The 288358-nt window shown below is 40.5% G+C and overlaps 5 protein-coding genes across 37 annotated transcripts in view; 3 read left to right on the plus strand and 2 right to left on the minus strand.

Moving 5' to 3' along the window:
- Nucleotides 1-2803: 2803 nt before the first annotated feature.
- THNSL1 (threonine synthase like 1) lies at nt 2804-32560 on the minus strand. Of its 7 annotated transcripts, none has more exons than XM_074574435.1 (4): nt 32223-32560; nt 30233-31308; nt 6164-6241; nt 2804-5795 (listed from the first exon to the last, which is right to left on the minus strand). In XM_074574435.1, the coding sequence occupies exon 4, from the start codon at nt 5733-5735 to the stop codon at nt 3507-3509; it is 2229 nt and encodes a 742-aa protein (XP_074430536.1). In that variant the 5' UTR covers nt 5736-5795; nt 6164-6241; nt 30233-31308; nt 32223-32560; the 3' UTR covers nt 2804-3506. The 7 variants fall into 7 exon arrangements, 5 of the variants coding, with proteins under 5 accessions (XP_074430536.1, XP_074430540.1, XP_074430538.1 ...); XR_012585444.1 differs by lacking the exons at nt 2804-5795; nt 6164-6241 and adding an exon at nt 24087-24869 and having other exon boundaries at nt 30233-30367; nt 31090-31308; nt 32223-32361; XM_074574439.1 differs by lacking the exons at nt 6164-6241; nt 30233-31308; nt 32223-32560 and adding exons at nt 6293-6372; nt 9212-9336.
- ENKUR (enkurin, TRPC channel interacting protein) lies at nt 9453-24124 on the plus strand. The gene is made up of 5 exons (XM_074574440.1): nt 9453-9772; nt 13162-13307; nt 16484-16710; nt 18793-18939; nt 22810-24124. The coding sequence occupies exons 1-5, from the start codon at nt 9696-9698 to the stop codon at nt 22981-22983; spliced, it is 771 nt and encodes a 256-aa protein (XP_074430541.1). The 5' UTR covers nt 9453-9695; the 3' UTR covers nt 22984-24124.
- On the plus strand, nt 31815-79216 carry PRTFDC1 (phosphoribosyl transferase domain containing 1). Of its 6 annotated transcripts, none has more exons than XM_074574441.1 (10): nt 31853-31922; nt 32471-32692; nt 35863-35969; nt 38935-39118; nt 58886-58951; nt 73407-73424; nt 74864-74946; nt 75363-75409; nt 77390-77466; nt 78063-79216. In XM_074574441.1, exons 2-10 carry the CDS (start codon nt 32624-32626, stop codon nt 78165-78167), a joined length of 756 nt encoding a protein of 251 aa, XP_074430542.1. In that variant the 5' UTR covers nt 31853-31922; nt 32471-32623; the 3' UTR covers nt 78168-79216. The 6 variants fall into 6 exon arrangements, with proteins under 6 accessions (XP_074430543.1, XP_074430546.1, XP_074430542.1 ...); XM_074574444.1 differs by having other exon boundaries at nt 78080-79216; XM_074574442.1 differs by lacking the exon at nt 32471-32692 and having other exon boundaries at nt 31815-31922.
- Nucleotides 79217-107436: 28220 nt separating this feature from the next.
- Nucleotides 107437-234782, plus strand: ARHGAP21 (Rho GTPase activating protein 21). Of its 4 annotated transcripts, none has more exons than XM_074574449.1 (26): nt 107437-107562; nt 108921-109237; nt 161132-161314; nt 168419-168443; nt 182879-182971; nt 186932-187010; nt 192680-192734; nt 201296-201325; nt 202858-204808; nt 217827-217985; nt 218144-218246; nt 218340-218376; nt 218928-219053; nt 220074-220358; nt 221414-221478; nt 221561-221709; nt 223257-223399; nt 223494-223649; nt 223757-223835; nt 224313-224386; nt 224472-224561; nt 226533-226658; nt 226856-226897; nt 227230-227335; nt 229123-229154; nt 232215-234782. In XM_074574449.1, the coding sequence occupies exons 2-26, from the start codon at nt 109151-109153 to the stop codon at nt 233946-233948; spliced, it is 6009 nt and encodes a 2002-aa protein (XP_074430550.1). In that variant the 5' UTR covers nt 107437-107562; nt 108921-109150; the 3' UTR covers nt 233949-234782. The 4 variants fall into 4 exon arrangements, with proteins under 4 accessions (XP_074430550.1, XP_074430548.1, XP_074430551.1 ...); XM_074574447.1 differs by lacking the exon at nt 107437-107562 and adding an exon at nt 107611-107731; XM_074574450.1 differs by lacking the exon at nt 107437-107562 and adding an exon at nt 108356-108615.
- Nucleotides 234783-240531: 5749 nt separating this feature from the next.
- KIAA1217 (KIAA1217 ortholog) overlaps nt 240532-288358 on the minus strand; it is a 371695-nt gene continuing 323868 nt past the window's right edge. For 10 of the 19 annotated variants that reach the window (XM_074574454.1, XM_074574455.1, XM_074574452.1 and 7 more), the window contains 15 exons: nt 284110-284214; nt 283624-283676; nt 276562-276722; nt 269868-270043; nt 262612-262742; nt 262219-262366; nt 260068-260569; nt 259162-259342; nt 253693-253847; nt 252943-253089; nt 248436-248555; nt 245075-245155; nt 243267-244955; nt 242679-242801; nt 240532-241928 (listed from right to left, as the gene is read on the minus strand). In XM_074574454.1, coding sequence (XP_074430555.1) covers nt 241434-241928; nt 242679-242801; nt 243267-244955; nt 245075-245155; nt 248436-248555; nt 252943-253089; nt 253693-253847; nt 259162-259342; nt 260068-260569; nt 262219-262366; nt 262612-262742; nt 269868-270043; nt 276562-276722; nt 283624-283676; nt 284110-284214 — 4267 coding nt within the window. In that variant the 3' untranslated portion in view covers nt 240532-241433. Of the gene's footprint in view, nt 242802-243266; nt 244956-245074; nt 245156-248435; nt 248556-252942; nt 253090-253692; nt 253848-259161; nt 259343-260067; nt 260570-262218; nt 262367-262611; nt 262743-269867; nt 270044-276561; nt 276723-283623; nt 283677-284109; nt 284215-288358 lie in introns of all 19 variants that reach the window. The other 9 variants (XM_074574459.1, XM_074574456.1, XM_074574465.1 and 6 more) reach the window with 5 other exon arrangements.

Below are 288358 nucleotides of genomic sequence, written 5' to 3' on the forward strand. Positions count from 1 at the left end.
TCATAATACTGATAGTGGGGAAAAAAAAGTGCAATAACAGCAGCACAATGTTTGCTGAACCACAGTATTTTGCTGACTGACATTGAGAAAACCTGGGCTGGGAAGGAGGAAGAATTGCTTCCCTCACTAGCCTATCCCCCTGCAGCCAGCTACAGCGAGTACACTGGACATATTTTCTGTTTCACCCCTCCAGGCCCAGCAGGACAAGGCAAGCCAGAAGATTGCACGTTACAGCTACCACAACATGGCACCAGCACTTGGTCACAAATACTGTGTACATTCAGGATCACAACACTACTGCAGGCATTTTACAGTGCCCATAACTAGAATCCACAAGCAGATGTGGCACACAAAAATAGTTCACTGAAGTTATAAGAAAGTCCAAAAATGAATTCATTTTTTTTTTTAGAAATGAGTAAATACTGTATTGTAAAAGCCTTTAGACATTCTGAGAAATGTACTAATACCATATATGTTCTTTAACCACTGCCTTTATACATCTTAAGTCCACACTGAAAGCCCATAACTAAGTATTACTGCTCTTTTTTTTTTACTTATGCAATTCATATCAACTGGAAATCGTAACTACAAATTTTACTAATACTTCCTGCTTCAAACCAAGCTTACTGCCATGAACTTTGAAATATTGAGCGTCATACCAAAATAAATTCTATGTTAGTTTAGTTCTGACTCTTTTATCTAATAATCAGATAACTCAAGGTAGGATGTTGGCTTCCAACCTGATCTTGTTTACAATCTCAGCTTTTCTTTTAGGTACTTTCTGTGAAAACAAGCTCTTCTTTGTAGACATTTCTATAAAGTAACAGTGTGTGACAAATTGCCCTATGATGTCAAATGGCATTAAGCCCTACAGACCCAGGTACTGCAGGATTTCCCTAGAGTCCTTATGCTGAAACCAATTCCCATTCCAGTAATTCAATCCAGGCAGTTGGGTTTCTTTGGGGTTGTTTGCTTGTTTAGGATTTTTTTGTGGGTTTTTTTTGGTTTTTGTTTTTGTTTTTTTTTTGTTTTGTTTTGTTTTGTTTGGTTTTTTTTAAGATTTGGAATCCTGATTTTGTACTGAGCACATCCAGAGAAAGCAATGTATTTTTTTTCCACTTGGAACTACTGCGAGAATCAGAAACATACAGAAACACAAGGTGGATGCATACGTACCAGCTACACAAATAATGCTTCTCCTTTGGCAATATGATTATGCAACTTTTTCTTACAGAACTTAGACTATTTTTTTTAATTACATATTTATGGTCTTTCTCACATTGTGTGTAGAAAATGATGAGAATTCCTCTGCCCAATGAGGAATGGCTGAGCGAGTTAGGTCTTTTCACCCTGGAGGAGAGGAGGCCTCAGAGGGCACCTCATCAGTTTTCCAGTACTTAAATGGTTGCCAGAAGAGGATGGACGCTCTCTCTTCACAAGGAGTCACATGAAGACAAGAAGGGTAAATAGGTATGAATTGCACGAGAAGTTTCATCTGGATATAAGAAAGAAATTTTTCAGAGTGAGAACACTCAATCGCTGGAATAACCTCCCCAGGGATGTGGTAGAGTCCCCATTGCTGGAGGTTGTTAAGATGTGACTGGGCAGGGTGCTAGATAATCTCATCTAGGCTCAATATCACACAAAAGGTTGGACCAAATGTTTTGACATCCCTTACAACATGGGCTGTTATATGATTCTGTGAAAACAAAAATAAAAATATTATTTTCCAAAGTTGGTGCAGAAACAGTGAATGAGGACTGAGCGGAGAAAAGAACTAGAAAGGTCCTAAAAAGGCATCCAAGAATGGCAGAATCTAAAAATGCTATTGTGTTACACCTTTGTCATCACCTACATTTAATTCTATTGTAGAATGTATTCACTGTGGCAAACACACATCATGCTTGGGTCTTTTACCTTACACTAGAAGAAAAAATTTTTTAAAATAGTTTGCTAGATGGTGTCTTCTTTACCTCTAATGTGGCAAAACGTAGAAGCAGACACACAGAGGAAGCTGGGAGATATGGCAACAGTTCAAAGCTCCAAATAAGTCCTGACATCTAGGAGATGTTGCCTCTCAAGGAGGGAAAAAATATTACCAATTACCACCTCTCTTGCCAATACTTTCCCTATTTGAATCTTGGTGGGAACCACAACCTCCCATACCTATACATCCTCACATCTGATGACTCTTAGCTCTTTACCTGTAACTGCACACCATTTCTCTTAGTGTGAAATGTAGTTATATTTTGCTCCCTTGCCAAATATAATTACAGTTAGCAGAATAAATTTGTCCATAATCACACGATTTCCTATGGCAACCTGCTCTATTTTTTTCTGATGCAAAAAAACAATAAAGAGCCTGTCATTAGCAAAAACAGATTGCTAACATAGGTCTATTTTAGGTTAAATAATGAATACCTCTGATGCTATCACATTTTCCAGACACTGGGATTCATCTTTCACTCTCCTTGATGAGATGCCAAGCACTTTGTGAAGCTTCTTTCTTATATTAATTCATGCAAAGTAGGAACAGAATAGAATGTAAAGGAAATTAGTTTAAGAAAAACATGAAAACAGAAGTAATTAGACCCAGAAAGCAATATGACCTCTAAGATAAACCTTATATTCTAAAAAGTTAGAATGCAAGAAATAAATGTAAATAAATGGTGGTCTGGTTCATATTTAAGGAAACTGCTGCTACTACTAGCAAATTCTTCTATAGCATTTAAAAAGGATTCTAAAGTTGAAAGTTTAAATAGAAAACATCTAGGAAAAAGACTACAACACACTGGAGGAAGAGTCACATTTCAAAAATTATTAAAAATACCAAATTAAGGATTCTATTTTATACAGGAAAATATCTAGGAGGAAAAAACGCCTGAAAAACAAAATAACCGGATTTTTTACACAAATGCTGGCCTCACAATACATAAAAAACATTATACAAGAAGATAACACCAAATTGAATGGTTCAATGATTAACAACACAAGTATACTTGAATCTTTGTAGTGAAATCAACCCTCATTAGTAACATACTAACATCATTACAATGTCTTATTATGTTTCAGTGCTCTAAGTGAAGAGAGTTAAAGTTTAACTAATCACCCACTGACCAAATGATCACATCATCCTTGCAGCAAAACAAGAGCTAATAGTTTCAGAAAGGTCAGACTTCATTATCTTCCTCCTTCCATGGGGAACACTTCAGGCTTGTGAAGGAGATGGCACCGCCGAGGAAAGGCGGCACTACTGCTGTCTCTACTATCTATGACCTGCAAAAAAGTATTCCAGTCTTTTATACTCTCAATTCACAACCTTTCACCACTACTAGAAATCTCACGCACGTTACTTACAAATACTGTTGAAAACTTGATAATTGAGTATAAAACTGTGGATATTATGCTGTGGACTGGACACAGGCCAGATGAATCATGACTTTATTAAAGCATGCAGCCTGTTACGAAGGCATCTCAATTGACACAGTGGACCTCTGATCAGTCGCTCAGAAAACTTTCATAAAATGATTTTGAATTAAGGTTTCTATACGGGACATCAGCATACTCATATCAGCAGCACAGACTTGGTGATCATCATTCCCTTTCCTTTTCAGGGTCTCTAATAGGCCCCAGTGGACTGGAGGCAGAGGGCTGTAAGAACTCAGCAAGTGAAGCTGACTTAATGGATTCTGTTTTATTTCTGCAATCCTCAAGGCCCTCAAGATAGCAGGTGCAAACTTAGAATAATGAGCTGTGGATGAAATAATAATTGGGCAAGTTCTATCTTGTAATCTATCTGCAACTACTTTAGCAACAGCTGTGTGTGTATCCAAAATATATCCTGTAGTACTGTACACAGAGTGAATGGCAGCTAGACAGTCCTCCTCAGAGCACCATCCAGCCACCAAGTCCTGCTGAAGCTTTTCAAGTAGATCTTTCCGCAGCTGGAAGTGGCCCTGATTTTCCAGCTGGTTATATAATTGTGTCACCAGTTGTCCATCCTCATTAGCAATCAGGTGCAAGTATCGCTCAAGATTGGAGGACTTCAAAATATCTACTGCTGGTGAAAAAGTGGGAATTAATTTTCTTCCCCTCAAATCATAAACACCTGTTCTTATGAAGTCAGTCAAAACATTGTTTTCATTGGAAGCACAAATACATTTTCTAATAGGAATTCCCATCATTTTAGCATACAAAGCAGCTAATATGTTGCCAAAGTTTCCTGTAGGAATGCAAACATCTACAGGGCTTCCAAAAGGAATAATATCTTGATGAACAAGATCAAGGTATGCAGAGGCATGATAAACTATCTGAGGAAGCAGTCGTGCCCAGTTTATGGAGTTTGCCGCAGCTAAAGCTGTTCCATATTCTACTGTAAGAAAGCCAGTATAATCAGAATTAGTAAAGATTTGCTTTATAGCTGTCTGGCAAAAATCAAAATCAGATTTGACGCCTACTGACCAGGCATTTTCTTTCTGACAGCCAATCATCTGTGATTTTTGAATTGGGCTTACTCCATCCTCAGGAAAAAAATTCATCACAGCAATTCTCTGTTTGTCAGTGTCATGGAGACGACTAAAGCCATCTAGGACAGCACTCCCTGTGTCACCAGAAGTAGCTACCAGAACCAAGTAATTGCAGCTTCTGGGAATGCAGTATGCAAATATATGCGGCACCATCTGTAATGCAAAATCTTTAAATGATGCTGTTGGTCCATGAAATAACTCAAGGAGAAACTGATTGCCCACCAGATGCCTAACTGGGGCTATTTTAGAACAAGTAAAGTTTTCTCCATAAGCAGTTCCAATAATTTCTGCCAGCTTAGAAGCAGGAATATCAGCAGGATGTATGCATCTTTCTAGTATCACCTGGGCTCTTTCAATGTAAGTTGCTTCTATAAGGCTTTGCCATTCTCCAGCAGTGAATTCTGGAAGTCCTCTCTCAGGAACAAAGAGTCCTCCATCAGGGGCTAAACCCTCAGTAACAACATCACTGAAATATTTGTGAGAGTCTTTTTCCATACTCCTTCCAGACCTACTAGACCTAGTTGAAATGAAAGTTTCCAGTTCTGAGTTTTGGTATCTCTTCACAGCATCAAGTACCCTTTCTGCTACAACCTCTGGTGCAATATCCCCTCCACAAAGAACACGGATGTCATACCACCTTTTGTAGAACTGCTTCCTGAACTGAAGTATGTCCTTGAGAGAAATACCAGGAGACTGTCCCACGATGCGATCCACTTTCATTGATTTCAGCCTGCTCATAATGACTGCTGTGGGCACATCCAGATATACAACTATTCCATTTTTCTTCATATGCTGCATGCCAGCAGCATGCATTGGATTGGACCCAGTAAGGGAAATGACACTTCCAGATGCTGAAAACTTCAACAGGGCTTTTCCTTCCTCCTCTAAAAATTGCTCATTACCAACATCCTGCAGTTTTTCTGACACACTCATGTTCCAGGTTGTTTCAAGGACATCATCGTCTATGTCTATGACAGGGCAATCTAGTTTCTGACCTACTATTCTCCCGATTGTTGTTTTCCCAGCACCCGGAGGTCCCATCAAGATAATATTTTTGTTTCCAACAAGAGAATGGCTTGAGAACCATGACTTCCATATCTGTGCAAATGCAGCAGGTCTTGAAAGCATCAGTTTTAAACACATGCTAGAAAGACTGTTTTGGGCTATTTGCCTTAAAGGCCGGTACTGAACAATGTGAAACATCTTCATCTGCTGGGTTGTTTTGTTGCCTTTTTTTTTTTTTCCAAGCCAACTTGACAAGCCACTTAACTGTTTCAAAAAGAAAAAAAAACACTAATTAGTCCTTCAGCAAGCATCTAGGAAAAACACCTAAAGGATATGAAATTCATAACAACAAGAATTCAAACATAAATCCAGTTATGACTTCATCAGTGCCAGGGAAGTATTTTTCAGAATAAGACTCATTCCCTTCTCCTGCATAGCTCCAGCTCACTTCCACTGACATATCCAACTTCAAACAGTCCATGTCCTCAGGGTAAACAGAGACATCCAACCATAACCCTACAATACTATTTGCAAATAATATTGTTTATAGGAATTCAAAACCAATTAGTTTTTTTCTCTAGTAGATTTACTTTTAAGTACACATGTACGAATAAGAAGATTAACTGAATTACCTTCTTGTAGTCAAAGTGTTAACAAAACACGCATTTTCCCAGCTTCCCAAGATGCCTTTGATTTCTTATATCATCTTTCTGAAAAAAATAAATGCAAGACTGACTTAAATACACAGAAAACTCACAGACCTGTGCAACAGCAAGGCTGGAAGAGTTGCATCCAATTCTCTTCTGAAGCGAGCTATTTAAGAAGAACTCCTATAACAGAACTGCATTAAGCATAGTTTGTGTGAAGTAAGAGAGAGAGAAACACGTCATGAAGACACTCTACCCTCAAAAAAAAAAAAATCACTAGGAAAATTGGATCTCCAACAAAGATTCTAAGTAAGAGACTCTCAACATGGTATTTTGTTTGCTTAGAGAAAGCAACACCAGTATCAGCACAAACTGCAGCACAGGATTTGTGCGTATTTAGGGCAAAGGGGGAAGAACTCTCAAAATGAAGGGACAAGGAGATGGCAGAAATCAGCACAAATTTACACAGAAAATCCCTACAAAGTCATTTTTCATTTTACGTAGGCAAACAACTATCACTTTGCTGTTGTTACTTATTCATTGTTCATGACTAAAAATGCTTAAAGGAAAGCAACACTGAACTTCCTTTTAGGAAATTAGTGAGATTTTTGATGTAAATATACAACTTGGTGCTTACTCATAAATTCTAAAAAAATAATTTTTTATATATATATATTTGCCATATATATAAAATCAGCATTTTTTAGAAATTATTATTTTTAGTTGCCACAGTATGTAGTATAAAGAGATGGCTGACTAAGCTGCAGGTTGTATTTATTTTTTTTGTCCTGGCACTGTAACACGTAACCAAAATGGTAATCAGCGATTTCTAATAACTACATTTTAAAGACTCAATCTAGCTGCTAGCACCCCAGCATTTGCTTTGCCATGTTTATTAAAAGATTTACGTTTATATACTAACTACTTTTACCAGTGAAGAAAATTTTAATGAGAAAGTCTTTCCCCACATTAATCAAGACAGACTAAATAGAACTATTAAAGGAATTCACTATAGAGTAAGTTTCCAAATCCTTCAATTGTTCAGTGCCCTTTCTCCAGATGCTCTCCAATGCAACAGCCTTTTTATCACTGTGGAAAGCAGAAGGCAGCCTGGAATTGCAGTAGAAGGCAGTTGAGCACCAAACAGGAACTGCATCATCTTCCAAAGACCTACTCGTGATTAACCTGTGTTTACAGTTGTCACACCAGTCCTTTAAAGACCCTGCTGTTCCCCAAGGGAGTGCATAATATCAAATGACTTCAGAGACACAGGTCACAAACTTCAAAAATGACACAGAAGCTCAAGTTTTGTAAGAGCAACCTACAAAAACAAAGACTCTTCCAGATGCTCCTTGCTCTAGATACTGCTCTATGTTCCTCAATCTGTCTTTGCACTCTACTTCCTTTACCAAACTATTAGTGTACGTTACAAAGTCACAGTACTTCTAATAATTTACAGCTTTGCATTTGCTCACTTCTGCGTGGAGAGATGAGCTTGCAAACAGTTAAGTCTCTGTGTCTGCACCCAGTGCTGTGACATGATGAACACGCTGTAATTACAAGGCATAGATCAGAGTGAAGATGGGCATATCCTACTGCATAGCTTTTTTTCTCAATCCTTGTAAAGTATAAGGGAATCACCCTGTGTAGATGCATTATAAGTTTTTTGTAGTAGTTATTAAAAAGAAAAAACAATCTGCAAGGACTAATTGTAATATTCAGAATCACTATACAGCTGTACTGCAACAGTAACGCATTCTAGCTCTGTAAGTATATATTCACTAGAGGGCCAGAAAGAGATCTTTGTGTTAAACTTCCAGATGTAAATAAGTTACATCCAGGATTAAAAAGAATAATTAGAGACAATATTTTAGTGATTTTATTTCTTGGACATAAGAATCACTTTAAGCGGTATGTGTGAACTAAGGGAGTACAGGCCAAGCACAGTGGCCTGCCTATCATGTCGAGTTGCACTGCAGATTCATTTGGGGTGCAGTCACTTGGTATGCACCACACAGCTGCTGGATGCAACATCTGGACTGCTTTATGAATCTAGGCCATGCGTATTGTTTGAAATCAACTTAGTTGCAAGGAATTCCTTTATGCAGCTACTCAGTTCAGCCTATTACAGTGTAATCCAATTTGGCACCCACATAACAAGCTTGCAACCACTGAATGCGACCTGTTTCTCTTAAATCGCTTCTTGTTCAACTGGCAAAACTTTACTGCAAAAACAATTCAAATTAGACTTTACGACTAGCAGAGTTTACCAGACTAGTTAGAACACCAAGCCATCCAACTTTAGTTATAAACCCCATGCCAAAAAGGTGGGGGTTGGGTTTTGGTTTTTTTTTTGAAGCAGAGCTTACCCCTATACCTCCAATGAAATTTTAAGTTTTGACAATACAGCTCGACGCTTTGCTTAGACTGCTGACACCACCTCCGCATCATCAGCAATTACCCGCAGCTTTAACCACCACTGGATGACAGCAGTTCTGGTGAAAACTGTACTTTCATAGTGGTATAGACACAAAGCTTGCAACAACATAACCTATGCTTAAAATTCAGCACCCAAACAAGTCAGTGGCAGTTTGCAGCTGTCAAAGACCTCGAGGTGGGTCGAGGCTGACAATTACCATATTTCGAAACTGTTAACACAGGGCAACTTCCAGTTGACTTTTCACGGAGCTTTTATGCAGACAGAGAAAAATTTAAAAATCCCAAAGTAAACCATTCAACCTCAGCCTCCTCACTATCATCCCACAGACCACGACCCTGCAGAGGTTCCCGCCTCACCGTTTCGACGCCCAGAAAGTGTCAAAGGGCGGGGGGGAGGAGGTGGGGGGGGCCGGGCCGGGCCAACGCGGCACCACAGAGCCGGGTCGGTCGCACCCTCCCGGCCAACGCAGACCCAGACTCCCGCCTCCCCTCAGGAACGGCGGCGGCGGCCCTGCCTTGTCCCCGCGCCTCAGACCGGCTCGAACCGGTTCCCCTCGCCCTCAGGCTCCACCCGGGCGCCGCGCGCGCACCTACCGGCGGGGGCGGGGACAGCTGCCACCGGTGCCGCGGCGCGACCCACGCGCCACCCCCGCCCTCCCCACCGCGCACGCGCGGCCACCTGCCCGCCCCGCCCCTATCGCGACTCCGCCCACAGCCGCGACACAGCGCAGGCAAACCGCCCGCCGCCAAGTGCGCCTGCGCGGCTCCGCGCCCTGCGTGGCTCCACCGCGCCTGCGCTGCCGCGCCCTGGCCCGAGCCGGGGGCCGTAGGCTCCGCCCCCTCATGGCGGTGTTACCCAGCAACGGGTTCCCCTGGTAACCGCGGAGACAACAGTGTGCCGGCCTGCCGCGGCGGCGGCCTGTGGGGGTGGCCGGACGCAGCCGTTCGCTGGAGCGGGCCGAGGGCCAGGAGGGAGGAAAGGCGAGGTTCCCGCAGCGAGGTGGGCGGCTTCCCCGCCTCCAGGGCCCTTCAGTGAGGTGGGCGGCTTCCCCCGCCCCCAGGGCTCCTCGGCCGGAGGATGCCGGCGCAGCGCGCCCATGAGAGCATCCATAACCTGCCCCCCCTGGAGGAGAAGCAGCCTGTCAAACCTCCCAGGTACGTGGGTGTGACAGCACCGCTTGCTGACACGGTGACTGGTTCTGGCAAGGTAATGCCTCTTGCGGGTAACAGGTATTAAAAAAAACATCTAGTTTTTGCGTAGTTATTGCTCCTCCTAATGAGTCACTACCTAACATCTGAGGGTTTGCAGCCTGCTCCGTGAGCTGATGATTCAGTTTGGTATCTTAAATGCCAGCATGTTCATTGACAAAGAACTTACAAACACTCTCTCCACCCAGAGGAATTACGTGACGTTTCTGTTATTTGCACTTATAACAATTTTTCAGTGAGCAGCTGATTAGCTGGAGGTTTTTTACATTTTTCTCAGTGCCACACTTCCCTTCTTTTCATGTGTCAGGTGTGTCTTCTGACATTTTTTCTTTTGCTTCTCTTTCTCACCCCTTACCTTAAAAACATTAAAAATGCCTTTTGCCCCCCTGGTATTAATTTCTTTGAGAGTTTTTATAAAGTTCTGATTTGATAATTATGCAAACATATGTTGGTTTTTCAGTTCCTTATTATTTTATATGAAAGAAAACTGTTACAGTTTGCATTTTCAGTAAAAAGTTAACATAGGTCATAACTCAATAGCTTTAAAATGAGTAAAAATATCAGTGACACTCCTTAGAACAAAGATAGTTATCCCTTTTTGGGTAAAAAGTTTCAGATTGGTGAGATTCCTAGTTCTGAACCTTTTCCATGTAAAAATAGATACTACATCTTTTTTTGTTTCCAGTATGAATGGAAGATACTTTTGACCAACAGAGGAAAGTGAAATGACAATATGGCAAGGCATACAGCACACTAAATCCATTCTGTCTTAATATCATTCAAGGATTTGGATACTGCATGACCATCAGGTTCAGTTTAGGCAAGGGATTCCTCAGGTTGGATGCAATCTGACTAAATCCCCTTCTGATCTCGTTGCCGTCTGTTGTCACCCCACTTCCTGCTTTGGTTCGCAATGTGCCAAATATCCAGCTGGTACAACAGTGTTGAACTTGGTTAGTAGCATGATCTGACCAGTTCTAACTAATGCATACAAAATCTAGGGTCTTTTTTTTTTTCAAATGAGATCATACATACTTCACTCTCAACTGACCAGGTACTACTCATGAAACCAAGGCAAGCATCCTCATTTTCCCCAACTTCGATGTCCCAAGATAACACCTAAGGAATAGTAACTGTCTTCTTACATATGCGTTGTCTTTTCTACCCCTTGCCACGTGACAAATGGATTAAGATTCTCAAGTCCCCCATAACCATGTTTTCTTCCTTGCAGCCCTCTCTAACCCTATTGTTATTGATGTATGACAGCATTTAGCCACTTTCTTGGCCTGAAAAGTCACTGAAAAGGTACAACTGCCAAAAATTTGAACAATTTGTCCAAAGGAATGCCTCTAGATGTCTACAAAAGACATTTTTACCTTATGCCAACATGCAATAAACTCAATACCTACTCATTCACTTTCTCATTCGAAGACTGTGTGAACCCTACTAGGTCAAACTCCCCATAAAGTCATTGCCTTTCTCTACTGTGTGGCTACAATGCCACTCCTAGCAAATGGTGAGGAACGCAATTATTTATCAATGCTTGTGCCTATGTCTATAGCTGTTTGCCATGAATTAAAAAATAACAGAAAAAAATAAATAAAACCTTGTTCCTTATAATTAGAGGTATTTCTGGAATAATATATAATCTTATGTACATAATCTTCTTTCTGATTTTGGAGACCAAATCTCCAGAAGACAAAATAACTCCACATTTTTAATGAAGTCCTCTTCCATATTCTAGTGTTATGATCAAGTACAAATACATTATCAGACATTTGCAGCTGACATACAAAAGCTTTTATCAGTGTTGCTACTATGAATCCCATTCACTGGCCCAGCATTACATCATTTCATATTTCAGTATCTCCATAAAATACGTTGCATTGTGTCTAATTTTTCTGTTCTTTTTTTCCTTACCTGAAAACATGGTGTATAGTTTTTTCATAAACACATTTTTTTCTGTGAAAGAAGAGTACAACTGTTCATCAGCTTTTGTCTACCATAAATTAATATGACATGATTCCTAAAGATGGACAGATTTAAAAGGTACAATGAGGTAGCCTTACCTTCAGGAGCAGGGAGTTCTGCTCCCTCAGGAAAACATCTGTGACAGCTCAGTCCTCCAGATAGAGGCAAGGCTCTCCTAATCAGCTAATGATCAGCATTTGTCTTTTTTTGGAGAACGTGTTTACATAGTTTTGATTAAAGCAGAAGTTACAGTGCCATATGCAACATTACACCAAAACAGCAGTGTTTGCATACCATGTACATACAGCTTTTTGTGTCTGAGCTCTTACTGATTTTCACATCGGCTGTTTCAGTTAGTGCCAAAACCAGCACTGATTACAATAGTTTAGGGTCATAATTTGATCTGTGGAATGTAAGAAATATACAGTGTACTGTGCTATTTCAGAGCAGTCATCCGTCTCATCTAATCTCTTATAACGGTCTGTAACAGATGATCGAACAGGGCCACTGTGACAATGATACAATGGACAGTAATAAGACAAACTGATGATCGAGGACATTCTGTCCAACCCTCGACTACAGTTGACATGTTTTCTGAAGCATGAGGTTTTACATACCTCTAAAATATGTTTCATCCCATAGGATGAAGCAGTGACTGTTCTCATAATCAATATAGATCTTATCTTTTTTTAAGCCAACTGAGCTTTTCCTTAAATGTGTTTGGTTGCTGTGTAAGGCCCTACAAAATGGCTTCTGACACAGCCAGCACATTTGCATCCTTGTCACACTACAAACTTTCAAATATTGAAAACCTGGTAAAGTAAGTTCATGATTACTATTTTCCTGTAGATGCACAACAGCTGCATAGTTTGGATGCATTTTTGAACACAACAAATAGACACATTAAAAAAATTTTTCAAAACGAGTTAATTAAAAAATAAAGACCAAAGTGTGTAACACACAACCTCATAGAAGTAATGAACTCATGCAAGCAATACTCAAAGCTGTTTATTTCCAAAATTTAGGGTTTATTGAGTTTCAAAATGTCTATGTTCAGTATTTATATAAACAGTGCGTACAGGAACCATTTCCCAAAGCGTGATAGTACTGACCTTGGAGACACAAGAGAAGAAGGAAAAAGCAAGCTAACTTGAGAATCAGAAAAACCACTTGTCAGTGCAGTGCTGGGCTTAGCCTTAGTATGGAGTTTGTATGAATTACAGCCCTTATTTGGGAGAGATTACAAAACAAAATAGCTTAGGCTTTTGGCATGAACTACTGCAAAAAATGTATATTCTTTGAAGAAGTATTTATAATAATTTTCTGATATTTATCTTCTTTATGGCTATTTTTTAATGTCTAAGGTATATATCCACATTTAGACCAGCCGTGAAATGTGAAGCAGAGAAAAATAAAGCTCAGTGGAAAACTATGGGACCAGCAAAAGTTGCAGTGCCATCTCCAAAAAAATTCCTGCAGAAACATTCAAAGGAACCCAAGCTACCAGCAAGTAAGTGTAGACATGACATTTATGAAATCTGCTGTATTTTTTTTAATTTTAAAATTTATATTAATGTTGAAAATAACAGTTATGGAGAATCACATTTTTAAAAAATTTAGTCATTTTTGTATGCTGAGGCAGTTTCCATTGTTCCTTCTATAGTGTCTATGATACCAAAATTATTTCTCTATTTTAAGAAAACGTTTCTTATTTATTGCATAAAATACTGAAACAAGCAACAAGGAGATTCTATATGTGATTAGAAAATACAGTAAGTATTTACTGTCATGTGGTACAAACCCAGCTGAAATATAAAGAAAAATTATCTCTGTTTTGGCTGCAGCTATTCAGATGTTGAAGATGTGTCGATGGTATGTCCTATCCTACTGATATTTCAATTTGTAATTATATAGTTTAGAGTTGTACACCATTCTTTTCTGCAACTGATCATTAATATTAAAGTAAATAATATGAATGGGGGTATTAAAAGTGAACTAATTGTTTTTAATGCTTGAAGAGATATGAGAAATGTATGTGTGCCTTTCTTGATGTTATAAGCAACATGCAGCTTTTCTCTTCAGCACTCATTGTTGGCTCTTAATCCCATAGCATTAAATTGGCTAGCAGTGTTCAAAGCATAGGATTTTTTTGAGAGCTGCATGTCACATAAATAAGAAATTTGGAATATTTTGTTGCAAAATGCATCCTATCTTTGGGCACAAACCATAATTCTGGGTATAAGGAGTTGACAGTTCTAATGTTCAGCCTCATGGCTGGCTCTGCAAAGGTGAAGTGACCTTCTTAGTGCTGCTGGAGTTCTAAGTACGCTGCTGTCAGAATTGGTAATTGAGTTCTAAAGTTTGAGCTTGAAATTGTTTTTAGCCTGGTAAAATAGAAAAGCTTAACGTACAGTTTAAAAAAAAAAAAGCTGTCTAAGAGAAGGTAGGAGTCTAACACCCAAATTTGCGTGGCACATGCAAATGGCTTTAGCACTGCAAATACAAGCTGTCCCAGGAGGCTTTGAAGGCTTAATGCCTCAGGCAATATGGATTATTAGAACCTTAAAGTAAGCTTTGATCCCAGAGGTCCTGTAGGCATCCTGGGTCATTTTCGAATAAAGCCTTCACTTTTTCAGGAAATCTGAATAGCATTCAGTATACTGGAATGTAATACTGCTTGACATCTGAACATGAATGCTTCCAAGCTCCAGACCTTGTTAAATTACCACACTGGTGGCTTAGATGGGCATAGGAAAGAAGGTTGATTCACAAATAATTTGGAGTAGTCTGTAAGATCCCTTTTAAATACTTGTATTATAAAATTACTGTTATCTACTTCAAATTTGCTATATATTGAGATACAGCACTCTGACTCATTTTTCTCAGACAAGCAGCTCACAATATTTCTAGTTCAACTTGTTGATTCAGGGCTTCATAACAGCAATATGTGCTTTGGTGTTTGCATTTGGAGTCAATGTACCGGAGCCTATGGTACATCATAGCTTCGATCCAGACTAGTAATTTCATTGCCATGATTAGATCCTAACAGATCTTGAGAAGGAACTGTATCATTAACTCAGAAAGTTATTGTACCTGTGTTGGATGGAATTACATCCTTACCTCAGAGAAGTTACACTGCTTAATCACCTCTTTTAAAGCGTGGCACTTTCATCATTTGGAATTTAACTACAGTTATCAGTTGTCTAAATGGAATTCTGGCATTGTGTTTGTGGTATCTGTGCCACCTTCAAAACTGGGTTTGATCCAACTATTTAAAAATTAGATTGCAAGGACAGAACAGAAAGACTGAAATTTTTTCCCTCAAGTATGGAATAGTGTCATTCTTTTAGAGTCTGATTACTCACCACTTCCTTACAAAAAGATGTGTTTCTTAACCTTCAGCTGAATCTTATTGTGTTACTGGACTCTGGCATTCATTTTAACCAAGCTCGGTTGCTGGCTCCAGAAGAAGTGAGGGCTCCCAAAACAGCAAGTGTACACCAGTGTACTGCAGATAAGGGTGAGCCAGGGCTCACTGAGAAGCTGCAGAGATATTGTTTCCAAAAGGACATCCTAAGAGAAACAGACATTTAAGTCTGTGTGTCCTACAGTACTAAGTTATGGCAAGCTATCAGGTTGTAAACCAAAACCCAGGAAAGCACTCGTTCATGGTGTCAGTATCAGGAAACCAGGTGTTGTAGGAATGAGCTCTGTCACATGTGACTTTACACTTATTTTCTGCCAAAGAAGAACATGAACTCAGACAACCTGAATCAAATCATTATCTCTGATAATGACTGTGAGTTTGAATTATATTTAGTGGGAAATATGGTGGGAGATGAACTGTCTTTCATCACTCACCTGAAGCCAGACTACTCAGGAGATGACTGACTTTCTGTTGGTGCCTTGGAGCAAAGATTACACTAAAAAGGAAGAGTTTCTATAGTGTCTGGAGAAAGGATCATGAGAAGATGTTTATGAGTGTTAGGGAGCAGCAAGAGCGGGGCTTTTCCCTAAGGGTAGGTGAGGCAGAAATTGAGGGCACTCCCAATGCAGGCTGGGCAACAACCTCACCAGCAGAGTGCAGTCCCACCACACCAAAGGCAGGCAAGCAGAACAGGTGGTGATGAAAACGTGTCCTATCAGTAGCCTAGTGACCATCATGAAAGATGGGATAATGGGCCAAGCCCATCCACTGGTTCCACACAGCTCTTGAGGAACAGGACTAGGGGCAGGCATGGCTAAGACAGCCACCGACAGCCCAGGGCTGAGCTGAAATGGGGTTACCGAGCCTAAGGGTGTGGGGTGGATGCCCCAGGTGAGGCTGCGCAGGGCCATTAAAGCCTAAGGACCTTGACAACAAGCATCTGTAGTAAATGAAGTTTTGATTGCATTTGAAAGAAGTCCCGTATTACTGCAGTTAAGAGGAAATGAGTGGCTTTTTATATGGCAAACCCATCTAAAGCAACATAGTATTTCCTAGGTTATGGAACTTCTGTTATGCTAAATAAGCATAATCATTTTCATTATAGTACATTCCCAGTCAATTCTTTCATTGTAGATGCAGTTGGCTTCTATTTTTGTGTAATTTTGTACATAATTTTTCCCTTTTGAAAAATGTGATAACATCAAATTGCAAAGCTCTTCATGGTTATTGCTGAGAATGTTTACATGCTCAATTCACAGGAAAAAAAGAACAGGATAGTAAGAAACTGCCTGCGTTATCAGTGCCACGGAGGACAGATCACCCAGTTATGGGAATTCAGAGTAAAAAGAATTTTATAAATACAAATGCAGTTGCTGCTATCACGGTATTGCCTAAAAAGCCTCAACCTATTTATGTTGATAGAAGACAGGGAGATAAATATCTGCTTGAAACTTCAGGCCTTGTTCCAAAATATATTAAAAAAAAGGTAAGTTTTATTAAATTATAGTGCCAATACTAGTAGCAATACCTATTTTAAGTTCTCTATTGCATTCTCCTATGAAATCTTTGTGATACTTTGTCCTGGTTCCGGTGGGGATAGGGTTAACTTTTCCTGGTATTCCATGCCATGTGAGCCACGCCCACCCTGAGCTGCCGGGGGAGGGGGCAGGAAGTTGCTGCTTAAAAGCGGGCTGGGGCGTCCCGGGTCTGGCCCGTCGGCGAGTGGCGGGGAGCGGCGGTTCCGTAATCGCGTTTGTATATTCCCCTATCCGTGTTGTTGTTGTTGTTTGCCTGTTCCCTTTGCTGTTCTGTTAAACTGCCTTTGTCCCAACCCAAGAGTCTTGCCTTTTCTTACGATCCTTCCTGTATTAGGAAGGCACGTGCGAGCGGCACGTGGTTCTTTGTTGCCATCTGAGGCTAAACCACGACATACTTTTTGAGATGTTTAGATACCACTGTTGCTTGTGGTAGTCCTTTGAAATTTATCAAGGAGAAATCACTGGCAGTAGAGTTGTGCCTTGTCTTTGCTCTATATTCACTTGCCTATGCTGTCGTCAAAAAATTGGCAGAATGATGCTCCTAAAGCAATGACATTTGTGTTGCATTGGAAACCCACAGGGTATCTAATAGGGAGACAAATGGAGTTCTGTGGTGAATGAATGTTGTCTCTTTAGGAAAGACAGGCAGGGAAGAAGAGAAGGGGTTGCCCTTTGGATGAAGGAGCTATTGAAATGTATGGAGCTCTTGTGTAGCATTGGCAACAGGCTGATTGAGCTTGTGGGTCAGGATCAGAGGAAAGGCCAGTAAGTGTCAAAAGCATGTTTGACAACACAATGGGATGGAAGCAATCCAAAAAGTTTCCTGGAGCGTGTCAGCAGCAGCTTCTTAACACAGATGGTGGACAAGCCAACTAGTGGTCATGCTCTTCTGGTTCTGCTACTTACAAATGAGAAAGAACTGGTCAGAGGTGTGATAATCAATAGTAGTCTTGGTTGCACAGGCCATGAAGTAGTTAAAGATCCCTTCCTCAGGAAGGCAGGTAGTGGTGTGCAGACCCAGTACTTCAGGAGAGCAAACATCAGCTTATTCAAGGAACTAGTAGGTAGGACCCTGTGGAAGACAACTCTGATAAGCAAAAGAGCTTGAGAGAGCTGACATGCCTTTAAGGACAACCTCCTCCAAGCACAAGAACAGTCCATTCCACTACTCAGGAAAACAAGATGTATCAGGAGCCTGGCTTATCTAAACAGGTAACTCATGGCAGACCATTATGCAGAGAGGCATAATGACTTAACTCATGACAGAGAAAATGCGAAAAAGTGAACCTGCAGCCCTTGCAGTACCTTTGCATGGCTAAACGTATATATAAATAGTGCTAGTCATAGTGCTACCAATGCTAAAAGATTTGTGAATCATTTAGCATTTGGTAGAGAGAAGGAAGACTCTGGTACCTTCTGGCAGAGCTAGAGAGGTTTCATTTTACAAAGGATAAGGCAAAATAGATGTGTTCCCCCAAATACATTTGGGATAGTCAGAAATTATTTTTCCTCCCAGAAATACAGTTCTGCCACATCCAGTATAGGATAGTTTATCATTCCTAACTGGTCCAATTTTTGTGTATGTGTTGACACTATTCACTCTCCTCTGTGGCATGCAATGCTCAGCAAAAATCAGGATACAGGAAGACCTTTTAAAGAAAGTATCTAAGGAATGTGTTTCAGAACATAGAATCTGACATCATATAAAAATTTAAAATAGCTTGCTATCATTAAGAGGTTTCAAACACCTCACTCGACCATCAGTTCTTATAAATAGACATTTTGGTTTCTGGATTCTGTTGTCTTCCAAGGTTGCAAAAGGAAATTGAAGGGAATTGTGTATACGTTTTGCTCAGGCTACAATCATGTTTGATACTTCTAAGGACACAGTGATTTAAGATTTTATTGCTCACTGGCACAAAATTCCATTTTCAAGCTGTCTTTGCGAATATAATATACTATGGATGACGGGTATGTCTTTGTTTCCTTCTTAAAAGCACGTATAAGAAACTTCTTCCTTACCCTTCTAGGATTACGGTGTTACACCAAAATATATAACACGGAGAAATGAAGAAGTGAAGAGAGCTCAGAAAGAATATGAGGACAGTATATTGGAGCATCTCAAGAAAAGAGCTATGAAACGGCTATCTGATGAAGAAAGGAGAAGTCTTCTGCAGGTGCATATTTAGATTTAGTGTAATTAGTAACATGTACAAAAGATTAATAAGGTAGTGTAAGTCCATATAAATAATAAAAGTATACTAGATTTTTTACTACTTTTTCACTAGATGGAGCTGTAGAACAATTGTAAACTGAACTGAAGGGAGCTGGTCTAGCTACAGTTTCAGTCCAGTTTTACAATACTTCAATTCTGTTAGATTCCTATCCCCCTTAATGACTTGGAATTTCAGTGAAACTTCAAAGAAATGCAGAAAATTATTTATATGGATTTAGTGACAGTTCTGACTCTCCACTTCTGAATCATGGAAAAATACAAATTGGTTTGGGGTTTTTTTTCCTGATGCATAATATTGCCACTTTTATTGGCAGTTTCTATCTTCACATTGTGACCTCACTGACTAAAGCATAAGGCCATGCTTTAAAATGTGGCAAACCAGAGTTAAATTGCAATATATTCGTAGAACTATGACTGGAAAAAATTATATTTTGTCAAGCTCTTTCGGATCCTGTCTTTAATACAGTTTTTATTGCACAAGATTTTCTAAAGAGAAATAATACCATAAAAGAAGTGGAAAAAAGACATTTTAAAAGTACATCCAATCCTTGAACTGTAATTTCTCATGACCACATTTTAGCCAAAACTCCTATGAAAATGAGGCTTACATTACAGTGATATCTGTTTATCAGCCTGTTCCTTAATAACTTGATCTTAGCAGCCCCCTGAAACAAATTAGCAGATGGATGGACATCTCAAAGACGCTAAATTCCTACCAAAAAGCCAGCAGAATATCTAGAGAGAAAACACAGTGTCTAACTCACTTGCAAAGATTAACTGGTTAATCAGCAAGATCCAAAATAGCTAGCACAATGGTGTGTCTCTTGCCTATGCAGCAAGCTAGGAATGAGTATGGGAGAGGAGAGGGTATTGCATTGACAGCCATATAAAGAACATAATAGCAAAAGTGAAGATTAAGATATTTTTATGGTGGGAAAGGCATGGGACAAGCTGATGGTCCAGCAAGTTATCTATGCAGCAAAAAGATATGTGCAAAAAGGCATGTGACTTCAGCTGCTCACAATTCTGCATTTAGTTTGATTAAAATTATGTTCTGTATTTTTAAAATACAAGAGCACACTGAAATATTTTTTTAATTAAAAAGTTTTAAGATTATTTTTGTTGACTCAATATTTTCTTTTATTTTTTTTTTAAAAGTTTGCTCTTTCATGGGCCAATTTACTCATACAGTTGTATTGTCAGGAGGAATTAGTGTCCCCAGGGTATATGGCTTCTACCCAGTGCTCAGCTGCAGACATATGGGAATTCCTGCCTTTTAAAATAATTAACATTGCTAGTGAACACATGCATGCTAACTGATTTGAAAGAATATGTGGCAATAGATGTCTGCGAACAAAATCAAGCCTCATGAACTTACAAAAATAAAGGGAAATAATTTGTGCCAACATTTTTTTTTAACTTTCTCCTTTAGGCTTACTTTGGTTGGGATTTTATGAGAATAAAAGAGTATGTTGATAAATGCAGTACATATTTCTCACTGATCCGACATGTATTAGAATTCCTTATATAGAGTTAGATACCCTCTCAGTTTGTGATCTAGCCCATAGCAATAGGGCTCAGCATATTACATTGCTGTGGGGGAGATTTTTACACAGGGAGTCACGATCTGCTTTTGATCTCTCCATTCTGTAGGGATAGAGTAAATTGTGATGAGTGCATGCTCTAACGTGTTTTAAAACTCATTGTTTTCAATGATTTCCAAATCATTTTTTACTAATGTACACAAAGAAGAATTATTTGAAAGAAGCTACGAATGACTATTCTATAAAAGTTTTGGAAATACTGCATTTATTTTCATGACTATATATTTGTGAACTATACCTGACGCCTGGTAGAGCTTTATTTAAGTACTTTACAGCCTTGGATTGCAAAGACAAGTAGCATTACAAGACAGTAAATAAATAAGCTTGTTGCTCTTTGTTTCACATGTTGAGGTAGGGTTTTTGAATTTGTGTAGATATTTGTATATGAAGATTGTTGGAATAACCTTTATGGACAACACTTAGTTGCTTAATATGAATATGCAAAAAGCACGAATTGCTATGCAATGAATACACTGCTTTGAATCAGTAAAATATTAGTTCATATTAAAAAGTGTGTCAGTCTGGGAGAAAAGGTGCTTGACAATAGTGGAGAAGAAGGACATGAGGTTGGAAATCACAATGTGCCATAAAATTAGTATGTCAGATTAATCCAATTTTAGTTATGGAGGAGAACTGAAAACTTTAGTTCCCAAGAGAGTTACTTCAGTTCTTCATTTTTTAAGATACTTTGTGGTCTCCCCTAAGGAAACAGAACTGAGAGCCGGAAACATTTTGGAAAAGTGTTTTCTCACTGATAGCCATATTGTATTATTTACTGATTGCTGCATGAGTTTCTTGTAGCAGGTGTGATTATTAAGTTCACCCATATAGTTTTCATGAGGACATTTGGTGCACTGAATAAACTCTACTAAATCCTCATACATGCATGTATAGGATGTTTAGATTTTTATTATCCTCTTGAGGAGAGAAAGTAAGAGCAGTTGTTGCAGTAATTGTGAGGATGTAAAGGATTTTTCTACCACAGTCTGGTTCCATTCAACATATATTGGTGGATAAAAATTTGTCTCTAACGTTGAATTAGCAGGTTTATCAGTACATTTCAGATAATTGCAAAGAGTTTTTTGAGGCAGGGTTCTAGTCTTGGGCTTTTATGATATGGAAGATATGGTTCACTTTGTCTAGTAAGGTAATTCTTTGCATAGCAGCATTCAAGAGAGGTGGCAGTTATTGAAATTATTGTTGATAGGGTCAGTGACAGCTAGGGATTTTAGACCACATGATAAATAAGTTGCCTATAGATGTTACCGTAAATGTAGATTAGGAAGGGAATGCAGTTATTCAGAATTTCTTCCAAGTAGTTCAAGTAGTTAAAATATGTTTAAAGAACAGTTTGGTCTCCATGGTCTGAGCAAAGTCTCAATTACCAAACATGAAGCTGGTGGTGAGATGATCTGAGACTGCCATTGAATTTTGGCTGAAGTTCCAAGTATTGGTACTCTTGTGATTACTTAAGGTAGGTAACACCACTGTGTGTGACATGGCGATATCTGTGGTAGCCAGGTAGTTTATGGGGAAGGGATTTCCGTAGTGCAGTTTGTAAGACATTTCCTGTTGCATTTTGGACAAAAGAAGGCTGAGTGATATGAGTTTTGAGGCAGCTTTTATGAATCCTAGTAGTTCCTCAGTGAGCATACTAGAATTAGATACAATGGAGCAATGAAAGTTGCCTATTTGTAGATCACTGAAAGCATAGAAAGTCTCTTATATAGAATAAGGAAGAGTCACTCTTTATTTACCTTACGCAGTTTTTCTTGAAGGTACTGAGGAGTGGAAATGAAGTGTACAGGCTTCCTTGAGTTCCTGGTAGGCTATGATTGACATAATTTTTTCAGTTTAGCATTTCTGTGGCTCGTCCTTCATTGGCTAATTTAATTACTATTTTGTTGCCTCTTAAAGACGGTAATTTTTTCTCTCCAAGGCACCAAGTTTTTTAAAGACCACTCTTTATACTGCATCAGGATGAGTCAAAATTATTTCTGTTGCAACTAATTAGACTTTGAAGCATTTAATCAATTTAGTCCTATACGATGTTTAAACATTATCCATATATTTAATTATTATTTTAACATTGCAGTGACACTTATCAAATGCAATATTAACCAAAACCCCTAAGTACTTTATGTGCAAATTATTCTTAACTGAAGTAAGTTTTTCTCATATATTTGCTTTTCATGTAATGGCACTAGGGGCTGAAGAAGAACTGGGAGGAAGTGTATCGTGACTTTCAGCGTCTTTCGGTAGAAATAGACACCATACCCAAGAAGTTATATAAAGAAAAGCTGGAATTGCAGATGAAACAACTGGAGCATGACATAGAAGTAATTGAGAAGCACAAAGTTATCTACATTGCAAATGAGTAAGGACTGTTTTTCAGATATTGCCTCTCTCCTCCTTTTCTTTTTTTCTATCCCTACATCTCCAAGAACCACCCCCCTAAATTCTCAGAAGAAATTGACACCACCAACTATTCTGAAGGAAATATTTAACTAATATAAGTACATAGCTTCTTAGAAAAGTTGTTACATATAGCCGTCATCTGTTTTGAAATAAAATTCTTAATTAAACTTTGAGTATAAAACCATTAATTTAATCTATTATTCTGTGTAATTTTTATTAACTACTTAGATTTCTATAAATGTCATACAAAAAGCATGAAAAATACTGTTTCATATGTTTCGAGCACTTCTTTCCTTGCATAGCCAAAACAAAGTGAAATAACTGGCTGCTGAAGACAGCTCGGTAAACATAACTTCAGGGTGGGATGGTTTCTGGACTAGTTATTAAAGAGCTGTTGTGCTTTACTTGAAAGCTTGAGCAATTGTATTTCTAAGCAGCTTGGCTTCTGTGTACTCTCTTTTTTATTACCAAAACCAATTTTTATAGTGGAAGCCCATAATAATATAGACTTCACACAATTCATATACTACATGTAGCTTGCTGTGTTTATGTACAAATAATTCTGTAATACTATAGTAAATCTCCAACCAAAGTAGAAAAATGTGTTTCGATTGCTATTATGTGTGTAGCGTCAGAATGAAAGCAATATCCCACATAGCATGTGAGTCAAGACCTAGGCAGGAATTATATCATCACATTATACTGCAAGTATTTGCCTAAAAAGAAAAATTGTTTTTCTTTCCTGCTGCTTAACCTTTGCTTCAGAACACAGCTTTTTCTGTATGGTATCAATCATTACCACCAGCAGCTGTTGTGACATCATAGTATCTGACAGCAGCAGAGGATGCTCCCCTCTGATACATGTGAATAGCTTCTGTCACCCTATGTGGAGGTTATAACTCCTTCCCTCTACTTTGGTGTGTATTCCACGCAACCTACCAACACTTCTTGATTATGGAAAAAACATATTGTAATGAAAACCATTGAAAATACACACAGAAGGATAACATTCTTACCCTTTAACTCTCTCTGGGAAGTCTGACAAAATAAATTTACAGAATCCAAAGAATGTAAGAATAACTCTGTATTTAGATTTTGAAGAAATGCCAATAACTGAAGGTGTCATGTTCATGAATCAACTATACCATCAGTATAACTAAAGCAAAAAGGTGAGTAAACTCAATTGTTCTGATGGAATTGTTCCTTCATAAAAGATACTAGATATAAACAGAGGCAAGTCTGTCCACAAGCTAAAAGGTAGCATTAGCAGTTGAAGCGTTGTCTAAATTCACTGGTCTGTTACTGATAACCAATGAAATAATAAGAAAATCATCAAAATGCTTCTAGTACTTCATAATTATTTTATCAAGCTGGCATTTTCAAATGGTGCATGTTAATTGGGTAACCATCACAAAACACCTGCTAAATGGGGTATGAATGCTCTATTGGTCAGTAAGAGTTATGTTGCCACAAACTGAAACTATTTCCTGTTGGAAGTTATGCATGACAAAACTGTGTATCTATTTTTTAAAAATAGCAACATGAAATTATGATAAATATCTCACTGGCTCTTCTTCAGAATGAAACTATTTATATCCAGGAAGGAAGGGATCAGATATGGCATCATCACAAACACAGGGAGTTCCTGATTGTATGGCTCCGATAGAGCTGCCTCCAGCGTGCATCGGGTCTGACAGGAGCATATGGGCTCCATGTGGCTGGTCTCAAGGCATGGTGGTTTCTTGGGCTCCGAGTGCATTCCTGGGGACTAAGTCTGGGACAGTTCCTCAAAATCTTCCTTGCAGAGGGGTAACCTCACCCCCCTGATGAAACAGTAAGGGGCAAAATTCTGTGGGAGAAATAATATGGGAGAAATTCCTCACTGATTTCATTTCCCTTAGTTTCTGTATGTGGGTATTATAGGAGGGCACGTTCTAGCCCTTTGTCTATTTTTGTGAAAAATTGGCACCACAAATCTAAAATCTAGCCCTTTCACTGGTACATGTTTCAGGGAAAACAACATATCTGAACATTTCAGCCCTGATGAAGGCAGACATCTTTCAGATAAGAAAACTTCACATATATGCAGATCAATGGGAGTCCCGTATAAATGTTACTCCTAGTCAATGCTTTCATCTTCGGCTTTATGATGCCTGTAATACTAATAATATAATTACAGGAGAGACAGGTGGCAAAACCTATTATTAAGGTTGCCTGACATTTCCCATAGCCAGGGAAGCCAGGTGCTGAGCTCTGCAGCTGATGGGGACCACCCGCTCCAGTAACAAGAGGCGTATTGAGGAGGGAGGACTGGCCATTTCTCCCCATGAGTGGACATCCGAGGGAGTAATGTATACTTGACTGCTGAATGCCTAGATTGTAATTTTATTTTATTTTTCATTCTGCCTTGATCTTGCTCCAGCTCCTTTTTGTTATGCAATGTTATGTAAACAAAATGTGAGCAAATTCAGGGCTTTTGTCCTCCAGGCTAAGCAGTGGCATTACAGTAGGAATCCAAAGTGAGAGGAGTTTCTTGTTTGTGTTTTTTCTTTACTGTTTAAAGGGTGCTGAGATATGTGACTGCCATTTCACCAAGTTATAAAAAATATACTTAATTTTTTTTCTAGACTGTACCTCTAACAAATGGTTGTAGACAAGCAGGCATAGCCAAACAGTAGACTACATTGATGTCAGCTGGTGTTGTTGATGCTGCTACGAGGATGAACTTCTCTTCAGTCACAGTACTAACCTCTGTTGTTAATTTAATATTCCATGCCTGCCTCCACACTGACTCCACAGCATGGAAAAACGCACACAAATATGCAAACACTGGAATCACTTTGTCTTCAAATCCTTCCTCAAATGTTCTTTGCAACGGTGCCCACCAAAAATTTAACAACAGCTAAACTGCTGGTGAGCTGAGATTAGGGCTTATCTTGCTGACCTGCACAGTTTCCTTGAACTCCCCTGGCACTGTAGCCAGTTCTTTCTTGTTTTAGGCTTAGATTGTAAGTTATCTGTCTTGTGGATCATCTTTTTCTCTCTTTGCTTAGTGTCTGACACAATAAAATTTTTGTCTGTAAGTAGAACTCCTACGTGCTTATAATAATAATAATAAATATGATCATCTGGGGATGAATTAAGACGATGCAATAAAGGGAAGGGATTCAAGTTGTTTACTAAAAGGATCTGTGTTCCAAGAACCCTCATCTCATTTGTTTCAGCAACTGGAAAGTAGGAGTTGAAGGAAGAGAAATGAGATTTAAAGCACTTAACTTATTCCCTGGAGCAGTATGGTTTATTCATGTCTTTGTCATAGAATGTTTTTGAAATACAATGGTAAATGACTTATACCTGGCTTTTTCACTGGTACCCATTAATGCTGCATTTCTCATTTTAGGGGTTCCTGACTTCTGCAATTTGAGCCCATATGTTTTAAATATGGGAGATGGGTGTCTGAAGTTAGAAGCTATACTTTGAACCTAGACAGCACTATATAATAGTTTTGAAAGCTATCGCCTCAAACTGCTCAGTCAAAATTAATTAAATTAATGTTTAATTTACTCTTGCTAGGTGAGAGCCCCCATATGGAAAACTCAGGCGACTCAATCCTCTAATTCCCAGAGCTGCTGTAAAGATAGACAAGTACCTCTAGAATTGTTCCCATATTGCTTTGAAAGACGTATAAAGCTGAGGAAGCGATGTAATAATTGCCTCTTCGGAGGAAAATAATTCAGTAGTGTTCAACATGTGGTCCCAAGCACTGCACAATGAGGGAACAACCATATTTTGCTGTTTGCTCAAGAGAATGGTCTGTTTTTTACACAAACCATAAAATTAGCAAATGGTCTAAATCCAGCATTCCAGCACTCTCAGGGAGCGGGTCATTCTGTGCAGCAAGAGAGCTTGGAGGTTGGCCAGCCATGAACATTTATGGTGCCTACGCTCCAGGAGAACTTGCTGGACCAGGTTCTGCTTTTCAATACACTTTTGTTATGGCACTGTTTATTCTAGGCAAGCTGCAAAGTACACAGAATTACATCAAAGACAGACGGAGCTATTCTCGAAAAAAAAAAAAGTCCTTAAACTGTTACTCGATTACTTGTTTAAAACACTCAGAATTCTTTTGTTTTGCAGATTTTCCCAAATTAGCTGAAGTTTATTTAAAAAAAAGGCAAAAAGACAGATGAAGCCAAGTGAACAAATTCTTTCAAAAGAAAACAAACTCTAATAGTTAAATTCATTACATTGGGTGTGATCCACTATATATTTACAATTGCCTGACCAGTTTTCATGGCCGTATGTGATGAATTTGTCATAGGATATGATGTGAGCAGCAGTTCTCGAAAATAATGCTTTATAATTCAAACGTCAATATTTCTCAATAGCTGGTTAGGGGAAATATTTGCATAATATTAAGAGAAATAAAGTTTATTCTAGTATTAAAGGACAAAAGGAAATTTTTGTTTGGATTTGTTTCAGCTATAAAGAACTCTATTTTAATAACATGAACCCGAAAAGCAGGAAGAGTATCTTCAGGAGCCAGGAAATTGCAAAGTGAAGCTCTCGCTGCTCTAGTTTGGCACAGTGAGATTAATAACAAACAAAAATGTAGTTTTGTATTAAAGATGTTTATCATGGACCAAATAAGTCAAAGCACAGAATTCTGTCAAGCAGTGCCTAACACTGATTTAATGATCATAAAAAATTAAAAACCAGATTAACATCTTGAATGGCAGCTTTTAGCCATTTTCTTGATATCAAAGTTATCGTAGTTCATTTTCAAGGCCTAAGTCAGTCTCGTAGACTCAGTACAGGTTCCCTGTGATAGCTAAAATGCTCTGAGTTTCCCTTGTGGATCTTAGAAGCTGCAATTGCTTTAAAGCTGAACTTTCCAGTTCCCTGGGGTGCTAATTCTGCTGAAATTGAAGGTGGACAGAAGCTAGATTCCAGCTTGCAGTACCACTCCACCACCTGCTGTAGTACAGCAGTCACAAAGGAGGAGTTTAGCATCTATGCTATGGTACATCATAGCTGCCTAATTGGTTGGCTTTTCCTATGGTCCTCTTATGCTCTTGAATGTTGGGGAACGGTTTGAAAAACTGCTTCATGTTCTCCCATATTTATGAAATACTGTCTGGTAAATACGTTCTGCTGTACTCAGTGTCTTCAGCAGCCACCCTATGGACGAGGTAACTGCCTCACATAATGCAAAAGGACTCAAAATTATGGAATATATTAAAGCTGGATATGAAAAAAATTTAGAATTCCTTTCAATATGCCCTAAAGTACTGTATCTGCTAGACTTTTGTTTTTAATATTCTCTTCAGTGACCATTTTACCCAAAAATCTCTTTCTCTACAACAACTGTAGGTGTTTGCTTACCTTGTAACCACTAAGAAATGCAGGTTTATGCTTGATAAGATTGTTTACAGTTCTGCTGCTCACGTAACAGCTGCAGCAACAGGCAGAACCAGAATAAGAGCTCTTACTTCATCGCCTAATTGGCAAGCTTCTACCTAGGTAAGCCATACCTCTTGAAATATTCTGGATTTTCATGCTTTTCTTGTCTATTTTTGGTGTTTACATATTAAACTGAGTTGTCAAATGTTTGTTATAACTTCTTGGGAGGAGAATACATAATGGAGTTGCAAAGACTAACAGGTAACTCCATGACAATGTTTGTCTTGGACTGCTTTCTTGATATATCCCTGCCACCAACCTTCTATTTTCAATATTTCTTTACATTAGAGTTGTGAAAGGGTGGATACTACATGTCCTGCTTTTATCAGTATCAGGATAAGAGAGGAAAAGATGCGTAACGGAAATGATAAAGTTCATTCTGTAAAGGCCCAAGATATAAATACATTCACAAGGCATTTGCATATAAGTCCTAACTCTGCTTTGTTTCTCTGTGTGTCGCCTTTCCCATCTGCTCGTTTATGTCTTTTGGCTATGTGTCCAGACCTACCCAGATTGACTTCTAAGTACGATCTACCCTATTTTCTTTGTTCTTTCCCACTTTGATCATTTCCCATGGTTGTATATCTAAAAGTGTTTATTCTTTTCCTCCTATCTTTAGTTTATAAACAAACAGCTAAACAAAGATAATAGGAAAGTTTTTCAGAATGCTTACAGTCTTTTTCACAGTTAAGACCCTGATATCATGTTTTAAATAATCATATTTTGGCCCTAATTAAAAAAGATTTTGAAAATCTATTCTAGATTCATTCATTCTATACTGGCTTATACTGTAAAAAACAATGTAAACACTCAGTAAGTGCATATACCTCCAGAGCAAAATCCTTAGCAGCTTCATATCCATCTAGCAGCAGTACCCTCCAAACTGTACCCAGCTTAATTTATCTAGATTTCATTTACATATTCTTATTTATTGTTATTAGTGAGACATGACACTTCATTACACTTCTTAAGTGAGCCCTATAAAATTGTTGGAAGAGAAAAATACCAAAAGGAAGGCCTGACAAAATGCAGTCATCCAACCTTGACGGGAAGAACAAACATTTCCTGCTTAAGTTTTTCAGCACAATGCCAGAGGAATTTATTTTTTAGTATCTTGTTCATCTTTTCCAAATTGTTAAGCTTCTGTCTGTGGTGTAGTTAAAACAATCTCCTGTATTCCAGCAGTCTGATAAAGAATGTGGTTAAAAAAGACAGAAGACTGTAATAGTAACCCAACAAGTCCAAAAGGTAGAAGAAACCAGTACTCATATAGCAGTGGCAAAATTAATCTGAGATTCAGGCTGAAATCCAAATAGCTTCAGCACTATAGAGCCTAGTTCTGTGATGTTTATGCAACGGCAGCTTTATCTGTAATGTGGTGGTAAGTAAATCAGATTGCATTAGCTTTAGGCTGAATCTGGGCTTTAGAAAGGGTTCTTGCCCCCCTCTAGGCAAGAAGAATCTTCAAATCTTGAAAAGTGTTGTGGGTACAAATCAGTAGCATTTAATCCCAAATTTGGAAACATTAGCTTTTCTTTCTCAACAGTTGTACAAAAAGTTGATATGCAACGAAATGCAAAAGTATTTAGGGATTTTGCCCATTATGAAAATCTATATATTTTACGAAAATATTTTTATTTGCTTTATGTAGGCTTGTACAAATCTGTATATGCTGTTTATCAAATTCACTACTTTTTATTAAGTTTATTTTAAAGCCCTGTGAACAGAAACTATTTTTTTCCAGCATACCTCAAGTCTTCATATACAGGCATCACTTCCGAGGCAGACATATTCTGCAGTTGGTCTCTCTCACTTTGTAAACCTGGTCCTCTGTTTTGTCAGACATGTTGTCAATTGTAGCAATAGTTCTTCTAAGAGTAGTTCCTTAACCCACCAAAAAGCAAACAGATCTGGTGTTATATAAGAAACAAAGATCATCACAAGATAATTTTCAATTGCTTTAGTACTTATCCAGACTTTAATTGGTGATTCAAGTACAGAAGCCTTCTTAACACCATATTCCTAAGCTATTATCCTACCAGTTCTAATGTAAGTGCACTAACAGGATGCACCTAAAAACCAGCCCATGTTGGGCTCCAAACTCCTACTGTAGACACACCCAGGGTGTTCTCTGGATTCATCAGTTATGACTTGTGACCTACAAGTGTCAATGACTACATTCTAGAATAGAAGTGTACCAAGTTGAAATGTCTTCCTACTTGGTCCGTAAGAGCCCCTTAGATCTCACTAAGCATATTTCATTATGCCCACATCTCCCCTAAAAGCAACTTTTTTTCCCCTTTACTGATTTCTAGTATAGTAACAGCAGAATTCTACCAGTTGTACATTTAACAGATAAATACCAGAAATCATAACCAACTTTCACTTTTAAGAAAGTGAAAAGCTGCAATTTTACCCACAGTGGGCTGGGACACTGTTAGCATTTTTCCCAAAAGATGGGATACAAAAAGGATAGTGCAGGTCCAAATCTGAACAGCTTATATGGGAATGTAAAGGTAGACAATGATCAGAGGAACCAAAGAGAAGAAACAAGCTCCTTCTCCTCTGTAAGGCTGTGAAAGCAAAATATTAATAATAATCTTAACAGAATTGGAAGGGGGATGGTGGAAGGCTCTGTGGCTCCTGATCAGTTTTCCTTCTACTGGACAGACAGCATGAATGACATGGCCGGGGGATGAAGGCATGAGGAAGACATAGCTTGCTCCAGCATGTAGAGAGCGGTGGGGCAGAAGGAGCTCCAGTCCAGAAGTCAGCAAGGTTAATGAACTATTGGAAATCTGCTTTCTGGCATCCTTTTTTCCTCCCTAGAGTATAATCATAAGAATATAACCTGTTAAAATGTCAGTTTAGACCACACCAGCTTAATCTTATCCACTAACTTCTTCAGCCCAGGCCTCTTGCCCAGCTCTGTCCACCATCCTGCGGGTCTCCCACCGGCACTGGCCTGTCCAGGCGCCTCCACCCCGTCCCCGGCACCAGAGGTGTCCAACAGCCCTAGCGACACCGCTGTGCCCCACACACCGCTTTCTGAACACTCGTCCCATGCCTTTACGCACAGTTTAGCTGATGCATGACAGCCTGTTTCCTCTTCTCTTCAGAGAGGCAATTAAACTTTGTCACGGCATTAACCAAGCTGATGACCGCCTGTTCGGCGAGGCCCGGCCGCCGGCGGGCACACCGTAGGCCCTGTTCCCTAGGGAGGGGGGGGACCGGCCCCAAACACAGGGGGCCAGCCTCCTCGGGCTCCCCGCAGCTCGCCGGGCGCCGGCCCCCCTCCGCCGGGGAGCAGCGGCGGGCGCAGCCCGGCCCCCGGCCCGGCCCCGCCCCTCCGCAGCCCCTCGGGCGGGCGCGGAGGAAGATGGCCGGGCAAGCCGGCAGCGGAGCCGAGGCGCGGAGCGGCGGAGGCCGCGGCGTTGTGGTAAATGCAAGGCGTCGCCCGGCCCGTCTCGGCCGCTCGCCCCCCCGCACCGCGTCCCCGCCGATCCTTCCCGCCGATCCTTCCCGCCCGTCCTCCGTCGCCCACCCCTCGGCGCGGCTCACCCGGCGCTTTGTGCTTGATCCCCCGGCACCGCGCTGATCCCGCTGCCCGGCCCCCGCCCCGAGGCTGCTGCTAGCCCCCGCCTCTCCCCTCACGTCCTTCCCGCCCGCCGAGCCGCCCTGCGAGGGTCCCCGCTTGCGCCGCGCTCCCCCGACCGGCACTCGGGCCGCGTCCCCTCACCCTGCTCCGCTCCCCGCGCTTGCGTTGCCTCCTCACGCCGCAGCCCGCCCTGGGGCTGCCGGAGGTGGACGGGGACGGTGCCGGCCCCGGCGGGAGGGTGCCTGTGGGCTGCCCGGGCTAGGGGCGGGCAGGCCGGGCGGCTCCCCAGGCTTCCCCGGGCTTTTGGCTTCCACCGTGAAAACGCCGTCCTGAACGATCCCGAGCGGCGGTGTCGCCAGGTTGCCCGGGTAACTGAGATCCATCCCTAGGGCTCCCACCGAAATGCTCAGAGGCCTTTGGGGATCCGGGGGGGCTGCACAAGCTCGCCGTTGGGCTGCCCCTTGTTTTTCTGCCGTGGGAAAAAGCCCAAACTTCGGCAGTGTGTTTTGAGTACTGAAGAGGTTACGCAAAAATGAACGAATATGCTCCTTATTCTGAGGGACAAACCAGATTTTCCTGTGGAGCAGATACCCTCGCTGCCACCCCCTCAGGTACGTTCTTTACTGTGGCATTGGGATTGTAGCCCGCTTGGAGAGCAGCCGCCAAGGCGGTGGCCCAGCCCATGCCAGCGTCCCCCCATCCCTCTTCCGAAGAAACCCATCGCTGTCTCGGACACCACTGTGCATCAGCCACCTCCCCTGACACCTGTGGGGGTAAATGACATTTTTAAAGCGTGTGACTGTGTTTAGCACCAAAGCGACGTGAGGGTATTGCCGAGGAGGAGATGAGTGCCCATCACCGTGTTCTGCTCTCCTGATCTCATTTCTGCTGCTTGCTGCACACAAATGTGTGCATGCGCTCCCCAACCTCCCCAAAAAATAACCAAAAGTAAGGCCAGTGCAATATGATTTAAGTTTACAAAAGGTGGACTTTCTTGATGCTTGCCCCCTTATTTTATACCAAAGCAGAATCTGGATCATTGTCGCTTTGAAGCGAGCACTGCGCTCAAACCTCAGACGTACCCACTTTGCCAGACAGCAAAGCTAGCAACGTTCTTCCAAAGGTGTTGCAATTGAGTGTCTCCAGCTTCTCTCTTACTCCTCAAGGGAATGCTTTCGGGTATTGCCATGTATTTGTATTCCTTCTTGTATACATTCACATCAAGTTTTTAAAGACCTACTGAAGAATTTCTGCTGGGCTGCTTGAACATGCCAAGCCTGAACTTTAAAAATAGCTCTTTCTTTCACCATAGGACTTTCTTTACACACTTGTGTACCATTATATTTAGTAAATATATTTATTTATCCGGTTGAATACTGTCTTTTTATTGAAACAATCACAAATATTTCCTTCATATTTTCAAGGGCTAAAGCCAGGAGTTTAATAAAAGTTGAGTTTAATTTGGGGCAGATATTTTTTATGCTTAGCTATTAAACTGAGGATAATTGCACTTTTTTTTTTTTAATTAACAAGCAGACTACTCATAAAAATTTACAGTTACTTGAAAATTGTCCTATAGCATAATGCTGTGAATAGCTGTAGGATAGATGATCATAGCTAAGTCTTATTGTTGGGAAGTGCCTGTTTAAAAGAAAGAAGAATATGAAATAGGCTTATTACATTAGAAAAATAAGTAATTAGAAAGTACGTGTGAATTTAATCTTATTTGTCAAATGCCAGTGAGCACTCGTAAATGAGAACTACTATATTATTGCAAAGTGATGCAGTTTATGTTCTTTTATTCAAGAGATCCAGAAGGGCAGATAGGAGAATCAAAATTTCATCCTGATCCTGTTTCATAAAGGACTTATTGTAACCTAAGTAAAACCTATTGGCTCGCATGAATTCCAAAGTGGTTTCCATCCATTTAGTTTGATCTTCTGCATCACACCAAAAACATGCAATTTGGCGAGAATGCATAAGCAATACTGACAAAGGTTCTTAGTGGGTGTTTATAGTACTTACGCAATTTAAAGCACTATCTGAAATTGTTTCATTTTCTGTTAAAATGCTTTTGAACAAAACCATGCCAGACAGTTCATTGCTACAAAATGTTTAAAAAGTGTCAGCCACCCCTATGTACTGAAAATGAAGGTGGGAAAATAGGCTTCCCAGGCCTTCTGCAGAAGTGTTTTTGGAACAAGATTTGCCTCTAATTAAAAACCTCGCCAAAGAGGATATTTATAATCTCCTGTTTCTATGGAAATGAGGAACATAACTAAGTAACTTTTTTCTTTTGTGTAGTTTCAAGGCTTGTGTAAGTCAGGGGAAAAGCTTTTATTGATTCCAGTTATCTCCAAGCCCTGCTCTTTATGGGCAAATGTTCAATAGTAGTTACCAACAAATAACTTTTATTGATACAGAAACTAATGGGCAGAGTTAAGAAAACACGACAGTTGAGGTGTCTGTAGCTGTCAATTAATATGCAAAAAAACGCCAATCAAACAAAAATCCATGAAGCAGAACAATGTTTCAGTACAGTGTGAGGCAGGGCTATGCCTAAATTCAGGAAGACTGGATGTGGAGGAGCAGCTCAGCATCAGATATGTTGTGTTAGCCTGGATATTTTTGAGATATTTTTTATTTCTCTACTACATGAAATCATAAGCAGAGGTTAGCTTCAGTGACAGTCCTGTAAAGGACCGTCATATATTTAGCAGAAATGCCATTAAGACGTGCACTTCACAAAGGCAAGTTTCTCACCATTTATCCTTCTACTCAAGGTTCATGTGGCCAAAGCAGTAGGAAGAAGGACGATATGTGACTTGAGGAACATGATTGTGAAGAAAACCTATTAGGTGTCGCTTTTTATCCTGAATCAATATTGAAGCAAAGCTTTGTAATGATTCCAAGATAACTTGTGAACCTGCAGGTCTTGTCTTTCATAAGGAATTGTGACAATTGTTCATTTGGAGTTTGCTTAGTTCTTCGTCTGCTGGCTTTGCATGCTCGTAGCTTTCTGAAGCCTTTATCTGTTGGCTGATTTTTGCCCCACTTAATCTCTACTGCCACTGTATGCTGCAGGATCTCCTAATTGTTGTATTCTGATACTTATGAAACTAACATATATTAAATCTGTAAAATATTTTTTTCTGTCAATGTATGGATTTACAGACTAGCTGATAGTGACATGAGATGCAAACATTTTGTAATCACTTTGATGATTTACCTAAATTAAGAACCTCACCTTTGGCACGAAGTACAGTCTCCCACTGATTTGTACAGATACTGTCATTCATGTAGCATGTAATTTATTCTCCCTATGTGCTGTTTCATCTGTATTTATTTATGTGTGACTTTAAAAACAGAAATGTACAATTTTAGTGTATGATTTTATGACTTTTAATCCCACTGCCTGAATCTTCCATTGGAGAATCCCCACTTACTGGTAATCTTACATTTGCATTTTGAGTTTGAAAGTAGTAAGAAACTTAGACTTGACACTAGTTTAGTATTAAATATTTACTCTTTCTATCTAATTGTTTGCAATTTCAGGTGAAATTTCCCAAGTTCTGGGGGGAAAAAACTGTGGCATTTGCTTTCTGAGATACACTGAGAAGCAAAATAATTAATAGGAAAAGTGAAATAGTAAATTATAACTGAAAGAGAGTATGTCATACAATTAATCCAGCCAACAGAGTGTACTAGAACGCTGATTTTATATCAGTTACATATTGTCAAACACCATGAAGTATTCTTAACAGTACTGTTTGCTGTTCAGATTTCAGACAATTGGCCTGGATACAGTCTGGATTTGTTCACTTATCCTCAGCACTACTATGGAGATCTGGAATACGTGCTCATACCTCATGGCATTATTGTTGACAGGTATGTGTAGTTTGAATGTTACTAAATAAATTCTTTGGTCAGTAGTATTATTCTTTTTTATAAAGCTTGTCATTCACAGACAGTGTGCATATAACATTTGTCCTAAAATATTATATTAGCAATTATAAAAATACTTTTATTTATTTAATTTGGAAAATAAAAAAAAATGCTTGAAGGTTAGGAAATGCTAGACTTGTGGGTTGCCTTTGCAACTCCCTGTCTAATTTGTTTCACCTAATTTCTGATTTGGGCACTGAATGAGGCAGGGGTTCCAAAACAAGGAAAGTGTGATCATATAGTGAAAATGGCATTGGAATGTAAATTATAAGAGAGCTGAACTGAAGATGAAAGTGCAGGTACAAAGCTTTGTATATAGTTATACTTGAATGTCCCACTTTTACTCTAATCATCCTGTGTTTTTAATTTAAAAATGAGAAAAAAATATGCTCAGTTATGTACAGCTTTGGCAACTCCCCAGAATTATTAATGCTGAGTAACTTAATGGTTCCCGACTACACCATTGACTTTTGCCATTCAGCACAACCGAAGAGTGTGTCGTGGACTGTTTGGGTCCCCATGCTAGGTTTGGAGGGTGGCAGTTGGAAAGCTTGATCATCCCTCATTCCTTACCTTGTAGTAGTTCCCATGTGCTCTCAGTGTAGGCATTTGATGGTGCTTTGGTATTTGTACAGCTCAGTGTTCATGCTCAGTTACTGTTTTGAAGTAAATCTGTTAAAAATCTTATTAAAAAGTTACAAAATGGAAATGGTAATTTTCAACAGTGTATTTATTGGGAATATCTGAATGGAATTTTCATGGGACATTTTCAACCTGCAGCTTTCTACCTACCACATTTGGACAGTCAGTTGCAAGTACTGAAATTGTTGGAACTCCTTGAAAGAAGTTTGTAAACATCCATCATAAGGAAGAGTTATGACTCTTGTATTTATTTTTAAACACAAGCTTTCTTTCATTGCCTTTTCAGTTACCATTGTGTTGAATTTTTCATCCCTTTTGTCTAGAGTCAACTGACTTTTAATTCCTCTTTTTTAAATAAGTATGTTAGAACTTCAGTTCTCATAGAATTCAATATACATTTTTTGAAGTAAGCATTGAACTCCAGTGTTGTTGTACTCCAGCAAAATGAACACCACTGTTTTTTCTTACTCCAGCTGAAAAGACTAATTCTGTTGTAACGGAATAGGATGTGGAACTGAATATATTGTGATCATGCAAAATTTTCATGTGGGAAGAAGGCTCAGCACTTGAGAAAATTCTCTTGTCAGCTGGTAGCAATTAAATACAGGTTAAAAAACTGCTATGTTTTTATTTGGAAATTGAAATTAGTACATTTTTGTCTATGCTGGAATTTTTGGAAATTTCAGTTCCTCAAACAACTTGAGGAACAAGATTAAAAAAACGAAAATCACCAGAGAAATGTTTCTTCTTAATGAGAAGCTTTCCCCATTATTCTCAGACTTGATAAAATATGATAAAAGACTATTTTACTAATCTTCAGTAAAGTAAGTGAAAGTCTTTTAGTAATCTTCAGTCTTACATCAGTAAAAGGAATTATCTATTTCAGGTGAAACAAGATGATCTAATGATATCTTCTATTTTTCAAATCTAAAAAATATTAATTACTGCTATATGGAATTTACTTCAGCATAACAAATACAGAGATGTAAAAATGAACCGACAGCTTTTGATCATAACTGTATATTATCTGCAATTTAGAGCTTATTCTTGTCTGGCACATGCACACGTGTAGATTTCGCTATAGTTCAATGTATTTATGTAGCGGCAAATGGATTCCCATATTACAGTGGGTATAGAAAAAAATACGAAAAATGTAATCATGAAAGACATGGGATAAATTATAGGATTATTTAATAAATTGCATCCTGTCAAGAAGTCCACTCTTATTGAAACTACTAATCTAGTTCAGAGAGCTGTCAAATAAATTTCCAGTTAAATTGTTTACAGAAAATAATGCACTGAGCTTTTTTTCCTCAAAACATCAAACGACATTGTTTGGTTTTCTGTTGATGCCTGCTGCCTGCTTTACATCTAGAAATGACCTGGTACCCTCTTTTAGGTCTAGAAATGCCATCTACCATGTTCTTTAGAAAGCAAAGCTACCTAAGATAAGCATTCGTGTTTATTATTTTTGTCTTGAAAATTTATGTACTACTTATATGGCAGAAATGTGTATCTTTTGGGTTCAATCATCTGCCACATTGTGTTCTCAATGCAGAATTGTCAAAGAGAAGACAGATATGGGAACCCTGCAATTCCGGGTTCATTGAAGCATAACCTTGATTATTCTTATGTGTGTGAACTTGAACAAATCACTTAAGCTCTTTGCACTCTTCTTTTTTGCTGTAGGAAATAGTGATGATGTGCACTCTTTATAAAATTTTGATTGATGCTATATTTCTTTATAGTATTTGTGTATATCTTTATTAAAATTGTAGGGGTAGCGTCTTCAAAGCCTATCAGTATGAAATATTTCTTATAATTCTCTTTCCTATCTTTCACTGAATTTATTGTTCTTGGGTAGTAACTAACATAACAAGTTGGGGACTGTACAGGATTATTTTATATTGATGTTTACTGTGAGGTAAAACTGAAAGCTAAGTCACATTCTTTACTCCAAAGTCTCTGAAACGCTTACAAATCCAATATATATTGAGATGCTCCCTTTTCTATAGCTGGGGAATTTATGCTTTTAAGGTTAATCAGTTTGATTCATAAGCTTTGCATCTTGCATCCATCACTTTATATCTGCCTACTGTGAACTTGATCCAAACCCAGACAAGTCAAGTCAAGACCCTTAAAACATTGACTGTCAGTCAAGCCATATACTCACCGTAGGGTTTCTTTGTAACTACATGGAAAGCATATCGTGAACCTAGAGAATCTGCATCTAATGTTATTTTACCCTTATTTTTTTTTGCCCCAGGACAGAACGATTGGCCAAAGATATTATGCAAGACATTGGAGACAATGATATTGTGGTTCTCTGTGTCCTCAAAGGTGGCTACAAGTTCTGTGCTGACCTTGTGGAGCACATTAAAAATCTCAGCAGAAATTCAGAAAGGTTCATCTCCATGAAAGTTGATTTTGTTAGACTGAAAAGCTACCACGTAAGTCAACAACTTATTTATGTAGATTCTCGTTGTATGTTCATAATAAATAGTGGACTTTTGTAAATGGGAAATTTAATTCCGCCCCCCCTCCAAATTAGAAGAAAAACAGTGTGAAAAATATTTTTTTTAAAAAAACCTGTGAGGTTTTTCTTCAAAATATTTGCTTATGTCCCTTTATACTTTATGGATAGTATGAATGAGGATATGAAGCATCCTCATTTGTGCCTTTTTAGCCTTCACTTTTGGACAGAAAATTATTCAAATTTCCGTCATGTAAAATGTCGGCATGTTGTTTGTTCTCAAAATCCTCAACAGTTCTGTCAAGTTTATTTCATGTTACTTCATTTTCCACCCCCGCTCCCACATAGTTTGGCATCACTGCAAGATGATAAATCCATGTCTTATTTTAAATGTTTAATGCTAAGCAAATGAAATGCTTTCATCTTCATAACATGCAGTTTACATAGTAGCAAAACATACCACTAGATGATGATAGTGTTTTATAAGAAAATGAAATAAGCCATTGAACCAAATCCAGTGTTGAAGTAAGGATCAAGACTTCCTGTTATCTTCAGAGGAAATTATGCAATAATGATTCATTTGTTTCAGTGAGGCAATGGTAGTGAGATGACCACGCTTTTTTCAGAATGCATGATTATAATTTCTATTTGCTTAAGCTATACATTTATATTCCACCTTGTAGTGCATACTCCATAGTGAGGGAGCATTTCTAGAAGTAAGTTGTCCTAGAAATGTCTGAGGAAGTATACTAAATAAATGGTGTGATAATACAGTTTCTCTCTGAGCACAAATGCAACTTGCTGAGTCCGATAGTTCCCACACTGATTCTACATCCTTCACACAGACAGGGGTTGGTTGGCATTTTGCTCTGACCCCAGTGACCATAAACTTTTCCTCATTTTCACAAATATAGTCTGAATTTTTTCTGTCATGGAAGAGAAGTAGATGAGAGCCTTTTGTAGCCATTTGGTTAGGATTTGGTCCTGGGACTTCTCTTTCAAGAATTAGGTTTATGAAGGACATGTGCAATATTAATTTTATACAATTTCTAGGTATTTAGCAGTATTGTAGAACTAATTAATAAAGTAAAATATAATGTTTGTCTCACATAAAGGCACATGGAAATTATACTCAGATTTTTTTGCTGTAGTAATGATGACTTCAATAATACTGCCTGGCGAATAGTGGAATTATTTAAATTGGTTGTTATTTTGCACATGCTTTTCCTGTTGGGTTATCTCTTATCCAATATAAAGATACCCTGGTTCTAAAATTTCTTTCCTTGGTGACAAGTTAATTCTTATTAACCCTACTAATCCATAACCAATGAGTGTCAGGAGATGTATACCACAAAATGGAAATCTTAACGTCATTGCTTAGGAAATAAAATAAAAGCATGTTATGTTAAGCTGAAACTGCAATACAAATTTTGTTATGGAAGGATGCATTTATCAAGACTAAGTCCTAGATGATCCTAGCATTTAGTGGCTGTGCATATTTTGGATCTTAGCCTCCTGCTTTAGCAGGAAGGTGGTGCCTTCCCTAGAACTAGTGTTTGCATCTAGTTTTCAGAAAATAAGTATTTTTTTTTACTTGTAAGTGCTTCTGAACAGATATCATGTATTTAGAGCCTGAAGCCATGCTTGATTTAGTGCTTGGAACAGTGCTTGATATCTGCCTGGCCTTGAGAAGCTGAATGACACTGCAGTATAAATTTGAAATGACATTAATATTGGTAGATTCCTGCCATGAGATATGCATAAATGTAACACTGACTAAAGTACCAGTACCAGCCATCCTTTGCATTTTGAGTTATCGTTGTGTCCTGTCCAATTGCAGATTTTAGAGAATATATCCATGTCAACATAGCTGTAGTCAGAACACTTGAGGAACTCGCTGCTACTAGTTTGAGTGACTCTTTATCCCAGTCTTATATGAGACTCCCAAATCCCCCATGTCAGTTTGTTCTGTAATAACATACCTCTCACAGCATTTTACACTTCAATCAGGGGCAAATAATCACAATTTTAGAGGTAAAGCTCTACGTGAAGTCTTGGAGTGTCACCAGTTCCACTCCTTTGCTTCCCTTTGCCTTTTCTGTTCCACTTTCTATTAAGACTTATTACTGTTCTCTCTTATTATCCCCTTTTAATTTTATAGACACTGTTCTTTTCACATTATTTATCCTGCTTCCTTTTACTAACTGTTCTTTGTTTCTCTCCTGAAGGGAGTCCTGCTGCTCTCAATATACTTCCTTCAGATATGTCTCCCTTCCCCCCTTCAGCTGTTTAAATCCAACAACTAATATCAGCTCAAACTCATGGAATTTTTGAATTGTCTTATTCCAACTTCAATACTGAAAGGTTAGTTGATTTTTAGAGGTTGTAATTTAAAGTGGGATTTCATGGTTTAATCATGTAGCAAAAATGGGCTGTAACTGTGACCCAAAGTCAGATCTTGGCATCAGTGAAAGTACATCTTAACTGCAAAGTATCAGTGGAAAATGTTGTACTTTGATGTCTGGCATATGGACATGATTACAGGAAAAGGAGATTTACAAATATGACCAGCTTTACATGGCTGTTTGTTTTTCAAACCTGTCATCATATTCCAGAATTTCGACACTTAATTAGTATGTTAAGATCTGCTTTCATATTAAGTAGATGAAAGTTGGGCATGTAAATTCTGGTTTAGACTTCTTCATACAAATGAATTGATTTTTAAAAAAAAAAGCATAGTACATTTAGATTCTCTGGATATTAATGAAATGAGTGGCTGCTTCTGTAATCAGGATGGTTTTATCTGGTTTGCAAAGTATTGACATATGTGCCTCAGCCTGGACATTTTTATGGTGGTGTCTTGTTTCATTATCTCAAATTGGCATGTCAGATTACTGAATTTAGTATATATACAGGTAATGTGGGAAAATACCATTTGGTTATTATTTTGAGAGGAAACAAAATGGAATCCAACTTAGGAAAGCATAGCCTAAAAATGATGTGGTTATACTGTTAAATTCTACAGACATCAGTATTGTTTCTTAGACCTTTACTATAACTCCTGCAACGGAAACTGGAGGTGCAGCCTTGTCTGAAAGCATATTTTTATTTCCTCTAACAATCAAACTGTATTTTTCCATTTCTTTTGGTTTTTTTTCACTAGAAAGCTAGAATGATACAGTAGAGAAAGTTAAGGAGTTTACACATGTGGACAGAAACTTACAGGCTCAGGTGTAGATCAATAAAGAAAAAAATAGGTGTGCTTAATTGTAAACAAAGTTTGTAGCTGTAAATTGAGAAATATACAACTTGCAAAGAAACATTTGATAACATTTTTATAACTCAGATTTTTAAGGCTTCTTAATCAGTAAGAATGATATTAAAAATAACTATGAAATGGAAAAGAATCATGAATGGAAAATACGTGGATAGTTTTGCTCCATAGAAATACGATTTTTGGAGAATGACCTTTCTTCTAGACTTACAGGTGATACAATATACTTGTTCTCATTTTAATTTTGTGTATTTAAATGAGCTCAAAATAAGAAGATTGTTTAAATGGGGATTTGATTAAAGGCTCTATGGTGACTTTACAAGCTTTGAGCACAGCAGGGAAATTACAAGAAAGCATCAAGGGGAGTGTTAGAACATATGATTTCATAAATAAACAGATATGGAAGTATCATGTAGACTTAAGGGTAAGAGTCAGGAAGTAGATGGAGTGGAAAATAAAATCCAATGATGGAAATTTTAGACGCAGCATCTCCGAGTTTTGAGAGGCAGAAAAGAGAAAACATACACTTTTTTGAAAGAACTCAAGAGTAGTGAGGCAATAAATATAGTGGGTAGGAACTCGCTAGGATAGTCCTTACAGTAAATTTGATGCAGGTATGGAAAGCTGCATGCCAAATTTTAGGGGAAAACAATGTATTCTGGAAACACTGACATAAGAACTGATAGAATTCAACAGCTTCTTAGATACTAAATTCTAAGACATTGGATTTTAATGTAAGTTAGGAACAGCGGAATTGACTGCAGAGATTTTTGAGTTCAAAACTGGATTAATAAAATCTAATGTGTTCAGTTTTCACCATACTAATTTTTTTCCTTAGTGATTGCTCCTCCAGAGAGAATCAGAGCTCTGAAGTTGAAAAGAGGCGAGAGTTTCAGATTGATAGAAGAATTCAAAATTATTTTCAGAAACACCATAGGTTGAAGTTAAGGATGAAAAGTAATGGAGGAAGAATTTGCAGTTGGGAACGTTGTCTAAGGAGAAAGTGACAGCAGCAGGAGAGTTAAGAAACATAAATCCAGAAATTCTTTAGTATGTTTGTGATATTGATAACTTTAGCAGATTAAAGAACTAATTAGGTAGAACGCAGGGGGAAGTACAACAGAGGAAGCAGGAAGGTGTTTTATGAGGGTGTTTACAAATTAGTGGATAGGACTGGACAAGAAATAATGTTTGAGGATGAACCAGAAGAGTGAACAAAGGAAAAGAAGGATGTGGATGTCATGAAGAGAAGGGCTGAATGGGATATGTTTTTGTAAAAAAACATAGCATGAGAACCATAGCAGAAGAGCAGAGCGTTCACAAACAATAATTAGAGCTTCTCTTTGTTCAGTGTGGAAGAGATAATTTATGACAGGCCGATAAAGGTAAAGGTTGAATTAAAGCTTGAGACAGAAGAGGATGTTCTGACTCATCAAGTCTAATCCCCTACTAATAGATTCAATATCACCTAAACCTGTTCCATGGGTATGCCAAAGGTGATCTTTAAACCAAAGCTCAGTTTTGAAATGGAATTGGAAAAATTAAGTGGAGAAATAGAGGAAGTACGCAGAGTCTGTAGACTTTCTTGAGAAGTCTTCAGCAACCTGTCAGCAGAAGAGAAAGTAAATGTGTGTGAATTAAGACTTCTTTAGTAGACAAATGACAGAAGCTAAAAATTGAAAGAATCATGCTACGAGTCATTGAAACTGGTGGAGGAGGCTGGTGGAAGAGACAAAAAACACCACATGCTTTTATTAGGCAGACCAGTGTGCTTTCTACATGCATTGCTACCCGTTCTTGTGAAATGTTTAGTATTCCCATATTGTTATCCATAGATGTCTATTTAATTCTCTCAATTACTATATTTTACAAAGTAAGTATGATAGTAAATCTCATGCTTTGGGCAAGTGACTCTCAGTGGCATAGCTTTTTTTCACTGAAAACCATGGAGAGCTAAACTAGGAGTGAGATTGATACTTTTCCTTAGGACTTTTGTGATTTCTTTGGTTATTCCTTTGTGGACTGAAGTGACAGAATACCAGTAATCTCTGTTATTTAGAAATAACACTGTTATAATAAACTCTGTTATTTTGAAAAATATTTTGAATAATATTTTGAATAGCTTTGACACCCCACCTGGAGTACTGCATCCAGCTTTGGGGCCCCCAACATAAAAGGACATTGACCTGTTAGAGGGGGTCCATGGGAGGGCTACAAAGATGATCCGAGGGCTGGAGCACCTCTCCTGTGAGGACAGGCTGAGGGAGCTGGCGTTGTTCAGCCTGGAGAAGAGAAGGCTCTGGGGAGACCTTAGAGCAGTCTTTCAATACTTAAAGGGGGCTTATAAGAATGGACTTTTTAGCAGGGCCTGTTGTGATAGAACAAGGGGTGATGGTTTTAAACTAAAAGAGGGAAGATTTAGACTAGATATAAGGAAGAAATTTTTTACCATGAGGGTGGTGAAACACTGTCCCAGGTTGCCCAGAGAGGTGGTAGATGCCCCATCCCTGGAAACATTCAAGGTCAGGTTGGATGGGCCTCTGAGCAACCTGATCTAGTTGAAGATGTCCCTGCTCATTGCAGGGGGCTTGAACTAGATGACCTTGAAAGGTCCCTTCCAACCCAAACTATTCTATGATTCTGTGATTCTATGAATTTGTGCAATGCACTTCTGAAAGAGGGGAGTATATGAATTGTTAATAATCAGATTATACATTTTAGTTGTTAATTCCATTTTGAGCACAGATTATTACACAATATTGATCTGTTTTCCATATAGCGTCTGAATTGTGGATTCTAGAAGTGCATTTTTCATCTTCTCATGTCAAGAAGATATTGTTGAAAATCATCCCGAAAAATATGTATGAACTTCAAAGGAATGTTGTTTGCTAGTCACTTGGAGGAAACGTCTAGAGGATTATGAGGATTGGTCAATTCATGTAATTCTTTAAAATGAATCCATTATTTATGGTTTCCAAAACATAACTAATAAAAAAACGTGACCTCTGAATTGTAATCCATGCACAATGGTTGCATTGAAGTCTGTTCACAAACAAATCCATTGATACGATCTGTTTCCTCTTCAGCCTCCAGTTGTTTGAAATATATTTACAACTGTTGGTTATTAATCTTGGCATAAACACGACCATTAGTGCTGCAAAATTCTGAAAACAAGCAACAAAACAAGCATTGTTTAGTAGAAATTTGAATGTTTTTGCTATATGAAGCCACCTCAGTAAATAGTTTTGCTAAATCGCTCTACTGTAGGAGTAAGGAACAGAGGGATTTTGTAATAAGTAAGTTGAAAGCCAGTTGGTAAATGTAGTAAAATAATTCATTTTTCTGCCGTGTAGCTTTACTTCTCATACACCATTACTAAATACTTACATCTTAACAAACACAACAGCATGAGGCATCAGACTATAATCAGAGTAAAGAATGGCACAAAATGTGCATTCCTGCTTTGCATAATAACCTATTCTTATTCAGTATAATTTTACTGTATGAAACTTGGGTTTTTTGAGATCAGTATGAACTTCACATCTGAAAACAATATGTTGTAATTCTGACCCTAAAAAGCAACTAACTTCAAAATAGTTTTATTTATTTAACAACACAAAATAAAGAACTAAGTGTATTGCTTGCATTTAGTGATTCACATCTATACCCAGACTCTACAACAGTGTTACAATGATTGTTTATCTCCATGCCTGTGTGTCATGAAAACACAACTTATGACCTGTTGAGAAAAATGCATGTCCTTAGATGGAAGAGAATCCACATTAGCTTTTGTACTTACAGGTTTTCTCTTGGGCAGGTTGTGAGTTTCCTTTATTTTGCTTCATGCGCACAGTTTAGCTGATGACCATGTCATCTACTTGATGCTGGGTAGCTGTGGAAGAATTACAAATTGGAGCCTTCCTGGTAGAATGAATTCCTATCAACTTTAAGGCCAAATTCTGCAATAGTTTCAGAGGACTGAAGTCCAAATTATCTGCAAATTATCAATTATCATGCAAATAAATAGCTTCAATGTAGGCAAAATGGGGTTTGTTTATTTAATTTAGAGAGAGGTTGCGTGGGTACTAGACATTCAAAAACTAAAATATATTCTTTTAACCTTTTTCAGATGCATGGCTTGCAGTCAGCACTGTAGACAGTGAACACCTGTACAGAGAATTTTGCAGCATGATATACTTTAAAAAGCTAATGGGCAACAAAAATATGACATTAATTTAGTCCACAGAAGCTGCCAGTGTCAAGGATATAGACCTTAAAGTTGTTGCTGTTCTGAGAAATGTGTTCTAGTGATTGTAGACAGTGCTGCCAAATAGATGTCTCATGGGCAAGCTAAAGATGAGAGATTTGGGACTAGAAATCTACTCTTAGAATTGCCAAAGGGATTTTATCTCTGTGTACTTTTCCATGTCTATGAATGGATAAAATGGCATTTGCACCCTAAACTAGTACTATCTTTTTGAGTGAAAGCTCTGTGAAATGCTCAAACCTGCTAAAACAAGTGAGTCAAAGGTCCTTTACAGTTCCAAGCCAAAGATACTGCCGAGTGTTAAGCAGGCACCAACGCCATCTCTGTATCTCTGAGTTAATTACTGAAAATTAGTAAGACCTGAGATGGTTAAGAAGGCGAGGAACTGTGGAAACAGATCATACGTTGTGTGGATAGAATGTTCAGAGATGCTACAATTCACAGTCCTCCTAATTGTGTCCAAATGTTCATTTTCCAAGTGTTAAGACGTGTTTAAAAATAGAATATTTTTCATGAAAGAAACAAAAACCCCACTTCTACGTGCAGCAGTGTCTTACTGCAAAATGTCAGCCTCAGAGACACTAAAGCTTTTCAGAGAAATAGCTGAAAATATGTTGGTAGCGGAAGTTGTACCAAAAACTGTTTCTTGCAACTAGCTGATGAATTTTTGAAAGAAGTTTACAAAAATATAATGAGAAGAACGGCAGTCTTATTTGTTAAATTGTGGCTGGTGTTATTAGGGTAACAGCATGATTCAGACAACTTTGAGAATAAACTCTCCTGCCAGATTCTTCTGTGCATCAGGTACAGATGGTTAGTGGTTGGGTGTGAAAACTAAGGCACTGGAAATGGGTCTCTTTTCTGATTGCGTCTGCACTGGCTGGAACAATGACAGTCTCCAGTTCATTCCTCAGTGACTGCAGTGCCCTCCTGCCGGTCACACTTGCCAGCTCAGCTGCTTCTGAACACTTCCTAGCCTGCCTCAGCTCAGATGAGACCAGTTACAAGAGGCTTTCTATTTGAACCGCTGCAGCTTTTGCTGGATTCATTTTTACTGACCCAGATGCAGGCGTGCATCTCAGCCTGGCTGTAGCCCCTACCAGAAGGAGAGTTACAAGCATCTGGGGACGGATGGCTTGTGGGCAGTAACTTCTTCAGTCGGCACAGCTCCTGCTGGGAAAAGGAGTCTGCCCATAGTTGAGGGATCCTCGTCACCAAGGGTGCACCATGGCACGCCTCAGACTCCCGCTTCTTTATCTGAGAGATGCTCCTCAGAGGTGTCAGAAGGAGCATGGATATTTCAACCCTAATCATTTTGGAGAAGCAACCTATTTTTCATAGTGTTCTAAGGCAAACGGGAGAAGGCTATACTGTATGTAATAAAATGTGACCTTAAAATTCAGTGTTGTGGAACTTCTCAGGTCTGGAGGCAGATGCTCTCCTTTCTAGGCACCTACAGCTTCCATTTAACATGATGGCAGAGTTGTGGGATATGACACCTTAAATTCGTCACTTGCTTGGGGCTGTCTTGACTGTAAGGAGGAAGAAAATGTTTCTGATTTAATTTATTTTAATTAAAACATACAGCATTTTCCTGTTGGACACCGCTTAGGGGCTTGGAGTGTTACTAATAATATAAGTAGGCGTTAATTTGTGGGCATAGTTCAGGAAAGGTCACAATAAGCCTATCATACAGTCAGTTTATCAAGTTTATCTGTAATGTAAAACTTACTCATAGAGAGGTGATCTCTGTAACTGTATGCATCAGATAACACACCTACACACCACTTAAATATGTTAGCACCATCTGAATTCTTGATGATTTTTTTTAAGTATGAGTAAGTGTTTCAGTGACTCACATATAAAAGATTTGGGGGAACCAAACAGCTCAGCCGGGGGAGAACTGAGTAGGAAGCGGCCTGATTGCCATGGGGACAGAACGAGAGCAGATGTGGCAGTGAAGGCAGAGCGATACTGAGCTGTGCTACAGCTCTCCAGCAATATCAAAATACTGTTTTAAGGCATTTATGGGGCATATTAAAGCAAGTAATTACTTGCCTTAAGATACTTCTCATTTTTATCTATTGTTGCCTGCTTAGGTATTACCTTCCTTTACACTGATTTGTGATTTTTAGCTGTGGAATTCTTTCTTCTAACTGAAAAATTTTTACAGTTTTCCTGTATTGTGGGTTGACACTCTGTTCTTCTGGACTTCAGATCTAATGAAAAGTCCGCAAGAGGTATTTTCTAATCTTTCTGGAGAAATTTGTCTCCCCAAGGGTCACGTTTTTCTAAGAAGCTGTAATGTTTTCTTTTGAAAAATGTTTTCCGATTTGAAATAAATGTTTTAGATTACAGTATGTTACAGAGGGTACAGCTACTATGGATAAATGGAGTTTTAGAGCTGCAGTTAATTTTTCATAAGTTTTTTTTTAATATTTTTTTCATGAGCTTAAATCTTTGGTATTTTTAAGCAATGCAGGTTTCTGGAACATCTTGACATTTGAGAACATGGATGTTTTTAAAATTGGTCAGTTTTAGAACAGATTTAAAGCATCAAGGGATTTCATTAAAAGCATTCAAGAGGTCATTTTTTCAAAGAGTTAGATTCTAAAGTTCCCCTGGATACAATATTTGTTGTAAAGCAGTGGTTTGTTACAAAGCCTGAAAAATTGGAGTTTAGTCTTAGTAAAATATTTTGTTTCATATTCTGCCAAAAATACAACAAGCCACTACTAAATTATGACATTTGCAGCATTACTATATGTCCTCATTAAGAGACACCATAGTCCTTATTTTCAGGGACATTGTACAGGGACCGGGAGATAGGCTCTTCTGTATAAGAAAAGTCCAGAACATAATGGTTACTAATACTGTTCTACAAATAAGATCTGACGAGTTTGAAAGTATCGTGATATATTTATGCATTGGAAAAATATCACCTTGATTACTTATTTGGATGCTAATAATACCATTTAGTGTGTGGTTTTTTATATTAAGATCCGAAATGGGGCAAAATTAATTAAAAGAAGCCGGAGGGTTCTAATTTTCCCAAGGAATTCTATGACTCTCTTTTACTGGCATCTCTTAAATGCTGTTTCTTAAAACAGATCACAGCATGTGCAATGTTCGTGCAGTGCCACACCCCAAGGGTGCTGTAAGGCATAAACCAAAAAGGTTACTTTAAAGGAATATAGCAATAACAAGTATTGTTGCAGTGCTTATCTGTGTGACAAATACAAAATTCTTTTCTCCTCATTTGATAGACAGAAGTTAGAATATTTAAATAGAGAAGGGATGCTATAAAATAAGCTTTCAAGAAAACTCACAAAGGACCTGTGCGTTATCAAAAGTTTCCAACTTGTCACTAGCCAAGGGACTAAACATCATGGTATGAAAGAGAGCGCTGCCGAGTTGTAAGAGTCAATGATACGCTAGACTCCAGATTGCTGGAAGGGGCTAAGATTTGAGGTTTTTATCAGTCTCATCTTTTGTGAATTTGCTTACACCTATCTATCTGTTTTCTCAGCCTGTGGCTATTTGACAAATTTGAAGATTCTCCTACCTTCCTTTTATCACCAAATCCTAGGAGCTGCTGATAGTCAGGGTCAGAAGGTTAGTACTTTGTGCTTAGTCTAGAGAAAGCTGTTTTCTCTTGTGCTTTCAGAACCCTCCAAGGGACAGGATTTTTAGTACGGAGCTACAAATCCACTATACGATTTTTCGCAATGTTCATTTACTTTTGTTCATTTCTTTACAAAACATTTCAAAAAATGGAGTAAGAAGGTACACATGGATCTAGTAGTGTCCCGACTGACATGCTGAGATTCTCTATTGATGCTGGGAAATGTGACTTCCAGTTCTGGAGAAGACACTTCCTAAATTGTTCTTTTGCCTGTAAGTTTTGAATTTTATTTGCTTCCCATCTCTGGAGACAAAGTATGAACCTCACCTCACAGGACTGAACACCCCTATGAAATTGATAGTACCTTTTCTCATCCTGGAGCATATGCAGATTTTATTTCTATGTTTTAAATGTTATTTTACAGAATAAAAAGTTATAGTACAAGGAAACCTCAGACTACACTCTGTGGAAACTAACCCAAGTTTTGCGGATATATTGTGTTTCTGATCTATATAGCATTCAAAACATTTGGTATCACATGTTCTTCATTTCAGTTCTTGCTGGTCTTTTTAAGTGTACAGGTGCTGTTTGTGCCATATGGTTATATGTGGTGCTGCAATGTCACTGCCTCGTTCTTAAACGAAATAACACATTAAACCAATACCAAGCAAATATAGAAAACTTAATTGCTAAACCAGAAAGGAAAATATTAAATAATTTATGGTCTACAATCCTTCTTAGCCAAGATAACTGGTCTAAATTCTGGTGCAATTTACAACAGTTTGGCCATTTTCCTGTAGAGTTACTTCCTGTTTATACCAATAAAACTGAAATAATATCTCTGTTTAGACATTTTAAGGCAACTTTTAAGGCAAGTTTTACCCACAATAAAACTACAGGGATAGATTATGTATGCAGTCATGTTTTTAGAAAATTTTCTTTATTTGAAATCTCTTTATTCTGTACATCTACAGAACATTAATAGGTGGAAATATAGTGTTAAACACATGCTTCCAGCAAAATAAGAGAGTGGAGAGAATTTACAGCTTTTAACATTTGCCCCTAGGAAATATGTTCTTAGTTGCAGGTATAATCTGTATTAACCTGTGTTATCTGCATTAACATTGCATGCGAGTTCACCTTTGTTGATGTCTGAAAGTACACGCAAGAAGAGATCGATTCCAAATGCCTTGACCGGGAAGGCAAAGGCTTCAATGGCAGTCTATGCTTCATTACATACCAGAGAATGTCCATGGAAGCAACTCCTCTAGGGGATGAATTTTCTGATGGCTATTTCAAGATACCTTACCTTTGGATTAAATACAGAGAAGGCATGCAAGAGTCCTGGTACACAAGAAGTTACTGAATGTGTGAACAGATGATTGTAAACAATCCAATTTATTAATTTTAATAACTTACTGTTGCCCTGAGAGTTGTTTAAGCTGAATGATCTGCCGTGCTTTTACAGCAGAGAAGAAACATACACGTGTTACCACAGGTCAGCTGATAAGGAGTTCCTTGCTGTCAGTGAGTTTGTTGTCTGCGTTTCTCTGTCCAAAGCCAACTTCCTCATTGCAGAACTCTCGCCTTTCCTGGAACTGGATAGACTAGCCTGAATTTGAAGCACTTCCAAACCTGTGCAATGGAGTTTTTTGTTAAGGAATAACAAGAAGGAAGAAAAAGAATAAAAAATAAGGAAAATCTTCAAATTAGTTATACTGCAGATCTAACCATAGAGATATAAAATATGTCTTATGCTATAGTAACTGGAGCTCAGCTAGATATACCTATACCAGTATAAATTTACTATCTCAGGTTATGCTGGCAATAGCAGTAAGACAGATCTTGGCCCATCATAGTCAGTGGTGTGGTTGCTGACCAGCTCAGGAAGGCACCGTAGCCTCAACTTTAAAGCTAACAGAGATACACAAAACCATCACTGCTTCAGTGCAAATATACCTTTACTGTCCCTGCGGGAGAGGTGGTGTTCTAACAGTGGGTGTATGCCAGTTTTCTGTATTTGATTTCCAGTTGGTTCAGCATTGTGGGCTTGTTTGCAAGGTATTCAAAGCACCTACAAATATATCAGTGACCTGGCACTTGATTATTTTGAATGTGGGTGTGCCCCGGAGGTTGCAGTCTGCCATTTGGTATACATTTGATTCTGGGGAAATGAAGGCATGCTTTCCAGTCTTTACTGGGAAGCGATCCATAGCATTCCCACTCATTTGCACAAGTCTCCAGCTTAACAGCACTTACTATTTGTCCTCTGAATGTTGCTACTCTAAGCCTGGATAGTCCTTCTAGTTGCCTGCTACGAAAACCATGACAGTCCGTGCTCTTGAGGTCTTTTGTTCTTAGCTGTCGTTCTTCAGAGAAGAAACTGAGAATAGTATCGGTTCAAGTGTATGTTGCTTCTCAGTACAGCATCTTATGTATTACCACTCCACGGATGTTCTTCTTCCTTCTGCTGATATACTGAGAATAATTTCATAGCCTATACTTTATACGTCAGTTTGACTTTACCTAGTAGTCAAAATACGTTAACAGATGATGTAGATGCCATACTGATGCTTCCCCAACCAAAATATTCATATATTGAAGTACTTCTCAGGAGGCAGGCTGCAAAGCAAGTAAGCTTCATACTAGGCATCATGATCCAAACTGGAACATCAAAATTTTCATTTTAATTATTATGTTCATGACTGAGATGGTAGATCATGGTCATGTAGCAAAAGATATTGTAATTATTGAACAGTATATAATTTCAAAGCAGAAGTCTTTCTACTTGCAGATGCATCTATCCAAACTGCCAATACCTGCAATTAATTTCTGCAATGCTTTTTTTTAAATGCAGAAATCTTGGTTATATTATGAATCAGTTTGCTGCAGCTAAGTCACATCAAATTATTAATTTTCTCTTTAAAAGTTGTGTGACAGACATTGCTTCTGTGGTTTCGTTTTGAAATATATTAACTGGAAAGTAATTTCTTGTCATATCTGCTCTGATTTCATCTGAGTGTTATGTTTCTTCTCAACTGAAAAACATATCTGTAATATGTGTTAATTTGTGTGCCAGAGTATACAGTTCTGCTTGGGGTTTCTGTCATTTTCAATTTCTGTTGCAGCACTGTATGGTAGCCATAGATCTGAAAACATATATCCATTTCATATGTCAGTTGTGGCCATCTGATGTTTCAGAGTCTCAGCTTTTCTTTACTGTATGCACTACTAAGAATTTTGTTCAAATCCTCATCATTCATTACCTTGGTAATTGTCATCTCCTCTTTGGCTTTAATACCATATACCTTGTTCCCTCAGTGCCATTCAAAATGCAGCTGTTTAGATCACCTTCAAAGTTAATATTAGTGTAGCCTACTCGGTTGCTATCCTTCCTCCAGTATTAAATGCAAGTTATTGTTTTATTGAGGCTCATTAAAACTCCATTCTTGATGATCATGAACCCCCCACATGAAATCCAATTGTTTTATAGGTAAATTTCTATTTCTGCTCCAAGAATTTTAGAGTGTAGAGGCCTATTAATCATCCAGTGCAGTTTTTGCAGAAAATCTGCAAAGACTGGTTGCTAATATTTTTTTCATGACAGAAGTTGGAAGAAAGATTGAAATAGTATCTTTTGAAATCTCTCCTCAAATATATTTCACCTAGATTAAAATGAAACCTTTGAGTAAATGTGCAAGCATATTATCCTGGGGTGGTACCGAGGGGAACTGTGTAAAGCGTTTGTGTGAGACAGACCCTAGAGTGGATAGTTCAGGATGTTACTAACGGACAATAGTCAAGATCATTGCTTCTTATGTGCCTGTGGTAAATGTGACTGAAAAGAATTTCTTTCTGAGTGGTCAGTGAGGTTTTTAGGAAGAAAATACTGATCTCATGTCTTAAGCTGGGATTCGTCTCACCTAACTTCAGATTTCTCACAGTCAGATGTCTATGTTTAGGTTATTTGCTGTAGATATCCCATATGGTGAAACAGATGATCTATCTTGTTTTCTCCATTGATTAAAAGGGAGCCCAGGATGCATAGATTTAGATGTCTTAACTTTCAGATGCCTAAATTAGGAACAGAATGATCCTGTCTTTAATGAAGACGTTTTGAGGTCATGAGGTCTCACCCTATGAGAACAGAAGCAGCATAGATCACACGCAGCCTTAATGACATGGACATAACGATATTTCTTAATGGAAAATAAAAGCTGAGGCAAAGTAAATGTGACGACTGAACTCTATTCTGCTTTAGTGGACATGTTGCACCAAATCTACTGGTGAAGAGGTGCTTGACTCTTGCTTTTCAAATTCTGTCGATTGTGGGTCAGTCACAGTTGGGAACGTCACAGGCAGTAATTCTGTCTTAGCCATTTCACTTGGCCATTAGGGAAGGATAAGAGAAGCCTTCGAGATGCTCTGTATTCAATGGCTTGAAGTTCCAAGGGACAACTGAAAGTAATGGTCTGTCAACCACTTCTTTTTCGTCAAAACCTTCCTGGAAAACCCAGCTGTGGGAGTTGGGATGATGGTGCAAAATTACAGCTGTCCTCAGGTTAGCGGACCTGCTGTATCAGCCAAGTGGCAGAAAGCAAAGCAGAACAGGTCAGATGGTCACATCCTTCTTTGTTAAGAGTTTCCACGGTGAATTTTAGGAGAAAAAGGTAATTGCATTTTTTCCAAGAAATTCCATACGAACTGTGCAGACTATAGTAACTAAATGTGTGATAATGACCCGGTGTCCATATTTCATAATTTAGTTATGCATTTTAACTGTTATGTTAGAGCTTCTTTTTTTGCCATGATTGTTTCAATGAGCCCAGTATTAATGTACTCCAGATTCTGTTTCTTTAGAAGAGTAACAGATGTTCACAGTTTGGGGCAATTTTCAGATGAGCAATGCTGTTTATAATAAATTTTCCTGAGACCACCCAACTCATTTCACTTGTAACTTGAACTATGTCCAAGTGTTGATCTCAGGAGATGTAAAAGAGATGTAATAATTCTGTGCCCCACCCAGTTCAAAAGACATGACTTAGTATAGACGGAATTTAAATATCTATACTTCCAATCAACATAGAAACTCAAAGTTTTATCTTGCATGCCATGAAAAATGGAGGTGGAAATAGCAACATTCTTACTTTCATTCGTCAAGTATTCCTAGGATCTGAAGATGTATATTGACAAGGTCTGAATGAAATAGAATTAAAAACCAAAGATGAACAGGTGAAAAAGCACAACATAGCAAGTAAAACCAAGGAAAGTGACATTTATCCTGGAAAATGCAGATTTATTAAACACAGGAAAAAATCAGAAATGCAGTATTATATATAGCTTGCAATGCGACAAAATGCATCATATCTTGTTAGAAACAGCTGCAATAAATTTTGTGCTGCACTAACCACAGTGGGATTTTGATATGTCTCTATCTAGGACATTATATTTAGTGTCAAACATTTAACAGCAAAAATAGTGTTGATAGGGTTTAAGGATGTTAGAAAGCAAGTATTGAGGAACTTTGGGAGACGGAAAATGAACCTTTAATTAATGTCTCTGCATTTATAAGAAGTCCTAGAAACTCAATTGTATCAGTTTTGTCAAGGTATGGAACAACTCCGAAAGGAAAAAAGAGGCTCTGAATGACTTGAGGACATGAAAATAAAACAAACAGTTCTGAATTGACAGTAATTGGTACTGAATGAAACAGTACCAATTCTTTTTTCTTTCCTGACATTTATTGCACTTAATATTTAGTGCAGTGTTATTTTGAGATTGTAAACTGAGAATTCAGCAAAAAGCCTTGAGAGGTTCCTATGGCAACCATAGTGTGCATGTTATCTATGTGAATATTATGATTACGCTAATGTGACATCGTGGTATTGAGTCTTGCTGTTTGGCAGGTATGTATTTTACAATACGAGTTAATTGATGAGCGTAGTTATAGTTATAAATGGCATTAAAATCAGGCATCTGAATTTTTTTTTGCAATAGAATTACTCTAGTGCATGATGCAAGTAATTTTCTTTACATTTCTTGAAAGCACCTTGGCTGGAGGGTTCTCAGCTGCATTTTTATATGTGGTTTTTAGGCACAGTGAATACTCAGCCCTGTCCTCTAACAGAGATCATTCTCCAGTCAGAACACGAGGATTTTCATAATTGTGTGCAATTGTGTCACAACGGCCAATGTGTGAATACGCGGCTTGACAGGATGCTCTGATCGCTCAGCTCTCAATGGCTTTTGTGTTTGCTTAACTGCTTGCCAGCAATGAAGATGCTATTTCAGCATCTTCCTTTCAGCTGGAGCCAGAAATACCAAATGCAAAGGAAACAGTGCTGCTGTGAAGACCCCCGAGATTTTTTTAAAGTTAAATATAAATAAGTTCATTAATCATTGTACCTCACTGTTGGGATTTTTTTTCTCTCTTGTTTTAAACTAGCAACTAAGGGCAAACTGCCCCTTCGGTAATTCCTGTGTGTTGGTTGTTACTGAAATTCCAGTCTTTCTTATTTGGAATTGAAAAAAAAAATGTCGCCGCATTGGTTATACATACCATGATAGATATTAGAAACTATCTGCCTTTTATAGTCTTGACCTGAATATGTCCCTGACTTTTGAAGAGTGACCTGTCTTGCTCTACAACAAAAGGTTTACGCTTTTAAGCCTGAACGTAAAATCTTCTCTATTTCCACATTTTATTTAGTTTTAAAATAATATTATAGGAATCGGTTGCTTGCTTTGTTGTTTTTTTTTTCTTCCTGTTTTTCTTTACAAGAACAAAAGAAATGTTGAAACTTATATTAGAAAACATATGGGATGCAACTTTCATTCCTGGTCTAGCTCCGTTTCCCAGGAAACAAAGCAGAGCAGCATGAAAAGGATCTAAAGCTCCTAGATCCGGTGGAGAAAAAGTGAGGGCAGGTCTAAAATGTGTCTTTCAAGGCAATGACTACCAAGGACCTCTTACAAAGCTGTGGTGTGAGAGTTTTTTGGGCAGTGGAGTCTGAGTAAAAGGGGAGCCTTTTGGTGGGTCTGCAGCATGCAAACCTGGAGAAATTGTCTTCTGGGCAATTCTGCAACCTTTACCTACAGTTACTCAGGAAGGCTGTATTAATTTAGACAACCTGTTCCCATGGGGACCGCGAATAGTTCCTGGGGATGTCAGATTGCTTGTGATCGGCTGGCTGCAAAGGTGCCTTCGAAGTCCCTGGACTTTTGCCACCTGGGCTGTGAGCGTGGGCAGATGCGGTTTCCGTCTGCACAGGCGTGCGGCTGGGACCGTGCCGCTGGTGCTGGTTTTTGAGGGGAAGAAGAGGAGCTATAAACCCCTTAGCCCAGTAAATCCTCACGTACCTTCGAAGTCCTGCTGTCCCATTTTTTATTCGTGGAAAAACATCTGACTTCAGAGCACTGACTTTACAAAATAAAAGCAAAGTATTCAAGTACTGCATTTTTGTCAGTTGTTTGTAATGATAAAGCTTCCTGATGTTACTAGTAAATTGCAGTGTCACGTCGTGGTGCTGCAGCTATTACTAAAATAGGACTAACACTGTCTTCCTACAGGTAGGGAGATTAGATTAGCACGTGCACCAATTTGGCAGAAAAACCACATTAACTATACTTAGTTTTGCTCTTGCTTTGTTTGGAAAGTTCATATAGCTTGGCCATGACTGTATATTTTTTAATTTGCTACCTTCTTTAAGGCCTCTTTGTCTTCCTTTAAAAGTAGGGCTTCTGTATGTCTCCCTTATGTGGTCTTAACTCTGTGTGCTGCTGATCATGAATTCGAACTAGAGCTGGTTGAGACTTCTCTATCAGAACGAATTTCAACTAGAAATGTCTGTGAAACAAATTTATCAAAAAAAGTTGTTTTACTGATTTTTTTAAAAAAATACCTTTTCTAATAGGAAAATGAAAGCATACTTTTATGTTGTGTTTAGTTTGACCTAATTGGCAGTATTTTATTTTATGGAATTGACCTCAAGGATTCTATCTTTGAGTTTGTTGAAAAAGCAAACCCAAAACTCTTGAAATTGTACGGCACACTGAAACTATTCTTGATAACAAGTGATAATTTTTGAAAACTTCCCTCCCCCCAAAAAAATACTTAGTGAACGTCTTCAAAAATAGCTGAGTTCTCTGTGTGAGTGACAGATGTGAACAAATTTTGCCTGTGTTTCTAAAGACTGTTCCAAAAAAAGAAAGTGCTTACAGGTGTTTGGTCAAGTGTTGAGATCCTCCTGTCTTCGCGTTGTGAAAGGGACAAGTACATTACTCAACACTTGTCATATTAAGAAATAGCAAGCAAGGGAACATTATTTATTTTAAAAAGAAAGAGGCAACTTTTTCTAGTTCAGTAAAGCCTGGAGCTTGATATTAGCTTAAATACAACCAGGAGATGACAGAAGCCACAGGAACAAGTGAGAGTGTGGTTTTGTCATACACCAATACTAACCAGCATTAGACAATATTGATTACCAAGACTCTGAAAGATCCAAAAAAAGTTAACATGTTTATACTTGTATTTTATACAGTTACATTCAATTACAAAGTTTTGTCTTTCTTCTTTCAGAATGATCAGTCTATGCAAGATATGCAGATAATGGGAGGAGATGATCTTTCAAAGCTGACTGGGAAGGTTTGTTAATTTTAAATTTAAGAAAGAAAATACATCCACTGGAAACACTTGACAAAAGCTGGATAATTTTGCACGTGGACTGCCACATACTAATATTGGAATCAAAGAAAGTTATTAATCTCTATTAAATTGCTGTAATGCCATTGCTTTCAGATTGCAGCTGCCCCGAAAGATCAGAATGTTGCCCCTCCATCCTAGTGTAGGGGCTTCCCAATAGTGACGTACATACCATCAGTGAGATTGTGGGCAAAATTTGTACTGGAATGCTTGCCCTGAGCTTGTTTATGTCGTGGAGCCTTATTTTTTCTGCCCTCCTTGAGTGCATGCAAGCAAATTGCATGTTGAGTATCCCTGTTGAATTCAGCATATGAGGAGTTTAATACAATTTTGCCTACTGTACAAAGTTCAGTTATGGAACTTTTCACTCAGATAATCAAATGGGAATTTTTTTTATTTCAACATCAGGCTGGCCGTATGACTGAATTTGCTTTCCACTATGCTTGAACATAGCGGTAATGAGAGAGAGTGGTTTGAGTCAGTGAAAAGGCTATTTTCATCCAGCCATGGTAATACAAAGCAGTACTTTGAAGAGGAAGGAAGGCTGATTTCATTAGGCAAATGGTCTGTGTGGAAAATGGTCAGAAATGGATTCTTTACTTATGCATTAAGGCAACATAATACTTATCTTGTTATTTGTACTGTACATGCAGTTACGCTTTTATTAGCTGCCACTGAATAATAGCATTTTCTTCAAAGCACTCGAATGTAGCACTAGCAAACTCATTTGTTTTGTTGTACTATAGCACACAAAAAAAAGAAGAGAAACTTAACTTTAAATATTTCATTAATATTAAATAGGTTTTGATGCAACTAGAACTTAAATGAAAAAAAATGCTGTTACACTCAGAATATTTTAGTGATACATATGTCCTCAATTTGCACTTCTAAATATTCCTTCTGGGTGTTTGTTTCTAAATGATCACTAGAGCATTAATCACGTTCTTGGAAAATATTCATTTGCTACTTTCTTATATTCGAACACTGGAGCTACCTGTTTTTCTATGATGACTTTGCATGTTTCTCTACCTCACAGGCAGAACTGGCAGTGCACCTATTCATCTTACCTAACCTATCTCTTTCCCAGATAGTCTAAACACTTTCTCAGCTTCCAAGCCCAGCTCCCCTTCCCCATCTTCCAATTCCAAATTTTCTCCATGAATGGTTCCAGTTATTAATATCTTTTCCAGATATAATCTTTCTGGTATCATTTGAATTCACTGGGGCAAAACATTATTTTCTTTTGCAGGACTTTTGTGTATTTGTGTGTGTCCACATATGTATGAAAGACGGAAAATTTCACCCCAAGTAATTCTGCTCTTTCCAAAAATTAAGTAAATTGCTGTCTTATACTGAAAACCGTGGTGACCCTTTTCTCAGTGGTGTCACCCTCCTGTTCCCAGGGATGGAACAGGACATAAAATTTGGCTGTTGGGAGGCTAGGACATACCTGAGGAGAAGCCTGAAGAGCAATGTAGTTTAAGATCGCTGGGTAAGGAGGCTGGGATCTTGGGTAGGCGGGAAGGGGCTGGTTTGGGAACAAAGGCAGCTGATGATGAGGAAGGGAGCCCAGATCTGGAAGCTGGGTGTGGAGAGGCTGAAGCAGAGCAGGAAGGGAGGGCTGGGACTGCTGGGGGAGCAGACTTGCTGAAGGCAAGGCATGTTTGGCGGTTGTTTGTATGTGTGGTTGTCTGTGACACAGCTGATGTATGAATAATTAAACAGCATTTTCACTATAACAAGTGAGAATGGGGTTTCCTTAAGACTTATTTTACTGATTGAAAAGCTGGGATGCAATGCTTGAGCTCAAATGTTCATACTTACACATCTAAAGTTGGATATATGAAGGAGTGGCCTTATGTCCATGGATGCCAACTCCTCCATCTGTTGTTGACTTAAGCAATTAGTGCAAGTATTCAGCACATTTTACTAATCAGTCATTTGCACACTGATTCAGAGCCTCCTACAGTCAATGTAAATCTTTCCTTGAAGTGTTTTTTAGTACCTTAGTTTATCTGCTGCCTTTTAAAACTACTGGCTTTAGTAACCATTCTAAGTCACCGAGTGAATTAGTGGAATACTTACCAATAGAATTCAACTTCCCTGCTTTTAATTGAGCTGGGTGCTTCTTCTGCCTGCTTGCAGTGCTTGTTAAGAAAAGACTGTAATTATATTGAAAAATTAATACGCCAGGTTAAGTCCCATTAACTTGGTGATTGTGGAAGTTGTTTTTAAAAATGCCAGCATGGGTTCGGAATGCAAGTTCCATTGAGCTTCTGTAAAGTTCAAAAGCATCAATAATGTAAACAGTTTTGAAATCTGCAGACAAAAGATTCTGAGATTTTTATCTTAAAGTGCTCCTCATTAAGTAATAATACCTGGAACCTCCGCTAGCCTATAATCTTAGTGAACAACTAAGTAATTTTCCATGCATTACTTATTATTGGACAAAAAGATTACTGAGTATATTCATGAAGGTGCTGTTCTATAGCAATGTTTTTTCTGAAAAAGCTTAAAGAAAGCAAGAAATTTTAAAAGCTAATTAAAAAGAGGCTGTTAAAGATAATAGCTCTTCAGAAGGAAGAATATCTCCTCTGTACTTCTCTACAATATGCTTTTGTTTATAAAAATATTACAAGCCTAGGAAAACTGTATAATGACCCAAACCATGAAAAATATAAATATTCTGAGAGAGGGGAGAGTTACTACATAGACCCAAACTGTTACCTGAAGAAAGTCATCCACAATATGAAATTCTTCTTCTGTGAAGAAGGTCACAGAGGTAAGAATGAAGATTTCCGTGGCATGAATCATTAATAAAGGCACTTGAAGAATGAGTCCTGATATAGCTTAAGACTCTAATGCTTTGTTACTATTCATTTCTATGCAGAAAAAATATAATTTCAAAATCTCTCCTTTCATGATGTAAGTGGTGAACATAAAATCTCTCAGTAGCTGATTAGTTAAGTAGCTGCTTAGTTTTCAATTACTTTAAAGCTGAAATGCTCATTTGGGTAAAAATTATCATTAACATTTGTAAAGAGGAATAAATTTTGAAAATGGGGAGATAATTAATAGCTGTCCAGAAAACTAGAGGCCCTGTTTGAAAGCAAGAAAGCTATGAAAATTTATGTAGATGAGGTGAAAGAACAAATAATATAACCCTGTTTAGTGTTAATACTGTAATTATACTGTATAATACTGTAAAAATTTGTAACATATTTTACATTATTTTGGGCATTTAAACAAAGTAAATTTTAAAACATCTAGAAACTTCAGTAGATTCAGCTGTACCAGAGTTGTAAGTTATCACTGCCATTTACCTCTTATACCTGGACATGTGTATATTTTGTCCCAAGAGCTTTGGAGCTGGTTACGTAGTCCGAAGTCTCTACTGACAGGAACCATTCTGTATATCGCTCCATATGTAATGTGTCATAGAATCATAGCATTGCCCAGGTTGGAAGGGACCTTTCAGATCATCAAGTCCAACCATCAACCTAACTCTGTCAAAAACCATCACTAAACCGTATCTCTAAGCACTATGTCTGCCTGTCTTTTAATACCTCCAGGGATGGTGCCTCAACCGCTTCCCTGGGCAGCCTGTAGCCTTTCAAAAAAGCTCCTATACCACTGTGACTTATCTCCTTGTAAATGAGAGAAGTTAAACAAAATCATAAACTTAGAGTTTATATCATTTTGCAATTGCAATACTTATTACAGTTGTATAATGTATTTGATGTCAAAAATGGATCCATGTATTTTTGTCATTATCACTATTTCTACATAACATAGAATGTGAACAAAATCAATCATTCTTATTTGTTAGGTTAGTAAGAACTTTTAATTAAAACAAAGTAGTTATGTAGTTAGTACAATACAATTATGGAGCCAGCGATTTCTGATATTCCGTCTGTCTGTGATATGGGTCAATGCTTACCTTCTTTATGAAGGACTGTTCCCCTTGTTCATATTAAGTACATCTTGTTGACAGCCAGTGGTTTGGGCATTTTTGGAGAAGTGTAGAAGGTAATAAATAATGATCAAGAAAAAAAGAAAGTGAATGTCTTATATTCTCTCTGCACTTAATTGTTTTAGTTTGAGCACACCATCACTACTACTCCGATGCTCTCCTAAAATAACTGATCAGCTCATATCAAAGAGAGGTTTCACTCAGAGGAAGATATCCACCGTGCAACATTCCTCACTTCCTTCCTGCAGGATTTGTGCTATAAAATCTCCAAACTTCCTTTATATGTCTCACCTAAATCATTTTATTCACTGTCTACCATTTTCTTGCCCCACTTTTCATATGGTAAGATGTTCCAGGAACATAATGCAATCTCACTTTCTTTTCTTATGCCTCTCATTTCTTCTCGTATTTTACTGAGACATTTTCTCTGCATGTCATAGCTTCTAACAACAATTCTGAGACCTGTTTCTCTAGCATTCTCCTAAATATGTTAGCATTTCAGTATTTAACGCAACATAAATGTGGCAACTGCACAACACAAAGTTTTATTTTTTAGATTTAAAATACATATTATCTTCTCCTTCACCATTCCAAGTTTGTTTCTCATAATTCTGTTGGTTGTGTATTTATTTTTTTTCAGCTTCAGTATTCTCCACCTTGACTAATGTTGTGCTTTCTCTCCCTACATGCATTCCTTTCTGGAATAATGCCAATAAATTTGCAGAAAAAAATAATGGCATTCTCTTTAGAACATTATGTGCATGGGAGACTCTTTACCTGACAGTAAAGGTATACAAAATCCACTATACACTTCTGCAATAGTCATGTCCCCCATTCCTCTCTACATCTTACTGTATTCCTATCAGACGTGCTGCCTTGCCTTTTTCATCTTTTCAAAGGTTGATTTTATGTGCCTCGAAGCATTCCACATCTTCAGTACCTCTACTTAACTGCCATCTTTAGTCACTTTTGTTGTTCTCTGTTTTTTCTTAATTAGATTTTATACTGTCTACTCTTCTGACAGTTGCCATCCTTAACTGCTTTTTGCACAGCAAAAGACACTATTTCTTTTCTTCCCCAAAGTCAATCACCTTTCTTTGCACTTCCTTCTTAGGTAATCTCTTGTCCTGTTCATCATTTTCTTTTGTTGTTGTTGTTCTGGAGGAAGGAAAGTTGAAATAAAACATCTTAGGCTTCCTATCCTATTTTTCACATGGGCTCTGCTCACCCCCATTCTTCCTGCTTCTACATCATACATGTTCATAATTCTGTTCATTTTACCTGTGTCCAGAAGATCCTCTTCCAATTCCAGATGATCAGAAAATTATACTTTTTCCTTCAAGTCAGAGAACGGAGACAGTGATCCATTCCTGCATTACCTTTAGAGTGATTATGGCCATTTTCTCTACTTAGGCACAACAGAAGCATGTTGTAAAGATGGCTGCGAGCAAAACATGTACATGTACAGCTTTCAACACAATGCTCTCTAAGAACAAAACAGTGAGAACAAAAAACAAAATGGAGAGTGTATCATCATGCCCTTCATTATGTCCCCCATTCTGTTAACTCTTGGAGATACTGAACTAGTTTTACAGACTTTAAGTAGCTGGAGTCTATGTACGTAGACTCTTAATGCACTAACCAAGTTGCTTCCATCAGCAGCTGACACTGACCAAACTCTCTAAAAACATAATGTTTTTGATATATGATATCTGTCCTTTCAGGAATGCCATAAGATGTGGATCAGCCCAGCAGAAAAGATTAAAATCAGACATTCATGACCTGTTCTAGAACCCTGTAGAAAGCTCCTACTTAGATGTCTAATTTCTCAAAAGTCTTTCATATTATGTTCATATAACAGTCAACTGTCATCATTGCTAAAATGATGAACCTAGTTTTCTCTTCTGAATTTGGATAGCTTTTTGCCTTTCGCTGTTGCATTTTTTAATACCTTTGCCTACTAGATTGAGCAGCTTGCCATTATCAAATTTATATTGCCATATGGTTGCATATTTGCCTACCATCCAGTCATTCCTTAGGCTTCTTTTAGATAAAGTAATGCATTGGGAGCCTGCTGTAAAGTGCTGGTGTTCTGTAAGATGTAAATGAGACACAGTTTGAACGTAGAATTAATAACAGGAAATTAATACTAGGCAATTGATACAGTTGTAAGAAACAAAATTTCAAGCATGCAGATCCTTCTGTTGGTCTGAACACAATCAGCAAACTTCATGCTAAGTACAGATTGAGAGAAACTCTTAATTTTAACCTAATGTGGTAATCAGTCAATTTGGGAGAAAAAAGTGATTGTCCTACATGATCACCTGCCCTATGACCAAAGGGGCAGATAAAAACGTTAAAAATTCCTATGAGCTAAAATAAGAGAGCAAATTATCAGCTGTGGAACACTGATAAATGAGTTGGAGGTCAGCTGCAGTGGAAGATTATAATGTGCCATAAAGCCAGTATTTTATTGAGTCCACGATTTCTAGTGCATACAGCAGTTCTGAATTTTTGTTCCCAGGCTCAGCTGTTGAAGGTATTTTGTGGTCTCTTTGAGGCTGTGGGCTGAAAGGTCAAAGTTCTTTTGAGAAAAATGTTCTCCCACTGGGAACTTGGCTGTTAATTAAATAAAAGCTATTACTTTCTGCTACAAACATTACTTCACTGTAAGGTGTTTTTTCCAGGTTTCAAATCATTCTGCTCTTCTCAGTCTTAAGTTCTTTCTGTATTTGCTTTTTTTTTAACAGTTGTTTGTTTTGCTGTGTTTTGGGTTTTTTTTCCCAATGTATGTGCATGTTATACTACTGATTTTATGCTGAAACATTTAAGGAGAAAATACCCTCTGTGTACCTACCTGATTTTCTTGCTCTACAGACAAGGGCTGTGTTTGTCCTCTTAGCTGTAGTATTGCATTAAGTATGGTTGTTTCTTTGATTACTTAAGTAGAGTTTCTGTTTTCCAGGAAAGACTCCCTCTTTCTAAATTTGTAACTTAGAATTTTACCTTGTTAAAATTTTACATTTTACATGAATTCAAAGACAGCCTTTTCCTCAAACACTTATTCAATGCTAATTTCATAGCACTGTTATTTAATAGCAATTTCTCCTTTGAAATCAGTCTTCTAAATGGAACGTAAAATCAAAATCTAGAAAAAATTGCTTTTGTTTTCCAGGAAGGTGAAAAATAGTTTCCATAGCACTTACTACTGTCAGGCAGGAGGCATACATGATCTCATGACTCTGCTTGGTCTTGTTAGCTGACATTGTTCCATTTATTACTGACCTGTCGGAAGGTAAACAATAGAAATGTATTGACTCAGTGCCGGAGTATTTTTCAGCTTATTACAAGTCAGAATTTTTCTTACATGTTTTATAATAAAAACCTATTTGCCGTGTATAAGCTCATGTGGCTTTGAAAAGCAGTAAACTACAGATTTTCAATTTTCGCAGGTTTCCAGTCCATTATTAAAAATGGTAAAATTCACAGGTACATTGAAATTTAACACGAGAGACAAATACACCTGGAATACAGGGATTAGAAATTATTTCTTCTTCATTTTACATAGTACTAACATTGCCAAAAAATTCCTGCTTTTTCCAGCTGTCCCAAGACATGCTGCTATGAACCATTTTTACTGCTGTCTAAAAAAGGATATGAGAGCACAAATTTTATTTTTGTGTAGATCCAGTTTGCACCACAAATGTTATTTCTGCTCAGTCCAAATGTCCATCTGCAGAGTCGCAAGTTGTATGCACCCTGATCACTCAAAACTGGAGAATTTTAAACTTCACAGCACCCCTTTGCATTTAAAAACACAGTTAAGAGTACAATTTTAGGGTTTAATAACGCAGAGTACAATTTTACGGCCAGTGCTCTTTAATGTTTTTATAAATGATCTGGACACAGGCATTGAATGTACATTAAGTAAGTTTGCAAATGACACTAAACCAAGAGGAGCTGTGGACTCCCTTGAAGGGTGAGAGGCCTTACAGAGATCAGGATAGGCTGGAGAGCTGGGCAATCACCACCGTATGACATTTAACGAGAGCAAGTACTGGGTTTTCCACCTGGGACAGGGTAATCCTGGTTACACATGCAAACTGGGGGATGAGAGGCTGGAGAGCAGCCCTGTGGAAAGAGATCTGGCAGTTTAAGTTGATGGCAAGTTGAATATGAGTCAACACTGTGTCCTGGCAGACAAAAGGGCAAACAGCCTCCTGGGGTGCATCAAGCACAGCATAGCTAGCTGGTCGAGGGAGGTGATTGTCCCATTCTACACTGCACTGGTGTATACTGTGTGCAGTTTTGGGTGCCTCAGTGGCAAGAAGGACATCAAACTATTAGTGTCCAGAGGAGAGTGACCAAGATGGTGAAAGGTCTTGAGGGCAAGACTTATGAGGAGTGGCTGAGGTCACTTGGTTTGTTCAGCTGGGAGAAGAGAAGGCTGAGAGGTGACCTCATGGCAGTCTACACCTTCCTCGAGGGGGGCAGTGGAGAGGGAGGGGCTGATCTCCTCTCTCTGGTGACCAGTGATAGGACACGAGGAAATGGAATGAAGCTGCGTCAGGGGGAGTTCAGATTGGACATTAGGAAATGGTTCCTCACTGGGAGAGTGGTCTGTTCTGGAACAGCTCCCCAGGGAAGTGGTCAGGGCCCCAAGCCTGTCAGAGTTCAAGGAGCGTCTGCACAACGCTCTTAGTCGTATGGTTTAGTTTTATGTAGTCCTGTGAAGAGCAGGGAGTTGGACTCAATGATCCTTATGTGTCCCTTCCAACTTGAGATATTCTATAATTCTATGATTCTGTATTGCACCAGCCTACTTCCTGCCAGCTACCGGCTAGAAACAGCTGTAAACACAGGATGAATCACAGCCATACACATATCTGTCAGCTCCCAACCATCCCTCTGATCCATCAGCAATGAAAGCTGCTGATTCTCTTGCAACGACTCAGTAGAAAGGTGTTTAAGTCTCTGAGAGTTGAGCCACCGCCCCTTCTTTATTTGAACTATATAAGAAGTCTTTCCAGGACATACTTTAAAAAACTGACTGTTCTCTGTGTCTCACTGTAAGATATATTAGCACAATTATTAGATTTCTGGATGTACTTCACAGATCGTATTGGTGAAGACGGACCTACTCAGAAATTAAGCCATCTTCGGTCTAGTTAACATGTCAGTAAATACTGCTATTTCCTGTTCTCCAAGCTCCAAAAATAGACAGAAAATATCAAACGCATGCCAGAAGGCTGGATTACTTTTCTTTTCATGTGGTTTCCTCCTCTGCAATTGCCTCAGATGTATCTGAAAGGACAAAACTGTCTTGATCTATGTGGTATAGGAGCTTCAAACACATATACTTGAAAAAAGATCTTTTCTTCAGCGTCCAGCTTTTGTCCAGCTATCAGTTACTGCTGCAGCACCACAAGGTGAGGAGTTTCACCAGTCTCCTGCCCACCAGCCCACAGGTGGATTTCATGATGAAGCTGAATAAGGTCTTTCTTGTAAATGTGACCTTTCACAAGATATGCTGGATGCAGCCGGCTGTGCATTTAGGATGATGGTGACATTACTGATAATGTACCAATTTGTTGTACCCATTGCATTCTTCTTTCATCTTCTTCTATCCATCTGCTCAAGGATAAGCGAATCTATTTCAACCAGTTTTATTACACATCACCACTATCTAGTCTTGGATACTGTATGTCAAACCATTTCTTGGCAGTTTGTTCCTCTGCTGCTCTGCTATGCCATCCCTTTTCTGGAACCCTTCACTCAGTAGCCTGCTCCAACAGGAGCAAGGTAGGGGATAGGCAGCAATACAGTCGTTTTGACAGCACATCATGTTGTTTCGAAGGAGGCGGTTTTTGGTATATCAGAGGGTGGCAAACCATTTTGAATGCCTTCAGTCATAAGCAAAAGTTAAGGCCTGCCTAGTCAAAACAGGGATTAATCTATCACTCTCAATGATCAGGATCCCTGCTTATTTATATGTACAAAATGTTTTCATATCTAAATATTTTATAGCGGCTTTTCCACTACAAAGTCCTTACATACAGGATTTCTCCAGAGCACAGAAAATCCTCATCCATGTTTTGGAAATAATGAGAATGTGCATAATGCAAAACAGAATCTGTGTTTCCTGACCTAGGCAACGGCCTGATTAAAGGGACTTTCAAAGGACCAAATCTCCCAGTGCATATCATTTGTAACTGTTGGACTCCTTGAATCCGAGGAGAAGAGGAAAGAGTAATAGAATGCTGGTCAGACAATTTCAGGGTCCAATATCCTTCCTTCTCAAGTTAGTCAATAAATATGAGATCTTGCACTTCAGCTGAAGTCACGCACAGGTGACTATCACTCTTGTGGCCAGACAAGCCCTTCAGGCATGTCTGGATCCATGGTAATCTTCTTCATATGAGTCATTTGTGATAAGAAAATGTAGACAAGATTAAATTTCTATTAGACAGATGTATAATTGGTTGGAAAGCTGCTCTCAAGAAACAGTTAATTACACTTCATTGTCAGACTGGATGCATTAAAGCATGTTCTCCAGGGACTATACAATATTTAGTTCATGATTTAAAAGATAGAATTAGCACTTAATGCTAGTGATACTACCTGGAAAAATACTACAAGATATTATTATGATCTTAAGAAATTATTTCAAGAATTTGGTTCAAAGATTGACATATAATGACAATAAAGATGAATACTAACTTCTCTGCTTATATAGAAGTAATCTTTTGCATAAAGGCAAGTGAGGAAGACTGACTAAGCAACAGTTCTGAATGGGAGACAATAGGTGGATCACTTAGGTGGGCACGTGAGACAACAGCATACCTTTATAGGAGATGTAACTTATACTGGAATATATAGAAAGGAGGAGTATTTATAAAGCATACAAAATGGTTCTTTTATTCTTGACACTCAAAAAGGCTTCTCTTTGGTTTGGGGCACCACAACTGGAGAAGGACTCTGACCAACTGGACAGGTTCCAGAGGAGAGCAGAAGAATGGCCAGAAAGCTAGAAAATATAATTTGTGAGAAAATGTTGAATAAATAGGGGTTGTTTAATCTGAAGAAGAGGAAAAGGGAAATACATCTGTCTTCAAATATAGAAGAAGTTAAAAAGAGAAGAAAATGGAGCTCTTTCTGTGTCCACTGCAAAACAAGTTCAGGCCAAATAGCAACAGAGGTTTTCTAACTGTATTTTGGCTCTTAGATGATGAGGCACTGAGACACATTGCCTGGGGAGGTTCTGAAGCCCTCATCGTGTTCAAGAACAGGTAAATCAGATATCTGTGAGGGATAGTTTTAAGTTGATTATTCAGGCCAACAGAATAGTCTTGATGAACTTTCATGGTCTCCTCAGCCCCTTATTCTATTAGTTTCTATGATTTTTTTTCTCACAAGTTCATTAGTAAGGTCTGCTCCTCTCTATTGGTTTAATCCCAATTCCATGGCCAGGGAGGCTGCTGTCCCCTCATTCTGTCTAATTTTATGATTTCCACTTATGAGTAAGCAAGAGAATCCCTATTGCTGCTCACGATAGGATAGCTGGAGCAGATGTGGTAGCAAAAACCCATATTTGTCTATCAACAGACTGTCCCAGGACTATGTGTTTCTCTCAATCTGTCACAGCCCTGTGTGCACAAACAGGCCTTAATAGCCATGACCTGTGTCACTTGGGGCCCCTACCCTCACCTGTGAGCACAGGAGCCTCAGTTCCCCTCCACCCTGGCCTTTTCGTCTATGCCTGAGCTATGCTGTATGGGTACCTGTCTTCAGCTCAGCTACAGCCATGGCTGTGTGTTACTACAGACATTGATCCCAACCCCAGCTCACAGACTGACTTCCCAGTTTAACCTCGGACCTGTCTCATCACTGTGGTCCTGCCTGGAGATCAGTGGTCTGTGTTTGATCATATTTACTCTCCCTGGACCTGATCCCAACCTGTGGACTGACATCCCAGCTTCACCTCAGATCTGCCTCATCACCATGAACTCACCTGATGATGTTGCACTCTTGGTCGAACAGGTCTCAGGTCTGCCCGCCCGCCTCGCTGGGGCACTGTGGGGCTGGTGAGGCCCTTGCACTGCCGGCTGTGTTATTGCCCTCAGTTCATGGCTACCCTTCACTCAGGGAGCAACAAGCCTTTGCTGCACCCTGACACAGTCTGCTAACGCAGGACTTTGCAGCCCTCTGCCATGTCAGTTTTGGTATGTCCCAACTCATGCCATAGCTGCTGGATAGGTTTTGTCACTAGAAGATCTGTGCTTTTCCTTTGGTAGGAAAGTTCTTGGCAACAGTATGAAGAGTAGCAAGAGATGCACGAAACTGGCAGATGGGTCAGGATGTCAGGTCAGCCTCTCTCACCATGTGCCACCCGCAGTCAGCCTGGACTGCTTGCTGGTACTAAAGGAGTTCATTTCCATCTCTAGTTCTGGTGATGTTCTTTCCTTGTCAACTCTTCTGCTCTCTCCTTATATTTTATATATATATGTGTGTGTGTGTATATACACACATAAATATTTACATATATCACCAGCTGTGCAAGTTCCCTGGGGGATGGTTAAACCATTAGTCCTGCACGTAATCTTCAGGTGTCCACTGGCTGAATCAAGTGATTTGCTTATGCCTCAGACCCAGGTGTCCTGGGCTGGTCTTTGGAAGTGTTTTTCCTAGTTATGACTTCATCCAGGAAGCCAGATGAGAGCCAAACCCTTTTTGGATCCATATGGCTTCCTTCAAGAAGAATACCTGTCATAAGCTTCTCCTGAAAATGCTTTTGGTGTCTTCATCTTATCTAGAGGACTGACATACTTCCATTCTTTCTTGAAGGAAGAAATTTCTAGAGGCAGGGTGTCTTCGGACTTTTGTTGTTGAGGCCTTTGACTTTTTACCTCCACAGGGCTAGGTCTTTCAGATCCAGAGTTGTTTGTGTCAGCAGCTGAGAGGTTGAAATTCAGGAGTGCCAAGCAGGATAACCACCAGTGAAACCTGTTATGAAAACACCAAAAAGGAGCCACCCTCCAAGGTTAATACACATTCCACTGGAGCTCAGTCTAAATTAGTGGCTTTCTTGCGTGATATCTCCATTGCTGACGCTTGCTGAACTACTACCGGCAGTTTCCTCCACACCTTTACCAAGTGTTTTGCCTTTTCAGAAGCATCCAGTATATGGTAACGTGTTTCTTCAGTGGTCGATGCATGAAGCATGCTATGGCTCCCTGCCAAGCACTGGGATTGTTAGGAGGAACCGCAGTATGAATAGATATATAGATAATCTATATTAATATATTATTCCTGTTGTCAAGATTAAAAAAAGTATTTATATATCAGTTAATGAAACTGTCACGAGCACACTCCCGTCACACGCTCCTTCTCCATGGTGTTTGAGTCTTTCTCAGAACTCTCAACCTTGGGATTCTCCGATGGCAAAGGAAGTTAGACAGCCTCCAGGTTACGTATGTAGCAAAGCCAACAAGCCTGACAGAAAGAACATGGAATGTAAGCTAGGCTGGTGAATACTGCAAGGATACGAAACTATCTGTCTCAAGGTTTTGCAGGACACACCAAGTGCACACGCATGTAAGATGTATACATAGAGAGGCAGATTGATACAGGAATTTGTGAAATTACTTTCCTCTTGCTATTGCAGATTTCATCTCAGAAAGTAGATCTTAATGCAAGATTGTAAGAGTCCATCCTTTTGTACATGCATATGATAATGCCCACTAATAAATAGATTTTTATTTCTTCTAATAAGGACATTACTTATTATTGCTTTTAATAGAAGAAGAAAACTCACCTTAGATATTGTGATTCCCGGAACTGTGATGTCATAAGGCTTGACATCACTGCTTTTGCCTGGACCGCTCCCCTTCTCTTCAAGTAATACTACTGGTTTCAGCAGCAGTATTTGAAAAGAAAGGGTGCTTTGAGAATGGGTGGTACAACTTGGCCTGTAATCCTTTACTGTGAGGTTTCTGGAGGGCGAGGGGAGGGAGGAAGAGCATTTATTTCAGAGTAAGAATATTATTGTTGAAGTCTCATGTTAACATTGGAAACAGTATTTTAGTGAACTATAGCGTACACTGTAGTACACGGCTAGATGCACTGGAATGAAGTGAGGCTTGTGCCATTTGGATTTCTTCCATCCAATTTTATTTTCCAAAGCTACATCTGTTCTTGCACAACAAGAATAATCTAGAGATGAATAAAGTCGTAGCCCCTGACTCCAGAGCTTGCTCTTATGGCTGGCTCTTTTTCAGGGCACACGAATCAGGAAACTGCTTGTGTCCCACCGTGTTGTACATATGCACGTGGACCTACCTGTCTTCATTTCACTTTTTCAAACATTTGTTTCTCTTAGTCTGTGAATGTTGTGTAATTGTGTTCCTTTTTGTTTGTTTCTTTCAGAATGTTCTAATTGTGGAGGTAAGTTGGGTGCTTATGTCATATTGTACTTAGATAAGTCCCATAGTCAAGGCGTGATTGTGTGCTCAGTTTCTCAAACCCGTCTGTGTTTACACTTCTTTAGCTGGGAGGCGGTGAAGAGGGAGAGAGGTTGATTTGCTTAATAACCTCCCGGTCTTTTTGCAATTGAGTGACGGATCAAACTACATTGCTGCCACTCTAATTGGTACTCTGCCTTGTAATACCCAGGAGTCTTCGTTTCTGCGTCATTTGATTTGTTCTTTCTATGGTTTCACCGACTCCTGTTCTGCAAGTTGTTCTGTTCCTTGGAGGGCAATGAATTAAATGGAACGATGCCCTGCACTTCTCAGCTGCACGACTTTGAAATAGTAGCATAGCCCTGCACATGCTTTACAACTTCAGGGTTGTTCACGTGCTGGTTGAAAATGTCGGTCATTCTCTCACGTCCCCGTGACTCCTGCTCGTTAGCATTGCATCCTGCACTGTCCCCTGGGGAGGGCCCGTCACAGATACGTTGCTGATGGAAATCAACAGCATTCAATTGGAGAGGAAAATGTGTCACCTCACTGGTGCTGCAAATTCTCTCTTCGTTAATGTAGGCGATTCTCTTCTAAAATGTCGGAAAAGCAACTGCGATGGTTAGAAAGCATGTCAGGATCTGACTGGCATTTCAGGTCCAGTCTGCTTGTGTGGGAAGTAAGCTGGACAGTGTAATGAAGGAAAAGCATAAATGTTGGAATGTCTTTTCTAAGCAAAGGAGGGAAAAAAAGTCATCAGCCACAGAGATGGCTGGGTACCCGAATAGCTGCGAGGAGCTCCATACTTGCAAATGCTAACTGCTGTCAGAGAAATTAATAATGTCCGCAGCAAACTTTGTTAATGCTGGGATAGCTGGGAAGCAGAGACAAGGTGTGCTAATGAAAAATCCACACCCAGAGAGTTCAGGATCAACAGCTCCTCTCCAGGTCATGCTCGGTTTTGTAGCCAGGTATCTACTGATCTCATTCAGATTAGCCTGGGTACAGCAGCTCTGGAGAATGTGCATTTGTACTGGACTAATAAAACAACAAATAGGGCAGATTTAACCCTGGCATGGAGAGATGTTGACATACTGTAGTCTGAGCGTAATATGAAAAGTCTGATCCCTGCATCCTTGCAGTGCCCCGTGAAGTCATCTCCAGACCCATGTTACATCCCAACTACTAGAAACACAGCTATTTTCAAGACAGGCCTCTAAGTGATTATTTTATGAGTATAAAGTGCTTGCTTGAAAGAGTGTGAGCTCAATTATAACCTTTTTTGGATGTGGCTCACAATACACTGGGAAAAATACCTCATTTCCACAAAATAAGAAGGTGGAACTGCTCAGTCATTGTCCAGATTTCCTCTTTTCAGCTTTCCTTTGTTTTTTACTTCTTCTATTTTTCATGTTTTGTAAGGATATTGTTGGAACTGGGAGGACTATGAAGGTTCTGCTTAATAATATAGAAAAATGCAAGCCAAAAATGATTAAAGTGGCAAGGTGAGTAAAACGATCACAAAACTTAGTAACTAATTAGTCTAGCCCAGCATATTTTCCAGTGGAAGCTCGCATTCTGAGATCCAGCTTTAATTCGATGCTGCAGTATCGCACAGGGAGCTCTGCAGAGGAGCTGCCTGAGTCACGAAGAGGAGGGTGGAGGAAAGGGGAGGAAACGCTGTTGCGTTGCTCTGCAGTGGCAATGACCCTTCAGCCGTCTCAGGGCTGGCACTGATGGACTTTGAGAGGGAACACACCCATCTCTTCCCTGCCATCAGGACGTTGTCGGGAGGAGAAGCAGAACAAGAACAGTGATTCACATGGCTCGGAAGTTTTTTGATAAAGGGAATAGTTTTAATGCATGTTATTCAGGTAAATACCTAGATTTTACATGGGGTTTATTTTGTTTTTGATTACAGTTTGTTGGTGAAAAGAACATCTCGGCCTGATGGGTACAGACCAGATTGTAAGTGTTACTGTGAAAATCTGTACATGACAGTACAAGAAGTTACCATTACTCTACCACTTGCCTTTCATATCATTCTACGGACTGCCAGAAGCATTGTAAAATATCAATTGTCAATGGGACAATGGAATGCAATGGAAGGACATGTATAATGGTGGCTTGCAAAGCCTAACTTCCTTGTAGTCTGATGTTTTCTGCAGAATGCTAACTTTATAGGGAAGTTATGAAAAGGTTTAATTTTATTCATGAAAGGTGTTTATCTTCAGTTCTGACAAACTATATTGAAGAGAAAGTCCATTTCCTCCTTTTCTTTCCTCATTGCATCTCTGTGGAGGAGCTGCAGGATTCCATCTGAACATGAAAGGTGTTTTATTGTGGCCTAGTTATTCACAGGTTTTACATTTTTATAACAGAATAACACTTTTTATTATTTTTTGAAAAGTATTATTGTTTAAAGGGTAAACAGTAATATTATAATTAAATCCCACCCCCCAAAAAAGCAAAAGATAAATTGGGCTTTTTAAACTTCCTCCCGTTGCTCTGTTGGTGTCACACCAGCACCACTTCGCTCTGAATTATTGGTACCTGTGCTATGATGAAGCTGTAAATGGAGCTATACCAAGCTATTGTCGTTTTAGACTTGTTAGAATAAATGATGTAATAACAGGTATGTGGCTAAATAGTGAAAAGAATAGATCCATCTAAAAGAGATCGACCAGTATTTGCTACTGAAGAAGGCTCTGGTCAGCTGAGCTGGGGAGGAGGGTAGAAGGAGAGTAGGCAGGTGAGTACCAGGAGGCAGCATGAAGGGTCTTGATTTGGGATGTGGGAGAGAGGGAAACTTTATGAAGCAAAAGTCACTCCACATTGGGCACAGCCCCGCGGTTTTAGCCCAATAATCTGAACTGTGACCCAAACATTTTGTTGTACAACTTTTTACATAGTGGTATTTTTAACCTTTAGAATTTAATCCAGTAAATTATATATTCAACTGGATTCACTAATGTTAAACATATCAAAAATACAACAAAATTACTTCATGAAGGGTAGCTTAGTATTTTTATGTTGTAAAATGAAACAGGTTTTATCCTTGTTTATTCATACTGTGATTCATTTATAAAACATCAGAGATCACTCTTGTAAAAATCAGACAGTGCTGTGTCATTTGCTCACTTGCCTGAATTTATGATTCCAAAGTGTCTATTATCCACAATTTTTAACAACTGAATAAATTCCTTACTTGAATACCTGTAAAAATTTTTATGCTGACCTATTTTTGCATCCATAAGGTTGTGCTTGTCTCTAGATACCTAGTGAACAATTTGGAAAGAGTCTAACTTGTTTTATGTAGTGCTGATACCGCACAAACCTTCACACTCAAAAAAGATACGTGCCTATGCTCAGCTTGAAGTTTGTGAGTTGTAGGATTCAGCTACTCTGCATGCATTTACTTTATTAAGCATGTGCATGAGCCTTCATAAGGTTGGGGCTTTAATTTAAGAAGCATTTGACGTGTTTTGGTCGCATACTATGCAAAAGAGTTTTTTCTCTTCTCAGAAGAAAATATATAAATCTCCGAAAGTTACTTCAGAATTAAAGTTGTACTTTTTTTTTTTTTTGTAAATCGTTAATGTGATACTGGACAGTTGTCATCACACGTGTGCCAATGGAGTTTCCAACTGTAGGCAGAATTTTTTAGCTCTGATTTTGGCTTCCTTCTGCAACATATCTGTTGTGCCACTGATAACGTACAGAACTCTCCTACACTGACTGCTCACATCCCTGTCACAAATAGTCTGTGAGTGGGAACTGGGTATAGGGCCACTGCTGACCTTCATGTCTCAAAGTCAAAAGTAGCATGACCTCAAGTGATTACGTATATCTACAGTTTGCTTGTCAGAGAACCAATACATGAATTTAAGGGCTATATAATTGCCACTGATCTTGTATTGATGGTGTTTGTTATTTGTCTCAATACAGATTATGGATTTGAAATTCCAGATTTATTTGTGGTAGGTTATGCCTTAGACTACAACGAGCACTTCAGAGATCTAAATGTAAGTTTCTTTAAAAAATGGTTTAAAAAAATCACTGTTTTGCTTTTCCAGGGTCTCTTAAATATCCCATAATTTGCTTCCTGCCTGGGGCCTTAATGTCATGGTTGGGATCCTTTCAGTGAGCGTAGAACTCCCTGCAAAACCTGAAGTAATCCAAAGGAGTCAGAGCTGTGCCTGGTTCCTTCCCATCTCTTCCCCCTAAGAGCAGAAGTCATTCCTCTGCTACACTTCCGTCTTCTGTGCCCTAGGACTTCACAGGGCCACCATTCCCACTGCGCGCAGAGACAGCAGTAAATAGTGACACACAGCTACAGTTCAGACAGGTTTGGACTTTTACTGCTCTGTTGCCTACCTCTTTTCTCAGTGAGATTATGATGGAAAAAAGGTGCAAGCCTTGCCCACTCCCGGGGGTGGACCTCAAAGCTGGGAATTGCAAGTGGAAAAACTTGCTGTAGCTAGAAAGTGAAATCAGTATCCAATTGCAGGTCTCTGGAAAGGAAGGGGTAATTACAAGATCACTAGATTGGTCAAGTGAAAGTATTTCTGAACAGTGTATTAATAACTAATAATGTAATCAACTATACTGTTGCAATCAGTGTTATATTTTTTTCAGCACATATGTGTTATCAATGATCATGGCAAAGCAAAATACAGAGTCTGAAGCAGTAACATCCTCACCTGAAGATCTGGAAGCTCAGTGAAGCAGCAATTTGACTACACTCCCTCGAGCATCTCCCAGAAGAGCAGGGCAACTGACTCGTGTTTCTTTCAATTCAGTATAATGAGTTTACTCTAGAGATACTGATTAATATTTACAGAAGTGAGAGCTCTTACCTAAAATGTGAAGTAGAGGGCTTTTAAAGTTATTACCTTTTTTAAGTATTAAAATTACTGTATAAGATGCCTTTTGACTAGTAATTTGCCTGCCTCAAGTCTCATTGTGCCAAATGGAAAACATTATTTTGATTTAATTCCACAATTCAAAAGTTTCAGCTGAAGCTGTACGTTGTATGGTAATGCATTTCTGGCAGTTCACTACTGCCTCTTCCGAACAGAAGCTTCAACTCTCAGAACGTGCTGGATTAGATTGCTGGTGCAAAACGAACCTTTGCAAGACACTGTTGATCTGAAATGGGAAGATGTCATGGTTTTGGTGTGTCATGTGGCCATAGAATCTAACCTGTTCAATGTGCCGAATTGTAATCAGGACAAAACAATGCCAGGCAGGTTTCAATTTCTACGTGGTATCCTTTTACTTCTATAGGGCACAAACAAGTAAAAAAATTAACATAGTGTTCTCCTGGGCGTATATTCTTAATTAAACCTCATTAAGCACAAAAGTTTAACGCTAGTCAGAAAATTATTCAGTTATGATTTGATTTTTGTAGCATGTCTGAGTTGAGACTTTTTGCAACCATTTGTTGTCTTTCAGAATACAGATCTGACCATGTTGGAGAAGAAAAAAAATATGTAGGAAAACACAGAAAACCAGTTAACTCATGAATAGGGTAGACTCTAGGTATTCCCTCCTTCCCTTATATGTCATGTTTGAAGAATTTTGTTAATTTCCATGCTGTATTAAGTGTGAAAAATTTACTTCTGTTACTGTATGTAACTGTTCTCAGCAACTTCTCGAGGGAAGGCAATGCGAAGGAAGTAGCTGTGTATCGATAGCTTTGCTCTGAACTGTAAGAGGCAGATTGTTATTAGTTTCGGGTTCCTTTAAACTAATAAAGAAATATTAAGAACACTTGTTACATTGCACAGTTGGTTTTTTTCCTGCTTCAGCATATTTCACACATCCCATAAAAGCTCTTCAAAAATATGTATTTAACTGGTAATCCAAACATAACTTATGTATGTGTCCTGTGGCTCCTAAGCTATTGTTATTTGGATAAAATCCGTGATGTTAATGGAATGAAGAAGATCAAAGAATTATTTTGATTGCTAGCGAAATGCTTTAGCCCTCTCTTCTTTACTATTTTAACCTATATTTTTAAAGATTTCTGTTGAAAAGCTTTCCCTCATAGAATAACTTTGTTTTAGAGAAGAAAGGACGCCCGTACAGCCTCTGGGAGAAGCTGGTGAAAAGAGTTTAATCTCTTTTTCTTTTATGAGAGTGTTAAAATTTTTCTTAATCCTTCTGATTTCTATGGATTTAGTAGTATCGGCACATTGCGTAGGCAGACAGGCTTAGGCTTACGCCTTACGTTATTTCCTTTATTTCCTCACTCCTTAAAAAGTCACAATCCATTTTGCCTTGCTGCGATGATCAGCCTTCAGCAACAACAACAACAACAAACGGAGCAAGTGAATTAGTGTGAAATTAGTGTGAAAATCTGAAGTTCTGCAGATGCACATAATTTAGACTCTGTTAAAGTTGTTTCACTGGATGTTTCGGATTATTAAAATCTACTTACTTAATAGAAAAGAACAAATTTATAGAAAAGATAAGAACTGGAATGTTGCTTCAAATTAATTTTATTTTCTCCTGCCATCATAATTTTAACATTGTGAAAAAGCACCATACAGATTTCAGTAGTGAATTTGCACGTGCAGTTATACAGTGAATAAGAGGTGTTTTTCTCTTCTAATGTCATATTTCAGTTTTGGACCCTTATACATCTGAGCACGTCCAGATGTCTCGGTTGGCATCCACGTTACTCTTTGCTTGAAGCACTTCCATCTGAAAAATTAGTTTTCAATTACATTAATAATCAGATTCCAAAATACCATTAGTGTAACTGAGGAAACAGGTAGTTATGCATTATCTCTGATTAATATTGGGTCTAGTTTCTTCGATGTGCTCAGATAGTTTAAAAAAAATCATATGTTTTTTCTGTAGCTGTCTCCCGGTTCAGTAACAGTGTTGGTTCCATTCCTTTAACTAAAAGGCCACTAAACATTTCTTCAGTTGCGGTTGCACCCCGTGGCCCACAAAGCAGGGTGGGCTTTTTAAAATGAGTTCAGCAGCATCTGTTACTAAGAGAGAGGGGATGTTCTTTACAATCCAGTGTTTCTCTGGCCATCGTGTTTATGTATTTGGTGGGCGTCCGTTTTTATCTCAGTTTTTCTTCTCACGTGCTCTTAACCCTAGCATCCTTTCCCTACCTGTGGAATACAAATCGACAGGGGCAGTAACGTGGTTTAACGTTACATAAACGTTTAGCAGCCATCAGGTTTTAGACTTTATTCAGTTCGTTCATGCTTACAGCTGGTCCCATTCCAAAACATCTGAAAATGATTTTCTGGAAAATAGGAAGAATAATTCCTGCAACTTGGTCAACTCAATATAATTTAGGATTTCATGTTACAAACTATAGATATGGTCTGAATATCTAGTAGTTTCTGCTTCAGAAATAGAATTTAAGTCGTCTCAAAAGTCTGTAATGAAAATATTTTTTTCAATTCAATTAGCTGCTGCATTCTTGTACTTAGAGTTGAACAAAGTACAAAATAGTGTCTGGTTTTTTGATTGATTACTATTAGTGTTATATTTCCTGAACATATTATGTTAATCCTCAAAGTTTTATTAATAAATTTCTACAATGTAAAATTCCAAGATTTCCTTCCAAAATACAGTGTTAACCGTGTGTGATATTCAGCTGCAGAACAGTTTCTGATCTGTGAAAGAGTCAAATCATCACAGTTTATACACAGTAAAATGCTTAACTTGGAGATGTACTTAGGAGTCATCATTATTGCTCTGTGGTGAGAATAACATTTACTTCCATAAAAATATTGGAGTTTTAAATTTTAATATTTCTTTATACTGGAGAAGATACAGGCCAAATCAGCTTTTCTGCATATGCTTGCATATTGATTTTCTCAGATAAAACAGCAGTGAAAACCCCTATTGTAATCAAACTCGTTATACACGCAGTGCAATCGATTCTAGCTACCAGAAAACGTTTAATTTTCAGTTTCAGTTAAATACGAGAACTTCAAAAGAAAAATATTAGAGGGTAGCATAGCAAGGGATGGAGGGGTCCTTCCCCTTTTGTAAAACCATCACATTTGGGAATGTTTTTTCCCTTCTTTTACCTTTATAAATGTTTTCCAAAAACTCTTGACAGTCTACATGTAAAGATAAGAGATGAGCGCAACATCTCAGTGTGCTGTGAAAGCTGTCTTGAATTCTTCTTCCCCTTAGGTTGGAGGGAGCAATTCACGCGCGTAAGTTACTGGGGGTGTGTGTTACCTCCGTTCGCTCTCCCCAGGGCCGGCTCCGGCTGCGCTCAGCAGAGCGCACACAATGAACGAGGGGCAGTCAGCCCCTCTCCGTGCTTATTGCAGCGGTCCCCGCTTGAAACCCGGTAGGTGAGAGAAGCGGAGCGTCAGGCACTTCACCCATCCTCCCCACGAAATGAAAATAAAGCGGAGGGAACGTAAAAACTTTCACCCCAATTTCACAGACCTTTCACAATTACTCATTTAGTGCTATATGCCTTCCCCCGGGCAGTCAGACACATGCAGCGACCTCCGTACCTGAACCAGGAGCGTTTGTACCACCAGGGAACGACTGCTGTGTTTGCCAGGGGCACTGAGAGCAGCGAGGAGCAGCGCAACAACACGTGGCCAGCTAGAAAAGACTGGTCACAAGCCATAAACTACACTGGGGGATTATTTTGCGGTGTTAAAAGGACAATTCTTTGTTAAGGAAGAGCAATATTCTGCGCTTATCATACATGATGAGAGGGGGAAAAAAGATAACCACAGCAGAGAAGGAAGTGCTAACACTGGAGAAAGGTTGTCCTTTATTTTGCAGAAAAGATGGAGAACACCCAGTATTTTTTAGAAGGGGAAGAAGGGGACCTCAGTTCTGGGTGAGGCTCCGGAAGCCCCTTGAAGGTTGTCAGCTGTCGTTCAGATACTTATCTGTGCCGGCCTGAAGCCCTGGCTGACACCACCTTCCTTTCCGTCCATAAACCGGTGCTTGGCTTCTTTGTACCTTCACGGGAATACGCATGCGTCCGCAGCTGAACTTTTCACATTGCCAGCGGTTGTTTTGGAACACAAAGGGGGTTCCAAATCTGCAGAAACTTAATTAGTTAAATACTTTGCTGTCATGGCTTGTTCCTTCTGCCGCTGCACGGAGCAATGAACTACTGACAAACTACTGGAGTCTGCAGTACAGCAATTTATTTGTAATACTAAGAGAGAAAAAGGTTTGGATACCGTTCAAAGGCTGACCTTTAGTTTGTTTCAGGAGTGGCATGAAAGATTTCCCTTTTTTCTGCACAAGAAAGAAACAAAAATGACTTGTAGTATTGTGATCTACCAGTCTCTCTTAGACCTGCGTGACTGGGCCTCTGATAATGGTAAGAAAATCTCGTTTCTAATCATGACGCAAAATTTCATTACATTAAATCATTACTACAAATGTTCCAAAATCCATCGGTCCTACTGTTAGTAAAGCTTTGTACACTTGTCAGCACTGTTAAGTCATGAGGTTATACAAGGGACAACTCTCTTGCTGGAAGATATATGTTATGCCTTCGTGGCTATTGAATTTGCATAGAAAAACATTGGGACTTAGCGAAGATGTTTTGGAAGCAATGCCAGAAAACAGAGTTGTCTTGAAGCGCCTTTCCTCAGTACATTTTCCTAAGCTAGTAAAAGTATTAATCTCTTTTCTTCAGATTGCTTTTCTCCAGTTACAACTTATTTTTACGTCGTGTTCTATCCTGGTCTCTTTTAACCAGATTCTTGCCAGTCCCATGGGTTTTAATGACACTTACAAATGTTTGGGTTTTTTCCAGGAAAGATAAGCGCTTGTTCTGAAACATTCAGGGGCAGATTTTTGAAGATTCTTAAGCATCCAAGAAAATTTTACGGGATTTCACCTGCTTGGCCAGGTGCCTAGCTGCATCCTTCTGTGAGTATGTACCTTTGAAAATATGTTTCTTGCCTAATCTGGATAAACTGGGAAAACACGCAATAATGGAACTCGGAATGAAAACAGGAGGTACCAGAATAAAAGGGAGAGGCAAGCACAATTGTGTCATTCTTTGATGTGGGCATGAATATCTCTTTGTCTTTCTGAATCATGCAAGTATTGTTTAATTGATTTATTTGTTTGGGTTTTCATGTGAATTACTGTAGTAGCGTTTCTGCTTTTTCTTAGGAGATTTGGAGTGAGGTGAGAGCGCTCAAAATTCAGCTTTTGGAAATAATAGTTCAGCATAAACACTACCGCAGAGAGACAAAAGGCAGACCAGATCCAAAGGAATATTCAGCAGTAGCATAAGCAGCAGAAGAGTCAAGGAGGGTAAAAAAAGATCTGTCATTGAAAACTTCAGCTGTGGAGTATTGAGTGGAATGGATCCATCAGTGAGGAGCCAGTAGAGGAAGGATATTAAAATCGATTAAATATGACCTGCTGAATGAGAGCGGAAATGGAAGGCTTTCTGCGGAGAGCCAGTTTGGTCCTGGGCCCTTTTGTGCCATATGGGAAAGAAAACCATAATAAACTGAAATTGTTTATCTTCCTCCAGAAGGCATTTCACATAGTAACATGACGCTATTAATTGCATTCAAGCTTTTAACTACAAATGCCCAATATAAGCTTCCAGTGTTATTTTGCCCAAACTGCGTATAAGGCAGTCTCAGCTCCGTAAAGTCAATTTGAATCTCTCTGTGTCATAAACTTCATCAGCCACGTTAGACACCTACGTGACCCCATCTGAACAGATCTCAGTGTTGTTACTGACAGTCAGTCCCCCATCTTATTTTCTGAGGTTTTTAGGTCTTCCCATCTCAGGCTTTACCCTATTCCTTAGATCTTTATTTCCATTTCTCCCAATTCCTCTTACCCCGTGTTGGGCAGAAACCTATTTACAAGCTCAGCAGGTGCTGGGAGCGAGGTGAAGGATGATCTGGAGATGTGGCACAAATGCGGGCGAGTTTGCAGCCCTTAGCAGAAACAAACCCCACAAACCGCCGAGACCCTCTACCGAGTGGCAGTTGCTGGTCTGTCATGAGAGATTATAAGAAAAGAAGAAAATATTTAATTTAACGGGAAAAAAATCCTCTGATTTGTGCGCGAAGGTACCAGAGTGGAGAAGCTAACTGGCTTGCGAGGCAGAGCGAGAGGACTCTGTGTGCCACCACCATCGCTCAGCCTGGTTTCCTTGTCTCCTGGAGCTGAGGCAGCAGCTGGGGCTGGAGGAGGGATCTGGCTATCGAGACGCAAATCAGCGCAACAAACATCCCGCTTCGCTGCAGCGTTTCTAGCTGCAGCACTCAGGCAAGCACAGACGAGGGGTTCTCCAGGCCAGCTCTGGCACGCAGTTGATTCTGTCGGGCCTCAGCCGTGTCTTGCAGCAGCCTAGCCAAAATACACCTCAAAACATTTTGATGTTTTCCCCACACAGGTTGCAAATTGGAGTCCAAAGTGTTTTCCTGATTGTGTTTCCTGTGCAGAAGGGAAGACAGAGGTCGAGGCACGTCACGGCACTGCCCCAGCCTGATCTGAAGTCGCGGGTTTGGCACGGACTTACCGGGCTTATTTTCCACCCCTTAAACCGTGTTTAGACCGTCTCAACTTCAGCAGTCTCTGAGACATGTAAATTATTTTATGCAGAAGCACAATGGCATTTTGTGAAGTCAAAAATAGGTTGTGAAAACTGCACGTAAAGCTGCTCAAGAAGACGGACTGCGTGTTCTCTGTATTTGAATGGCAAACTAAGGCCACAGCGCACGGGCCCCGCTCCTTCAGGGCAACACAGACCGACCGAGCACAACTGCTCACACGCCCCGAGTTAAGCCCCTACCGAGCCTTAGCAAGATCGGAGCCACGGTTTTGAGTTAGTATAGGTGTACACATGAAAACAGTGTCATTTTCCGTGTACACACGAAAATAGTATCATTTTCAATGGGGATGTTATTCCAAACGGTCCTTTAGCCTCCTTCAGTAGAATGGCATCGGCCTAAAAATAGGATTGCTTGTACTGCTGTTAACTACTAGAATTTAAAGTTTTGGTACAACATTTAATACACTAGTAAATGGCATGGAAACGCGGCCATGCAGTTCTTGGTATGACTCACCAAATGTTCATCCCCCACTGTGGAGTCCGGGCTGTTGAAGTAAATCCTCACCACCTGAGGAGAGAAAGGCACGTCATAGCTGTTCTCAGCCATCATTACGTAGACCTTCCAAAGTTCGTAACTAAACCTTCCATTTCTTGTAAGAAAAATGAATAGAATATAAAATCTTGTTTATGAATCATAACAATCAGCATGGATCACAGCTGCTTTTCTCTGCGCTGTAGTTCACCTGCTCATAAATGCCTGAGCTTTCTTCCTTGAGGCTCCTCAAGACCAAACCTGGCCTGCCTAAAGCCATAGTTTCACCCATGTCGCAACGCAGCCATTATCCTGACTGAGCAGGCAGAATCTCTGCATCTTCCACCTTGATTTGCAAAGAGAAACCCTTCCCCAGTCAAAGCACTAAACCATGTAAAATCATTAAAAGTTACATATTGCAGGAGTGGCCGCAAAGCATTAGGTATCAGCTAAGCCTGTGGGGTAACAGATGTGGGCTGAACCAGGGCGGGGATAGTTGCATTTTACCCTGCTGTTTTTGGAAGGGTTGGGAGGAGAAGGAGGACTATCGTAGTCTGGTTTACGCAGCAGCCCGAGTGCCTCGCCAGAAGCAGGGTGCTCCCTCAGGGCTTGGAGGCTCTTGGCAGAGCAGAGGCAGTGACACAGCTACCAGTGTCACCTCCAGCATCCTGCCGAGGTCTCCTGGTATTTTCCAAGGTCAGCTCTCAATGTTAGAGCAGATGGGATCACAGTTTAAAACTGTAAAGATGTAGGAGTTAGCTTTTCACTGAGAACAAGCTCTAAATAAAACATGTCCTAAAGTTAACTTCTTTAAACATCCCTGCCCTTCTCCCGGGGGTTTGCGCTGCCCTCCCCGACTGCCAGTGCTATCTTTATTCAGCTTCTTTCCAGAACCAGTTTTTCTCATCCTCTGCTGGCTCTTGCTTTTGCCCCAGACTGCTCCAGAAATCTGTATTTTACAGTCCAAAAATAACATTCCTGACTTACCATTCTCTTGTCATCCCGTGGCTCCAACTGAAATAATTAGGGGGGTGGGAAGTATTTTAAAAATCAAGGAAGTAGGTGATTTCCATGTTTAGGTTTAATCAGGATTATAGTACCAAGACATGTGAAACACTAAGGCAAAAGGCCTGGCTAACGTCCTCTGCTGCTGCTGAAAGGAGCTGCTGCTTTTACGTCTTCAGACAGTTTTGATATACAGGGAAATGTAGTGTCCCAGTAGACAGTACTATATTTATCCATAACATAACTGATAGCTACCAGATAAAGAGCTGCAAACTCATAAACAATTATTTAAGAATTTAGGGTTTGGAGGGGGGTTGGCTTTTTTTTTGTTTTGTTTTAACTTCCCTCTGCCCTGACACACTTTGCAAAAGCCCTTTGCCAGCATATTTTCAAAAGTCTTCTAATTAGTCGTTCCAGGAAAACAAGCATTTATGATTTGATCTTTTGTCCATAGGTTCATCTAAGGTGAAAATTCCTGGGAAGTTGCCATCACTCTTCTGAGTTAATTCAATGCAAAGTCATCATACCAAAATTGCTCAAAAGTTAGTTTGAAAATACGCAATTAAGCATTCATATGTCACAGTCTGCATTAATTGCTTTGTGAAAGACAAAACGTAGTTCTTATTTATGTCTAGTATTCCTATAATAATGATTGTCAGCAGAAATGTGGACATAGCAAAACAGCTCAAAATAAAAATAAGCATTTTTATCCCTGTTTTTAATAAAGTCTAAAAGGTGTTTTTCTATTTGTCATATTCTGAGTTATTTTCCAGACCTCTACCTGAACTTCTGCATTCAGCATTTTAAGTCTATCACAGGATTCCTGGTTGATTGCCTATGGAGTGTACTTCATTAGCTTTACTTTATTTACCTTAGAAATTACAGTTAAGGGAACCCTCACGAGCCTGGTTTTAACTAAGGATGCTCACTTTCCCTCCTTCCAACCAGCGTATCTCAGAGGTGGCATCCAGATTGTTCATCCAAACTAAATTTCTTTTTTGTTCTTCTTTGTGCTTTCCACAGCAGGTCCACTTGCCCTTTCCGATACATCTCGTGTGTGCCGATGGCGCATCGCGGTGCTCCCGTTTAACCGCTGAATAGGAATGCTGCAGGAAATTGTTTTCTCTGGCTCCAGTGACATTTTATGCCACAACAAGGCAGCCTTAAAGTGAGAACAACTGCCTTTAGAGGAACAGCCTTCATCATTTGAGCCCTTCTGGCCATCACAATAGCATAAAATATACTCCGGGCCTCATCTTAATTCCTGGCCTGGATTTTGGTGGGAATGCCAGAGCTCGCTGAACCACAGCTATACCCTGCTTTTCACAGTGCGTGGCAAGGGGCAGTTCCCTCGGCAACCCCAGCTTCGCTTTCCCTGACCCTCTGCTCCTGCACAAGCCTTTCCCAGTGCCAAGATGCTGTAACCTCTACCTTGCTCCCACCCTCAGTACCTGGGTCACACACAGGAGCAGCTGGAGGATCACAGCCCGATGCCTCGTGCTTCTCCTACTCTTTTTACTATTTGCGACACCTGGGCAAACTTCTAGAAGTCCTGCTTCTGCTTTTAGGGTTCTTCCTTCACCTGCGTGCCAGCTCACTCCTCTTTGTCTCTAGAGATCTGTCAGTCTGTTCAAAAACAAGAACTTTTTTTTTTCCTGACAAAGCCAGATTCTTGGCACATTCTTCCAGCATTCCTTTAAACAGCCAGTCAGCAAACAACAGCGCAAACACTCGCCTGCCCTCTCATTGTCTCCTGACCCTGATTTACGAGAGGTCAGCGTGATAGATGTTTAAACTAACCACAGGCTCGGTTTATGCCAGGCCACTCCGTCTGAGCTTTCATGTCATATTACAGGTCCTTTAAATTCCATTGCAATTAAAATCGAAAGCCACAGTTGTATGTTTTCAGCATCTCCCACCCAAAATATTGCGTATTGCTTGAGGCCAGACTCTGCCCTTCTCCTTCTTCCTGGATATCATCTTCCCTTCTATTATTCATATTTTCAAATTGCTCTTGAAAAATGTGGAAGTTCATCTAATCGAGTGGACAGCCAAGTGCAGTGACATCCAAGAGCAAAGTGCTACTTCAGATAAGAGCGTTACAAGCTGGCCCTTTGCAGACATTTTTAAGCTGGCTTCCACAACACAAACATGGGATGTAGGCAAGCATATGGTCTTAGATTTTCTGTTTTGAAAACCGAGAAGTTACAGCCCTGATTTTAGAGATACATAGCAGCTCTGCTTTCAAGCTATTAGGGAGCGTGCCACAACAAATGAAAGCAAAGTGCTGTAGGAGCCGTAGTATCAATGGTTTTTCATATCCAACAGTGGCACTGCACATGGCAAGGTGTCCTATTTAGCAGCGACGTCTTGAGGGGACGCCCTGGTCACAGCACTGGCCAGTTGTGCGGGGGTTCAGCTGCTCAACCCCTTGCCCAATAGATCAACTGCTGGATCACACTCTGCTTGCTGCACCTCGGCCTCTTCCTAATACCAACCCCTTTTCCCTCGCTGCATTTCTTTTACTGTCTTCCCTCATCTCTTGTCGTAGTTTTAATTCTGCTTTGTCTTAATTTCACTGGAACTAGCCGCCTTCTGCTGGGCTCTCAGACTCTGAAGGATCTGCTGTACTTCCTCTCTGGTCTCGCAGGACTGCTGCTGAAGCTTCTGGCAGAATTTCTTTCTTGTAGCTTATTTTTCCCCCAGACTCTACTGAAATAGCTCTTTGACTTTCCAATACGAGACGCAGCATTACTACCAGGAGCAGGTGGTTCTCATTTCAGAAATTTCAGTCAAGAAACCAAAGCATGTGACATCTTGTGAATCACAGATTTTTGCTTTCTGTCCTGACATTTCTCTTATCTTTTTGCGTTGAAGGCTGATCCTTAAAATGGATAACTAAGTGAAATCGCATACCACGCCACTACAGCCCAGCCAAAAAATATCTAGACAAACAGCTTAGGTGGAGTCACTGCAAAATGCAGAATTAAAAAAGATCACTAGATTTTGGCCTATACAATATTTTTATATTTGTACTATTGCTTTCCAGATGAAATAAAAATGACATAGCCTGACAACTCCTAAGTCAGTGTTTAAAATCTCCCTACATCTTATCTACCAGCATAAGCCTGTATTTATTTTCTTTTCCAAAAAGTTCAGCCTGAGATCCTATTTGCCATTTTGCAGCCTTTCTTCACTCCTGCCCGAAAACCGGAGTGCTGGCAACCCCGGCCAGCCGCCAGGCACTTCAGCTTGTTCCGTGCTGTAGGAAGTCAAACTGGAAATGTACCGTCCTAAACCCCACAATCTGTCCAATGAGAAAAAAACACGTTAAGGAAATAAAAAAAGCAAGACATCATAGAGAAAATTATTTTTTAAACATACATTACAGAAGGTTGTCTACAGCAAGAGAGGATATCAGATTTAAACATCTAAAATTCAAAATGTGAATACTTTACACATTTTAAAATGTATCTCTGGGCTTAGGCGTCTCTGGCTGGGGCCTATTTCTATTTGGTGTTATCTGGATTGAGCTAGTTGAAAGGAGATTCTGCTGTCTCCAGATGAGTTCATCCAGTTTCTATCACTAGCCCATCACATAACAACAATAACTTTACACTTAGCTCATGAAGATATGCCAGAGAATCTTCTTCTGCACCTCGCTGCTCTCCAGACGGGCTGGAAGGCAACGCAGTGTCCTGGGAGTAGCTGTGCCTGAGCCCAAAACAACTGTTTTTTTTATCCTACTTAGTATCTGAATGTTCTTTATGTTTTCAGTTGTGTACAAAGGACAAGAGCCCAGAGGCTGGGCACGTGCTATTTGAGCGGCCCTCGATAATGTCAGTGCCACAGAGTTACAGTCGTTATCCCTGATAAAAGTCATGTTCTCTGGCTGCCTCCTCAGTGGATTCACTGTGACAGCCGGAATAGCGTATCTGCAGGTGCAAGGAGCAACGCTTCCCAAGGATACTGGAGTCTCTCCCAGCTTAAGAAACCTGTCCTTGACTCCAGTTGCCTGTCCAGGTGCTCTCTCCTCCTCGCTGCGGGTCTGCTCCTTGAGCGGCACACCTACAATCATTGCTCATAGTTTTCTTCTTCGGTTCTGACCTAGATCTTCCCTGATCTGGCTTCTGCCACCTGCGCTCCACTGAGTCAGGGTGCTTAGCTCATGACTTCCATAAAGTTCAGAACTGGAGGCAAGATGAGTCTTTCATTCTAATTTTAAACTGTCACTTTAAAAATATTTTAAACTGTTACTTGTAAAACTCGGGTATTTTAAAGACAAGAGCTCATGGGGGAAGGAGAAGGAATAGTACATCTCTCTCAGCAGCTTCCTTACGATGAAGGCTAACAAGGAACAGACTCTTCTATTGATGCTGCGTTTCAGCCCAAGCTTCCGGAAAGCCCAGTTATCTCTTAAGGGTCCCACAAAGGCCTCTATTGATTTATTTCCAGCTAATACTACCGCTCTCTCCCCTGATCTGTCTCCTTTCTTTCAAGAGATTTGCTCAGGTTACTCTTCCTGCTTTCATTTGGCTTCCACAATTCCATTTCAGCTTCCGCGTCTTTAATCTTTCTTACAAGGTGTTAAGGGATCCTCATTCTCTTTTCAGCCTTTTCTGCAAATTCTGTTTTCAGTCACCTTCTCTGCCCTCTCTGTACTTTGCCTCTGAAGGATCTCACTATAAATACCATTTCAGCAGCTTTCTCCGTGCTTATGATTCACCAGCCTTTCTACTTCACATGTGTCATATTCTTTCCAAGCGAAAATCTTGCCTCGTCTCTCTGGCATTAATTGCCACGCTGCTGTCTGGTGTTTCCTAAGCTGAGCTAGTGCAGCACCCACATTGAGATATTTTCAGTAATCATTTTTAATGCCACTCCACTAAACACATTTTCCTGCAACTCTTTAGCTTCTGTGTCCCCTTATTATAGAAACCTGATTTTGGTTTCCCACATCCGTTCCTCCCACCTTGTATAACATGTTCCCATAGTTCTGACGCAGGTAGGAAAGAGGTGGTAGGTTTGTGTGGGGTCACGAGTCACGGTATCCTAAAAAACATGAGCGGGCCCCAGCTAGGTTTGGTGAATGGAAGTAGCTTAAGTCTTGAAAACACCCTTTAAGAGTAACTTGCATTATCCTTTGCTCGTTTCTTGTTTGTTTGTTTGTTTTATCTCTGCATTTGAAAAGGTTAATAATATATAATCAAGCCTACTAGATTTTTCTAAAGACAACTGTATCCGACTGTGAAGGTGTAAACACAAAAGAGAGGGGCTGAGTGCCTAGCACTGACCGACGGGGAATAACTGGGAGTAATGAGATTAAACTGAACAAAGGAAAACCACTGAAGGTTGAACATGAGGAAAATATCCTGGCCGTGTCTATCAGACCATGGTCTAATTTCCCACGGGAAGTGGTGGAAACTCCATCTCTAGAGTCGTTTAAAATTAGACCAGATAAATCACTAAAAAACCGAGGGCTGGGAACAACCCAGTTGGAATTGCAAGGGGATGAACTAGACGGTTTCAAGAGACGGTTTTAGTCTCAGTTTCTCTTATCCTGAAATTAAATAAGATGCCTTGTTTAGGGTCTGTTCATGCAGGACTGCCAAACCTGCAGCTGCACTGTGTTCTCCTCATTATGATCAGGTTGAAATGCTAATGTGGCTCTAACTGATCATTTTTCTGTGTTGTGGTAATGTTATAGCTCGAGCCTGCTAGCGTAACCAGAGGAGCCCCCCACGGGCCCTCCTCCTCCTCCTTTTGCAGACCTGGCTGGGGACTGTCATAGGATTTTCTGCCAAAATGCTTCTTTGTTTTGGACCGATTCCTCGTTATTTCCTCTACCACGTACCCTGTTGGGCTGAGCTCCCCTAGATGGCAGAGCTGAAGCAATTTAAAATGCAAAATGCTCTGCGCAGCCTTGCTCTAGCAGGGACTGCCACAGACAGGCCGCTAATTTCTCGAGAGCTACTTGCTAGGAACAGCTTCTGTTGTCACGGCTCACTCCGCTGCACGTGAGACGGTCCAACTCCACGTACAGTTAATGCAGTTAGGATCTGGCCCCAAAAGGATATTGTTTTCAAGTTTCCAGTTCTCAAAAATAGCAGGCCACGAAAAAGGTTCATTTATGGTTGTGTCTTTAGCAAACCCCCCTGGCCTGACTTTTTGAAAAAAATCATCTTCGATACAGTTGTGCAAATGCTTGGAAAAGCAACAAATGTGATGAGGCAAGTTCAGAGAAGCTACAAGTGACCTTCTTGTCCATTTACGCTTTTCAATCCTTCTGTAAACTACAGGTTATCCCATTAGCAGCATTAGTCCACACAGTTTTTCTTTCTGTCCACGCACAGGTGTTTTTCCCCACTAATTCAATTCTACTGTAACGCACCTTTTTGGGTTAAAGTGCTGGAGAAAGTTGAACCCAAACCGGATCACATTTTGGGGTCTTCTATTGAAAGTACACACATAACCTTCTGTAAATGTAAGGATTCGATAAAAATTATTTGACTTCTGTTACCTCCAGAACTGTTTTCATTTTGTACACTTTGCAGAAGAGGACAACAGGTCAGGGGATTTTTTTTATGTGTTCTTTCTTTTTCAGCTGAGCAGCTCCACGTGGTGTGTTGTATTTCTCAGCTGGCAAAAGACTTTAATTTTTTTGAACTATTGTTGGATTGGCACGAGATGCCTGAGAGTTTCCCATCTTACAGCCAGAGACAAGGTAAATAAACTGATAATGGCTATGGTAGATACACAGAGGGAAAAAGGAAATTACTTGGGAAGAAAGAAGATTGAGCCGAATTATTTCAAGAGTCTCCTTCTCTTACATATCTGAGCATGTAAGTTCAGGTAAGTAACACAATTCAATTCAAGAGTTGTGAGTAGAGCATAGTAAAAAAATAAAATATTTTACCTGTGTTGGCAAGTCATCGATTCAGAATCGGGCTAACCTTCTTAGCTCTGAATCTGTAGAGCTTCACAGTTTATTCCCTGAAGAATTTTCTTCTTTGTGTCACGGTTATTCTGACTGCTCACACCCGTTCTTTTACTGATTGTTTCCTTATTATTCCTTCTATCTGTTATACTTTCCATTATTTTCATCTCTTTCTTGCTAAGAGTTTTACCATTTCTAATTTCTTACTCATCTTTGATTGTCTCCAGCTCTCTTCACATTTACTTTACCTATTTTGTCAGCTTTTGCTTCCTCCTTTTATCTCTTATCTTTATAATTCCCATATATCTTTTTTGATTTTCCACAGCACAGCTTCACAGTGTCAAATACTCATGTTGCAAAATTTCCCCTCATATAAAGATCAACAATAAGTTAGCTGGAAGTCATCCGTATTTCATTATATTTGGCACTGAGAAGTGCAGCTTTTAAAGAGCCTCCACCCTACAGCTGCATCTCATCATTGATCCATTTAAACGCACTAATCTAGCCAAAAAGCAAATGTTTCCCATTACAACCTGTCTCTAAATGACATCTATGTGCTAGTTTAGGAATAGATCTTCGTAACAGAACTACTTTGGAGGTAAAACAGGAAAAGATATTCTTCTGGTTCAGTGCTAAACACTTGCATGCTTTTAGCCTGAAATAAGTATGGAGCCATGTACTTCCATCCAGTTACGTCGTGGGTAAAATAAACATTGAAAGCGTCGCTCACCGAATACAAGTCCTGTAATTACGGGTTACGTGTGTGACCAGCTAGGTGACTAGAAATTGGCTCCTATGTTTGTAGGGATTTCTCCATGGAAAAGGAAAATAATGAAAACCCCTAAAGTTCGTAATGAACATAGGGCAGGATATCTAACATGCTGCTGCTGCTATCTCAAAGGGCCTCAGGTCTTTATAAAGGTGATCATACCGCTACAGCTTCATGGAAGCAGTGGTGAGGCCTGATCTGCTCACAGGCTAACACAAGAGTGTGGGAGAGGGCCTGTTAGTTTGTTTGACTTCACTGATGTAGATATACTACTGCAAATCCTGCTAATCAAGATGAAGTGTCTTAAAAAATGAAAATGTGGGTTTTGCAGATCCTGTGACACAGGAGCATTTTGATGTCAATTCACAGAAAGCTCCAAAAGGTGTTTCTTACAATTAAGCAGGAAAATAAACAGTATATTCAATACTGTATTCATTATTTCACTTATGCATATGTCGAAATAACGATCGATATCCAGTACAGATTACCTTTCAGCCCTCACGCTGCCTGCGTACTTCTCGGCTGTCGGTGGGCTGCAGGACTCTCCCCCAGCACTGCTCCGTTCCAACAGCTGTCGCAGGAGAACGAGAGGTTTTTATAATAAGAGAGTGGGCAGCTGTAATTTTGGTACTCAGGAGCTCGTGGGAGTCTGTTTCTTGACACCAAAAGCAAGCAGATAGAGGAGAACATGGAGTGAGAGATGCACAGGCTTTGGAGCACTCTGCAGGAGCTGCTACCAAGCGATCCACAGAGGCTGTACCCAGCTACTTAACGCGTTCTGGCACCTTTTGAAATACTATGGTTTCTCCTGAAGGCCTTTCTTACTGCCAAATGCTTTTCGCATGTGTTAGATGGGTCCCTGAATCATAGTTTCTGAAGTGCTAATGCTCACAAAACTAAGCCTATTTTTCATCACACTGGCATCTCCTTTCCAAAACTTCTTTTCTTCCCCTTTAATCTACAACTGTAGTCAACAGCCCCTTTGACCTCTGGTGTACCTGCCCATACACTTAACTGTAAGGCAGACATACTATTAAAACCCTGTGTTGTATTCGCTTTCTGAATTAACATCCCGGCTGTGATAAACATGGCAATTCTTGGGTATCGAAGTTATCATTTCATGCTGTTTGCTAACAGCATCGGGAGAATAATTGCAGTGGTCTCAGTTCTAAGTCACACACGGAAGGCTGTCTTTACAGCCACAAGGACTGAAAAATTACCTGCTGTAGGGAGGCTTTGGTTCGCAGTCCCAGTTCCATGAAAGGGACACATCTTCAACTACTGTCTTGCCCAGCAGTGAACAAGATAAGGATTTATTCGCTCCTTGCTACAGAATAGTTCAGAGAATATTGGTACTGAAAATCTTTCTACGATGCTGACATACAGAATGAATCCGCAATTAACAAGAAAAATCCAACCCTTGTGAGAGTGTGTTCGGTGAAAAGACAAGATTTGGATTCAGTTTTAATTACTTTGGCACATCGTATAGGATGCTTAACTCTTCACCTCAATAGAAGTCAGTTATATCATGTCTTAATATTTTACTTTTTTCTAGACTTACACACAAGTCGTTTGAGAAACAGATCTCCTTATAATTTCTTATGGTACCGGACACCACTGCTCAATTCTTTATTACTATTAAATGGACTCAATTTCTATGTCAATAAAAATGACATGTACTAGGCATATTGTTTCCAGGGTCACAACCGTTCCTGGTATAGTCCTCGACAGACAGACTGCTAAATTTTGTAACATGATGAATGGAACTAAACTGAAAATCAATGTTTTCTTTTACAGAAGCTTTCAGAATACAAGTCCTGATGCCTTGCTCAGAGTAAAAAACCCTTCCTTACTAAAAGCAAACCTCCAGTAATACAGCTCCTGCATCTCAGTCACACTGTTGCTCTCACCCCACAAAACGGCGTGACAATTTATAAAGTGATAAGCCAAAGAATTACGAAATAACTAATTAACATAATTGAAATGTCTCAGTTAATATCCTTGGTTAACAGCAATGCTACCGGGACAAAATTCCCCCTACACACTTGGATGAAAGCCTTACTGTTAACTCATGTAATACTTATTTCTTAATATAGAAATAATTAATACTTGTATATATACAGTTACATAGAGCTGAATTGCACAGCTGTCCCCTGCTAGTTACCAAAGAGATGCTGTTTTACACACAGGAATAAAGTGTTAACTTTTATTGTAATATCTCAATATAAGGGTGGACAAAAAGGACATGGGCTAATATGTGATTACAGTTAGAGTAGTCTGGGCTCTCCCTGAAGTCCACAGAGAGACAGGCAAACCCGAAGAAGTTGATGCAAGCCGCCTTAAATAATGGTATGAACATGCCTGATCAGGTTCTGTGTCTCCTAATTGACTATTGAGAGTGCCCAGCTGATTAGCTCAGATCAAATTAATAATTTATAGATGGCTAAAATCAGGTGTCATGAATACCATCCTCAGTGTCTTGGAGAGCACAAGGCAGGCAGAAAATTTCCTTTTCCTCAGGATGTTAGGGGGTTGTGTTATCAGGCTCCCTGTTTGCTCACAGTGTCCCCTCGCAGCCAGATCTGTAAGGACTTGGTGCACCTGGAGTTAGCTACAGTGGCCATGCTGGAACACCTTTATCCAGAAAAAGAGCACCTCATTCCTGTCTTCACAGTGAGCTAAACTAAATGTGAATAATACAGTCATATTTTCAAAAGAGAGTACCCAGCATACACTATGCTAATCCATTAATGTTTTCAATATTTCAGCAGTGCTCCTACTCTGAATTGCAACCAAAAGCAAGTCTTTTCATTAAAAGCCCGAAGGAGAGAGGGAGTATGAGATCCATTTAATTAAAACATTTCCAGTCAATAGGCACGTTTAGATTCTGCACGTATCTTATGCATAGCCAATAGAAATTGTATGAGCAGGGGCTGAAAAGGCTTGGAGGAAGCTAATGTAAAATGAGCAAGGACTACAATAGTCTAGACATAGATTACAAGAATAAGGCTCTGGCATTTATCAGAGAAGAACCAAAATATTTAGTTACTAAGTGGACCCGCTGCCTGTTGAAGAGTGGCATGTGAGCCCTGACGCAGTTTAGACCAGCCCAACAGTCTGCTCTGTGCCGAGCGCCACATTTGACAGGAACAAGGTGTTGCAGCAACTCTTCTGCAGAGGATGCTGCCAGGAGCAGTGCCACGGACCAGCACAATCCCTGTGTCCGCAAGTGCCAGTCTCCCTACACCTGGTACGTCCTCCGTCTGGGTCGGGTTTTTCTATACCCTCTTTCAACACAGAGCAGCAGAAAAGGTGGGGCGGTACTTCATTAGTCCGCCGGTCTGTGAAATAACCATTTGGGTCTCGGTGTAGCTAAAGTAGGCAGCTGTTTGAGGTAGCTGTCTTCAAGAGACACTAACATAGACCACCCTTTCCCAGTGATCCAAGCAGCGTGCCTCACTCTCTGCCCTCATCCTTGGTCTTATAAGAACAATATTGTCATGATCAAGAGCAGAATCCTCCAAGCCAGAGTCAGAAAACATCTTGCAGGAGGAAAAGCCAAAAGATGACTGCTGCAGTGTTTCCACTCAGTCCATCCCCCTCGCTAAAGCAGCTAACTATTGGTGGGGGATTTGAGGTCTGCACAGCTGTTATTTACCTCTGTTTTGAAATGCAGAAAGTTGCAGTAATGTGTTTATTTTTCTTTAACTCTTTTGTGCTTTGGAAGTATCACACAGTTCAAATTTTGAGAAAATTATTGTGCTGGCAGTGTTTTAACAACTGTTTCTTTGTAAAAGAAAAGTAATAAATAAGGGAAAGCAGATTAAATAAACATAGAAGCTATCAACAGCGCAAAAATGTCTTAGCAAACAAAGAAGTTTGACAACTGACAACGGGTGCAAATCTTTGCTATTTCTCTGGCTTTCATGTGAAGATTTCTCTAAAACTTAAAGATGTCTCCAAAAGAGGAGCCTGACACATTGCAAATGGAACAGAACCTGCTGCTCCTGCAGCTGGTCCTGCAGGTCTGGGAAGGAGAAGAGCAAACAGGAATTAGGCATGTGGGGGGTGGGGGGGGTCCCTTTAGATTTCTTTTTTATATTAATCAGACCCAGCTATTAAGGCTAATTACCTTTGTAGAAGTTGTATATTACTTGTGGCCCTCACCTCAGCCAGTTAGGTAGTCCTGAAATCTAATATTCCATCCCTACCTGACCAAAAGGAAGGACCACTCTTACTGTATCAAAAAGATTAAGCCCTGTCCTCAGACTTTGGGGAAAAATGCTTTGCATTACTGTGCTCAGAGTTTGTTTTGTGTTTTGCTTAGGGCCTAAAGACCGCCTTGAGAATTAAATTAACTTGGACTATTTCCCCTTGTCTCCCTTGTAATGCTTTGGTCTAATCCTGCAAATGACCTTTGTGTGGACATACTTTGCATCCACATGGAACCATTTGGAGTCTGGTGCATGTGAAACAGCACAATACTGCAGCGAAGAGCTCAAGTATATCTAATGAGTTAAAATATTTGGCTGCTGCTTTCTTCTGGGAAAGCAGTTCTGAAATGAACATCTGAGGGTGTCTCAGCAGAAGACTGGGCTGAAAATATTCTGTAAACGTGGCTTTGTTCCTTAGCTTATTACTTTCGTTTCGACTTCTCCCAGCATTATGTTATTGCTGATCAGATTTCTGGATGGATTTTTGTCTAGATTTGCAACTCTAAGTCCATTGCCAAACAGGGACAAACTGGTGGAGGGTGCTAACAATTAATTTAGTCACACTAGAAACAGGTTATATTCAATGCTTTCTTCAGTCAGTCCAAAAGCATGTTTCTTCTTTATATATTGCAGTTTGCATAGACAGTCAACATAGCCTGTTTACAGAAAATTAATGAGTGTTTCTGTTCATTAGTTGCAATAATTTACATGGATGGGTTTCTTTTTCTATACAGGCAGATGAGGCACTTGGAACCTGAACCCAACCCCAGGTGTCCCTAATTCCCCCAGTTGTCTCTGATGGTAAAACTAGAGCAGAATCACTCATTAGATAATATATCTAACTCTGATCAGCCAGCATCTACTGTAGCATTTGACATTTGTTCAAAGGGCTTGTAAAACACTGAAAGAGAATGAAACCGATATTTTCTTCTCCTTGAAAGCAGCTTTCATGGACAATCCTTTCTCTGGAAGTAGGATATAGCTTGCTGGGGAATTTGTAATACTTCTAATATATTTCCAGGAAGTTATGGTGGCAGTTCAGCTCTGTTAAAATACCAAACATATTCCTAATCCAGCCTCTTCTGGAAGATTCATACCATACAGACATAAATACAATCCAGCTTGCCTCACAGATTTTTTTTGCAGGGAGGGGGTGTCATCCTTTCCTGGATACTGTCTCCCCATTTTTAACTCACTTTTTAAAAGCCAGAGCAGGGAGCTAGATGGTGGGAAAGCCGCGGGGTGGGGGTAGGAGAAAAAAAAGAAGAGTGTAATATCACTTTCAGAGCCTAGTCCCCATAAATAGTAATCAGCTTACAGGTTTTAGAGACCTCCTGGCCTTTAGATGGCTCCTGCTGTCCCGGAGAGCATCTCTTGTGTCTCTCTCTCCAGTGAAAAGAGAGCTGAGCAGTGGCCGCTTGGCATAAGTGGCAGCACATGGAGTCAGGTTTAGAAGCCGGTAAGAGCTGAGTACCTGGTTTCTACAGGGTATTTGGTCGTGAGGTTCTGATGATCTTAAAGTGAAGTAAAAGCTCTTTGGCAGAGTAGGCAAAATAAGAAAGCAGCAACTGATTCATTGCCTTTGGGTGGAGCACATCACTGTTGGAAGGAAGGAAGGTTCTGATTAAATCAATCTATTCGCATGATATAAATGTATCATTTTTACTCCTGAGCTGTTTCTCAATGCCTGAAAGCTATCTTGATCAAGCCCCATTTGTAGAGGAAGATCTATTTAAATGGCAGGGCTCAGAAGAAAGCTGTCACACTTTGTCCATCTAGAGGGAAGGTGTAGATAGTCAGACAAAAAACAAGATGGGTAGCCTGAATTTTGGAGACGGCTGTTAACATCTCTGTGCTGCTAAAACACGGTTTCACTAATCACCAGATCAAGCTGCTGATTATGTGATAAAGCAAGGAGAGAGTGATAACACTGTTGTCAATTCATCACCAGCTACTTCCACCTAAATTGTCAGTTCAGTAGTTAAACTAAACATTTTACAAAATAGGGCCGATTTGTCACCTCCCAGTCAACAGCACAGAACCAAACACGGAGCTGTTATTCTGGTAGAGGAGTTAAGGTAACCCAAATTGTCATTTCACGTTTCTCTGCCATTTCAGCACTTAAACCTTTTCTGTCACGGCCAATTTTAAATAGATTGGGGATTTATTGTGTTGAACTCTTTTAAACTGTGCGTGTGTGGGAGGGGAGGGTTTCTGAGCAAAAATGCTGCACATCTAATAGTCCCTGCTGGCTTTCTAAAACAAGTTAACGTTGTTTGACCTAAAGTGAATAAACCCTCAGCAGAACTGAGGCTGATGACTTTATCTGTTAGACTCTGACTCTAATTTAAAACAAATGAAAGAATGGAGATAGTGAATGCAGAAGAGATGGGAGTGATTTTTTTTTTTCCCGAGACCTTTACAAAATTAGGAAATCTTGCTGTAAACAACAGGCATGGCATTTTCAGAAACAAGTTGTTATTCCACAGTGACAGTTTTCAACAGCAGAACATGAAAAACAAGAGTTTTGCTTTGCTTATGGTTTCAGAGCGTTTCAGTAGATTTTCATTGCTATGAACCCAAGTTAAAGGTAAAGTGAGTACTGATGGGCTCCTCCTAGCCATAATCTTGCTTGCTCAAATTTTACACTGCAACTAATTCCCCTGGGCTCACTGAATTATACTTGAAATTGTTTTTGTCCCTGGCTGGATGATGGTAAATTCCTGCAGGCTTGAACAATTTTGTATTTCTTTACAGAGTACCAAGTTTGCTGTTGGAGCTGAAATACCGATGCCCCAAACCCACCAAAATGTATCAGACCCCAGATGCAGAACAGCAAGGATGGCTGGTGTGAACAACTGAGGCTTATTGCTGCAGAAGTCATGCATCGGCCCGCCTTGGCACACATCGGTAGCCTCACATAAACTCCTCCAGGTCCAGCTCAGGGAGACTACACACAGGCACGCACAGGAGCATGAATAAGTACCAAGTTAGACTGCAAATTCGCAAGACATCAGAAACTTTTCAACACCTCTGGTTTGGACACATTTCTCATGGAAGAATAACCCACCTCACTACTTGGTCATCCTTGCTTTGAGGGAATATGAAATACCGTGAGCCTCTTACCCAAACACAGCTTCCTCTCTGTTTGGTGATGGATCAGGGATGCTGGCCAGGAGGAACAGTCATCTCACTCTCAACTCCTGGCTTCTCTTTGTGCCTTGGACATTGTCACCCAGGCTGCATGAGAGGCAGCAGCCGGACAGAGACAGTTCTCCCTTCACACCTCAGCTTTGTTATCTGAGACTACACCAAAGACTGGAAGATGCATCAGCCGGTACATTGGTTTTCATAGGGTAGCTAGCTGGTTCCCAAAAGTAGACAGCTGCCAGAAGCCAAATGGCTCCTTTCTCCCTAAAATCCAACAGGATAAGAACTAGATGCCCAAACGTCCAGCCAAGCTATAACGTCACTCTCTGTTGGTACCCTCAAACCCACAAAGTATTTTGAGAGCATGCAGTTCATTGCCTCCTCTTCCAAACCTGGGGTTTTAGTCTGTGCACAGACATACTCCTGCGTCATTGTGGTCATGTCACATCTCCTCTTTGCAAAGGTGTTGCAGGCATATGTATGTGCGCGCACAAACACACACACACAGACACAGACACACACACCGTCTGTGCCTCTAAGGAGAACCACACAGAGCCTAGACTAAAAAAAAGAATAAAATCTCTTTCAGGTAGCACTTCCAGTTTCCTGCCTCAGAGAAAGCTGACCCAAAACCACGATGCCTGGCAAACGACCTCTCCCTCCATCTACCACCATCATGCCACAGCTGGTATGGGAGGAGACGGCCTGATCATTTCTACACACATTTTAGGTCAGGACACCAGGGCTATTACTCACCCTGTTGGATAAGTTCTGCGGTCTCATGCTGCTACCGGAAAGATGCTGAGGTATCCTCAAAGCAGTGGGTGGGGGAGTTGTCCTGACACAGGATAGGAAATGAGCCCAGGGAAGTCAGTTCCTGGTAGCTCCTGTGTGGAAGGGGCAGTTGTCTTCCCGTGGACATCTCTACTCAATGGCCACAATCTCAGGACATGGGTCCTGAGAGAATAGCCAGAAATATTCTTTCACAGCTTCACTGAGCACACCCAGTAGTGATCTTCACCTCAGGGTCCTGGACCTGCCATGCATTTATGCAACGTCACACTTCAGCTGTCTCATTGCTTCAAGTCATTTACAGTTATGCCAAGAGGAAGGATCACAGGGGAAGGCAAGAGGCTGCATTGCCCATCAGACTGGTTAGCTTAGTGCTGGAGGATATTTTGAGGACGTACAAGTCACTAGTGTCACGCTTCCAGTCTAACAGAGAATCCCTTTCTCTCCCACTCACTTGTATTCAGCAAGTGATGCTGGCTCTGGTCTGCTTTGATGCCCAAGCTCTCACAGGAGGCTTTGTTCCCCTTTCTTCAAACCCAACACTTGCCCGCAGGCTTGCCCTGTACCTGCTCTGCACATCTTGTTATCCATGGGCACTGCTGGCACTCAGCCTCCTATCTCAGATTGGAGCCTCTGCCATACATGTTTTCCATGCCTTCAATACATTCTTTTTGTAGTATATCCATTTTCTTTTGACTTTATCCACCTGGACTTTGCTCCAAATGGTTAATCCTTCTCTGGATGTCTGAATTATAGTCCTCTTATGTCCTGTCTCATTTCTTGTGCCTTGATGGTCACCTCTTGCAAGGTCTGCTACTTTCTGTTGCTGCCTCTCTGTTCATAGGACCTTAGGATGTCCCTGGTCCTAAGCTGGCCACTGTTCCAGCTCATAGCTGACACCTTAACGCTCTCAAGATGCACACCCCACCACACATCTTAAGCGTCCTCCTTGGCTTTCTAGTAGGCAAATGCCTCTTTTTCACCACGACTTTAGATAAGCAGAGATTTTCCCTGAGGGATAAGTCCTGCAGAATACTGTATGCGCTTAAAATGGTGTTACTTCTAGGGGATATTGCCTAGCACCTGTGACTGGTGAAGACAGGATGGCGGAAGCTTCAGGATGCCAAAATCCTCTCTTACTCTGGACCCAGTGGCAGGTCTGGCTGCAATTCTCTTTGGCAGTGCTCTGGAGCACTTGAGAAGTACCAGCATGGGGCCCAAGTGAGGTAGGTGTGATCTCCTGTGAATAGAAGATTGAAATAAAAGAAAGGAGACACTTTGGCCAGAGTTCAGTGTGTACATGGGAGCCAAGACATAGGCATAGCAGCAATGACATTTATTTCTGTTGCCAGAGTGTAGGTGATAGCAGAGTCCGTAGAGTGAGGGGGGAATATTGTCGTACAGTTACCAAGAAAACAGCCATCACCAGGGATGCCTAGGATGAATAATGTACTAGTGCTGGACAGGAAACAGATGCCTATATCATGACTGAATTGCAGGAATCTCAATGCAGAAATCTGTAAAGCAAATACAGTTGCTTACAACAGTCCTATTACTATGTAGGTCTAGTCATGATTTCATGTTTTTTACATGTCTAGGAAGGAAGGGACTGTCTACTAGCTGCAGTTATCTTGGAAATATCAATTAATGAAAAATGTGTGTGTCATCCACTTCTTGATCTCCCATTCTGGGGAGAATCTAATGACCCGTTCTCACATGAGGCACCTGTCAAGATCCTCAGCAGCGGGGAAGCTGTTAGACTGATGCCAATCGGTGCTCTGGCCATGCACTGAAAAGCCTGTAGCCAAGGTGCTCACAGCAGTGCTCGCAAACGCTTTCAGGGACATACTAGCATTCATTACCTCCAAAACAGAGGAGATTGCAGAGGTGTCCGTGTTCAGCCTGAACCTCTCAAAGCAGGCCCTGACCACAAGATCTAAGCAGATGGGATCTATGGTAGAAAGTGTTATCAGAACGATCATTACCTCGACAGTTCTTACGAGTGACAATTCCCGAGAGCAACAATCAGTACAAACATCTACTTGCTTAGAGGCGTATCTCCTCCCACTCACTCTTCCTTTCATCCCCAAACTCAGGCCCTGTTACACTCAGACCTTTTCTTACTTAACTTTTCAGACTTTCTAGTCTGAAAAGCACAAAATACTCAAGATTCACTGCTATCTCCCACTACTGCCTATCTAATCTACCCTACCCACGTGCTCCACACTAATCTAATCTAAAAAGCCCTGTAAGAAACCTGCTCTCACTTCAACTTCTGTTTCTCTCCACTTGTGTTGTTCTCTAACCCAAAGGTAGGGCGTTTGGGACTGGCCATGCCCAAGCCTCCTCACTGCTCATGGCACATCACGTCTGACACATCACGGTGGGCTGAAGGCCCAAAAAAAGAGAAGGCCTTCAAGATGGCGAGAACAACATAACTGCTTGGGAAGTGAGTTGCTTCACAGTGGGCTGGGTGCAGGTTAGACATTTAAACCCGTGTTGTACATGTGAGAGAAAGGCATGCCCCTCGGCCCTGCTAGAGGCAGAGGTTAAGGACCACATGGGAAGGAGGCAGGTACCTAAAACATATTTAAGATAATGAATTTCAGCCCTCCACTCTACCTGGCCAAGTGAATTTTTATGTCCACAATTTAGCCTCTAGAATTTCTATATTCTTAAGATATCAACACCTTCATTCAGCAAATGATAGTTAAAGAAGACAGAGCCCCATAATTGTGCCACCACGGACCCAGCTGAACAGGCAGAACAGAAGGACTGCGCACACCACAGCCCCTGGACTGCAGCGCAGGCTGAACTCTGCTACCTCAGCAACTTAAATTCAGCTGCTAGACTTTGCACTGAAGTGGCAGAGATGCGCTCAAAGATGTCTGCACTTGCTCTCCTGTGGGGATGATACTCTTTAGCAAGGAGTGATAATAAACAGTAGGATGGTGCTAACACTTTAAGCTGCTGCAGCTGTCTGCTAAGTGAATATGTGTCAACACCTTCAGACTGGAAGGTGAGAAAGTGAAATTATAGCTTCCAGTTACCCTAATTCTGCTTTTGTAACCTCTTTTATTAAATCACTTTCAAGGGTGGTTAAGGGACTCTGAGGTTTTGTTATGTACCTGAGATAACGAGCATGTTCCTGAAAGCTTGCCTTTCTTTAAGTTGCCAATCTTTAAGTTTTTTTGTTGTAACTATGACACCATATTTAGAATGAAAAATTACAGCAGCATAGCCTTATACATGAAAGTCATAAAAACACCCCAGCGTCTCAAACAAAAACATCTGCCACCAAAAAATAGAACACTGTGATTAAGAGGAAGAAAATGAAATACACAGATTAATAAAGATTTGCTGAAGTAAATATTCTTTTGATAATTACACAAATATAACCTTCTCAGAGTTAATAACAAGATCTGTTTCCTCAGCCTAGCTATGAAGTAATTTGTGATTCTAGGATCACATTTTCCTCTGTGATATTTTCATCTCCCTATTACAGTTTGAAAGCTAAAGCTAGAGAAATTGATTTGCCATGTAAGAAAAGTAAAAATGGAAGATTTGTCACTGTACCGATGTAGCTGTGCTGGTATAAATAGAGACTTGATAGATACTAAATGATCACTCTGAGTCTACTTGTGGTTTAATCTCTCTGAGACATTCTCTAAACCTGACAGCTTTCTACATGGATGTTAGTTATGATGCTAATTTAGATTTGGAGTTGGTACTGTGGCTCCTAAAGAAAAAGTGAGTACTACAAATACACAGAACTGATTTTATATAAATCATGGATTTCTGATGATGTTCTGCAGATTGACATGATGACTACAATGCGGAGAGTATTATGCAGCCAAGCACACAGCTACACTTCTTCGTTCTGCTTGGTAACAGCTTCTAAACAAGAAAAGTGTCCTGACTGTTGCCCTTCTCCACTCTTCAAAAATCTCAAGTGATTTTAATTCAGGTCTTTTCAACTTTTTGATAACTCTGGACTATAACAGTTTGCTCAGGGGCTGGGTGGCAAATAAATCTTTAAATGTTGTATGACAGTGAGAAACAATGAGGGAGCTGGACAGAACCATCCTGCAGATTGCCAGCAGCACAGCAGTATGCTTATTTAAAATACATATATATAATCTCTGGTCCAGTTCAGATTCAGCCACAAAGTAGTCTCTAACATCAGAAATTTATGAGGAACTCAAATTCTTCAGAAAATACTACAGGTTTTTAACTGTACGTACATCCAATGAAATCCATGTCAGCACACAGAATAGTAGGCAAGCACCTGAAATGAGGGCGACGGGCCTAAAGTTGTGACACCCTTTTAAGCACGGCCTTGGTTGACAAGAATCAGCATTTGGACCTTGAGACCTTTACTCCAGCTACTGGATGTAAGCTTTTTCCTTGGTTCTCCAGATGCCAACGCTCACGCCTGCTGCCCATGCCAGTTGCCGATGGACAACCAGCCCAGTCACCCCTTTTCAGAGGTCACTTCAGAGGAGTATAGTAAAAAAAACACCACAACCCAAAACGTTATTGTTTTGAGAGCACAAACATGACACGATCTTTCATTTCACCCAAGACCTTTACTATTTCTTACAAACACATTGTTTTCCTTCGTTCCCTTTCACAGAGACCTTCTCCAGCCTCTACACGGAAAATTACCATCCAGAAAAGGAAAAAAAATCAAGTCGCAGACCCCGATACTGACAGATGAATTAAAGAAAATGTTTACATTTACTACCTCCGCAGAGACAACAAAACCAAGCTCCCCCCAGCCTGGAGGCCGAGAGGCGGCGGCAGGACTTCAGCCAGGCCCCGTCCCAGAGCACCCCGAGGGGCGGCCGCGACCGCCGCCGTCCCGCCGGGGGAACCCTCAGGAAGCCGGGTGCAGGTCAGAGCTGGCGGTAGACGCCCTGGATCCCGAGTTAGGGCGGAAAACCTAATATGATTCCTGTGTGAATCCCCCCTGAAAACGCTCGGCGCGGGGGGGGGGGGGAAGAGAACGTCGCCGCCGCCTGCCGCCTCAGGGCGGGCGGGGGGCGGAGGGCGGTGGCGGGGTGCGGGCCCGGCGGGGCTCTGCTCTCCCCGACCGCAGGGCGGGTGTCCTGGAAGGCAGCCGGGAGCCAGTTCCTGCCCTCGCGGTGTCGTCTGAGGAGGTGGGTGGATTTTTTGGAGGGAACAGTAACCGCCGGCCTGGAGGCGGGGGAAGGGGACGGCGACGGGCTCCTCGCCGGCCCCAACAGCGGAGGCAGCAGGAGCCGCCAGCGCCGGGAGCGCCTCGTCGCCGCCGCGGGGCTGAGGGGCCGGAGCCCCGCGGGCCGACGAGTAAGAGGGGGGCCAGCGGGGGAGTCGGCCCGTCGCCGGGTCGCGCTACCGGCCGGGGCTCGGCGGCCTGGGGGCGGTTACCGCCCCTGCTCCTGTCAGGGCGGGGTCCGCCGTGAAGCGCTGGGGCGGACGCAGGGCCTTTCCGGGGGGGGGAAAGTGGGGGCCGTGCTTGGGCGCGGAGGCCACGGGCTATGAGGTGTCGCGCCGGCCCGGGGAGAGATCGCAATCTCCAGCGCGGAGGAGGCGGTTACTCCGCGCAAAGCCCCGCGCCTTCGGGAGGGCGCTGGCTGAAGCTCCTGGGCCCGCCCGCGGCTCCCCCTCAAGCTGGGCTGGGGCCGGAGCCCAGCGAGCGCCCCCGCCCGCGACGGCGGGGCGAGGCCGGTGCCCAGGTGGCCGGGGGCGGGCGGCGGGCGCAGCTGGCGCGGCGCGATGGCCCCCAGCACCGAGACGCCTTAATTGGCGGCGGCGGAGCTGGCAGCGGGGGGGCAGGGCCGGCCTGCAGCGGCCGCCGGCTGCCGCTGTCGGGGCGAAACGGCGCGTCTGTGCGGAGGGAGGCGGGAGGGGCGGCGGGCGGGGCGCGGTGGTCTGATCGCGGACGGCTCCGGCGACGTAGACGCGGGGCGGGGGGAGGGGGTCGCCTGCGAGCGGGGAAGGCTCGCCCGGGAGACAAAAGGCGAGCGGTAGGCTCAGCCTCACCGCTCTTTTGTCGCCATCTCCTAACCGGAGTTTGTGCGTTCCCCACAGCTCCCCCCCCCCCCCCCGCCCGTTACGGCCGGGGCGAGGACCACGGGCAGGCGGCGGCTTCCGCCCGGCCCGGTGAACGAGCGGCCCCCCGGCTGCCTGCCCCGTCGTCCACCAGTTGATCAAAGTTCAGCCGGGCCGAGGTGAGGAGCCACCGGCCTGTCGCTCCCCGCCCTGCTCTCCGCGGCCCGGGGCAGCGCTCCTCCGTCCCCGCTCCCTCCCGCGGCACGAACGCCCGTGTGTGTATAGCGAAGTAGGAGGGAGTGGGCGCCTCCCTCCGCCTGCCCTCTCCTCCCCGCGGCTGGGGCTCTGGATAGGAGGAGCCGGAGGAAGAGGAAGATGACGAGCGGGTGCAATTAGCCTAACAAGGGACGGGTGGCGGAGGAGGCGGCGGCGGCGGCCCCGCGCCGAGGACTGACACATCTGCTCTCTCTCTCCCCCCTTCCAGCCATGAAGGCAGAAGCCGGGGAGCGCTGCTGAAGCCCAGGGCCGTCCCGCCGCTCTCCCCTATGGCAGCTGCGTGAAGGGGCCGAGCCCCCCTCCCCCGGCGGCGGGGCTGGCCTCCTCGCCTCGGGTGTGCGCGAGTGGCTCCGGCACTGCTTCCCCCCTCCTCTCCCTTCCCTTCCCCGATGCGGGCTCCAGAGGATTTGCCCGTCCTTTGTAACCGGGAATGAAATAATGGCGACCCGGTGGGCAGCGGGGCCACCCGGCGGAGATGGAGACAACGAGCCCCCCCCGGGCGGTGGCGACGGCGCCGGCGGCCAGGTAAGGAGCGGCGGGAGCGGGCGGGACTCGGGCTGCGCGTACGCGGGCGGCGAGCGGGGCCGGGCGGCTGCCTCCCGCCGCGGGGAACGGCTTGGCTGGAGCGGGCTTCATGGCCGCCCCCTCTCTCCCTCCCTTTCCTCCCTCCCTCTCTCTTCCTGCCCGCCCGCCCCGGAGTTGGACGCTGGGAGCGGTGCGGGCGTGCGGCTCCCCGGCAGCCGGAGGGGAGGCTGCCGCCCCGGCCCAGGGCTCCCTTCGCAGGCGGGGCGTCGCTCCCGGGTCGGGAGCCGGGGGGCGCCTCCGCTGCCTCACGGGCCGGGCGTCGGCTCCGCTTCCCGCCCCGCGGAGCGGCCGCCGTCCTCATCCCTCGAGGCGGGGGTTTCCGTGGGGTCCGCCCCCCCCCCCCCGCCATCCCAGCCCCGCGGTCCGCTGGCGGCGTGTCCCCACGCTCAGCTTCTCTGCCTCGTCACCGAGAGACGGGAGCGCTTCGCTGGGCGGCACAGGGGTACGGCTTCGTCCTCCCCCGCGTCACGCTCAAACTGGTGCTTTTTAATAGAAATACGGGCCTGGCCTCTGCCTCCTTGTAGCCAGTACTTGCCCCCCTCCCGTCTGTACGCAGTGGCTTATATTAAACATTTCTCTCTATGCCATTTGTTGCTGGAATGGGTCGTCTGTGTGTTTAGTTTAAAAACTTCATAGCATGCCCTATGGTGGCACCATTGCATGTTCAGACTCGCAGCACAAGAGTTCTTAACGCAGAACTGTGTCTGATGCTTCCTTCTGTGCTCCCTATTAATAGTAGTAAATGTCTACGACACAACTGTAACCTCAGATCCAACAAAATATGTATAACAGTTTCAATGGAGTTGTTGTAAGATCTGTCTTAAACTTTATTTACAAAGACAAACTTGGTTTTGTATTTCTCAAAGTTAGGGCATATTGTGTCGAAGACTGTCTTAAACCTGTTTAGGGCTGTGAAAGGGTTGCTTTCATATAGATGTTCCCCTTTTGTTTGCTGAAATTGAAATACAGTAGAGTGATTTCAAACCTACAGAAAGTGTGGGTGGTGGGGTTTTTTTATATCTTTTAAGATTTTTTTTTTTTTTAAGACACCAAGTTTTAGTTTACTGCTGTCCTCAATTCACCCTCTTGCCTTGGTTTCAAAGTTGCACATATGGTATTGTAATATTTTCCTTCCTGCCATCACCTCAATTAAGAAATTCACAGTCTCTTAAAGCAGGTGGGTTAGGTGAGGACAAAATGTGAGCCTTAAGTAAGAAAACAGAAGACATTAAGATTTAAGACTGCGTGATTAATTGTGATTCTTAATTTGCATGTAGATCTAATCGTGCATTATTCTTGCTGATGTCCTTAAAAACGTAACTGAAAACAAGGCCATTTTTGCATAATGTGTCCTTTAATACTGTTCAAATAGTGTGGGAAGAGGGGGGAAAACCACATTTCTAGGTGTAAAAATGAAAATCTGCTTTTTAACTCTATCATATTGAGACTGCTGGTCTTTTGGCACTGACACTTGTCATAATCCACCTATCCCTACTGTGGTAAGCCCTAACAAGGCCTGTGGCACTTTTGGAGCTCATCATGTTAAAGGTGCCTAATTGGGGACTACTAATAGGTATGGAATTGCAAAATAGACTGCTCTGCCTGTTGTTTTGCCTCATACCTTGCAGTTAAAATGTAACTGCTAGAAAACATGCACTTACACTGATGATTGCCTTAATCACAGCAGGCCTGACATAATCTTTGTTTGAACATAGATGGCTCTCATGAATGCCTAATCAAGGTTGCAGTGCTTTCTCATTTACTTTAGTACATGTATTGCTGTGTGGCTTAAAGTTCAATTTATTTTCTTATAACTTCATAGATTGGTGTAAAATGCCAAGAGAGAGTGAGGATTTGTGACTTGGGGTCTGTTGTCTCAGTTCATTTGATTGAGCGGTTACTGTGTGTACAGTGCTTGATGCGCTACATGTGAACAAATTTCTTTAACTGACATCTTACTTTATTGAACAGTACGATCCACTTTTCTGTTGAAAAAATCAGAAAACATCTTTAATGAAACACAATTACTATAAAAAAGGAATTTTAAGTTTGAAAAAAAAAGTTGCTGCAGTTGCAGTGTTCTACAGTGTGCTAATACTGACAAGCAAGTCATAGCAATTTTGTGACATGATTTATGTTTTTGGGACACTGTATCCCATATGGTGTTTGCATTGTAATGCAGTATTAACTCATCTACATGTAATGTTTAGCTGTAGACCTATATATGCACAGCAGGTTGTCACAAGGAAGACTCCAAGCATAGCCCATGTTCATCACAGGCAAGGAAGTTGCAACAGAAATTAGGATTTTCAGCCAGTTAAAGATTTTGTAAATGTACAGCTATAATCATCAGGGCTTGATGAAAGACTGGAAAACTTTTCCTCTGGATTCAGGATTAGTAGTCAGACAAAGAAAGGGAATGTCTGACTGAGAAGCTAGCACTTCTGTGTATCTTTGCATACAGAGCTGGGAGAATTGAGGACGTACGATTGGACTCCTTTAGGTAATGCACGTGTTAGTTGATAACTGTTTTTTGTTTTGGATGCCTGTCTGCTCTGGCATTATGTTCCATTTGGTCATGCCTAGCCATGATTTCTATTTTTATTTTTGCCTTTTTTCTTTTTGACACTGTACCTGGTGGTCTTTCTCACTTCAGAGCCTCTTCACTGAAATGATTGTTGAGAACAAAGCTCGCTCATTCAGGCTCGAAGGCTCCCATCTGAACATACAGCGCCTGTTCAAAGGGACAGATCACGTATTCTGTGCTCTTGGGGGAGTTGGCAGAGAGGGCCGGGGACTCTCAGGGCTGTTTGCCATTCTGTTTGAAATCTGACACACGTTTGCAAATGGGTGCAAGAACTGCTGAGCTTATGTTCATAAGGACAGATAAGTGAGAGCGTGTTCTTTCTGCCTTTTAGATTAATAAGCATATACTATCTCTGTTTCGTCAGGTTGTAGTAGTGTTTTGCTGTAGTGATTAAGCCCTGCTGACAGTACAAGCAGTACTACTTCAGTCACAACATCCCAGTCCAGATTTAAGGCTGGAACTGACTTATTCGCTGGTGTAAACTTAATCACTTAATCTCCCTTCCTCTGCCTAGAAAGGCACAAGAAGTGATTTTTTTTTTTTTTTTGCTTTTCTATTCCTTTTGTGTTTGCCTTAAAAGAATTGCTCAACCTGTTTGTGGTATAGCTTTCTGTTAAACTGTATTAAAATAACATTCAAAATGTTATATGTAGGATGAAAAAATATTAATCACAGCATGTGTGGCTTTAAAAGTCAAACTTCTATTGTGAGCAATAAAACACTTATTGTAAACAACAGTTTATGAATACTAAAAATACTTTATCAAATAATTTCATTAAGAGTGTTTGATATTTTTCTGTTGGAACTCACTAGAGCATACATTTATTGCAAATTTCTAGAACTTTACTGCAAATGTGTGTTAAGAGTGTGGGGTTTTGGTTCTGTGGGATTTTTTTTTTTCTTAGCAGCTGAGTTGTTTAGAGATTCCTGAGAGTTTCTGTATTTGGCAATAATTAAGAAATACATTCCCAAAGACTTCTGCAAAAGAAAAGTCAGAGGTTATTTAGTACTTGCTTTGTAACCAAAAATACTAAATTTCAGAAAGGGGGAGAAAACCCCACAATATTTTCACTCCAGCACCTTGTAAGAGATAGCGCAATTGCGTAAACTGAAGAGAAGCCTGTGCTGGAAGGGTCAGGAACCAGAGAAGGGCAATGGTGATACTAAAAATAGAAAATGATTGGCATTCTCCCTAACAATAATTAATAGATTGTTTACTATTTTAACAACCCGGTTGGGATGACATTGGTAAACTTCGAGTGGTGACTCGCAGGTGTTATGTCTCTGTAATATAGGAGCACAAGCACTGAATGGCTGTATTTTGATCCTGCATTTCAATCTTTATGTAATTATGCCTGTAAACATGTAAACTGTTCTGGAACTCTATTGTTGGGTATCAGTGCTTTTTCTATGCCTGATGCTTAGAGGACGTAGGGGTTAACCACAATGTTAAAAATCAGAATTAGAGAAATGCATTTGTAAGTTGTTTTTTTTTTTTCCTTTGTCAAATAATACACAGTACCAAAACTAGTTGTTAGAAGTATATATTACTTATGGTGGTAGAGAATTCTGCACAAACCTTGCATCAAGGGAGAATAAATTCAATATAAATACCAGTGTTATCATGAGTAGTGGTTGCAACTATTCAAAAAGTTTGAGTCAAATCCTGTTTAATCATGCAGGCTTAACACTGACTTCTGCTCTCATTTATGTCGGAGTAAGCCTAAGATAATTTGACAGAATGTGGACTGCTTCCATGAGGAAGTATTACGTATCTGATAAAAGACAATATAAAGCAGTGAATAGTTCCTTCAAGAAAAGGAAGTTATCTGCCTTTAAATGTAGCTGCATGTGATGGTTTTTAAGTGACTTTTTGCTTCCCAAAAATATACCTTTGTTGATTGTACCACTTTGATAATAGTCTGAAAAAATGCAATTTTTGCAAGAGAAACCTGATGGAGTGAGGAGTATCTTGAACTGTGTCTGTACAAAATAAGTGCATTTATTGCATACAGTATATGCATTATAAGAGTGAACTTTAGTGAACATCAAAGCACTGAGTTGACTTTTCCTTGTATAAGCTATTTTTAATGATTTCTGTTATTAAAATGTGAAAATAACTTATCTGTTACTTCATATGTATTATTTTTTTGCCTGTTGTATTTACTTGCTTACACAAAAAACAATTGAGAGAACAGTTGGGGAAGAGAAGGTATTTCATCTTATGCACTGTATACATTTGTGTTCTTGTCCCACTTGAATGTATGAAAACACCTTCCTGTAGGGTGGATGACCAAATCATAGAATGGTTTGGGTTGGAAGGGACCTTAAAGATCATCTAGTTCCAACCCCCCTGCCATGGGCAGGGACACTTCCTGCTAGACCAGGCTGCTCAAAGCCCCATCCAGCCTGGCCTTGAACACTTCCAGGGATGGGGCATCCACAACTTCTCAGGGCAATCTGTTCTAGTGCCTCACTACCCTCATAGTGAAGAATTTCTTCCTGATACCTAATCTAAATCTACCATTTTCTAGTTTGACACCATTATCCCTTGTCTTATCGCTACATGCCCTTGTAAAAAGTCCCTCTCCAGTTTTCCTGTAGGCCGCCTTCGGATACTGGAAGGTTGCTGTAAGGTCTCTCTGGAGCCTTCTTCAGGCTGAACAACCCCAACTCTCTCTCAGCATGTCGTTGGAGGAGAGATGATCCAGCCCTGTGATCATCTTCATGCCCCTCCTCTGGACCCTCTCCGTCAGGTCCATGTCGTTCCTGTGCTGAGGATGCCAGAGCTGGACACAGTACTCCAGGTGGGGTCTCACCAGAGCAGAGTAGAGGGGCAGAATCACCTCCCTCGATCTGCTGGCCATGCTGCTTTTGATATAGCCCAGGATGTGGTTGGCTTTCTGGGCTGTAAACATGTTGCTGACTTGTAGCTCAGCAGAACAGTATGGGCTCTGAAAAGAGTAAAAGCTGGTCATCTTTTAAAAATTTTTTGTGAATACAGACATATGTTGCTGTGTAGATGATGATTAGAATATAAACATGCAACCTGTGAGCCTTATTAAAGGAAAAACTTTCTGTATCTCTTCCTAAGGAAGTCTCTGTAGCAGCGTTAGATTAGCCTGTTAGGAATATATACTGCTGGTGTAGCTGGTGTTTTTTTTTTTTTTCTCTGATAATAACTGGGAGAAAAATTAAGGTTTTCTAGCATTTGGAGGTTCTGCATTATTCTTCCTTGCAGTTGTTTGTATATTAAATTGCATAGGATAGGAAGCAGATATTAAAAAAAATATAGGAAATGATGTTAAATGAAAACAGATTTATTTCCTGTTGTTAACAGGGGTCATTGTTTTTAAAAAGCACAAGTTAGCCCTAGCATAAATGGTGAGGCTTCTGAATTGGTGTTGAGAGTCTGAATTGACAGCACTCCAGAAGTCAGTCTGATGGGCTGTTAGGTATAACTCCAAGGTTGTAGAAGGCGTCAGGGCCTATGATCTTATCAGATCCTTGAATTCAGGGCCTTACTACAGAGGAAGCGTTTGTCTGCCTACCATAATAGGTGAGAGATACATATATATATATATACACACACTAAATAATATGTTGTACCAAGCATGGTAGATAAACAGTGGATGAGGCTTATGCTGTCAGGTGAGACTGATGGATGAATGGGGATAATCCAGTCACACTGTGCTTGTTTGTTATACAGAATGTAGATTAATGTAAATACTGTGCATTTCTCCATGTCCAAATCTTGTCTTTTTTGATAAAGTTCAAGTCTTGTCTTTTTTAATATTTTTGCAAAGACACTTCTGTGGTATTTTTTCCCCATCACCTATTAATAGGTACATACAGTAGAAGTGCAGCTGATGGGTGGGAACAGCGACATCAAACGGGCTTTGACTGTGTTCATATCAGAGGCTCCACACATTTTGTAAACCTGAAAGTGCCCAGTTGTACAGTTGCAAGGTGGAATAAGATGCTGTATATACATGGTTTTTAAATACTTAAAGATTATTTAATGGAGAGGCTTCCTCTGTTGTGTTCTTCTTTTTGCTATTTTTTTTAAACCAGAGTGAAATGCATTCGTCCTTTACTCCAATTACATAGGAACTCTAGCTATTGCCTGAATTGTTTATCATCTTTCTTTAGTAATGGTGAAACAATTTTCTGAATCTACTGTTTTATCATTGCTGTTAGATTTGAAGAGTACTCTTCTGGGGAGATGATACTAGAGTTTAGAGATTGGATCACTTTGTAATAGGAAAGTAAAAACTAGGCACAGCTATATGCTTTGTTCTCTGAATCTCTTTATTTGTATTGAGGGGCTAGAACTACTCCATCTCTCTCAACTGTTACCGTTTTGTATGTCATCAGCGAATTGTGTTCTGCAGGAAATGTTGCTGCTTTATATTTTCTGTTCTTGATTTTTGCATTGAAAACTTGTAGTTCAGAAAGTATTTATGAGTGAAGCATTGGGAGCTGTTGCTGCAGCGCTCTCAACAGCAAGATGTTTGAGAGAGCCAGATACAAATCATGTTAGTAAATGTTTGGCTATGGGCATGAGAGATTCTGTGCGGGCATTTGGGGAAAAATAAAAACAGCTGTTTAGGTTTTGACCCTGGCTTGCAACCATGAGCATACACCTTTGGGAGTGTAGGTAGTAGGCTTATTTTTGTTCTAAATTCCTTTATTTCCATTTGCCAGCAGCTGCTGCTTTGCTGAGAGAAAATGAGGTGCCTCCTTAGAGGCCACGGCTAATTACAGATTGGCTGTTGGTGGAGGGGTGCACTTTGAGATAGACATTTTCTTTTATGTGTGTGTCATTTGCATAATGTGTTAGGACACACAGTATGGACTGCATTAAGCATTAGCAAATACACTGTAGGGAATAAGCTTGCACTGGCATCACTGAACTGGCTGGGTGACATAATCTTCCTTATTTTAAATTCTGAGTTTTGTGCTTTTTTTTTGCTTGGAGGGCCAGGGAGGAGAAACCAAATAGAAAGCTTTACATTTTATTGCGAGAGATTTTTAAACACTTTTGAGTAACAGTTGCAGTTGGTACAAATCAGTTGAAAACAGAAACCTGAGCTTGTTTCTGAAGTAATGTGGTCTTTCTTTTGTTGTTTTGTTTGTTTTTTTTTCCTAATAGAAATGGTAGCGTGCCCTCCTACTTATATCTGTTTATACTTATTTGTATACTTTAACAGTGTACTATTTCTTATTGAAATTTAATTACAAATCACCCACCCTTGGAAAGAGTGTATTTTATCCTTTTCTATTTTAATTTTTCATCTAACTATACAAGACTTTTTATGTTACACAGTTGTTGAGAACATAAGAGAATGAACACTCAAGTACTAAAAAAAGTGCTAAAAAAATCCCCAAAGCTTCTTAGACTGCCTTAATGTTAGTGTTGAATATATAGATGTTCTGTACTTCAAATATTTGTGTACTTTTTTTATTCTAAGTGTGAGGGCAGAAAAGGCTAAAATAAAAATATTTTTTTTGTGACATGATTTAACACTTTGAGGTGAAGAGGTGTCTTGGGTACTACCTGTTCTGACCATGGTAAGAGCTAAAAGAGAATCTTTAAATTCTCAGAAATGCCTTCTAGATCATTTGGCTTGTGACAGACAGACACTGTCTACCCAGTGATATGTTCATGGTATTGAGGCAAACTTCTCAATTTTGAGAACTGAGCTCAATCTGTAACTTAGGTTGCGTTTTTGTATTCGCATGGAGAGATGTCATTCAGAAACTAGTTTATGGAGCTAAAGTCACGAGGATTTCAAAACCATAAGACAGTTCCAGTTATTCTTGAGGAAGACATGATGTTTTAACTTGTGCAAGGACTGCCCTGTTGTAATGGAACATGGAAGTGGTTGATTTCCTAAGAAACTTGACTAATATTTAAATACAATTCTTTAATTAAACTTAAAGTCTATTATAGTTTAGGAATGTTTAAACTCATATGTTCTCAGTTTTACCATGTTTAAAAGGACTAGAGTTCAGTTGGTGCTTGCAGGGGTGCGCAGAACTGTCAACATTTCCTTGTAATGCAAGAATCAGAACCGAAATGTTTTGTTGTTGTTGTTTTGGCCAGTGAAAGAAGCAGCAGATCTAGAATGTGCACCTCAAGCAGGTGGCCCTTACTCCCTGTAGGTTCTGACCTGTTTTTGTGAGATAAAGATCTGGTTAAGGTTATCTCTGAAAGGAATGCCACTGTTTTCGTGTAACAAGCTGTCCCATTGCACTTCATGCTTTGTTATTGTTGCTGTGCTTTTCTTCTCAGCTCTCCAATTTTGATGCAACTTTAATAGGGAGCCTGTGACTCTGGTGAAAAGTATTCCCATGTGTAGCCACAAACATTTCTTATTCATTAGTAGTTGTAAAATCTTACTTGTTCCTTCTTGCATGCATTTTAAAATTTTATTATCCTCAATCACCATGGTAAAAGGTGAGTAAGTAAACTTTTCCCAGAGTAATCAATTTTCATGGCAATTTTACAGGCCTTCTGCTCCATTCTGTGTACTTATGCTATTTTCATATGGGTCTGTCTGAATACAGTCTCACATTTTCTGTTCAGTTATTTTTTAAAAATTTGTTGAAGTTGTTTCGTAGCTGCCTATGGGGTGGAATTTGAACATGATCGCCTTGTCTTAAGGAAGGAATAATGAATGGCTTGTGTACTGCTCGTGGGGTATTGAAGTATCCCATCTTGCCAAATTAGCATTAATATGAACGTTTGAAGAGTGAAACAAGTTTACATGAATAGTCTTCAATGTTTCTCGCAATCTATGCATCTGAATCAGATGCTGGAGTAATTCAGTAGCCATAAATAGTTTGGCAAGGTGGTGTTCTGATCCTGATGTCATGGAGGTAGTCTTACAAGCTCGTTAATTGTATCTCTTTTGTTAGCATTTTAACTTTTTAAAAAATGAGAAGTAATATTACTGCTTTTTAAAAATAACTGCATACCTGACCAAAATGGTCCTTGTAGCCGAGTTTGTGGAACAAAGGGTTTTTCTGTATGCAAGTGTTACGAAACATGACGTTGTATAATGGATGCGCGCCAATACTGGTAGCATTTCATAGCCCATGCCCTTTAGGTGTTGTTTTTCCTGACTACTTTATAGGTGGTTTTGAGTAATTTTCTCTCTGTTTGCACTGTGACTGAAAATATGATTCAGCTGTACATCTAAATAGGCCTGATAGCTTTCTGCTGTTTTCATGAGTTAAATGGCAATGGAGAGGTAAAATGCTTATTTTTCTGTCTTCCCTTTTTACAGAATTTTGCTTGATGATGTTGTTGTTCATGTTAGTGAAGATGAGTTTTCTGTGAAGAAATGTAGAAAGACCTTTTGATGTTCATCACTAGTTGATAAAAAATAAAAACTCAGGGTGCATAAATGTCAAGTAATATGTCACATATGAAATAACTGAGGGGTAATGATTAACTAGGAGCTCATGGGTGAGGGCTTAGAGTTGTGATAGATAACTCTAAGGATTAAACAGCAGCTTAATGTTCTGTGTTGGTCAAAAAAGCAAATTGTCATCCACTTCCTAATAATTTTGAACAGTTAACGTTCTCTGTCATGCCTCAGTGTATAAATCCATAGTACACTTGGAGCTAGTATGCCTAGGTCTAGTTCTGTTCCTTCCCCCTTCATTTTTCCCCATCTCAGAAACAATACACTAGAGCCAGAAAAGTCTCAGAGAAAGGGCGGCTATAATAATGGAATATATGGAGTTGATTCTGTACCAGAAACAAGTAAGGAAGCTAGGACTTGGCAGTTTGGGAAAGAGGAAACTGTGGAGATGGAGACATGGTAGGTTTCTCCATTTCTCATGAATTTTTGTGGATCAGCGTTTTACTATCTACTCCAAGAACTTGGGCTGTCAGATGAGCATGGTGGACTGAGAACAAGCAAAAGGAGATGGCCCTTTGCTTAAAAGATAGTTAAGCTTGTTACTCTGCACCATGATATTTTGTGAGCTAAAAGTGTGTGAGTAAGCTGAAGGATAACGCAGATACATTTTTGGAAGGGCAGTACTTACAGAGTTACTAAATACCCTCGTAGTAGAATGAATTATGGATTTGCGAATAATTGAAGCAAGGAGGGTATTGTAGTGATGCTTGCTCTTGTGTTCTTTCCTAATTATCTGCAACTATCTGCATTTGGTCACTGTTGGAGATGGGCTAGGTGGACCTTTAATCTGACTTACAGGTGTTCTTGTATGTTACGATGCTGGTTCCATGATAACTCATCAGGATTCCTCCTGCTTTCAGGAGGATCTGTACTAAACCTGTTGAAACAAGGCAACTGTTTGCCATCAGCATCAGGAAGTGCAGTTTTTCAAATATTCAGGACTTGGACCAATTTTTGCTTCTTGAAGGCACAGGCTATAGATCAAACTTAGACTTTGTTTTTACTCGCTTTTGTGAAAATTGCTGTTAACTCTTATTGCATCATATGGGTGTAATGTTCTCCAGTTTTGATAAGCTAAATTGAAATGCACAGCTACCTGCTTTTGTATTCACCCCGTCTCTTTCTCCATCCCCCCTCCCAGTTGAAGGAGAAGCAAGGTGATTGTGTGGCTTGTACGCACAACATAAATATGCTGTTGTCGTTCTCATTGCTTTTGTACTTGTTTGCAATCAGGCAAGTACTTTTTTTTTGTCTGTTGAATTGTTTTCTGCGTTACTTCTTTTAGGGGACTGCATTACATTGCAAGACTTCATTCTTGATTCCAATTCTTGCAAATATGCATCAGCAAAACCAGTAAATCCTCAAGAGCCAGTGGAAAACTCCTTTCTACTTCTGTGGTAAATAATGCTACTGGGTTTTTTGTTTGCTGCAGAATAGTTACTCCTCTTCCAGTCACTTCAGTTCTGTGGTACCAGCTTAAGGAAAGGAAATGGCACTTTGAAGGGCTACGCAGCAAGATACACAGCTTCAAAGGCTGCTGCATGGAACTGAGTAGCGTTACAGGTAGGGAAAGAACTGGAGGGAGAAGCTCTACCTGGCAAAAAGGAACTTCTCCCTTTCACCAATCCTCAAAATCAGTTATCAAGAATGTACAAAAAAAAAGTAAACTTTTGCCTAAAGAACTGTGAAATGAGGTGGCCACAAAATAGTTTTGCTGAGTTGGGGTTTTTGTCTTTTGTGGGTGGGCAAACCAACAACCCCCACACCCCAAAACTATTTTTAAAGCTAGATCTAAAATGTTAAAAGGCATCTGTGGCTAAGATGGTTTCTGCTCTTGTAATCAGTGATTCACGACTCTGAGAAACTAAATTCTTCAAGGTGAGTGAGTAGAGACAGTGGTAATATTAGACAGTTACTCAGCCAGGCGTGTTCAGGGTAAACAATTCTCACTGGTAACTTTGTATGTAGGGAATCATTTTTTCCTCATTTCATTTAAACTGGGGAGTTGTATAAATTTATGGAAAAAATCTTGCGTTCCGTTTAAGACTTACTTCTTGGAATTCATTGATGCCTGTTTTTCACACTATCTGGCGTGAGTTTATTTGGGAAAAAGATTCTCCCCCTTGCAACTCCCTCCACATGTTACCCTTTATCCATTTCATGGCCGGTTGTCTGTGGCTTAAATTGTGGATGATGCAACATCAGTCAGTGATGTAATGGTTGTCTGTAGGCTTCCTTGCAGCTCACAATGGGAACCTGAAGTTTGGAAACAGAATTTTATCTGTGTATTGTGTTCTTTGTCTGCTGTGAGGGAGGTGAAGCACAAACACCTCAATCGTCTTTGTCTTGTTTTGGATAGAGCCAGAAGGGTGAATCATAATGTTTTAGTGTGGGATTTTTTTGTTTGTGGTTTTGGGTTTTTTGGGCTGGTTTTTTTTGTTGGTTTTTTTTTTTTGGTGGTCTGATGTTGTGTGGGCTTTTTTTGTTTGTTTGTGTTTGTTGGTGTGGTTTTTCTGCCTTTTTTTTTTTTTAATTCAAGCCATTAATGCCACCGGATGAGTTGAGGGGAAGGTATTATGTGTGAGATTAAGAACAGGATTTGTGGGAGTGACTTGACCTTAAATTCAGTTAATACTATGGTCACTTCCCCCACTTAGATAATCTGGCCTGGCAGATTTCTCTTTGTTGCTTAGGACCATGAGCTTTCATTCTTTGGAAGACTCTTGTAGTCTTCCCTACTTTTGTAAGTGAGAAAGCAGGGATTACAAGAATATGTCCTCGGCTGAGTATTACTGGCCTTTTCAACCCATGAGGAGCAATGGTGGTTCTTCCTCTGTATTCTTTATCACATGTCGCAGTTGTTTTTTGAGGAACTTGTTTTTTTCCTCCTGGAGACTCTTCTTATTTGGGAAGGGAGTGGGACTAGTTGCATTTTAGAATGACTCACTACGGAAGGATCTTCCAATTAATTAAAGCCTTTCTGGGATAATTGCACATTCTTTCACAAGCCTGTTTTTTCACTGTTATGTTATTTTACATATTGCTATTACAGAATGGTAGTAGAGGCTTTACTGTTCCGTTAGGTTTTTTTTGTACTTTGAACTCCATCCTGTTCCAAGAAGTTCCATCATATTTATTGCTGAAAATGATCACAGTCCAAACTATTTTTTTTTTTATTTGCAAGTGCTGATTTAGGATAGATGATTTCAGAAATCATAAAAAATACGTGTGTAGGAAGACATCTTGTGATGGCATATGTTATTAACAGGGTTTTTTTCGTAATTGAAAAAAAAAAAGAAAAAAGTATTCACAGTCTCATTTAAAATACTGAAATAGGAGGGGAAAATGACATTGTTCCTACTTCAAAAAGTAACCCGTGTTAAGTCCTTTCAGCTGAAGATTCTCATGGACTTCAGCAGGCTTTGGATCAGCAGTTCTAATAAATGAGCCTTTAAAAAAAGCCTTTAATTCTTGCAAAAAACAGTTGTGTGTATTCTAATACTGTTCTTTAAATAAAGCTGACTGCTTTTTGTATTATGTGCTAGAATATAAATAACTAACCTTTATCGTATATTTTCTGCAAACCTTCTTTCAGAGGAATTGGTGCCAGGTTTAAGCACAGATAACTCTAGCAACTAAGATTTTCTTCAAGTATTAGAGTAGAAGGCCTACAAATACAAGTTCTATTTCCTTTTATAATGCAAAACCAGATATAATATCCAAAATCTGACATGCTGTTATATATGAAGTCACAACATGAAAATATGAAGAATGTTGTAAAAACAATAGTATTTTGAAATTATTAAACACATAGTGGAAGTAGATACGTTTGTTTTGGGAACAAAAAGTTGATACTTTTCTGTTACTCATGTTAGTCAAATTTAGCTTGTCTTTTTAAAGGAAATCTGGGAAGAATAAGAACTGCTTTTTTGAATGTCTACAACTTGAAAGAATTATAGATGCTTCTCCAAAACTAGGCAAATAAGACTTCTTGCTGTAAACGTAGTACAAATTATGAATTTATAAATTGTAAATTTAATCTAAAAAAAAAGGTATATATTCTTGAGCGTCTTTCCGTAGTGAGTCATGGAATGAAGTATAACTACAATTCATGTAGTGTATCCTTCCAGGATTAACAAAGTCTGCCTGTTTTAAGAGAATTCTCTCTTCCTGTTTGTTTTGGGGTTAGTTTGTTTTTTTCAACTTTATAAAACCAAGATTTTAATCTTGGCAAAGTAAAGCTTATAGAAGCCTTATGTGCAAGGGGCATAGGTATCACACCTGGAAATAACAGAATGGATGGTTAATTGTACTGCTTAGGCACTCAGCTGGAAAAGTAGTAAGAATGTAATAATGCTCTATTAAGAAACACTGCTCTTAGGAGTTTTTTATTGCAATTGAATTTTAGCTGTCCTTCTGCTGTGTGATCCTTTTGCAGCTCTTTGTAGTCAGCTGTGAATTTTTGAAGGCTTTTTTCCTGCCTCCTGTTGGGCTTTGGCTAATGAGGTTGGATTAATGTGGAAACACACCTTATTAAAGAACATAGTTATAAATTTGGTAAGTAGGTTTTTGTATAGCCTGAACTTCAAGTAAGAGGTAGTCAGAAGACTGCCCACAGCGGCAAAATACAGGTATCAGCTGATATGTGATAACTAGCTGTGGTACAAAGCAAAGGCATTTCTTTGGTGTTCACATGATTTCACACAGAGCCTGGAAACCACTGCTATACCTGCTGCAGTTAGTCTTTGATATTAGATCTTTCTATGACTCCAGAGTTTCTGTTTCTGAAATCAATATCAAGGTGAATTTGTTCTTCTGTTTCCTTTTACCTTCCCTATATGTGTGTGATAATATGTTGTAATTGTAGATCCTGTAAGTGGTTGCTGAAGCCAGAAGTTTGAGAAAAGGATGATAGTTGCATGAATAACACTTTCAGTAAAATTAGATGAGAATGACAGGGACAGAATGGATTCACCTTTATGCTTACCTTTAAAGGCTTATGCACATGTTAGCCGAGAGTACTGCCGGACATGTTGGACATGAGCAATTAGGGAATGTTAGAGAATTGAGCTAGAATGTGGTGTTGTGCCAAAAAACAGTCTGAACCTGATTTGTCTGCTGCTACTGTTTGCGTAGCTGCTGCATAATGCATTCTGACCACTGAAAATAAGGCGTGGAGTTAAAAACAGCTTTCACAGTGTCAGTGAATCATTGAGGGTGAAAAGTGCTTCCAACCTCATCATTGGAGATCACTTAGACTGCCTAGGACTGTGTCCAGGCTGCTTTTGACTCCAAGGATGGAGTCTCAGCAGCTTCACTGGGCAGCCTGTTCCAGTGTTTGATCATGCTTACAGTAAAAGGGTGTTTATTTAATCATAGAATTGTCTAGGTTGGAAGGGACCTTTCAGATCATTGAGTCCAGCCATCAACCGAACACTGGCAAAACCCATCACTAAACCATATCACTAAGCACGACGTCTACCCATCTTTTAAATACCTCCAGGGATGACGATTCCACCACTTCCCTGGGCAGCCTGTTCCAATGCTTGATAACCCTTTCACTGTAAAAATATTTCCTAATATCTAGTCTGAACCTATTTCAGTTTGTGTCTGTTGCCTCTTGTCACTTCATTTTTGTCCCCACTGAGAGACTCTGGCACCTTATTCTTCACCTGTCTCCCTGCTTCCTCCATCAGGTATTTGTACACCTGGGTAAGTTTCTGCCCTGCCCCACCAGGACTCTCCAGGTCCCCTCCCTCAGCCTGCTGGCTGTACTCTGCTTAATGGAGTCCACCAGGCTGTCAGCTTTCCTTGCTGCAAGGCCACATTACTGAATCATGTTCAACCTGTTGTCCATATGGGAACCCTAGGGCCCTTTATGCAAAGCTGCTTTCCAGATGATTGTCCCAAAGCCTGTTCTGGTGCTTGGGATTATTCCTCCTCAGGTGCAGGACTTGACATTTCCCTTTGAATTTCATGAGGTTCCGGTTTGTCCATTTCTCCATCCTCTCAACATCTGCCTGAATGGTGGCATGCCCATGTGGTGTACCAACCATTTCTCCCAGTTTTGTATCATCTGCAGACTTGCTGAGGGTGTACTCTGACCGATTATCCAGGTCATCATGAAGAGGTTAGTTTTGGCCCCAATATTGACCTCTGGGGCACACCACCAGTGGCTGGCCTGCAGCTGGACCTCTTGCTGTAGGTCATAACCCTTTGAGCCTGGCAGTTCAACTAGTTTCCAGTGGAGCTCACTGTCCATTTATCTAGCCCATACTTTAACTTGTCCATAAGGACATTATGGAAGACAGTGTCAAAAGCCCTCCTGATGTCAAGATAAACAACGTTTGCTGCTCTTCTCTCATCCACCACGCCAGTCAACTCCTTACAAACGGCTGTCAGGTTGATTAAGATGTTCTCCTCATCGTAAATCCACCTTCTTGTCCTTTGTGTGTTTGGAAGCCTTTCTTGTTGCCCTTCATGTCCCTTCCCAGATTGCAATCCAGGTGGACTTTGGCTTTCCTATACTCATTGCTGCATGCTCAGTATCTCTTCCTCCTGGATGTCGTGGGTCTTGCTTGCGATCCTTGTGTGCTTCCTTTTTACATTTGAGTTCAGTCAGAAGCTTCTTGTTCATCCATGCAGGCCACCTGCCACCTTTGCTTGACTTTTCTGCGCACTCATATGGACCATTGTTGAGCTTGGTGAGACACTGTCCCAGGTTGCCCAGAGAGGTGGTGGAGGCCCCATCCCTGGAGACATTCAAGGCCAGGCTTGATAAGGCCCTGAGCAACCTGATCTAGTTAAAGATGTCCCTGCTTACTGCAGGGGGGTTGGACTAGATGACCTTTAGAGGTCCCTTCCAACCCAACAGGTTCTATGATTCTATGATTGGAGGGGGACATCCATGAAAATCAACCAGCTGTCCTGGACCCCTCATCTCTCTAGGGCTGTCTCTAGGGATCAGCTTGGAAGAATCCCACAGAACAGTCATGTTCTTCTGAAGTCCAGGGATGTGATGCTGCTATTTGGCCCTGTTCCCTTCTCTCGGGATCCTGAACTCCACTGTTCATGGCCACTGTAGTGAAAGTTACCCCTGAACTTCACACCCCCAACAGTTCTTCCTTGTCTGTAAGTATGAGGTCCAGCAGATGTCTCTTCTTTTTTGGATCCTCAGTCACGTGTCAGGAAGTAACTTTCATCACATTCCAGAAATTTACTGGATTGCCTGTGTCCTGCTGTGATGTTAATAAAATGATTTTAAAAAATAATATTTTTATTACATACACTTTTCGTGAATACTTTCTGAATTGGTTTTGTACAAGGTAAAATAGGCACTGCCCTCACAGACTGTTGGCCAGGAACTTGTACAGAGGAATTAAATGCAAAGAAGAGGCAGTTTCATTAGAGGATTCATCTGTTTCATCATAGAACAAAATTTAAATGCCAGGGTATAAAATTTGTAAGAAAACCAGTGAAAAGGATTGGTAAAGGACTGTTAAATAAAGCTGATACAACAGTTTGCATTCCTACTATTAAGTAGCTTTTAGTTACTGTTTTATGTCTGTTGCATATTCAGAATCTGGTTGAAAATAATTTGGTAAATTTTGCCATTTTCATGTCTTGCTGCAAGTTAGTGGTGTGCACGTCTTGTATCATTGTTTGACATAAAATATTCTGAGCAAGCAACTTGTGTTTTTAGTTCTTGGAATTTCTGCTATTTGATCTGAAGTTGCAGTGTGGTGATTTTTAAAAAAAAAAACAAACCAAAAAACGTTTCTCACTTGAAAGACAAGGTTAGAAAATACATAGTCCTTTTACAGACGTAGTAAAAAATGAAAACAAAGACCTCCGGAAGAGAGCCACTTCTCTAGTACCAGATATTTTTGCACAGTCCTATTACTGTCACTTATGTAATGGAGAGCTTGGCATGTGCATAGTAGTGTTTCGTGACTGATAGGTCACCGTGTGCGTACTCACACTTGGGACAAGACTGGTAAAAGACATTCCTAAGATGCACTGTGAACTTACTATGACACTAAGTAAATTTGTTGTGAAGGATCAGGACCTGCTGTTGACTGAAAGAAGGTTGTGGTGATACAAGGCAGACTTTCTGCTGAAATACAAGCAACTCTGAATTTAATTCACGTGACTTGCTGTTTGTTCTGTAGTCAAGCTGTAGTCTTTCACTAGTAAGCCTCCTGCTTGCTTCTTGGTTTCTGCTAGTATGTTTGGTGGGGTTTTTTTTCCTGTATTCCACACATTCAGTTGTGCTTGTTTTTCTTTAATTTCTTTTTGAATGTTGGAGTTTTCAATAACTTGTTTTGTAGGATTTCTTGGCTGTAACATTAGTACTCCCCTGAGCACTGGCAGGAGTCTGATACCTGATACGTCATGATTGATTCAGGACTGGCTTGTTAAAATGGTATGTTTTTCTTGAAAATGTAATTTCATTAGGTTTCACTGACAAATTAATTTCAGGCTTTGAATATAGCTCTTGCAGACTGTCTAGAACTTTTTGATGGCATTTTGTGTGGTGTGTTCCTTCACATACAGAAAATTTGTTGGCAAGTGAACAGCTTTTTAGTTTGAAGTATACTGGTTCAGGTGGATTTATGTGCTGTTTCCTGGGTTTGTGCACCTGGATTTCTGGCTTAGGTTGTTTCATTCAGTCTTTAATTATTAGGAGTTTCTTTGAGATTTCAAGTGCTAGTATTTATTTCATATTTGCTAGGAGCCTTTAAGGGTGGGATTTTTTGCCTTTTTTGTTTGTTTTGCATTGTAGCCCTGAACTTTTCAGTTAAAAGATTAAAATAGTAAAAAATCTTTGACCCTTAACTCTATCCAGCTTTTGCAGAACGGGAACCTGTTATTCAAAACATACTTTGTGTTTTGTATTCAGTCCAGGGGGAGAGTTTTTATCATGATAAATATTACAAATTCGATCATTCATGTTCTATTAAGTTCTTGGTTGCCTCTGTATGATGTTAATCACTTCTGCTGTTGTGCAACTTAAAAATGAGGACTGGTTAATGTCCTCTCTCACTCTGCTCATAGAATCATAGAACCATAGGGCTGGAAGGGACCTCTGGAGATCACCTAGTCCAACCCCCCTGCCAGAGCAGGGTCACCTAGAGCAGGTTACACAGGAACGTGTCCAGGTGGGTTTTGAATGTCTCCAGAGCTGAAGACTCCACCCCCTCTCTGGGCAGCCTGTTCCAGTGCTCTGCCACCCTCAAAGTAAAGAAGTTCCTCCTCATGTTTAGGTGGAACTTCCTATGCTCAAGTTTGTGCCCATTACCTCTTGTCCTGTCCCCGGGCACCACTGAAAAGAGCCTGGCCCCATCCTCCTGACACCCACCCTTTAAGTATTTATAAGTGTTGATAAGGTCCCCCCTCAGCCATCTTTTTTCCAGACTGAAGAGACCCAAATCCCTCAGCCTTTCTTCCTAAGAGAGGTGTTCCAGTCCCCTAATCATCTCGGTAGCCCTTTGCTGCACCCTCTCCAGCAGTTCCCTGTCCTTCTTGAACCGGGGAGCCCAGAACTGGACACAGTACTCCAGGTGTGGCCTCACCAGGGCAGAGTAGAGGGGGAGGATGACCTCCCTTGACCTGCTGGCCACACTCTTCTTGATGCAGCCCGGGATGCCATTGGCCTTCTTGGCCACAAGGGCACATTGCTGGCTCATGGTCATCCTGTTGTCCACCAGGACTCTCAGGTCTCTTTGCACCGAGTTGCTCTCCAGGAGGTCAGCCCCCAACCTGTACTGGTGCATGGGGTTATTCCTCCCCAGGTGCAGCACCCTACACTTGCCCTTGTTGAATTTCATAAGGTTCCTCTCTGCCCAAATCTCCAACCTGTCCAGGTCTCTCTGTATGGCGGCACAGCCTTCCAGTGTGTCAGCCACCCCCCCCAGCTTTGTGTCATCGGCAAACTTGCTGAGGGTGCACTCTATCCCCTCATCCAGGTCATTGATGAATATATTGAAGAGGGCTGGACCCAGTACTGACCCCTGGGGAGCACCACTCATCACTGACTTCCAACTAGACTTTGTACCCCTAATCACGACCCTCTGAGCTCTGTCTTTCATCCTGACCTCTTCCTACTGAACCATTACTTTCCCCATTGTTGGGGTTTCTTTCCATAATTTAGTGCATGGCAAAGACTTTCTCTTTTAATGGGTAAAAGACTTGAGAAAGGCTCTGGAATTACATGCCAGTTTTGCAGCTCTGGAGGGGATAGTTCCAACAATTCAATGAAGAAACAAATTAATACTTACTACTGTGAGTAATGCTGGTGGTGTAATTGTTGTTGCTATACCTGTGTAGCGTAGTAATATAGTTGGTCATACTTATTGTTCACAACATTTGCGCTCTGTCATCTTCAAAACATGCTGGTGCCATTCCCCATCTGTTTGGTGTTATTGAGGTTCCTCCCAGAAGACCATGGCCAGTTTTTGGCCCTCCCTGAAGGACAGGACGCACTGGAGAGAGGGATGATGTTCAGGGGCTGGAGAGGACTCCAGCTTTGCTCAGCCTGGAGCAGCAAAGGCTGAGGAGGCAGCTGGATGGGGTCTTCAGCCCCTTGAAAGTAAAGAGGCAAGAGGGAACAATTTCAGTAAGGGAGCTTAACTCCAGGTGGTTAAGCACTGGAGCGGGTTGTGGGAGGTCCTGTAACCTTCCTCTTTGGAGACTTTCAGGATTTAACTGGGCAAAGACCTCAAAAGCCTATTTATCAGTAGTCTCCAGTGACAGTGACCGTATTTTTCTTTCTCTAAATAACCTTATGTTTTGTTACATTGTAAAAACCTTATTGGCATGTGCTTTCTAATAAAAATAAGAGGTATTTCTTAATATATTTATGCCAGGAAAAGGACACCTGTCTGAGTCTGTAGAGTTCTTTCTTAAAAAATTGTGAAAATGGAATTATATTCACTGCAAAACACTGACTTCTCTGTCACTCTGAGTTTGATTTTTATTTTTTTTTTCTGAGGCCCACCTGTATAGTACTTCATGAAGAATAAGTTTTCAGTAAAGCTCAGCAGAACTGTGTTATTTTGGACTAGTGGGGGTGGTGTCTATTTTAGAGGTGAAGGTGTTTCAGGGCTAAGAAAAAAATAACAGATGATTCATCTTGATCTTAAGTCTGTCTCGAGAACTTCAGTGTGATGACTGAAGAGGAGATGGCTTTTCATCATCCAGCATGAGTTTTGACTAGGGTGATGATTAGGTCAAATTTATGGTTCCTCTTTATCGCCTATCTTTACAGGATTAAGTTTTAGTAAGGAAAATTAAAAGAAAATAAGAATAAGGTTGACTTTCTTAGGAGCTATCTGGTCTTTATGGCTCCTGTATTAACTACCTTTTTGCAGGATCAGTGCTCAAGTAAAGCGAAGGTACAAGTCTGCTTTCTAGTTTCTTTCTTCGCTTATCCTTATGTTGCTTAATTCCAGAAATTGTATTTTAAAATAAGTTCTTGGAAGCCCTTTGTGTGTTTTCTCATCATACTTTAATTTTTTAGTGTAAATCATTCTCTTTTGTCAAGATCTCAGGAATAAGGAGTTAGAAAGATAGATCTGAGATCAGCGTGCTTCCGAGAGTGATAACTCCACCATTACCATGAATGATTTAGGCCATCGTACCGCAGATACCATGCTTGTCCTTCATTTATTAGTGAGATTACTTCAATGAATGCTGTTACTGGTTTCAAAAAAAAGTTAAAGCTAACATACGTATTTGCATGCAGGGTTAGAGATAGGCTTGTGAATAACTTTCAGCTTGATGGGGTGGAACGCTTTTGGCCAGAGTTTTGATATGTCTCTGCTTATAGCCTCTCATATTGGTAAGCACTCTAAAATATTTTAAGCTAAAAAAAGTAAGATTTTTGCACAGTTTTCTCCTATATAGAAAGTTGATAGGAAAACAAAATTATTAGATAGAGTTAGAAGTTAAGGGAAGGTATCTCCAGTCCCTACTGACTAGAACAGAGCAAGTCCTTGCTTCTAGACTTCATTTCAGATGAAGGTTTTTATGTATTCATTGTTATGAATTGAACAAAGATCACTACCACTCAGAAACCAGATTCCTCTAGTCCCTAGGAAGTTTTTCTTGCATCTCCTCTGAGGCCTGGCTGCGTTTCTGGTGCTGTTCTTACAAGTCTCTTGCTGAAGTGGTTCGCTGAAGTGGTTCACTGAAGGGTCAAACAGCAAGCAGTTAGGTTGGCCAAGCCCATCACTTCTAGAAATAAGTCATGTAGGCTTTTCATGTAGACTTGACAGATCATTTGGAAAGTGAAATGTATTTATTAGATTATTTGTTTTTAAGCTGGTGAATGCTAACACGAGCAAACTTCTGTTTCTTAAGATGCTGCCTACTTTGACGCGTCCTACGTTGAGGGAAGGTATAGTATTCTCTATGTCTTACCTTCCAGAGGATACGTTGACTTTTTTTTTTCTTTTAAGAGTCTTGGAAGGAAGAATTGTGCCACCAGCATAGTGAGGTTTAAAAGTATAATTCTAAGTGACACGTTATATTAAGATCTACTTAGATACCATCCCTGTGGAGTTACATGTGTTGAGTCTGTGGTTTTCTGCAATCAGTGTATTTCCTTTTAGTGGTAACCACTAAAAATTACCCTGGGTTCACAGTGTAATTGAAATTTTGAGGCCAGAGGGTGAAGCCATTGACTTCCTCTGTAAATGTAATGGGGCAGTGCTTTTAGTTGAGGAAAAACAGGTCTTTACCAGTGCTACAGTAGTATTTTGCATAATGTTTGTTTTTGTCATAAAAAGCTTCTTTTATCCTGTTGTTAAGAAATAAAAAGGTTTTAAATTCCAGTATATGAAAGAATTAAGTATCATGTCAAGTCTCTTTCATGCCTCAAGTAATTGCTTGTTACATATGGACAAATTCAGACACCTGGCTTTTGCGCTTTTGATCATTTAGACACACATTACAGCAATGCTTAATTTTACATAGTGCTTTTCACATTCTGTCTAAAAATATGTTCAGTTGTCTGAACTCTAGAAATAAGTGGGATTTTGGATGTACTTCTTTTTCAGCATAATATATTGCTGCTTCTAGCATCAGCCTGGTCTGTACTTTGCTGTTTGGAATTTCCTTACCAGATGCTTAGATCTGTCCATTGCTGAGATAGGAACCTGAGCTCCTTGCATTGTAAACTCCACTCCAGGAGCTATGCCCCATAAAGTGAAGTGCAACACCACCTTTGCTGTGTACATGTTTTGTGAATTTGAGCTTTTGCTCTCTAGAGAAGGGTGCTTTCTGCAGCTCTTCTGTTGTTCTTCCTTAACAGACGTATAGAAAATGGGGAAAGTAGAATTTAACCTACGGGAAAATGAATGTTGATCAGAAAAAAACAGTTTATTGTTCCACTTGTACTCATACAAATTTTCAATGAGCCTGTAAGCCTTTTCTGACTTAATAATTTTCAGTTTCTATGTGTGTTTCTGTTGTTTGTTGTTTTTTTTTTAAGAATTCACATGAGCATTGTTGTATTGAAAAGTATTAAAAGCACTAGCCTACGGTTCTGCAGCTTTCTTTTACTTCTGATGAGAAGATCGCGATCTCTGCATTTCTGTAGGACGATTTGAGAATGATTATACCATTAGACTGTGGAAAAACTATGAATGGAGTAGAGAATTGGTTTGTTGTCCAAAAAACAAGCTATGGAATGTAGCTTGTCCAATAATAACTGCGTGCTGAAGGAGTAGAAGGCAGTATGGTTGAAAATGCAGGGCCTGTGTTCTTCAGGCAAAAAATATGGTAGGGAGGAAGCGATGGAGTGAAGAAGGAAAAATTCTTGAATCTGATTTCTTTTGTGTGTGCTCTCAGTCTGTCCGTCTGTTAGTTCCTCTACAGTTGCTCTTGAGCTCATTGGCCAATTTTGGTCAAATTTCATGACAGGAAAAAGGTCTTGGAGATAATGAAGTGCCTTGAAGTTTGGAGGAAATCAACAGGTAGATAGAAGAGAAGCCCAGGTCAGTGCTGCACACTGGAGGTGAGATGGGGGAGCTCTGGTGGCCAGTCAGCACATGCATGACTGCTGTCTAGCCAAAAACCTCGTTCTTTCCTTTGTAGGGAAACTGACAGGAGGAAAGAAGATGAGGGGGAGGTACAAGATGTATGAGTCCAAAGGCAGTTCTACTACTCGTGTAGCAACTTGATATGTTTAATTTGTTTCTAAAATAAAACTTAAGCCTTCTTAGAATTCCAAAGCTCACTGGAAAATATGTTAACTTCTTCTAATATCTATTTTCTTCCAAGTCAATCCACCTTTGGATGAATGAAGGCTTTAGTGAAAGGGTGGAAACTTGCACAATGGTGGGGAAGAGCTTTGATAAGTGCACCTATTTTATGTAACAAAAAATACTGGAAGTGATTAAAGTTAGTTTCTGAATATGTCAGATGACTGATCTGATAACACTGTTCGTCCAAAACTGGGCTTGGTGTACATGGAAAAAATGATGCAGAAACTGAAGTAAAATTTGGATTTTTGAATTTCTTCCAATTGCCTAAACTGCCTGGAGAGATTACTAGATAGGTAGGATTTATAAAGCATAATCTTTGAGTTCTTTTTTGAAAGTAAAGACTAGGGTCTGAACCTCTGAAAACACAGCATATAGAAGCAAGGTTTTAGGGTCTAAACTAAATTTTATTTGTAAACTTGACTGCAGGGGTGTTTGGGTTTTCTTTTTTTCTTTGTTTGTTTGAGGTACCTCAGCTTTATCTGAAGGGGTTTATGATGATAAATTCTATCAAAATTTGTTAGACTAGCCTTTGGCACTGTGCAACTTTTTAAATTTGGGTGCAGTCAGAAGAGGAAGCTAGACATAGCAGTCACCAGGCTGTATTAGTTAACAAGCTGTTTTTATTTAACTCTCCTTCACTTAGGAGTGACAAGTGGTGATACTTGTTTCTCTGCTGGGTTCTGTAGCTAGAGTGTGATAGGAGTTTTCTGTACTGCATTATGTTAACTGTAATCAATACAACAAAGTGTCTGACAGGTTTGAAAATCTAACCCATAGTAGCTTTATTTGGTAGCATATGTTAGCTACTATATTTACAATTTATCCCCCTACCAAAGAAGAGTGCAGATGTGAAGAATGTTGCTCATTAGTAATTGAATGTCTTAAAATCTACGTCCCCTGTCCACACATCTACAAGTAAAAATGTGCTAATGAATGACTCATTTCCTCCTTGGCAAGCTGTAGGTTTCCAGTCAATGGTGTTCTCTTAAAGACCCTCTTTTTATATATACTCTATCTATAGAGAGTGATAGTTTTTAAATGTAATGTTTTTAAATTTTGCTTGAAAATAGGGGTGCTGCTTAAATATTTAACAAGAGTTAGGCTTCAAACTGCAGTAAGTAATTCAGTGCTAATAATGCTACCAGGTGGCACCTTTTTCTAGCATTTGCATAATGCTAAAAATGTGTGAGTTCCACTCAAGCATTAAATTTATGAGACCACAGGTGGGAACAGGAGAAAGGTGTTTGGAGAGACCACAGATGGGAACAGGAGAAAGGTGTTTGGAAAGACTCCTGTGAAGGGTACTTTGAGATCTCTTTTGGTGTGGAGGAGAAGAGGCCAAGGAGGGCGTTCAGCATTCCTGGGCCTCGCCAGCTGGAGTGTAGCTGCCTTCAAAGAGTTTGCTGTAAGAGCTTGGAGCTCTTGTTGCTGTGGGAAACCTCCAGCGAGGTGTTAAGGAATGTACCCACCAACTGCATGTAATGTTACAGCTTTTTACCTAGGGTTTTTAGGATATCTGTGTACCATGACTCTGATAATTACCTGATTTTCAAGAGAGCTATTCTGGAATCTTGAAGAACTAGTGCTCAGTGTGAAGTTACGCACTCGTATTTGAGTCTTTCTCATTCAGGTGTTCTTCTTCGTTGGAATGGAAGCAGAATGGACATGTAGCATCTTTACTTTCTTGATGTAAAAATGGTGTGTGCTTAATCATATAGGCGCTAAAATTTCAATCTTCTGCCTTTTTAATGATTTTTCTCTTTCTATGTGGCTACATTTGGAGGAAAAAAGGAAGTTAAAATGATAGGGTACTGTAAAGATACAGGGAAAGGTAAGACTTCAGACAAATAGTGCAAAAATACATTGTGAACTAAGATAACATAATTAAAAACAGTGCTTTGATAGTGCAGATGGCAAAGCTTAAAATTATAGAGATTGACCATCTCCAAGGGCAGGTTATCGTTTCACATAAACATGTTCTTGTTACTCCAGTACACTCATGCAAAAACCCCTGTATGTTTAGAATAGCAAAATAAAGATGTTCTATGAAAAATAAGATAAATAATACTACGTAGTACATTTTCCAGCATGCCAAAACTGATTTACATTTTTTTTGTGTTGTTTGTTTTTTTTTTTTCCAGTTCAGTCAGTGATATTAGTTAAGTGAAAGAAATGTTAGGAAGATCATAACTGTAGTTAAGATTAGACTTCATCTTTCTTGGAATTGGAGCTTACCTTTCTGACTGATAGCTCTATGTGGTCCCTTTCTTGCTCCAGCAGTAGACTGCCTTCCAGCTGCGGGAAGAGGAAGGCAGGGGAAGGAAAGGAGGGGATATTTTCCTAGCTGAAAAACTCGAGTTGCTTCATGCTCTACTAATTTTATTTTAATTAAGATTATATTTCCCTATTTTAGTTGGCTTCAGGAAGAGCTCAGCTACTCTAATGGCCTATTAAGTGAGGCTTTCTTAACTTCAAAATCTGTACTTTGTGTCGAAGGACAGTCTGCTATTATTCCCTATGGAATGTCAAAGTTGTGTTTTGAAGCAGATCATCTAGTGAAGTCTTGAGAACCCACTATACTAAACTCAAATATGAATATTTCATTGAAAATGTCTTAGAGTTCAGTAGTTCTTATTTTTATCCACAGTAATAATTTTTAATTGTGGTTCTCTTCTTACAATCTTAGTTCAGAGAAAGCAGGAATACACCTTTGTTCTGATTGGGCTGGCAGTGTGTTTTCGTGTGCTGTGTGGCGTAGGTGTCACTTTCTGGCATTGTCTTGCAAGAAGCTCAGGCGGTTCTTGGTACACAAACAGTTCGGCCTTCTGAGCACCCCCTGGCCTCAATAAGAGGATACTGGGCTGTAAATTAAGGTGCTTCAATGTGGTCACGCTTGGTGATTAGCTTTATCCAAATCTTCTATTTAGAGATTGCTAGATTATTGAGAAGACTTAACTATATTATAACAGATTTGCTGTGTAAATCAATGTCCCGGTACATTGAAAGGATTTTCTTTATAATCACCAGAGCTAGCACTATATTTTCCTATGTGTTTCTATATACTTTAATGTATATTCGTGTTTCAAAATGGAAGTTTTAGGATTCTGAAGACCAGTCTTGGGCAGGCGAGTAACTCGCATAGTTCTGGCTTTGGGCTCGGATCAGAAAATAGCAGAGCTGATCACATGGCACTGCAGTGTAGTGAAGAACATGAAAACAACAGTAAGTACCTATTAGAATTGCTCATGTGGTGGGGCTTAAGCCAGTTGTGGATCCATGTATGTTCAGATAGGATAACTAGTACTGTAAATAGAAAACTTTATTTGAAAGAAAAATATGTGTGCTGTTGGTACCAAAGACATTAAATTTGATGTGAATTAATTTAGATGCTTTTAATATCATTCCTGGGGTTGGGGCAGTCCCAAACACACATACAGGCTAGGTGCAGAATGGATTAAGAGCAGCCCTGAGGAGGAGGGCTTGGAGGTATTGGTTGACGAGAAGCTTAACGTGAGCTGACCACAGAGTCATAGAATCTTCATGGTTGGAAAGGACGTTTGAGATCAAGTCCAACCATACACGCAAAAGAAAAAGACCATGTCTGCTCACAGTCCAGAAAGCCAACTGTGTACTGGGCTGCATCAACAGAAGCAGGTCGAGGGAGGTGATTCTGCCCCCCTACTCTGCTCCGGTGAGACCCCACCTAGAGTACTGTGTCCAACTTTGGAGCCCCCAACATAAGAAGGACATGGACCTGTTGGAGCAAGTCCAGAGGAGGGCTGTGAAAATGGTCAGAGGGCTGGAGCACCTATGCTATGAGGACAGGCTAAGAGAGTTGGGCTTGTTCAGCCTGGAGAAGGCTCTGGGGGAGACCTTATAGCTGCCTTCCAGTACGTAACGAAGGCCTACAGGAAAGATGGGGAGGGAGTCTTTATCGGGGAATGTAGTGATAGGACAAGGGGTAACAGTTTTAAGGTGAAAGAAGGGAGATTTAGATTGTATATTAGGAAGAAGTTCTTTACTGTGAGGGTGGTGAGTCTCTAGAACGGGTTGCCCAGAGAAGCTGTGGATGCCCCAGCCCTGGAAGTGTTCAAGGCCAGGCTGGATGGGGCTTTGAGCAGCCTGGTCTAGTGGGAGGCGTCCCTGCCCATGGCAGGGGCGTTGGAACTAGATGAGCTTTAAGGTCCCTTCCAACACAAACCATTCTATGGTTCTACTAATGTGATTTAAAATGTAGTTAACAAATACACTTGGTTTTGCTTTTTCCTCCTCTGTTGACATATAAAACTAAGTATAGTGAGAATAAGTGAACACTGAACAAAACTGATACAGTTGTGTGGACACCGGATTAGGCAAACAGGAGTTTCCACAGGAGCATGTCATCTTTCCTTAGTCATCCAGGAACTTGCAGGTAGAAAGAATGGAATCTGCTCTTGTGAGACGTTGAGCTGTGGGTGACAGTTATGACCGCTTGAGAAAACTTACATGTTCTTATAAGTCTCATCAACATAAGATCTCGTTAACACTGTAAATGTTACAGAATTGCTTAATGTTATCGCAGAATTATACTTTGCATGAGAGTACATATTACTTGTATTTCTTATTCATTCCCCACTAAATTTGGCTGTGCATTTCTTAAATGGAAAAGTGGTAGAAGCTTGCTTCCAGTTTCTAAAGATTGCCAGACGCTTTACTAGACTTCAGGGTGGGGACTCCTATGCTGTTTTTTCTCCACTATGTATAATTTTTGTGTAATAACATACAAAATGTTAATTTCCTATAGCTGAAGTTAGTAAAAAGTCAGTTCTTATTTGGATACCTGATCATTCCCTTAAAAAAAGGAAGAAATCTGTAACTGAATACGTCAGATAAAGGCGAGGAGAAAACGAATCTTGTATCACATCCTAAACAGAAGCTGAAGTAAGGAAACACCAAACTAGTCCACTGAAAATGGCTGAGGCTAAAATCCAAGGAAGCAGGCAATACTTCAGCTTAACTGGTATCTCAAGAGAAAGGGAGTTTTCGGTGTCATGACTCAAACTAACTTTTGACAGATCAATATTGCTGTGCAATACCCTTCTCATAAGCAAACAGGATGATGATGAAATCGTCTGAGGGTGGATGCAAGAGAATTTTTGAAGAGTTAGGGAGACAAACTGATGAGTAGCTGTGTGAGTCTTTAAAACGTTACTAGATCTGTCTTTATATGATTTAGATACTATGAATTTGTTTGCAGGGGGTGTGTGTGTGTTCGCAAAATTAATCACAAAAATACATTGTTTGATTTATCTAATGAGCTTATACGTTGATTAAAAATATAAGTTGCATTCATGCAGGAAAAAAAATGGCAGTTATGCTAGTCTCAGTTATTTTCTTTTGCCCTTAGTTTCTGATGAAAGAGTGGTAAGTCTTATGTACTTCCTTGGTTTTTTGGTACTTGAACTATTAGGAGAGTTGTAGCAGACTGGTACGAACGTGTTAAATAGCGTGAAATGGTACTGTGCCAGCTCTTCTAGAGTTGCGTTTTTTTCCCTTAAGGATATTGTTGTGTTTTTAGTTCTATTAACTGTGTTGCATCTTAAAAAGTAGTTGATATAGGGGGAAGGAAACACTCCAGACTTTTTTAATATGGAGAGAGATGGTTTTTTGTATTTACTGTTTTTTCCTTTTTTAATGTTCATAGCTTTTTGTAACAATTCCAATAATAGGAAAGAATTTGGAATGGAAATCATATTTCAACCTCTTCCTGCTCTTGACTTGGTTTTAGGAACTTTTCTCATTGTCAATCTTGTGAGCTGAGCAATGGAAATATTCTGTTTTTTCAGACGTGCTTTTCCTTTTTGTTCCTGTGCACTTCTAAATTTCATTTACTAAGACAAGCCAGGTTTCCTCTGGAGCTTCACCATGGTCATTATCAGTCTACGTCTTGTTGGTAACCTCTGAATTATATTTCAGTTGCTTTTAAAATTCTTTTTAAGTAATCCCTGTGTAACACTGTGATAGTGGTAGTGAAGGGGATTGAGAGGCTATAAAAGACTTCTACCTCTTCTACATTTGAGACAAGATGAACAAAATCTTGGCCTTCCTAGAAGCTTCTAACTTCTGGTGGAAAATAATTACTTTCCAGATTTGAAAAACATCTTATCTGATGTGGAAGAAGGGATGAACCAATGAAGATGTGCGTGTGCATGCTTCGCTTTACTTTAAGTCACTAAACTATCAGTACAAAGAAGAAAATATTAGTTGCTCAGTGTAGAGTGCAGCAAAGCCTTTGTTATTATATTGGACAGTAATGCCGCTGGGATTCCTGTTACTGGCTCCTAAGCATGCTCATTTCTTAACTAGACAGATGAAGTAATAACTAGGTTTGCTTAGAATGGGACTTCCTCAGTTCATTTGTGTTCTCAGTTCAGTCATCGTTTACTGAAGTACATTTTCCATGCTCAACTCTTAAAAGATAACCTTGGAGAGTCATTTTTATGCAATAGCATAAAGATTCACTGTGCCTTCATACACCAGCATGTTCTCTAGTGATACCTTGACTAGAATTGGCTTAATGGGCAAAAAAAAGGTTTTCTGTAGTAAAGGATTTACTTTCAGAGAACTTGGTGCTCTAAGTTCTGAATGGCATCTTTTTGGGACATGCTTCAGTGTGTGCTGATGATTCTGAGAAATAATGAGTTGAGGAAGTTATGTTTCTTATCTGGTTTTACCTTAGTTACCTCAAAATACTGAGATTGTAAACCTGCAGTTTTTAACGCCAGGGGAAAACATTAGACTTTGTGATGGGAAGTCTTTGAGCGGACATGATGCTTTGCCCAGGCTCTTATTTCTTAAGTTAATAAGTTAATAAATCACATAACTGAGCTTCAACTTTATTGTATTCCTGGAATTTTAAGTGCTCATCATTATTTTAGGGGGAGGAAAACTGACCAGCAGTAGAACTTCAAAACCTGGATGCCATCATCACCTTTTTTGCAGTTGAAGCTCAGTGTATGACAAGGAAGTCTGGGCAACTGGACACTGAGACCTTTGGAGCCTGCTAACATTGATGTGTGTCCTCTGTTTTGTGTTCTCTGTCATTCTCTAGTTAGGCAATGGGTGCCTCTTTAAATGCTCTGTTGGCCTCTTTATACTCCAAATTGGAAATTAAATGTGAAAGCCTTTTAAATTTTGGGCAAAACTTTATAAACTTCTAAAAAGTTTTAAATATTTACAACACAGATTATTTTGGTTTTGTTTTTGCATTAAACCTTTTTTTTTAAAAGGGAGGCATTAGTAAATTGAGTGTTGAAGGTAAGAAGGGAAGCCCTCTGTTTATTGTATGCCTCGTTTAAGGAGGTTCCATCAATTCTTGTGCGCTTGCAGAAGAAACTTGGAAGCTGAATCTCCTAAGCATAGTTAACCTCGCTTAGGAGAAATAAATAAGGTCTTCCAAAAAACATGTTAACAGTAAAGAAAGTAAGGTTAGAATGGAGGAGTGCTAAGATAGTGGAATTTGATTTAACCTTCTAGCAGGGAGGAAATTGTCTTTTGTAAATGAGAGAGCAATTATCAGGCTAGCTGAAGATTATCAGAAACAGTTTTCAGTAATGGCAGATCAAATTTACAAGTACATAGAGGAAAATTTTGAGAAAGGGTCAGTTTTAAGCAATAACTGCAACCTACTGTTGAAGGTGCTGCTCTGGCATCAGTTTCAGAGCTCCTCCTTTTATCTACGAGACTTCAGTAAAGACTCAAGCTTGCAAAAATGGTCCTTACCTCGTTCTATACCTATTGGAATTTACAAACACTTTGATAGTGATTTTTTTTGTGGTAGCTGTCAGGCCAATACTGATTATTTCTGAAAATGTTGTCCCGCTGCTCTATATTGTTATTTATGTTTTTATGTGCAGTATTTAGACACTTCTGCATGAATTGCAGTGGTACAAAAGAATGTCCTTAAAACAGTTTTGAAAATGAATGCCAAAAACTAACAGGTTAATAATGGCTGCTGATTTTATGGGAAGAGTTGCACAAATTTGATTCTGAGGTTTAACGGACTCAATTTTGGTTTTTATATCATACTGTGCAGCAGAAGACTTTTAATATACTATGTTGAATACTTTAGTAGGAGTTTGAGTATTTCATAAGGAATAAATACTGAGTAATACTTTATGGATCTTAAAGTAGATAACTGATAATGAAACCGATCACTGCACAATTGTACTAAAATACAGTTTACGAAGAACCTGGTTGATGATGTTTTTAGTACAAAACAGCAGTCTTCTCTTAATTTTTCAGATCTCCTTTCCCTTCTTCCTTCCACCTTACTTAGTTGATGACAATATTTTTCCCCAGTGCAACTAAGGTGCAGCAGGCCCCTTTTCCAGCCGTGCGCAGGCTGCCCCACACGTTCTGCCAGCATCGCTGCTGCTGGGTCCTTCTTTGTTCCAGCGTTCCTGTCCTGGAGACTTCGCTGCCTCATTCTGCTCCAGCAGCTCTGCAGTAACCCCCAGCTCTGTAAGACCTTACCAAACATGCTCCCTCTCCAAGATTTCTTAAGCTTGGGTAGTTATGATGTCTGTTGTGAGGAAGTGTATCTGTTCCACCTAGTAATAGTTGCTAAGCAGAACATTTCTTCTAGCCCCTTGTCAGCAAAGGCTGCTTCAGTGCAGACCATTTAACTTGTATGAGGAGATTTTATTGTTTTAATATCTCAAGCTCTTTAATGCTGTAAGTAATTTTTCTGCGGCCACATTCATTTTGTGTCATGTTGCACTGATGCTACTGTTCTTTTTTGTAGTTAGGCGTTGTATGGATAATGGAGAATCTCTGCCATGTACATCTTAAAATGAACCAGAATAGATTTATTGTACACAACTGGCTTGGAAGTTTGCAGACTGCTCACGTTGGTGAGAAGGGAAGAGGTTGGCTTGGACTCTGGCATTAATTCCCAGGGCCCTTGGGAAGAGAAATTAGAACAAGATTTTTTGTTTGGTTTACTTAAAACAAACGAGGCCTTATTTGTATAACTGTTTCAAAGTTACAAGCTGCTATTTGGCCACGCCATTTGTTTGACCCTCATGTACAAGTTTGTTTTATTTCCAGGCTGCTTTTCCAGCACAGATTTTCTTTCACATTTGAAGTACTCCTCAGTTGTTTGGCTGTTATTGAACCAAAGGGCAAATTGGCCACCTGTTCCTGTAGCCATTCCTCCATACTTTCCCAAGATAGAAGACTCTCTTCCATCTCACAGATGTTCTTCCTTGAGGCAGAGCAGGAGTGCTGATGCAAACAGAAGGCAGCCCATCTCATACACATCCCATCTCCTGTGTTACCCTTATCCTGCTCTCACTGGAGGGGCAGCTGAGCCTGGGAATGGGGGGACCCTGAGGCCCGTTTTCTGCAGGACTGTTTCTGCTTGTTCCTTGGCTTCAGGTCAGAAGGTCTGGGTTCTGAGAGGTGCTTGGGGTCTCAAACACACTTCAGACAAATAACACGTTCTAGTTTTAAATTATTTTGAGCTACAGCCAGTAGATAAAGCCTTGTCTGTCTGTTTCTGAAGCATTTGTTAGTTAATTATGAGGTTTAAACTGCAGATTATTGTAAGTTGTTTCCATGACTAATAGTTTGTGTAATCATCAGATAAAATGTGTATGTTCCTGTGGAAACACATTTCCTGTATTTCTGAATTTCATCTTTGAAGGGGAAAGGGGAATACAAGGTAGGCAGTCAAGATACAGAAGTTGAGGTGCATGCTGAAGCGGGACAGTTGTTTGCAGATAGCAAAAAAGAAATACGTAAAGGAAGAAAGAAATTTTCCAACACTTCTGGAGTTTCTCAGGATCCCTCTGGTGTTGCATCTTCGTTTCCCTATCAATAGGGCTGTCATCCTTCATTACAGAAGGCAGACAGTGTTTCTGTGCAGTGCTAACAGTACTCTGATAGGTTTGAAGGGGAGTCTGCCGTTTAAGAACCCAAAGCAGATGAACCCATGTAATTTTCATGAAAACTGTGAAGTTCTTCAGACTTAGAAAAGTTGCTGATATTGTGTTGTGTTTAAAATAGGAGAGCTAAGCTTTTGAATGTCATGAAAATACAGAAGCCATCATCACAGCTGTGCCTAAGCAAGTTTAAGATTCATATGATATGAATTATTACACTAAATTGTTGATATTCAGACCAGTTGCAGCAGCAGCAGAAATGAAGGTGGGGGGAGGGAGAACAAGGACAGTTTGAGAGCACCTTTCTGGGTTTGCTTTAGTGATATTTCTTAGGATGTTCTTGTTTCCTATTTTTTTCCCCAAGAATGCATAATTTGGCAGCTTCGGAAGTATTATTTTGAAGAATGTTATGCAGTTCTGTCAGTTTATTCCGTTGACTTGACACATGGTTGGGGTGGGAAGGGAAACTGAACAGGAAGGAAGGTCCTTGTTCCTGAATGTCATTACTGCATAGCTCTCATATCCTCGAGGATCACCCGGACAAAAGCTGAGTCAGAGCACAGCAGCAGTCTGCGCTAGAGCGAGACATGGCCCAGCTCAGGATTTTGGACTGCATGATCAATCACAACTGGAGTTTCATATGTAACCTGTATTGTGCGTGGAGCGGTCAGGTTTGTTGTTTGCTTATCCTTACGTATTTTAATATGATTATATAATTTAGCATAAGGGGAAAAAAAATAAAGGCTCCAGTTGGTCTCTTCTCCCCACCCCCAATCCTATTGAGGATGTAATATTAGAAATGTTGCCATTTAGTAAGGAGTTTTCTAGAGTTATTAAGCATATAAAGCATGCTTTGACTATATAATTGTTTTTTTTAACACTTTGAGTACTTTAGATTGTTCTTCTAGAGTCCTAAGCTTTGAGGGGTTTCACTTCATGAATTGTACAAAAAGATAAATATCACAAACAGGAAGGGTGAGATATGCCAGGATAAACTGCCTTGTTAATAAAGACAAAGCTGATTTGTTTTCCTGCTTTAAAAGGACTCAAATATCTTGTCTGTTTCAAAATACTTGATCATGAATATGATTTAAAAAAATAGTGTGAGGGAAGGTTGTTAACATATTTTTTAAACATACAGGATAAAATAAATTTCCACAGGATGTTATTCATTTCTTAATATGGACAGATTTAAGTCTAATTTACTGACTGACTGCAGAACTGGAGGGGGAGTAAAAACAAACCCAAACCTGCCTGGATTTTGAATGGAAATATTTTAAAATAGAATCCACTTAATAAAGGATTTAAAATAGTGCTATGCAGTTGTAATACTGCTTTCAAAGTACTCTAGATGTTACCTGTATTTCCCATATAATATTCAGCCAGTCACTGAAGAAAATTTATTTGATTTTGCTGTGGTGTAAGGGAAAGGTAATCACTTCTTATAAAGTTGTAGTTTCAGTACAGTAACTAGATGCAGGTGATTCAAAAATATTCCCACCATAGAAGTCCTTTGAAATAATATGCCATTTAAAACACAAACATCCCTTGTATGTCATGTCTGTACTGAAACATCTTAATTGAGAAAATGCATTGCTGTGTCTTGTTTTTTTTGCTTGTTTGGTGTTTTTTTTGTTGTTGTTGTGTTTGTTTTTTCTTTTAATGATGCAGAAGCTGATTCACAATGTCTGGGTTTTTTGAGTCATCTCCTTAATGTTATAGGTTAAAGAAGTCTCTTCCTTTGAATTCAAAAAATCAGAGGAGACATGAGGCATTCTCCGAGAGTCTTAATTTTCACAGATGCTTTACTGTTTGCTTACACATGTGTAAGAATTCACCTGTACAGGCAAAGTCAATATGACAATTGCTTCCCATAGTTGAGAAGTCAAGAAGTAAGAAAAGGCTTGGGCTTGTGATGTGGGCAGTCCTGTGAAGTTTTAAAATGGGTTTGCTGTAACTAGGGGGAAGAGAAAGGGGGAATGTCTTTTGAATGCATGGAAGTGAAAGGTTTAAAAAAAAACCCACAAAATAAAACCCCAACCCCCCTAAACCAACCAAAAAAACCCCACCCCCCAGGACAGGGTTCACATAACCTAAAAGCTCTTTCTTACCAAACTGGAAAGAAAAACCAAGACTTGTATCAATATACTTCAAATTAGTTGCATGCTTGAGTTAGAAATGTTGCTGAACTGTTTGATCTTGATAGTTTTTATTAAGTAGAATATACAATTGCTGCGTTTTGTGTTTTTTAACTGGAGTCCCTGTATACTATACATTTTATTGAGTTGCTGCTGATATTTTCTTTGAAATAAAGCTGAAAGTTCATCTATGGGATATTACAGTGCAGCTGCTCTCTTCCTGCTGCATTGAAATGCTGTGGCAGAAGTGGATGCTGTCAGGCCTGGTGAGAGATGAGGGCTGCCTTGTATAGCACTGTTGCTCTCCACATTCTCCACTTAGCAGTGTCCAAGCAGGCTGCTGGTGAGAAAGCACATGGGTGACCTGTGAAGTCTGAGACTAACAGCTCTTTCTCAAGTGTAACCTCAAAGCACGATTCTGGTTTGGCTCACAGTATCCTTGAATTAGCAGAAGTTACGCAGCTTTTTTGGCAATTTCTGTCTATCCTGACCCTGGTGGAACATCAGGGGATGAATTACTGCTTGTGATCTGAGGGCTGAGTTGGAGGGTTGCCTTATAGGAAAACAAGTTTTCTTGTAAAGAGTCATCAGAAATATATATTCAAGGAGAAAATACAAACCTACTTAATTGTCTGTGGTACTAATAATGTCACGTTACGGAATTATTCTAAGGATTGATTTTGTTTTTACTGCCCGCCTCCTCACCTGGCATACATTTCCCAAAGTTTGCTTTTTAAAACAGGAAGCGAACAAGTATGAAAGAAGCAGGAATATTTTCTTCTGTCCACCATGACAATTTAGGTTTTACAAAAGGTACTGTCACAGCGCAGCGTGAAAGTTACTATGACTGGATTCAGTTGCCCTTTGCACACTGATACAGCAAGCTTTTGTATGTATTAAAATGTTTTCAAAGGATATGCAGTGTTTTGTACTAAAGCAGAAACCTCTAAAAGTAAATTATTAGATGATGCAGATCAGCGTAGTTCTGTTGAGGTCAGTGTATTGCAGTTTTTAGCTCATACCTTGGATGAGATTGATGGCTGTCCCATGGTGATCCATGAATAATCAGTCACTCAGTAGCCTTCTGCTCTCACAGTAATCCAAGAGTACAAAAATAAACAAAATTGCCTGCGACTTTTCATCTTTCACGCTCTGGTCATGGCACAGCTTCATTACTCGCCTTCTAATATTTCTTAAAATGAGTTATCGCAGAGTACCAAAGTGTCTTGGTTGTTCTTTTTCTCTTGTCTGTGACTGTTGTCTTGTGGGACATGGGGTAGATTCAAGTGTGGGAGTTTTATGGGTAATTTAGACCTTAAATTTGATTGCAAATGTAGGATTAGTGAAGGAGAGTAGCAGGTAAAAAAGTTTGTATACTGTGGGAGACAACTGTAACTAGATTTGTGTGCAGATTTGTGTCTGTACTTACTCAGACTACACGAACAGTATCATAGATGATTAATCCTCTTATTAATATAGTCTTGTCTGGGTAAACAAGGAATGTCTTAAAAATAAAGCTAAGCAATTTCTTTTTTCTTTGATAGTCTGGTGTTTACGGAGTTGTAGTCTCAGAGTCATAACTTAGCATACTAGCTGTGATACGACTTCTTCAATAAATGTATGGAAGTGCCAAGTCACATGTTTACTCAGTAACATAACAACTAGGCCCATCTTCAGTAAGATGCAGAAGGAGCTACCCCCTCTGTTCTTGTGAGGACATCCGTTAACGGGCTTCAGCATGCAGGTAGACTCTTGAGATGCTTGGTATGTCTATTCACCTTGTGGCCAAGGTGGGATATATTAGATCAAGTGTGTCTAAAACAACAAATGGGTGGTTGGAATAATTACTGATAGGTAACATAAAGTAGATGATGTAACAGTTTTGATTTTTTTTATCCTTGCATCACAAATACCTTGATTTGAAGTGTTGGATAAGAAACAGTAGACTCCAAGTTGAATGTAGGTTGTCTTCTTACTAGCAAAGAGCATAGATCATCACTGTCCTCTAACCAGGCTTTTGTTAGTTTGAGGAGAGCAGATCTTCTCATGTGCTGTTCCCATTGGTTCTTTGCTGAACATCTGGCTTCTGTTTTTTCTTATTGCTGCATCCTGACCTCTAAAAGTAAGAATAATGTTCTTTCAGCCATGTAAATGCTTAAATCTTGGTTTTCTCAACCAGAGATGGGTATTCTGCAAAGTTCTGTAAACTTGGTCAGATATCATTGCATAGGATGGGCCTGACCATTGAAGTTGTTCGGCTTGGAGGGACCTTCTCATCAAAAGACTATATTGATGTATGTGGAAGTAAGTTAGTATGTTGTGACATTACAGCAGCCAAGATCTCTTATTTCTACTGTTTTTAACTTGAGTTCGTTATTGCGGGCTATGTTTTCTGTGAGGCAGTACATGAGAATGAGATGTTGCAGTGCAGGCCCGGCTCCCACATTGCCTTCAAGCCCCAGGACGCAGCAGTACTGCAGCAGCTGCTGCACTGCAGCTATTTCCCTTCCTTTGGAGGATCCCCGATAACATGAAAAAAAGCTTCTCGGTCTTCCAAATGTGTCACTTGAAGGATGAAACAACAAAGGTGTCTGCATTCCTCCTGAGATATTTGTAGCTGATAATGGTTTTGAAATGTGATATTTATGTTATCTAACTGTGCTCTTATTTCTGTTGATCTGCTGCCTTGAGGAGGGAGGGACTATGATAAAAATCTCGTCTCATAGCAGTGCAGGGTGTGATGTTTTGAGTTTTATTGAGTAAAAGGTGTAAAATCATCGCAGGAAATAGCTGGTGGCTTTACTCATTGTGGGAATTCAAATTGCTGGAGAAACATTCTGTAATGTTCAGAAGTACAGGGAAGTAACTCGGCAACAGTGAGCAATTCAAGTCATAGTAATAGGCATGCAAAGACAAGTAGTTCTTAAATAAGCAAACAGACTTGTGTTAAAATAGATTTCTTCTCTCCCCTCACCTCAATCTCCAGACAGAGGTACCAAATGTAGATTTAGTCATCTGTATCATCTACTCTTGCTGACATTTTCAGTGCAAACTGTGAGGAAACACACAGGTCACATATGATCACATCATAAGTCAGCGTTCAAAAGCTTCTGGATTTGCAGCTAAACTGAAAATCCTGTAGACCACTTTCTCCTCTTTATCCTCTTAGTGATATCTCATCTCCAGGCATAAAGATTTAAGATTTTTTTTCAGGTCAGTGACTTTACAGTCCTTTTTTAAGCATCTTCCTGTGCATTGATATCTTTGTAAATGAAGTTCTTCACTGAAAAAGCTGCTTTTCTTCCTCTGTTGTATAGGCACAATTGATAAATTATTTCAAACCCCTAAATTTTGTTGACTTGGATGTCTGGATATGTGGCTTTGCATCTGTGTATGCTAACTATTTTTTAATTTTTTTGGGGGGGTGGTATAAACCCCAAGCCTTTTCACTTCGGAGTTTTCAGACTTTTAAAACTTGCAGTACATCAGTTTGCACGTTATATAGTACTTTCAAATTAAATATCTTGAAATACAGAACTAGGATTATATTTAAGTGGTGGGTTTGTCTGCACGAATTTATTAATAGTCTCTATATTGGAAAGCTTTCACACTGAGTAGCGCGAGTTGTATATTTAGACATTATTTTTGAGAGAGAAGCAGTGTAACGTGGGGATGTAAAGTATCCTGAAGCATTTGTCTTAAATGTTTTGTGGTGTTTTGAGCCATATTGTCTATGTTAAACTTCCGAAGAAGTTTAGGCTTGATACAAATAGTTCTTCTCTCAAGTCAGTTCTTAAAACTCTCCCCATGTGTCTAGGTAAATCTTTTGCAAATAGTCGGACTCTGAAATAACGACTCACTTGCCATAATCATGTTTTCAGGATGACTGTTTGGATTTTGATATTGAAGGTCAATTCCCCGATCTCCCAAAGGCTTCCTTTTGGCTTTGGGCAGATCAGAGACATTTCTGTTGTACATGAAAAAATCTTAAGTAAAGCTGCAGTGTTGCAGAATTGAATGATCTTAAGTCTTAACAGCTTGAATTATCAGCAGGTACGATGATGCATTTACGCAGGTGAAGTGGGGCGGCTAGTCTCTAAACTATTCTATTTTCTTGTTTTTATAACAGGAATGAGCATATTCTGTTCATGTTGAAAAGTTCAGCAGCTTCAGTAAGAGAAGCTTCATACCTCCATTCGATAGAGAGCAGGTGTAAGGTGTGTTTCTGTCCCATTGCTGAGCCCATAAAGTAAAGCCTCAGCGTTGTAGCCGCAGCATGGAATAGTCTAGTCTGAGCCCAGGGGCCTGCTGTGGAAAAGCGGATGCTCTCTTGGGTGGTTTGGCCAACTTAAACTACGTCCCTTGTAGAACTGATAATTTTTTAAGCCAAGACATAGCCTCTGGCTGTGGTGGAGAGAAGCAGTATGAACTGAAGGAAATGTGTAGGCAGTTTCAGAGCTGACAGTAGTTTAAAGCTGTGCTGCATCTGGTTATTGAAAGGGGGTCTGTGCAGGTCATGTTTTACACTGTGCGGTGATTTTGCTTTCCTTAATGGCTTCTGCAAAACTATTTTGTCTGTAAATAAGTATGTTATAATAGTCTGGTGAGAGTGTAGTGGAAGCTATCTGGTATGTTGTGTGTTTGATAAAGTCCATGTTAGTCTAGAAAGCAACTTTGTTGTAACTCATGTCTATTTTTCCAGTAGCGTACTTAGCTGAGGACATTGGCGGTGTTCCTTATTGTTCTCTCTGCATTTGTAGGAAGCAGAGTGGGTCATGGGGTGGCTCATATTCTTGGGTCTATCAAAAGTTCCCATAGGCTGAAAGCAGCAGTGTAAGGCAGCCCTCGACAGACGGTGACTATGCAAATCACTGTAACACTCTGTCAGACTGCTGGGAAGGTTCTTTTATCATGCATGGAGTAACCTCAAACACTGCTTCAATGCTGAGGGGTAGGAGCATGCTTTCTTGTCTCCTGTCTCTGATATTTCCAGATTAGACTGTAAGGTGAGGACAAAGCATTTCCTATTCTTAACAAGCAACGACAGAACAAGCAGAGTAGGAAACGCTTCAATTTAGCTAAATTAAGATCACATGACATTTTGCTGTTATGCTACCAGCCCTGCAGATGTTTCCTTTCTTTCCAGTTTAAGGATGTAGCTGTTAAGAGGGGAGGCTTTTGCTAATGAGCCTATAAGAAAACAAGGAAGCTCTCAATTTCTTTTTTGTTTTTAAATGTTTTTCTGACTAAATTTAATACTACAACTTGCATTTAGTATTTACAATAAAAAGCACACAGTTCATAAACACAAACACACGGTGAAAATAGTGTGCATCTCTGTCCTATGAAGTCCCAGTACTTTTTACTCTGTTTCTTGGTGCTGTTGCTTGAAACTGGCTGTTACTCTGTGGAAGTACAAGGCATGATCTAAACTGAAGTGCAGTTCAGATCTGTGTTTCAGATCTAATGTAGCTATGGAAAGAATCTTGATAAAGTAGTACAGCTTTTGGATGTGGACTTGCTACTACAAATGTATGTATGTATATGTGCATGCACACAAAATACAGTATACTTTTTTTTGTGTGTATATATGTGTATAAAACCAAAATAGATATATGGTAGATTGGGATCATTTTAATGAGTTGAAGAATGCTAAACTTGCTAGTATGTAGTGTTGAAAGGGAGATCTGGTAAGTCAGTTACATCTGGATGATTCGGGGATTAGGTGCTGACTGGAGAAGCCCTGTTTGAGCTGTAGTGGCGCACTAGTCGTGCCAGACCTGATCTTGCTCTTGGTGAAGTTAAGAGCATAATGCAAAAAGTCCAGGTTACCAGAACTACAGTATAAGAAGACCAGAGCCTGCTCTGTGTAAAAGGCTATTTCAAGTCTCGCCAGACTTAGTACGTTGAGATTCTCCCTGCTTCAAAGGAGAAAAACTGTTTCTGGATCTCCCCTGGCCTGGAAAGCTGCATGCTCCTTCCATTTGAGCAAGTACGTCTAGCGGGGCTCAGTTTACAGAGCCAGTTGCGTCACTGCGTTTAATGCAGAGCTAGGTAAACTAATTTTCAGTTGATCAGACACATGGAAGCAACATTTTGAGATCATCCTATTTCAGACTGTCACATGTCGCTAAATCTTTGAGTGGTGTGGCAGCGTAAAGCTAGTTATTTGTGATGGAGAGACTTGATTTCAAATCAAGAAGATGGAGGTTTTTCAGGGATAGGCTTCCTCTAACCCTTCTTGCTTTTCTGTATTTGAGCTCGGGGGAAAAATGCAATATAAATGTGAGAGCATTTTAAGGTGAGGGAGGAAAATAAAAGTTGCTGTAGATAGCCTTCGGCTTTGCTTTTCAGGTCTTGCGGAGTAGTGATGAGGCTGAGGTGAGCACCAGTTGCTGTGTGTTGCAGAGTGGCCTTTTGTGAACAGTAGAGCACATTAAGGAAAGTTTAAGCTGTGTAATAAGCAGCATGTGTGGAAGTTTTTATTACTTATTTTCTGTGCACTTCGACGTTTTCAAGAACTGAAATCCTTTATCTTGAAAATACCATTTTTCCTTTGAATGATTGTGTTTACCACAACAGTAGTTATAAAACCACACAGAAACACATGTCCCTCTGTCCTCCTCCTCCCATCCCCAGGCCAGCTCTGTAGCCTGTGTGGTGCATGGCAGCAATGGATGTCTCCTTTCCTGTGCCTCCTAGCCATCTGCCGTGCTGGCACAGGCGCTTTGTTTTTGAAAGGTTGCAGATTTCCCACTTACTTCATATATTTGAGTAGTCCTGTATCGCTTTCTTGAGCCTTTCTCCTCACCTGGCCTTGGTTTGAGGACATCGTTTAGGTATTTTATTCAACTGGATTATTCAGTTCTGAGATGCGTTTCAAAGTCTGTGTTTACGTGCTCACTGATCTCTGCTGCAGGCAGACACTGCCTTCATTATTGAATTAAAAGAATATTCCAGGTTTATATTCCATCAGGGTGGGATTCGCACTCCTAAAAGAAAGTGGCAGGTTTGCTGCTAGGACCACCTCCTAGGAAACACCTGAATTAACTTCAGTTAGTCCCCCCCAAAAGGACCTGTTGCTGCGGCCGCCTAGGCTTAGTGCCATAACAGTGCAGCAAACTGATAAAAAGTGGGCTTCTGTGAGGAAGACACCCACGGTTGCTCCATTGTCCTGCCCTTTCTCCATCGGCTCGTCAGGGCTATGGGCAAGTCCCGTTAGAGGGCTGAATGATGCACAGCTGTTCACAGAGGCTGCCTCACTGCAGCTGGTGGCTGTTCAGGGACCGCCTGCACAGCCAAGGGGAGCAACAAATGTGAGAAATGGCATTGCCCATCCTTGCCCTTAGTCTATGGCAATCACTAATAATTTATTTCTGTTTTCCTGTTTGACACTGAAAGCATGTAGTAACTTCCCATCTGGAGTGGTAAAGAATTTGGATCTTGTTCTGGAGAGCTAGTTGAGTTCTTCAGTTTGCCTTTATTATCCTTTCCAGTTACTGCATCCCCCTCAGCTGCACCTCCGGAGAAATGTTAGTGTTGGGGAGTGTCAGCAAATATCCTGCGCTTCGTGTATGCCTACCACCCGCCCCATAGGAGATGAATGGGATCCCCTGATGACTCTCAAGAGCTGACATGTTCCCTGAGTTTCAGATATGAAGTCTTCCTCTGGAGACTGGCTCTTCTCTTCTCTTCTCTTCTCTTCTCTTCTCTTCTCTTCTCTTCTCTTCTCTTCTCTTCTCTTCTCTTCTCTTCTCTTCTCTTCTCTTCTCTTCTCTTCTCTTCTCTTCTCTTCTCTTCTCTTCTCTTCTCTTCTCTTCTCTTCTCTTCTCTTCTCTTCTCTTCTCTTCCTCTTCTCTTCCTCTTCTCTTCTTCTCTTCTTCTCCTCTCCTCCTCTCCTCCTCTCCTCCTCTCCTCTCCTCCTCCTCTCCTCCTCCTCTCCTCCTCCTCTCCTCCTCCTCTCCTCCTCCTCTCCTCCTCCTCTCCTCCTCCTCTCCTCCTCCTCTCCTCCTCCTCTCCTCCTCCTCTCCTCCTCCTCTCCTCCTCCTCTCCTCCTCCTCTCCTCCTCCTCTCCTCCTCCTCTCCTCCTCCTCTCCTCCTCCTCTCCTCCTCCTCTCCTCCTCCTCTCCTCCTCCTCTCCTCCTCCTCTCCTCCTCCTCTCCTCCTCCTCTCCTCCTCCTCTCCTCCTCCTCTCCTCCTCCTCTCCTCCTCCTCTCCTCCTCCTCTCCTCCTCCTCTCCTCCTCCTCTCCTCCTCCTCTCCTCCTCCTCTCCTCCTCCTCTCCTCCTCCTCTCCTCCTCCTCTCCTCCTCCTCTCCTCCTCCTCTCCTCCTCCTCTCCTCCTCCTCTCCTCCTCCTCTCCTCCTCCTCTCCTCCTCCTCTCCTCCTCCTCTCCTCCTCCTCTCCTCCTCCTCTCCTCCTCCTCTCCTCCTCCTCTCCTCCTCCTCTCCTCCTCCTCTCCTCCTCCTCTCCTCCTCCTCTCCTCCTCCTCTCCTCCTCCTCTCCTCCTCCTCTCCTCCTCCTCTCCTCCTCCTCTCCTCCTCCTCTCCTCCTCCTCTCCTCCTCCTCTCCTCCTCCTCTCCTCCTCCTCTCCTCCTCTTCTCCTCCTCTTCTCCTCCTCTTCTCCTCCTCTTCTCCTCCTCTTCTCCTCCTCTTCTCCTCCTCTTCTCCTCCTCTTCTTCTTCTTTTTTCCTGCCTTCATGAAGAGCTGCTGCATGGAAGAAGAGCTGTGCCTCCCAATTCCAAAAGCAGACTGTCTTCTGTTGTTAGCAGTGGCCCTAGAGAGAGGGCCTTGACTGGACCAGTTTTGTCTGCCTTTGTGAATGCCATCTACTGATGGTTGTACATGTAAGGACTCCTCTGTTTATCTCCACATCTCAGCTTTCTCTTGTGGTGAGAGTGGTTCTGCATCTGTTTGATTTTTTTTTTTTTAAGCTTTGAGGGCTTGTTTACATCTTCATTTCCAGTTTCAGGTGCTTCATGGCAAGGCAGCCTGCACTTGATACCTACTGAAAACAGGCTTAGCAGTTACTCTCACTGAGCAGCTGAGTCCTTCCTGAAGCTTTCTTAAATACGTAGCACCGAAGTGGACAGGATGGAGACAGGTATCTTCTGTTTCCCACTCTGAGAGTCTTGCTACCAGTCAGTAGGTCCAGCAGGGTCTGTTCAGGGGTGTCCGTTTCCCTGTGGCCAATTCTGCAAAAGAATATAGGAATAGATATTTTGAGGTAGCAAAAACTTTCCTCGCATGTGCTTCAGTATGTTTCTGTGTCTCAAAACTGCCCAGTCCTTCTGTTCAAGACGTGCTCTTACAGAGTCACTCCTGTAGGTAAAGGCTCATTTATCCTGAACTACTTTCACTCCAGTCTGCCATGTTACAGTCCCGTCTAGTTCTAGGGAAGTGCTGTTAATAAAAAGTACCTGTCAGCACACAGTAAATGTCAGCAGTTATATAAATGTATTGTATATACTGGTGTTTGGTGTATACTGTGAACCTGTATTGCATGTAAATTGTATACTGAGTCAAACTCATTATCGGATAGAGGGAGGCTTTTATTTTTAACATTATAGTTATTTATTTCTACTTCATACAGTTCAGTTTAACATATAGGCAGGAGGTGACTATAGTTACCCATGCCCAAGTAATGTTGGTATTTCTAAAAGGTAGACAAGAAAAAGATTATTTTTTTTTCTGATTAAAGTAGAAGTCACAAGAATGCTTAATGGCAGGGTTTGAACATAATGAGAATTTAGTTTGAGAGGACTATGCCTACACAAGAGAGTCAGAGAAAAAGCCATATTTAAGGCAGAGGCTTTGTGTACACTTAAGGCTGTCTAATGTCTTGTTGGGGGTGGTGGGGTGGACAGAGAGAAGTCCCGTGGAGTTGCTGAGGTTGAAAGTGATGGAACTCATTTGTTTGTTTTGAAGACAAAGGTATGTCCTGGATATCTGGAGGGTGGATTTGCTTAAGGTGTTACCTTTGTATCAGTGATTATTTTTCTTCATCTGGAAATGACTTCTGCTTAAGATGCTGTTTGCACATTCCAGTTTGATTTAAAGACATTAGAAATGTCTTATCTCACCATGGCTGGAAACCATTTCAGTATGTGATAGTAGTATTTATCTCTATAAATGTGACCTATCTCCCTTGAAATCTTTGATATATGAGCTTGAGGAGAACTGAAAGGGAAAGACTCCTTTTGCACCTTGTGTGAGTAATCCTGCTTCTGAGGTGCTACTGACATAAAACATTGGCTGGCTTTCTCTGTGTGCTGGAAGTACCTCCCTATACCGCAGGTGAAGGTAGAGATTATACAACCTTTCTTTGAGATGTATTACCTTTTCTTTGGTTGTCTCAACTCTCTTTCTCGGTTGCTTCTTAGAGGAGGTGTTACATGTTCTAAGAACATGGAAGAGCTGTGTGTGTTGGAGGATTTATGTTTGTTTTCTATCATATTGGAGGACCAGGGTCTGTGTGTTCTCCAATGGATTGAACTTTTACTCTGAGTTCACTGTTGTGCAGGAGTCCAGGTCTGTGACCAGAGGAGAAAATGATAAGGGTTGAAGGGATATGCTGTCCTCTAGGCATAACATGTTTCTTTGCTTCATTGTTTCTGATCAGATAGCTGTACCAAAAAAGCAGAAGGGGTTTTTTTGAGGGTTATACTTATTATTGCTTCATTTGATTTTTTGTCGGCTTCTAGCAAAGTGATCTGAAGCGCTCTGTATGGTTGAGACTGAAAGGGTCAGTGGCTTATTAGAACTTTATTTGAAAATCATTTGTGGAAGAACCTGGTTATTAAAGAAAGAAAGACTGACTTGCAGTGAAACCTGCCCTTGTTCTGTGGGTAATGTTTTCTTGCCCATATAGACATGGGTTTTTTTCTCCTATTCTGTAGCCTTAGCCAGAAGACCTTTTTCTTTTCTCTGTTACCTTTTTAAAGTTACTTATACTGTGTCACATAAAATAAGATGAAACTGTTCTAGAAAAGCCTTTTTTCTCTGAAATTGCAGATTTAACAGGGCAGTTAGCTAAGTGATAACTACTTGGGTACAAAACCTAGGGAAAATAAACGACCTGATGCCAGTAATATCACTGTTTTCAAGCGAGCCCAGCAGTTAGTATAGTATTTGGAATATCCTTTTGGTGTCCCAGGATGATTTTACGGATTAATAACAGTTTTCACGATCCTTTTTCATCTGTCTTACGTCAGTAGTGACTAAAAAAAATAAATGATGTGATGGCTGTTGAAGTAGTATCAGTCTATATTCTTATCAGTATATATCTGTCTAGCTATTTCGGGTTATCACATGTCTTGGTAGACTTGCTAAAATTTTAACATTGTTAATGCAGCTGAAGCAGGCCCTGTTCAGCACAGGCTGTCTCCATACTCTTATTGAGTTATTGATAGGTAAGTCCCCTGGTTGTTCTGGTGTGTTTTGTTTGCTTGTTTGTTTATTTATAAAACACAGATTTAGGCTCCAGAAAATGTAGTTTGAGTAACATGCTTACAATGAGACTTTTTTTCATTTGTGAAGTGCTCTATGTGGTTAAAAAAAGGCAAAACAAAGTTTAAAAAACAGCATAGAGCAAATCTGGATGCCAGTCCTAAGCATCTTTAGAAATAATTTTGAACTTGTGTACTGAACACAAAGATGAAATACAGATGAAAACTGATTACTCACACCAACTTTAAAATGCCCTGAATGGTTTTTCAAGGATGAGTAGTGCAATATATCAATTATTTCTTGTTCACTATTATTCATCAATAAAGACAGTATTCAGAAGTCAGAGTATACCTATTTGTCTGTTCAGACAGTCAAGAAGACAATTCTTTTTTGATATCTTGTATTGCTATTACCTATGACTGTCACTTAAGGATTGTTCCATATAGATCTGTCTTTAAATTGTTCAGAAGATGAAAAATCAAGCGGGCTTTGGAGAGTGTGCAGGTTTGGGTGTGTTTGCCTTTTAAAAATTTTCTTTGGACTGATGTAATGGGAAATTATAGGTTTGGAATTTACTTTTAGTTAGAAGTACTATCCTTTACAAACATCAATGTGATTTACTGATTTTACATAATTCTTACTGTGTCTTAAGCTCCTGGTGATTCGTGTAGTTCTTTAAGGTGCCATCTGATTTTTCATGGATGCTTTTTATTGCTCAGAAAAAAGGGTTAAATACAGTATTAGAAACAAAGCATGCATTTTACAATGCACGTAAGCATCTGTTGTATGTCCTTGTAATTGCATTTAACAGGAAATGATGCTTTGAGATACTTTGTGCAGAAACCTTGTATGAAGAAATCCTGAGGGAAATGATGCTTGAATAATTTTTAGTAGCCTGGGATTCTTCAGTCCTTGAACTCGATAGAATGCATTCTGACTTCAATTTTGAGCATTTAATCTATAGAGAAACAAGCATACAGATCTTTGGTAAGGAATATGGCTAAATAATCTCTGGTTTGTTGGATTTTGTATGAAATGAAAAGAAAATAAAGCATTCACTTTTCATTCTCTCAAAATGCAAAGACAAATAACCTCAAGGATATGAGATATTTATGTATTCGTAACTTGATTACTATCATTTTTGGCTCGCAAGGAAAACCATGTAGGAACTCTGCCTTCAGTAACATATTCTTGCCTATGCTAAACATCATCTGGTTCTTGCTTGCTGTCTTGCATCCTTGTTTTGTTTGTGTTTTTGAAAACTTTTCTTGTTCCTTTTTAAAGCCTTCTCTGGCAAGGGGTATTCTGGTGGATGTGTTGTGGTTGGACATGTCACGGGGTTACTCAGCAGATGTTGACTCTCTTTTTCTTTACAATTCAGATTCTTTCTTGTGCATAGTAGTGGCTGAAAGTTGATGTTACTGAACATCTCACATTTATTATTAATATTGGCTTTTTCTGTTGCCCTGTTGGCAGACCTCATGGAGGTCCAAGGATGGCATGGAGACAATCTTTCACTTCTCGCGTGCTCTTTCAAGAAGTGATGGTTTGAGTAGGGAATACCGTTGTTTATGAATAGCTGTTAGTACGGCAACTTCTATGAATGCTAAAAGTTCACATGAAATTACAAGGAAAATAGAGGTTCTCTTCTCTGTAATCAAATGCCGCATCTCCCGTTTCTCAGACCTAGTGAAGTTCTCTGTATGACTGTATTTTGAACTCAGGTTATAGTACTTCTATATGTAAACCTCAGTGATCAGTTGTTATACATACTGAAACTACTTTTGGGGCTGATTAGGGAGATTTTTGTCAGGAAAAAAAAATAGAAGCACGTTGTTGACTTCTGTTTTTCAGTGCTACATGTAAGCTTGCTGTTTACATATCTATAACAGTAGGTATTTGCTTATTAAAGTTTTGACTTTGTGTGATACCTGTGGTTGTTTACAACTGTTCAGAACTTCTGCATCAAGCATTGCCTATAAAAATTCCAGAGAAGAAACAAAAGATTGCAAGGGAATGTTAAATAGATGGATTGCTGCCCGTCACTTAATGGAGGAAATCACTGTCATTTTTTGAGAAGCCAGTGATATTTGTTTTATTAGGAGCTGTTTCTTTTGCCAGTTTACTAGGATCAAAATGTTCTTACTGGCTCCGGTTTCTGCTCATGTCATGAGATTGAAAGACTGAGAAGGGACATTTCTTTGTGCAGAACTGAAAAAATGCTGTCATGTTTGGAAGCTCAACACACCTCAGTAACAAACCCCATCCTTAGGCTAAAGGATGATGGGATTTTTACCTTAATCTTTGCATTGCTTGAATTTTAAACTAAAGCCACTCATCTTGGCAGTTCCATAGTTCTCACTCATTTTTCATTCGTTAGTCATCTAATTGCACAGTCATTTCGGTTTCACACTAACACTTTAAAACGTGAATGAAGATGATAGATGAGGACAGACGAGGCTGAGATCGAGTCCTTGTTATTTAATTATTGTTCTTTCCAAAATCTGCTGATAATCCTTGCAGGCTGTTCAGAGGAGGAGTCCTGTTGGGCTGCGCTGGATTCTCTGCCTTTTCTGATTCCAGAAGTGGCTCCATTTTCTTGGCTTGGCTGTAGCACTGAGACCCTTCTGTATTTGTGTGTTTTCCCTTGCTGAAAAACAGGGTTGTTGGAGGTAGGGAGGCTGGTCTTTAAGCAATGGCTAGTATTTCCTTGTCCTCCCAGTTGGATGTACCTAGATGTGGGGTTCCCAAACCGTAGCATCTGTGTAGAAATGCATCGTGTTTTACTTACCTTAATGCAGAATGTTGGTCTGTTCTAGTGGGTTAACTGTCTCACCAAGCAGCTGCAACATTTTCCTTAAGTGTTGCTGTCATTGTGGTTCGAGTGGAAATGCTTTGTCTCTCTGAAGATGTTGATTGGAGTTGTCTGGGCCCACCTTGCTGATAAGCACTGCAGTTCGAGATCCCAGCTGTAAGGCTGAATCAAAAGGGATTATTTTGGAGCAGCTCAGGAAGAAAAACAAGCAGTAAATTCTGACACGTATCAGCCAGTTGCTGAGCCACAGCAGCAGAGCTACAGAAAGACAAGACGACTATTATTTCTGTTTGAATACCCTTTGAATAGGCTATAGGCTCTGGTATCTAAATTTGTTTCACGCATCGTTGAACTAGAATATTTAAAGGAGGGTCATAGGGTTTTGCATGCTTTCTTTGTATGTCTTCTGCCTTTGATTTGAAATGTTGTGTGTGGTGTGGCACTCACTTTGAAAATTGAAATGGAAGATTTCATATAAGGCTGAGAAGATAAATCTTTTTACAATGTTTTTGAGTCACAGGCATATAATATTACCCTTAAGAAAAAAAACGCAAGATGTCTTATTTCTGCATGAGAGGAGGGATTGCAGTAGGACTGTAAAAGGAAACTAGACCCTTTTACTTGTGTATTCAGAATTTGCATACTGAAATGTTCAGAGAAAGTAGCTAAGGGTGGAAAAAACAAAAGTGAAGGCAAAGACATGACTAGAGGAGAAGTCTCTTGCTGAAGAAGGCTAATGTTGCTAACACTGTGTATGTCCAACTGTGTTTTACTTGTTAAGTGAGGAGATACTAGTTGAGAAAAGCATGCATGTGTTATAAGTGAGGAAAAGAGGATTTGGTTTTGTGCGTATGTGTGTGAGCTATGTGGACCCGTAAATGGGGTCCAGAAGACCCACCTTTGTATCTGAAGTAGAAAGCAAATAAAGCATGCAAGCTGTACACCTTTCTTGCGGTGTACAGTCGTTCACTCTTGCACACTGACTTTCTTAATATCTAACTTCATTTAAGATTTAAGAGTAATTCTGTATGTGATATGACCAGAGCTGTAATGCTGTAAGGGATGCTACTTTACAATACACATTTCTTTTGAAAATATTAGTGATCATTAAGTTATTTTGGTTATGGGGGAGAATTTTTATTTTGAAGTGCACAGTAATGTTTGTTTGTTTTTAAATTCTCCACACTACTACTACTGTGTATGTCTTTATTTCAGGCATCAAAAAATAAAGATGGAAAAGAGCAGAGTGAAGCTGTATCACCATCGGAGGAAGAAGAAACTTTTTCTTGGCCTGGTCCCAAAACTGTCGTGCTAAGGAGGACATCTCAGGGTTTTGGCTTCACCTTAAGACACTTCATAGTTTACCCTCCAGAATCTGCAGTTCAGTTTTCTTTTAAAGTAAGTGACATTAATGATGAAGCGTTTACATATAGCTTTATTACACTTTCTAGGGTCAAAAATCCAGCTTGCGTGAAAGTAAATGTATGTATAGGTGTCTTACACAGAGGAAAGATCCCTTGTGTGTAAGGTGGGTGGACTCACTTATTGCATCATTTTATAACCATGCACTGATCTGTTCCAAGAAAATGGAATTGACTGGGTATGATCTCAACTGAGTTAAAAATACTTGTTACCATGGGTAAGACCGGTGGCTATTTCAGAATATGGAAATATTTCTCTGTACAGAATTTTTATACCCAAAGCCAGTGTGATTAGTCTGTACATCTTTTAAAGTGTAGACTTCAAGGGTGGGAGGCTTGGGTTTTTTCTTTTTTGTTATTGGTTTTGTCCTGTCTTTCCCCCCGCCCTGCCTTTTACCCCCTCCGCCCCCCATTAAAGTTTGTCATACCATCATACAAAAAGAACAGCCTGGAAAAAAGTTACTTTACTATAGTTTCTAACTGAGTATCTTAAAATTAATGTATGTTAGAAAGACGGGTTGTATTTCTATAATATGTTCTTTGTGCTGAAAAATAACAACAATCCGCTGTTCCCTCTTAGTCAAGAGACAAATATATACAAAATACATAAAGGCCTACATTAAAGGACAACTTTCTTAAATAAACTGTAAAATATTGTAAGATAAAAGAAGTAGTTCTAAATGTTAAGGAGCTAATTGGTATGCATTACTCAAAGGGTGTATGTATTCTCCTATGTGACTGAACCATTTGAAAGTTGCTGTAGTACCTGGTGTTGAAGAAAAAATCCATTTAATAGTGATAGAAATTTGACTATTGAGAGGGTTTTTCCTGGTGAGTTCAGATGAAGTTTACTTCTTTTAAAGTCGTCAAGTATGCAAGTTCTCATAATCATAGAATGGTTTGGGTTGGAAGGGACCTTAAAGCTCATCTAGTTCCAACCCCCGGCCATGGGCAGGGACACCTCCCACTAGACCAGGCTGCTCAAAGCCCCATCCAGCCTGGCCTTGAACACTTCCAGGGCTGGGGCATCCACAGCTTCTCTGGGCAACCTGTGCCAGTGCCTCACCACCCTCTCAGTAAAGAATTTCTTCCTAAAATCTAACATGCCACCTCTCATTTTCACTTTTGCTTTTCCAGTTAAGCAGAAGAGTAGATTCTTATCAGGATGGGGAACGGGTATCGAAGCTTCACGCTCTTTCCAGATAGCCAATCGACTCATGTGTCTCTGCAGGAAACTTTCATTAAGGTTGTCTTTTTTACCTGTCCTAGGTGGCAATAAGTTTTCTTCTGAAGTAGCAAAAGCTTTGCAGGAGAGAGGTGGCACATTTTTCCAGTTAACTTCAGCTATTCATCCTGCACTTGAGTGGCCAAATTTTTTCCCTTTGACAAGGAGTCACTGAAGCTAACTGGAAGTGAGACTATTACCAGTATCAGGTGATCCCCACATCTCTGTCTTTCAACACAGCTTATAGAGTCAGCCAAGAGTAGTATCTGGTTGAATTCCAATGGGAAGCAAAGGAAGGAGGGTGGAGAAGCCTTAGTGAGCAGAACAAATTACGTGCCCTTGCTAGCATCTCCCAACAACAACCCCTGTTCACACTGAGGGTGAAAATACAAACACCATGAGCAGGATGAATCTCCTTAACTGAGAATTGACTGGGTAAGTTTCTTCATGGAATGTATCACTAGATCTCTCTGAGGAGGATGATATCTTTTTCTCATGCAGAACAAGACAGGCACAAGGAAGGGCAAGTAATATAAAAAAGTAAAAAGAAATGTCAGCCCTTTCCCTCTCATTCACATCCGATGGTTTCTGAGAGAGACCCAAGCAGTACGTAGTGAGCCTGATACCTATAAATCTCAAGACATGTCTGGAAGTTTTTATCTCCCTCTTTTTCTGCAAGAGATCTCTTAGCGCCTTTTTTTTTTTTCCTCTGTTTCTTCTCTGTTAATGTCAGAATATGGTTAATTCATTCCCATTTCTGTCTGATTTTTGAGAAAGGGAGTGATGAGAATGTTGGATAGTTGTAATACCTTTATTCAGGGATTCAGTTATATCTAAAAGTGATAAAGTTCATTTGACAGAGCCCTAGTCAGTACTTCTGTAAATTAACCTGAACTGTTACATTCTTTTTTTTCTTCCTTTTAATGTCTACGAAGTGATAGAAAAAAAGAACAGGTCTTCAAAATTATTACTCCTGGGTCTTCACAGACTTTCACGGAAGTCTGTGTTGGGATGTTCACAGACTTTCACGGAAGTCTGTGTACCTAAGTTACGGTACTAAAACGTGAAATTCACCTATTATCAGCCTAATCTGAATATGAGGCAAATCTGATTTCTCTGACGTTTTTACTCAACCAAAGATCCTATTGTTTATCAGCTAATAACAGTCCCTGTTACTGATTCTAAGCTCAAGTATCATTCCTCTCTCTTTACTCATTGATCAAAATTGTAAGGGTCTTGGAAGATGGAGATGTTTCATTTTGCACACCTTAGAGGTAGTGTAATAATGGTAACTATGATTTGGTTTTCTGACTGTCTTACGTCTTGTAGTAGCCTTGTCCCTTCTTCACACCTGAGAATACATGCAATTACCTCTGATGTAAGATAGAAGTTACAGCTGGAAGTTAAAGATGCCATTGACATAACAGCCAGAGTTACTCAGTCCTCTACTAGTTTCTCAGAGCCACAGTCCTTTTGTTATCACAAGTGTCAACCTGATGCTGTCACTTTCCCTCTAGATCAGTGCAGAGGTCGTCTTTTACTCCAGGGAGGATTTTGTATTCTAGCTCCTTTGATTGCTTTCAAGTTAGGCAAGCAGTCTCTTGCAAGAGAGGCTTGCTTACCTAGAGATTTCAAGATCTCTAAATCTTACTGCAAGTCAACACAAACTGGTAGAGACAGTAAAGAGAGAAAAACATCTTAAAAAGAGCTTTCCTTAAATGAGTCTTTCCACATTCTTTGTGGATTTATTTTTTTTAATAGCCACTCTTGGTTCCAGTTCAGAAATATCTAGTGAGAATTTCTGCGTTAAAAGTTCTGCTCCTGTTGCTTGCAGTTTGTGTGTGTGTTTGAAAAGCTGTTGACAAGTCAGGTGGAATTCTCTGGGCAGAAGACGACAAGGCTCCTTGCATGGGGGAATGGTGGGTATCTCTAAGATAGAGAACATAACGCTCCTAGACTGCAGGGTGTGGTAAACGTCACACCACAGATGGATATTCCATGGGAGTGGGAATAAAAGCTTCCTGAAGGCCAGAGAAGGCTGCAACTTGGAAAGCCACTGAGGTGAATTTTCTTGGAAGCAAAGAACTCTACCTCAAAGTATGTATTGAGTGGAGAAGAGTGGATGTTATTTTACAAAAATCTTTAATAATCTGTTCTCCGCCTATGTGCGTTTGGGATGTTGGGTTTTTATTTAAATTTTAAGAAGTGTAGTGTTCTAGTTGTTAGTCTAATAAAACCTATGTTCAGTTGAAAAGCCTTTTTTTAGTTGTCCTGGGGAGCTTGGCTACAAGGAAGAGGTCTAGGCAGATCTGCCTCAAAGCTCTGGCTGACTGGGAGTCCCAAAACACACCTGTCTTTTAATGTATTAACAACTAATAGTAGCTGCCTTGAGTTATCTTCAGTGCTTCAGGTGATTTTTACTTTTATTTATTTATTTATGTAGTGACACCTTACTTTAATGTTTCACAGACTGGAGGCAGACCTTACCCTTGCTATTCAATAAGGAGGGAGCTGTGAGGCTTCTCCTCCCGTTATTCAGAAGTGCAGAGCACGAGTTTAACAGAGTGAGGGTTACTTTTGTGCAGAAACAAAGTCCAGTTTACCATCAGGCACATGAAATTCTAACTATCTGGTCCATCTCGTGAATGTCTCTAAATGTTGCAGAACTTCAACACTGAAACAAAAGAAACCCCTGTTGAGAAAAACCCAACAGTGCTAAACTTTCATTTTATTTTTAATGATGCTACTGATCTGTTCTGAAAAGAATGAACTGTTCAAAACTTGAGTAAAATAGGTGGAGTCGCGTTGATCAAGAGACTTAGGGTTTAGCTGAGGGTAAACTCTAGTTGCAGGCCATTTGTAGCCTTACACGTACAAAGCTGATGTCTGCTTTTCATAGACTTCCACTGTTGTCAACGTGAAACTACAATTCCTGGTGAGACAGCTAGACCAGTGCTTTAACTGGCGCTGTGGGTCACCTCAGTTAGATGTGTAACACCTGAATAAGCAGGGTGAGTTGCAAGAATAAAACTTGATACCTCAGTGACAAGGTGATAGTGACTCTCTCTGCATAACTCTGTATGAGGGGCATCCACAAAGCTTTTTCTTCATTTACATTTACATCTGACTGGAAAAAAGGCCTTGCTTGCTGTCATTAAAATGATTGAATGTCATTGGTTATAATTAATTCAGGGAAGTATCTCTGCATATTTTAATACTGAGTACCAGTATGTTATTTTAAAATTATATTATTTATGGTTTTACTATATTATATGTATTTTTATAGCATATTTAATTCTTTTAATTTTAACATTTAATGTGTACGTAATACTGCAGGTCTAGGTCAAATTCAGGATATTGTACTAAATTCTAGTATCTTTTCATGGTTCCTGCACAAACCGGCTATTTAACGACAAATTAACGGACTCTTTCTCGTTGTAATTATTTATAAATTAGTTAATTAATAACATTATGATAGAGAGAAGTTATGGAAGAAAGTGTTGATTGGTAGGTCTGTTGGGGAGGAACAGCCCTGTGTGAAGGATGACATGAAAGATGATCTTGGAACCTGAGATTGTGGTTTAACACATTTCATTTTGGCAGAAGTACTTGGCTGTGGTTGTGTGGGGCCACACACCAAACCGGGAATGGCTGCACATTAGGAATGACCCATTATGTATCCTCCTTGTTTTCCATGCCTCCTTTCCCTTAAAGTGAATAAGGAGCGTATAGAGGATTTCTTAAGCTAGCATTGCAAAAAACCTCTGTTAAATTACACTTTTAACATCAGATATTTATTAAGATTTGTTAGTCAGCAGCATGATTTTTCTGCATGTGAAGTTTGTTCTCCAAGTTCAATCAGTCTGAGAAGCAAGTAATTGATAAAAGAAAACCACCTCTTTAGGTATGGAAGCCGCACGTACTAACATCTTGCAATGCGTAAGAGGTAAATGTGGGAGGGAAAGTTAATTCCAAAACATTTGTGTTATAAAGCATTCTATTTTTAAAGGCCTGAGCTCATTGGCTTGATACCATGACAAACTAATGTTTTGCAGCTGTCTTTTATAACAGAGCTTTGCATACCCGGTGACAAACTGACAAACTCGCTGCAGTATCTCATAAATGATGGCAATTCTATATTAGGTAACTTGTCACTTCCATATTTTTTTTGTTTTATAGCATCAAACCAGGTAGACACCCCTACCTGTGACTCGTATTTTCCAGACTATAAGCTCTAATATTCAAAGTCCTAAAGATGTTTTTTCACTTGACAGATTGGGTGGAAACCAGAGATGTGCAGATGTCAGCCTTGTCTAATTCTTTGCTGATGATAAATTTTAACAGTACTTGTCTTACTAGTGTGGTATTTTTGCCAAAGTATAGAGCAGATGAGACTGTCCAACTTAAGAGTATAATGTTTTCCGCTTTTGGGTGGTAATGAAATTGTCGTGGCTTTTTAAAAGTAGAATGAGTAACAGAATTCTGTTAACTCAGTGTTTTGTGGTTTTGGGGTTTCTTTTGTTGGTTACTTTTCTTCCTTAAAGTTATCTTTCTATAGTATCTTACAAAGCTCCAGCAGAACTCTTGTTTATCTCACAAGAAATATATTGCACCTAAGAGAGACTTGTCGCATCCTTATCATTATGTAGTGTTCATATCCAGGTCTCACTCCCTCTCTTTCTTCAAGTCTTCCTCTCTTGAATAGTTTTCTCAGATCAGTGTGCAATTGCTTTGAAAATATTTAATATGAAAAAGAGAGTGATTTGTCTTTAAATGCAAAAGACCTAGAAATTTTGAATGAATCCATTTAAAAATAGGAGGGAATACACAGGTGATAATTATTTCTGTGATAATCTCCCTCCTCCTTTCCTTGAGGACAAAGCTGTTTTAATTAGCTGAGGTGAATTGTTAGAAATACTTCCCAAATAATACATATTAGTCTAAGAAATTGTATTTAGGTTGAACGTTTATTACGTTATTGTAATTATAAAGTTATATTTCAGAAAGAAAGCACCTATTTCCCTATTCAAAGAATTGTGCTTTTCAAAGGGTAGAATTTTGTAGAGGAGATTTAGCCATGATCTTTCAAAAGCCTTTCATTCATTTTAAAAAAATGACAAGAAAGTAACTTAAGTAATCATTTTCTATTTTAAGCAAAGCATGCCATTCTCTCTCCCACACAACATTCCAGTTGTGTGATTTCTTTTTTTTTTTTTTTTTTTTTTTTAGGACTGTCAGTGATACCTGGTAGTTACAAGCTGTGTATATATAGTGCAATGAGCAGGAGAATCTTAGAGGTTGTTACTAAATAGTGTTTGGTTGGGATAGGGTGTGTTTTTTTTTTTTTTTTTTCCTCTCTAGGTAGTAGTACTGAAGGCAAAATAAATGATGTTTCTAATTTCAAGAAGCATATTTAGAGCTTACTTAGAAAATATTTTCTATCTCTTGCGTATTATCTAGCTTTGAATCCTTAGGTGATTGAAGTATAACCTCTCCTGCCTGGCTTTCAGGGTGAAAAGATGCTTGCAAAAACACACACAGTACAGTACTAGGCTTCATGGCAGTGTTTCAGGGCGTTTTGGTACCTTTATTTTCAGATAATGCTGTTCATGTTTTTTCTGTGGGGATGTTTCATGGAACTGTGCTTAGTTGTTTTTGTTTTTTAAAAACAGGTATTACACTACATTCTTAGAATGAAAGCCTTAATTCTGTAAAGTTGAATATTTGTGAAAAAGTATGAGAGATCAGAATGCACTATATCTTATAAATTCACTTCAAGTCTTCATAGCTTATAGATGCCTATGCCTTTTTTTTCACTTACTGAATTTTTAATATGTACTCTTTCTTTTTCCTTAGGATGAAGAGAATGGGAATAGACAAGGTATGTCTTATTTTTATTCTTTCCCAGATCCAATATGTTGACCATTTCTCTTCAACTTAGTAATACACTTCAATGGCTACCTAAGAGTTTGAAATGTAAAATTTCAAAACTTCAGTATGACCATCGGGCTCATTGAATTTCATGGCATTGGAGGAGCAAAACACAGAAAGTATCTGTCTTTTGGCTTCACTTATTTAGTGTAGGTGTTTGTGTGGCCACTAAGTTAATTTAAAATATGTCCTGTATTGCTTCTGTCACCTTGCCATGTATGTCACCTTGCCATATGTATGATAAGAAGAGAAGAAACCGGCTTTGTTACCTTTTTAGTGCCAAAGTTTCACACTCTTAATTTGATCTGCATGTAAGACCCACAGTTACTTGTGCAAAGTACTACTGTAAAGGGTTGAGTCTCCTTGGATATATTTATATACATGTATTTAAAAAAAAAAAAGTGCCATGCAGCGTGTCTAAGAGCAGCCAGTATGAAATTTGAGTTTTCTTGCAAACTTACTCTAGTAAAAGCAACTGTAAGTATATAAACCTAATGTTAGTAGTGATGGTAAAAATTATCCACAAAAGTGGTATACAATGGTTTTAAAAACAGAAGATAAAGAAGGTTATTCCTGTTAGCTTTGGGATACTTTCTTCAGTATTTAACAGAACTGATCTAACTTATTTCATCAGTTTTGGTAATCTCATGTGTGTTTTAAGAGATACATGAAACATACTTCAATAATGTCAGATAAGATGTGTGAATAAAATTCTCACACTTGATTTAGGAGGGATGGAAAAATGACTTTTTCCTAAGTTATGCTTTTAAGTTCCCCTCCATCTTCATAGCTTTCTCCCTCTCACATTGCCTATGTCTACTCTCTTTCTTAATTCATCAATTACTTATTTTTTATTAATTGGTGCTATCATCAGTCCCAGTTAATTTTAATTTCTCTTTGGTATTTAGCTATTTACTTGTCCACGTTTCCCTTTTTGCTGATATCTTGTTTTTAGAAGGGTGAAAAACGTGTTGATTTGGGTAAGGAAACTGGGTTTTCAGGTTGAGAGCCCAGTCCCACTTTCTTTTTTTTTCCCAATCTGTCATGATGGTAAGGTAAGCAGAGGAGGTGGGATTAGCTGCATCGCAAATGTGATGTGCAGGGCTTCAGCTTGTGCTTCATCTGGCAAAGCAGTGCCACTTGTTGAGGACAGGCTTGTTCAAAGGTGGTACCTTTGCTCAGAGACAGTGCGGGGTCAGTTCTTGTTTTGCTGGTGGTTTACAGTTTGCTTGACACTGTAGCAGAGAATGGTACCCAGTTTCAATGTACTTTTTAAAATTTCATTTAGTTGGAAGACAGAGAACATGTCTGAACTCTTGTTTCTGGCTTTTTGTGTAGTTGTGATATATTAGAAGTGTTCTAGGAAGTATGAACTTAATTGAACTTACTTGCTTTTCTCTTGGAAGCAGATGAATTAATCCATTTCATCTTCCTAGTCTTACTCAGCTGTCCTTACCTGCTTGTTAAACAGTGAAATTCCTCATCACCCCCCAGATTTGCGACCTCCTTTATCTGTTTTGGCATCAAAAAGAAATGTCTAATTCCTTTGGGAAGGGAAAGGAGTCAACCCTCTGGGCCAAACCAGCATGGAAGATACCCCCTGTGGTCCAGAGAAAAGTTCTGCAGTACTCTTCTTGTCATAGGGAGAACTGGATCAGCTGAAGAGGCATAATGGGGGTCTGTTTGTGTAAAATGTTATCTGAGATCTGTTTTTCAGTAGAGGAACAGCAGTAAACAAACGTTTATTTGGTTCGCTGTGCGACCTGTGCAGGTGGGAGCAAGATTACTTTCTGGAAATTTTTGTGTAGCTACTTAAACTATGAATCATAGCTCAACTATTGCTTATTTATAGCAACGTAGTACATTGTATGCCTTGAAATACAGATCAAAGGGCACAAAGTGCTGTGGAAAGATAACAGTATTCTCATTGGCAGGAGAGAAGGTTGGACTTGTGCTCCTTCTGGAAAGGGAAGAGATGACTGTGAGGTGGAGGATGTGGGTGTCAGTAGAACTTAACCCGCCAGTTCTGTGTATTATACCTTTTAAAATAACAAAATGGGACAAAGTGTGTAAGACATTTTTCTCCAGCATTTAGTATGATCTTGGGAGGTGGGGGGATGAAATGATTTCTTACTTAACATTGCTACTAGTTGTTCCTGTTCCCCTGTGAGGTGAATAGGTAGCTTGTGAGGAGAAAATCATGAAAAGCGTATCTCATTTTTCATGTTCATAAACATAACGTTAATTTAGCTAAAGCAGGTATGTCAGAAATTCTGTGAAGGATTATCACAAGGATTCTTAAAGTAATTAACATTGGAAAATTAGGCCGAGCCGCTTTGGAGCCTGTGCCTGGCTGCTGGCTGGGGGGTCCCTTGCTGAAAGCACCAGTGGCTTCACCAGCTTGAGGAAGAGCATGTTGCTGGGCCGGCTGCGTGGGTGTCGTACAGAGGAGCCATCTAGTGGCAAATGGCATGTATTTTCCTTCAAACTTAATTGGAAAATTTGCCTCAGAATCTGTGTCTTAATTAACAATCAAAATATCTTAATGATAAACATTTTCCTTTTGAAGTCTGTAGATAAGTCACTTAATTCACTTGAGCTTTCCTCTCTCAAATACTAAGCTTTTCATTTTTGTGAAGCAGTGTGTGCCAGTGCAAAACTGTCGGGTTTTTTTTATTGATTTTGAAGATTTCTAATTACCTGCACTTTCTGCTTTGCACTTTTCACAGGTTAAATTTACCTCTAAAAGTTGAAATTTTTGTCAGGTTCAGCATTTACAGATTTGAGTAGATGAGTGTAGAGTAAAGCGTCTCTGTTATTATTGCCTTTTATTGAAAGCACTTGAATATTTTTTCAAAGGAGCTGAGTGCCTAATTAAGTCTAGAGGGCAGAAGATAAAGGCGTGTACCGTGTTTGAGGTATTCTAACAGTGAAGGAAGTATTTTCATATGTTTTTATGTTCTAGTACAGAATTTTAGTGCAACTTTTTAAGTATGTATTTTGATCATGCTCCTGGCTTGCATTAATTTTGCTTTTGGTAAGCAGTAAGATTTCAAAGCATTTAGAATAAAAGGTAATGCAAATTTGTCCGGGAGCGCTCTAAACTAGGAATGACACAGGAAGGAGATGATGGCCAAGAAGCAAGTGAGGAAGCGGTGGATCAGATTGTCAAGCAAAGGGGTTAGGGTGCTGTGGACAGGAAACACCTCATGGTCAACAGTTGGGACAGAAGGGGACCACCTCAAGTGTGTGCACATCAGTAAGGGAATGTCTACAGGACAGTGTGATGGGGAGAGCTCTCATGCCTTTCTTGAGGACCTCTCTGAAGCCCCTATGTACTCATGCATGCAGTATGGGGAATAAGCAGGAGGAACTGGAAGTCTGCATGCAGTTGCAGGGCTGTGATCTCATTAGGGTCACAGGAGTGGGCTAGAGTGCTGCAGTGGACGGGTACAGGCACTTTGGGAAGGACAGGCTTGGGAGAGCATAGAGTTTGAGTTGCCCTTGTTGTAAAGTTGTAAGAGAGCAGTGAGGATGTCTGGAGCTCTGGCTTGGGATGGATGGGCCGGCTTAGAGTTTATGGTCAGGATTTGCAGGCAGACGCATGTTTTCATGGGGGTCTGCTACAGACCACCTGATCAGGGAAGAAGTAGATGAGGCTTTCTTCAGACAGCTGGTGGAAGCTTCACATGTGCAGGTCCTGGCCCCTATAATGGTGCTAAAGTCCCCCATCTGCTGGAGGGGCATCACAGCAGATTTACCCTAAATATTTTGTAGTTATTATTTGAAAGATTTCTGTTCTTTCCTACTTTTTCTGCTCCAAGTCGTGACCTTAAGCTAGGGTATTAAAATGCTTTTCTGGCAGATGCAGTTTATCAGAAGGTGCAGACCTTTCTCAGTAGGTTCCTCCATCACTGACTGGAAACTTGTATCAGTGTCTGCTGTTTTCTTGAGAATTTCTGTTATACTGACCAGCCTGTATTAACTTGGAGTATTTTTTTATCTGTTTTGAGGATGGCACACTGTCAGTATTATTCCTGTTTTCTGGAGTTGTGCTATTTAAAAATTTTATTTAAGAGGTATCACACAGGCAGAACTCTCTCAGAAGGGCATTGTAGGAATATTTGGAGACAAGCCGAAAAACACCTATGCCTATTAAAAAGAGTAATATTTTATATTAAAAACTTGCCCTGTCAACCCATGGTAAGTGGTGCTGGAGAAAACCATCTCCATTGCCATGCTGTATCCATGCCATTTCATTGTGCACTTAATATGGTGAATATGTTGTTGTCCTTCAAAGAATCCTCAAAGCTGTAGTTGTTAAAATACAAGTGCGGTACATATTAAATGGGTTGGTTGTTTCTTGTATCTTGTCCTAAAACATGTTTTTCTTCAAAAATGTCTGGCTTGGGGATCATGATTAAAATGAACAGTGATAAGCATATAGAAATAGTCTGAAAGGAATTTCATTTTTTTTCGGTGAGAACTAAGGTAATTTAAGTTTCATACAGCGCCTGGAAACCCAGTATCATATTTTTTAACATGATGTTCTTGCTTTTCTACTTTATCTTCTGTGTCTATGTAGAAGTATCTATAGCAAGTAGCAGCTTATCTTCCCATAAAAATGAAGGGCAAGATAGGTGTATTGCTCAGTGTCCTTTTCAGTAAAGATTGAGTGTGCATTTTCTAATGAGACTTCAGATATCTGTTTTCACTGAGATGTCTAGATTTTTAAATTGTGATCACCAGGCTATTTATTTTTTTATGTGCCTAACTGTGGATTAAAGTTTCTACCCTTCAGTTGTCCAAGCTAAATCATTCCAATTTATTACTTGAGGTCCTTCAGCTCTGTGCAAGTTTGGTTTGATGTAGAACCTTTGGGTGAAGGGTGGAAAAAAAGCCGGAGAACCTTTTTATTCCTTTCTGCTGCTTACTTAATTCCTCAAGTTTTTGATGTTTTATTTCTTTTATTCTGTTGACTTCTGTAATGTCGTTTGTGTTCTCCCAAGATTTAATTTTCTAACATCATCACCTATTGGCTTAGTCTGTTATGAAATAAACTAATTGTGCCTGTGATGATGGGAACAAGGTAGATAAGGAAAAAGAGAATGAACATTAAAGCAAATACTTGGAAAGTCACAGATTGCTGGGATGATACGGTCTAAGTTATATGATAGCAGAATAGGAGTAAAAGACAAGAGGTATATAACACTAATGCTTTAGGATAGTGCCACAGTAAATTGTCCTTTTTATGGATTTTTAATCCAACACTAAATGTTGAGAATGCCAAAAGAGGGGTCATTTAGTTTTCCAGAGACCAGAGCCTGATGATTCCTTGTTCCTATAAAGTACACCCAGAACATCCAGCAGAGTGGCCTTCCAACTTCACACATGTATAGTGTTTCTCAGTGACTACTGTTGAGTTCAAATCATTTTTGACTTTTTATTAAAAGTTGACGGCACCAAGCTGTGTGGCACGGTTGACTCACTGGAGGGAAGGGATGCCATCCAGAGGGACCTTGACAGGCTTGAGAGGCGGGCCCCTGTGAACCTCATGAAGTTCAACCAGGCCAAGTTCAAGGTCCTGCACCTGGGTCATGGCAATCCCAGGCACAGATACAGGTTGGGCAGAGAATGGATTAAGAGCAACCCTGAGGAGAAGGACTTGAGGGTGCTGGTGGACAAGAAGCTCAATATGAGCAGGCAATGCGCATTTGCAGCCCAGAAAGCCAACTGCATCCTGGGCTGCATCAAAAGAAGCGTGGCCAGCAGGTCAAGGGAGGTGATTCTGCCCCTCTACTTTGCTCTGGTGAGACCCCACCTGGAGTACTGCATCCAGCTCTGGAGTCCACAGCACAAGATGGACATGGACCTGTTGGAGCGGGTCCAGAGGAGGGCCACGAAGATCGTCAGAGGGCTGGAGCACCTCTCCTATGAAGACAGGCTGAGAGAGTTGGGCTTGTTCAGCCTGGAGAAGGCTCCGGGGTGACCTTATAGCAGCCTTTCAGTACCTAAAGGGGGCCTACAGGAAGGATGGGGAGGGATTCTTTATCAGGCAGTGTAATGATAGGACAAGGGGTAACGGTTTCAAACTGAAAGAGGGGAGATTTAGATTGGATATCAGGAAGAAATTCTTTACTCTGAGGGTGGTGAGGCACTGGAAGAGGTTGCCCAGAGAAGCTGTGGATGCCCCATCCCTGGAAGTGTTCAAGGCCAGGCTGGATGGGGCTTTGAGCAGCCTGGTCTAGTGGGAGGTGTCCCTGTTCATGGCAGGGGGGTTGGAACTAGATGAGCTTTAAGGTCCCTTCCAACCCAAACCATTCTGTGATTCTATTCTATGATTCTATAAAAACACTAAGAGCTGTGTAAATGTAATTCCCATGGATTTAGAGGAGAGTCTGTAGGTTCACTGCAGTAGGTATAAATTGAACAGCTCTGTGCTCATCTAAAAACTGAAGTAAATCCTCTAGACTGTTTAATCATAGGTTAAATTTTAAACTTGAAAAGGCTTAATTTTAGATTTGAGAGAATTGGGAAAAAAAGTCACAATATTGGCAAAGAGTGTTATGGGAAAACATGGTTTTTGAGAGTTTGTACTGAAGTTGGAACTGTGTTATATGTCTTCCATAACAATGCCAGATCATTTTCTCTCCTTCTCCCCTCCCCCATGAAGACAGAGTTGAGGTTGCATTAGTCAAACGGTTTAAGAGAAGGGTAAGCACGAAAAGAAATACCATCTTTGAGTTGCCTAATCAAAATGCCAGAGGTGCTTTGAGTAATAACAGAATGTATTTTTCCTGTATCACAGAGTGGAATGCCAGGTGTTTCTCTTATAAGTGACTCAACAGTGCTATTTTACTTGTATCATCCTCTTTTAGAAGCTTATCCTTGGCATTGTGTTTTGCTTGGTGTTTTTTAGTTGGATTAATTTGGGCTTTACAGTGGGTGAAATAAGCTCTGTCGAGGCTGGGCTGGGACCTTTGGGCTCCTTTTCTGCAATGGATTGCTAGTGGAGAAATGTTTACTATGTATGAAATTCAGTTTGCAGATTGTAAAATCCAGAATTGTCTTTAGTTGGACTCTCTCAGTTAAATGCAATCCTGACAGTTTTGTGATTTATAGTTAACTAAATGAAATCTCTGTTAATAAGTGTAAGTTCTGCTGTACTTTTAGCAGTCTCTTTTAGAGTAGCTTGGGAAATGATTAGCTGGCTTTTGATTCAGTAATCATTTAGAAATGCTTGTCCCTGCTGTAGCAGTAGATATTTCTCCTCCCTTTGCCTGAAAGGCATCCCAAGAATCGGTGCCACTTGGCATTGTTGAACCAACGGAGTGTGAACGCGTTGGATATCCAAAAGCATAATTGTAGATCTTCATGTTCAAGAGGAATGTTCCTCCCTCTTGGGTCAGAGAAAGATGTACGTAAGACCCTGCCTTAATAATTTGAGGTGTTTCATGGGGCCGGTGATTCTTTAGTATAAAAATGAAAGACCCCTTGCTGTCTACTGAGCATAAGGCTGGGAGTAAAAATATTCTGCAGAATGTTAACAAAACTCTGTAGCCTTTGTTCAGTTCCTGTGTTACAAGGACTTTTAAGCACAGTTCAGCTGCCCTGAGCAAAAGATTTTTTCCCCCCCCCTCTAGAAAGAGGAGAAATGGCATGTTTTTAAGCAGCAGATTCTTAGGAGAGACTTTGTAAGAAAGTATGTATTATACTGTGTCCCAAAACACTTGCAGGTTTGTGTTGTGCAGGTCAAAAAGAAGGGAAGAGCTAGTCAGCAGTAGTGCTTTGGTGTGGGGGGGTTTGTTTTGTTTTGTTTTTTCTTTTCAAAATGTAAAAGTTCTTTGTCAGAGGCGTCCTTTATGTAGTCTTTATGACTCGGATGTTTCTGTCTGACTCTGTTTTATATCGGAAGGTTAATGACTACAGAGAAGTGATGTGGTTCTTGCTATGTTGTAGTGTGTTGGTAGATTTGATAATGTAACTTCTGACATGTCATTTTGTTTGCCAAATGAATCACAGAGCAGTATAGTAATACTGTCTGGTCTGCAAAGTGTAGGTTAAAAACTAACTCAAGGTTACCACATTTGATATCAACTAGTTATGTTCCTTGTAGCAGCTGTATTCCAAACTCCCATTTTATGGGATTAAGATAGAATTGGCACCTGGATAAAATTAATTTCTATGTCAAGTTTCAGGGGAGTTAGAAGTAGTTTTGCTGTATGTGACCCCCTCCCCAAGTATAAGTCAATTATAAATGTTAACAGCTCTTAATTCTACAGTTCTTTTTAAAAGTGTTTGGTTTGTTTTTTTTATTATTCCCTTTATCAGGGAGAAAGAGCATATTGTAATTTTATTATTTTGCAAGTCAGATGGCTGTGCTAGTGCATCGTACTCCCCTCTGGACTTCTGGCATCTCAAACATTTGTCAGGAAAGCTTCCTTGTATACTCTACAATGGGGAACTTACTTTCCCCTGTCAGGCTGTGAAGGTGGATAATGACTTATAGTCTCAGCTGGTAGATCCAGGTAGTATAATGGTTAGATAATAAATGATGATAAATATATGTATTATGAAGAAAGTCTTTAATTTCATTTGACGTTAATTTGAACAACGGTTGAAACAAGATACTACTGTCTTCATTCTGTAGATTCTACTTTGATCTCACTGGTTATTGAAGATAGCAATTAATATTTTTTGGTTGAAAATTGATGACTAATTAGAAGATTTTCATACAGTTATGAAAAACATACATGTTGGCTAGGAAAAACCTTGTAATAAGCTGCTTTTCTGTATTTCTTACATTTGGCTACAGGTGTTTTTGCTTCTTCAAACTACTTTGGTTGTTTAGACTAAGGACTTCATTATAAAGGCTCTCCTGATTCCCTACTATCCTTGTTTAAGCCAATGAATTTTTGCCTTGAGCCTTCTATATACTTGGTGATTCATTTTTGTTTCCTTACTTCTGATGATACGGAATCTCTGAAGTAAAAGTTCAGACATCAGTTTGCCTTCTCTAAAGTTACATTTTCATTTGAATAGCATCACTTAAGGGGTGTGGATGCACTGCAAAGAATATTTTAGTTACTCCATTAATAAATGGACTGGACAATAACTTGAGTTTTAATTTATCCTGACTGGTGGCCATTTACTCATGCTGGAGATTTTTTTGTGTGCTCACAAGACTGATAAAGGAAAGGACAACTTTACAGACTGTTTTTCAGTTTCTGGTCAGCTAACTTGTGTATTCAGCAACTTTATATGCTTCTGTTTCTTTTATTGCCCTTACGTAAGACTTCATCTCTGTTTATATCTACATTTGTGGAGAAATGAAGTAAAGTTGTGCTGTCCATCTGCACTTCTTCCTTCCAGGTGTGTTCCTGGCAGCTCACACTTTCACCTGTTCTTTGTATGCGTGATGTTTTGGTTTTAACTTGCAGACGAAGATGTGGGAGAAATTGTCTTATTTGCTGGTAGTCTGCAACTTAATGCTTAATTATAAAGTTGTTAACAAAAGTATGGAGAAGGAAGGAGGAGGCAAAGGAGCATGCAGTAATGAGCACTGGAAAAGCACTGGTGAATAGAATATTTCAGTTGAAGGGACCTACAACGATCATCTAGTCCAAATGCCTGACTACTTCAGGGCTGACCAAAAGTTAAAGCATGTTGTTGTGGGCATTGTCCAAATACCTCTTAAGCACTGACAGGCTTGGGGCATCAACCACTTCTCTAGGAAGCCTGTTCCAATGTTTGACCACCATCTCAGTAAAGAAATGCTTCCTAATCATAGAATCATTCAGCTTAGAAAAGACCTTTAAGATCATAGAGTCCAACCGGAATCCTAACACTGCCAAGTCCAGCACGAAACCATGTTCCAAAGCACCACATTGTATTTTAAATATCTCCAGGGATGGTGACTCAACCACTTCTCCAGGCATCCTGTTCCAATGCTTGACAGCCCTTTCAGTGAAGAAAATTTTTTCCTAATACCCAACCTGAACCTCCCCTGGCACAACCTGAGGCCATTTCCTCTTGTCTGATCGCTTGTTACTTGGGAGAAGAGACCAACACCCACCTCACTACTGTCCTGGTTTAGCCCCAGCCAGCAACACAGAACCACATGGCTGTTGCTCACACACCCCTCCTCAGCTGGGATGGGGACAGAATCAGAAGAAAAAGGCAAAACTTGTGGGTTGAGATAAAGTCAATTTAACAGCACAGCAGAGAAGAGAGGCAAACAACAACAATAGTACTAATAAAGGAGTAGAATCATAGAATCTGTTGGGTTGGAAGGGACCTCTAAAGGTCATCTAGTCCAACCCCCCTGCAGTAAGCAGGAACTTCTTCAACTAGATCAGGTTGCTCAGGGCCTCGTCAAGCCTGGCCTTGAATGTCTCCAGGGATGGGGCCTCCACCACCTCTCTGGGCAACCAGTTCCAGTGTCTCACCACCCTCATTGTAAAGAAATACTTCCTAATGTCTAATCTAAACCTACCCTGCTCTAGTTTAAAACCGTTGCCCCTCGTCCTGTCGCTACATGCCCTTGCAAACAGCCCCTCCCCAGCTTTCCTGTAGGCCCCCTTCAAGTACTCCTGGAAGGCTGCTATGAGGTCTCCCCGGAGCCTTTTCTTCTCTAGGCTGAACATCCCCAGCTCTCTCAGCCTGTCTTCATACGAGAGGTGCTCCAGCCCTCGGATCATCTTCGTGGCCCTCCTCTGGACCTGCTCCAACAGGTCCATGTCCTTCTTGTGCTGAGGGCTCCAGAGCTGTACACAGCACTCCAGATGGGGTCTCACGAGTAGAGGAGGAGAATCACCTCTCTGGATCTACTGGCCACGCTTCTTTTGATGCATCCCGGGATGCGATTGGCCATCTGGGCTGCAAGCGCGCATTGTCGGCTCGTGTCCAGCTTTTCATCCACCAGTACCCCCAAGTCCTTTTCTGCAGGGTTGCTCTCTATCACATTATCCCCCAGCCTGTATTGATAATGAGGATTGTCCCGACGCAAGTGTAGGACCTTGCACTTGGCCTTGTTGAACTTCATAAGGTTTGTTTGGGCCCACCTCTCTAGCTCGTTCGGGTCCCTCTGGATGGCATCCTGTCCCTCTGGCACATTGACTGTACCACTCAGCTTAGTGTTTTCGGCAAACTTGCTGAGGGTGTACTTGATCCCGCTGTCTGTGTCATTGATGAAGATGTTGAACAGCACTGGTCCCAGTACAGATCAAATATTCAATATGGATTGAATAGTCAAAACATGATTAATGTACCAGTGCTGACCGACCGAACTCGGGAAGCCCCCAGCCTGCTCCAAGCAGCAATTCCTGCCCCTCCCCATGCCAGCTCCCTGGCTATAGACTGGGCATCGCTCACCTGGTATGGGATACCCCTTTGGCTAGTTTGGGTCAGCCAGCTGGGCTGTGTCCAGTCCCAGCTCCTTGTGACAATTAACCCTATCCCCACTGGGACCAGGACAGCTACAACCTCCTTTCAGGTAGTCGTCCAGTCTAAACCTCCCCTAGCACAGCTTTGAACCATTCCCACGTGTTCTATCACTGGATCTCAGGGAGGAGGGCTCAGCATCTCCCTCTCCACTTCTCCTTCTCAGGAAGCTGTAGAGAGTAATGAGGTTGCCCCTCAGCCTCCTTTTCTCCAAACTAGACAAGCCCACAGCCCTTAGCCGCTCCTCATAGGACAGCCCTTTCATCGGTTTTGTTGCCCTCCTCTGGATGCATTTGAGTACCTTAACATCCTTCTTAAATTGTGGGGCCCAGAACTGTGCACAGCACTCAAGGTGAGGCCATACCAGCACTGAACATAGCAAGATAATTGCCTCTTTTGACCTCTTTTGAGCATTTTATAAAGGAAGCTGTGGTAGGCCCTTGGTGTTGGGTTATAAATATCAGATATTAGGTGTTATAAATGAAATGTGCCATGGGAGCGCCATTATTTTAACTTTTCTTGTCACTTTTGGGATCGTAAATTTCTTCAGTAAAAGATAAAGCGACAACACTGGGAGGGATGTTTGGGGGTCCTATCAAAGGTCATGCTTTAACTTCACCCTTGTAAGTGGCTGAAGCAACCTTTTGTTCACGGCATCTGGGTAAATTATTCTTGGAACTTGTCTAAACTTGCTGAAACGTTACTGCCCCTTAAAGGACGAGACCCATCATGTGTTCAGTGTCTATTTAAATCAGCAGATTAAAAATGACAGATAATAGCTTTGGCTCACAAAGAGCATTTTGTATGTCTTGTAGCTGTGTCCCACTAATCAAATTTTAAAGTATTTGGGGACTGAGCTGCCTGCCAGCTGGAGTTTCTTGATTTATAATTCAGTTGCTTTGTATATAGTAGTTATCCTATTCTATCAAATCAACTTTTTGATTATTTTCTACCAATTTGGAGTTATTTTGAGAAGGCCATTTAGAGCCACATGAGTAAGCCATTTTGTGCAACTGTTTTGTGGTAAAATGGCAGGACACCGAGGGTCTGCAGAATAAAGGCATTAGGCTAAAACTTGCATTTGAAATATGCGAATCGGTCAGAGGGAAGTGTAGTTTTGTGCAATTTATTAAAATTCTTCAAATAATGAGCTTTTTCCCATATGGAAACTGAACCAAAAAAGGGGTAAGGGGCACACCTTATTTATGATATTCAATAAATAATGCTGTGGCTTAGTAAACATGGCCAGGTGGGATATTTAAAGCTGTTGCAAAAGTACTTCCAAAAGCAGTGCCGTTTGTCCCTAAGTCAGAGATGAGTCACTGAAGAAGCGATTAGAACCTAATGCTCCAGTTTCAAGGAGTGTTTCTCTTATCAGCACTGCCAGTTTTAAGCAATCCGTTTATTCCCTCCTGCTGTTCCTGCTTTTTCTGCAGTTCATACCGCCCCCTCCGCTATGCCAAGGTTTCCTGGTAAGCTGGAGTCCAGACCCAGCTTATTTTCAACGCACGTCCATTCCTCAGCCTGGGGCTTGTTGTGTGTCCTCCAAAGGGTGGTGCTTCCCAGCTGAGAGCATGGTCCAAGGATAGTAATTTGCGATAGGATTTGGGAGGGACCGAGGCTGTTAAAGCTAGCACTGGCACCATAGCATACATACATACCCTAACATACAGCCTGTCTGGCTGTAACCTCTGAGGTTCTGCCGCTGTTTCTGTGAGTGCTCATGTTTTGCACCATGTAGGACAGGGGTTTCCTGGAGAGACCAAGAACACTGTAGAACAAATTAATTTCTGTGCAGTCTTCTGGCAGACTGGAAATAAAGTTTCAAGTTTTATTTTTGGGTGGGTTGTTTGTGTTTTTTGGTCTTGGGTGGTTTTTTTATTTTGGTTCACTGGCATAAAAAAATCACACTCGTGAAGCTGTGTAGAAGCCGTAAACTTATTCCAGCTATGTACATGTAGCTCAGATCAGCGTCACTGCATTTTAGCCTGCAGTGTAACTCTGGAGGGTTTTTGTTGCAGTTTTGTTTGTATTAGGGTTTTTGTTTATTTGTTTGTTCTGGGTTTTGTTATATTTTGTTTCTTACTGCACTGCCCCCTTTGGCCGACTCCCCTGCCTGTGCCCTTCCCCTAGATATTTGGAAGCAGTGGCTATGTCAATTAAGAATTACTTAGATTTGGTGGCATGCATGTAAAAGCATAAGGTACCTGTGTTTCTGGAAGTGTAGAGATAAAGTGTATACTGAGAAAGTGAGAAGAAAAAAAGTGTTACGGTTTCTAACTACTGTAGATTAACTTCTGTGTTTAGGTTGTGTATATATGGATACATACAGCATGTGCAGACATAATTTACTTTGAATTACACATTGCTTTTTGAATTTTGATAAATCTTCAAGAAAACTTTAGACTTCATCTTGGAGCACCTGAAAAACGCCATTAGAATATCAGTGTTACAGTTCCATGAGGACTATGAATCCAGGTTATGTTTTTTCTTCTAAGAAAAGATTTGCACTACTAATTCTTACTCAGTTTGTCTGCCTTTATATCCTATGCCAGATAACAATCTAGAAGAGGAAGGGGTAATTCTTACTGGATAGTATAGGCATCAGCATGAGGATGAAGTAGCAATGAGCTGATAAAACGAACCTGAAAAAAATCACTTACTGGGCCATATTTGCAAGCTTAAGTTTGAGATACATCTCTCTCACCACCTCTCTCCCTCTTCTTTTTTCCCCAGACATCTAAAAGATCTTTAGTGCAGCCAAATGAAATGCTGTCTCTAGGACTCCTGGTCTCTCTTCCTTCCCTCACCCCAAATTGAACTTGAGTATTTAATGTAATGATGACCATGGCAGGATTACATTTCAAAATAATTCTTAAAGTAAAAACATTGTAATGCAGTGTAATTAAATGCTTTAAGAAATATTCTTTCTTTCTTCCTCAGGCAAACAAAGAAATAGACTGGAGCCAATGGATACCATATTTGTTAAACAAGTCAAAGAGGGTGGACCTGCTTTTGAAGCTGGATTGTGCACAGGTACTGTTCTTCCATAACACCGACAACGTGTTTGTGCGCATGATGTAAAATATACGTGATTTAAGTAGTGGAACTGCATGTAGTTCTGTCTTCCATTTAAACCTTGTTCTTTCCTTCAGAAGTTTGGAATCTCTCTTTCAAATTGTTCTCCAGTTTACCCTGAAAAGCACTGTTGCGTTCTCTCAGGGGGTGCTATATAAAATTTATTAAGGTATTAAAGTCTAAATCTTTTTGTATTACTGTCTTTAAAAAGGTAAGAATAAATATATGATAAAATATATTAAGAGAAAGAGAAAAAGGAGGAAAATGACACCTCTAAGCTCCTATTTCTTGTGCTTTGTGATAAATTGATAACCTCAAAACATTCAGGTTATTCTCCTGTAAATTAAGTTATTCTACCCCCTTTAAATTACAGGGGAACAATCCAAGTCTTATCCCTTCTTATCAAATTTTGTTCAGTTGTTTGATTTAATCAAATTGGAGAGCAGAAAGCATGTTTTTTTGTGAAGTGCTAGGTACTTTGCCGCTCCTTTATGTGTCAGAGGAAAAAAAGCTATGTTAAAATGGGAAGTCTTACAAGTATTAAAACAATAAATTACTTACATAGATGGACACTACTACAAACACAGGTTTCTGTTCTTAAAAATATGGCAACACATATGTTCTATGAAAGGATTGTGTTTATGTTGATAGTGGGATGTTGATATTTTCTTTTAAAAACAGTTATGTACATTCATTTGACTGGAATAGAATAACTTTTGTGTGTTTCTTCCTAAAGAAGTGCAAAGATTCTAGGATGATAGCGACTGAAAAGCTGCACTAGATCCTACTTGTACAGCATAAGGCATTTTTATTTTTTAACTCCTTAAGTAGTTATTCAGGGGAGGACTACTTTGGCGTTATTTTAATGATATTATATAAAGAAATGTTTTGGTTTGATAAAGTGCAGCATATGTTGAAGTTGTACAGAGGAGCCACGTTAATTTCTGCTGTGTTCAGTGTTTGCCAAAAATCTGTAGAGAATACTTTATTTTTAGGCATAAAGAGATTTTTAGGAGCCCAGAGTAAAGAACAGAAAATAGATGAGAAAATATGTTTTTAAATTACCAGAATATTCTTCTTAAACACACTGCTGATAACGGTTATATCTAATTAGGTCATGCCACTATTTCTTGTTTAAAACTTTAGGGTGAAATATATTATTATATCTCTATCTTGAAATTGTATTATAAAACACTCAGGGAGCGATCAGCAAGGTATACTGCTTAACTTCCGATACAGACACTGTATACGTTTCTTACTTTGTAGAATCAACTGTATTTTTATTATTTATTTATCTTTTTTAATTCAGCCTGGCTTTGTTTCATGGTTACACTAATGGAAAGAAAATACTTGAAAATCTAGTATGAGTTTAAGTAGTTGTGTTTGTCAGTTCATATTTCAGTGCTGCAGGGTCCTTTGTAACACTGACGGCCTCAACCCAAGCTTCGTTACCCAGAACAGTGATCTCTGTTTCAGGAGCCTACCTGGCTGCTACTCACCAGAAAGCTCTTCCAAATTTGAGGAATAGGTTACAGTATCTTAAACGCAAGACAATTCAGTCTGAGTATTTTTGAATGCTCCTGTAAAATTATCTTTGTTAGAGTTAGAAAAGTCATGCTTCCCATATTTAACCTCCAAGGCATTTCATTAAAAAAGAACATATCTGTGAGTTCCAAACGTAAGTATTTTAGAAATACTGAAATACAGACAACCAAACCAGATCCCCATTTCCCACGTCTTGATCTTCGTGTTGTCGTTTATGTATATGCAAGAAAATAAAGAATTAAAACGTGTGTGGAAAGGGAGATGGTTTAAGTGTGTTCAGATTGATTCTTAGTTTGATCAAAGGTATTTAATGGGCCACCGGATTGATAGAGAGCTACTAGAAAAAGCCTTCATGCTTTTATACCCTTTTTTGCACTACAGGCACTGGCCTTCCCTTTTATATGTGCCTGAAACTGAGGAAAGTTGTATTCGGCAGAGTTCTTGCGCCCACTTCTTCCACGTAACCAGTTTTGCAGTGTGTCCCACCTGAGTTTTTTTTTTGTCACGGTCATTGGATGCAAACTTCAAGTAGACTGCTGTGTGTAACCTAGTATCTTTCTTTGAAAAATAAAATCTGCACAAGAATAGATAAGATAATATGACCTACTTTAAAGATAGTCCTAATTACAGTTTTCAGTGGGAATACTGAATAAAGATCTCCACCTGCGGGCAAGTTCTGAAACGGCCTGGAAAAAAGCCAGTTTTAAGTTCCAGAGAAGGATCTGTTGTATTCTGAGGAAGTCTTGCCATACAATGTAGCAGAACAGCGTTCAGCATATGTAAATAAGAAAAAATTTTGGCACAAACTATAGCATTTTTTTTTTCCTGCAACTTTTTGAAAGGTTTTATTTCGGTGTGATACTGGGCATTTCAAAGTCAACTTTCGTGGAAGTCCAGTTCCTCAGCCTAATTACATAAGGTGTCTGTGTGTATGCGACACGGCGATAGGGTTTGCCATCCATCACAGGTGCTTATCAGTCGTGTAGATTGCTAGCAGCCATTAAATGTTGCCACCAACCTTTCTTTCATCGCCTAGGAAGCAAGAGACAAAACTCTGAGCGTTCTTTCAGGTGAAGAAAAGGGCAATAACCAGCTGATAAAAGGGCATATATAAACTTTTACAAAGTTGAAAATATTGCACCAATTTATTTCCATGATGTTTCATTGTGTGTGCAGACCAAATTAAAAACAGTCATTGGATCCATGTGGTTTGGTAAGTCTGGAAATCCCTGGGGTCTGCATAGGGAACCTCCACAGAGCATGAGCATTCAGAGCGTTAGTGCCGCCAAGTCAGGCTGAGTGCTCAGAGTGAACAGCCTTTTCCTTGCTTTGACTTGATCACGCCAGAAACACAAAACAGGCTTTCAGTCTCTAAAGCAGTGTTGAAAAAGCCGTTCCCTTTGGCTCGCTTTGCATGGGTCCTTTCTTTCAGTTCTTCTTTTTCCAGCAGCTTTCCAAAGCTCCCTACCTGTAATCCTTTAGACCATTTTCGCCTCGTTAGTAAATTCAAGATACCTTTCTGCTCTTCTGATCAGAGATGACATAAATACCATTTTTGGTGAAGGAATTGGATGGGATTTTCATCAAAAGCTGAAAATAGCTCTACATGATATATTTGCTACTTAATTTATGAGAGTATATGAAGCTCTTAACGAGGAAGGTGCAACAAACTATTTGGAGAAATCTGATAAAAGTCCCGTTAGGTCTAAAGAGTTTGATCTATATGGATAAAGAAATAACCCATTACACAGTCCAAGATGCATTGAAGAGACAGTAATGTCTTGGAAACAACCCAGATCATTCTGAGAGAGGAGGAAACTGGAGCCTTTCAAAATAGTCATTCATTGTTTCTCAGGAGGACAAAGTACAAAATTGTAGTATTAGCTGCTATTGAAGGGGATATGTACAGCTACACCTGGCAGTGTTCTTAATTAAAGTCTGGTTTTGTTTTGAGGTTAAGTGATGAAATAAAATGTCTACTTATAATTTGCTTAGGAATTGGGCAGAGTTGTCAGTATGTGCTACCATACATCAAAAGCTTTATTTTGAAGATGGGATATTTAAGTGAGCCTCTGGTATAGCTTACACCTGCTTGTGGTTTTGTTTCTGTGAGTTTCTAGGTGATTCATTTGGAAGTTTGTAATAAGATACCACATCTGACAATGTTCTGAGAAAAGCCTAGAAACTTGGCATCCTGTGTATGGTTACACGTACTTGTATTGTGCATCTTTTATTTTCTTTTTTGTTTTTAAGGAAGACTAACCTTGAATTTAACAAATTGATCGTGATTATTGTGAGGTACAGAAATACACAATAAAAATGATCAAAAATGTCTGGACAAATTAATTTAAGGTATAACTTTTCCCGTTACAGGTGACAGAATTATAAAAGTCAATGGAGAAAGTGTTATTGGGAAGACATATTCTCAAGTCATTGCTTTAATACAGAACAGGTAAGATACTAGTATTTAACTATGTGCCACACTTACGTTTTTATATGAAGCAGGAAATGACCACTTCTGAAAAAGTCATCGTATTTTTAAATTTTCCTTAATATGCACTCGGTAGTTTTACTGTTTCTGTTTTCATGTATTTACTGAATGCTGAGAAAGGTCTGAGAATGGGCGTAATGAGTTGTGCCACAGTCCTTCTATGTCAGTACTTGTCCCTTGTTAGCAGATCGCACTGAGTGCTATAGAGGAAGGTTGTCTGAACTTAAAATAGACAGATTAAGTATACGTACACCACACATGTCGATTTAAAAAGAAAATCAGAAAAATCTACCTTGCTTATGAAACATGTTAACTAGAAATCAGCAGATCTGGTAAAGGAAAAATTTTGTGCTAGTTCACACCTGCAAAACATCTGCAGTACATCTTGGCTTTCCTCTGTTTTGCAGCAAGTTATGAACCTTGCCCAGAGTTGAGGAAATGGTAATATTTACTGCTACTGCAACTCACAAGGGCTTGTTAAATCATGTCCATGCATGAATACAGATACTTGTTTTCATGTCTCCCATCTACCTCCCTTTTTACAGTTTTCTTGGTGTCAACTTCTGTTCTACAGCAATAAGTTTCCAATATAATAATGAGATATGTGGAAAAAAGAGGTATTATGATCAGCATGGAAAAATGTTTTCTAAATACATCTCACACGTCCCATTCTATTTTTAGTGAATCTTCATGCATTAAGGCTTTGTTATGCTTACGGTTAGAAGTAGGAAAAATAAGATCCCGATCTTCCTATTTCAGTGGAATCTTTACTCAAGTGTTCATTCAAAATACGTGCATTCCAGGTGCATTTTTTTTGAAACAACAAAACTCCGTGTTCAAAGATATGACAGGCAAGGTAGACTGAAATGCGTTGTGTGTCATTAGTACTTTCTATACAACAGCTAGAAAGATGGAATCTTATCTTTTTTTATAACCTTTGCTGGAGATAACACTAGCCATGTGTAATTTTTTCATTTTGTATTATACAGAGAGTCATACTGTACAATAGTGTATACCCAAGACACAGGACATTCCTTTTACATGCCCAATAGGTACATCAGTCAATGAAATCTCTTTATCTTAATCCAAAAAAAGACAGAGATCAGTCACATCTTCCAGTGGCCTGTGTGGCCAGAGATTCCTAGCTCTAGGTCTGCCTGTGAATAAAGTTTTGTTTTCAGCCCCGTGAGTGTAGGTAGCAAACTGTCCCAGCAGAATGCAACCCCTGCTGCTGTGGATAAACCAGGAACATCTGAACAAGGCCTTATCAGTGATTATCTACTGCAGCCAGGAACAGTATAGTGCACTGCTGCATCAGTCCCTCTAATTTCCATGAGTGCACAGAAGATGAAGGGATGCTATTGTTAGTTAGGAGAGGAGAACAATTTGTTGTCTTGAGCCAGATGTGCACATCACAAAAGATTGTAACAAAAGGTCATGGATATCCTTGAGTGTTTCATAGGGAAAATATAACCATCAGGAAGTCTTTAGCTGAACCTCTTAAGATAAATAGATAAATACCAGTTCATAAAGAGAGCTCAGACTCCACATCAGGCAATGCTTCTTGTATGACTAAAGAATGAACTCTCTGTAATTCTTTGCTTGAAAACAGCATTTTTGAGCTCAGAGCAGTTTGTTCTGCACACTAAGTGTTTTATTTCTTGCACTGCCGTTTCATGGCAAGTAAAATTGTGTTATGGTGTATGCTTCTTGCTTTAGCGTGCCGTTCTGGCATCAGCGTAACCATCCTGGGTCAGACTGATGGTCTGTTTATGTCAGTATCCTCTCTGATAATAGCCAGTAATGGATTCTTGGGAGAAGACTATGAAAAGACTGAAAGTATAGAGTGATACTTTGTCAGATAGTACTAGCCCGCTTGCCAGAAATCCCTGGTTTAGGAACTTGTTGAACCAAAGGTTTTATCTGCATCACTTGATTTGATACTCCTTGATAGGTTGGTCTTGCACAAGTTTACTTTTGAATGTACTTAAACTCTTCATATTAAAAATACCCAGTGACACAGTTTTTGCTCTGTTTTGTGTCTTGGCTAATATTTCATCCACCACACCTTTGTTTCTTTAGTAGGCTTTGTGCAAGCAACTTGCTGAAAAGCTTTTTGAAAGGCTAAGTTGTCAGTTGAAGTCTCCTTATTCATGACTACAGACAGTTTCATTTATAGTCTCAGTATGTTGCATGATGGTTTTCTGGACATTTTAGTTACTGTATTATTAATTACTGTTTTTAATTGCCCCTTCATACATATTACTGACTGTAAACGCTTATTCTTTTGTAATTTTTCTGATCCTCTTCCGAACAGTTTTTAAGGATACAACACATTTTATCCTCTCACCTCTAAAGGAAAAGTTCCCCCCCACACTCACTGTTCAGCTGTTTTGCAATCAAAGTCAGTTTGGACTCACGGATTTTTGAATTCGATTTCTCCTGCAGCTCCATTTCCACAGCTGCTCAGTATTTTTCTAGAAAGTTGTTCAATTGTAGCTGTTTGTCCTCAGTATATAATGCTGCAGACATCAGAACTTAGCTGCCTTAAATGAAATGATCCCCATAAATTCCAGTGGGACTAATGGATGGGATATAATTCAGACACAATTTGTATTCTTCCCAGAAAAGTTTTAAGCTGTGTCTAGAACGTTACCTATTTTGCTCTGGTTGGAGATCACAAAGCTAAACTTACACTGATTATTTCCTCGGGAAGGTGAAGGGCACACCTCAAAAGAGTTGCTAGGAATAACTACGCCCTGTAAGATTAGTCAGGAGATCGCATTTAAGTCAAGGTTTCCTACTCTTTACCAGTAGTTATTTGTTGGACCATTAAGAATTTATTCTCATCTCTTTACGCAATGAACTTGTAGATGTGTTGATTAGTAATGTAAACTCCTGTAAATTATTTATGGTCCTAAATAAAACAAGAAACAAATTCTGATTCCCAGATTATTTATTTTTTTTTTGAACTGTGGGGAATTTGTGTATCCCGCTTGTTTCTCTTTGCGAGTTCTTCTGGAAAGTGTTGGGATTACTCAGAAATGTAACTCAGAACTCAGAGTTCAGGGACTGAATTTGTTTCATTAACGCAAAATAATGCATCAAAAGACAGTCTTTATGATGGCAGCACATCATAGTGCTTTAGTTTGAGTCAATACATTTAAATTTAACTCTTAAAATTTGTAATGAAAGTCATTTACATGATAGGTATCTCTGAGAATTCACAATACTGTATTTAATATTTTAGTGTAAATTGCCACTTTCTGTGTGGTGGTTCTTAGTAACACTTTCTAGTTCATAATTCGCATGCACTTTATACAGTACAATACACCAAAGCTATTCCTTAATACTGGTTTGTTTCTAATACGAGAATTGAAAAACATTCTGAGAGCACTTCACAAAATATAAAATAGGAAGATCCAAATTGTGTCCAGAAGGTTCTGACCACAAACTGTAATAGAACAGTTAAGTAGTTATTTGAATTATGTATAAAACATTGCTCCTGAACTGAACTCTTTTGGGTGGCTACTTAAAAAAGGTATTAAACTGTGTAAATGGATTTAATCCCTTTCTTTTCAAAAAAACCAAACAGACAAAAACTCAAAAAAGGGCACAAAATAAAAACCCAGGACACTTGTGTAAGAGAATAGTTTGCTCTGTGTTGTGTTGTATGTAGGAAACTTTCCTTTATATGCTGTTTATCAAATTTGTTATTTCCAAAGTCTTCATCCTGCAAATAAGCGTTGATTATTATCAAACCATACGTAGCCCAATACAGTTTATGCATACATGCTACCCACATGTGGAAATGAAATCTGAACACTTCATTGGAAATGCTTCAAGCTATGGAATCTCTTTCATATTCTCTTTTTGGCTTACAATTGCTAAATAGTTTAATATCCATACAAAGCAGTTTAGGCAAAAGTCAGCTCCCAATGACACTACTTTTTAAGAATAATTTAAATAGTTTTGGTGTTTATGCATTCAGTCAAAATGGGAAATGCTATTGTAAATGCACATACAGTCAATGCTTTCGTGTTTCTTAAAATTCAATTTTCTGAAAAATCTTTAAAGGACTTTCGAAGACTTATTTTTTCCTAGCTGTGCGTAGACTTAAAATGAAAAACTTAAATCTATTGCTGCGCATCTTTGGTTTTAAAACAAGTAATTTATGCTGCTTGGAGAACACTTTTTTAAAGAAATGAATAATGGTTTAAGAAGATTGTGAAACCAGATACCCTTACTCTGCTATTTTGGAATGCAACCTTATGTCTGTGGTTGCTAACAAATGGAAAAGGAACCACAAAATAAAAATATTTTTCATATAAGAAAGCATAATAAATCGCACGTTACATGTTTGAGAAGATGATTTTCTGCAGAAATAATAAACTGAGGTTCTTCTCAGTGCATTCATAGACTGTTCTGTGTGGCCTGTTTTGGTGCTGCTTTTGTCTTTTCTTAGCAAGTGCATTGTACTGAACAGTACAGGTAAGCTGATTTCTAGACTGATACATCCCGTTAGGTTGTATGCTTTTTTTTTTGGGCTGGTATGGGTCAGTTTATTTAAATAGCCTTTCTTCTTGTGACATGTAATGTGAGATTTATAGTTAACAGTTGTAATATCTTCATTTTCTGTTTTGTGAGCCTAGTTAAAATAGTCTGTATAAGCCATCTCTTTTTTTGTAGCCCTTATCTGTACCTGTTGCAGTTCACATTTAGTGAATGTGAACAGAGTATTCCTCTATCTCAAATTTTCAGATGAGATAAAGAATTCAGCTGTTCTGTATCCAGTGTTACAAGCATATACTTCTCTCTTGCTTGTGAAAATACTTTTTTTTTTGTGTGTGTGTGTGTCTATGTGGTAGATACTAACTGTGGGTTTCACTGTTTTACAATATTTGACTCTGGATAACCAATATATTGTACCTTCAGTGTCCTGGTTTTAGCTGTATTTGGATTATATTGATTGAACTGTCTGGATTCCTGGATCTTTATGCTGCTGCTGCTTTTGGTTTCAGCGATTCAGACTGACAAACTCAGCACTTATAAATAGCAAGCATTTTTCATCCGTATTTCAGATGTCATCTGACTGACTAAATATGTTTGAGTTGATTCTGCTAGGAGGTGATAGGAGCAGAAGGGTGTAAGTCAGTGCTTGCCTTGCTATTGCCCTACTTTTCACAGGATCTGGTGGTTATGACATTTCCCCAGCAGTTTTAAAGTCCACTAACAGACAGGTTTTAACTTGTGTTCACAGATTTGGCACCTTGTTTTGTTTGAGAGGCTCCAAACAATTAATGTACCTCAGAAGAAGAAAAAACAACAAAACCAAAACAAAAAGCCATCCACCAACAAAACTGACAAAGAGAGTGTGTTGGCTTAATGCCCTGGTTTTGCTGAGAACACAGATGTATTCTTCAGTCAGATTTCTGTTTTACTTTTACTTGCTAAGACTGCCATGGAAATCAGTGTTTATTTCTGTTGAGTGAAGCAATTTGAGAGAATAGCTGACTGTAGGAGTTCTTGAATGGTTTTGGTCTATGGAAGTTAATGGATCATCTTTGTTACAAGAACTTAAAATCTCTTCCAGAAGTTCACGTGTGGTGTTTTTTTTCTATTTGTTTCAGTGACAGCATATTGGAACTTAGTGTTATGCCAAAAGACGAGGACATCCTTCAATTGGTATGTTTATGAAGCTTATATTTAGACAGTATGTTGATTAAAGAAAAATGTCTTACTGTTGGCTACAAGGTCTTTGAACTGCACTACCAGTAAATAATTAAAGAGTTAACATTTATCTCTCCGTCATTCCTTAGATATTTTCCTACTTGCTTGCCATCCCTGAAATTTCAGAGGAATCCAAATATAGGGGACAATATCTTCTTCACATGATATTTCTAGCATCTTGTTAAAAAAAAAAACAGAATAGTGTTTGTATTTTTATTGTATATTGGATTAGTTTCCTTATGTTAGAATTTATGAATTGAATTGCTTTCTCTTACTGCGTTGTCTAATTCTAAAGAAGTTGGGAATCATTACTAAATTTGAATTAAAAGACTAGCATATGGCACTTAAAATTAGTTTTTGTTAACTAGCTAATTGTCAGTGGATTTCCAGGAAAGAAGCGAGGTGGTGAATGTTCTGAAGGTTATTACCGAATTTTTTAATTGTAACCACTGTAAATATTTTACTACACGAGGGTTAACAGTTTTAAACTGAAAGAGGGGAGATTTAGATTAGATATTAGGAAGAAATTCTTTGCTTGAAGGTTGCCTGGAGAAGCTACCGATGCCTCTTCCCTGGAAGCGTTCAAGGCCAGGCTGGATGAGCTTTGGGCAACCTGGTCTAGTGGGAGGTGTCCCTGCCCATGGCAGGGGGTTGGAACTAGATGATCTTTAAGGTTCCTTCCAACCCAAACCATTCTCTGATTATGTGGTTCTTGGTTTGAACTGAGGTCCTGCATATATAGTGAGATAATTCATCTCCCATTTAGTGTCTCCGAGTCCAAAAGAGCTGTGAATGAAGTACGATGTGTAAGTGCATATTGTGAAAAACACCGAATGTATTTATATGCTGTAGTTTATTTTTAGTTGGAAGTAGAGGAAAGGAGAAGACGACGAGCAGAGTAGAATTTCTGCTTAGTACTTAGAAAATTGCCTTTTCTAATCCATACAGAAATAGTAAGACTTGCAAGGTTTCAGTAGCTGTTTTCCAGTATTAAAGGATGAATCAACGGGTAAAGAAAAAAAACCCAAGCAATTCTTGTTTTGAGCTAAAGGTGAAGATGGAGGATAGTATAGGAACTCAGCCAGTTAGGCCAACAAGCCAAGATTATTAGAATAGAAGTGATATTTTGAGAAAAGATTGATGAGAGAGATTTGATAAAGAAATATTTCAGTAATCCAGTACAGAAAATGCTGGGGGCAGGGGGTGAGTTTTGATTGCGTGAATAAGTGGGAGCCTGGGGAAAAGTCTGGGGGTGCTTGGTGTTGTTTTGGGTTTTTTTTTTTTGGGGGGTGCTTGTTTTTTTTTTTTAATTGGAACTGTGAATATGCAGAAATGAAGGAATAGTTCTAAATGATCTGTATAGCCATATGCCTCTAATGCAGTTTTGTAGCCATAACAGTCTAATGATCTGGGAAGGCAAGATTTGTAGGTTTAAAGTTAAACCTTTGTATTTGGCTGGGCGAGAAGCCCTTAGGCACGTCTTCCCTCTGCTGATGAAACATGAAGCGCAAGCTTCAGCTGATGTATAGATGAAAAACAATTGATTTGAATTTAACTTGTTATATTAAGAAGTGAGATAACGGGGGTGGAGGAGAACAGACAGATGGTTGTTGCTTTTGGGCTAGAGAAGAATATTAGTAAAAAGAAAATTAAGGTCATTCTGCTGGAGGGGATGGAAGGGTAAAGGAAAAAGAAAAAATATCTTGCCTGTGGGAGTTCTAGAAAAAATTAGTTGTGTAGGAATAATTTCCAGGTGTCATTTTTTAAAAAGAAAAGTTTATTTTGAGAGTTTTAAGATGTGGTAGAATTGCGAATTCTGTATTCCAGGCTCCTTTTTTTGAAGCTAGAAAGAGGATTAGGTTTTAGAGGTGGAGTTGTCATTTTGCAAAAAATACTTTGCCTCTCTGGTTTGTATGAGTTCCTTCTGACAGTTGTTTGCTGTTGTGTTGGTTGGTACATGGTGATGATACATCGTGGAGGAGTTCATGCTCCGGTTTGCTATGATGCATTTGTTTGGGTAAAAGTGGACTTTGTCTTGAGAACTATCAGTTCCACATCGCATCTGCTAGAGGGAAGCCTTGAAGAGACAGATGTTTTCTGTAGTCTGCAAGACTGAGCATTGCGTGTTCTTGGGCCTATTGCAAAAGACTTCTGATAGCTGCAGTTTGTTCATGTGGTTCTGTCACGGTCCGTAATTTAGTATATATGTTTTTGGGTGTTGATCTTTGATGGCAGAGGTGCAACACGTGAAGATACAGGTGATAAAAATCAATTGCATTGTCCAACAGAAGTCGTCAGTTAGAGCCTGTAGTTTTCTCCCTTTTAGACCACCTCAGAGGAGGAAAAATCTTACCACTTCTAAAAATAACCATTAGCAGCCTTTGAGGCACAGTGCGCCACACTACCTTCAGTCAAATGAAAAATCTATGCAATTCCTCTGAAGATGGTGACTATTAATATTCAACCTTTAGATGTTAGGATCTACGGTTCTCATGACAAGATTTGAAGAACTTTGCTCTACTCAAAGCTGAACACTTAAGTTTAAAATATTTTCAGAGTAACAGCACAGAATGTTATTCCTTTCACTCCCTATGAAAAGACAGTAACTTTTTGTTTTCAGATGAGAAACTGCATACTTTCTTGTTTTGTTTTTCTATTTTTATCTTTGTGATTAATGCTGTGTTAGCTTTTGTGGAAATTTTATGTCTAAAGAAAATATAAACTTCAAGGCAAATTCTTATTCCTGAATGGAGTACAGCTCATATAAGTAAGTGATAACAATTTCTGTAGTGGTAGTGTTAATGCAAGTGCAATCTGAAAAATAAATGGTAAGGTACAGTGCCCATATTAATGGAGGAAAATCTTATAGTTTTGTCACTGAAGTTGTGTTATGTAAGTTATGATAGTATGTTAAAAAATTTAGCTTTCTTTGACATATGTCATAAATTTTACTGTAATATCACTCATTGTAAACCATTGATGTTAAATACCACCGTGCTGTAAAAACAGAAAAACACAAAGCACTACTGGATATTGTAATAGGAGCTAATGAAAGGTTTATCTAGTGCAATGAGGATGAAATAGTTTCATTATATTCAGGAAGGATACTGGTTGTGGTAATTTCTATAGTATTTGGCAGTCTCCTCCATGTGGTGATGACTGATGACTAGGTTAACTACATAAAGAGCACAGTTGCTTGTTTCTATCCTTAGTTTGCTATTTATAAACCTTCAGAAATATCCATGTATGTCTCTGAACCTCTTGGTATATTGAATTTCCTGAAAATGGGACTTTAAATCCATTCATCAATAGTAACAATGAAGTGGTACAACCCACAGGTCATCGCCTTCTGTGGCATCTGCACACCCCTTACTTAGAAGGGAATTACATGTGAAATCCTGCCATTAGTCAAGTCAGTGTCAGTCGTGTTCCTCACTGGCATGATCTTGGAAATGAGACTGTGGGGATGGGGGAAAGGATATGTAAAACCTCTCTGTCCATGACAAAAACTTGAACTCTTCACAGCTACAAATGCGTTGGGGTTTTGTCATGCTCCTCCTCAAATTTGAGATTAGTTTACTTAAAATAATCTCTTTTGATAATTTTGAAACATTTGTAGCTATGTAACCATTCTGAGACCAAGAGGAGGAGCAGTATTAAATTATACTCTACTCAGTGTTCAAATTTGATGTATCTGTATACAATTTCTGTAGCATTCTCAACCTTTTTTGACAGAATTTTGGCACCTTGTAGGTTTTAGTACCACTGACGTTATACAAATGGGAAGACACATTTAGGTCGACTACAAACAGTTCCTTTTCTCAAGTGTATTTAATGGAATTGCTGTTTTGTAGCCTTTGGATAACAAATTCAGTACTAAAAAGCTGTTCAAATTGTGACACCTTTTCAGTTGTTCAAAAGCTCTTTGTGCTACGCAGTAAATAATGTAAAGGTGCTCCCTAGAGGGGGAGAGCTGAATTGCTAAGCCCACTTACAGGTCAGCCTTATTATGACTCTTGTCAATAGACTTTGTAGTGTCTAATGTGTATGCGTTAGGGTGTCCTTAGTTTGCAGGACCATTTCTTTGAGGTATGTTCGTGTTGGAATTTGCTTGTTTTCTAATCATTCCTTGTGTATGTAAAGAGGAATATGGCATACAAGTCACTGAATTTTTAAGTATCAGGCACGTGAAAACATCACTCTTAAATTGCATCTTTAATATGATCTGGATTGGAGCTGTTCATTTGGAAGGTTACTTGTAATGTAGCTTATTGATGTTTATATATAGGATTTATTATATGTAAATATGTGTATCTGCTTTGTGTATGTGTATATAAGCACATACACGTTACAGGTAAGTTATCCTCATGTTTTATCTTTCATTTTCTGGCACTTCACTCGTTACCCACTCAAAAGTTCATCTTTCCTAACTTTTATCCTACGTCCAACGGTTTCATTTTGAATATGTTTTAAAAAATCATTTCCTTATAGGAGTTGCCCCAGAAGGTAGCTGGTGGTGTCACCATTAAATTTTAGTAGCGTGCAAATATGTTGAAACATGCCTTAGTATTACAGAAAGATCTCTGTAGTTTCATTTACAGAAAGATTTTATTGCGCATTTTGTGAATAATGGTAAATGTGGAAATTAAAGGCGGCTGTTTACTACTGATTTTTTTGGTAAGTTTAGTTCCCACTTGCATGTCTTTTAATTTGTATCTTAATCTTTCCTTAAAATTACAGACTATTGAAACTGCTTATTGATAACTGAAAGCTGACCATGTTTGAAGAGAAATGTTTCTTTTGCCATGGATAATAGGGGAACAAAAAAACATAGATGGGAATGACTGGGAAAAGTGAGTGAAAGTCAGTTGAAGCACCCGCGTGTGTGTGAGTCCCCTTCTAGTCAGGTGATACGGAAATTTTCAATCTATTGAGAGATCTGGGCAGAAGAGAAGAGCTTGCTGGTTTGTCATTTCTGATACTTAAAGTTTTTGTGGAATTTGGCAACTCTCAAGGCTTTGTAGTACCCTGAAAATGCCAGTGATGCACCTGTATTTAAAAAATAAGAAAAAAATAGCTTGCATAAGGAAATGTATTCTAGAGTTTTATACGCCCCAGTAACCTCATGCCTCTGACTACAGGTCTGCCCACAGTAAACTTTAACAGCATTGCCTTTTCTTTTTCCTGAGACCATCCAGTTGCATCAGACCTAATGGAGCAACATGGCTGTTTCATTGGCAAACTGTGAAATATTTTCATTTGCTTTACTTTAATACTTTAAATAGAGATGTTTTCATAAGTACCTGTATTTAGTCCAGAGTCTTGGAGCGTTTTGTTTACTTTCAGATTTTGTACTGACGCAGTTACTAATATGTGCAGAGGTTAATATTAAATCTCTGGCAGCAAATACAATGGAAGGGGAGGAGTGTGGTGTGAAGATGTAGTGACCTAGAAGAGACTTCAACTTTGGTATCCAACATTGCATATGTTGGAAAATACCATTTGCATCAACTCACCTTGATTTAGACTAATATATACAAGAAAGACTTGTATTTGGAAACTAAATTTCTTGACCTTAAGGCATTAAATGTAATATACTAAAATTTCCCTGCCATTTGGAAGAAAGGGTGTGTGGGTTTGACTTTTTTTTATTTTTTTTTTCCAAATAATGTTATCTGACTGTAGCATTTGCTGAGTGTCTCAGAATAAAATGAAACCACTTGAGCTGTATTACTAACATTCTTGCCAAAGCAAACTGTAACTGGAAAATCTTTCCTTTTAAGACAGCTGAAAACCTTTTCTGGTGTGCAGTTCCCGTATTCAGGCTAAATGTGAGAATAAGTTAGGACCAGGGAAGAGAAGAATTTAGTAGTAAAGAAACATAATCTGAAGTCAGACTGGTTGGAGAAGGAAGGAAGAATGCCTCAGGCTCAGTCTTGCAGGGTGCTGGGCAGATTAGCTTCTGATTCATCAAAACACTTTATCTCCAATTTTGCAAGTAGTTCGGTTGAAATCAGTGTTATTCATCATTTAGTGAAGCGTAGTGAAGCATACTCATCTTCAGTGAAGCATATGCCTCTGTGCTTTTATGGATTTGGACTAAGGGTTGTATGACATGGTTGACTCAAGCTCTTGAAAATACAGTGTTTTGCCATGATTCTTACGAAGAAGAATCCTTGTACGTCAGCTGTCATTATTCTGATATCAAATGGCATAAAATCAAGTGGGAAAGAATGTGAACAAAACCCTTCAGCTGAATTTTAGAGAGTTAATAAAATATCTTGTAAAATGCTTTATTTGCCTAAAATTTAGTTTGTGTATCATATGGCATGAATGTATTACCTTACCAGGTAAACCCTTAATGTGCTAATGGTTGTACAAATTCGCGGTAAGAAATTAATTCTTTGCCATAGGAGTTTGCAAACTTGGTGCAAACAAAACCAGATTGCAAGGTGGGGAAGAAATTGTACCCAGTAACTGGAAACATGCTGAGTTCTTACTGTAAGCACAACAGTTTTCTGCTAGTAATTGTTGCAGAGCTGTTATCCATCAAAGCCCTTTAAAGTCACTCTAAATTGTTGTATTTGTATGGTAAGCTTTCCATAACTGCTGTTGTTTTGAGAAGGTGCGAAAGAGCTCATAAAACTTCAAAAATGATTTTTCGATAATGTTGGAATTTATTCATAACTGTTGAGTACCCAACTCCTGTAGGAATTCAAGCGGCTTGGCTCTTGTCTAAATCGGGAACATCGCTGATCTGGATATTAAAAAAATTTTTTATTTTTTTTTTTTTTTTAGGTTAGAAGGGTTTTCTTTTTGAGGCTTTTTAAGTCCTACCCTAATGGCTTTTTAATGAGTATATCCTCTGTTGCAGTCACTTAGAGATTAAGGTAGTATTTCCACATGCTATATAATTTGAGGAACTAAAGGGAGGTGAGAATAATAATCAAACTGTGTTGTATATATAGTTGCAAAATATGTTAGGTATCAAAATAGTGTTCAGATGCTAATAAGTATATTGGTGCATACTTCGCATTTCTTAGTTTCTAAAACTCTTCTAAAAATTTAACCATCACCTTCTGGTTAAAGCAGTTAAAACATTTCATAGTAATGGGACACTATTCAGAATGGAGCCCTGCATTTTTTTGTGAGTTGCAATATTTCTCTGCAGGCCCTTAATCAGAATTATGAAACAAAGATACTTGATATTCCTTTGTGGAAATGTCCCAGCCCCTATTTACAAACTTCTTTCTTGGAAGAAGGTTCAGCTTTGTTTCGGTGATTTCTTGGGAAGTGGGTGGAATGAGGTTGAAAGGAGAACTGCACTTTCTAGTGTCAGAATCCAGTAACTCTGTCTTGCTGAGAACGGGCTGTCTGTCCGGCTGTACCTGCGATCATGGAAACGTACCCTTTATTGGGGGAGAGGGGAGAAAGCCTGGCTGATCTCATTTCGGACCCTGTGAGAATGGTGGCTTCTGAAGATGATGTTTTAATATCTGTGATAAATTTTGTCAAGAGCTGCAGACTGATTTTTATATTTGTTTGTAGTCTTCAGCTACAATCAGATCACATTGGTTTTGGAATTTAGGCTCTCTGCTGTCAAAGTCAGTGACGCATTGTTTGTCATGGACATGTTTTACACAAACATAAAAGCAGGGTATTTTGTATTGGTGTAATGTGTGCATATCCCAGGTTTTGAACTGTTTTATCAGCTGTATAAAGTAATAATTATTTTCTGATTGGGGGGGTGGGGGGATTATTGATTTAATTTGTCTTACATACCAGTAGTCTCTTGCCCTGTGTCCTGGGTTTTCAGCATTTTTTTTTTTTAAATTCTTACAGCCTATCAAGATCCCAAATAGCCATTTATTTAAAGATTTAGAAATATTTGTCTTTGTATAATCCTTCCGTCCATTAAATGTGCCAGTGGAAACCTGGCTTGATTTTTACTATGAGTGGAGGGAAAAAACCCCACAAATCACGTGAGCAGAGTGTTTCTGCAGCATCATTCCTCTAATTTCAGACGTACAGCTTGAAAGCAGCTGCAGTCAGCTGACAGCTTGTGGTCGTGTTCAGATATATGTGGGGAAGGGGCGTGCTGTTTTAAATGCATAATAAAGCCGTTGTTTCGTCACCAGGAAGCAGAGATGGTAGCAGCCCAGGGGAAACGAGAGACAGTAATGTTGCTGTAGTGGAAGGGAAGTCTTGTTGCGCGGAGCCAGAGCTGTCTGCAGGCAGCTGTAGGGATGCACCACGGCAAAATGGCACAAATGTCTTTTGCTCTCCGTAAGGGTAGAGGATAAACGCGAGGAGCAGGTAGAAGCCTGAGATGGACATGCTCACAAGGAGGGTGAAGTTATTCTTCATGCTGTACTGCCCTTTACCTCTGTTGGTACCTTCCAGTGAAATCGGTGTAGTTGTATTTTTAGCTTGCTGTATCCAACATCAATATGACAACATAATTCTGTCTCTACATCTGTAAGCAGCTTTTACTATGTTTTCCTGTTTTCTGCCAGCTGCAGTTTACAAAGGATGTCACAGCACTGGTAAGAAATGTACAGTAGCCATTTCTCTGATGGTTTTGTAAGGCATGTTTTTCTTAATGATTTGTGAGAAACAAGCATATGAAACAGCAAGTTTGTGGGAAATGAGCGAGATAGTCTGAGCTGAATTTTCTTCATAATGCTAATCTCTTAATTCGTTGTTTGTGCCTGTGTTATTTGGTCGGTTTTCTCTCAGTGTGCTTTAATATTTTGCACTTCATTAATGCTCGGTGTAACGTTGCAGCAGTATTGTAAATGCCTCACCCTCCTCTGTACTTTGCTCTGTATTAATTTTATGGCTGCACTTGGGCTTTTATTACCTGTCTAGTGTTAAGACAGGGCACATTGATATTCTGGAATTGAGCATGTTATGATTTGGACGGGAAATGCTGTGATATGATACCACGCCTAAGCGTGTAAAAGCCCTGAGAAATCATTTGAGTCTTCTGTTGCATTGGCAGGCTCTGCATTGGCTCTTTATTTCATTATGCCTAAACTGAACGAAGTCATGCTAAAGTTTTTCAATTATAGGATATTGTTTAAGTATGCTGTATGCTTCTCACTGATTTATTATTTTGAGCGTTCTGTTAATTTCACAATGACAAATGCTGCTTTTCAAAAAGGTTACAGAAACATACTGAGTAAAATATAACCATTTTTTCTCAGGAGTCAGGCTCTTAAACATAATGGTGCAAATAAATGCACTACGGGAAATCATTTCAGATTTTAGTTTGTGTTTTTATAGTGTGTGGACAGCAGTGAGTATGTATGAATTTTCATACTGTTCATACCTTGAAGTTAAAAATATTACAATTACTAGTATTTTTGCAGTAAGATTTGTGTGCCATATACTGGCTGCCTCCTATAAAATGTGAGGACTTATAGGCTGTTGGCTCACAACAAAGATGTTGCTGCTTCAATTTATTCATTTTATGTTTAAGAACAGTGGCTTTTATGTAGAAGACATCTTGGAGGAGTGTGTGTATGTATATTTGTGTGTACTTTTCGTATGCACTACATTAAGTGGACAGAGTTCTTTTATACAGTAAGTGAAAAGAGAATTTTCTAGTGCTGGTTGAATTCTTTATGCAGTATTTTAACCTGTCGATTGCTGTGAAATTCTGGTTTGCAGCAATGTGAAGCTTAAACGGGAAGAATCTGTGAAGCATCATGATAGAAAACAGAATTAAGGGGGAGAAAAATACTGTGGTTTGTGCTCATGGATTTTGGGAAACCTGCCTCAGTGCCCTATCTGCAGTATTTCCTACAATTGATAATCAGTTCAGTTTTTTAGTTGTAGAGGGAGGGAACGTACATTACATACATTCATTCATTACGTATGCTCATTCTATTTCTGTTCACTAAGGGAATGGAATGCTATTTTTATCTTTTTAACTAACGTGTTATCTAAAATTATAGATAGTGTGAATTTTGTACTTGTGTTCCCTCTCTTGAGGCTCGATCGAGCAAATGCTAGATGGTGAACTTTTCCATCTCCCTCACTACTGAATACTCACTTATTCTTCTCTCCACAGGCATATTCCCAAGATGCCTACCTGAAAGGCAATGAAGCCTACAGTGGTAATGCCCACAACATACCCGAACCACCGCCAATATGTTATCCGCGCCTGACATCCACAGCTTCTGTTATGGCACAAGCTGGTGACAAGCTATCTTCTGACTTCTCGCTGGGGAAACAGCAAGTCAGCAGACCAGTACGGGCATTGACACAGCCAGAGAGGGCCTACAGAATGGAAATACAAGTGCCTCCATCACCAACAGACATTGCAAAATCAAATACAGCTGTGTGTGTTTGCAATGAAACTGTAAGGACTGTTATTGTGCCTTCTGAGAAGGCTGTAGATTTGCCATCTTGTAGAAATAATCATGCTGGTCCATCACACAGGACAGAGGAAGTAAGATACGGCTTAAAAGATCAAACCAGTCTAAAAGCACGGACCACGTCACCATCTTCTTCAGTGTCCACTACCATTGTACTTCCCCAGACTCCAATAACAAGGCCAGTTGATCCAACTGGAACACTAAGTAAAGCTTCCAACTATGTAGTATGTCCAGAAGGAATCCCAAGCACTAGACCTCCTGCTCAAGCCACAGATTCGCCCTCAGTCTCTACTAATCATTACAGTTCTCCAGCATCCCACCAGCATATAGACTGGAAGACCTACAAAACTTACAAAGAGTACATTGATAATAGGCGCATGCACATGTATGGCTCCCGAACAATACAGGAAAGGTTAGATAGTTTAAGAGCAGCTTCTCAGAATACAACTGATTATAACCAAGTGGTGCCAAATCGCACTGCTTCACAGGTACGGCGCAGGAGCACCTCTCACGACAGGGTTCCGCAGTCTGTTCAGATCAGGCAGAGAAGTGTATCCCAGGAAAGACTTGAAGATCCCGTGTTGATGAAAGAGTGGCCACGAAGTGCTTCACAAGATACTCTAACTTCACCTTCGGTTAATGCTAGGAATCACAGGGCTCGGTCATGGGATTATCTCAGCAAACAGGGTGAAGTGCTAGAAAATTTTCATTCTGAGAATATGATTGCAGATACTAATGGAGATAGGAGAAAGACTTACAAGTGGACAGGGTTTACTGAACAGGATGACCGGCGAGGTATTTATGAGCGATCTAGACAGCATGCATTTCACATGTCCCTTCGAGGTCAAAATTTTTCTATGGCTCCAAGTGCTTATTTTTCAGACAACAGGAGAACAGGTAGCAGAGCTTCTCTGCCTGGTTCTCATTTTCAGAAAGTTCCACCAGATATAAAAATGTTGCAGCCTTCTCGAGATTTGCAAACTCCTGGGGGAGTTTCAAAACCTACAACTCTTTCACAAGAGAGATTGTCTCTCACACCAGCCAGAAGTTCTAAAAGTAGCTCTTTGAAGAGCTCTGCTCCCTATGCAGCAAAACCATCATTTCCCCTTAACCAGGGCCTGGATACTATTGCCAGCAAAGACCAAAGAACAGTAAATCACCTGCATCAGAGTGGTCTGTTAAACCAACAGTCAAGGGTCCGAGCAGAAGGTGCCCCAGATCACAAAACAGAAACTGGCAAAACCATCCAGCCCTCCTCTCTGTCTCTAGCTTCCGCCAAACTTGTTCAGCCAACGAGTGAGAGTTCAACTACCTCCGACAATGTAGATGGTTCCATCAGACAAAAGATTCATGATTTTGAAAGGGAAGAGGTTCATGAGCCTGAAATTCTGCAAACGGATGTTCAGGAAAATGACAAAGACACAGTGGTCATGCGGGACAAATCACCTTCTGGCCACCAAACTCCACAGCCTTTGAGGCATCAGTCGTACATTCTTGCTGTAAATGACCAAGAGGCAGCCTCGGACACTACCTGTTGGTTACCTAACGATGCTCGGAGAGAAGTCCACATAAAAAGAATAGAAGAACGGAAAGCATCAGGTTCCAGCCCACCTGGTGACTCCTTGGCTTCTATTCCGTTTATTGGTGAGTTAAAATATTCCCGTGTACATCATATGCTTTTCTCTGCTAAGGATGATGGAGAGCACTGTGCCAGGGAGCTGACTGCTGTGCTTGTAAATCCTGGGGTTGAGGGCCATTGGGGCTCTTTTCTCATCTAGAGTGCAATTAGGCTGGTAAAACTAAAAATATTCTTCAGTGGAGGAAAAAGATGTTCTGTTTTGTTTGGAGTCCTGGAGGATCAGTGTAAAAAAGTCTACAGTGACTTACTATTTCTCTAGAATTTTCCTTAACCCCCTGGAGAAGTCTACATTATATAACTGCATCTGGATATCACTCCACATAATGCTCTGGTGTTATTTATATGGACAACTAGCATTGTCAGCACCTTTCAAAATATTTTTACTTCTCTAGTATAAAATGTAGTTGGAATCCAGTAAAGAGAGAATATGGATGCAAATCCATGTAAGGGTGATTTGTGAAAAAAAAGTTTGTCATCAGAATAGGTAAGGTGAAAGCTTTCTAAGACAGATACAGGATGGAGGAAAGCTGTTTCAGGTGAAAGGATATCAATAAAATGAAGTGAATTTGCAAGTAAAAATGCTAATGTGGATATGAATGAAAGGGTTTGTGGAAGCAGAATGTGAGAAGGCACAAAGATTCGTCTGTGGACTGTGATACAAACAGGGTTGGGATTACAGGGAGTTTATAGGAAGGGAGCTGAGCACTTTTGAGATAATTTGGAAGAAGAGAGGAACTCATGGAAGGATTGTAAGTGGTAGAAAAAAATAACTGAAACTCCATTTTTGGATACGTGAGGAATTGGAGTAATCTGCTGAAGAGACAGTTTCAGTGACAGAGCATTTCTGTTCTGCTCAAGTAGTCAATACCTGTGTCGTCTTCACTGCGCTGTTGTTGTTGAGTTGGATTTTCTTTTCTTGTGGCTGGTTTAATCTTTTGGAGTCTGGATGTCTGCAGACCATTTTCCACACGGGTTGATTTATAATTGACGGTCCGTTCTTGAATGTGGTATAAGAAGTATTTAGAAAATATTGAATTTTATTCTCAAACTCATGTATGTGAGAAACAAAGCTTCTTTATGCTCTTCAGGTTGTGGTGTTTTTGTTTTGGTTTTTTTTTTTTACAGATCAGGTTAAGGGAGTTAGAGGTGCATTGTTTTAGCACAATTGTCTTCTGTTGTGGATCTGCAGCAATTGTCTGTACGAGTTTAAAGTAAATAACCAAAAATAGCAAAGCAGCTTTGTGTGCATCAAAGAATGGAAATCACATAAAAGATATAATAATTCTGTTCTTTTGACAGAATTTTAAGACATGACAAAAATCCTTTCTTAACTAGCATATGGTTTTTATATTGGGTTTGCCTTTTTGAATGGGAGTTGTGTAGATTTTTTTTTTATTATTATTATTTATTACTGGATGCATCATTATCCAGTGTAATTTTGGATTCTTCTTTAGACCTTTTCGATCTTTCTTTAAGGATTAGTACTGGTTTGTAAGGCACGTCAACTGATCTTTGTGCAGGGTTTTTTAATACTATGCCTAAAATCAACATTGGGCAGTTAAGTTACGTGTGGTATTTGTACTCACTTAGGAGTGCTTGCTGGGAGGTTTCTAATCCCGTACAACTTTAATGTCATGTAAAAGTTCGATCAAGATTGCCAAATCAAGCCCAACCTTTTCTACACAATCTTCTATCTTATATTTGACAAAGACTTGCCATGAACTCTAACTCATGTGGCTTGCTTCCAGATTTTAGGGAAATGTGATGATTAAAGTTCAAAGAAGCCTTAAACATGGCAATTGTACTGCGTTCCGGTAGCGGCTGAGTAGTTCAGAAGAAACAAAGTTGTAACTCTCCATTGCAGCCTTTTGGCATAACACCACGTGGGATTGTGCAAATTCATATGAGCTCCTTAGCCTTTTGGACTGAAACCTCCTTGAATACTCCAGAAATATCAAAAAGTGGTGCTGCTAGAGCATGGGCACAGTCTGAGGCAACACAGGACTTGTGGCTGTCTTCCTAACAAGAAGTTCTTGTACAGGTGCTGTGGAAAACTTCCACCACAGCTCCAGCACATTGAAGATGAAATAACCCTCTCTGAATAGGAAAAGCATCAAACGCCATTAAGAGTGGGCATCTTCTGAAGTTAGAATTAATATGCTTGATTTTAACTTTGCTTGTTACACTATCATTATGCCTAATTACAGCTTCACTTGTTAAAAGCCTTATTAATCAGACGGATAAACCCCTAGATCTACTTTGCAGCTCAGTTAAAGGGTATTTAACTCTTCTGAAGGAAAATTACTTGGATTTTTCCGTTTCGTATTTTAGTTTGGGGTGGGGTTTTGGTTTTGGTTTTTTTTTTCCTTTTTTCCTCTTCTGTCTGATGATGTTACTTTGAAAAAAGACATACTTGGGTGTTAGCAATCTCTCTGTTTATGTTTACATCAGCGTAATTGTTTTTTGCAGTATTAGGGTTTTTTTAGATACAGTTCATTTCATAAATGCACTTACTGAAGTTATTTGTACAGTAGATCTTTGGAGTAGTGTAAAAATGTAAATTTTGGGGGAATAAATATCTTCCAAGGTTATGTATCATTGCCATTTTAAATACTTCACGATGTGTTTATTTTTGTTATCACTTTGCTAATTAAAACTAGTAGGTGTGGCCAGACCATGTTTTGGTAGAAATTCAGCCAGGAACAGTTGGCTTCTGCAGCAGCGTTTTGTGACTAACCTGCTCTCGAGAATAGCGGAACATCAGGATTTGAGAGTATCTCTCTGTAAGTAGCATGGTGCCCTGCACCACAAACAGAAATTCAGGCAGAGTTTCCATCAGGCTTGTCTACGGCAGATTCTTGCAGAGATTATGGTGGGTTGCTGAAGAACTGCCTTTTGACAGTAGTCCTTTCACAAAAGGCTGTTCTGAAGCAGGAGATGAAATTTTGGGTTGCATTTGCTAATAGAAATGAGAGATCTGTTCAGAGCAAACCAAGTAGGGAGATGTTTTATAGGAGAAATTGATTTATTTGAAAAAAAATAGGCAAGATATTGCATCCTTAGTCTCTTCTTCAGGTAAGCAGGTGCTCTTGGGGGATGAGGAAGCTGCCAGTTGTACAGAAAAACAACCCCGGGCCTGCACGCTTCAGTACTTTCCATGTGTTCCATGTGCTACTAAATGCAGAGTATTGTTGTTAGCCTGGAAAGCTGCTGTTGCTATTTCAAGTCCAAAGAAAGGCTCGGTTCTTGAAATGCTCTCTATTGTTTCAAACTATACTAGTTAGTCTAATGAAAGGTTATTCCTTTTACCCAGGAAACAGTCTCACCTAGTCTCTAAAATACCATCTCTAAAATTGTAAAAATACCATTATCTCTATCAGTGCCTGTATTAGCAGTGGTGGTGTTTAATGTACATTTTTTCAGACTTGTAATTTGTACACAGTTTCTCTGTTAGAGAACAGCAAATGACAAATTTGTGACCTACTGTGTAATTTTGGATGTGTTAACCTGCGCTGGGACGGAAATTAGAATGCTACTTAACATCTTTGTAACTATTGAGAAGCAATTCATTTAGAATATAGTTATTTCAATACCTTTCTTAGACATAGACGTATGAATGTCTGAGATTCGCAGCTACCTTGAAACTATTTTTTTCCTTCGTAAACCATTTATTGTGGAGTAGAAAGCAATTTAAAAAAAGGATAATCCAAATCCCAGATTGAGTTGAAGGAACTACCCGTATGAGTGAAATGGAGAAACTCCTTCAGTATTGAACCTGATTGCAGTACGGGTAGCTGCCAGTGCAGTTTAGTGTTTTGGACATTACTGTTGTCTGAACGTTCTTTCCAACTTTGTGGTGGGTTGTCATGTGAAAATTAAGTTTAAATGGATATGTTTTAAAATACTTAGCCTAAATAAACATCATCTTGAAGTTTAAAATTCTTTTCAAATCAAACAAGTTTATAGTCATCCTGTTAGAGAGTTTTTCTTTTAGGCGTGCAGTAGCATCGGGTAAGTACAAAGACTTTTCCTCAGAGGTGTGATCCCATTTTTGAAAATATCTAGTACATCCTTACCCTAGAAAAATTTTAGGTCACTTCATTCCACTATTAATTTGTGAATAACTGAGAGAAAATTAGCCAGATAAAAATATTTGACCAGACTTTAATAACACCAAAGTGTTGTAAAAATTACATGAGTGTCCTCTCTCTGGCTGAAATTGGTACCTAAGGAAAGGTGTAAGAACAGGACAAGGATATATGGTTCTTAATGTTGCTACTCTCTATTCTCCAACCATTTGCATTTTACAACGTTCCTGAGCCAAATGTGATTTTAAGTGCTTCATAAATTTCTCCATTCTCTTTTGTACTCCAGTAAAATTTTGCTATCCAGTACCCTGTATTGATTTAAATAAAGATTTGCCAGGAGTTTCACAGCTTTTTTAACTACATGGTGTTCCCTTTTTCTTTTTTATGTATATGCGTCGTTTTTTAAAACCTGTCTCCTGGTGGCTGAATTTCTCATACAAATGTTGTAAAAGTGACCTGCAGAGTGCTGGTCTTAAGTCACCCTTTCCATGCCACTCATGGCTTTGTCTCTCTTGGCTTCTACCCTTAGTGCAACCAACCATACTGATTTCTGTACTAGTAATCAAGCACACTCTGCTTTTTACCTTGCTTTAAGAGCTGATCTTCATGCTGCTTTTCAAAAACAAAAAACCTTTTTCATTGTATTCCAATATTTATTTTTCTACAAATTTCTGTCATAATAAAAGCGTTTGGGCACTTGTTGACCAACAGGATAAATTTAGCTGGCTTCTAGTGAATTCTGCTCAACCTTCTTTAATTCCTTTTTTTGTTAGGAATTAGGAGGTGAAACATTCTAAAACATTCAGCATGAGTTAAATTTTTCAGGCATCTTTACTGTACATGTGATGGCATTCTTCTCTAATGCTAGAAGTAGAGGTGTATAAGGTTTACCTTGTCGGTATCTACCTTTAAATGATGTCATGTACGTAACTCCAAGTGCTTTTTTTGAAAGTGTAATGAGTTTACTGCCTTTTTTTAGTGAAATACGTGCCATACTTTTCCTCTCCTTCCCTTGCACCTTTATGCCGCTCTCTGCAGGCTGTTTAGGCTCTGGTACAGAAGACAACAATGTGAATGCACACATACTGAATGCAGTTCATTCCTGAAACTAGAAAATAAGTTGATCTACTTGCACAAAGCACTGTGAAAAGAGTTATGATGGCAGGAATAGTGAAAGGTTAGGGGAGACAACCAGAAATACTCTCATGTGCAATAAAGAAATAATTGAAAGAATGCACTTATTCGGTTTTCTCCTCATGAGAAGAGATAAACATCAAGCAGGAAGAAATTCAAGCCCTCAAACTTCTGCAGCGCAGGGATCGTGGCTTGTCAGCCCAGAATGTGTGGATACCTTAAGGGTGGCTGATACAAATGGTCGATATGGCATGTTTTAAGGAAACTTCAGTTTTAGCAAAATCTGTTAGCAGTCAAGATGAATATGAAAAGCTTCAGGTATTGGGATAATTTTTTTTCTACAAGCTACTGTCTAGCTATTCCAAACTATGAAAATATAAATGTAACTGGAATAGAAACTAGAGCTGACAGATGTTCATTTCTAAGGGACTGTTGCTTCTATTATTCTAGCGATAGCATTGGCACAGTTTTTAACATGTCATCGGTGTTTCTAGGATAAGCATCAGTCTTTTGTTTTTTTTTCAGGGTTTTACAGTGTGGCCTGCCAAATCACTATTCTCCAGGCTGAAAATTTCAGTGTTTCTTATCCAAAGAACAATTTTGAAATCATTGTGGCATTCTGAAGTATAGCAGCCAAAACACAAAATTACAAATTAACATTTTAAATACTGTTTAAATGCTTCAGTAACTCAAAAATCCTTTTTTTTTTTTTTAAATGGAAACTTAAAATTTAAAGTCAACAATTCATAACATCTAGTAGAGTTCTAATTGAATAGAAGTATCAGATTTGTTCGGTAATGGGTAATATTTTCACAGCATAAATCATCCTTATTATATCATTATAACTTAAAATAATTATTGCAGGTAATAAAGGAATGCTGTCAGGGTTCTTGGCCAACAAAAAAAGTGTATTGAGAATTGTACTTTTTTAATGTGTTGGGGTAATACTGTAAACAGGAACCTTTAGAATTGCTTTGTATTACTTTGTGTAGAAAGATGGTTATACATTTGTTTAACACTGAAATAAGCAACAGACTGTTGTAGATAAGGTTTTCAGAATAGTCTCACATGAAGAATAACCTTGGGAAGCCTTTTTCTGTTTGTGTGGAACTTGGTCAGTATAATGAACATATTATTTACATGAGCGTGTTAGCAGAGGACTGGATTTGATGATTCAGGAGGCTTGTTCCAGTCCTGTGTTTCCATGGCTTACAGAAATGAATGTGCTCAGCATGCAGACATGTTTCCATTATATTCTTTTGGCTACAAGAGGATAATTACGTAAAGTAGATATATGAACAAGTTCTTTGTAAAGGCAATCAGTGTTGTCAGTGCTGAAAGTACTTAAAAACCAACAAACAAAAAAAACCTTTTTAAAGGTTCTTTTTTGAAAAATTAGGTAGGGCGTCATGATGAACCAGGCAATAGCGTATCTTCTTTCCAGGTCACGTGTTTTAGGCTTGGAAGTCTTTAACTATTGTAGCTTTTACCCTTGCAGACTAAAGTATAAAATGCAGCAGCTTGTACTTCAAGATCTGTAACAGAAAGTCACCGCTGTGGGGTGTTTATTAGTCCTTTGTGCTATCTTGTGTGATAGCGGGGTTACTCCCATATAGTTTATTTTTGATTGAACAATTTGGTTTTGTGTATTGGTTATTTCTGGCCTTCTCACTATGGAGATGAAAGTGTATGCATGGTCTTTTTATTGGATTGTCTTCCTGACAGACTTTTAAGAAAAATGGTCCATATTAGTGTGTCTGTGTTTACCTTAAATTCAGCTTCTTTTGAGGTTTCTTGGAGACGGGGAGCCTCTGAGATAGACCTTTTTTTTTTTTTTTTTTTAACTGTCTTGCCTGTGTGTGGATGAAGAATCAGCTTCTACCTCCAGTATCCTGTCAGCCTTCTCTCCTTTCTTCTGCATTCTTCTCACTGATGCTCTTCCTCGTGCCCTCTGTCCCCCTGCTCTGTTGTCCCTCGCTCCGCTTGTGCTGGTGCCTCAGCAGCCTTTGCCTGACCCCTCATGTCCTGCCTGCCACCAAGGTGAAGGAAGGGACCACCGAGGTGGTCCATATGGCTGTACCACAAGGGAAGTGCTGCCTATAGCAAGCTGGACCAAACCTAAACTGACAGGCACGGAGGAGGTATTAGACATAGGACAAGATTTTAAAGCTTTCATGTACCGTATCGAAGAGGAATGCTTTGGAGCAAGGTGGTGTTGTGCGTTGTGATGCTGCAGAGCCTGTCGTGGTACCATGTACTGTGAAGTGCTTGGATAGGCCGAGGATGCAAAATGGTTGTTTATGAAGGGCTGGAAGTAAGGGAGTGCCTCTAGAGCCAGTCTTGCTGCAGCGTCTGTTCATGTCACTGGCATGTCCTGTCTGTCCTTCAGTAAAGAAACTATTTTAAATTTTTTTTTTTATTCTTCTAATGAGTGCTTGATAGTTTCATGTTGTCTTTTCTGCCATAAGCAAATGGACTTGCCATGTAAGAATAATTCTTAAATTACACCCCAAAAGCCATAACCTGTTGTTTGAGATTGAGAGAATTATTGAAGAAATAGAGAGGCAATGGTTAAAAAGCTGACTGTAATGGCTGTCAGGTAGATGCCATGTCAGTACATAGAAACCTTCACAGCTGTTCCTCTGTTGAATGAAGATAATGTTTTTAATGATTCTTTTAGCCCTTTGCTTTGGAGACAGAAAGCAGCATGAGTTACCTCCCTGTAGCCTTCTGCAGAAGGCTGAGCTTTCTACAAAGAGCAATCACTGTTACAACTCCACGAGATCTCTGAGTAACCAAAATTGCATTAGGTACTACAGGGGCATCTTTAAATACAGACCTAATCCAAGAGCTGGATACGGTTTTCAGAAAGCCAATAACATTAAAGTGCAGTTATCCTCTTCAGTGTATGCAGTTTGGGAAATTGTATGTTGAGTGTTTTTTGTGTCTGGGGGGTGCACACTGTCTGAATGTTCTTCATGTGAAAGGTGAAGTGTGTTTTAAGTGTGTGTTACTACATAGCTATTACATTTTTGTTATTTGAATCTTTAAATCAGATCATAGTCTTTGATAAAATACATACTTGTTGAATTAAGGTTTGTAGCCACATATTCAAACTGTCTGTTTAAATTAAAATGTCTAAATGGTGTTTTAAATGGTAATGTGGTCTGTAATACACTTACTAAATAATGCAATTCCTTTTACAGTCTGGTGTTGAAATACCGCTTGCAAGACTGCCATGTCCAAAGGGGAATAAATATGAAAGACGACTTTAGCTAGTTTTTTCAAGTCACTTTCTATTACCAGTGAAAAAAGATTTGGCAAGCTGAATCCCCAGGGGCTGGTGGGAGAAATCACCTTTCTCTGTCAGTCATATAGCCCAAGCATCCCTAGTGGTTAGCCTCTCTGGACTAAGTTAGTCTGTGAATTTGGTCTCCATGTTTATATGTTACAATTCAGTTAACTAAACCATTTCCTTAAATAAAAAAAAATATTAAAACAACAAAAACAAACAAGACCCACAATCATAATCGACTTGGGTAAATAGGGAACTCCTAAGACAGCTCCAGTGTAGCTCAACCCATACATGTCCATCTCACCTGATGAGATGCATCTGAAGTTGCTGAGAGAGTTGGCTGATGTCATTGCAGAGATACTGTCTATCATCTTTGAAGGAGCATGAGGACTGGGGGAGGTCCCCGCTAACTGGAAAAAAGCAAATTGTGCACCCATCTTGAAAAAGGATGAGAAGCACAGTCCAGGGAAGGCAGTCAGTTGGCCTTATGTCAGTCCTTAAGGAAATCACGGACTTGGTCCTCTTGGAACTTATGTCTGGGTATATGAAGGATTTGATTGGGAATACCTAGCATGGATTTACCAAGGGTAAATAGTGCTTGACCAACGTGATTGCCTTTTATAATGAGATGGCTAGATCTCTGAATGAGAGGAGAACACAAGGGGGTCAGCAACCTTGACTTTAGCAAGGCTTTTGACCTTTTCTGCAACACCATCCTTGTGCCATAGTCTAGGTGGGTGTACTGCTGGATACATAGGAAAACTGGATCGTTGGGTGTAAAGGGCAGTGGCTAAGGGTTCATATTTTACCTGGAGGCTGGTTACACGTGGTGTTCTCCGGGGTCCGTTTTGTTTAATATCTTTATTGGTGACATAGAGGGGAGATGGAATATGCTCATCAAGTTGCAGGCACCACCAGTTGCCAATACGCACGAAGGTGTGTTCAGAAGAGATCCCTAGAGGGATGGTTTGATAGGAACCTCTTGAAATTCAAGGATAAGTGCCAAGTCCTGCGCCTGGAATAGACTAACCTCCTGCAGCGGTACTGGCACCTTGCTGGTGAAGAAGGCGGCTAACACCATACTGGTCTGCATCAATAAGAGCACAGCCGGGATGTTATGGGAAGAGATTATTCCCCTCTGTTTGTCACTTGTTGGACAAAATCCCTGAGCAACGTGGTCTGAATTCAGCGCTAACCCTGCTCAGAGGAGGAGGTTGGGCTAAGGGACCTTCTGAGGTTTGCCTCCCACCTGAATAATTCTGTGGTTCATTTAAATTATATTTAAGGTTCTCAAAATGTGCTCCCTTTTGTGTTGAAGTGTTCAGGTTATTACTTTCAAATCTTCACATGTAATCCTGAAGGGACTGCTCCAGGAGATTTCAGGTATAAACAAAGACATTAAATATTATATTAAAAATGATAAAATCATATTGTAGCAGCATAGTAGGGTATGATACAGATCTACCCTTTTTTTCAGTGATTTTTTTGGGGTATTAATTTCTCTGAATCTTTGGAAAATTGGTTAATGCTTGTTCCTTAGTTCTTCATCCACAGAGTGGGGATAGCACGTCCTCTTTGTCGTGCTTTCTCACCCGTGTAATCCTCAGTTTTGAAATCTCTAGTTCTGCCACTGAGCCCATTCAGTGTAAATTTGTGTCTTTGCAGAGTCAGAAAGTTAATATTTTTCCAGTCCACTTACATTGTGTACAGATGCTCCTTCTCTTTGTTAGGTCCTTGATCTCCATCTGCACTGCAATAGAAATGTACTTTGATAATGAATTCCTCTCCGCTTTAGCTACCAAATCAGTTAATGCAGGTTGCCTGTACCAGTAGCTATGTTGCCTGTTTATTACAAGTTTTTAGTGTCTTACCCCCTATAAATGTGTTTGCACTGAAAGGCTTTTCCTGAAAATCACTAGTTGCAGTGCTGACCAGTTGCATGCTCATGTTCAAACAGAGGTGACAAGCGGCATCTTCCCCTTTGCCGGAGGTGCTCTGTCACTGTGCTGCCTTATTTTCCGATGGCCGGTCTCTTGGGTCGCTTCATAAACAATAGTGCCGAACAAATTGGATTCGTATCCTTTTCTCAAATGAAAAGTAAAACCTTAAGTAGTCCTGGAGTCTTTGACCCTTTTGTTACTAGTATTTAAAGGGACACCGGTAATCCGTGAGACAACAAACTGAAAGAGAATTATTTCGTGTGGCTTCTTCCCTGGCTTGTTTGTTCTGTATGCTTCACTGCGTTTCAGAGACAGTGGTTTTCATTGATTGGTGGGTTGAACACATCCTTTCGCGCACAGCGTGGGGAGTTTTGGGGTGCAAATACACCCATTAATCAAGGAGACTGAAAAGGGAGACAAATGTTTACAAGCACTAAAGAGGAAAGTCAAAATATAAGGGATAGATATAGTTGTCTGGATTGTGTGTTTTATTGGACAGCAGCGTTGGAGTTTGCCAGTGCATTAAATCAGTAGGCAGTAACTCATACGGCGTACATCATGGTTTGCTCTATAATCACTTTACGTTATGTAAAAGCTTGCCATTAGCTGACCTTCAACCTCTTCAGGGATTGAACAGAGTTATTTCCTTGCTGTACCAATGTCATTTGCAATTTCTTTAAAGCTTGCCTATTTCAAAAACCACTTTAATTTAGATTCATCTGGGGATTAGATCCACTGTGAAGTAATAATAATTTGAATAATTATTGTTGCTTTCAAGGACTTAAAAACTGTTTTTCCTCAGCTGAATTCTTGGATTCAAGTGTTGTGGGAGATCACATAGTGGTGTCTAACACTTCTCATTCACAGCTTGTGCAGATTTATTTCAAGCACTAGCATTTTTGTCACTTTTGGGAGTAGAGACTGTGACGTTTTAAGATAAGTCTGTAACATAAATAACTTAAAGCTGAGCAGTTCCAGTTTGCGTGCTATAAACTAATTAATTGTTCAGTGAATGGTTACATTCCTTAGCCAACGGTAGCGTTCTTCTCTCAGGGTTTGCTGCAGGGAAGCTGAGCAAATGAAAAAAGGCAGTAAGACAGTGAGCTGTTGTAGTTTTGAAATGGAAGTGTAACTGAGGTTCCTCCTATCTCCCAGTTGCTGTAAAGAAGAGGTCTGTAAATGCTTCTAATTTATGGCTGTGGATGCAAGTAAAATTTAAAAAAATTTAAATTGTAACATCACAGGTTTGCTGTGAGTTCTCTTGCTTTCCCTTTTTACTAATGTTTCTAGTTTGTGTCTGGTTTTTTTGGGGTATGATTTTTTAACATATAACTTCAAAAATTATTGTATTTTCCACTCCAGACAACTTAGAGGGCTGTTACTGCTAAACCTTCCTGTACTTTGTTTTATTGCCTTGTTTTAAATCTACATTGACAAATTTTGATGGTACAAGTGCTGCCTTAACAGAACTGTTACTGCCTGTTGGAAGAGCACAATGCAGCACACGCAGTTGTGTTCACACAAAGCAAAGAATAAACCTCTGTCTGTGAGTGTTCATTGATTTCAATAGGCTTTTCAGTAGCTCTGCATATTACAATTCTTAGCACCTAGAATACATTCATATTCATTATGGCAGTACAGTTCAGCCCCTGCTTGTGACTTGATTTTTCTTTTTTTCCCATCCTTTCTTCTACCGGAGCACGAAGTAGAATTATTTTTCTAGTCCTAGTAATGTGTTCTGGCAGATGTTACCGCTCTTTTCTCAGAATGATTGAAAGTGCATCTTTTGGCTTCTTCCGTCTTGTAAGGAACATGTTAACTATTAGAAATACTTAAAGGTTTTTGGACTCTTTCATGATGACCCTTGTGGCTATTGAGACTGTGAGGTGCTGGGCATGTATGGCATGCAATCGTTTGTATGAACAATTAGTGGAAGAACTAATTGGTATGTAGTAGTGCCATCTTTTAAAAATATGAATACTTCTTTCTTTGAGTGTATGGAGGATGGGGCGGGGGGGGGAATCTGTTGTTTGGATACTGGAAATCTATGTAAAGTGCTTTTTTGTTTGCTTGTAACTTGGCTTTATTATTTAAACACTTGTTTAAACCAAATGGTGGTTTTGGTAGTCTGAATGCCCATATTTTATTGTAGGAAATTGTACTTATCTGTCTGAATTTAGACTTCCTGATGTAATAAGTTTGTCTTTCACTTACGCACATAAACAAAAATAGTCTACTTGAAAATAACATTACAAGAGTTTAGCAAGTAATTCCTGTTTCATTCACTCACAGCAAAATCTATAATGGGGTATGATGTTCTTTGCCCTTATCTCTAACATACAGTTAACATTTTTACAAAGTAAAACAGGCTTCTCTTTCTTAAAACCAAACAAAAAAGTGTGCATTTAACACTGTGAATTAATAGGATCCTTACGCTTGTTTGAAAGATTTCACGTTTAAGATACTTAATCTGATACCCCAATAATGAGAAGTTCAGATGGCTAGTTAGTTTGAGCATTTGATTAATGCCTCTAATATATTAATATGTGATATATTACCTTTGTAGATGAACCGACTAGTCCTAGTATTGACCACGATATTGCACACATTCCTGCTTCTGCTGTTATTTCTGCATCTGCTTCTCAAGCACCAGCTATAACAACTGTTCCTCCCAGTCCCGCATCTCCAGTCCCTTTAATTCGGCGACAGCTTTCACATGATCATGGTGAGTGTTGATTTCATATTCTTTTTTCCTCATGCAACTTTTTGTCTTTTACACTCTGGGGAACAAGACTGAAAATTGTAAACTCTTTATTGCTGGAAATAAATTACAAAAATGTGATTCAGGTGCTTACATACTCAAAAATTTCTACTTGCTTGCAGAATCCATCCGGCCTAGTGTCCTGGATAGCCAGCCTGCTCCAAAAACTGAGAGATCAAAGTCATATGATGAAGGACTGGATGACTACAGAGAAGAGGGAAAATCGTAAGTTCATAAAAAAAAAAAATCCGTTAATTTGGAGATTTCTTTTTTTAAGTGTACAAAATCTCATTTTAACATTTGTTTTTCTCCCAACAGATCCATTAAGCATGTGTCTAGTTTAAAGGGGATTAAGGTATGTATATATGTATATAGCAACTCCTAAGAATCACAAATGGTACTGTGGCAAGTTGTACAAATTACACAACTCAATTTTACAAAGTGATACCTTAAACACAGATATTAAGTTTATTGGAATTGCTACTCCTGAAATTGTTCTTGATTTTGATTGATATTTAAATTGATTCTAATGTGTTTTTTTTTCCCTAATTGGTGCTGTATGCATCACGTAAGTAAACATAGTCTCTTTTTTCCTAGGCTCACCACATGATCCATGATTTTTCATTTTCCTCAGCTTCTGTAAACAAAGCATATCTATGGCATGCTTTTGTAAAAACTTACTAATGGGAGTCTAAGACTCCTGCAGTTTCTCAAAGTATTCTTGCAATATGTAAGGTCACTGTTGTTGTATGGAAACTTTAGCAATTGTATTTTTTTGTATTCTTAGGGGCTTTTTTGCTGAATGAGGTGTCAGCTTTTAAAGAGAGAAACATCTTGCATTTAGGGATTGTAGAGAAATGTATTTAGAAGTACACTGTGGGGTTCTTTCTGTGACATTTTCTTTAGGTCCCAGACAGCCAGAAATCTTCAGAAGACTCTGGTTCCCGAAAAGATTCTTCTTCAGAGGTCTTTGGTGATGCCTCCAAGGAAGGATGGCTCCATTTTCGTCAGCTTGTTACAGACAAGGGAAAGGTACCCGTCATGTTCAGTTATTTAACCTAGCACAAATAATAAGCTGGTGTAAACCTAAGATAAGAAATTTAGAGCTTTCCTGTTTTACTTTTTTAATTAGAATTTTTGGGGTATGAACATCAGTAAGATGGAGAAAATTTTAGACTTGTTAGACCTTTGACTTCAGTGACTTCCTCAGCTTCTTTTACAGCCTGCTTTCTGAACTGATGGGATGAGAGGAAATGGTCCCAAGTTGCGCCAGGGGAGGTTTAGATTGGATATTAGGAACAATTTCTTCACAGAAAGGGTTGTCAAGCATTGGAGCAGGCTACCCAGGGACGTGGTTGTGTGACCGACCATATCTGGGGATTATTTAAAAGATGTTTAGATGTGGTGCTGAGGGTTTAGTGGTGGGCTCAGCTGTGTTAGGTTTACGGTTGGACTCGCTGATCTTAAGGGTCTTTTCCAACCTGAATGATTCTATGATTCTAATTCTTACATTTCAAAGCATCTGTGAAGTAAACTTATTTCTAATGACTAATTAAGTAGGAAGAATCAATACCTTGATAACTGCAGTTTGGAAAAAAAAGCTGTAGTTTTCGTGAATGTTGTGGAGTTGAGTTCAGATTAGCCTTCTGCAAAGGTACAGACTAAAGGCTTAAGGAAAATAGTGAGTCTGGAATTGCGGTGGTGTGTAAATGTGAGTCTGACTTGAATGAAGTTTAAAAGGCACAGGCAAGAGTCTACTAAATATTTTTTACTATATTTGTTTAATGCCTCTGTGAAATTCTGGTCATTTTCTGTTTCTTGCTACTGTCGTATGCAAACACACACTTAAAGGGAGGGCAGGCTATTGACAATCCACTTCTCTCATTGAGAGCAATTAGTGTCCTTTTGTGTAATCTTTCCACAGGCCATTCTTAAGAATGGTGTAGGTAGGTGGTTAGTCTTTCTTTTTAAACCTTCTGGAGCTAGTTTTTTAATCCGGAAACATTCAGTGTAACAAATAAGCAAACTAACACATCTGTTGGTGTTTTCCAGCGAGTTGGTGGGAGCATTCGGCCATGGAAGCAATTGTATGTTGTTCTTCGAGGTCATTCACTTTATTTGTACAAGGATAAAAAGGAACAAGTCACCCCATCTGAAGAAGAACAACCTATAAGCATCAATGCTTGTTTGATAGACATCTCATACTGTGAAACCAAGAGAAAAAATGTATTTAGACTCACCACATCAGACTGCGAGTATCTATTTCAGGCTGAGGACAGAGATAATATGTTAGCATGGATTAAAGCAATACAAGACAACAGCAACTTAAATGATGAGGTAATCATATCATATATAATGCAGAAGCAATAGTTCTTGTCTCTAATCAAAAATGGATTCTATTCTCTTGTAATTAATACTTGAACAAAAGAAATAATTTGCCATTAAAAAATAGATCAAAACGTGTGCAGGAACATACAAGAAAATGAGGTGAAAGTCAAGGTAACTGAGTAAATAATTAAATTAAGTTTAAAAAATGAGTTATAATGAGCAGACTTTTGAAATAAATGAATTAATGTTGCTGCTGATTTGACTAAAGACACTTTATATTAACTTGATCTCTTAAAAATCCCTAGTCTTTTTTAAAAGATAATTGCAGTATTAAAACCATTGTGTTCTGTCTTCAGACTTGCATTGCAAAGTGGTGTGCGCGGTGGTACAGTGTGATGGGTTTCTCAGCAGTTAAAAAGTGAAACTTTGAAGGATGCCTGTTTCTCTGATTAAATGTTGATGCTTCTATGAATTAAATATTAATGCTAATTACAAAAGGCAAACATATACTGTCATATATAACATACCCATATCTGTACCAATATTGTCCTCAGCACATTTTCGTTTCAGTGATGAGCAACAAAGGAATATTTTTATGTCTGTGGTCAAGCATATCTGCTCAGATCTGAAATAATTATCCAAAGGAAAATGGATTAATAAAAGTTATTAGACAGATGGATAAAGCACATTTGAATTCGTGTCTGTTTCAGCTGTATCTGTAGTAGTAGTTAGTTATATAAGTACTCTGTGCACATAGGATTGGATTTTTCAGAGTAGGGTGTGTTGACTTGCATGTTTTCTATTTAAACTTACTTTCAATTTAACAGTATTTCATCAGATTGTATTGCTTTGGAAAAAAAAAGTGTAAACAGCAGCATTTAATTTGTATTTACTCACTTCAGTTTTACTCAGGGATTTTAAATGCTCTGTCCTTATTGTTGTAAAGGACTGCCTTTTAGATATTGTGGGGGTTTTTTCACTGTATTGAAATGATAATTTTTCATATGCGGTCTGATGGGAAGAGTCTTATAAGATTGTAAAGTAGATCTCAATTTGTTTTATAGGATACTGGTGTCACTAGTAGAGATCTAATTAGTCGAAGGATTAAAGAATACAGTACGATGATGAGGTAGGTGAAATATATGCTGCCAGTAGTTCTTGTAGACTTCTTATCTAGCGTCTTTTTACTGAAGTAATATATCCTGTTTCAGTTCTTCAAGCAGCAAATCGGAGCCATCTCCCAAAACACCTCGCCAGAGTCTAAGTATCAGACAGACTCTGCTTGGAACTAAGGCAGAACAGAGGACCCAGAGTCCGCATTCTCCTAAGGACGAGTCTGAAAGGAAGCTTCTCACTAAAGGTCTGTATGTTTTGTGTATTTCTTTAGTTCCTTATAGCTCCAGTGTGAGGCCATCGAGATGCCTATTCAGGTTTTTTGAACTCATGAATATACAGATGCAAATCAGGTATTAACCAGTTTAGTGATTTTTTTTTTTTTTTTTAAGCTGCAGCTATAATCACTCATTTCTTGTAGCTGCTTTATTTAGCTGTTATCTTAGACATACTTCAGGTCTTCTCAGATCCCTGAACCTTTTTATTCTAGTCCCCTCTCAAGGGGGTTTCAGGTTTTTTTTCCTACAGCTCCATGTAGTGTTAACGGCAGTAAAATACAGGTGTTATGCTTCTTGTCACCAAAATTTTGCCAAGCTTTGGAAGTAATTTTGTGTGTAATTCATACTTCTGTCTCCAGCTGACTTGGAAATAACACAGTAAACTCATATTTTAAATATGCTGTTAAGAAACCAGAGTTTTCCACTGAAGCGTTTCAGAAGTAGAGAACTTTTTTTTTTTTTGGTCTTAATCATTATACAGTACAGGAGTGAAACTCCATTATTTTTTCCAGAACAAAATTAACATCTACTGAGTTCTAAAAAAGTCCAAAGAGCTGGCACTGCAAACTTAAATCAGTAACTGAACTCCATCAAATAATGTCACAAGCTACTCCCCCCCCCCCCCCCCAGAATGTGTGAATGTGTGCTATTTCTGATCAGACTGTGGCTGTAAGGATGTTGCACACGAATTCAGGCAACTGGCTGAGCAATCAGTTTTGGTCAACCACTTCTGAACAATTCAGCCTTGCATTTAAGCTGTGTGTGAATTCTGTTTTATGTTATCAACAAACGACCCTTTGCTCCTGCTGTGCTACAGATTATATAACTAAATCACAGATGTTAAGTAAATGTTAAATCTGCTGAAAGAGTGTTTCCAGAAATACTTGAACAAGAAGGAAGTACTATTACATTAGCAACTTGCAGTATAGGATAAATGGGAATTGTAATTTGCTACATGAATTGTATAGGAGCGATAAACAGAGCAACTGAACTCTCTATCTGATTTTTTTAATGGATAATACCTTTAAGTGTTTGAGGCCTGTTTGGAATGATTTAGGACTGACTAAAATCTGGTAATTCTTGGAAGAGTAAGTAGGTCTGCACAAGTGTGAGCATGGCTGCCTAGTTTCACAGGTATTTTGTGCAGCACTGTGATTCGGCAGAGACTTAATCTTGCCTTACTAAATCTAGTTTTTAATTTTCTAAAATGTAATTTTAGACCTTTAGTCTAGAATGATGAAATCCCACAGTATCATCCAGCTACTTGCTTTCCTAAATCTGGGGTGTGAGTATGTTCAAATGTATATTTGGAATCACAGAAAAGTAGAAGGTATGTTTAAGACAGACTAATGTTTAGTGAGTTGTGGGAAGCTGGGAAAGTAAAAGAAGTAAAAATGCAGTAGGTATCATTTGATCTTTGCAAATCTGTTACCTGTATTTACAGTAGTTTTTGTGAGTTAAATGTTCTTATTTTTCTTCTTTATTTCCTTGTTTGCATTATACTAACAACAAAAAGATGAGACAAGCCCACCAAAAGACAAGGGAACATGGAGAAAAGGCATTCCAAGCATTATGAGGAAGACATTTGAAAAGAAGCCATCTGCTGTGGGAACGTTTGGTGTTAGGCTAGATGACTGCCCCCCAGCTCATACCAACAAAGTACGGAAGGACAATTTTTCTTTTTTTTGTGATTTTAAAATACTTTTTGTATGAATTACTTTGAAATGTACTTATAACTTTTCTTCTTCTTCAGTATATTCCACTGATTGTTGATATATGCTGCAAACTGGTTGAAGAAAGAGGTCTTGAGTACACAGGTATTTATAGAGTTCCTGGAAATAATGCTGCCATCTCAAGTATGCAGGAAGAGCTCAACAAAGGAATGACTGACATTGATGTTCATGATGATGTAAGTCTTCGATCACACTATTTCCAGGCTGAAGTCACAAAAACTTTTGGTTGTGTTGTGATTATAGAGATATAAAGTGTGTCTGTCCTTTTCTTCTAAATGTCTAGAAATGGCGAGACTTGAATGTGATAAGCAGTTTGCTGAAATCCTTCTTTAGAAAGCTTCCAGAACCACTTTTTACCAATGGTAAGTTGTTTACATTGTGATTTTGTCTTTAGAAGTTACTGTTGAACAGTTGTCTTACATCTTTCAGGTAATTTGAGAGAAAATCCAGTGAAACCATCCTAACTCTGTAACAAATGCCCTCTTTCTTCCCCAAATAGCAGGGAGTTGTCATGATCATAGAGCTTAAAAATGAGAGCTGTAAATAGAATTTCTCTGATGGTGGAGCAATTATGAATTTGCAAAAAAAATGAGTAAAACTTGCAATTTTTCTCTTGCAATATTCTATGAAAGCTGGTTTCTTTCCCTACTGCCATACTGTTATGTTATATACAATGTAATAGGCTAATTTGTGACTTCCGGAGGTCATTCATATAAATATATATATGTTACCTGTTTTCTTGAGGGGTGAGGGCTTATATACAAAGTATACATACATAGATATACACACGTATTTATATAAAAACATATATATGATTAATTTCTGTGGTTTTTTAACAGACAAATATGCAGACTTTATAGATGCCAATAGAAAAGAAGATCCTGTTGAACGTCTGAAAACACTGAAAAGACTGGTAAGCTAAAATCAGGTGTGTTGTAGGTGCACTACAAAATCAGCATTAAACATTTAATGTTCTGAATAGTGATTGTTTCTTTCAGATTCATGATTTACCTGAACATCATTACGAGACACTCAAGTTTCTTTCTGCACACTTGAAGACAGTAGCAGAGAACTCAGAAAAGAACAAGGTATCGGAAACAAAAATATAATTTATTTTGGTTTGTTTCATTCATTAAGTACAGTTTTTGTGCAGGATTATTTCTACTAAGGTGATAATTTATTATCGTAGATAAAATTAAGACCTTTGCTATACTGAGAAGATTTTTGCATTAGACTAAGGTCTCCTGCAAAATATGCACCTGTTTAGTGTGAATTGAGTTTATTGAAACTGGTATTCATTCTTATGGGAATGACTGTTTATATCCTAAATTTATCCCGAGTCTGTGAATTTCATGTAATCCCATCTAGATGCCAGTAGGAGTGTGTCTGGGCAGGGCAGAGGTGAATGTGTGGCCTGATTGAACCTGTTGACAGAGGCTGTCGCACCGGCTTTGTGTGAAGCCTGGCTTCCTGGATGCTTGAGTAATTTTTAAGACTAGGACTTGCTGTAATTCCTGGAATATTTCATGGCCCCATAGATGGTGGTTTGACTGGTTTTAAGAAAGAAAATTCATGAGGTAGAACATGGTACTTCACTACAGGGTGTTAGACCACCACAAAGAACAGCTTTTCATCATTCCTGTGGGGTGGGAGTTAGTTTGCATTAAGTGCTTCTGTGCATGCTATGATCCTACAGTAAATGCAAATAATAGTATCCCCTTTTTTTTTTTACCTCTCAGGGAGGGGTAGCTGAATGCTGTGCACAAAATGGGTGTGCTTATGGATGTTTACCTCAGGGCAGGTAACATAGTGGCTTGTTAATTGGCTACCAGTGTGCAGAGTACAGGAAAAAAAATTGATATGATTGATGCTATATAGAGGATCCTATGGCCAATCTTAAATCTTTTAAAAGATCAGGAAATTACTACATTCAAATGAATATGATAGGCTCCAAAATCAGTTCTGCAAATAATAACTTCTAGTTAAATATGAAAGAAAAATATGTGTGTGTATATAAAAAATATTTAACAAATTATAACCTTTAGTGGGGTTACAGCTGGCATTATAAGGAAATGATAGTAAATGTCATTTTTAAATGCAATGCCTAAAGTAAAACTTTATTTATTTTTGTATGGTTTTGGTGTGCTGTGTAAATGTTGTTTAAATAATGTTAATATTATAGAACATACAGGGCTAGATGAGTGAGGTGGGTACTATAATTGTATGACTTGTAAAAGGCCACAGTTCAAGTCAAAGTAAGTGTTAGGGGCTTGTGTCATGCTCACAACTTCCTTCTGGCAAGCCCAAGGACCTTGCCTCCTATGTGTTACTGGTCTATTCTATGTCACAAGAATAAACTGTAAGTCAGAGAAGTAAGCAAAAACACAAGGTAAGTCTTCTGCTGCTACTCTCTTGGAATTACTTGTCAGAGATATAATATTAAAAGTAAATTAAGCGGATGATTAATGTTGTGACATGATCGGATAACTCTTTTCTCATGAATAGATGTGTTAGGTCTATGATGTTGGCTGCTGCTGCCTCCTCCAAAGTAGCTGCAAATTGAATGAGCTCTTTGTCAGTAGACATAATACAGTATTTGATTACCAGCTTAATTTTTTCATGTGTCATGTAAACGTTTTCAGGAAGAAACCTCCAATGCCCTTTCCTAAAAAAAAAAATAAGTTCTTAGAACACCAGTGTTCCTAAACAAAAAAAAATGTCTTTATGGGAAGAAAAAAAAATTCCCCTGAAAGGGTAAAGAATGTATCTGAGTTCTTGAGTTTTCTGTGCTTTTGGAGCTATTTACTTGCAATGGGTTAGGTAAGGTTGAATTCTGAATTGCAGAAATGTTGAATGCATTTTTTGCAGCTGTGTATAGGAGAGTTTTAGTGCAGTGTAACATGCTACCTGAGTCAGTAATGTGTTTTTTAAAACCTTTTTTTTTTTGTTCTCATTTAAAATGGTTCTTGGATATTAATAGTGTTATATTAATGTGCTTAGCCCATAGTATTGTATTTTCTCATTATAAATGTATGATGTGGAAATATTTCATTTCTTAGATGGAACCAAGAAACCTGGCAATAGTATTTGGTCCAACACTTGTGAGGACATCTGATGATAACATGACACACATGGTTACGCACATGCCAGACCAATATAAAATTGTAGAAACACTCATCCAAAAAGTAAGTGGATGCATTTCATTACTTAAAAAATAAGATCGTACGCAGATCGACCAGCTTTTCTCTTATTGGGCCATTTCGGGTCTGGTATTTGTCCGTCAAACTCCAGGGTATCATTTTTAGTAATGCCCGTGTTTGATTGTTCCACGTTTGGGTTTTGTTTCCTGTGGGGTTTTCACCTTTTTTATTTTAAATTGTAGCATGACTGGTTTTTCACAGAAGATGATGCTGAAGAACCTCTTGTAAGTATTGTGTCATAAATATTTGTGTTCTATTATCTTAGTTTAGAGTCTGCTTCTGCTGCCTTAGAATGTCTATATATTTCTTACTACATCACTGTATGTGTGGTTTGCTCTTCAGAAGCACCTTTTTATCTCTCCAGTCCTTGCAGTAATGAATTAAAAAAAAAAAAAAGCCATGCATTTGTTTTAAAAGCATAAAGCAAAATGGGAAAATAAGAACACGTGAGGAAAGCGTGTCCTCAGGTGAATAATGCGATTTTCTAAATGCTATTGAATCGTAATGAATTATTTGTTGAAACGATGATGAAGAGATCTTTGTTTATTAACTATAGACAACAGTTCAGGAGGAAAACACTGTAGAATCTCAGCCAGTGCCAAACATAGATCATTTACTCACCAACATTGGAAGAACGGGAGTATCTCCTGGAGACGTATCAGGTAACTCTTGCCTGGACGGTGTTAGTCCGTAGGCTAGAATAACCTACTCTGTTAATCCACTGTAACTCTCTCTTCCTATTTCTTTTTACTAATAAACTGTTTTTCTCTTCCAAAAGATCATTAACACTTCTCAGAGACTTGAGTTGTTGATAATCATGCATGAGATAATTTGGAAAACTTTGTCTAACAGGAATATAATCATTAAAAAGATGGGGCTTGCACGTACTATTTTATTTATTCACAGTAACCCATGCAATCATCATCGTGAGGTGAAGCAGATACGCTGCTGTAAAGTGGTTTGTTGTGATGGCAGAAAGACTGATCTTCACTGGTGTTATAATGTTGCTCCTTCACAACATTAGGAATGCAAAAAATTGAGTTATGTTTTCTTGTGAAGCGGTGGGCACTTTTATAAGTATGTTGCAGTATGTCTATACTAAAGCTGATTTCCTTCTGTTTATAAATGCCATCCTCTTTTGTGGCTAAGGACAAGCATTGCAGGCTCTTTTTTGGTGACTTTTTCTCCCCTCCCTTCACTATACTATTGCACTAACCCAGCATGTTGTATCCCACAAATGTTATCCCTTCGTCTCTAGCTTTTATTTCAGTTTCCAAAGAGTTGTTCAGCACTTACTGAAACAGCCACTTTATACTGATGTTGTAACAGGCGAAGTGGGAGGAGTCTATCACACGGTGATGTCATTAGTGGATTCTGTGATGTCACTGATGGACAGCTGGAACTGTAGGAAGAAGGAGGACTGTTGCCCACACTGTAGCTGCCTTGTCTGCAGAAACCCCCGTTTCTTGTAAATGGAAAGAAAGAAAAAAAAGAAGTTGATCTGTGCTGTAAATTTTCTTTTAAGAGTATTTTAAACAGATCAATGCTACTTTTTAAAAGTTTTTCTGCTGTTTCTTGTTATCTCTGAAGCAGACCCTGAGGAGAAATAGCATGGTATGGTCTACCAGTCTTTCTAGTCATAAAGCATTAGCCATGTGTCAAAAAGGGGTGTGGCAGGGGGCTCAGCTCTTTCGTCCCAGCGAGGAAGTCCCTACAGCTGGAACACAGCCAAGTTCATATTTTTTAGTCATTGTGCTAGCCCCTTCCTACCCCCTTTGTAATTGTATAATCTTGGGTTTTGCGAGACAGTAAAACTATGGTGTCCATTTTTCATTTCATAATGGCGCTTGTTATGGAGAAGTTCAAAACTGGTAGCTGCTGAAATCTAGCTGATTTAAAAATAAAATTTTACCTATACATAGTCAGAGGTGGAGAGAGATGTATAATTGGGGTGTTACACACAAAATATGACTCAATTCCTTTAAAACCTCACCAAAAGAATATGACTACATGAGCCATGATTTGTACCTAGGCCAGCCAACAGTACTAAGACATTCAATTTTGCTTTGTGTATCCTCAATCTCAGGAGAGTACGCAGTACGATCCTGGAAAGGTCTCTCAGCTGCGGTTTTGCAGGGGCTGTATACTTAAAACATTGAATAAACATTAGTATTTCTGTTTTTTACTTAGAAGAACAGGGCTCCTTTGCCATTCCTATCATTGAGCTGGTTCTGCCTACAATTCACAGCATCCTTTCATGGCGGTGGCTTTCTGTGGTGCAGCTTGCATCTTTGTGAGCTCTGACTATTCACTCTGTTCTGGTTTTTATTTGCTTCACATTTTGTTCTGTGCTTGTCCTTTTCCATAAGTCCAGCATTGTCTGTAGCAACAATGAAAAAATCGCACAGAACTGAGCAGAATTGTGTTTGTTTTTTTAATTTTTCTACAGATTCAGCTACTAGTGACTCAGCAAAATCTAAGGTAAATCATTTTGTGAAATTACGTAGTTATAAGCTTCTGAAATCTGTTGGATATTTGATTGCTTAATTATAATGCTTATATGTAGGTGTACTGTAGAGCTTACGTAGGAATTTTTGAGTAAGTGGTAATACTGTTCTCTTATCAAATAATTCTAAAGCGTTACACTGGAGAAGTATCCCTTTAAAGTTAGTTAGCTCTAACTGCCAAAGCATCAGCTGCACACACAACCAGCTTTATTCCAAACTCTTGCAGTTGTGAGCGCTTACCTCCTTTTTGCATCTCATTTAGTAGAGGTAAATGTATATAGTTTGTTCCCTGTCATTGTTGGTATACTGCTTACTGACAGGCAGTGTTTGTGTTTCCCTATTTTGCTGAGAAAACTATTTGTAGAATTTAGGCTTGTCTTCCTCAGAAGGTAATAGCTCCTTCTCTTATAGGAAGCCAAAAGTTGTGGTTAAAGGTTGCTATGCAAAATCTCCCTAGGAAATATTGTTGTGCTTGGGAGGACAGCCTAGTAGATGGAGAAATTAACACTGGGACGTGGCCAATAGTTCCGTACTCAGTTTAATGCCGGGGTTCTCCTCTGACCCCTGGACAGATCTTTTGGTCTCTTAGGCTGTTGTCACTAACACGGGATGTCTGCAGCACCGCGCGATACGGCAGCAGGCAGCAGAGCTCAGTCAGCTGTGGTAGCGTGATGCGGCTTTATGCTGGTGTGCGTTCGAGGTGTATCACTGATGCCCCCTTTGAGCTGAGAATGTGACTTAATCCATCCTCCTGGTTCATTGCTGGGATGCCAGCCCAGCTGCTTTGTGATGCTTGCTGCCTCAGCCACTGCCTCGAAAAAGCCCAACTTCCAGGACACCCTGTCACGTTGCCCTTGCCAGGACAGCGCGCTGTTTGCGGGTTGCTTCTCACTGAACGCCACCCGCGAGCAGCACAGACCAGCAGCATCAGTCGGGCCACCCTCACAGGCCTGTGAGCAGCAGCGCGGGATGCCTGCAGATTGCCTGCGCCAGGAGCTTGCTTACGGCTCAGCCCGCCCTGCTTGCTGCAAGACATGTTCCAAGTGGAGCTCCAGCTGGCTGCATTGCTTGATATCCTTCTCGGCGAGAAGGACATGTGCCTGTTGCCAACCCATGGAAAAAAATGCACAGAGCTCGCCCATCCTTTATGTGGGGACGCTAGGTAATGCAAGAATACCATTTGAGTGGTGAGAAGAATTGCTGTGGTCACTTGGAAAATGGTAGGCCCCAACACACAGTGGTGCATTGCCAGTTGGTTTTTGATTGCCACTTGTCTGCTGGCACAGTGATTCAGAGGTGTCACCCGCTGACCAGAAGGTTCTTTGTCCATGCTGCCTGTAGGCAGTCGTTGTGCAGGAGTCCAGCAGTTGCTGTAGGTAGTCATCATGCAAGCTTCTCAGATGCTTGTTTCCATGGGTGCTCTCAGCAAGACTTAACACGTCTGCTGCCCATCTTGTCCTATCTCTGAGCTCTGCATCAAGAACATGGGATATTCTTTGTCATGCAGCACAAGGCTCTGGATAACCATAAATATTTTTGCTACTGTTGGTTGAATAGAAGTTTCTCCCAACTCTTCCCTGTCCATGTTCATGTAAACAAGTTAGTGCACCTTCATTGAGGCTGTCATGGTCAATATAGCTGCTCTATTATTGTGTGGCTGTTTGACCTTGGCTTGTGAAGTCATATAGCGCCAGTTTTCACCGTTGCAAGTACCTCTTTAATTTCTGAGGAGACAGTGAATAGGAATGAAATTTGCACCAAGAAAAAGTGTTCAAGCAGAAATAATAAATGCACTGTATCTGTTCAGTGCTTCGCTTTGTACGGTCAGTGCATTTATGCCACAGTGGTCGGCATCCTCTGGTAGTTTACCATGCTGTGATTCTGTGCTTATGGAGCAGAGAAGCATCTTGTTGGTCAACAGCTGAGAAGTTAGATGATGACTAGTGTGCGTTAGCTCTCCCTTTTTCTTTAAGCTTACTCTCTTACCTAGGTATCTGGAATCACTAGATGGTCCTTTCAGTAATGATGTCCCAGCTTTTTTTGTTAAAATGCTACCATGATGGTAGGTGGCTCTTCCCTCCCTACTTTCCCTCTCCCTCTCTGCATAGTAACAAACAATTGGGGTTTCTAAGACTTTTTGAGCGTAGCCCATCATGCTCGTCTGAGTTTTCCTTCCCTTGGGTCAGAAAGAGGGGCTAGACATCTGAACGTGGGCTTAGGTTCAGGTAGCGGACACCTAAACTGCTCTTGTTGAGCCTTAGACAGATGTCAAATTTCAGTCCCACTATGTTAAAGGCCTCCAATGCAAGCAGCTGCCCTTCTGAGTAGATACTGTTGCTGTATTCTTCTCCCAAGTGTCTGCAGTGTGCAAACCGCGCTGCTCAGCAGTCAGAGACAGGCTGGTACCTGCCCTAAACCTTCCACTTCTTCTAAAGGTAGCTGTGGGGCAGTAACTAGGAAGGGTACGTAGCTTTGAAGTGGCCAGGTAGTAATGCTGTCAGTGTACTGAAAATCCTCAAAAATCAGGAAGAAGTTATTTCTGTTAATTTTCTATACTTGTGCGTAAACTAGGCTTTCATTTTATTGATTCAATTTAAAAACTCAATCTGAAAGGTAATAGATCAACTGAAAAATAGTTTAGGAAGTTAGCCTTTTCACATAGGTGAGACCTTGAAAGGAGATTTAAACCACACTCGTACCTCGTCCGTGAAGCAGTTTCTGTTGCAAACCAGTCTTGAAAAGGTTGTCTTGGTGTAACGGAGCCTGCTTTATAAGTCAATTGAAAGCTGAATAGGTGTATATACAAACTAGTCTTTGTCAAGTTGAAGGGATTCAGATAAAAAGCAGAATTCTCAGGATGAAAATTGACTTCTTGGGCAATGTCATGTAGACTACAGAAAAAGCTTGGAAATGTTTCCTGAATAAAGACAGACTTTCTGCTGTGAAGTTTAGGATGTGTTTTTACAAAGTCTCAGGCTAACGAATGTTTCTTTGTGATTTCTGATCATGCGCTCTCCCTTTTCTTTTTAAACAGGGTTCTTGGGGTTCTGGAAAGGATCAGTATAGCAAGGAACTGCTTGTGTCCTCCATTTTTGCAGCAGCTAGTCGCAAGCGGAAAAAAACAAAAGAGAAACCACAACCAAGCAGCTCAGAGGATGAGTTGGATAATGTGTTTTTCAAGAAGGAGCTTGCAGAACAATCTCGTGGTGACACAACAAAAGAGGACATAGCTAAAGGGGAATATGAGAGAGAGAGAGACGCAGGGAGAAAACAGAGGATGTTTGTCCTGAAGGAAAGAGAGAACAGCAGTAAAAAAGATGTGAATGTTGTAAAGGATGAAAAGAAGTCATTAAAGAAAGAGAGTGTCCTGTCAGAGGAACCTTCACTGCCTTACCATGAAAAATGTACAAAATCACCGAATCTCAGATGTCTGCAAACCACACAGAAGAATAACCCAAAAATGCCTATTTCGCAATCTTCTTCCCAGGTTGAGGAGACAGTGTCTGACTCTGGCACTATGCTGAGCACTTCCTCCCAGGCTTCCCAGCACAAATACTCATGCAAAAAAGTAGCCAGCCCTGAAATTAAACACAGTGAGTTTTTAGCAGCTGATGTCAGTTCCATCACCTCAGATTATTCAACTACTTCATCTACGATGTACCTGACTGGCTTAGATGCCAGTATGCTGAGCCCTGAGGTGCAGTCAGTGACGGAAAGCAAGGGAGAAGATGCCGATGATGAAAGAAGTGAATTGATCAGCGAAGGGCGTCCTATGGAGACAGACAGTGAGAGTGACTTCCCTGTCTTTGCCACCAACGCAGCTGCTGAAAGGCTGTCCAAGGGGAAGGTTTCAGACGTGGTAAAGACCAGTCGGAGGAACTCTGAAGAAAGCGAAGTAAGTTGTACTGAGGGAAGTTCAACACCAAAGTTAGAGAGTCGCAGGCTTTTTAGCTCACACAAACTAATAGAATGTGATACGCTGTCTAGGAGAAAGTCTGCACGGCACAAAACAGACAGTGAGGGTTCAGGGGATGCGAAGAGCGAGAAGGACTTGCCTGCTGTGACCAAAATGTTTGACATAATGAAAAAAGGAAGATCGACGAGCAGTTTAGCTACATCAGCCAGAAGCGAGACTGACAAACAAGAACCTACCTGGAGACTTAAAATTACAGATAGGTTAAAGCTGCGACTCAGATCGTCTGCAGATGACATGTTTGGAGTTGGGAATCAAAAAGCTAACTCTGTGGAGACCGCAAAGAGGAAAAATATCAGGCGAAGGCATACGCTTGGAGGCCAGAGGGATTTCGCTGAAATAAGTGTCCTGAATGCTTGGAAAGCTCAAGAGCCGAGTCAAAGTAGGGAGAGAGAATCTGAGCTTTCAGCTGTGAATCGGTTGAAGCCAAAGTGTCCGGCGCAGGACCTCTCGATCTCAGACTGGCTTGCACGAGAACGTTTACGCACTAGCACAACTGACCTTAATACGGGTGAAACTGGAAAGCCCAGACTTGAGAACACTAGCTTAGCAGATGTATCCAAGGCAGATCTGCCTTTATCTGCAGAGGTGCAGGCAGATGAAGGCAGTTCTTCCAGCAGCTTGACTTTAATTAATAGAACACCACCTTCGGGACCATTTCAGCCACCAGACCAGGTAAATGGTGAAAATTATCAGAATATGAACAAAAACAACTTCAGCCCAGCAGTTGATGCCCATCCTCATAAACTGTCTGGGACCCAAGTGGTTAGATCTCGCTTCTACCAGTATCTTTGAAATGGGGAGATATGTCCACTACAGCAATTCATTAACTTACTGTTACACTTCCCAGTAACTGTGTGTATGTGTGTGTGTACATATATATATATATATATATTTTCCTGTACTGTTGTTGTTATGCAGCCTTCATTTGGGCTGGTTTCATCAATATGCTCTGTGGAACGTCTTCACAGTGCATTACCACAGCCAGAAGAACACTAAAGTTAAAGTATATATATATTTTAAGAAAAAGTATATTTGATGGCTGCATACAAATGTTGAACAAAGCATCTGATGCAACACGCTGTGTAGTGTATACATGGTTTTCTGACTGAGAGTTGGCCTGGCATTAGTATGCAGAAAAAATTGTTCTTTTGGTTTAGTCACTAACAAGTGCCTCATCATAAATTCATTTGGTTTGTTAGGGTGCCATATTGTTAAATTAGAGAAACTTATTACAAACAAATGAATGCATTTTACTGTTAACGAGTTTCATTACATTTTACAAATGTTAACACAGGTGGCTACAGAGCTTCCATTCCTTAGGCATTCCAGTAAATATTGGAGTTTTATATTTCCAATTTTAATACAGATTTTGAGTTTTATGTGACTTGAATTTTTAATCTTTCTGTAAAATAAGTAACTTAAATGTACATATTACATGTGTATCTTTTCTTCAGATACCAGATTTGATATAAATGTTGTAACATAGGCGTGTAGATAGTGGATACTGGATGGAACTGGTTTCTTTTATTGAGAATATAATTCTGCATGAAGACCTAATGAATCCAAACCTGTATCATGCCTGTGTGCATACCCACTTAAACACTGGAAATAAAATTGTTTTGGTGACTCTTTGCGTGAGGTGAATTCATTCTAGTGAACAGTTTTAAAATGTCACGTTCACAAGTTGCAGCCGGCAGCTGCCCTCAGGACCACGAGACTTGCAGTCGCTCCTGGCCGAAGGGCGCTTCTCCTCAAAGCCGTCTCTGTGGGATGAGGCCACATACGAGAGGGGGTCAGTTGATTAAATATTTTCATCTTGATATATAATCTGATTCTGAGGTATGTAGCAGATGGGTTTATGTTTAATATGCTGCTTTTGCAGGACAGAAAGCAACATGTCCATAGTCATCCCCAAGTCAGTGAGAGCAAATACCAGTGTCTGCCACTCAAAGCGTTACTGTGAGTCTTGGACTTTTTATAGTTTTAACTTTGAGGATGAGTTTCTACACTAAAAACCTGTCCGTGTGTGAACTCTCCACCAGTTACATTTTCTTTTCTGTTTCCTTGCATACCTGCTGGAGAACAAGGCAGCCGTTCATCGCTTCGGGTGTTCCAGGTCTTGCACTGTCCCTGGCTTGGCCGAGCATTAAACCTGGATCGATGACAAATAAGCAATGAACGTTGTGGGCATTGTGTCCTGCTACTGAGAAGAGAAGGAATGACAGCAGCCAGGATGTGTAGGCTGGCACGGTTGCCAACAAACTTCGTTACTTTACAGAGTGACTCTAATAGTCCTGTGCTTTGATCTGCTGTGGTTTTGATACTCGTGAGAAATCATTATAAAAATTGGCCGTCAAGAAAAGCATCGGATACAACAAATGAGGGTCTGTGAAAGTTCTCGCCATGGGGAACTTTGTGTGCATCTAATTGTGTGCATCTAATACGAATTCACACAAAAATGAATCATGTTCTTGCGGTCTCCTTGCAAACAGTAATGTCTTTTCCACCCCCAGAGCAAACAACTGGGGCTTCAGCAGCGTTTCCATGTGCAGCGTGAGGAAGAGCAGATGTGTCCTGTGAAACACTGAGGAATTGATGGTGGGTTTTGTTTCAATCCTAATAGTAATGTGTATTTGAACACAAGATTTCCGGACACGGTGTTGCGATGCCTCTGCGATGCTGTTCATCAGCAAATACCCATCGCCTCTTACTGGAGGTGTATTTTGTCCCATCAGTAGCCTCAGAAGCTTGTTAGAGTGGATGTTGAGCATCCACAGTAGGTCACAGGGGTCTTCTCGATGAGGCAGTGTACTCACAGAGGCACATAAGGGCTGCTGGGGGTCTGTGTCTTAGTCTGATTTGACAGCCGTTTTGATGGACCAAATTAATTTTCATTTTGTTGTGTTTACAGATAACTATGGATTTTAACTCCTGAGTCTAGATACATGGCTGCCAGCTCTTAGGCCGGAGAACACAGAACTTCTACTCCATTGACTGGACTAGAGCACAAGATCTTTTGAAAAGATCTCTTGAAAAATTAGAAATTTAAAAACCCACAAAAATCAGAAAACAAACAAAAAAATCCCGATAACACACAAAAGAGGACAAATTCAAGGCCTCGGCAGCTTCCATGGTGTCTTCTGCTGCTGCACTGGCTGCATGGAAGCTGCAGAGCAGTTGCAGAAGGAGCTTGGACACAAGTTGGGGATATCCCTGGGGGTGTGAGAAAAGGATTACAGCGGTTCAGCCCACCATGGCCTTGCCCTGTGTGTCCAGCAGGTCTTGCAGGAGAACCTGGAGGCGGAGTGGGAGGGGGGGAGCTCTGCGGAAGCGCTTGCAGGGGGGACGCAGAGGGATGTCGGATGCATCAGGGCCAGGTGATGACTGAGCTGGCCCTGAAGAAGGCAGCGGGTGGCAGCAGATTTGAGGCTGGAGAAACACTGATGGTTTTTGTGTTCTTTGAAGACTGCCAAGATTTGGGGCCACCTTATTGCAGCCATGTGGCAGTTGAGATGACAGACGTTTTTAGGAGGCATTGCTATGCCCTGTTCTTAACAGCAGCTACTTCAGACCCTTACCTGTGGTGCTTTGTTCTGTTCTGTTCTTTTTTTATCGTTGTGTTTTGGTTTGTTTTTTCCCCTCCTGCTGCGGAAGAGAAGGGTGACAGTCTGATCGCCGCAGGAAGGGAAATGCCTGCAGTAACCTGCCCGGAGGTGAATACCGTTAGTGCCAGCCTTTCCCCTGGAAGCTGGGTTGAGCGGGGTGGGCGACTCCAGGGGGTGGCAGAGCCGTGGAGGTGGGCAGGGACCCCTGGCGACCCCCTCGCCCTGCCCTGGCCTGGGCCGGCGCAGCCAGAGCTCAGGGCTGGGGCTGGCCGGGTTTTGAGTTATCTCCAAGGATGGAGCCTCCAAAACCTCCCTGGGCAACCTGTGGCTGATCACACAGTAAAAAGGGTTTGTTTGGTTTTTTTCCGATGTTTAATCAGAATTTCTTATATTTCAGTTTGTGCCTATTTTTCATTTTTACACTCATCGGAAGGATTCAAGCTGGCTTGGAAAGTACTTCAGGACTGAGGGCTGCTTGGAGCTGCAAGTCATTAGGAACAGGTCTAAGCTAAGATCTGATGGGGGAAGTAAAAAAAAAAAAAGGACAAACTGTGGTGGTAGTAATAGCGTTTGGATGTTTAAAATGGATCCAAACAGTGGTTCCTGTTTCAGTGGGGATCAGTGGTTGAGTTTGAAATGTTTTTTCGGGGATCTGGTCATGGTCATACAGCACCTCCAGCTTTTTAAGCCTCTCTGAAGGGCTTGTTACGTTCCCGTATCACAGCACCGATAATGTGGAATTAAGGCATGGCCACAGATGGCTTCCTCACTTCTTTCACACTGCAGAAGAGCTCAAGGAAAATCGTTTGCTGAGCTGCACGTCAGGGTCTGCAGCCATCTGGGGAGAACCCTCTCCATGTTGTCCAGGCAGGAGGAAGGAGTGTGAAGTGTGGCCTCATCTGCTATAAAAAGCTGTGTTCTTGTTTCTAAAGCCAGGTCATCCATTACACCATCCCCATTTAGATAGTAATCAAGCAATTAATTGCACCAGCCTGCCAAAAGAAGGGTGTAGTTTGATATATGACCGGGAGGGCGAATGACTTAAAACAGGCCTGCCACCATTGAAGTGGAGCGTGTGCCTGTGGCTCACAGCCGTGGGACTGTAAAAATCGGCTTTAATTGTTTGTTATCGAACCCCTGAGTGTTTAAAGCGTGCAGGAAGAGCTGCCTCTTGGTGGCGATCAGACGGGTTTTGGCCCTGTATAGTTCTAGGCAGAACCGTCCCGCACATCCCTCCTCTCCCCAGCCCTGTGCATCCTCCTCTGCTTGGCCATCCCCCGCCGTGCCCTGTCTGTTGCCGGGGCTGGGTGCTGCGTTGCTTCATTTCTGCTGCAGTCCCCGTAGGCCCCCTCAGCTGGCACACAGGGATGGCGCTGACTCTGCTGGGAAGGTCCTGCTCGCCTCCTGACTCCTTCCACCTCCAAAGGGAGTGGTGAGCAGCTTCGCTAATGATTTTCTGGGAGTGGTGAGGTCCTATTGCATCCCAACCCGTGGGATTGCTGTAAGCTAAAGAAACTTGATGGACTTGTGCTGCAAACACAACTGCTGGTAGCCTGGAGATGCGGTGCCCCGCTGGGTTATTTCTTTCTGAAGAGCCTCTCTTACCTTTAAACTGCCGGAGAGCTGGCGAGAGCCGGGTGTGGAATGGTGTGTGCCAGTGCCCTGGCGGTGGCAGGGAGGCCGGGCTGCTTGGCTGCGCGTTCCCTTTCTGAAGGCAGCCTCTCACCTGCTGGGGCCGAGGGCTGCTCTCAGCACGGAGCCCCCCCTTGCAGTGGTGGGCACCCAGTGGCTCTCACCCCTAACCGGCTGCAGGCCCCTCCCCCAAAACTGCCTCTTCCTCCCTGGTTTGCAGTGAGAAACTTGGCTTTTCAATCGCTAGCCTGTGCTGTTTCCTTCCGTGCTCAAGGGGTTTATTTTACAGACTTGCTGATTTTTCTAAACGCTCAGCGTTCACAAGGGCTCCTGGTGCCGAGCCGCAGCCTGCGCGCAGCCCTGCCCTGCCTGCCTTCGTGGAAGCCCAACAACTTTATTGCTGTAGAGGCAGGAGGGGGAGGGAGTGGGCACTGCCCGGCTCCCGATGCTCCCAGCAGCGGGTCATGAGCCGGCTGCGGATGGTTTCCTGGCGGGTGCTGCCACCCAGCACTGGGGGAGACAAAACGCGGTGGGTGCTGGAAAACGTGCATGTTGCAGTGCAGCCGAGGCCACAAGTGGGTGTTGTGTTCACTCCCTGATGGCGGTTTCCACATAAAGCAATAATTACCTGTTGCGTACAGCACTGCCGTACTGCCCGCTGCTGCCCACCGACTGTGCAGGGACCCTGGTTATTTATACAGCTACCGTCAGCATCTAAATTTGAGGCCATGCTGCTGCAGCCCCAAAGAGGTCACGAGAAGCCACGGGGGGAGCAGTGCCAGAGCTGCTGCCCACAGGCACCGCGGGGCAGAGCAGGGGCAGGGGCAAGGGCTGCCGCTGGGGACCTGCCTGCCTGTAGGCTGACTCGTGGGGACTGCTCTCATGGAGAGGATCAGGTATTTGCAAAATACTGTTTTTCAATAAGTCTTGGCTCCCCTGGGGGATGTCAGACCAGCTTAAGAATAAAACCTATTATGTCCATCCTTTAGCTTGAACTTGTATTTTTTGAAGTGTACCATAAAGGAGAAGTACCTGCCCCTGGCGCTCTCCGTATTTGCTCTCTGTTGCGTGGGGACATGAGCTAGCCCCACCTGGTTACAAGATAAGGCATTAAATCAGGCTTGTTCCCTTCAGAGGGCAGGAGTGATGTGCTCAACACTGTACAAGGTGGAAGGCGCCCCTGGGAAGCTGCGGGGTGTGGGCTGTGCGTGCGACACAAGTGTGTTGAGAGGGTCTGCCCACCTGAATCAGCCGCTCCCAGGCCAGGCTTCGGAGCCACCGCTTTTCCGTCTTAGCTGGAAGGGAGCTGGCTTTCAGACGGTGGTTCAGCACGAGCGCTCGGAACTGCATCCTGCGCTTTGCTTTGGCTTCAGAGCCACGCGTCGCGTCCCGGGCTGGGGACACCCGCCGCGGAGCCTCCTGTGCCTGCATGTGCCTGGGGCCACCGTGGCCAGCGGAGGGGCCGGCTGGCATGTGGCCTCAGCGCTGCTGGGACTGGACCCTGTGTCCTGCTCCTGCGGCAGGGGTTAATGGTTAGGTTCTTTAATGACTCCCACTGCAAGGGGTGCAGCAGCTGAGGGCTCGGCCTTGAAATTACACTTTTCAGAAACTTTCGCGAGAAGGAATTAAAAAAAAATTACTTAAAGGTGGAAAAAATGATACCTCGTTCAATCGGTCAAAGGTTGGGCACTTTTTTTTTGGTGCTAGTTTTCTGACCTGGAGTTCCAGCAATTAGCTCTTGTCCAGGTAAATTTGAAAACCCTCATTTTGAAATTACTACTTCGGCATAGCTTTAATCTGGGGAAAATTAAGTCAATTTTTCTCCTGATGGCTTAATGCCCTCAGGCAAACAGCGTAACAGCTAATTGAGACCATCATGAAAGTTATTAGTGACAAAAATACAAATATATAAGCATGCAGCCCTTTATTTTTGTAAAGATCTTTGCTTATCATAGTTCTGTATATTACATTATGGTGTTATACAAATAGATTTATTTACAAAACCATGAGCTCTGCAAGCTTCTTGCCTTTTTTTTTTTTTCCTGTTTGACTGATATCCATCTCTTTCAACCCTTCCCCATATATATTTTTAAGCATGCGTAAAAATTAACTTTGGTGTGGTAAAACTACTCTATGTGCCCAGCCACATACAGTATTTATTTATTTATATATATTTATAGATATGTACAAAAGTTTGCCAGTATACAGAACAGTACAGAAGTGTACATTTTAAAATCCACAATGCAATATGTTAATGGGTTACCAGGTCTCAGTAAAATAAAACTGAAGGAAAAAGGTGGATTAAGCTAAGAAAAAAAAGTAATCGGCAACTACCTAGATGTGTAAAACAATTTTTTTTTTTTTTTTTCCTTGGCTTGGCAAATTCTTAAATATCATCTGAATGGCAGTGCAATAGGTTGAGTTGCCTCATGCACACTAAGACCAGGCTCGTTCTGTTCCTTGTGCAGAGGTTTACTGTCCAGCATACTACTTTCAAATGTACATTACAATAGTATCAAAATGTTTTGGCAAAAAGATCTTGAAAGGAACCATGACATTTGTTGACAAAAATAGAAATCTGTAACAAAGCTAAATAACACCAAAATAAAAGAAAAATATTTTAGTTTCAGTTTTACAGTTGTGTATAATAACACTTTAGTATATCTCTGTTCACTTCTAGTCCCCATAATGAAAAATAGCTTTATACAAAACAACTTCCTAAATTTTTAACCATACATTTCCCCATGCTCAGTACACGGCCGTGCACACGCACTCAAGTTCACTCACACACCTTCACACTTTTTTGTAAGAGGTGCTGCCTAAAGGAAGAAAACGCTCTTTTATCATTACAACAGCAACAGTTTTACAAAAAAGCTTCACTCTAATCTAGTGTAGTAATTCAGTATTTAGCACAGGATTAGTATTAAGCCTCCAGCGATACAGCAAAATGGTTACGTTCCCTGGTTAAAATATTGGCTGCGGATTCTTTGAAAATGAACACAAAGCCTTGGTGACCTCGCAGGGGTGCTGCGCGTAGCCTTTAGGATGGCTCCTTGGCCGTGGGTGGGGTGGACTTGCCGGCATTTCCGTTCTGTGCCTTGTAGCTGGTGAAGCTAGGGGTGTGGATTGTCCTGATGCTCTTCATACCTTGGGTCAGTGAAGTGGGAGAGGTAGAGGAGGGGGGGGAGGTAGAGGAGGAAGGAGGGGGTGGCCGGCCGTTTTGAGTCTGTAGCGAGAAGGAGAGATGGTGACCTTTCCCTGGGTAAGTGGGGCTCTGAAACTTGGAGGAGCCGTTAGAGACAGAGGGGATGAGGGAGGTAGAGTAAGTGATGCGACCTGTCTGGGGACCGAGAAGGTTAGAGGAAGGAATGGAGGATTTAGTGGGTGGATTAAGAGGGTTAGAGCTGTCACCGCTAGAAGCAGGCGCTGAGCTGCTTTTCCCAGAAGTGGGAGAAAAGGCTGGGATCTTAGAAGCAGGTAGGGTAGGGGAAGTAGCCTTATAGTCCCCACCAGCTTTCTTAGCACTTCCATTAGCCTGCAAATAAAGACGGCAGGAGACAGTTTGTCAGAAAGCCAGTAACATGATAAACCAACAGGACCTGGGAAAATAGCCCTACAGAGAATAAGAATCAACAGTTCGAGGCCTGAGCTAAGTCTTGCAGCCGTGGACTGGACCTGGTAGAAAACCCAAAGTGCCCAACAAAGAGTGCATAGAGAGAGAGAGAGAGAACGAGCCAACAAAGCTTTCGTGAGAAGGTGCGATCTACGGGTTACAGACCAGTCACTACATTGGCCATGCGTCTGGGTTATTAACGTGTGAGCAGACATGTCCGGCCGGAGAGTTAACGTGCACCTACTGCCCTCTACTACACCGACAGGTTAGTGTCCAAGGCCCCCAGTAAAGACTCTCTGAACAGAAGCTTTCCCCGCTCTCCTAAGGAACCGCCACATTTACCAACGGGAAAGTAAACAGGTAGTTGACATCTTAAAATTACAGCTGAATATCACAGTTTAAAAAAACCAAAACAAACAAAACCAAACAAACCCAAACCAGAACAAACAAACAAACACAAGCAGCAGGTGTTTTATTGCAGACGTGCATGCACAAGCATGGTGAAAAGATCAGTAGATACTGTCATGCCCCCAGGATCCAGGACGTCCAGTTAGACCTCACTCGAAAGCCAGGCATCCGTTATTTGGTATAGTCTCAGTCAGTTACTGGAGTTTTTAAATAAACAAACAACACGAAATGTCCATCCAAACACCGGGTTTAGGGTAAAACTACCTGTCTGTACTGGCGCGGATCCTGCAGCTTGTGCTGTTTGCCTGCTTTCTCCGTGCTTCCTTGTCTAGTTTTTGAAGCCATGGGGACCGGCATCCGGCTTGTCTGGGAGGCAGCGCTGGAGCCCTGCGGAAACGAGTGGAGGGGGCAGGGAGGGGAGACAGGGAGAAGGCGTCATCAGCACCGCTGTGCCTGAAGAGGAGCCTGCACACCATGCGCCAAAAAAAAAAAAAGCCACAGTATACATGCAGGGAAAGTTCAGGAGCTTCACACCGCAGGTGTTAATTTCCAGAATCAAATGGAGAAGAACTGCTCAGCTACTGATCAGCCTGGATTTCGTGTCAGTGACGCTTCTCATTTCACACAGCGGATTATTCGACCCAGCTCCCCTGCATTTGCCCATCACCAATCAGCAGCAAAGATTAAAAAAAATAAAACCAACCAACAGTCTATTAGCTGTTAGACACCTCATGGGGAGCCCAAACAAGCCACCTGAAAGGAAGCAAACAAATCACAAGACCCTCTTGTTTAATGGTGATTATTGCAGATTTTAGAAAGCAGCTGGAGGTTTGATTTCTCGGACTAAGGTACCTTACGTGCAGTGGCTGGGATTGACGGAGGGGGCTCTACGCCAGCAAGGCTCTCATCCAGCACTACAAGCTCTCGGGGTGGGGTCTCTGGTACTATCTGGGCAGAGAAGGGGACAGTGCTTCCCTCAGAGCTGTATGTGCTTTCAGGGATAGATTTTGGACTCATCTCACTGATGGTGTTTTCCAGCTGCTTTATAGTCTGCTCAAGGCTGTCTAGCGTTCGGTATGTACTCTGCCGAATTTCGTCAGTCCTAGACAGGGAGACTGCAGCTCCAGGGGGTCCCTCTTGCTTCCCAGAAGGACTTTTGTCACTGTCCTCGGGCTGAGACCTGGTGATTTCAAATCTCTTTGCTTCTTTGTGCTGCTTCAGGGTCCCATCTTCCTCCTCTTCTTCATAGACCACAACCTGCAAGGTCTTCTTCCCAGTCTTGGTTCCTGTCCGTATCGCCTGCGTCAGAGCAGCCAGTTGCTTTTTAGGAAACTTAAACTTAAATTTTTTCTTAGAATCCTGCCTGTTTCCAAACTGATCGGCGGAGTCCAAGTTTGCTTCTGTGTTTAGCCCATAGATCTGACGGTATTTGTTAAAAGTCGTCTTCGTGCTTTCCTCCTCTGCAGGAAGGCTGGGTTCTGCAGAGTCAGGGGACGACTGAAGGTTAAATACGTACTGCTCACTGAGACCGTGAGCTGCTGAATACTCTGCGATTGCTTTTCTGTCATTAACTACTGGTGGTTCTTCCTTCTGGCTTTCAGAGATTTCATGTGCTTCATTTTCTTCCTCCTCCTCTTCCTCTTCTATCTTTTCCTCTGTCATCATTTTCTCCAACTCCTCATCACATTCCTCAAAAATTGTAGAAAGCCGCTTATATGCTGACCTAATATCCATCGGTTCGTCAAAAATTATGATGACGGGTTTTTTGTCCAGACACACCACGGGCTCTTCGCTGTCTGTGTTTTCTGGGATACCCTTCTCCGACGCCACTTCCTTCCTCGCATCGATATTCACTGTTTGCACATCTCCGCCTTTCCGGCTGACTATATCGTGAACTTCCCCACTCGAGAGGACCTGGACAGCTGTTTTAGTAATCATGAAGGCGATGTTTTCTGTGGGAGGGCTGTCTTCACTTGGAGAGCTGACTGAAGAATCTGTCTCTTCGATGCTGTTCACGCTGTTACTTCTGGACACTTTGGGTCTTAGCACAACCTGACTGTAGCTGACCGCAGAAGCGTCTTGCTCCTGCAAGGAAGGCTGAGGCCCCGTAGCCTCCTGCGTGTGCCTCGTGAGAGGGGCAACGCTGCTGATGGGGATGTGCTTGCCCGTGCTCTGCAAGGCTTCACCCTGTGGCGGGCCCTGCTCAGCATCTCGTGAGAGTCTGTAGTTTGGCTTTTGTTTTCCAGTTTCAACAGCTGGAAAATGGGATCCTAAAATATCTTGAGCCCCTCTTCGTTTGTCCTCCTCTGGCAAACTGACACCAGACAGGTTTGTGCTTATATTCTGAAGGTTTTTCTTAGAATAGTCTCTACTGTCTACAAAAAAACCCTTGCTAAATGTAGGACTGTCATTCATTGAAAAGCCAATTTTACTGTCAGCTGTGCTGGATGAATCAGAACCCAATTCTTCTTCAGTTTTCCCTTCCCTCTTCTCTTTAGGATGGTCACTATCTGTGGGAGATCCTGTTGTAGCCCCATACACCTAAGGGGGAAAGTTGGATTACTTAGTTATTCAGGGCTGTTACCTTTACAGGACTTTTTTTTTTTTCCCCAAAATTAATCATCATATTCTCAGGGGAAGCGCAGACCTCGTGAACTCACCACTCTCTTTACTGCTGCAGAGGCATGTCTGAAGTTGTCATCATCTGATTCCTGTCTGTCTTCGGGGCAAAATTCCAAATTCTGGCAGAACAGTGCATGATGTTACTGCTTTGTGCTATGCATGTGGCCAGCATGGGTTGTTAGCTAGGGCTCCTGTTTTAACAAGGCCTCCAGAATATGCAAGTGCACACTAATTACCTTATTTCCAACACAGTGCTACCTTGACCTGTTCGCTTTCCAGCTAAAAAAAATAATCCCCAGTTTGTATAAGATTGACGTTGAAAAGATTCACAATATCTGATTAAATTCTGCTGGGACACATCAAAGGGAGCCTGATGTGGAAGGGCTCGCAGCAGGGCGCTATGGCTTGCTGGCTCACCAGAGCGCCGAATGTGAGAGCCTGGCTAGCCTTGAAAGGAAGTTTTGTACTGGTAAAAGCTGATTTTCAAATTACAACATTTCGCTGCTTCTAATGTTGCTCACACCTGAGCAGCGCTGCTCCATCACAGTTAATACGATCACAGTCCGAGCATTTCTAAATCCTTGCTGCAGCTTAAAAGTACTCCTTCAAAATTACCAGCGGCACCCCGCAGCTCCCGTGGAAGTGCAGCATGAACCACTGAGCTACATTCATTTATAGAAGCAACTCTGAACAGCACACAGCATGCTACTAGCTCAAAAGTAGTATATTCCCAGCAATGCAAATTTAAAGGGACTTTTTTCTTTATTTTTTAATGAGGTCCCCTCGAGATGCTGTTTCATAATACCAGGCTTTTGTCTGGGGCTTGGTTTGTTAAGTGTTAGCGACAACTTAGGATAAACACCAGTTGTCAGGGTGAAGGAATGACCTGAAGAGACACCATGCCTATGAACGAGCGAGAAACGACTGTAGATTTCCTACAGTCAAAAGACGGCTCACCAAGAAGGAATTGAATCTGGCCTCAAATGCCTGAAGGCAGTGAGCCAAAAGCGTTACTGCTGACATTGCTTGAGAGTAGACGCTGATTCCTAACACACCAGAAGGACAGATTACGCTTCTGTGAGCATCAAGACGTGCAGAAGATCAGTCAAGAGAGTCGTTCTCCCAGCTGAGATGAATGAGTGATGGTACAGTCATCCACAGGTTGGCTAGTGCATGCACTCCCCATGCTCGCAGAGGTTCACAAGGTACAGTTTCTACATCTTGTGTGATATTTTCTTATATACTGTCTGAGGATTTTACACAGAAAAACTTTACGCACAACCAAACCGCAGGAGTGAGAACACCAGCGATAGACCAGAGTCACGGTTCATCTCTACAGAGGCTTACTAGCAGTAACAAGGCTGTGCAGCTGCTCCACGGCTACCTTGATGTCCCTCATATTTCTAAAAAAGGAGGAGCTATCACACAAACAAACCCCAGCCAGCGAGGCATCAGGGGACAGGCTGACACTGTCAGCACTTCGTGCTGAGAGCTGGTATCAGAACAACACGCCAGGGCTTACTGTACCTCAGGCCCAGATTTGATAAGTGGTAGGCGCCTTCCTGTCCCATTACATGTCAGAGCTCCCAGACTTAGGCCGGGCCATGTAATGGCACTTGTTGCCTGGGGATATGCTGACTCAGTGACTGCGTTCCCATTTCTCTAGATCTTTTTTATAGCAAGTTCCGCTTCTTGTTCGAAGCATCAGTGCAACATCTCATGGTGTCATTGTACACTATATCTCATTTTAGGAACTGCTGCCTTTCTAGTAGAAGAATAAAACTACAATAAAATTCATTTCCTCCATGAGTTTATCATGACATAAGGCTCCATATTTAAAGCCAATAAACACTCTGTCATGTCAGATGACAAAACCAGATCTCATTAACCTTAATTTCCTGTACTCTGTGTTATTCCAGTAAGTAGCAGTTTATGGCAATTACTTGGCAGCACATTTCAAAGGAACATTTGTGCTACAGGATGTGCAGTGTCTTGAGTGGTGACCCAGGGTTTTGTATAACAGTATGATCTTCTTATTCTGACACCAGCAGTAACGAGGACGAGTAGCGATACGTTCACACTTTTTTTTTCCCGGAACAATGTCATACACTCCACAACAAAGCACTTTTTCCCTTTTACTCATAACCGTACCCTCAGCCAGCCAGGTGTTTGCAGCTTTAGACCAGAACTGCTGTTTGGGCAGGTCAAAGCCAAGTCCTTGCGTGCAATGCCCTGACCTGGCAGCAGTACCGTCTGGGCAACGTATGGCTTTTGATGATAATAATATATCAGACACCACCATCTAGATGTCACCTTGTGCTTTACAGCTGCAGTGCCTATGCAGATGCAGCTCACCATGATTAGGGCAGTTGGGTTCTTCTCTGCCTTGAGGACCTGGCAAAGTCATTTTCTCTCTCCCTGCCTCAGTTTCTGTTAAATGAAGTTGAAGTGCAATGTCTCCCATAAAAATCCTTGGGGAGCTACTCATGATGTGAAGGTATTACTGCTATTTCCAATTTGCATACATACACACAAAATGCATGACAAAGTTGAAATGCTGTGCTGTGTTTTCTTCATATCCCCCTCCATTACAAACTCGCATTTGGATGACAAGTTGTCATGCCTGCACGACCCCCTAAACCCATCAATGATTCAATTCATTATTCTTAAACTTAAAAAGAGAGGTCTGCAAAGGCAGAAATATTTCTCCTTTTCTTCATCCTACACGTTGGCCGCCCACTAAGACCACTCAGCTCAATTAGCAACCTCGGTCCAGATACAGCTGTGAAATTCAACCCAATTTGGCTACAGCCCCAGACACAGGGCACCTCTTCTAAGCTGCATGACCAAAGAGTGAATCCTGGGCATTATCTTTCAGACTATGGGCAAATTCAGCCCACCCACCTTGACTCTGTCTTCCAATAAACTGGATAGGCATTCTGAATATCGAATAACTATTTCTGGGACCAACAAATGAAGCAAAATAAAGCAGAAATTCTCTAAAGTGGTTCTTGAGACTGAGAGGAACCACTACTCCTCAAGACAAGAACAAGGCTTAGGAGAGATGCTTCACTATCCATTGCCAGACCAGCACTGGAAGGATGTTCTGAGGAATATGAAGATCTCTTTGGCGAAACTGATGGATCCTCTTTTAATTTTGATTTCACAGAATCATAAAACTTCATGCAACCCTTGTATAATTGCTGATGAGACACATAATATAGATTGATATAACGTTCCATATGAGCATTTCTGAGCCCTACTGAGATAAAAGGAAGAAGCCACTGGGCAGTGGTGGATGGTGGTTAGAGAGAACAGGACACGAGATAGAAGATTAGTTTTGAAGGAAAGAAGGTTATGCCAAGACCGGCTGGCATGTTTACAAACGCCATTTGTTACCTTCTTTTCCTTGTGATGCATTAAAGTCCCAGGCCTTATGTCTTTAACATGTGTATCATTTCTGGACTGTTCAGCATGACTGTTTGAGTTTACATCCATAAAAGAGCACTTCTGGAAAGCCTAGGAAATAAATACTGCAGGTTATCAGGAGACCAAGAGCTTTCACACAGAAATGCCTGGAGATGACCAACTGCAAAGACAGCATTTGTTTTTAACGTTCACAGCTCAGTAATATTATCTACAAGCTCATGAGATAATAGAGATTTTTAGACTATCAGACTAAGAGAAATAGGGCATTCTCTCCAGTCTGCCAAGACTGCGCTCTAACTCATCACGCTGACCTCAAGGTTCCCTGCAGGGAGGTGAGCTTGATTTCTATTTTTACAGGTGGGGAGAGAAGGCCCAAAGAGGTGCTGCAAACTATCCAAACTTAAGTAGGAAGCCCATGACAAATTTTGAGCTTGCAACTGTACTTACTTCCTAGTGGCTGAGAATCATGCAAGAGCTACATAATGCTGCTTGGACTTGGAGACATGTATCTTTGCCACAGTCTTCACTAACGCCCCAGATGGTGACAGTCCCAACATAAGGGCTTTTGGACCACTGGCCTCCCACCATGTGTACCCCAAGGCATGGCCCAGACTTTTCAGCCCTTTATCTTGCTGTTCTCTTTCCATTTCCTTTTGGTTTCTCTAGCCAACTGGCTCCCAGATCCAGAGAAGCAGAACCATCACTGCCACCACTGTGCAGTGCTGGCTGCAAGCGTGCATCACCGGGATTTCTGCAGGCCTCTACTGGCATGGTCTGCCTTCAGTGAGATGTACAGGCAGGACAATGACAGCCAGAGGAATGAGGGATGAGTACTTACAGGAGTCAAATACATTGTGACATGCAAGAAGATTATATTCTTATACCATGTATTAGGGAAATTATTTAATTCCTGGCAACTCTCATGAAATTAATAGCCCTGATTACAGATTAGAATCAGGCCTGTTTTTTAAATACTGTACTCCTTGTATGTATTGCATGTTTATGCAAAATCAGAAAAGTAACAATCATGAAAAAATCCAGTGCAAAAATCAGGGTGTAGCGTTTCTTCTGGTTTTCCATTACATCCTATTTGTATGTGCTTATAGACCAGAGTACCTAAGATGACATGGAACTATTAGAAAAAGTAGTTTTGCTCCTCATAATACAGGATATGGACTTTCCCAGCTTACCGATTTGTGAGATCAGTGATGTGTTTTTGAGTTAGGCATACCATCTACAAAGTCATCCTCAAAGTCGTTCAGACTTTAAGTGATGAAGAAACCATTATTTCCCTTGGTAATTTGTTTATTTATCACCTTCACTCTGAAATATCCATAACAGTGTCCAGATACAATTTGTGCTACAGCAGCTGATTATTATTATTATGCCTTTTTCTGCTAGATTAAAAAGTCCACGTTGTACTCAGGTCTCTTCTGAACCTTCATTTTCTTAACAGCCTTTTCAAATGGGGGATGTCATAGAATCATAGAATCATAGAATTGTTGAGGTTGGAAGGGACCTTTAAGATCATCGAGTCCAACCTTTAGCCTACCCTGACAAGAGCCACTTCTCAACCATGTCCCTAAGTGCCCCGTCCACCCTTTTTTTAAACACCTCCAGGGATGGTGAATCCACCACCTCCCCGGGCAGCCTATTCCAATGTTTAATAACCCTTTCAGTGAAAAAATGTTTCCTAATATCTAATCTAAACCTCCCCTGATGTAACTTGAACCCGTTTCCCCTCGTCCTATCACTTGTCACCAGGGAGAAGAGGTCAGCCCCCATCTCTCTACAACCTCCCTTCAGGTAGTTGTAGAGGGTGATAAGGTCTCCCCTCAGCCTCCTCTTCTCCAGGCTAAACAACCCCAGCTCCCTCAGTCGTTCTTCACAAGGTTTGTCCTCCAGACCCCTCACCAGCTTTGTAGCCCTTCTCTGGACACGCTCCAACACCTCAATGTCCCTCTTGTAGCGAGGGGCCCAAAACTGAACGCAGTACTCGAGGTGGGGCCTCACCAGTGCCGAGTACAGGGGGATGATCACTTCCCTACTCCTGCTCACCACACTATTCCTGACACAGGCTAGGATGCTGTTGGCCTTCTTGGACACCTGGGCACACTGCTGGCTCATATTCAGCCGGCAGTCAACCAACACTCCCAAGTCCTTTTCCGTCGGGCTGCTTTCGAGCCACTCTGCCCCAATCCTGTAGCACTGCATGGGGTTGTTGTGACCCAAGTGCAGGACCCGGCATTTGGCCTTGTTGAACCTCATACCATTGGTCTCAGCCCATCGGTCCAGCCTGTCCAGATCCCTCTGCAGAGCCAACCTACCCTCAAGCAGATCAACACGCCCGCCCAGTTTAGTGTCATCTGCGAACTTACTGAGGGTGCATTCGATCCCTTCATCCAGACCATTGATAAAGATATTAAAGAGAACCGGCCCCAGCACCGAGCCCTGGGGGACACCACTTGTGACTGGACACCAACTGGATTTAACTCCATTTACCACCACATGTCTGGATACTTAATCATGGATGCAGCATTCCAGTGCTGATTTCACTGATCCTGTACACAGAGATAAAAACACTCCCTGGTCTCACATCTACACCCAAAGCAGACATTAACTCTGTGGCAGCAGCACTGTCCTGGGACCTCCTATCAACTTGTTACGGCAATGCCCGTTTCTTTCCAAGATGTACAGTTGTGGTCTGGCCTATATTTTGTTATTCTTCATGTGGACTTTATATTTCACTAAATGTATTATGACCATTAAGTGATTGCTATCATCTCCCTGCTCTCATACTTCGCTAGTTTGAATTAAGCTGATTTAAACAGTAAGGATTTTAAATATATTTCCAGGCTGTTGATGAAAATAGAGAGTGACACTGGGCCTGTAGCTGATCCCTATGGGATTTGACTGTAAACATCTGCATCAAGGGCAGCACTTTCAGAGCCAGACAGCTCTCAATTGTCCTACGATAGGGTTTTCTTTGTATACTCCATGGTGCCAGATTTTTATCCAACTGTTGTATGATGTTTGATCAAATGACTTACAAAAATGTTTACAGGTATACAATTCTGTTTAAGCAGTCAAACCTGTTACCTGATCAAAGAGTGTTGTTTGCTTTGACAGATCTGTGTTCCATTACATTGTGTTTACTAGCATAACTGTTTACGTCTGTCCTTCAGTTTTTCACTGACTGAATCCCCTACCTGATTTTCCATTATTCTGCCTGTCACTGATATCAGACCAATAAATTTGTAGCTCCTGGATCAAGCAGTGTGCCCTTTCTAAAACATGGTACTCTGTCAACCTGGTATTTTGGTATTGGTTTAAAATAAGCATTAAACTAACATTTAAACCTGTTGAACTACCATGCCTATTTTTCTCCTTAGCTTTCCTCAGCCTCCCTTTCCACTCCCTTAACCTTCACTTCATTGTCACCAGTTGCAAGGCAGCCAGGTTGCTTTCCTAGAGACAGGAGACCATGCAACAGTTCCACTGTCCCCAGCTCTCCTGTCGTACTGGCCATTAGCACACAAACGGGGATAAGAGTAAACTGCTGCTCTCACTCCCTGCAAACCAACTGTCTGAAGCACTGGTGGTTGAGAGCTGAGCAAAGGGGTAGGGGGCACACATCACACGTAACAGTTACTGCTTAATATCCACATCTCCTGTGCTGCAAATGCTCCCTGGGCAGCACCAAACCCCTGCTTTTGGCAGGTGGACAGCAGGGATCATCTCATGTCATGGCAGTGCTCTGAAACACCCCAACATCAGAAATTATAGCCAGTTAAGCTGATCTACATCGCCTTTCCTTATGCAGGCATGGAAGAGGACAGAGATTGCCCCTGGGAAGCTGGAGCTTGCTGATGGTAGCTGCAATAGTTGGATTTTACTGCAGCATCGCCATCACTGAACTAAACTGGTCTATGTGCTATCAAGACATATGTGCTAAGACCGGCAATAGAGCACTACTCTTATGGCACTGGCAGAGTAATGTACCAGTTATGCAACAGGGAACAGCAAATGTTTCAGAATGCTCAAGTCCTCTGGGAAACCTTGGACCATGGCACAGAACAAGTGAGCACATCCCGCCAGGAGCACACCCCATATTCTCTATTCCCACCAATGTTAACACAAATGATGGGCTCTTAGCACCTTGCCGGTCTGGTACTAAGTGAGAAATGCTAGGCCAGGGACAACCACACCTAATGCACACCAATATTTTATTTGTCCCATCTACATGTGTAACATTCTCCAGTGGTAACCCCTGCATTCTTGACCACTCTTTCAGCTCCATACCTCTTGAACAAAATTCAGACGGTGCTTACAAAACGTGTACCACCCAGTGCAATAAAGTGTGACCGGGTGAGACTGGCAAACCTGCTTTCCTCCATGTTCTGAGCTATAAATTGTGCCAAGGCCCTAGAAGTGATATTGGGCACAGCTGTTTTCATGTGCAACCCAAAGGGCGTACCTGTAATTCTGCCATTATTTTATCTCCTTCCTCTTCCTCTTCATCTTTTGCAGATGATGCTACAGCATGCCCTGTGCTCCGAGACAATGCCTGATCCTCTTTAGTGGCTTTGGATTGTGCTATTTGCCCAGCATCTTCACTGCATTCCTACATGAGGATGAGAAAGCACAGACAGACAATATAGTTGAGTCCTCCTGATGCAAAACAAACACAGAAAAGTCAATGGTACTGCAATTCCCCTGTTGCAAGGTCCCCCTTTTTTTTTAAGGAGACTGCTACTTCATCAGTTCAAAAGCAACCAATATTGCTGATGTGATAGCATGTTCACAGATTAAATACTGTACTTCCCTCCACTTCAGGGAACAGAACAGATGGGGAAAGGAAGCCCAAGGAAACTAATTTGCAACATTTTTGTAAAAACGTTCTCAAATCTGAGCTGATCTTCCCCATCTGTGTAAGGCGTGGGTTTTTTCATTTTTAATCTTCTTACCACTCTAAATGAAAGCAGCATGTGACTTGCCTTCTACATTGCTAGGAGATAAGAGCAGCAAGACTCCTGTAAACAGAACTGATCAAACCTTACTTGTTCATTTGGCCTAGCAGTAGTGTTTCCTGGTAAGCAGTTTCAGTAGCTCTCCAGGACGTAGTTCTGTCTCAACTTATTTTGTGGTTTATAGACACAGCCCAAGCCTGGGAATGTTTCTCTGTGCCAGCCACTCATCTAGTTGCCTAGAGTCTGAATCATCAAACCTTGACAGCAGCAGCCTCTTTTCTGGCTGCATAGGTGATATCTCCTGATCTCGTTGTGGTTAGTCCTGAACCTGGCAGGTAACTGCGCCGTGGAGGTGGAGGAGGTGGAGACTTGGTCAGTTTGTCATTATCCTGTTCTCCATCAGGAACTTCTTCTGCAAGTAAACAGAGCAGCACAAAGTGAGCACAGGTGAAAGAGGGGAAAAAAGTATTTGCGTCCTTGACTCAACTAGAAAGGAAAAAAAATGTCTTAAAAGGTCCTGCTGCTGAACATATATGAATAGAAACACATTTGGGATTCAAGCAGAAATGCCTTGAACAAATGTAGACAGTGCTGCACTTGCACAGAGAAACCATGTCATTTCATCCAGAAATTTTCAGCAGAACTCGTCCACCACGTCACTGTGGCTGGGTTTCAGCCCTTGGTGTACAAGTGTGACAGCACAGCACGCTTCTGCAAGTCAACCACTCGTAAAGAAGCATGTAAGGCGGAGGTTCAGCTGGGTACCTGGTTACAAATAGTCCCTCTTTGAAAGTATGGCTACTGACGTGGCTATTAGCATGACACCAAACCTGGAGGCTTCTTGTCATTCTCAGCAGCACACATTTCTGTTCTGCCTGGGAGGTGCTGCTGGCAAGGTGCTAGAAGATGAGCTGAAGAGTTTTGTCCATCTTATAGTTGGACAAAACTAGCTAAGTTCAGACAAAGGCTGAGAAGGAAAATATAAATCTGCTCTGGAGATGCCACCTCTCCAATTCAGCAGGTCCTCTTGCCCCTGAGCAAGGCAGGGGAGCACCAAGGGCAACTGCACTTGCTTCTCTTCTACGGCAGCATTTGGTTTCACTTTACTTACTCCTAACTATTCCAGGAATGCACAAGTTTGCCTTTGAATTATCATATAAGAGCCCTATATGTATATTTTGCTAACCCACCAAGATTCATATACCAAATCCAATAACTGAGTAGATCCAGTCCTTGCCTTCTGAGGAGAGTCTTCCAAGAGAAGACCAGTTTTCCAAACCGGTATTTCCCCACGGCAATGTTTCCCCACCCAGCTGCCACTTCCTCTTCCCCACCGTGACTGGATAGCATTTTTCCCAGAAGCAGCATTACATTGCTCATGACCTGTGCCTATGTATTTCCCGTCACAGGCCGAGCATCATACATGGCAACAACTACCATGTTCACGTTGCTCTTTACAGGGTCTGTTTTCAAGAGCGAGAGAACGACCTTTCTGCAGCTACTCAGTGTTACATAAACAGCTGGAATAAATATAACCCAGAAAGATAAACCCCTCTGCTTTTGGGATTACCCAGCTGTTCAGGACTAAGTATTCCCTCTGGGCAAGTTATTGCACAACTGCCCACTCCCGGGGCTGTGTCAGGCTCCTCCGGTGCGCCGGCTGGCCACTGAGACTGGACAGAGAACCTTGTCTGACCCAGCCTCATCTTTGTTCCTTCTTAGCTCAAATGTTCTTTGAAACTTCCTAAGCTTAAAGAAATGCTACCTTGTATTATCTCCCTCCCTGTTTATCTGGCACTCACTCACAGGATTGCAACAAGAGTGAATTTCCAGGTGCACTTTGCATTAGACCACTTCCTTGGTCAATATGCACCACTAAGTTTTTTGTGACATCAGAGTTCCTGCGGCTGTAAAAACCGAGTAATTCCCTCAGATGGTGTTTAGCAGACTATGATGTGGGGCCTGTCCGAATCCCTACTCCGTTTAATGGGCTCAACACATTGCTCTCAAACTGGTAGTGGCTCTGACTGCAAAAACACCGAAGTTTTTCTCAAACTTAATAAAATCAAGGCTGGATGAAGGCACATGGACGGCACAAAGACAGAATGATTGCTACCGTCTCTTTCACATTGGTGAGACATCCATCCATCTCCGTCTTCAAAATGGGAAATAAAAAGGAGAACTCCATGCAACAGAAATTGTCAGGGAGTGGCAGGTGCACAGGCTATCAAAGGCTAATCACTTCACACCCCTTAACTGGAGCTGTTAAGGAGAGGTCATGATAGGGTTTGCTCACAGTCAGCGCAACAACACCGGGCAAGATGTAAAACTTCAAAGCTGGATTTCTGTTTTCTTTGCTAAACAATTTTATTTCCCCAGTCTAAATGGGAAGGGAAAAAACCTTTGGAGCAATGAACATGAGGAAAAGACCTTATTCTAATACTTTTTTTTTTTTCTTACGGATGAGTTCTCGTAGCGTATTTACATAGGGAAGAGTAAATGGACAAGTACTATTCACTCAGTCAGAGGGTAACCATGATCAAAAACGCTGCTTTATGGAACCTTCTTTAGTGCCAAAGGGCTCAGCACTTCTGTGAACAAAATGGGAGTTGTTCTTCGCCAGCCATTGCACTGAACTGAGGCATTCTTTAACAGGCACAGCCAGACTGGAATGGATTTCCCCCACCATAAAAATTTCTACTTGTGCCAAAAAAATCCAACATGACTTAAAACAATGTCAAAATAAAAATGCCTGCCTTGAAGCAGCCTTTGTAGTCAAATAAGCAAACTGCCTTTAATGGAAGCTACTGATCACTCAGTACTTGCAAAAATCAGGGCATTCTCACTTAGGAAGTCAAAAGAGACATGAAGGAGCCCAATTTCTAATGTACACACTACAGACATTCCCCATATTTTTCACTGAACAATCTTGATAACAAAGATGAGTTAGAGTTGAGACATTAAAGTATTTACCATCTCATCTCCAAAACTGTGTAAAGTGTGTAATTTTACTTTGCTTTGTGCTTTGCAGGGAGAAAAAATGAGTTTCTTAATCAGGTTCTGTGTGGAGAATGGCTGAGACGACGTATTCTGGCAATGTGATCTATCTGGCTTCTGCAGCAAAGCCAACAGAGGACTCAGCTAATTTATGGCCAAAATGTCTTACACGCTATATTAGTAGGTAGGTGGTCTCTCTTTCCTTATGTTGCTCAATTATCTAGTCTACAGCAGACTGATATCGGAATTTTCATCTTGAATCACAGAATTGGGTGGCATGTGAGATATTTAATCAGATATTAAAGGAAAAGTTTTGCTGTTCCCTTATTTATGTTACTATTAAAGGATTCATTATGCGCAACAGAAGGCAAATGTCTCAGTCTCATCAAATTTCTCCTGAAATCTGCTGGCTACACACTGTGCAAAATTGTATTCTAGAAGTGGATTAGTTAACTATGCAAGTTACAAAACTTCTCTGTTATTGTGTTCTGCACTTTTTAAGATGTCACAGCTCAGTGCACCCATATGGTATTTATTTTCACTGACATTTTCTATTTATGCCTCACATTATACAGGATAATTGTGTTGATAGCCAGTAACCTCACTGAATGGTGCCAGAATTCTAAAATTATTTTATGAGGTTCAGCAGAATTTATTTTAAACATCTACGTTGTGAAACATCCAAGGAGCCACAACTTGTCAATGCTAACGGTGCGCCTAGAAAAAAACGCTGGATCTGAAAGCACTCTTCCCAAATTCTATATGAATTTGTGTACACAAGCCTCAGGGCATCGTTTTGAAGCTATTTACAACCTTGACATGCGAACACCTTGAGAGCAGCATGCAGCTCTGGTCTCCACAGCTCCAGAATGACACAGTGGAGTTAGAGGAGGGCAACTGAACCCAGCCTGGGGAGGGAGGTGCTTGGGGCTAGCAGACTGCAGGAGGAGGCCAGGTTCTGTGGCAGTCTGCAGATGCCAGTATGGGTAACCAGCTGAACACAAACTTCCCCGTATTGAAACTGAGAGAGTGTGTTTGTCCTCTGGAAATAAAGACTCCTCAGGAGCAGGAGAGTAAGAGTACTGCCACAGACAGTATCACCCATTGCCTCTGTTGGAGACAGGCTGTTGAGCTGGAGGACTATTGCCTCAGTATCTGGGAAAGAATTTTCAGCTGACTCTTGTTTGGCTACTGAGGTAAATCCAAGGTTTGGCTGAGGCATCTTCTTTGTTCCTTGAACTTTGAAGAAATTCAGACATGGATTTGTACGTTAAATTGTGAAAGAAAAAGGACTGGAACGACACTCCAACATCCTGCTATCACAACATAGCTCTACCTATATAATTCTTGATCAGTGCTAGTCTAAGCCATTCTCTCCAGTGATGGAGATCTTGCATCCTCCTCATTGCCTCATACAGCCTTCTTCAGTGCTTCACTTTCCTTATCATTATGAGTTTTTTCCCTAATACCTAACCTGGATACTCCTGGTTGCAATAGCCAACTTTTACTGCTATTCTACCCACACAAAGCAAGATGGCCTTTTATTTTTTAAGCAGATTTTTATGTATTCAGAGATTGCTTTGTCCTTCCTCAGCCCTCCCTTTCTCATGCTAAACAAAACCAATTCTTTCTTTTTTTGTTCCCCCAGAGATCATGTTTTTTTAGAGCTCTGGTCATTATCATCACTGTCCTCTTGACTCCCTCCTATTTGTTCAGTCTTCCTTGAAGTTCAAAACCAGGAAAATCTGTATCATAGCTGTGGACAGCCAGAATGCTTACTGTGAAAGTCACACTCGTTCATTCCTACATATCTATCCACTTCCCTGAGACAACTCAGTTATGTAGCATTACACGTAATTTTTAGACTTCTGGGGGACTCATCCAAAATACTGGTTGAATTTATAGTTTAAGATTATAGAGTTAGCAAGGATCATTAAGATCAAATAGCCTGACTTTCCACTTAATATAGGTTCAAGGATTTCTTTAAACAGGTCTTGCATCATGCACAGAGCTTGTGCCTGAGTAGCCTTTCATAAAGAAACACAGCATTGCTTAAAGATTTGAAGTGGCAGAGGATCCCATACGTTCATAATTAATCTTCAGTGAATAGTTAGTCTAAATGTTAAAATTTGACAACTAATTTTTAATGTGGCTTTTTGTAGCTTCAGCTTCCAGTTGCTGGAACTTGTTGGAACATGTTCTGCAAAGTTAAAAGGCCTCCTAACCCTCAGAAACCTCAGGCATGTCTTGATCTTCTTTTGATAACAAATATGTCTACAAAAAGAGCTCTTTAGGTTTCTGATGGTAAGATCATTTGTCCTCAAACTCTTTGTGGTTCTTTCCAGAGCTCTCTGTAATGCTAAACTTCTAAGTACAAAACTGAACACAGTGTACCAGATATTAGTATAGCATACGGATACTCTCATCTCTGTCAAAAGCAAGATGTACTCTTACTTTCCTGCTCAGGAGGAGTCTTTATTTCCAGAGGACAAACTCACTCTCTCAGTTGCAATACAGAGAAATTTGTTTTCAGATGGTTACACCCATTGGCACCTGCAAAATCACTGCATCCTGTCCACAGGACATGCATTATTCCTCAGGGACACACTCACAGGGATGATTGAGAACACAGAAATCTGTAGACTAAAACCATTCTAGAAAGTAGGAAAAATAACCTCTCTTCTCCAGATATGCAATTCTATAGCACCATTTGCTCTAGCAAACCTTACCTGAGACTTCTAGCTTTTCCACTGCATCCCCTTTAGGCAGGGCTGCTGGCTGGGGAGGCATCTCCAGGTTAGGAATTGACTTCATTATATTGGCCTGGGCCTCTTCCAAGAGCTTTTCAAATTCCTTCCCATTATAGTGATCCAGGTTTTGTCTTTTCTCTTCCCATTTCTTTTCAGCTTTCTAGACAAAAACAGGAAAGTACCTATTTATTTCTCTGATTTCTGTTATGATCACTTACTTTAAAAATAATCCACAGGTAAACATTATAGGTCAGTATGGATTGATTATAGTCAGCAACTAGAGGAAATATATTAACACTAATTGTACACTGCTTCTGACTTCCACTGTGCTAGATACGGAAGAAACACGGAAGAAACACATGACAGACTGACAGCGGCCAGTGCTCACTAAAGGAACAAAGGCAAAATTTAAATCTGGGTCACTGCCTTACTATATCACGCTGGTGATTAAAGTGCATTAAGACGTGAGAGTTCACTTGTGGGTTTTCTCAGTGTCTCTGTGTGAAACCACTGGAACTTCACATTCTTTCACTTTTACCTCTCCATAATGAGGGATATGGAGATTTAAAGAGTGAATGAAATCCACTGATGCAAGTGTTGCCAGAGAATCATATGCTATTGTTCAAAAATAAGGTATTCTAAAAAAGAATTTTTACATTTTTTTAAATAAAGGTTATTTTAAAATCACAGTTACTCATTTTGGCTCATGTTATTATCCTGTTGCATTTAAAATCAGAGGGTATCTTCAGAAGTGCACGGTGTAGTTAGGGGTGAAGCACATAAACCCCCGGAATGCATTTGGAAAATCCCACCTGCAGTCTCAAGAGTGAGACTGGGAGCTCAGACCCAAAGGGAGGACAATTGGTTGAGTAGAATACACCGTACCTCAATTGATACAGCTCGGTTTCTGGTACTTGCACTGTGAATTTCCTCAATGAAAAGACTTTGCATGGTGTTGCCATTGACAGAGACCTGTGGTGCTGGTGTGGCTTGTGTGGGCTGGGGTCCTGCTGCAGGCTCTTGCGGGGGGACTGGTGGGGTGGCTGAGAGGTGGCCACCCGCCGGCACACTTTCGCTGTGGCTGGCTGCAGTGGGTGAACCCTGGGCGTGGTTGACCAGGGCTGATGAGTGCTGAGACTGATGCATGACAACAGGTGAGCTCTGCACATGATGGACCGTCATCGTTGAGAAGGGGACAACTTCTGACTTGACTGATGACACCTGGGACTCTGATGTGATTGCTGTGAGGTTTTGCTGTGCATGTCCCTGGGCATGCTTGAGCTCCTCCTGGTTTTTCTGAGAGTCAGCTGCAGTGGCCTTTTCCATAGCAGAGTACTGCACGGCTTGGGATGGATCCACACCCCTCAGAAGTCCTTCTGTAACATGTCTGCCCAGCCAAATTAAACACAACAGCGTGGCACATGGTTAGCACACAGGCGAGTCATGAGCAATACTTGACAATAAATATTTGCAAGGGAAAAGCACCTATATCAAAAACATCAAAATGATGTTTTTTTTCTCCTGACGCTCTCAGTTGTGTGATTTTATAGCTTTCTTTCAGAGTCAGGGACTCAGAGTTTTAAAGAGGCTACTCTAATTACGATTTTTTTTGCCTTTTAAAATATTTACAAACCTTCGTGGATGTACTGGCACTTTTTGATGAAATCATGCGTTACAGTGGGTTGATTTTAGGAGAACAGAAATCAGTTGACTTACATTTTATACACTGTAACTTGCTAAACAAGATGTTCCTGGACTATAAGCACAGAAAGTGGTAGTTACATAGAATGTGAGGTAGTAGTTTGGCAGATTGCCAAAACAAAGCCTTCAAATGATACTTCACAAAAGTCTCCTCTGTCAAGAGTTTGGGGTAGAATGAGCTGAGGATGTAAGAAGTCAACTATTTCTAGCAGCTAGCTGTGAAATGGCTGAGCTTCGGAGTGTAGCTAGTCATCAAATGCCATCAGTTTTTCCATTACTGAAACAGACTTTATGAAGCTTAATTTCGCTGCAAAAAACTACTTTTAGTAAAACTTTGGCATGCATAGCTTATTGTTTTTTTTTTCCCAAGCAGGGTGAGACAGGAAATAACTGTAGTCATTTTTAAGAAAAGGAAACTAATATCAAAGAATATAGATGTTTATCTGCATGGAAAAGTAAGTGACGGCTCTTAGAAGACCTGTTACATAAACCATTTTATCCATCTGCCAGTACTGGCAAATCCATTTTACATATCCTCCAGGATATATGGAAACAATGACAACCCTACACGCCTTAGAATAATGGTAGCAACAACAGGCTTATGACTTACATTTTCTTGTAATTGAAGTAAAACTGAGATCACCACCACTGACAGTTTGGCCTGATTCACTGGTTTTGAGTAGGAATTAAATTCAATGCCTATTGCCTCATATAAATCAGCAGTCATTTGCTGCTCATATATTCTGACAAACATAGCTAAACACTGGCACTTAGTGGACAGAAATTTCATCCAATATTTCAACTTTCTTTAACGCATCTTCCTTGCAAAGAACAGAATAAAGAATTTGCATGAATGCACAAGCATATTGAAAAATATTTCTTTCTTTCAGAAGCTTTAGGATATCTTTATCCATTTAGAATCTTTTTCTGGTTTATTTCTTACTGTTACATTTTTAGGGATGCATGCTTCAGTGTCAGAGAATATTTCTATTAGCTTAGATTACTGTAAATGCCAACAGTTAATTAGGTCAGATATGGGACTGATGCCACTGTAAGCTTTGTCATCCAAGTACTTCCCAAATCTGGAATTGTGGAGTTCAGAGGGAACTAGTTTCAATCATAAGATCTTGGCTACTGGGGGTGTTGGTCAGAACAGAACCACTACATAAAAGGCTAATTTGATTTACCTTGAGAGGGCTCTAGGAAGAATCTATAAAATACTGCAAGCGAGTTGCGTTTCACAGAATTGCCCAGGGAGAAGGGGAGAACCCAAACCTGAAAGCTGTTCCAGCCCTCCTTGAGGAAATTCATTAGTTTTGAAGAAAAAAAAATCACCTCCTGAGCATGGTAAGGATATCGGTCATGCTGCGCACACGTTTCAGCAAGCTGTCTAGCTTGTGTGGTTCTTCCTTCAGGAACCTCACGGCTTCTACCTCAATCCGGAGGATCGCACGCATTTTATTCTGCAATGTTGGGAAATCTCCTGCAAATACAACAACTTTGGAGCTCAACAGGAAATAATAAAAACCTTGGGAATAAACAGATGATGGGGTGAATGTTAAATAGTTGAGTGTCCACCTCTCTCCAGGGGCCCTGCAACAAGCTCCTTAATCCCAACTTTAAGTCTTTTTGGAAGTGAAAGTTAATGCCCCCAGATTAAAGGGAAAACTGTTCTCAGCCACTGTGCTTAAGAGAGAAGAATGAAAAATAAAAAGGAAAAGTATATACCTTTCAGGGTGGCAACAGCTTCTCCCACTTGACGCAAAAGAAAGGCTCCATCTTCTACATCTTTCAGTGTAACTGTTTTGCTGGAAGCAGTGGAGTCCCTCTTCAGGTCTTCAACAAATGCCTCCAGCTCACTGTCAAAACAAGAAAAAAAGTGGACATAAAATGGAAGCATGGCTTTCACATTACAATCAAATATATCTAGATAAACAGACTAAACTAAACCAGAAACTTCAACTGTCGTATCTTATAATCTGACACCACAGGCTGAAAAAACAGAAGGGTACCATGAGAGGAGGTGAGGATGCCGGACACTCACACTCACAGCATAGGAGCAGGCTTAGAACTAGCCCAAGTCATTGACTTCTCTGACAGGCTGCAGATGTGCAGAGCTTACCGACCTCAGGGCAGCTGCGCTACGAAGGCAGGTGGGGTGGTGAAACACATCTAACAGACAGCCCTCTGGGGATGCAAATCCTACAAGGGTACAGACACACTGTACCACTACCTCCAGTACTGTTTTGCACCTTGCATTTTCTCATTGCTGAGGACATGCAAAAGAACGCTCAACAGCAAAGTAACAACCCAAAAACTGGCACTAATGGCCCCTTGATGCAACCCTGTTTATCTGCTGGGTCCTGATAGATAGAATACAGGGTCCTGCTTCCACAAGTAGCCAGACTAAAACAGCAGGTGTGCAGCTTTCGTTCAGCATTTGGATTCAAGAATGAGTCACTTCAGATGTTTTTTCCAGCCAGTGCTGTCCTGTACTTCCTCCGGCGCCATCCGGTGCCTCCTCATCACCTTTCCCAATTATTTTTTCCAGTGCTTCCATACTTCACATAAATTTTCACAATCCTTCAGACACAGAAACTTCATTTGGGGTTGAGACCACATTGCTTTAGCTGGAGTTTCCACACAGAAGCTTAAAATTTCTCAAAAACACCTGAAATGCATTATGCACAACTATACAAACACCCATGTGAATACCTTAAGAGGATCATCTCTTAAATATTTATTCTAAGAGAAATCCACCTCTATTAAGATACCAAATTTACTAACAGGAATGTTCTGAGAAGCAGTTTAATTGCATGACAGAAAACAATTCAAAGTAAACTCTGAACTGACAAAATGGCTACTCATTTTAACCTAATTTTGGGCCTCATTTCTTGCATCCACTCAGGTAGCAGTTTTGCAATTACTGTAAGAGAACCAAGATACAGGCTGATTGCCTGAAAAGGGGTAGGGGAAGACTGATTTCTGCACCAACCATACATCTTGCATTTCCCCGCATTTCCCTTGTGCCAGCACTGCGACACAAACACAGCAGAAAATTACTTATTTTCAGCCAGGTCACTTCTTAGCTCCATCTCCATGGATAGGCAACACAAGGAGGAAAAGAGAGGAATAGGTGGCCAGTAACAGGATAAAAAGAAGAAAATCCCTTACAGCACCATTTCGCATTTAGGTTGCATTAGGTCGCATTAGGAAGCACAGTCATGCAGAACAATAAATGGCAATACAATAGTACTTCTGATATACAGAGAAACAGATATACTATCAGGATCTGAACATCAAATGCACACAGCAAAGAGTTCATTTCAATCCCAAGACTAAGAACTTTAGAAACTATAAAACAATTTTGAATTAAGAATCAGAAGTTGCTTCTGAACAGAGCACAAACAGTTGAAGGTAAATGATCCTGTTCCCATTTTAAGACCACTTCTCCCAAAGATTCTGTCTTGAGAAGGATTAGGGAATCACGATTTCCAGCAGCACAAGCACAAGCACAATCCAATTCCTTGGTTTGCAGGAAACAGGTTTGCAGGAAACAATCCAAGGGACCACACGATGGCAGCAGGGGAACGTTTCTCCGGGTACTTTTCCAGTGGAAGAGGCTCCGTTAATGTAGATATCTGCTGTCTCTGTGTCTGTCTGCCTTTGCAATAAAGGGTACAGATACAGTCTAGGAAGGAGCTGGAAAAAGAATTTGACTTTCTGTCACTCACTACAATGCAAAGGCTCCTGCCCTCCGGAAGGGTGCTCTTAAGTCACGCATCCTCCCTACTCTTAATGCCCTGACACGAGCACTCAGGCTCGGCAGTGCTGCTTTGGGAATCACAGGGTACCCACACACCCCCTTTTGCAGATCAGCACAAGAAAAGCAGCTTCTTGGATACTGGCATCCAGCAGGCAACAAAAAAGACAAGGGCAGAAGGTTAAATTTGCTGATGGGTGGAGAGAAGAGAAAGAAACAAACACAGAACAATGTTATGATATTTTGGTAGTTTTATGATTGTTGAAAATATAGGGATGAAGGAAAGACTTCCAGGTAGCAGATGATGGCTTTATTTCCCCTTTGTTCTTCATCGGAAATGGAAGGGTCATCATAAACCTCTTTGATTCCATACAGTGATACTATCAAGCATGACAAATGATCCTGAAATTTTGCAGGGGATACCGTATTACACTGCCCTATGTTGCTAACTGCAAGGGAAAAGAAACTTCAGCCCTCAGGAACCAAAGTTTGAAACAGATCCAGCAGTCTCCAGCATTTCTTTTCTGTAACTGGGGAAACAACTTGGCTTTATAGATTGGACTGGGCAAACCCAATTAACAAGACACTCACCTTAATACTGTTTCAGGAGGCTAATACAAGATAAATAATTTTTCTGCATCTATGTTTTACACAGGGGAGCTCAGGCAAACTCTTATGCTGGTATCTTTCTTTAGGCAAAAAAGCATCAGAGGATCTGTCTCAATTTGCAGCATCAGTAGAACAGGTTACAAAATGAACTGACAAAATCAATAGTAACAATCACCCAGTCTAGATGGTATTTGCCCTGGAGTTCAATTGCAACTTGAGGGTGAAACAGTCGAACTATTAATGCTAAGCATCTAACTTCTTGATTAAAATTGCTTTGCCACCAGACTAGTGGAAATGTCATATATGATATAAATAAATTTTTTAAAAGGGGATGGGGCTATCCAGGGAACTGTACTCTGGTGAGACTGACACCCAGACTGGTCTAATTGATACCAAAATAAACAATAAAGAACAAAGAATTGGTGGACCAATGGATAAATATGCTGTGTTAGGGACGAATTAATGTGATTTGTGTAAAGAGACGGTAAGTCTTAAAAATACACAAGGAAACAACAAAAGCATGGGGGAAAGCTATAGCCCAAAAGGCTTTCAGCAAGGTATTTGAGCAAAAGCTTTCAAGAAAGCAAAGTTGCCATGGGACAAGAAAGGAAATTCTCTCAGGGATAAAGTGCTGGAAGTAAAGGGAAGGGATCAATGAACAGCTTACTCAATGAATGTAGTTTGCTGGTGGGTTCCACAGGGATCGGTGCTAGGACTGGTGCTTTTCAACATATTATAAATTATTTAGAAAGAGGATGAATAGTATAGTAAAAAAAAATATCATAAAGATATTAAAATATTCAGGAGAATGAAAATGAAAGGTGACTGCAGAGGGCTGCAGATCGACCATCCGATACTAAGAAAAGGGCCACAAAGATAATCAAAGGACTGGGAAGCCTGCTGTACAAGGAAGAGCTGAAAGAACTGGGTTTGTTCAGCCTTGAGAAAAGAAGGCTTAGGGAAGACCTTATCACCATGTTCCATTACTTAAAGAGTTCCTACAAAGAAGATGGAGACTCCATTTTTACATGGAGTCACATGGAAAAGACAAGGGGTAATGGGTACAAGTTACTCCTGGGGAGATTCTGATTGGACATAAGAGAAAGAAATTTCACAATCAGCTATTGAAATAATCTCCCCATGGAAGTTGTGGATTCCCCAACATTGGACACTTTTAAGATTCAGCAGGACACAGTGATGGGCCATATTGTCTAGACCTTGCTTTTTCCTAGAAAGGTTGGGCCAGATGATCCTTAAGGTCCCTTCCAACCTGGTATTCTATGAATCTGTGAATCTATGATAATTGACCAGGAAAAAAACCAAAGATCAAATTAACTCCTAATAAATGTAAAGTAATGCTTATGAGAAGAGCAAAAATAAAACCAAAACCAACCCAACCTAAAGCAAACAACCTCCCAAACCCCTAAGTTTTTATACACAATAGTGACCTTTTAACTGATAATCATCCCTTGTGAGTGAGATGTTGGATTTGTAATGGAAAGCTCATGTGGAACATGAGGACAAGGGGACCATCACACCACTGCATGAAGTCATGGTGTGCCTACATCAGACATAGCCATTGCAGGCCTTTTCTCTCTCCCCATTCCCATCTCACAGATGTACACTAGAGTTAGAAAGGGCATACAGAAAGGCAACAGGATGACAAAATGTATCAAATGGCTTCTACAAGAGGAGACCAGAACTTATACTAAGCAGACTGGGACTTTTCAGGATGGAAAAGGCATGATCAGAAAACAGAGTGGGGGAGTGTCTGTAGCATCACGACTAGCATGGAGAGGGTTAATATTCTGCCATGCATAATTTAACAGTTAGAGGATTGATTGACAGATGAAAGATTCAAAAACAAACAAAAAGATCTTTCTACTCAAAAAAAGAATTACTCTATAGAATTCATTGTGCCCAGATGCTCTACACAACCGAGTTTACATAAATTTTAAAAAATGCATAAGTTCATGAAAAGTAAACAATCCACGCATAGCATTTGCATGTGAAGGTACTGTCTCTGACATGGAAGAGAGCTACAAGTCACTAAAAGCACAGAAATGCACTCTGAGCATTTTGCCATGTTCTTATATCCTTTCCCAAGTGTCTGCTACCAGTGGCTCCCCAAGACTGCTAAGTGGAGTTTTGTTTTTACTGAACACAGTTATTCTTATAAAAAAGCCTGATACTTATCATAACAAAAATATAAATTGTAACTTACTATGGATCATATACAATTAGACAGCTTGGATGTGGCTACAATTTAAATACTGTGCTTACCTCTACTAAAATGCTTACAATAACCTGCAACATGTAGTAGTCATACCTGTAACATGCTCTTCACAACATATATATTTCATTAGTCGATGTGTCATATCATCATAATTTGTCCTTGGTCTGGTAAATTTTAAGGCTAGCATTTACAACTCCCAAAGTGTCACATATGACATCTCTAATGTTGAAGCAAAAGACTAGACAGAAAAAAACCCCTATCCAGTTAATTTGGAGTACGTATTTCACTGTTACAAGTGTGAATAAACACTACCTTTAACAGTGTTCCTTAGATTTCATTAGGTATCTCTGAACTGTAATCCTGCTACAGCTGTGACACACATGGGCACACTTCTGTAGGCACCATCATGCAAAGCTGCTCAACAGAAAACCTGCCGTGAAATGTACACCGACATGTCTGCTGTTTACAACATGAAACCACCAATATTTTTATTGTTTTATTTCCCAGCGATAATCTTCAGAATTGCAGAAAGGAGAGCTTTTTAAGCTGAGATTTACCACTTCAGAGTAGTAAATACACTTTCGTAAATGTTGCAGAAATCCTTAAGCTCCCTTGTCTTGCATGAAGCCAGTCTACTGATTTAGTCCTATGATTTAGGAAAGGTCAAGAGGGCAACAGTTGAAAGACTAAGAAATGGTAAATTTTTTGCCCTGTTGCCTTGCATTTGTTTATCCATCTGTACTGGGATAAGCTTAATTGAAAGTGCCTATACAGAACGTTAACCTTTTTCTGAATACTGCCAGCGATATATGATGTGTAATTTTGTGATGTATGCTCTTCATTATTAACAGCCATCAGCTGTTGAACTTAAAGCATTGTTGTCAGATGCGTTTTTTCTTCTGGGCTGTGATCCTGCAGACATGAACATACATGACAAAGAAATCTCATTGGACACAACAAGAAAGACACTTTCCTGTAATGTTAACAAATGAAGTATCACAGAAGCAGCCGAAACTCTATGAGCAGAAAAAATTCCAAACACTGGTAAAACAGAACCATATTGCAATCAAAGTCGTATCTTAAATGAAAAGCTGTAACAACTAATTCCATCTGCACTTGACCTCACTCAGCATCCGTTTTATGAGGCAATGTGATAAACAGCCATCACACAAATTGCTCTTTCCACAGAGAACAAACAATCTAGAAACTAGGCAATGAGGTACACAGGAATAAAGTGATAAACAGGAGGGTAATTACATAAGACAACAGCACAATGTTATTTAAGACTACAAACCAGCTGAGAAGATTACATACACCAGCACAAACTATTACTACACATTAAACTTTTCTTCACAGAAAACATACGCTCCCTTAGTAACATTCAACTTTGTCTTTACAGATGCATCATTTTTATAACAAATCTTATTCATCTGACAACACACTGATCAACAGGAAAGATTTACTCTCCTTATGGCTCTTCAATCATCACTTCCAATGACAAGCTGACTATAAAGTTTCACTCTATTATGCAGCAATTCTTCAGGTGTGAACTAAACACAGTAATGAGAAATAATTAGTTATATAGCATCTTACAAATCCGAGTCTTAGAACTAGTTAAATTATTTATTGATTTCAGCTTCATCTTGCCTCCTGCTGACTCTGAACATGTACTAAAACAACTGGATCCCACCAGTTTTGGTAGGCCGAAGTTTTGGGGAAAAAAGCCTTACAAAGATCCTTTACACAACAATAACAAAAAAAGAAAATATTTTTATCTGCAGTTGAGGGTATGGAAATCCCAGTGAGTAAATTTTAAATAGAGACGGGCATTGCTGACTGCAATTAAACATCAATCCTCTATTTATGAGCTTCCCCTATCTCTCCCATGCAAGAGCCAAAGCACTTACTGTTAAAATCTCATTTTCATACTTAAAGTCAAACTCATTACCTTCCTTTGCATGCAATTGTTCTTGAAGAAATTCCTCCCTCCTTCCCTAAAGCGTAATAGATAAAGCTGAAGAGTAGGGGGAGGCTTTCAGAAGATGGGGGTGATCCTGGTCCTTACAGTCATCTGTCCCTTTAGAGGGGACTTCTGAAGAGGTTAAAACTCTTTGTACTGGTGGGACTTACCCAGTGGGCTGTGCTTAGAAGGTCTCCCAGTCAGGACCAGTCATTTGTACAACACAGACACAGTTTTATGGCCAATATGAGTGCAAGGAAACACAGCTAAAACAGCATACACGTGTGAAGTTTCACTAAAGTTTTACTAGTTTTAAGTTTAAAGTTTTAGTATACTACATTTTTCACTAAAGCTACTACTTTATGGAAGAAAAAGCCAGGCAAAAGCAACAAATTCTAAGAGGTTTCTCAACCCACCATAACTTCTTTACAATCTTTTCTTCCTCGTTGAGGTATTTCTGCCTTTCTTGTTCCACCAGGTTGCGCTGTCGCTGCACAGGATCTTCAAGCCTCTTCACTGTTTCAATCATTTTGCCATTGATTTCCAGCTCTGCTTTCTTCACCATTGCCCTCAGCATCTCCTGGTTCTGCAGCTGTTGCACAAAAGAAATCAACTTCAATTTTTCCTGCTTGACTGACATCCCTGGCAACAGAATACATTGCAGAGCTAAGAAATAGGTTGGAATAAACACAGCCCTACAGCGAAAGAGAGTTTTTACCTTTTCTTTCTCTCTTTAACTTCACCTATAAACATCATTCCACGAGAAAGTGTCTGGGGTGAAAAAAGCCTAAATCTGACTAACTTCTAATGTGTATATCTAACTTCCAGTTGCGAGCAGCTGACGAACAATAGATGTTGGGATCACTACACCACCTTCAGTACATAACTTCTGCAAGGATTGTGGCCCTTTATTCTGTTCAGTCCAGCATGAACCAAGAATTAATCACGCCTCACAAGAATGCCGGAAGCCTGACTTCCACTTTGCGCCTATCTCGTAAGCTTATGCATCGCACTGTCCATACATGCCTGGTGGATAATCCCACACATTAATGACAAGGCTGGAACGCACTGCTGTTCTCAGAATGGAATTTTTCAGTCCCTCAAGTGGCAGAGGGGGTTGGATTGTGCCATCCGGTGTAATCTGGTACAGACATACAGCTCATCTGCAGTACATAAAACCTCCCTTACCCACCCAAAAAACCCCCTTTATAATAAGGTAATTTTCTGAGAACTGTAAAGGTCACACCTTCTTTCTTGTCTTAGCCTTATGTTAAGTATCTAAAGCATTATCTTTCTTACTGATATTAAGTTTGCAGAGCAAAACAGAGCTAAGAAAGCAAACTAGGCTGTATCTTCTGTGGGTAGCCCTAGAGCAGCTACGGCCCACACTAACACAAACCAAACCTGTTTAGGTCTCTTACACAAATCGCAAGATTCAAAGTGATAAGCAGGGCTCCATCTAGTCATAGCTTTAGAATAATGGCAACAGGAACACAACTCTATTAGCCCAGCAGCATTCTCATACTGGAAGATTTTAAAAAACACCTGTGTCAACCAGGAGACAAAGTTCCAATTTTAAAACTAGCAATCAAACCGTCAGCTGTCTTCTAATCATCCTGACTTAACAGCCAAACCACATTTAACAAACAAAGTAAAACCACTGCCTAAAAGGAAGAATTAGAAAAATGGATTACCTACAAGACAGTATAATACAAGAAGACTTCTTTTTAAGTTGCTTTAAGAGAATTCACAGGAATCAGAGGGAAAAAAAAGCCTTTGCCCAGGTCATTCTTTCCAATCAGTATGGGAATTAGAGGAACAAGCTGAACTCTCCCCTCCCGACTCTTCAGTCCTTGTGCCTGACTCTGCCTTCTCCGGCGACACAACTGTGATGAGAGGGAGGGTAACACTTCACTGAAAGTGCGCTGGGGGATCTGAGCTGTGACAAGCTGGAGGTGTTAGCTCAAAACTCAGCTGAAGATAAGTGTTAGCAGTTAGGGAAAAAAATGAAGCTGGAAAACATTTGAAACAGCACAGATTTATAAACATTGTCAGTTGCTTTATACCAGGCTGTATTCTTTTGAAGACAGTGCATATGTGTGTTTTTCCCCACTATGGGATTAACGTTTGGGTTTGATAAATTAAAACCTCCTACAGCAATGCCAGCACAGCTATCTGAGACACACATCTCTTATATTGTGCCATATTTTCAAGAAGGAAACCACAACTGAAAGACTAAATGAGTGAATGAGCATGTAACACTTCAGTCATACAGTTTATTCACAGCTCTTTAAAAAGTGGAGAAATTTGACACAGGGAAGTGACTTGGGAAATGTGAAACAACTGATCTGAGGTCAGTCAGAAGGTCAGTAACAGACTCAGACTTAAGTCTCAGATGTCCAGAATCTGAGTCCTCTATGTTGCTCGTTTGGTAACAGTGACTCCCAGTAATGCCAAAATTGAGTATGTGTGTGAGAGGTTGTGCAACGGCAGGTAAACTTTTTTTCCTGTTATGGGGGTATATAGGGGATCTATATTTATTGTAGTGACACCTACAGCTAAGCTGCTTGTCACTTCCACTTATGCAGTGCTTGAACAGTATTACAAAGTTTCAGTCATAAAACTTCATCCTTTTCTGATAACAAGATTAGGAAATAAAAATATACCTCAGCAATATTTCAAAGAGCTTGTTATGTTGAGGACTCACCAACCTCAATGTTTGGAGTGAGCTCTTGAAGTCTGGGAAATGACTCATCTTGGTATCAAAAAGATGTTTTTGCCATTTCTATGAAAATTCATGCAACACTTGGCTTGTTCTGGAAAACCTGGTTTTGTTCATGCTTGGGGAACAGGGACAGAAGATGAGAAGGGAGAGGGACAGGATGCAGAGAGAGAAGAGAAGGAACCAGTGGAGAGAAGTAATTGTGGGTTCAAGCAGGGCAGAGTCACCAGCCAAAGGACAACATGAGGCAGGGTGAGAAGGAGCAGAGGGGAAGAGCTGTGGCTGAGGAAGAGGAGGCAGTCCCTGGCTGCTACAGCACATTTACCTCCATGTTCTGGAACTGAACTTGATTCTTACCTTTCTTCTGCCAGCAGGTATCAGATCTGAGACTCCCTGGCCAAGCGCTCACCCCCTTTTGTCCCCCGGACCACCTCTGCCAATTACCCCACCACCTCAAGTGGAAGAAGTTTTATGGATTGGCCGGAGTTACTTTGGTTCCACAGAATAAAACTTTTTGTACTTTAAGTTTGCTTGAAAACAAGCCAAATAAACAACCTGAGACATTTACGCGTGAAAAGAAACTTTGTTAAAACAGTGTTCAAGTTCTAATGCCCAAAGGTAAGGAAAAGCAATGTAGACTTTCCTGTCACCACCAAATGGCAATTTCTTGCTAATTAGAGCTAAGTTTACTTGTAACTGCAAGCAGCAATCAAATAGAAATAAATTTAACACTCTTTTTTTGGAATTCTAGCATCCTCTCCTACATTCATTACCCTTGGTTCTCACTCCCAGCCTCACCAGTCTCTCCAGATACCTACCTTGTCCCTCCTCTTCGACTACTGCTCCAGCCATGACCTATCACTGCTCTCTCACAAGTACCCCGGCACTGCCCTTGGCATCCACTTCAAGAATAATCTGATAACCAGTTTAGTTCACTTTGAACCAATTATTATCTATGAGACAGGTAACTGGAAAACCAAGTATTAGTTCACAGCCCTGCTTCTCATCGGGAGACAAGCGTGACCTGTCCAGTGGGAGCCTCCCAGGGCCTGCTGGGAGAGGCTTCTGGGCCACCCACCTCCCCACACGCTACAGTGCACAGCCACAAACAGGGACCGACTGCCTGCCGTGCAGGACCTCTGTAGGACCTAATTATCTAATTCCTGAAGTTTGTTACCGTATGTAGATTAAATGTTGTCTCACCAATTCTATAATGCAGCTCAAAACACATTTGAATTTCTAATTCAACGCTACACTTGTGAGACTGAGTGTCATATACCATTTATGACAGTATTATTATTACATTTTCTATCCTTTCTGCAGCACTCATTTCCCTGCAAGTAATACACTGACTGAAGTAAAAGCATGCATGCATACACATTCCAAAGGCTGAACCTTAATCACGTCTAACTGCTTTTCCTTAAAATGCGTTCAAATAAAGAAAGGAAGAAATAGACCAAAAAAATTCCAATGTACATATAAGCTAATGATATACAGCATGAACATGTCCTTCAAGGTTTGGTTCAAACCTGCCTCTAAGAGTTCTCATTAACTGGGAGTGCAGAATGAGCAACCCCACTGAACCCATCACGGGCTCCTTACTAACAACAAATGCATCCAGGACACAGGCTGGGTTAGAGCCTATCTCTGGCAATGAGGAAAACTCCACGGCACCATGAAACTAGTCTTTCTTTAGTATCTCTGAAAATCAGAGTGTTTAAGGAAGATGCTAGTGGAGTAACAAGAAGTGTATCCAACCTTTAGCAACATGACGCAAACGTCTTTATGCAACTTCTTGGTTGTATTTGGTAACATATACATTTAACTGGTGTGTGAATCAATACACCTGAATCAATTGCTGCTGAATATGTTTTTAAAAGAGGATTTTGCCAGCACAGACAAAGGCTCCATGAATGAATGGGTCTTTTTCATCGTGTGTTTCTCTGAATCTATTAAACAAATTAGTAAGAACTTACAGTGATATCACCAATTGAAAACTGAACTGCAGACAGTATTAAATATAGTTTTATGTCATGTTCCTGTTTCTTAGTTATCCTGCCAACTTTTGTGCCTGTGCAATCATCTTTTTCAGTTCTTTGGAAGTGTTTCTTTTAGTCTGTCACTGTAAGAAAAAATCACACCAACAGGAACAAACTGACTGCCAACCCAGGAGAAACAGTGAAAGGGAAAAACATGAAGTACCATCAAACATATTGTGCAAACAACCTGGAAAAACAGAAAAATACTTTTCCCTTTTACATGGAATTATTTTCCAGAAAACACAGCACGAAATTTTTTCGTAAGAAGCACAATATTTCGACACTGTTCAGTTTAAAGCACTACTTGTTTCACTTGCTGCCCTACAAACTGGGAGCTCTTTTTCAAAATAATTCCACCCATTCAGGAAAGCCATGACAAAAATTCACTCTCATGAATGTAACTTATACGTAATATACCAATGTTTCCCTTGAGCTGCAGGTTCTTCCATCTGACTATCACAAATTTGCTGACCTCCTACTGGCACAATGCACCAAATTTGCTATCATTTCTGAAATAAGGGAAGCCAGCCAGAGTTAATGAGCACACTCGGGATACGTCCTTTCTCCCTTCTCGGGACTTCCTTGGCAGCATTGATTTGTGCAGATGGTAGAAGTTTCTTCACTCCTGTGTGCCATAATGCTGTACCTGATCAAAAGCAAGGTTACTGCCCCAGGCAGGGCCATGGAGACAAGGTGCAGCTGGGGAAATGCCATCTCCTCGGCAAGCAGGCCCTGTGAGAACAATGCGCTCACTGCCTCCAGCGCAGCACTGCAACCTCCATCCTGCTTCACAAGGCCACATGCCAAACACAGCTGGTGGCCAGACCACAGGCGTTTGCCAAGAGCTGCATTTGGCACAAGGGGTTACAGAAGGACAGAGGGGCCGCAGTGGTTTGTGGCACAAATGTGAAAGAATATGCACTTCTACATAATGTGCCAGGGCAGAGATCCCAAGCCAGAGTCTTGAAATGAGATGGGGACCATGATGGCATGTAGGGAACACTGCTGGGAACAGCTTTTGAAAGATATACTTGCTATAGAAACATACTCATCCTAAACTGAAGATGTAAATACATGGGTGCAGAGCAGAGCTCACAGGCAGAGCTCAGCTGGCTGACACAACTGTTTGCTCCAAATACCTTCTGCCATCTCTTCATTACCAGCAAACTGAGCACAGGACCTTGTCACAGCATCTTCAGTTTTGGCCACGTTTTCTTTACCCTGATGTTTACCTCACCCTTCTGCTTCCTTGCCTTGTGACTGCTTAAAAATTCAATTTCCTTTAGTTAAGGAGGTGACGGCAAAATGTGCTCTAAATTCTGATCCATATTATCATTATTCTGCTCTAAAATTAATCAGCAAATCAAAGGAGACTGACATAGTACCATTCCCATATTCAAAACCATCCTGGTCGTAATAGGAGTAGCTGCAGCCCTACAATACCAAACATGTGATGTCACTTTCCAGGCAAGGAGAACCAGCAGAGTATTGAAGTTTCCCCTGCTGTCCACTTTCTCTTACAAGAAATTGCTTTACCTCCTTTTACATCTTCTGAGACAATACACAGTGCTCTTCAGTTTTCAATTAAGTGAAGGACTGAAGACCTGTACAGCTGCATAAGCTTATTTTCACAGTGTCTGAGACGAACAGCATATATTTACATTTGCAGCATGACGGGATGTGTCAACAGAACATTTTGGTTAACAGTTCATTGTTCTTATTGCTTCTTGCAAGTTTTGTGGTGTTGGTGCGTGTTAGGAAGGTACTGGTAAAATGTGAATGTAAGTTGGGTACAACAAACCTTTGCAGCAACTTTTGAAATATCTTTTTTCCTTGCTGCTCAAGCTGGCTATCCTTCTGGATTTTGTAAATACAGGGCTCAAACTCTGGCTTAATGCATATCTACTGATCCTCAGCTACATTTGGGTTTCATGACATCAAAGTTGTTTATTCAGGAACTTAAAAACTGTCTCAACTGTAAACAGAATGGAGCAGGAACATGGCTCTTCCAATATGTTTATACAGCACATAGCATAGCAGGGTCCAAACTGTAATCACAGACTTGATATTATTGTAATATAAATACTGCTTTAATGTCTAGAGTCATCAAACAAAGCTAGAAATGAAGTTTTTTCTCAATATCTGAGCAGAAATAGTTAAACTGAGCTAATTCTCATACCTCTAGGACTACGCAAGTGGACTATGCTAGAGCAGAATATGCTTTTGTGTCTGTAATACTTCCCTTGGCTAGAACTCTGCCACTGAGGTAAAAGAGAGAGAAAGATAGAAAGGAAGGGAAAGGGCGTTTGCCGACAACCCACCTTCCTGGTATTTCCCAGATAAGCATACCTGTAGCTGCTTCATCTGATGCAGCTGCAGCCGCAGATCTGACACGTTGCGTTTCATACCATGCAGGCTGACTTGCATTGATGGGGCTCCAGCAGGGTGATGGACGACAGCTGACTCTGCAGTTGCCAGTGCATTCTTCCCCCCAGATATGTTAACAGCGCCTGCAATAAGCAGCAGCACAAGTTGAGCTCACCAGCAGAGAAGGTGCCCACTGAATCCACACGTATTTCACAGAGATGGACAAGAAAATACAATTACAGCCGCCAATGCTCAGTATTAACAGGGGACTGGCACCTCCTTATCCAATTATTTTGAGGAAAGACTGTACAATATCAGAATTTATCTCTGCTGGAACCTCAGCCATATCAGAGCACTGTATTACCACAAGACTGCTTCCTACCACATGTAGTAGAGATGGGATAATACGCTGTAACTGCAGATTATACAAAGCAGCAGCAAATCAAATTGGTGCTGAAAAGTAGCTTCGGGATTGTCCTCCCAGGAGCTATCTGAGATCAAGTTGATGCAAATTCACAGGACTCCTGAACTGCGTATTTGTTGATTAATTATCACTGGAGAGAGGTTCAGTGAAACTGCCAAGTGTGGGAGAAAAGGTTTCTATAGAGAAACTTGGTTTTTTGCTTGAAGTACAATTGCATTATTTCTATCAGGTGTCTCCAACAGTTACTGTATAAAACTAGGAGACGACAACGAAACAATGGTGTGGCAGGGAACTGCTCTCCAGCCATGTTGCATCCACCCACTCCCCTTTAGCCTGTCATTTATTCAGGACTGTGTTTACAAGGGAATACAGCGTTAACACAAGGAAGTGAGCTGAGCCACACTGAGAATAACTGCCAGTGTCCTCACAAGACTTTCTTTGTTAAAAAATGCTGCTCTGCTACACAGCATCAATGTCAAGCTGCTTCTTTTCAGTCTCGAGTACCTAGGAAGAAGCTTTATTTACAAGGTACAAGCAAATTCCAGCTCATCAGCTAGTAGTCATGTTACAGTTTCTAGCAATTTGCACTTACACGCCCATATTCTTCAAATATTCTTTCTAATGTGTCCCTTCCCCTCCCCACTGCCAACAGGCGAAATGACAGACCATCAGTAAGGCACGCTTCATTTTCTATGTCCAGCACTGTGTAGCCCTGCATACTCTTCTGATCGCAGTGCCAGATCCACCTTGTCCCTCAGGCTCAGATGGCTGCCACTCCCCGAACTACCGCATTATATCATTCCCCATTTCATTTTCTCCCTTCTCTAGGAATAAAACAAAAAATCTGAGGAAACGGAAAGTAACTCATCAATGGTCTGCACAGGGACTTTGGTCATCATTTGTTCCCACAAGCACACATTCTATCAAGTTCAATGAAATCAAGCAGAAACCAGTGTTGCAAGCTGTTCTTTGCCTGTTGTAGGCAAATTTTCAGTGCATCAAAGGGCATGACACGCTTTTATGGATGGAATGGGTATGAGCCCCAGAGTGGTAAGTTTTATGCCCGCCCTCTCATCCCTAGTAGTCTTTTCAATTGGTGAAGTCTCCAAATGTGCCCGAGTGAGTACAGCTCAGCACAGCAACAAATTGTTATTCCTTTGCCAACAGGTGTGGATACCTCAAACACAGACTGCAAAATTCATCTGGTGGGAAGCATTTTTAAAGGGTGGAAATTATGACGGACTCTTTTTATTTAAAAATAGGCTAAAAGGTTTCTGAAGAATCATGTTTCTTGCATTGCCTACATTTGCAATTCCTGTCACTAAAAGCACTGTCCCCTCTGGCTGCACCCAGGCTATATACGGTGTGCCATGCCGTAGGCTTCCAGAGACGTGCGCAAACAAAAAGCTGTTCTATCCCGGTGCTGGCCGTTGTAATGCTATACCTTACCTAAACATGCTCTAGCTAGACCTGCTCGGTCCTTCAACAACGGCACTTTTCATTTCACTGCTGAGCAAGCGGCTGCACATTTTTGCTGTACTCCAGTATGATTCAATGCTCTCTTGACTTTCAAAGAGCTGCTTAACAGAAAGCAACACTCAAGGAATAAACAGTCCTTGTTCACTGCCATTCTGTACCCGCTCCATGCTTCAGCCTAAAATATGCTAATACTTATCTGTCTACATATACACTGCAGTTTTTCCTACAGTCAAGCATCTACTTCCCCCCCCCCTTTTTTTGCTTTTTTTAAAGAAAAGGGTATTTAGTTCATAAACCCTACAGACAGAAACCACCAGAGAGTCTGAAAAATGTGGGTAAGCCTCCAAGAGTTCTGATCCCTAGCCTGGACTATTTTTGAAAGCACATCTACCTTTCTGCTATTTTTTGCCTCAAGCAGAAGCTCCAAAACCTCAGCCCCCGACCCTGTGATGACGCAGCCAAGGCATGAATCAGTCCCCGACCATCGCTCTCCCCACAACGCTGGACGCCAGTCAATTCACATATTTTCTCAGGAAGGGGTGACTGCTTTCATTTTAGCATAGATGGACTGTGATCTGCTTCTGTAAACAATAAATGTCTCCGACTCCCTACAAAGCAGCTCTCCTCCTCCTCTGCAGCCTCAGCCACCTCTTCTCACTGTCAGGTACTCTCAGCTGTCACTGTGTCCCTGCTGTAGAGTGTGCTTAGAGCCTGTGAAGCAGGACCTGGGGCTCCCGAGGGTGTGAAACACCACAGACACCGAGTAAGCATGGAAGCACAGGAAGGATCAGCAGCTGATTTCTCAGAGCTACGTATTTTCATCAAAAAGGAATAAAAGGGCAGCTGAATGAGGGGCTGCTTCATCTAGGGAGTATAGCTTACTTTTGGAAATAGTCCCGGGCTGTAGCTTTGCGATTGGATGTATAGCCAAATGGACTGAAGGGAACAAAGCAGCGTTGGCTCTCAGCTTTTTAAATAAACCCTTGCTGGAGATAGGTTAGGGGCCCTGAATGCAAAACCCCTCCACAATTACCTAATACTCCAGACAAAAAATAAATGTTAACTATTTTTACAAAGGTTAATGAACTAAGCTGCCACTTTTAAAGTACAAAGAGAGCTGATTTGCAGAAAGGAGAAAGGTTTGCTATTTGCTCAGGAAAGTAAGGAACACAACTTCCACCCCCTGACACTTGACCTTTGCTATGGTTGCAGACACCTCTCTCCTTCTGTTTTCCAGATTTTATTTTTCTTTCTAAAATGCTAAGATACTGTTTTGAAGCAAGCTAGAAAAAAAAAGGCCATCAGAAGACACCCAGTAATGTTTCTTCACAAATTACTCATCTCCTTATTAAAGAGCCACAACATTTTCAAGCATTATCTGGGGAGCCATGTGACAGCTACATAGTTCTCTTAGCATCTAATTAGAATCTACTAAACAAATAGACAAATGCAACGTTAAGGTTGCAGTTCCATCATTACCAAGCTGTTATGGCCAGGCACTAAAGCATCCTTAAAAGAATAGAATATTCTGTATATATTAGTGTGGAACTTCACCTCAGTGATCCAGAATGAATTCAGGATTGTGTTTTACCTGCAAATGCTGACAGAGTTCAGAGATTGGAGTGATCTATCTTTGAATCTGAGATAATCAAGCAGGTATGGACAATGTTTTTAATTCACAGATAATCACAGCATGAGTCATGCATGTGAAAAAGGCACACAGATACGCACAGATGACAAGACAGTTCACAAAGAACGAGGAATCAAATCCAAGCCCTACACGGGTAATACTTCTTCCTGCTGCCATCTCCCTGTCTTGGTTTGTACTGGTGGTGTTAGTGCAGAAAGATGCACTCCTTGATTCCTTTCAGGAAATACTGAAATGTCCTTCATCCCCTTCCAACAAGGCAGCAACTAGCAAAGAACTAATGCTTTTTTGGTAATCCATTATGCAATTGATCTCAATTTAATCAATTAATACAGGATTTAATCTATCAATCTCACCACTTGATGAACAAGATATGACAGAAAAAAGAGTAGGGGAGCACTTGTCAGCATATTTGTTAGTAACCTCAAGGATACTCTTCCTAGTATGGTTTGGTTTTAGAGTCACATGCTGTTCCTAAGTGAAGAGTCCCTTGATGCCATTCACTTTTGATGAACAGAAGAAGGTTGTAAGGATTCAGTCATGGGATTTCTCCTAATACTAGTAGAAGTGACACAGCCAGTCTGTGGAAGGTTGCTGCTCTTTGAACACATCCCCAATGAAAGAACCAAGCCTAAAGCAATAAAACATAAGAAATGCAGACAAGTATGATCATTACAGGCTCATTTTCCCCAGTGAAAAAGCATTTTTATTTAGACTCTTTAATATTTGAGGCTAGAGAATCCGCTACAGCCTGGAAAAACAAAAAACTGTTAAATACAACAATTTGGTTTATATGAGACAGAGTATTCACAATCTAGCTATATACAGTTATCTAGGATTTAGAAATTTTGATTTCTTTCCCTTCCTAAGTGAGCTAGTTCTCTATTTTTTGCATGAAAGTCTCATATCATTGGAACACATACTATAAAATACAATGTTGGTTCAACATTGATGAGCCAATTTTATCCTGCACAGATGTTTTATTGTTCAGGATGGGAAGCAATTCACGTTTCTGCTTACCAGTGCTCCAGAAAGGACTGCTCAATCAACATTTTATACCACTTCTTCCTTCAAATAGACTTTGAAATTGCTAAAACTGGTATCTCAGTGCACAGTTGTCAAGTGGAATTGTATACTAGGAGGGTCAACTGTCTAAATGGCTATACTTAATAAGGATTGGGGTGAACTGAAGAACAAAACAGTGGTCAGCAGAAGTGTTCCTAGAGGCTGCTGGCATGTTTAAACCCAAGCATATTTACAAAAAGGATAAACATTCTGTAGCATATTCTGGCAGACTGACTAATTTTCAAGTAAGCAGGGACTGTATTGACTTATTTACCTTGTCATGCGCAATTTCAAAAGCAGGTGCAAAAGCAAAGTATTCTATTATACAGGACTACTCAACAGTTTTCAACAATAGCTGATGTGGGCTACAATACTACAGTATATTGGGGTCAACATCACACCTTGTTTCCCTTAGCTGCAACAATTTAATTTTGTGGCTGAGTCACGCTGGAAGGACAGGATTTAGGGATGCAGATGCTGGAGTTACAACTATACTTTATAGAACTGATAGGGATCCTCGCAGACAGCTGGCTGCATGGCTGGGCACACTGCCCTATCCCTGTCTCCCAGGCCATCAGAAAGGCATCTATTGCACAACGTGAATGCTGGTATCCTTACTCACATGCTGGATACGGGCATGGCCATGTGACAAAGTCAATGTCTCTGTCAGTACCCGACAGATGCTGATCTGGTCTTTTAACAGTAAATTACATGCCCCCACCCTCCATCTCCCCACGCTTGGACATGCAGCTGTTAAATGTAATTTTGCCATTTCAAGGATACATGTTCAGTCATATGGTAAGGTAGTGAATGAGGAGTCTTTGGGAACAACAGTGTCAGGAAATCGTTGCTGGTCAGATGAACCATGCTATTCTGGTGGGCTGGGCATGACTTCCACACCAAGGAAGCCCCACCTCTGCTTTGTGTAGGGCCTTTCCCAGTGAATATTATTCCATTTCTCATTTCATTGAAAGCACATTCACACACGAATCACTGAATAATTCAGGTTGACTCTGGAGGTCATCTGGTCCAAACTCTCACTCAAAGCAGTGCCCAGTTAGATCAGGATCTCCAACTCAGCGCCCCCCCGCAAACTGGTACAAACACAGGGAAAGTGGAAAGGCCAAACAGCAATACAAGACAAAGAGGAACACAAGGCAATATGTGTGCAGGTTTTGATGGTTTCATAGGTGCTTTGTATGAGACGAGGCCTGTGCAAATGGGAAATACCATAAATTCTCAGTTTATAATGACACTGAAATAGGGAAAAGTCTAAGAGCATTTTGCAGCTGTTTTGAAAAATGACGGACTTTTCAGTAAGTTGTCTGAAACTGATAAATTACTGCTTATTTCTCCACAGCATTAAGAATTGCTCTCCCCATCCAGGGGCCAGCAGGAAGGGAAGAGTTGGAACGGGACCAGAGAGTGGCTTGGGAGCAAAGCTCTAGTACCAGGACTTTAGCTCTTTCTCTCTTGCATATGCTTGATAGTTTCCAGGCCTTGTTTCATTTCTGTCGGTTAGGAGGACATACTGCAATTCCAGATAAACAGGAATCCTGAACGTGAACTAACAGCTCCAACAGAAAGGCTAGTTAAGAGCATAATAGATTTGCTAATAAGTGTGTGTGGTTTATTACCTGCCAAAGCACAGACCTCCCTGTGGGAACAGCATTACCAGGAAGTAGAGAACTGCCTTTATTTGCATTCATTGCATGACAAAGGGTGAGGAGGAGGCATATAAACACACACCCACCCTGCAGACATCTCCAACAGCAGCCCTTACACAAAGAGCTCCAGTCCCATGGAGATCTTTCACAACGGCCTTAACTCCATCTTTTAAACACTTAACAGGTCTCCAAGTGGGAAGCTGAAGTAAGACCAGCTCTTACTGGCCTCAGAATTGATGCTTGCTCAGAACAATTTAGGCGCACGCTAATAATTAGTAACAGATCAATACGGCTTAATTAAGGAAAGTGGTATCTTGCTGACTGCTAAATTCCTTCGTGTCACTACATCCATAGTATACTACTGAGAGAAGCGCCTTAGAGGAAAGTTCAGGTGACCAGAACAGGAATGAAATATTTAGCTTTCTACAGCAATCTGGATATTTCTGGGATTAATGACAGATATATATACACTACAGATGGGATGAGTCACTGGAAAATTCACCATATGCAGAGACTCTGTATCTCATTTAAACTATTCAGCACAGGTGTGAAATTCATTCCAAAGACCACCTCAACCTGTCAGAAATTCCTCTCTTAACAACGATGTGATCAACTCCCATATCCTGAACTTAAACTTCAGTTCTGACAGTACAGTTATGGGAAATTACTTAGATTTGACATTTACATAAGCTGGGATAGTAGTAATGTTAGAGCTATTCATATACCTGAATAATTTGTAAATGAAAAGTTAATTATCTTACCTGCAGTGTCACTGCTGCTCTTGCTGGACACAATTTTCAACGTCATCTTCTCACTAAGTAATAAAAAGAAAAATAATAATTTTAACTTACTAACAATAAAACAGTAGTAAAGCTTATAATCAGCAAATTAAATGGCCTTGTCTAGCATATGTATTTTTAATTTAAATCACCAGTAGCTTGTCAGTTGTTTTTTTTTTAAATCAGCTTTTAATACAAGCAAGGAATGGAGTATAAGCAGTAGAAAGCACAGAGATGTAGCTACAGCTACATTCATTCTTTTTAACACAAAGAAGAGTAATGCAGTTAATCTCCATTTATCATTTGGCATATTCTTCCTCTCTGCCTAGCATTCTCATGGGGATGATGAAGATATTTAAAAATGATTGAGCATTCAGGATTTTTTTTACTATTACATTCAAATATTATTTTTGTTGATTGATTACTAAATCATTACAGAGAAACAGATTTAATGAATTCTTTTTTTACCTAGAAGCATCTTTGCTATTACTTGTATTTGGCCCTTTAAAAAGCGCAGACTGAACAAGACCAGTTAAACTGGCAATCTGTTTCTCCATGGCTTGTATCCTCTCTCTGTAAGACAAGAGAACCGTTTGTTAAAGCCAGATATATTTGCTTTCAGACTTGTTTTTCTAGGTGAATGATTACCACAGGACTGGAGAGACACTACAGAGGTTGTGCAAAGGCCCATGGGTACCAGGTTTGCATATACCTTGTTGCAGCAGCTTACCACATCTTGGTTTGGACAGCTTTTGCATGGTAACAGACAATAAAAAAGACATCTGCTTGGTTAAAAAAGAACAAAACAAACAACCACCCAGATAATAAGCTTCTAATGATTTCACAAGACAGGCACCTAAAACAATCAGTTAATGCCTCTTGGAACTAGTGAAAAATATTTTTTTCATCTTTACTTATATTTTCTCTTTTACCTACACTGGGCCAACAGTTTTGCCTGTATATAAAGTTTCAGGATTGAAAACTTTACACTTCTTCTTGTTACTATTTTTACTTTCCCCAAACCCAGGATTTTTGTCTGCGAAGCATTTAATCTGCCCAAGCTGACTACTTCCCTGCCCAAATCCTTTGCACCTGACATCACAACTGTCTGCTTTGGAAAAGACAGCAATGTGACAGACAGGCACAGGACACCAAATGCAGACTGTGCAGCAACATCATCATAAAACAGATTTGCTTTCATGCACATATCCTGAGAAATTCCTAAAAAGCAGAAGAAAAGAGATGAAGAAGAACTGTAATAAGTATGGTCAGTGTTTTCCATAGGTACCAAAGGCCACTAAACAAAAAAAATTACTTTTTTGGATAGGAAGGCTAATATTTGTATGTTTATCTGTTTACATAAATGCATATATTTGTAAGGTACCAGGTGACTTTCTCGGTGGGCTCCAAGACAGCCTTTCGCTCACACAGGTGCCTACTTTCACACGCCAGTATGTGAATGACACCCCACAACACAGAAACACATCAATATGGGACCTTAGACAACACCTTCTGAAAATGCGTCCCTATATGCCAGCAGTTAAGTGACTGGGGAGATACACAAAAGCAAACGCTAACAGCAGGCCATGATTTTGGAAGATGACTGGGAACAAAACTTCTCAAAAAGCAAGTGACTAAGACCAGCAGCGATGACCAATGAAAGAAACAGGACAGACACATGCAGCCCCAGACTCAGCCTGCTGCAGGGGCCATCCATCCCCACTGCCGTGTCCTGGGCATGTGGAAGCAGCCAAGCTCCAGACACCTCCAGCTCCAGTTGCCATTTGGTGGCCAAAGCAATAATGCCAATCAATAAGGGCCATATAAATTCAAATGTAGGTACCAATACGAGGCAGAAGCAAGCTGGCGTGATACAAAGCGAGTAACTAGCGCAGTCTGTAGCCAGCCAGATTATCCAGGCTAATTATTTCATTCACATTCAGGGAATGAAATAGAGGTTAGCAAGGATAGCACGCAGATACCATAGCCAGGAGAGGCTCCAAGACACCCAGACGTTGAGAAAACAGGGCGGCAAAACAAGAAACGAGATGCTAACAGACACAAGGAGGGAAGACACAAGAAATGCTCAGTCAGTCCCCAGCCGGCAGACGTGTTCTTACTGCGATTTAATACAGCGTGCGCGTCTTACTTTTCTGTCTTCATGTTGAAAGGTATTTTGAACGGTGATGAGAAGACTAGTGAATCTGACCTAATTCATTTCAAACCAAGAAATACGTTACAGAATTTCCACTATTATAAGTTTTAAAATAAGAAACTGGTTCAGGCTACAGTAACCTTTGGAACAAAAACAAGTACTAAAAGCCTGGGATAAATATATTCTAACAAACTTTAATGCAGCATTTTTGACACTTAATAATGAAAACATTTTTATTTCCCAGATAATCATCTCAAAACCTTCCTGGAACTAAACTCAATTGTAAGTCTATCTGTTTTACCAATTCATAAATATGATGTTTTTTCCATCCCACATTCGATAATCTGGAAACAATTTTCTGCTTCAAAAGAGATTATGGCAACACAAAGCTGATCTTGTCCTTTGCCACGAAATCTAGGAAAATATGTTGTTAAGAGGGAGAGGGATGTTCCAGAGATAGGAGATGATGAAAAACGAATGAAATACTGGAATCAATTGCATAAAGCACATTATTTTTCATATGGTAAAAGCATTAAGAATGTGAAGAATCTACATGTGCTCTGGAGTTACTCCATTAAAGACAAGGCAGGATTTTTCCTGTAATCGTTTCACTGTAATACCCAGACTCGTTATGGCCATCAGCACCAAACATTTCAAAAACAGGTGTCTGAAAGGAGGTGCCTTTTAGGCATTAAAATGACCCGGTTTTCGGAGACCTGGCGGTCTGATTGAAGACAGTGGGAGGCAGCGTGCTCCAGCGCGGGCAGGGAGGGACGCAGCCTGCCTGGTGGCAGGGCCATGTCCCGGGCTGATGGGGCTGGGGGGCTGGTGGCCCAGACCTGCTGCCCACCACATGGCCCTGGAGGAGCAGGGACGGGTGCCACAGCCACCCCCTTCCCCTCTGGCTTCCCTGTGAAGGTCTGGAGCAACCTTGGCTCCGGAGGGAGAAAATGAACACTTTCCTCAGCCTCTGCCAGGCTGGGGTCTATCAGGGATGCCGGCACTGTTGTGACAGTTGTACATTTTTGGTTCTCAACATTATATTCTCTACCTCGCGCTGTGCTCCCCGCTGTGGAGAGGGAAGGTGGGGGGAACGGCCTGCCCCGCCATCCCTTCCTGCGCCGGGCAGGCTGATGTCCCACAGCATGGGTCAGGCCGCCACTCCAGTGACATGGGGCAGGCCAGGGTTCCCGGGACACAGGACAGGCCAGCACTCTGGTGACATGGGGCAGGCCGGGCCCCATGGAGAGGGCAGGTGGGGATGTGGATGACTGGGAGAGAGGGTCAGGTAGAACAAAACAAAACAAAGTACCTCTTTGCTGGCGGTGGTAGCACGAGAAGGCCAAACCCCGTCTCTGTTCCCAGACTAATTTCCCAGATAAATCTGCACCTCTCCACCACCCAGGAAGAGCAGGGAGGGTCCCTTCTACAGCACTTGGGAAAGAAATGGCTATTTTATCAGCCTGAGCACGGAAAGGCATTGTTTCACATTGTTTTCCCGTGAATACTGGGAGAGTCAGAGGTGGTAGTGTGGTGGGGGAGGAAAGGAGGGGACAAGGTCAGGAGAGACTCCCAGTGCTGGCAGCACAGGCTTCTTCCCCATCAGGCTTGGCTTTGGCTTGTCACAGATCCTAGCCAGCAAAGCACAGGCAGGGGCTGCTCGCCAGCCCTGTTCTCCCCAGCAGCCTTATACACAGGCCCAGCCCCGGGTATGTCCAGGCACTGGGGCCCTGCCTTAGCATCTTGCTCCCCAGATTCCACAGAAGCAAAACAAGCCCTTGCTTCTCCGGGGATTGTGTGCTGAGACATCACATTTCATCACCAGATTTCTTCCTTACAGCTCCACTGAGGTTTCATGTCATTCCCTCTACTGCAATTAAATGGAACTAATCCCAAGCAGGGTACAGCATATTGCTGAACTGGTACCCACTTCTCACAGCGATGCTATTTAAGCGTGACTTGCGTGTTCCTTCCCTTTCCTGGGGACATCTTTAATATTCACCTCACTGAGAAAATACTTCATACAGACACAAACTAGAACTGGGCTGTGTAACTGCTTATTCACGTTCCTGTCCGGCCCTAGGCTGTGCAGCGCATCATCCATAACAGATGTACTCAAATACCAAGTCTGCCACCATGAACTAATTGCACGCTATCCTGGAGAAAGATTTTCAGTGACTTCATATTTTACAGTTAAACCCTGAGTGAAGTCTGTATCGTAATCAAAAAGAGGGTCAGAGGCAGGGAAAAATAAATTTCTTTCTATATTACCCTATGAGAGAGATATTTCATTTGAAATTTTCTATCTCACTGCGAAAAGGAATGAAACAGAAGTAGGTTGTCTTTCCCAATGGCTTCCCCAGAACCAAGTGAAAGTGGCACAGTCAGACTTTATCCCAAGTGCCTCCAGAACAGCAGAGTGGATATCCTGGAAGGGTGTGAAGCAAAGACCAGCAGAACTCTTCTGTACTCTGCTCCCCTCTCCTCCCAAGGGAAAGATACATACAGGTGAATATTTCAGTCTTCTAAGACTAAGGTTAAACTCAAACATTCTCCAGCTTG

Source organism: Larus michahellis, chromosome 2 (assembly GCF_964199755.1).
Source record: "Larus michahellis chromosome 2, bLarMic1.1, whole genome shotgun sequence".
Classification (NCBI taxonomy): Eukaryota; Metazoa; Chordata; class Aves; order Charadriiformes; family Laridae; genus Larus; species Larus michahellis.

Coding starts and splice junctions, on each gene's coding strand:
- THNSL1 (XM_074574435.1), bottom strand. CDS start 5,735: ATGAAGATGTTTCACATTGTTCAGTACCGGCCTTTAAGGCAAATAGCC.
- ENKUR (XM_074574440.1), top strand. CDS start 9,696: ATGCCGGCGCAGCGCGCCCATGAGAGCATCCATAACCTGCCCCCCCTG. Junction 9,773..13,161: donor CAGCCTGTCAAACCTCCCAG/GTACGTGGGTGT, acceptor TTAATGTCTAAG/GTATATATCCACATTTAGAC. Junction 16,711..18,792: donor CAAAATATATTAAAAAAAAG/GTAAGTTTTATT, acceptor TTACCCTTCTAG/GATTACGGTGTTACACCAAA.
- PRTFDC1 (XM_074574441.1), top strand. CDS start 32,624: ATGCTCCTTATTCTGAGGGACAAACCAGATTTTCCTGTGGAGCAGATA. Junction 35,970..38,934: donor CATGGCATTATTGTTGACAG/GTATGTGTAGTT, acceptor TTTTTGCCCCAG/GACAGAACGATTGGCCAAAG. Junction 75,410..77,389: donor TGATGGGTACAGACCAGATT/GTAAGTGTTACT, acceptor GTCTCAATACAG/ATTATGGATTTGAAATTCCA.
- ARHGAP21 (XM_074574449.1), top strand. CDS start 109,151: ATGGCGACCCGGTGGGCAGCGGGGCCACCCGGCGGAGATGGAGACAAC. Junction 217,986..218,143: donor ACAGCTTTCACATGATCATG/GTGAGTGTTGAT, acceptor ACTTGCTTGCAG/AATCCATCCGGCCTAGTGTC. Junction 223,400..223,493: donor CCCCAGCTCATACCAACAAA/GTACGGAAGGAC, acceptor CTTCTTCTTCAG/TATATTCCACTGATTGTTGA.